Genomic DNA, 232,461 nt, shown 5'->3' with positions numbered 1-232,461 from the left:
TCTGTCCCAGGGTAGTATGGAATTTGCACAAATAGAGTACTAAATAGGACCCAAAACACTTAAAGGGAGAGTTCACCCAAAAATTAAAATTATGCTATCAATTAGGCCTACTCACACTCATATTGTTACAGACCTGCATGATCACAAAAGAAGACATGGTAGGAACAACTTGATGGTCAGTTAAAAATGGTAAAAGGAGGTTTCATTGTCAGTGTAAAATAAACTAGTCTGTTACTGACAATAAAATTGTAATTAAAAGGAGTTATTAGTTTAAATAAAGCATATTATAATTCAACTTATTATTTGATGAAGTACAGAAAAAAACAATGTCTCATAAATACCAGGAGAACAAAAACGCAATACATAAAATGCATATTTTATATACTCTTGTAATAAACTATATCTCTACAAAGCCAATATATATATTTTAATAACTACATGATGTAGCTTTTACGCTAACTTTTGACAGCAGTGCAATCAACATTACTGTTATTATTTTATACTATATATATTTCTTGACCACCCCATTCAATAAACGTCAATTCTGGGTGACTTAACTACCACTAGATGGCAGCACTCTCCTTTGAGCATTGAAGGTTTTTCTCCGTTTTTCTCCCGGACTTTCCCCGTTGTTACATATTTGTTGGCACCGAGTCAATGACCTAAAGGTCAATGATCAGACAGACCTGCACGCCTCTGATTGGCAAAGTTTTACACATAGGTGCAAACGTTAAAAATTGGGAGTTATAGGCTATTAATAATAATTATCGATAAAGAAGAGAACTAACTTTGGTCTTAGATTGTAAAACGAACGCTGTGCCAAAATGCCTGCACTGCAGCGATTCGAAGCGAACTCGTTTTCGGAATCGGTTCATTCGAACGAATTGTTTCATAGAACTGTATGAAAAAAGCCATCCTTTTACAACCCTTAAGTGACATATAATGTACTTTACACTCCGATACATTACTCATACTCATTTCATGTGCTACAATTGTTACAGCCATGGTTTTTGTATAAAATCATTTAGAAACGAGCACAAATAACACTGCTAAAAATGTATGCTAAAATTCTACTGACATTCTTTAAATCTCCCGCTTCTGTAGGTTTAGTAAAATGCGTTTTGAAAGCATTTCAAAAGAAATGTGTAAAGAATTTGTTCAGATGGGTTCGTCTGTAATGATTCAAAAGAACCGATTCAAAAGAACGATTCAGACATCGCTGCTGCAGCGATTGGCAGACGCCTGTCCAGCCCACTCTTCCTTAGACCACCCATGAGCTCATAATGCACCACAAACACACTTAACCCCAGCTATTTACGGAGTGTTAGATATAATCAAAGGAAAGGTTATGGAGTCGGAAGCGCTGGAATTGAATGGAGATGCTCACGGAGGAGCTCCAGGAGTGGTGAGTGATTTTGAACATATCAGTATCATTAAAACGACCACAAACGCGTTCGCCGATGGGATGTTAGTTTTAAAGTTTAACGCATTACATTGGTGTATATGAAAGCCAGTCGGGTTAGATTAGAATACACCTGTTCACTCGTCAACATAAAAGCTCACGCTGCACAAAAGCGGTTCAAAGTTTTGAAAGAAAGCTCTTATTCATTATACTGGTGTTTCGCTTCGCCGCGTCCAGACAGATGAGATCACCAGGCCTCGTAACCCTCAACAATGGGCTGTGAAAGACGCTAGTAAACTGTCAGTTTAGAGGACACATCAATAACTCACATTTAAAACACGGTATTAAATGCAATGCATAGCGATCCAGGTAAACACCACCGGTGTAGCACTTGACACAACAGTACTTCCATAAACATTAACTATATAACATGCAACAGAGTTTTTTTCGAACGGGATTCCGTCACACTTTCTATTTGTTTAAAAGAAAGAAAGAAAGAAAAGTGTACCTTCAATAATATTACCATAAAAGCATATATTAGCTACTTATATTCACATTCTTTGTTAAGTAAAAAGTAATGCATATTTATTAATACATGTATTCTGTATTTATATGTGTGGAATGAATGTTACATATGTGGCAAGGCCATTACAGTTAACCAATTAACCATTTACCTTACTGAAGCATTTTTAAGTTCATTTTCCATGAAAATTAAACGGTAAAACCATAACGGATGGATTCTATTTTGAGCAGGTTTTACACTCTCACCAGTCGAAGAGAAAAAACAAAACAAAAAAAAACAAGTAAAAATTAAAGGTTCTAGCAATAAAGCACTTTCTAATATATAGTATAGTTGTAACTATTAATAAAGTTACTGTGCATTACTTTAGGGTAAAATATATAAAATGTATAGTGTATTTTATGTGTTGTGGAAGTTTTTTCAACTCCTACAATTCCCATCTCTAATGTTGTCTGTTAATTTAAACCTTAAATTTGAATGAGTTTGTCTTCCACTTCCATTAATGTTTGCACTAAAGAAAGGTGAGGTGAAGTGGTTAGAAAGACCAGAGGAACATCTTACCACAAGTGGATTTTTTTTCACCCTGAAACACCAAATCAAACATATCATCATTCCTGTGGGCAGCACCAGTGTTGAAGACACTGTGTGTTTAGGCAGACTGAAAGGGCAGTGATTTCTCTGTGGCTTTTTTCTATGCCAACTCCATTTGCTTTGGTATGATGTAATACTCAAGTAATATTATAGAAAAGGGCACCATTGATTGTAATTCCAGTGCCACAGGTCCATAAATAATATAGCCGCAAAGAAAAATACACTCAACACAGAAGGAATGAGCAAAGGAAATGGTTAAAAACATAAGTGTACTGTACTTCTAGGTTTGTTGATTGCATTTACAACCGCATATCACTTCGCCACATTGTTTCTGAACTAGTAATGGCAGCTGTGCTGTACAAGATACTCCATCAGTGACGTAGTGAAGTGGTCTCCACACGAGGGAGGCAAGTCTGGAAAACAAGATAAACACATTGTCAAGACAAGTACATCGTGCTAACTGTGCTATATTATAATTTACTTTTTTTTTCTGCATTTTACCACCTCATCCGTGGCTTAATTAGAAATAGTTATAGAATGTATACAATAAATGACAGCCTATGTAAGTCATTGCAATCTGCCAGGATTTTCATGTCCTTATTTTAATGAACGCTTTATTTATAGGAAATAGTTCCTTTAAGTGTTGCCAATAACTTTGTTGCCATTTCCGTTTTTTTTTATATCCAATGGCAACCAATAGCAGGACAGAGAAAGAGGAAGAGACCCAAGGCTGGTACGTTGAGATAACTGGTTCAGTTTTCAATGGGAAGGGTGTTATATAAGTGTCAGCATCTGAGTGTCTTTGGGGATCATGGAAAGAGTGTGTTTCTAATTTCTTTGCCATTCCCGGCATAGGCACAAGAGTCCCTTGTGTTGGGCAGCTGGACTGAACCGTACCCAAAGTCAACCCCTGCCCTGCACTCCACTGAAGAGCCTGGAGAATACTATAGTGCAGTCAGTCTCAACCAAATAGGAGACACTTTTTGCCTTCTCAGACTGAAGTCTGCTGCCTCACTGGTGAGAGTCTAGTAACACATAGTAGATGTATTATGTGACACCAGAATGACATCAGTGCTAGCTCACCTGCAGCCTGACCTCTCCTCTGCCATAATAGAGAAGAATAGTGCTTTTGTGTTCACAGAGCCACATAAGCAAGAAGCATACAGACAGAGCTCATCCCCTTACTGTCTTAGAAAGCTAAATCTCATGGATCACATGACCAGCTGTGTATTATCTCGTTTAAAAAGAAAGAGGGATTTCTTGAGATAATTCTTTAAGAGGCCCTTAATGCTAAGCCAAAAGTACAATGTGAGTTTGATGACTCAAAACACTTCAGATATATTACTCAAACAACAAAAAGAACTAGAAGAACAAGCCCGTTCCCACTTAAACATAATTATAAAAAATCTTGTGTTTATGAGAAAGTGACAGACAAGGCTATTTTGTAACATTTACATAAGGTGAATCTGCAACTTATTTTTTTATTTTTGTTCCAGTCCTATACTTTTTCCTGTGAGTAATGGCCATAACTCAGAGGTGGCCACCTTCATGCTGAGTTTAGAGTTCACGTATCCTATTTATACATTTTAATTGTAGAAACTGTATTGATACTGAAGTGTTAATAGATTTGAGCTAATGGATTAAGTATAATTTAATGATACTACAATCATAGTTAGAATGTTTTGTTTTTGAGCAATTTTACAGTGAATCATACTGTGTTTAACATATTAACATAACTGAATGTGACTATGCAAGACAACTGAATTGACTTTTTTTAAATTGCTCTTAGGTAGAGGTGGGCGATATGGAAAAAATATTATCATGTTGTTTTTATATATATATATATGTAGAGAGCAGTGAGTGATTTTTTTTTCGTTAATTTTTGTTTTATTAACGTTAAAGGAATAGTTCACCCAAAAATAAAAATTCTGTCAGCTGTCTGTCAATTCTGTCATAGTGTTTTATTTTTATACCACCATTTACTCACTCAAAAGTGATTTTAAACCTGAATAAATTTCTTTCTTCTCCTGAACATAAATGCTATTTTGAGGAACGTGGAAAACCAAACAATTGCTTGTCCACAAATATCTTATTTTATGTTCTGCACAAGAAAGAATTTAATACAGGTTTGGGACAATGTGACAGTGAGTAAATAATGACAGAAATGAAATTTTAGGGTGATTTATCCCTTGACAGTAGGCTGCATGTTTAATAGGCGTACAGTCGCTTTAAGACCTTCATGCATCTCTTTATACAGGCACATTCAAGTTTTTCTACTGTTTACTTTTAAACTACTGTTTAATTTTAGACATAACCAACTGAGTCTACATGTAAACCTATTGTGTTTTGACAGTATTAGCGCAAAGATAACTTAATTCAATAATCAGGCACTGTTTAACAGGCTTTAGTGCATGCGCTTTGGGTGTATGCGGCGCTCAGAAAGAGCACAGGTCAGACCAGAGCGCGAATGAAACATTTAAAAGCACATGCAAATAATGAGAGAGTTACTCTAGCGCTGAGGTAACACTGCTGTGAATGCATGTGGTGTTGTACAGCAGTGGTCCCCAACCCCCGGGTCGCGGACCGGTATCGGTCCGTGCGTAATTTGGTACCGGGCCCCACAAGAAAGAATAAATAACTTGCATTAAAGCTGCAGTCGGTAACGTAACATTTTTTGTGCTCGCGTCTGGCGGAAGAACATTGTAGCCGGAGCTACTTCTCTCTGTTTACATCCATGGCGGGTCACGCAGGTACTGTGATACTCTGCAGCGTTGCTGACCCCAACCAGACTAAAATAGTCCGGATATAAACACTTATAGGGGTACCATAGTGATTCAGAATAAGACAAAAACATGGTTTGGAAAATGGATTCATGATGTACTCGCTCATTATATATATTTTTTACATTTTCAACACAAAACAACTCTGTGGCACACACCTGTGCTGATTGAACCAGAAGAGCCGGGAGCGGTGGATTTTTGCAAAACAAATAACAGGTAGAAGTGCGCTCAGCCATAACGATCTTTTATTTTGAAAAAAAAAAAAGGCCGGATTCTCTGTTACATCTTGGTCACGTGGAGGTCACAGTTGGTCATAGTTTTTATGCCAGTCGTATCATTTTATTTTGTTGTATTTATACGTCACACCTTAAAGCCCGGTCCGTGAAAAAAATTGTCTGACATTAAACCGGTCCTTGGCGCTAAAAAGGTTGGGGACCGCTGTTGCACACTATATGACGGAGGCACCAGAACTGCAGCCGATAAATGTGTGCTGTAGCACAATACTACAATATTTCTTCAAAAGAAGATCGTGGAGTCATTTTTATCGTCCACAAAAATCGTCATATTGCACACCCCTACTCTTAGGCGACATCATGCTTGCTTTTTCAGATTTCAGAGAACCCAAAAGAAAACAGGCATCAGTCTCATTGTAAGCCAGCTTTTTAAAACTTGAACCTCTTGACCGCTTGTAGTCTGACATCAGACCCCTGAAACAAATCATTTTAAAGGTTTTAGTGTTTTTGTCCCACTTTTATTTAATAAATAATAATATTGTCTTTTTGTTATTGTGTTAAACTGTTACAAAAAAGTGACTTAATTGCTAGAAAGGTGTCATTTTCATTATTTTTTTCCCAAACATTTAAATGGTAAGGAATTTGTTGATGTGCCACTGAAGTGTAGCTGAAATATTAATGTTGTTTCAACAATTACCGAGGGTGAATACGTGATGTTGAATCATCATCACATCATAATGTTGATTCAGTGACATTACCTGTTTTTTTATAATTCAACATTTTCAACATTAACTAGGGTGAATAAGTGATGCTGAACCATCATCCTTTCATGTTGATTCAGTAACATCACCATTGTTTCTGTGTTTTTCATAATTCAATTTCTGTGGTACTGAGGTTTCTATTGACTGCCAGTGACCCACACTACACTTTTATTTAAAACAGAAGGAAGGAAATCATGTCAGGGCCAACTAACCACTCTCCAACTTCCCTTCACATGCTTCAAACATCTTTAAGAAAAAACTGACTTTCAGTTCCTTCTAAAACTGAGAAATATGACCATAGATGACCCATCACTCAAATTCTTGAATAGATATTGAAGGTCAGAAAACAACATTGTGCAAGAGTCAAATTCTAAAGTCTCACAACTCTGGTAAATCTTTCTTATGTACTCTTTACCTTCTCTCATTCCCATGGATGTAGTAAGTAACATCATGTGTGTTTTCATGGTTGTGTTTAGCGTCCTCGGCAGAGCCGCTGGTCAAGGAACGCCCCAATTAACATGAACCATTACGCCAATAAGAAGAGTGCAGCAGAGAGCATGCTGGATATCGCACTGCTGATGGCCAACGCCTCCCAGCTGAAGACCGTCCTGGAGGTGGGACCCTCTTCCTCCTTATACATTCCTCTCATCAGCCTCATCAGCATCTCCCTCATCCTACAGATCATCGTGGGGGTCTTGCTTATCTTCATAGGTGAGAGAAGCTCATCCAAGTACACAGATATTCAAAATATAGAGACAATAGTTATTTTATACATGATTAGGTTAGTTTCTATAAGACAAAATATTGTTGTTAGTACTGTCATACCCTAATTGCTAGTGTATATAGTACTTCATATTGCATATAATTACAGTGAAGTATAAATATTATTCAGTGACCAAAAAATATTTATCACCTTTTATAATACATCTGCATAACCTTTTATAAAAACATCTGAAACTATTTAAATTAAACCTTTCAAACTGGTATGTAAAACCGCATGCAAAAATAAATGTCTAAACAAGTAGTTCAACAAAAAGTGAAAATACTCACCCTCGTGTTTTTCCAAACCCATATGACTTTGTATGAATACAAATAAGTTCTGAAAAATGTACATGCTGTCCTCCTTCATACACTGAAAGTGTTAAGGACTGAAAGGGACAAAAAGCAACATAAAAACATCATAAAAGACTTTATTCCAAGTCTTTTGATGAAATTTGATATGTTTGCATCAAAAACAGATTCAAATATATGCCTTGCCTGTTTGAAAGTAGTGGTCACCAATCACCATCCACTTATATATATAAAAAATAAAAACAGCATGGATGTTTTGCTGTCATATTAAATTTCATTTGTGTTCTATGAAAGAAAGAAAATTCTTCTTTACATGATACTAGAACAGAACTTTCAGTAAAGAAGTTGCAGAGAGGTTGATCCTGCATTTAATATTTTAACATAATTATATCAGATGATCAGAGGTGGGTAGTAACGATTTACTTTTACTTTGTTACATTTACTTGAGTAATTTTCTGGGGTAACTAATACTTTTCGGAGTATATTTAAAGATGGGTACTTTATACTCTTACTTGAGTAAATTTTTGGGGGAAAATCTGTACTTTTACTTCGTTACTGTGAGCGACGCTCCTCTCGTTACTTTATCTTAATGCAATAAATGTTATAAATGCTTCAGTTTATTCCAAACGCGCCGTCTACTTTTCTCTGGGCAATGAGCGATGCCCATTCGCGAATGATTCATTCTTTTGAGTCAATTCTGTTCAAAGGCTTGATCAAACCAATTGGCAAACGAGTGAATTGGTTCATGAATCAGTTTGAATGAGTCGTTTAGTTCCCTGCCGCACGCGTCTGAAGTGGTTCACTTGGAGTTGTAACGTTTAAGAACAGAAAGAGTGTTGAAAACGTGGCTGGAACTGCACTGACTTGAAAGCAGATTTGCAAAGGCTATTATTTAGCGATGGAGATCCTTATTAGATGAACACCGCGTGTGCTGTCTACTGTTTAACGGGTAATAAATTGGGCTACATGATTACAGTACACGATACCACTGTGACATTAGTTTGTTGTACGTGTGTGGCTTATAACAGAGGGGAGTCAAGTTGAATGCAGCTTCCAAAAGACAAAAAATAGCCGATTAAGATTTTAGTAATTTTAATACAATCACACCGGTACGAGTACGTTCAGCAAGTCATATCATCAGCTGCTAAATTCAGATCTGTGATCGCTTGCTGGCGCTGAGCCAGAGATAGATGCGTTTATACAGCGCTGCGCATTATAACCAATCACACATGATTCTTTTGAGCTTATTAAAGCATTGGCCAATCAAAGGTGTTCAGATGAGTCATCGCTGAAATGCCAGTGCTTCGTTCACTCGCTCGCTGACTAAATACCTCTTTCTGGCGAATTCTCTCGTCAGAAACATCAAAGTGCAGATGTGTGTACGAATCTTTAATTAAGAAACAGCCTTCCCAAAAAGACCATTAGACAGCTGCAGCTCATCCAGAACGCTGCTGCAAGGATTCTGACTAGAACCAGAAAATCTGAGCATATCACACCAGTCCTCAGGTCCTTACACTGGCTTCCAGTTACATTTAGGATTGATTTTAAAGTACTTTTACTCGTATATAAGTCACTAAATGTCCTAGGACCGAAATATATTGCAGATATGCTCACTGAATATAAACCTAACAGAGCACTCAGATCATTAGGATCGAGTCAGTTAGAAATACCAAGGGTTCACACAAAACAAGGGGAGTCCTCCTTTAGTTACTATGCCGCCCGCAGTTGGAATCAGCTTCCAGAAGAGATCAGATGTGCTAAAACACTGGTCACATTTAAATCTAGACTCAAAACTCATCTGTTTAGCTGTGCATTTATTGAATGAGCACTGTGCAATGTCCGAACTGATTGCAATATATAGTTTCACTGTTTTTTTTTTAATTTAATTTTAGTTAACTGTTTTAAATTCATTTTAAATAAGTACAGTTTTAATAATTTTAAAAGTTTTAAAATTGCTTGTTTTATTCTTGTTATTATTTTTCTTCATTACTTTTTTACTTTCTTTTATGTAAAGCACTTTGAATTACCATTGTGTATGAAATGTGCTATATAAATAAACTTGCCTTGCCTAAGATATTGATTTCACAGTGTTAACAATTTCAGTAATTTTAATGGGAGTTTCTGAGAGTGATTGAACTCTAGACTGTCAGTGAAAATTATCTTTAATAATGTAAATGTTATTTGCTCTCTTTCTGAACAATGAAAGATTAGTAGCAATATTTATATCAGATTAACTTTCAATGTTAAATTCACATTTAATATAAAGTCAGTCGTATTAAAAATATGTTATGGCATGACACCTATATCTGTTACTTAAGTAAACAGACAGGGTTTTATAATAAATTACATAAATTGGAGTAAAGGCTGATGAAATATATACATTTATACACACACATACATTACATACATGTTATCTATATATCCAAATAAAAATAGGCTCAGTATATATGACCCAAAGTAACTAGTAACTAACTACTTGAGTAGATTTTTTATCCGATACTCTTTTACTCTTACTCAAGTAACCATTCAAGACTAGTACTTTTACTTTTACTTGAGTAAATATTTCTAGAAGTACTTTTACTTTTACTTGAGTACAGTTTTTGGGTACTCTACCCACCTCTGCAGATGATAAAAGTCAATCCTGCAACACTTTGGTATTTCCCATTAAAAATGTTTTACTTTCACTTTTATTTTTGTCCAGATAGTGAGAGTAAGAACCTTCTTAATTTGAGAAAGAGGTTTCAATCATATAAAGAAATTCTGTCCCAGTTTGAGAAATATTCATATTCTCAACTTCAAAAAACACCCAGCTATTTCTAGCCGTCATTAACGCTCTAGTATTTCCTTAAACACAACTCTGCTGTACACTGGAATCGATTGTGAACACAATCACGCTCTAATTGGTGGAAAATGGGCTTCATCTTTGGTATTGAAAGTGTTAGAGTAATCATGCAAGTTCTAGGATAACATGAGCCGTGAGTAAGTGTGTGGTGTTAGAGATTTTGACACCTGCACTACAGAACGATGGACACCATATAATTATCATTTTCTTGGCCCACACTTGTCATATTTTACCCTTTCACTTTAAGATGCTGTTAAATCAGTTTAATAACCTTTTCTAAAATGTTCTGAATTACATAATGAGCTGCTGTTATTGCTTTTGTTCTACAGTGAAGTGGAATCTGAATGACACAAGTAAACACTTCATATTGAATCTTCTGGAGAACATCGTCACAGCTCTCGTCTTTATCATCGTAGTAGTAAATATTTTCATCACAGCATTTGGCATCCAAAGACCAGAGGACACAAAAACTTAACTGGCAACTGGTTACCTACAGGTATATATAGTTGGACATTTATCATCAAAAAAGTTGTCATGACATTCAAATGTGTCTATATGTAAATATGCCTTATGTTTTGCAGAAAACGTTTTTTTAAATCCCAAAATGAGCTAATAACTTCCAAAGTACTATACGTTGTAGACCATAAATTCTAAATTGAATTAAAAAAGTGCAATTACATATAATTGTTACATGAATTATTGTTTAATTATATTATTAACATTGTTACAATGTATTAAATGTGAAATTGGATCAAATATTTTAATAGATTTGAGATTTTGAGACTGAAAATAATCAAGACAAACAATACCTTTCAAGACTGAAGGGACAGTAGCACCTCACTTTACTCTGGACCTTCATGCTGTCTACCTGAAAGCCTCTGATCACTGTCTTTAGAGGAAATGGACTCATTTTATGTGGTTCAACTGAATGCAACTCTTGCACATGGCACATTTTTTACTGAAAGGTCATATTTAAAGGTATTGCTGCATGAAGGATAAATTGCTTCATAAAGTCAGAACAAGGTACTTGCGGTTCAAGCTGATCATGAATATATGAAGAGAGTTTAAATCTTCTCTTACAAAATTCAGTACCTTTACAAAACATGAATACTAAATCTGATTTGCCATAGATACACATCAGAATAACTATATTAAATCATATCACAAATTTATCTTGTATTAGTAGCCCAAAAACGTCATAAATCAAGTATTAAAAAAAGAACTTGATATGCATGTTGTCTGTTTGCATTGATGCAGTAAACACTGAAATAAGAGCGCCATCTACTGACCAGGAGCTATGGTACAGGCAGAACAAAGCATATTGTATGTAAATATATAACATTTTGTATGGGTCACCATACTTGGTTGTATGTCACATCACTTTTTCTTTGAAATATTTGTGAAGTTTTAAAGTTATTTAGTGCTTTGATGTTTTGATCTTTTGATGTGAATATTTACTATCCATTTTATATGTTTCTTGAACTTTTTGTGTGTTTATATGGATATTGTTTGTATAAATGACCAAAGATTGCCTTTTTTCACTTGTAGAGAACGGTGTCAGTCCAATGAAAACCAAACAATTAAAAATAAATGCATTACATCATTATTTCAGTGCACAGATAAATAGTAGACCTACTTAGTTGTTTTTACATTCAGTATTGCACACTGGTCTTCAGATCTAAAGCTGCTGCATTTATGGACAAATCAATCATTCTGACATCAATAAAACTATTTTTCAGCAATCATGTTCTACTCGTCCACAAGTGTTTGCTCAGGTATATCAAGACAAGCAATACATTAGTACAAGTACATTAGCAACAGCTCCACAGTTTTATTTAGCCTTTGTTTTAAACCCTGACAGTTAACTATTGAGAATGTGCCATTTATCTGAAAGGTTTCTAGGCCAAAAGTTTCAAATAGGTTTTACAAAACACAATTGCACTGCAGAAACAAGACCACAAGAGTAAACTGACTATAAATTATTAACACACAAAGCAGTACATACATACTACTAGTATAAAAGTAAACAAACTATCTAAACACATATATTGAAATCTTAGCCCACATAAAGGTATTACAAATGAACAAACTCCTAATATTCCAAGGTTCAGATTTACCTTTAGTCTTTATTGCCTTGCGTATCAAAATATTCTGACACATTGATTTATTTGATTTGTCAAGTTTACCCAGTTTTGTATGCACTAAATGGTGTAGTGAACTTTGTGTCCACATTTTACTAATATAATCTCTTTCCAAGTCCCAAGTCTTCAAGTACAATAAAACAAATTCACATAGCAGCTCTGCATTTCAACTGAATACTTAAGCGAAAGTAGCGAGTATGGTATACCAACATTTCTCAAAAGGTAACGATTTCCTTCTCTTGGTACTGCATATATATTTCAAATGCATTGTAATTTTTGAAAATGTGAAAAATGAAAATGTATTCACCCTCAGACATTGCAATCTGTAGATGAGTTTATTTCTTCACTGGAAAAGATTTGGAGAATTTTATTATATCACATTGCGTTACATCACTTGCTCACACGTGGATTCTCTGCAGTGAATGGGTACCGTCAGAATAAGAGTCATTACAATGATCTACAAGTAATCCACCCAGTCCACTAATTAATGTCTTATGAAGTGAAAAGCTGCATGGCCTGGGGGTGAGTAAATTTTCAGTTAATTTACATTTTGGGGTGAACTATTCCTTTAAATAAATTTTCACAACGACTATGAATCAGAAATGATATGCTGCATTAGAAAATCTAAATGGATATCCTCACAAAAATGATGTTTGTGAGTGGTTATGTGTGGAAAATGATGGTTCTGCCAACCTCTGAGTCGGAGACGTGTGGGTAAGCTGAAAAAACTCCTGACATGCCTCCTCTGTCCTGCTCCGCCAGCCTGACACAGGTACTAAGACACTAATGTTTGGGAATATCATTATTGGAAGAAAAAGTAAAGTATAAATATGTACTGTTTATACCAGGGGTTTTCAAACTGTGGGTCGCGACCCACTCGTGGGTCACGGAATGGAACAAGGTGGGTCGCACAAAGTCACTTGGCTGCAGCTAATTTTGCGTTTCAATGACACACAGACACTAACACAGTTCAGTCTAGGGCTGCACGAATGTGACGAGTGGGGCGGGGCCTAGTGCCATGGGAACAGAGCTAGGCCGGTGGAGTGATTGGGAAATGAGCAACACTCACCGGTCTCAAGAACCACGGAGGAGATCGGAAAGATACAAAAGAGGAGCGATGACAGTGAAGGACGAGAGAGGACCAGGCCTGGGTTTTATTTTGTGTTTGTTTTTTATTTGTGCACGGCAGTCATCCGAGAGGGGCTGTCGCGCTGTTTTGTGTTTATTTGGTTATTAAAACTTTGTTTGATTGTCCGCCGGTTCCCACCTCTTTCCACGAAGGAGTCATCGAGGCGGTGGGCTGGAGTGAGTTCGCCCCCCCCCCCCCCCCCCGGCAACTCACTCCAGCCCACCACATCGAGCACCCTCGGCGGCAGACTCCTTCGCCCTGCTCGATGGCACTGCGGATTCACCCCAGCGGCGAAGGATCTTCGGCAGCGCGCCCCTCCTTCCTCCCTGGCTTCGGCACCAGTGTAAAACATTAAAATCTTCACAATCACAGGAAGAAGGAGGCGGGAACTGGGAACCCACTCATCACAACGATATAGCCCACCAACATTAATAATGAACTGCAATATCCTTAGTGTGATTTTCAAATTGCAATTAAGTCCGTGTGCGTTGCGTGTTTTGAAGGTCTCAGAGCAATGTCATTAAAAGGTTCAATCGGTCTTTTTTTACCTATTTCACAATTATTTTAATCTCCAAACTGTTTTAGATAGTTCTGCTTTGCTTCTTATGCTTTTCTAAAAAAGTGTTGGATTGTGCTCCGTTCTCGCCGACACACACGGAAGGATCATGAATGCAACAAAACACAGCAGCGCAGATCACACTTCACTGGAGTGAGCCTGCTTCACGTTTTTATGGACACTACATATTTTAACGCCAGTAAACAAAAATTAAAACTTGTAAATTTGTAGTGAAATTTTCAGTTGTACTCTAAAATAAAATGGTTATTTTTCTTAAATACTTAATTTCTGTCATAAAAATTTTAAGTAAGATTAGGTTTAAAGTAATTTCACTCGTTGTTTTTTTTTTTTTTTTAATATTTTGGTGGGTCGTGAAATATATTACACTTGTCTAGGTGGGTCGTGGAATGGAAAAGTTTGGGAACCACTGGTTTATACTACAGAGTGCTGCAGCTATGACATCAAAACCTGGAAGACTAATTCACCATAGGTTCCCTTGAGATTTTCCAGTTCCAGTCTTCCAGTTCCAGACTTACAGTCCAGTAAGGTTTGAGGTAAACATAACTTGATGACACTTAAACGTTTTGCTGCACACTCTCACACCCCAAACATTTGGTGAATGAATCTTCTGGTTTTGACGATTGGTACTGTTCCTTTAAATAATCCATTCTAGTCACAAATATCATAAATGCTGTGCACATTTCAGCCAGAAGACGGAGCCACCTCATAAATATATTACCGTACTTCGAACAGAGACACCGGGAAAGCAACACACTTTTGAGGTGGATTATTTCATTATTTAGCCAACAAAACGCTTTATAAATTCAGAAATACTATATCAACATATTATAGATCTTCTGAAATGCAACATATTAAGCAGGGTTGACTTTAAACACACCTTAATGGAGCACAACGACAACTATCAAAACTTGATAATGGCGGTAATACCCCTCAAAATCCACTTTTCTCAAGATATAATTTTTTGTCTAGTAATTTGAATGTTGTATTCGAAAGGAGATGCAAAGAAATTACACATTGCTGGGTATTAGATTTTTAGACTCACTTGTTTGCTTTAAAAGGTCTTTTAAAATGTCAATGACGTCATTCACATTCATTAGCAGAATGCTAGCGTGTTATGGGCAACAACAACTCAACCTGTAAGAAATCGAAAGGACATAAGTACTCGTTCATTCAACTTTCGACCTATAACCCATGTTGAACTTGCAAAACCTACAATCAAATCTGAGATTTCTGAACGGCAATCGGGTGAAAGGGACAAATTTAGCCATCTAGCCCCATAGACTCCCATTCATTTTGCACTCATGCCGATCGCCCCCAGTGGAACTCTGGTGGTACTGCAACCAAAATTCGGTACAATAGGATTAGGGAGTGGGAAGGCTCTCCGTAGACAGGCTCTGGGCAAATACAGTTTATATTTTGTGTAAAATCTAGATTCGATTCCTTTCGGTAGCATTGAAGACACGGTATGCAGTGGGCGCTATACTTTATCTAAAACGATAATAATGAATAGAATTTATAATAACGTTAATGTATAAATAATATTAATGTTTACACACAAGTTGACATATAATAAACGGTTCCGTTTCTTTGTGGAAATATTTTGTTCTTAATATCAGCACAACTCTGACGTTATCAATAGTATTACAGAACACTTCTGTAATATTGTTTTTATACAATAGTTCAAAAAACAGTAATTGATCATTTTTGAGTATATAGAATGGCGCAACCTGCTCCTCTGTCCAGGCAAATCCTTTCCCCACTCTTTCTCACATTTAGAGATGTGTTTGACCAAATTTAAGGACAAGACCTAACGTAGTTGTCAATATAAAACTTGAAGCAAAATGAAATATTGTATATTAGTTTATTGAGAAATGTTAAGAAGGACATGGGCCTATAATGTGTTCCTCATGATAAACTACAAAAAAAACAAGGAAGCACAACACTGAACATCAGCACGGTTAAAAAAAACAAACAACAAAAAAAAAACAGACGAGGCACTATAGTGTACGTTGTACCTGTACAATTTCAAGTAGAAATGCAAAGAGGCAGCGCATGTGCCAGTAATGATGCATACAAACCTAGTCATTAATACTGAACTGATAGCCAAGATTATGAATAAATATGAACAAATAAGTGAGGTCACTCCATACAAATGTGTAAAAAATATATAACTCAAAATGTCATAAAGCTATGACATGGCTGATGAAGCGGTTTCAGCAAATAGAAAACTATTGCATACACTCCAGAAACAGCACAAAATTGCACTTCATTTGTAATCAAAAGAAGAAAAAAGGGAAAAGGTGATTTAAAAACTTTACAATATCTTAAATTTGAAATGGCACTAATGTTCCGAGGCAACGTTTTCTGCTTGCTGAAATACAAACAAATAAAATAATTAGCAAAGGTACAAAGAGGAAAATAATGATTAATAATGTCAACAGACAGCCATCATGACCGCTATCAAAAATCATTGCTTCCTTAAAGGAATGTATGATTTGAACACACTTAATTCTTACTGACACTTAAAATCTCCTAAACAAGAAATCGGAGTTGGCATTCAGAAAGAGTGTTTAATTATTGTTCAAATTAGATACACACACACACACACACACACTGGGCCAAGTGAGTGTGATCTGTAGTGTGACTGACAAAATTACTGAAGATTATGGCTCTTATAATTGTACATGAAAACAAAAAACCAATAGTTGCATAAAAGGCACAGGAGGTCTTATGAGAGGGTTATACAAAATACATATTCAATGTCTAAAAACAAACATTTATTGCAATGTAAAATACAAAATGCTGATCTTAATGCAGTATTTGGCAAAAAGTAGAAAGTATTCCAATTTGGAACTGATTTTTTTTTTAATGTCTGAATTTTAACATATCCTTGACCCACTATTAAAATTGTAAATCCAAACTTCTCAGGAGCAAGTCAAAAGTTATTGTTCCATAAGTGGAGTTAAGGCCCGTTCACACCAAGCACGATAACTATAAAGATAACGATTAAAATATAGTTCTAAAAATCGTTCTCAATATTAAAGAATAGCGGAGTACACACCACAACTATAACGATAAAGGCACAGAGAAACGATATTGTTGGAATCACTTTCAGAACGATTTTTTTTTCTGATGAACGATAAAAACATTGCCAACCAATCAGAATCCATCCTATTGTAATGAGCTCGAGAAGTTTAAAGCAGCAGACGTGTGTCCGCTTAGAATACACTAACAATATCGTTCGCTGGTGTGGACGCTAATATCGTTATCTTTATAGTTATCGTTCTTGGTGTGAATGGGCCTTTACACTACATGACTATCAAGATAATGTTATTTTAGAATGTTTGACTATTGAACAAAACAAGAAACATATATAGGCCTAGTTAATTGTTCTCCCTGGAATATGCTTAGAGCCTGACAGTTAAGCATAAAATACTATAAACAAACCACAGTTCTTATATTATTATATATTTTTTTTCAGTTAAATACGTAAAATTTGCAAGAAAAAAAGTGCCAATTATACTGAAATGTGCATCTCTTACATAATATTAACTAATGCACCCAAAGTGCACTTTAAACAAAAAACGAAGCAGAAAAAATGAACCAAAAAATAATTACAAAATAATACCACAGTAACATTCAAAATAATGATTACATAGATCAGTTGGCTTTACATACGAGCCTGTGTTTTCTTGCACATCCAGGGACAAATTTCTTGTTGCCGAAATTGGACTAGGCATGTGTATTCTGGACGAATAGTGTAGAACGAAGGAAGAGGGAAATAACCGTTTGTAGATAATCTTCAGAGCTAATAAGATTACTGCAAAGAAATGACCATCAGAATTATTACATCACAGCTGACCCACATGTACTGTAAATAATTAATATAGGTAATAATTCAAGTTGATAACACTGGACATAGACAAGTGAATGTTACCATCAACAATGAGACAGGTTAGATTCATTAGTACACAGCAGAACATGGAAGAATAATTTTTCCAGATGCAATGGACTGCAGAACGCAGAAGACTCCCATGCAACAGTCAACATGCCAACTAATACAAACAGTTCAAACTGAGAGCAACAGATCATGCACGATAAAGTGGTTCACAGTCACCACTGTAAAGAAAACATGGACAATGTGTTATGCTGGCTGAAAGGCTAGATGAAAGAGTACAAACAAAATCAACAAAGACATGGTATGACATGATAAAAGTTCAAAGCAACTTCTCAAATTCAACTTCAAGAAACTTGGTCTAAAATTTCTGAATTTACATCCTTTCTGTGCATGGAAACTATAAATCAAGACATTATATTTTACAAAAGACACCTCTCATTTTTAGCTAAACAAATCTGTATCATCAATTATGTCCTTCAACCTGGATTGCAAAGCTCCCAGCAGGCTCAGAAAGGTGCATCTCTGTTGGGATTACACAGATTTATTCACACTGACACGGAGATTAACAGACTAGCTTTGTGAAACTGGGTTTAACTCAGTGACATTTAGTGCTGGTTGGGTTGAAGTAGAAATACTTGCCTCAGAATGTTGAGAGAGAAAAGACAACTTTAGACAGATGTAGATCTATTTTAACATGTTTAGTCATTTTCCTTAATTGTTTCCTCAATCCTTGTTTATAGATATCTATGGGTTGCAACTAAACTCAATAGAAAAATCAAATATATCTGTTTGTACAAAAACAATAATAATGGTAACAATGCATTACATTGTACATTACAAACCAATGTGCTTTGGTCATGGTCACTGCACATTTTGACAATCTTGGTAGGTCATGCAGTTAATTAATGTATACTGGAAAATTGTATGCACTTCAGCCTTCTTTCCATTTTTATTTAATTTTTTTGGTATTTTTGCCTTCTTGACTGGACAGTATTTAGACAAGAAGCGAAGTGGGAGAGAGATGGGATCGGGAAAGGCATGCGAGCTGGGACTCAAACTCGGGACAACGCTAAACTGCTTTCTTTAAAAAAAACAGGAGGTAGCACAAATGTCAAGAGTGCCGAATGTCGAAACTAAAGAGATTCACTTCAGTACCAAAATACTGGATTCTGCCTATTACAAAAATAAAATTAAAAAAATATGATTACTGTGATAACCCTAGTAGGTAGCATTACCAACCCATCCAATCTCTCCAGGTAGATCTACAGGAAAAGAACTAGGCCCCGAACTTTAGACAAGTATTAATGAAGCCACAAACAGTGACATGCTAGCATTGTCCCAAGCACACATACAGTAAAAGGATTGTTAGTTAGCATGAGGATGGAGATGAGTGAATTACACACGTGTTAATCGGATCCATTATCACACAGAATTTTATATTTCTCACTGCAGAAAACCGCAGGACTTCCAATGAGGCCGTGTGGTTGTGGTCGGTTCTTACAGGGTAGTCTAGGACTTACATGGGGGCTGGAAAACGACAAGGGTCCTCTGCCACGGCCAGATGAAGCCTTCCCCCGGCCGCCAGCCCCAGCACCGGATACTCTTCGGGATTGCTCATGGTCAAACTCCAGATCCTCCAGTCGCTGAGTGAGGGCCAGTTTCTGCTGGATGGCCATACGCAGGAGGGAGTTCAGAGTCTTCTTCTCATCTTCTGCTGCAGCCAGCTGCCTCTGCATGTCATCCAATTGGGTTACATACTCATCACACCTAAAGAAGAAAACAGAAAAGAGGGATAGTGCAAGAGAGATTTAGTACCATAACCCTACTGTTCTCTGGGCAGTAGCATGAATTTCTGACGGATAAAGAAAGCTGGAAGAGAAGATACTTTCAGTTGTCTTCCTGCAGTACCTGGTGGCAAACATTGCCCTGAGAGAGGAGAAAGTGACGGCATCTTCTTTGAGAGCCTTCAGCTCGTTCCTCAACTTCATCATTGTTTCGGTGACCATGGCCTTTTCATTCTCATATTTGCTTTTTAAGTTTGCCAGGGCAACCTCAGCTGTCTAAAAGGGCACAGAACCACACCACAGTTCAGAAAACGCTCTTGAAATACTACAATCTCAGGCAGTCCATTTGGATGGTCTACAAGAAGATCTATATTCTGGCGTCATATCCACCCATGCAAAGCTCACCTGTTTGTTGGCCTTGAGCACAGTCCTGAGTGTGGCAATCTGTTCTCGCTTAGTGCTCAGCAGGGACTTGAGCTTCAAAATCTCCTCCATGCAAGCAGCTTGGTCTTTATCCGCCACTGCGGCCAACTCTAGAGAAGCAACTCTTTGCCTGGATAGTTCTGTGGTACGATCCACCGCCTTCTGCAAGTGGCGTATCTGATCCCGAATTATTGCTACTAGGTTGTAGATGTCCATTGGTTCAGGACGTGGATCTTCTCTGACTGGTGTCCCAGAAGTTGAGCTGTCAGCAGCGGTGGAGGCTGACCTGGGTGCCTCGGCTGCTCTGCCGCTGGTTTGGGTCAACGTAGACTGACGATCTTTACCATTGGTCTTGTTTCCTTTACCCTCTTTGTAAAAATCAAGCATGACACGATTCGGGGTTTCATTGTTGCACATGCAGACATGGTGGTAGAGGTTTGCAAGCTCTTCACTAAAGGCAACAAGCTCATCCTGGGCAACGCTGAGACTGCCTTCTGTCTCGCCTGCAACTGCACTCACTTCCTTTAGCTCCTTTTCCAAACGAGTGACTTGATCTCTGTCTGTGCGACTGCTGCTCTCCAGCTGAGACACTTGAACACTGAGGTCACGCACCTGTCCCTCTAGTCGTGCCCGTACCTCTTCATGCTCGGCCTTCAGCTAGAAAAATCATGCATAATCAAGTTGCCATGAAATGTGCCATCAACCCATTAATAAAACATAAATAATACTGAACAAAACTCGAGTTTTCTCAGTCCCACTCACCTCATCATGGTCTGATTTTAGTGTCTTAAGCTCCTCTCTCAGTTCACCTGCCTCTGCTATGGCTACCTCATACTTGCAGCGAAGAATCTCTGGCCCATTGATATCCAGCTCATAATAGTCCACATCATTGTCCTCTCGACTGTCTCGCTCTCGCTCACTGTCCAGGGCCGACTGCCGCTCTTTGCCTGCCTGCAGTCTCCTCATAACGCCCAAATCATCGCTAAGTCTCATCATAGCTTCCTGCTTTTCGGCTAATGCTCCTCGAGCATGCTCTAGCTGCTTCTGAGAGTCCTGTAAAGTGGTGAGAAGAGCTACCTTCTCTCGCTCCACCTGCAAGGTGAAATGGAGGGGGAAAATGCTACATTTCAAGTGGTCTGGAAAAAGATTAGCATGTTTGTAACGGTACACATAAAAATAGCCATACCTGTAAGAGCTGTTGCTTGAGTTTCTGGATTTCCGAGATGTTCAGCTCTGTCAACAAGTCATCCACCAGACTTGGTGCGGGACGGAAGTTTCCATCTCTTTTGGGTGTAGACAGTCTGTTATCTTCATCGTTAGCATCGCTGACTTTAGCAAATCCGTTTTCAAACATAAGAATGGCATCGTCGTTATTTGGTTCATCCGCACTCAGTTTGAGCCCATCCAATGAGCTGGCAAGAAGCGAGTCTCCCAGTGTCATGTGATGTGTCAATTCTTTTCGAAGAGCTGCTTTCTGCTCCCGCTCTGTCTTTACAGTTTCCAGAGCCTCAGTTAGCTGACGCTCAGCTATTTCTCGTAACCGAACAGCATCCTCTAGCTGACTGTTCAGGTACTGCACTTCCTCTTGCAAGCGTCGATTCTCATGTTTAAATCCCTCGAACTCCACCTTTGGAAGAGTTTTTGGAGAAACAAACCAAAGACAATGGTTATGGCAATAGTAGATTTGTACATATGAAACTATGTGAAAGCAGTAGTCATCATTTAGACACTTTCATCGAAAGTGCCTCCAAGGTGATGGTGCCTGGTCTGCTCCTTGTGGGACTAGAACCAGCAACCTTTTGATTACCATTCATGAGCTTACACTTCCACACCCACATTTCAGATGTGATCAATGGTCAGTGCTACTAACCTGACCCTGTTTAAGGGTGGAGACTTGTTTCTGAAGGCTGATGTTCTCCTCCTCTAGTTCAGTGTAGTCTTGCAGCAGACGAGATTCTCGGATCTTGTACTCTCGAATGTCGTCACGCAGACGACTGCGCTGCAGCTCCACAATTTCATTATTCTTAAGGACACAACAATCTTTAGTTGACAAATGACTAATAAAGAATATAGATTCACATATAGAGCATAACCCACTGGGTTTGTTTGCTGTCAAGTTTATTTTTTATGCAGACAACTTTTATAAATAGGTTTAGTAAATTCAATACTCTTAATAAAACCCTCTACAGCACAAACCTCTCTCAGCTCGAGTGCGAGAGTGGCCAGACGTTCATTCTCCGCCTGGGTGCTGGTGAGAGTATTTTTGGTTTGTCGTAGCTCAACCTGCAGTTCTTGCACTCTCTGCTCATAGTACGCCTCTTTAGATGCCGACTCCAGGATGAGGGACTCCTCCCTGCTTTCCCCATCTGCAGCCACCTTTCTATGGGTGGAGTGAACCTGACCATATGCCTGTATGAACATGATTGGAGAGAGATCGAGGTTAGAAGTATGTCTATCACATTGTAGTGGTATGGCTATAAACACATTACTTGGATGCTGGAAGAGGGTAGACTTGAAATGAACAGTGTTGGTGCATATCAATCTTAATTGTACTAAAGAAATGCTATGGGATTTGGGGCAAAATTAAATGGCTAAATGTAATCAATACCCAAGGATTTTGTCAGCTGAAATTCTTTAACACACATCTAACATTTTTCTTCAGATTTGCCCCAAAATTAGCACAAAATATCCTTAAGTCTTTAGATCGTGTCTAGGCCTCAGGATCTCAGGATTCCCACAGACAGTTTAGTTTGAGGTACGTGGGTCATTTTGTAAGACACAAAGATGCATCTCCTGCAAACTGATGATGTAACCAACTAGAGACAAAACTAGATTTCGATGCTCTTTTTATCTAACTCTAAGCTCCATCTCTTTCTTTCCCTCCTAAAATTTGTGTCCCAGTCTGAATGATGTCATTAGCATGCTACAGCATGACTAAGTTGCCACACACACAACCATGGCAGCACAAGCCATAAATGTTAAAAGCTCCATTAGTGCTGGTGGCTTGACTGAATGGCTAACAGAAAAGCATGCATGTATCACTGATGTATGATGGACAAAGCACATTGATTCAAGGGCCTAACAATCTGACACATACATCAGTGTGTTTCTTCAAATATGGGCATGTTTGTCCCTAGGAACTTTAAAAAAATAAACTCTTAAACACCCTTCATGCTCTCAAGGTTTTATTTCATTTATCCACTAACAATGCGAAACAGTCAACACGCATGCATGCTTCTCAGAAGAGTTTTGTCATTTGCAAAGTCATGAACTTTGCCACCACGGTATGATTTCCAGCACGTGTCAAATTATGTATCATGTTTATAACAATTCAATGATGAAAAGGTTTTCAACATGGAATAAAATATTTCATAATTTCATAATAATTTATGCATCATAAATACACACATTTTCACAATTTGAAAAAAAAATGTTCATAAGTTATATTTTCTTGTTTAATCTCAAGCTTTTATTAGCACATTTTTGTTGCATGAGAAATTATGCCATTAACCCTAACCCATTAACCCTGTGTGTGTGTGTGTGTGTGTATGGATATATATATATATATATATATATATATATATATATATATATATATATATATATATATATATATATATATATATATATATATATATATATATATATACACACATACATACATACATCTATATAGGCTTATAATTGGTCACAGGTAAAACAATAAGTTTCTTTCTTCTGTTAGAAGATATTTTGAAAAATGTTGATAACCAAACAACAGTGTGTTCACTGCTCTGTGTGTGTGCACTTTGGATGGGTTAAATGCAGAGCACGAATTCTGAGTATGGGTTACCATACTTGGCTGAATGTCATGTCACTTTCGTCACTTTCAACAGTAAACGACAAATTGACGGTAGCCATTTACTTCCATAGTATTTTTTTCTTCCATGTATGGAAGTCAGTGGCTACCATCAAATGTTTGGTTACCAACATTATTCAAAATATCTTCTTTTGTTTTCAACAGACGAAAAACTCATACAGGTTTAGAATAGGTGAAGGCTAAGTCAAATGAATTAAGACATAGAAAAAAAGCTGAAACCAGTTTGAATTCAAATCAACCCCTGGGAAATTAAAGTGCTTGTAAATTGATTAAATGTCCATTGGCAACCCTGGCCCATAATAATATCAGAACGCGTGTGAGACAGAAAGAGACATGGAAATGGTGTCAGCACTAAGTCGTCCTCCTGCCACAGCAGCTGCTGCTAAGAACTGGCAGCTATCCACCTGTCAATCTGGATTGCCAAGACATTATTTTAGAACTTTATTCTGATTCCTGAACAGAGACTCTGTGAATAAAGGCCATGCCAACAACACACCTACCTCCAACACTGCATGTTTCTCTCTATTCCCAAAACTACAGATTAACAAAGACCTATTTTTGTGATCAGGTCTTTAATAAAAGACAGAATTTCTGTGTAACATAAACTGATTCTGTGTATATCTCATTATCAACTTACAATTCTTAGTACTGCTCTGATTAAACTCAACCAGAGTTGCATTCACAGCTTACTCTGTATAACTATTACGGAGAAAAGGCCTTGTTAAATATATCCATGCCACTGCTGTATAAGACTGCCATTAAGACCTCAGGAGAAAGATTAACTGTGATGTTAGACATAAGACTTCTCACCTGTGCAGACTTTAACAGCGAGCAAATCTGCAAGCCTAGTTTTCATGGATGTTTTCAGTGTCTAATGGGTTCTAGAAGAGCAGGTTTCAGTTTATGAATCATATAAGGTCTGTACATAAAGGGATTAAAGTAAAAAAAAAAAAAATTTGACTAGTCATGCAAGTAATCAGTCGACTGTTGAAATCCTTTGTAACTTGTTTTTGAAACGCATGGCATGATATTTGATGTATGTGTGCAATTTATATTGTACAACAAAACAAGAAAAAGTAGACTCCAAGTGATGTCAACACAGACCTTATTTTACTCAGAAACCAAAACTGCTACAAAACTGAAATTCCAGAGGGAATCCATGGTGAATTATTCTTCTGGGTTGACCTACAAACTGACGTCATGACTGATCTTCAACAATAACAAAAATGCTTGCCAACAAAAGCTGATTCAGAATCCAGAAAGCATTGCTCTATGTGAGAGAAGACTCAAAAATGCCTTTTCCCCACAGAGTTGTCTGACTGAAGCTTGGTTTGCATGTTAACTGATTTTAGCTGACTTTGATCTGACTCAGCACAGGAAAAGAGTTTAGCATCTACTTGGTTTAAATCGAATAACAGTTTACGGATCTTTTTTTTAAATGGCAAATGCATTAAGAATGAGGAAGCAGTTAGTGACTGGACAGGTTCAAAATATCTTCTACTTCCTATAAGTTTGCACAAGTCTTAATTTTTTCCAAATATACTTCTCATAAGTTACGGGAAGTTCTCTGGAGAGAAAATGAACCAGCTTCTTGAAGCCAGATTGTGTTCTCTGCACCTAATTATAATTATTAACTTTATTTGCTGTTTAGGGATGTGTATTAAAAATATATACCAGAATTTAAGTCGTGCAAAATGTGCTTATATTTCAAAGCAGCTTATATAATACAATAAATGTCATGCAGGCAACACTTAGGCAAAGAGCACAGAAGTGGATTTGTCCTGAATGAGAATGTTTTCGTTTAGTTTTATTTACTGGTATTTTACATTGTTTCTTAACATCATAATTGTGTGAACATCATGTGAATTATGACTTTTACACCAATGCAGCTTTTTTTTTTATTTTGCAATTTTTACCCAATGTGATTTAAAAAGCAGAAATGTAGAATTTGCAATCTATCTAGAAGTAATAACTTAGCAAGTACAGTGACTAGGACATATTACAAGCTGGACTCAAACCTCTGTCACCCTCATGAGCACTACAGCTCAATGTGTTGGAGTAAATATATTCATCATCGCTAGACCTTATCATGATTTTTAGAAATATGCATTCAAAATTGTATAATTCTACATCAAGTATTTTTAATCAGATAAAGAAGGGGTCACCAAACTCAGTCCTGGAGGACAACTGTCCTGCAGAGTTTAGCTCCAACTTGCCTCAACACAGCAGCCTTGAAGTTTCAAGTATGCCTTGATTAGCTGTTTCAAGTGTGTTTAATTAGGGTTGGAGCTAAACTCTGCAGGACACCGGCCCTCCAGGACTGAGACCTGTGAGATAAAGCGAAAAATCTTGATAAAAAAAAGGACATTCCAATTCCAAAACTGCTATTTTTCCATCACTAGTCTTAAGAAACCTCAAATATTTACTTCTGCTTCTTTAAATAGTCCCAAACCCTATAAACCACACCAGTCTGTAGATAGGCCCAGCCCTGCACAGCTGTGGACCCACCACACTGCTGGAGGCTCTATTCTCATCCCTCTTGTTAAGGAAGACCACATTTCACCCTTCTTTCAAGCTTTAAACCCTTTCAGATGGACTGAACAGCTGACAAAGCATTTCATCCAGGTTAGGACACAAAATCGAAACATTTGAGATATGACTGTGATGCACTTACCGAGCTCCTTCAGCACACTCCACATTCAACATAGAAGAATTACACTATTTACTTACGATCTGCTCCAAGAAAAAGGGATGTATAATATTTTGGAGATGTAATCAGTATTTGCCATTCTTGTTCAAAATTTGGGGGTATTTATTTTTACAGTTGCACATCTTTTCTAATTTGCGTAAAGCATATAAAACTCTACATTGGAGATGTAGTGTAAACACTATTTCTGAAACTGATTTTTTTTATAGCCCAACATATTTATATCTCTGTCTGTGGTCATATTAACGTAACCTAGAAACATACCTTATTCTCATATGGCATAAGGAATGCTACTCTTGCAGAGACGGTGCCTTACTATGCCAAGACCGTGTTTTGACAATGAGAATGTGTGTGTGTTTGTCTGTGTGTGTGTTGGAGTTCAAACAGGTGAGAGAACAGATCTGATGTACTTGGGTGGGATTAACTAGTCTCCTCTTTTCACCTCACCCTCCGTCTGATCCAGCGTGTCTGAGCATTGATCACTAACCCCATCTTTAATGCACTCAGCATGTGCACTCTCTCATGGTTTAACATCAATATTTCACTCCACTGATATCTGGCATCACTTAGCATTTAACAGATGATAAAAAAAGCAACAAAAAACATTTAAAAACACTTTACCACAACAAAAATAAGAGAGTTTAGATTACTTGAGATACATGGAACCTTTAAACATTAAAAAAAATGTATTGCCACACCGCAGGACCTTTTAAAATAAATTGGTGAAGTAAAAAAAAAAAAAGAAAGAAAAATAAATTTCACAAATAGTTACAAAACACAGGACTTAATTACATTTAAATGTTACCCTAAATAAAATAAAAATCATTTAAATAAAATAAATGGTGACTAGTAACAGGAGCTAATTATATTTAAATGTAAACCTAAAATAAAACTGAATAAATATATGGTAAATGGCAATGGGACCTGATTATTTAAACATTAACCTAAGATCTAAAATAAACAAATAAAATAATATACATATCAACAATAAATAATAAATAAATACATTTATTATTATTTAAATTAACTGATAAAAAAAATAAATGTAAACAAACAAATAAATGGTGACTAACAAGACCTAACTGACCATATGCACGGATTGCATAAAGATAAGCCAGCTCGTAAACTTCTGGTGAAGCATCATGTGTTGTTGTGGTATATATAAGAAGAGACTCTTGAGACCCTCACAGAAACCTCTCCTGCCTCGCTCTTGTCAGAAACTAAGAAACAAAATAATTACAACACCGTAAATAATGATAGAGGTACACGCAGTTTCATGTTATTTAACAACATATCATGTTATATGTCAAGCCGGGTAATCCCAGGAGACCTAGACACATATTTGGACAATAAATACTGACACTAAACACAATCATAACGGTTTAGGCTAACGTTAGCTAGCTATCTTGTAAACAACATCATAATGGTATTCTTGATAATCGCTTCATAGTCATGAACACTTTTTTAAACACTTAGAATACAACTACAACTGTGCAGTAAAAATCACTTTAAAGATTCACTTTACATCCATAAAGATGGCATGAAAAAATGTGCCAAGAATGTCTCCTGGCAGAAGACTTTAAAGAAGCTACAAGAATACTTTTTGTGCGCAAATATGTAATATTGTAAATGTTCTCCTAAATCTTAATCTCTCCATGAACTTTTTACATTGTTTAAAAGATCAATTATCAGTATTATGAAATGAAAATAGTCTATCTTTTCTCTGTTAGTGAGTTTGAATAGCTATAGTTAATAAAAAGTACTTACTCATGCAATATAATCTCCCTGCTAATATGATTTCATGCATTGACCTACTACAGAAGTCTAGTGGCCTGGATTGATACAAAAGCATGTAATAAACAGAAAGTGTTTTATAGCTTCCAGCTGACAACCCTTGTGTGAGATCAGTCTAGTCTAGCCGCTTTTTTTAGTCTGATTGCTTCCCAGATCTTCTTACTACATGACGAAGACTGCATGCTCTATTTCAAGCTGTGTAGAAAAAGATTAGAGTGGAAGGAAGTATACAGAACCGAGAAGAGCTCTAAATAAACTATAATTCGAACAATCAGGATTAATGTCGGAGCTTTGCTGCATGTTTGTGTTGACAGGAAGCTACAGAGGGAAAAAGAAAGAAGCTGTGCAAAGGTGCTGAGAACACATTCAAAACTCTATTCAAAAGTCCATTTAGGTCAAAAACAATTCATTTACATCCCGGTCGAGGTTTATTTTTGGATGTCATATCAGGAAGAAACATCTCAGTCACTCAAAAAACACTTGTTTCCTCGCATCAACATCTCACTTCTTGTTTCATTTGCAGCCTTTGATCAACAGCACATGATCGATCTATTTACACTTGTCTGTATATTAGTATGCTGAATGTACAATATGAGGTGATGATATTTTTCCATCACCAATTAAGGTGAAAAACGGATATTTTTTGCTTTCCGACTCAACTGTTGGGGGTAGATGATGAAAACAAAAACCTAACATGCATTTTGAATATTGGATCAAGAACAACAATAATGAATTGTGACAAATGAACTATCAAAAGTGCAAATATATCACCTTTAACCACAGTTTATTTGAAAGCATAAAACCTACATGCACAATAACTAGAACACAATTCGAGGTGGTGTTCAGCCACACTAGTACACTTTAAACTGAATGGCTATTTTGTATCTTTAGAGCCAACAATTAGCATTTGATCTGTATAATTTGTGTACTCTATAATATATAGTCTATATCAATTCAAAATGTTTAATTTTGAACTACCATATTTTATTCTGTCAATGTGAACGACATAGTATTCAATGTTAAACAAAATTCCAAACAAAATGTTAATTATAATATAAACTGTCCATGAATTATTAAATTAACACTCGTTTTGAATCATTTAACACTACACTTAATTTAGATCCTTTTTTTCTTCATCATCCACTGACAAGGCTGTCAGAATGGCAAAAAAGCAGATTTATCCATGTTTCTTAATATTTTCCATTATTTGTGGCACGTTTTTTGTGATTTAGACTACTTGCTGAAGAACAATGAAAGCACACAAAAAGAGTGAGAATGGGTGGAGACTGGTGCTCTTTTCCTCTTGTGCGCCGTCGCTCGTAAAATCAAAGCGTTCCATTTAGAACGAAAGTAGCAACATTGTAACATTATTGTATCCTTTCGTCTCACCTCTCTGAGCTGATCCAGTTCTTGTCTGACAGTCTCATATTCGTTCTCCAGATCTTCAAAGCGTTGTTTCAGCTGCTGGTTCTCCTCCAGCACCACGAGCCCGTACTCCGCCGCCTGGATCTTCTCGCGGCTCGTCTCGCTCAGCTCCCGCGTCAGGCGCTCGATCTCCGCGCGGAGCCAGTTGGGCCCGGCCTCAGAGACCAGCTGCGCCTCGGGACACCCGTCCTCATCCCCGGACATGTTTGCCATACCCAGGCACAGTCTAATACAGGCGATTACGGACCGAGCCCGTTAGTTCCTCATTCTCAACCATGAAGTTGCTCATCAATCTAAAGTGCATGTAGTTTATTGGATGCACTATTCTTAATATAAAAGTTCAGATTCAATCTTATAAACTTATTCCCCATGATTTAACGTATAACTCCATGATTTCCTCTTGTTCGGATGTCATTCCTGAGACTGGGAACTCGGTTTGTGAAATCCCCCAGCAAGAATACGAAGCGATTTCCTCGCTCCTGTTTTATGGGTAATGTAGTTCCATTCACACATGCATGCGTTTTATAATGGCTGGTGCTAGACTACAAGACCCATAATGCTTTGTGTTTTGTACACGAAGGCAGCATAGGATGCACAGATGGTTCACTGACTGAATGTCAATTTCGACCCAAAATGTTGCTCAATGCTTCCATCTGCTGATGTTAATATTTCAGATTGTGCGAACTGCGAAGTAGATGTAAGGATTTCCAGTTTCTGAGTTTTTGATCAGGGACTCCTTTTCTTAAATATATAGTGAATATAGTCAATGTATAAAGACCTATTTATACTTTGTGTGAAAAAAAGTAATGAAAAAGTGTGGGGAAAAAGTAGGTGTAAAATAAAATAGGTGTAATATTGCAATAATATTATTTAAAATTGAAATAAGCATGATATATTACAAAGACTATATATATATATATATACACACACACACTCACACACACATTTTTATTGTTATTGGTACATTTTTATACTTTTTATATTTTCTTAGACACTCTTTATAGTCCACCCTCACACCCTGAAGCCACACCTGAAATCTTATTTTCTGTCATTGTCTTTTCAGTTGACTTTCCTGCAGTTTCCTTTCATGTTGCCACCACAACTGCATGTAAATAGAACAGAAAGTATTTGATTAAAGGGCATTCAAACCACACGACTGGTTTTGCCCATCAATCTGAAAGTGAAACATAATTTATTCATGCCAACTCATCACCGTCTGCCATGCTTAACAGCTGACACACTTTAATGTGTCCAAGGTGAACTATCATCCCAATGGTGAGTTCGTATTTAGCTTTCTCTCATACTCTCTAAGAAAGATGTAATACTACTGAACGATATCAATACTGCATATTCAGTTACTGTACAATTCTTTCTTTAGGGTGCTTTGGATGTTTACAATCATTGTAAGTTTGCCCGATCAGATTTTAAATCGAAACTGAAAGTTGTACAATATTTATTTATTTCTATACTTTGCCTACAGATAAATTTTACCACTTTTTCTCTATCTGCTTTGGCCTGGGCTGTGGACTTTTACTCTACAGGCCATTTTACTGTAAGTATACTATGTTTATATAGGCCAACTATGAACTGCCTTGGATCTTCAGACTGTAATGAATGCTGAGGCTTACTGAAACTATTATATTCATATCTTTATTCTATCCATAAAGTCTTACACATGAAAAAAAAAAAAAACTTTCAAAAGGGTTTAAAAAATTCAAAAAAGTGCCTCTATACACATGACCAATCAATCATTGAGTTAGTTAGTTATCAACATGCATGTTTTTCCAGCTGTTGTGGTGCCGTCAGTTCTTGCCGTGTTCTTCACAGTAGTTTTTGAATGTGTGGGTGCATCCATTGGTAAGATGTTTGATTGAAACTTGCGGTATAAAATGTCAAATGTATTAAATATAAATGCACAACAGAGATTAAAGGCCAAAAATGACATTTAACTATGTTGAAAATTTATTGGAACGGGTTTTTTTTGAGCATTTAACGTTTTTTACAGGTTTGCCAGCGCATACTAAAAGATGTAAGGGTCGACCTTACCACTGGAAAGGTATATAATTTTATTGTGTTCAGACAGGTTGCCCATTCTTCCAGACCATTTGATAAACATGAAAACTGGCTTGCTATTAAATATCTCTTTTTTTCGACAGATGTTATCTGGGGTTATTGTATGGCTTTCTTTGTGACCGTCCTCCATCTCAGGACTTATCATGGTACAGTACAGTATGTTAACCAGAACTTCCTAAGAGAAACTCCACAAGGCTTCTTTGTTGCACGTCTTCTCAGCTAATTTTTTTTAAAGCACAAACTGAAGCTATTCTAGGTAGTGCTCCTCATATGTGTTGGAATATATTTCATATATTCAGTAAATACAATACTGTTCAGCATTGTTGTTGAGCGGTCTGTTAAACTAATTTCAAAAACATTTAAAAAATCGTACTGACCCCAAACTTGAACTGTAGTGTATATGATGCAATAATCTAAGTTCTTCTATTCTGTTGCAGTCTATACTCTGTCTGTTGGTTGTGGCCTTGCTGTGTTTGCTATAAGAGGAGCAATACGCAAATATAATGCTCTATGGTGAGAACTTTTTCTTGATTATATATTAAACTGCAGGGATTCATGATGTGTGGCACCCTGGAAGGACTTGTTGTTCCTGTTTTTTAAACAGGAAGATTAGAAATGCAAGGCGTTACTATGACTAAACTGAAATGAATGTGCACTAAAGGTAAGAAAAAAAATAGCATTTATTTATTTATTTCTATACTGCAATTTTGATCATTGTCGATGTCTTTTGCAGGTGTCCATTTGTGTTTATGCACTCTTTTTTTTTTGCACATTTCACATCTGTTGCAAAAACTGTGATTTAATATTGTTTTATTATTTGTTACCATCTATATTTTGCTGTTTTGATTAATAGTTATTCTACTTTTTTTTTAATTGTAAATAAAACAAAGAATATTAGAGTATTTAGAGATTTCCCTAAAATATGTCTTGTTTAAAATACAAATTTCACAATTAATCCTATGCCTATCTTTGTCGTTAATCTTAAAATTTACTAGTAAATTCTGAGTGAAATTGTTTCTAGGCCATTTTCTTTCAGTGTATAATACATTCTATGCAATTTTTTTCTATGCAATTTTCTTAAAATAAAAACAATAGTTTAGTATTATATTTCCTCTTACAAACAAATCAAGTCTTCTTATTTGTTTAAATATACAAAAGTTTTTCTTTACAACATACAGTGTGATAACATGCCCCAATAGTGGCAAGCATATGTTTTATGAACTTTTCATCAATAATGGAAAGTGACTTTCAAAAATAAACCCACTCTGATAAATATTTAGTAAAGTGTGTGACAACTAGCCCCAGTCTTCCCTATCAGAGTGAATAAAACAGGCAACACATGATGTCTCAAACTCAAATGCAGAGGGTTTTAATCAATGACTTGTTGAGATACATCGAAAAATAACAGAGGAAGTGTTTGTTGAAGGTTCATAGTTCATAGATAAAAGCACGTTCCAGTGATGCTGAGGGTTTCATCCATCTCTCATCTTCTCTGGCCAGAAAAGGACCATGTTTCATGCTCATAACACCACAAAATGCTACTCAATCTTTGTAAATACTGAGATTATACCACAAACAGTTTCACAGAAGACAACCATTTACTACAGTACCTTACTGAAGCACCCTACAGACATTCTCATTTGATTATCTGTTTAAAGACTAAACTCTACGAATGTAACATCAAACCGTTTTTTTGCACAGGTATCTGTTCCCGTGAAATCCAGCCCCCCCCAGTCATCATAGCAACACAGTAACAATATAAAAGTATTAAAATATAATGTCGCAAACAGTTTTAATGTTGGGTCTTATCAAATGAGAGTTAAAAACACAAGTGCCACGTTGTACAGCATATCGATGTTTTCTGAGGTGATAGTGTAAACACGTTTTAGCGTCGCTAAGCTTTCAACTTTGATTTTCAAATCAACATAAAATCATATTTTCACAATGAAAAAAATACCAGGTGGACAAAATCAAGTCCTTGCCTATAATTTTTCATTCAAAATATGTCACTTTATGCAAGTAAAAATGGTTGTAAATTTGATTTAATGTTGATTTTAAACTATTAGTACAGGAAAAAAGCTAGAAAAAGACTCCTGTATGTGTATGTACACTAGCATTCAAAAGTCTGAGGTCAGTAAGATTTTTTACATAATTTTGAAACAAGTCTCTTATGCTCACTAAGGCTGCATTTATTTGATCAAAAATACAGTAAAAACAGTAATATTGTGAAATAGTATTACAATTTAAAAGAACAGTTTTCTATATCATTTATTTAAAAATGTGATTTATTCCTGTGAAGCAAAGCTGAATTTTCAGCATCATTACTCCAGTCTTCAGTGTCACATGATCTTCAGAAATCATTCTAAGATGCTGATTTGATGCTCAAGAAACATTCCTAACTATCTGTGCTGAATATTTCGCATATTCATTTTTCATGATGAATATGAAGTTCAAAAGAACATCATTTATTTGAAACAAATCTTATGTAACATTATAAATGGCTTAACGGTCACTTTTGATCAGTTTAATGCATCCCCGCAGTATTAAGTATTAATAACAAAATCTGACCTCAAACTATTGAATATTAGTGTATTTATAAGGGGGAAAAAGGAATGTGAACCATACTTCAAAATGTACATATATCTCACATTACTATTATACTCACACCGGTCTTTTACAGTAAACAAGGTGGAGGGAGGGGACACAATCTGAAGAAGAGGAGTCATGTGACAGTGTTTGTGGAGCTGGTTATTCCATTGATTTGTGGGGAGTGGGCGGGGCAAAGCAAACAGGTTCACTTGGCATTGGCCGAGCTGCTGAGCATTTTCCTGACCACCTGTGCGATGGAGTCGCGGTCGATGCCGTAGATTTTGAGCAGGTCGGTCATTTTGCCACTTCGTGGAACGTGAACGACAGCCAGACGCTGGAAAGTGAGGCCTGGCTCATTCACGATAGCGGAGCACACCGCATCTCCCAGGCCACCTGTGCAATGACAAAGATGGAAATCATGAGCGATTTTAAGGAACACCACACAACATGACCCTACTTTCTGATGGATATCATTGAAACAGGTGTCCTGGGAAATCACGCCTGTCTTTGTGATGGCAGAAATATCCCAATTACAGTAAAACAATTACATGTTGGAACTAAGAATTTTACACAGTTGTTCTGACACACAAATTTATATACACTACCAGCCAAAAGTTTAGAATATTTAATTATTTTTTATTTTATGTTAAAAAGTCTCTTCTTCACACTAATAAGGCAGCATTCAATTACTCAAAAAAAAAAACCTGTAAGACAAGTGAAATATTTGTACAATTTAAAATCTAATTTTACTATTTTAATATATTTTAAAATTGTATTTTTTCATGTGATTTCAGCTGAATTTTCAGCAGCCATTCCTCTTCATTTATTATTATTATCAGTGTGGAAAATAGTTGTGCTTTTTATATTTTTGTGGAAATGATCCAATTCAAAATTATTATAGAAATCTTTTGTATTTGTGTGTTCTTTACTGCCATTTCCGATCAGTTTAATGCATCCTTGCTGAATTTAAGTATTAAACGCTTGAGAAAAAAATCTCCCAAACCAGTGTTATTTATGTGTTATCTATATACTATTATAATTTGTATAAATATTTTTAATTAGCATGTATTTTCATATTTTAATATTTTTTGGTAATTTTGTATGTGCCTTTGTCATTTATTTTAATATTGCTATTCATGTTTAATTACTTTATTCCAGTTCTGTTTATTTATTTATTTTCCACTTAGTTATTTTAGTGCTTTAACTTAATCTTCAGTTAGTCAGCAATGTCAAATTTCAAAATGTTGTTTATTTTATACCTTTTATTATTTATATATATATATATATATATATATATATATATATATATATATATATATATATATATATATATATATATATATATATGTATGTATGTATATATATTTTTTTTTTTTTTCAGCTTTATTTTAATTATTAAAAATATTTTAATGTCTGGCAGATGTTAGAACACCAGCTACAATTGCTCACCTTTAAATATTTAAAAACTGCTGAAAAAAAAAAAAAGTTGGTTTAGTTGCTTGTACCCAAAACCAGCCAAACAGACCATCTAAGCTTTTTTTATCATCAAGGATGCATATTAAATTTGATTTCCTTTTTTTAAATTAGCATTCACCTGTGCATAAATCAATCACTGTTTGACCTTCTGCACCATGTTCTGCTTTTAAATTTCATGTATGTTTGACATCATACCTTGATAGACTACCCAAATCTCTTTTTATCCCCTATGCCCATGCTTTCAAACTTGCTACGATCACATGTTCTCTCTGTCCATCCCGATCCTCTTTGTCTCCCTCAGCGCAGAGGGGATGTTAAACTCTCTCTCTTTCTCATCCAGCCTCACTCCTCCTCTGGCACGAAAGCCAGGGTCCAGGGCCGCCTTTGTTATCTAGGACACAACAAGCCCTGCGGCCGTACATTTGCTTAAGGAGACCTGACAGACCTCTGCTTCTCTGTCTTTTTTTCACCCAAATGAACAGAATGAGACACGGCAAAAAAACTCAACCAACTTTGACAACACAATACCTCTCGCTTCCCAATCCAATGACAATTTGCCAACACGTCATGTTTTTTCCAGTGCTCTAATCTTGAAACCCACCTTCATAATAGTGATCCTCAACTGTGACGACACGACCCCTGGTGGCACGCACATGGTCGATGATGGTTTTGGTATCCAGCGGTTTGATTGTGAAAGGATCGATCACTCTGATATAAATCCTCTCTGGGGATTGACACACAAAACACACATACCGAGTCGACATTAAGTTCACACATACATCACAATAATAAACAAATGAGAAATGTTGTGCTAATGATATGAAGTACCTGTTGCACGCACTTTTAAATAACTCATTAAATAACAATCAATAAAGATACAATGAAATCCAGCTAATATAAAAATGACATTTATAATCTTATAACTCACTAATTATTATGTAGACAAAACCACACAGACAAAAAAAATGCATTATATTATATTAAGAATAATAGGCTTCCTTCAAAAACACGTAGAACATTTTTTGAACAAGATACAGTATATACTTTCCAATCTCTGCTTTATTTAATTGTACCTTTTTTGAGTTGCTCAGCTGCAGCTAGAGCTTCATGGAGGCTGATTCCAGCTCCGATCACTGTAACCTGATCTTCCTTACTCTGGCACACCACCTAAGCGGGTCATTTATACATTTATGGTACATTATCGTACATTCTCATATAATATTAGTAATGCAGCTTAACACAGTGAACCTATAATACATGTATATATGATTGTTTTGAAATTGATTTAAATCTTTTTAATATTTCATCTTAGTCGCATATATTTTTTTTACCGAATTATGATTAAGGGACAGCTTTACCTTGGCTTGGCCAACATGGAAGTCCTCATTGCTGTTGTAAATGATTGCAGTCTCCGGGCGAATGGTCCTGATATAGCAAACCCCCTAAAGTCCAGATATGAAATATGCAAAGGGAAAAATCTCATGATGAAAAAATACTTTTACGGTAGTTTTTAAGAGTATTATAATTAGAATTGTCTTGTTTTCAATTCATCGGTGTGAATTTGAATTGGCCATACCTAACATGAAGCTGAATTGCAATTAAAAGAAACACAAGCAATGCATTCTGGGAAATGACATATCTACAGGGGTTGAAATAATGTGAACACCCATTATTATGGGGTCAATATCATTTGTGTAGGCCACACTGAAAAAACGAATGTTGCGACTTTCTATCTATGATTCTAAGATTGTCTTGATCAACTTAGCATTTTTAGTTACAAACTTACATAAATGTCTTTGAATTGAACTCTAATATCTTACATTGCAATTCTGCATTCAAATTGGAATTTAAAAAGCATTCTCAATTAAATTCTGAACATATCAACATCCATATAAATATAGTGTAAATTTGATGTTCAAATATTTTGATAAAATTTTGTATTGGCATAAGTTATTATCCAGTCTGTACTGTTTGCCCACTCATAATAGTATATAGCATGCCAACCTTTGTGTTGGCTGCAAGCTCCACTGCCTTTTCAGTAGACACAGCATCACTGGGGTAGAAAATGGTGGCAGTGGGGATGGCTCTAAAAATAGCCATGTCCTCCAGCCCCATGTGGGCCGGTCCGTCCTCTCCTGAAACACACATAACACGAGGCACATATTCGCACTATTAATTTAGAACGAACAGCATTTGAATTCCAGGTGCACACACATGCGACAGTCGAGCAGACAGACAGGCAGGTGTACAGACAGTCTGACTGCCATGCAGTGTACCTGTGCTAATGGAGGGGATGCCAGGTCACCCGGAGACAGCCTCCGAGACATACAGGGGGAGGGAGAGAGAGGGAGACGGGGTTGTGCTAAGAGTCGCACCACCGCCAGACCACCAGGAGAACAAAACACACATTAGAAAGACAGCTTCAGGAAAAAAGGAGGGGTGAATCGCTCACAAATCTATTCCAAAACATCATCGTTAGGTTCAAAGCTGCAACGTGTGAGAGAGGAGAATGAAGGTGCTGGAAATGGGCGGGGCTTAAAAGGAAGAATTTCGTTTGGAGATTGCATCTGTCTGCTAGAAATAGAAAATCAATTGTGGTCTTTAAAAAAGGGAAGCACTTCTTACCAACGGACAAGCCACAGTGGGAACCACAAAGGTTTATGTTGCTGTCTGAGATAGCGGCCATGCGGAGCTGGTCGTAGGCGCGGGTGAAGAAGGTCGCCAGACCGCTGGCAAACACAACGTTTCGCTCACGTGCCGCACAACCTGTGGCAACGCTGACCTATGAGAGTTTGATATTGTTATTGTTTTTTTGTTCAACATTCCCATTAAATACATGCTTTTCTTACCGACTTATGGTTTTCATGATTTGGATGATAGTGAGCAAAAAACTTGAGAAAGCAAGTCTGGTCTCTTTTGACAAGTACAAGAGCCGCTAACCAGAAAACACTAGGAAATCTTTAAAGTAAATAAATGATGCCAAAAGGCATGGCACTGGTAATCTGTGGGTTGATAAACCAGATATAAGTAGTTTAATAGCTCATACGTCCTCATTCTTTAGTAGGTTGTAATATGGTGTAGTCGATCTGACCCGAATCAGACAAATTAAAGAGTCGATCAGAACTGTGGCAACCGGTCATAAATCAGTTCTAGTGCCACAAGTCAGAAACATGTTAACCAACCAACCAACTCTTTCACAGAACAGCTTTCAACATTAACACCCCTAGAACAATTATTGACAATTTCAATTCAGAGAAGAGATTGTCAAATTTGGGGCAAGTAATTGAGAAGCAACGCCGGACATCACATGTAAACCCATGAGAGTTATACACAAGATCCTTAAACACTTCTCCCACCCAGCAGAACCAGACTGAAATTCCTAAGGGGTGTGCCTTTGAACCTCTGGTCTCCACAGAAATCTTTGTCAGATAATGACACAGAAGCTGTCTTTTTTTACATATATATGGACCAAAATGAACTCAAAAAGACTTATGAATATCAGTCCATTGCTTCACTCCATATTCATTTATATGTAACCCACACATTTGACTATCATGTTATAATCACTTATTGTGTATGTCTTTTAATAACTATTGGATAACTTAAGGATACATATTCATGTTTCATATGTATGTGCTTGAATCTGCTTGCTTGAAACAGTCCTGACTAGGGGTGCACCGATCGAGATCGGCCGATCGTTATGCGCATCTCATCAGTAAAGCCGGTTGTGTAATCAGCGGTAAATTCCATCAGGTGCGTGATTTCACATAGAGCAGCTGTTACTACACAGAGCCATTGTTAACTGAGAAGATGCGCAAATCCACGTTCATCATCAGCGTTTATTTGTGCAACTAGACAGTTAACAACGGCTCTGTGTAGTAACAGCGGCTCTATGTGAAATCACGCACCTGATGGAATTTACCGCTGATTACACAACCGGCTTTACTGACGAGATGCGCATAACGATCAGTTTAAATACTTAGGACACCATAAAATCTTGCTTTTAGCTTTTAGCTTGCGTTTAGCTTCTGCTATTAGTCATGCCTGCTTTTAGTTTCCTTTTAGCTTTGCTTCTTAGATTTAGCTTTTAGCCATGCTGTTAGTCATCACTGTTCTTTGAGCGCGGTTCCAGCATGTTTCGGCCTGCACGCCTGCTGCTACTTAGCCATGATGAGAAGAAACACCACCTAGTCTCGTCAAACTTTTCCGTTTGAGAGTTTCGTGTTCTGAGTTAAGTTTTGTAAAGCCGTGTCTGACCTCAAGTGCCCGTTCAACTTCAACCAGCCACACAACTTCAGCCAACGCCCAACCACGGGCTTCCCAAGACGTCACTTCAGTGACTACTGAACTTCCAGCCAATCAGCGACATCGGGAAACCACCTTTCAACGACAACAAAGGGACACCTTTACACAGGCAATGTACCTTCAGACATTTGTACTGGTGTATCTAATATAATTTCAACCTCATTGAGGAACTCAATGCGAGGGTTAATTAAGTGATTGATGGTTGTTCATGTCTATGCAATTTCACGTATTGCTGTAAACTTGGGATTCCACATTTCCATTCTCTTAAACTCATCTTTCCCTAACTTTCGATCTTCCTGCAACTTGTGTCAATGTATGAGTGTGTGTGTGCTTTGTGTTAGATTAGTTTATATGTCTTAGATTTATCTAATAAAGCCTTATTCATATTGAAAAGAGAAGTATCTTGTGTTTTGTGCTAATAAGTTAATGTCTTAAACTGACGATCTTGTTACTGTGCTAATTGATAGTGTTTTCACTATACTTTGGATATTAATATCCAGCGCAGATTTGATGTTAAACGGCTCGTTCAGTGAATCGCAGGGCATCTCAGTGATCAGCCGTGAAACAGTGATTCTGTTCAAATTCCCTTTAAGATCTTAAATGATTCCCTTTGAGCTAAATTGACCTGTTTCCCTTACATAGGGAAGAGACAGATGGAATCTGCTAAACAGGAACTCCATTTTATCTTTCATATGAGAGGAATTACCAGTGTGCAGCTCACACAGTGCTATCATTTCCTGTTTTCTGTCTCAAATCCTCTCAGTGCAAGTCAACGGAAAATAGAATATAACCTATGCAACGGAAAGTCTTAACTCTACCACATGTGGGACTGAAAAAATTAACCAAAAATATATACAAATAAAAACAATTAATATAAAATTGTTACAAATAATAATAATGCTTGAACCATATTTGCAAATAAAAATTTCAATGTCATTTATAAAAGTGTGGCTTAAGTGCGAAATACTTCTTGAAGCCACTTCTTGAAATCACTCAGTATTTCTTTTTTGACAGACTATAGTGCATATGACTCCCTTATTAGTATGCAGATCTATTGCAAGGTTCCTGGATCATGGTTAAAAAGAAAGAGAAACTGGGCTTTTGCCATAGTCTGCCCCAAATTGTGGAATAGCCTACCTTTATCTATTAGGATAATCTCTACAGAAAAAAAAAAATGTAAAGATTACCTTTTAGGCTTGTAATATGGGAGTCATCCTGAGCTTGTTTTCCTCTATGTACTATGTCTTTGTATGCTTTTTTTGTTTTTTTTTGTTTGGTGTTTTATTTTTTGGTTTTACAATTAACAATGTATAGCACAATGGTTTAGCAATTGTTGTTATAGTTTTTTGCATCTTTTTATAAATAAACGAAACTAAACTATAGATGCATATCTTCTAATTTGCCTTTTGAGTGTTAACTGCTGAGTTTGGCACAGATCTGAACTCTGACCATTTAATTAGTATTAAGATTTTCTGCATGTCCATCATGATCACAAAACACAAAAACGACTGATGAGTGACCTACATTTTTCCTACCACATGCACCAAGTGAACAATGACTATATAAAGACAAAGCAGAAATATTTGTCTCACAGCAATTATACAGCTCATAAAGAATGTGCTTATGAGATGTTAAAGAAAGCAGCGCAGGTCTTCTGCATGGCTTCTCAGGGAAGGCACTACAGCAGGGCGTGGTGCAAAATGGAGCGTAAGTGGGTCACATCTTAACTGCTGCATTATGGAAAGAGTGTCATGTATTATTCAACAAACCAGCAGCTTTGGTGCTTTGAGGGGCGTTTTACATGGCCAATCCCAGAGCACTGGTTTATCAGAACAATCTAGGGAGCATTTAAGAATTTTTCACTCATTAAGCTAGTCTCTCAAATGTGCAGACCTTTGATTTGGCTCTGCTAAAATAGCAATTAAAGGGATAGTCCACCCAAAAATGAAATTTCAGTAATTCTGTGGAACATAAATGAAGATATTTCAAAGAATGTTTGAAACCATTTTGTGTATAAGTTAAATGTAACAAATCATGTAAGCAATTAGCATCTTTATTGGAAAATGTAACTTTGATAATTGCTTTAATCTCTTAATCAACTGAGTTGTTGAGAGAAGTCAAACAAAAACGTGATAACGTGTGTGAGGGGTGAACTATGTTTGATATTATAATTATACAACATGCTGGAGATGTGTGAAATGCTTTTTTGCAGGTAATTATAATAATTTTATGGAATTAAGTTTATTTTGTGGCTTCAATTAATTACATGTTACTCATAGAAATATTTGGAGCAGATTTTGACTTGTGGACCATCCCTTTTAATATTGAAATATTAATATGGAAAATGTATATTTCAACCAAGAATGGCAAGTTTTTTTTGTCTGATTTACTAAAAGGAAGTACTTGCCATTTTTGGTTCTTTAAAATTTCATCATGATGGTACTTCATAATTTCCTACCATGTTCTGCTCTGCACTGTAGCACTCAATAAAGCGGTTGGGATGCTCATTTTTAAAGATTTCTGAGTGGGTGACATTTTTGGTGTCGACATCCATAGCCACCACCCGCTCGTTATAGCGTCCCAGTTTGGCCAAGGCCATCCCATACGCCTTGCAGGTGGCAAACTGTTGGAAAAGAATATAGTGAAGAGAGCTAGACCATGATTTTAAAGCAATATATCATCCATCGCCTTGAACTCTCACCTTCTCTCCAGTTTTGTAGTTGGGAGCACTGGGCATGCGGACATTGCGCAGACTCACGGGTGGAGCGTCTTCAATGGGTGAAGCCGGGTACATGCGCTTGTTACTGTTGAGGATGCGGCTCTGGAGGTCTCTCATGACGCTTTCTGCCATGTCCTTTGACAGCACCTTGCCATGCCATCCCATCTTATCTTCTGCCACTGAGGAGAAGATCATTTTCTGATCAAAGAATATGGAGCTATATCAGTATTTATAGATTTAGAAGTAATGGAAAGAAATATACCAGGAATGCCTTTGCCTTTGATGGTTTTGGCGATGATGGCAGTGGGTTGGTGGCGTTGTTGGCTCATGGCTTTACACAGCTCCTCCACACTGTGGCCGTCCACAATGATAGCATGCCACCTAAAAACAACAACAAATGACAAACTAACTGATGGCTTTTCACTGCACACACACAAACACAAATAAATACACATATAGACATGCACACCCCAGAGCTGTTATTGTTAACTAAAAATAAAATAAAGCAATAAAATAAGAATACTAGAATAAAAACAAAAACTTAAAAAACATACACTTTTATTATTCAATTTTCTAAATCAACAGTTAGTCAGTTAGCCAACATTTCAAGTCTACTTTATTGTCAATTTCCACATGTACAGTACATACATACAGAGAATCGAAATTGCGTTACTCTCAGACCACGGTGCATACAGATAAAATTAACATTAAAGCCTAAAAATCTAGATCAAATATAAAATGTAGATACAACTATACAATAAGGGAATGTAAAAAAAAAAAAAAAAAAAAAAAAAAAAAAAAAGGGGCATATAATACAATTTAAAATAAAGTTTAAATAAAGCAGTGCAAGGCAAATGACAGATATAGTGCAAATCAATGAAGTGAACAACAGTGCAGATAAAAGGTCGAAGTACTACAATTACTAAAACTGAACTAAAAAAAGAATCAATTAAATCTATATTTGTCACGTTCGGGATCCAATGAGGCACGGAGATAGAACCAATTGCAGGTAAGTCATTTATTACAGGGTAATCCAAAGGGGTAAACAGTCCAGGCAGGGGTCAAAACCAAACATAATCCAAACATGAAAACAAGACAAGAAGACAAGGCAAGGGCAAGACTGATTTGACGGACATGAATAATCATAAGACATTAAACAAGGACTCCGTAACACAGACTCAGACAGACCGGGTATAAATACACAGAAGGATAATGAGGGAACAGGAGACAGGTGGGGAACAATCAATTACTAACAAGGAGGAAGGTGACCAAATAAGGGAACAGGAAGTGATAAGGTGACAGACACCGTGAGAAAGGGGGACATCTAGTGGAAACCCAGGGACACAACCCAGACACTGTGACAGTACCCCCCCTCTACGGAGCGGCTCCCAGACGCTCCACGACAGACACAAAACAGAGACCAGGAGGGAGGCGGACAGGTGGAGGCTCAGGGGGAGGGACGGAGGGCCAGACTAAAAGAGAGGAACAGGGACAGGGGTGAACACAAAAACAAAAAGGCAAAAAAAACAACATGAAGCCCCCCAGGGCGGAGCAGAAAACCACCACATCCTTGGGGTCGAGGCCAGAGTCCTCCAGGGCGGGGCAGAAGACCACCACAACCATGAGGTCAGGGCGGAAGCCCCCCAGGGCGGAGCAGAAGACCACCACAACCGTGTGGTCAGCATGGAAGCCCCCCAGGGCGGAGCAGAAGACCACCACAAACGTGTGGTCAGGACGGAAGCCCCCCAGGGCGGAGCAGAAGACCACCACGTCCTTGGGGTCGAGGCCAGAGTCCTCCAGGGCAGAGCGGAAGACCCCCACAGCCGTGGGGTCAGGGCGGAAGGCCCCCAGGGCGGAGTAGAAGACCACCACAGCCATGTGGTCAGGACCAGAGCCCCCCAAGGCGGAGCAGACCTCCGTGGACCAACGGGACGACGAAACTCTGGTAATTCCCTGGTGTCCTTACTGGACTCCAGAAGATTGGTGCTGGCCTGACACTGCTCATGAAGATCATTGGTGACTTGCATTTGCTCATGAAGATCAATGGTGACTTGCCTTTGCTCATGAAGATCACCGGTGACTTGACTCAGTCCTTGAAGGTCAACGGTGACTTGACTCAGTCCTTGAAGGTCAACGGTGACTTGACTCAGTCCTTGAAGGTCAACGGTGACTTGACTCAGTCCTTGAAGGTCAACGGTGACTTGACTCAGTCCTTGAAGGTCAACGGTGACTTGACTAGCCCTGACTCTGGAGGGTCAGCGGTGACTTGACTAGCCCTGACTCTGGAGGGTCAGCGGTGACTTGACTAGCCCTGACTCTGGAGGGTCAGCGGTGACTTGACTAGCCCTGACTCTGGAGGGTCAGCGGTGACTTGACTAGCCCTGACTCTGGAGGGTCAGCGGTGACTTGACTAGCCCTGACTCTGGAGGGTCAGCGGTGACTAGCCCTGACTCTGGAGGGTCAGCGGTGACTAGCCCTGACTCTGGAGGATCAGCGGTGACTAGCCCTGACTCTGGAGGATCAGCGGTGACTAGCCCTGACTCTGGAGGATCAGCGGTGACTAGCCCTGACTCTGGAGGATCAGCGGTGACTAGCCCTGACTCTGGAGGATCAGCGGTCACTGGCACCTGACTCGACTCTGGAGAGTTCACTGGCACCTGACTCGACTCTGGAGAGTTCACTGGCACCTGACTCGACTCTGGAGAGTTCACTGGCACCTGACTCGACTCTGGAGGGTCAACTGGCACCTGACTCGACTCTGGAGGGTCAACTGGCACCTGACTCGACTCTGGAGGGTCAACTGGCACCTGACTCGACTCTGGAGGGTCAACTGGCACCTGACTCGACTCTGGAGGGTCAACTGGCACCTGACTCGACTCTGGAGGGTCAACTGGCACCTGACTCGACTCTGGAGGGTCAACTGGCACCTGACTCGACTCTGGAGGGTCAACTGGCACCTGACTCGACTCTGGAGGGTCAACTGGCACCTGACTCGACTCTGGAGGGTCAACTGGCACCTGACTCGACTCTGGAGGGTCAACTGGCACCTGAATAGACTCCGGAGGGTCAGCTGAGACTCTCATCCTGTGCAGCGGCGCTGGGCAAGCAGCCATCTTGGGCCATGACTCTGGACAGGTGGCCATCTTGTACTGTGGTGCTGGGCTGGCGGCCATCTGGGGTTTTGGCGCTGGACTGGCGGCCATCTGGGGTTGTGGCGCTGGACCGGTGGCCAATTTGGGCATTGGCGCTGGGTTAGCAGCCATCTTGGGCCATGACTCTGGACAGGCGGCCATCTTGTACTGTGGTGCTGGGCTGGCGGCCATCTTGTGCTGTGGCGCTGGACTGACGGCCATCTGGTGCTGTGGCGCTGGACTGACGGCCATCTGGTGCTGTGGCGCTAGGCTGACGGCCATCTTGGGCTGTGGAGCTGAACCGGTGGCCAATTTGGGCATTGGCACTGGGCTGGCGGCCATCTTGGGCTGTGGCGCTGGAACGGTGGCCAATTTGGGCATTGGCACTGGGTTAGCGGCCATCTTGTGCAGTGGCGCTTGGCTGGTAGCCATCCTGGGCAGTGGTGCTGGACTGGCGGCCATCTTGGGTTGTGGCGCTTGGCTGGTAGCCATCCTGGGCAGTGGTGCTGGACTGGCGGCCATCTTGGGTTGTGGCGCTTGGCTGGTTGCCATCCTGGGCAGTGGTGCTGGGCTGATGACCACCCCGCCGGAAGAGACAGAAGTGGCTGGGGCATCCCACCGAAGCCGATGCTGCAGGTAGCGCACGAATTCCCAGAATTCCAGTGTCTCTAACTGCGCCATCTCCTCCTGAGACACTGGATCATCCAGCCCGCCATTAAAATAGTCCTTGAGGGCCGCATCGTTGTAGCCCATGCCCTCGGCCAGGGACCAGAACACCTGAGCCAGGGCCCCCACTTCATTGCCCTCTTGGCGGAGGGCGATCAGCCGAAGGTACTTGGTTCGCCGCTCCACCATCTTGGCTGGGGAACGGAAAAACGACATACCGCTGGTTCCTAGTGGGACGGAGTCCTTCTGTCACGTTCGGGATCCAATGAGGCACGGAGATAGAACCAATTGCAGGTAAGTCATTTATTACAGGGTAATCCAAAGGGGTAAACAGTCCAGGCAGGGGTCAAAACCAAACATAATCCAAACATGAAAACAAGACAAGAAGACAAGGCAAGGGCAAGACTGATTTGACGGACATGAATAATCATAAGACATTAAACAAGGACTCCGTAACACAGACTCAGACAGACCGGGTATAAATACACAGAAGGATAATGAGGGAACAGGAGACAGGTGGGGAACAATCAATTACTAACAAGGAGGAAGGTGACCAAATAAGGGAACAGGAAGTGATAAGGTGACAGACACCGTGAGAAAGGGGGACATCTAGTGGAAACCCAGGGACACAACCCAGACACTGTGACAATATTAAAATGTTCTAAAACACCAAAATTAATAAAAATGACAAAATCACAAAACAAAATTAATCAACTTTAAAATAATAATAATAATAATAATAATAATAATAATAAATAAGTGAAAAAAAATTATAAATAAAATGAGCTAAAAGTAGTCTAATGTAGTTAAAAAAGACAACTAAATAACCATTAATACTTTTTAAGTTATCTAAAATATTAATCTAAAATATATTCAAATTAAATAGAGTTGTTTATATTAAATTCTGACATTGTTTTCATCTTAATTAGGAACCGTTTAATCCCCATTTCTTGTTATTTTAATACATTCAGACTTTTTACTTTTGATATAATTTTGCTTATGTAATTCACCCTTCACCGGGAGTTTGATTGACAGGCGATTGATTTAAAGCTGAATCTGCCATTCTGTCCGACAAACAATCCAGACAGGAGAGTAGATAAACGTCGGTGGACTTGACCTTTACAAATGGTGTGCATTTACATCTTTCCATGGTTGAAACATGATACCTTCTTACGTTCATGTTTGTTTCATGCTATAAAGAGGAATAGATGATCGGTTCAGGTGCCGCTTGAACTGAGATGTTACCGCGATCTTTCCCGACACATTAAACAGCAACAAAATGGTATTTATTTTTTGAATTTCTTAAAAAATGACATAATTTGAAAGCTAAGATTTTGTTTCATTCCAAAAGACAGATCAGGATGTACAGAGCCGAATTTTTCACTGCATGAGAACATGATGTGTGGCGTGAGAGCGCAATGGCTTGTCGGACATAGCAACAGTAACAAATGGGGGCAGGACTTTGCAAAGGGTCAATTCTGTGTCAATTCTGTGTCAATTCTGTTTAATTGTCATGAACATATTGCCACAGTGCACAAAACCATAATGGTCCAAAAAAAAAAAAATCAGGCATCCTTTTCTTTAAAGAAAAAAATATTTCTTATGATTTTAGATTGAAACATATAATGTTTTAGAAATTCACCCATGCCATTTTCAGATAATTTTATCCGAGCCCCCCTGCGGGCAACTTGAGGTCAAGCGTCTCACCCAAGAATCCAGTGGTGATGCCTCATGGATCTGAGCTTCTGGGGTTTGAACCCACAATGTTTTAGTTCCCAGCCCATGCCCTCTACCACCTCTAACCTACCCAAAGGCTTCACAGCGTCTCTTGTACTTCTCCACGTGGTGCTGCAGTGGTGCTGGATCACTCTGGCCCAGCCGGTTGATGTCCAGTATGGCTAACAGGTTATCCAGCTGGTAGTAGGACGCGAAGGCCATGGCCTCCCACACGGCCCCCTCAGACATCTCTCCATCCCCCAGCAGGCAATATACATGGTAACTGCAGAAGAGTGAAAAGACCACATCGTTGCATCTTCTAAAGACAATGGTGCTGGAATGTGCAAATTTGCCATCATGATGGAAGAGTAGTGGTTGGCATGCTGTATAGCTAAGCTGTTCGGAGTGTATTTGAGCATGTGTTATGTGGTTGCTAGGACAATTTGGGTGGTTGCTAAGGTGTTCTGAGTGCTGGGAGATTATTTATTCTTTTCTTGGTGGGTTTTTCTTTTACTTTCTGGCCTACTTGATTTATGTAAATGTCAGTATTCTGGTCTCCAAACTCTGGCCCCGAAACATAAAAATAATACAAAGTTCAGTGACAAATAATTTATATTTATAATTCTATCTATCTATCTATCTATCTATCTATCTATCTATCTATCTATCTATCTATCTATCTATCTATCTATCTATCTATCTATCTATCTTTGTATTCATCACAGAATCCTGGGGGGGGGGTGCATATCATGGTTTCCACAAAAGATATGAAGAAGCACAACTGTTTTCAATATTGATAATAGTAATAAATGTTTCTTGAGCAGCAAATCAGCATATCTGAATGATTTCTGAATGATCATGTGACACTGAAGACTGGGATAATGATGCTGAAAATTCAGCTTTGCATCAGAGGAATAAATTATATTTGAAAGCATACTACAATAGAAAACAGTTCTTTTAAATGGTAATATTATTCCACAATATTACTGTCTTTACTGTATTTTTATCAAACAAATGCAGCCTTGGTGACTTCTTTCAAAAACAAAAATCCTAAACACAAGGGACACAAGTGAATATGTTTTTTCATTTTTTTTTGTCTCGCTTGCTGTAAAACCTCATCACCACCGTCCTCCTTAATACCTCCTGACACTTTCCCGTCACACCAGATCCAACGACTTTCACGAATGAGAAGACATTGATTCAATTGATTAGAAGTCATCTGGGATTTGAGAAAATTGCTCTTACACAACACAACACAACAGGCATGGTTCCTCTTTCTCTGCACAGCAACACTCACACAGATCATGTATTTATGGCTTTTACGATTATAAATAGAGAGATTTGACAGGATCCGCCAAAAATTAGGTTTTGATTAGGGAATCATCTGTATTCTTTTGCCTAACTTTAATTCTATCCAAGATATAAAAATAACAGAGTGATGGCCGCTGGGGCTTTGATTATTAGAGCAGAAGAATCGCAAAAGCGCAGTTTGATGGGAAAACTCCACACCCTAAAAATCTGCATCACAGACACATACAAACATGAGACATGAGTGAGCATTCAGGTAATACAAAACTGGTACAATTCATGAAAAACGGCCACAGAATGAGCACACATTTCACATCTGTAACTTTTATTATCTTTATAGATACATTTTCTGCATCTTTACATATAATACCAACATCTAAAAACTAGGGCATTTTAGATAATAGATCAAATTAATTTTGACTTTGCAACAAAGCATAAGCAATACAGCTGTTCGAGTTACTGTAGACCTAATATATGTGGTTATTGTGAATGTACAGGTTTATTGGTAACATTCTTACCTGGATTTGTCGAAGTATTTAGCCGTATAGGCCATTCCACAGGCCATGCCCAGCCCCTGTCCCAGAGAGCCTGTGGCCACATCCACAAACTGCTGCTTCTGTCAAACACACACACACACACACACACACACACATACATGTGGATGTTACATAAAATAACGGCTGTCACTGGTTATTGGATCAAGCGTTTGCAGCCAGTTTAACCCGAACAATTATTTCTGACCCAATAAACTCAATTATTTCCCACGGTGCTGATCTGATCTGATCTGATTTCATATGATTGTAATTGTATATTTTAAAGAAGAGCAGCTGAACTTGGATCAGTGTTACTCACAGGTGTAGGGTGTCCCTCCAGCGTGGAGTCGACCTGACACATGCTCATGAGCTCCGACTCTTTCAGGAAGCCGATCTCCACCCACACAGAGTAGAGGACAGTGGCCGCATGACCCTGGGAACACAAAACACGAAATCTATGAGTCAACAACAACGCCACTATTACACAACTATCCAAAAATTACTTAACAACTTTTTAATAGGCTAACATTTGATGAGCATATTTTGCATAGCTCAGTATTATATGATATTTTGGGAGGTCATTTTTTATTAACACAAATTTTACATTTTACTTTACCACTATTATGCAGTTACCCAATATGAATTAAAATAAGAATATTTGTTTTCCATAGTCTTGTATATATTACTATATTACATTTTGTTTTATTTTATATTATTTATATTTTATTTTATATTACCACCATTATACAATGGTCCATAGCCCTATATTATATTATATTATATTATATTATATTATATTATATTATATTATATTATATTATATTATATTATATTATATTATATTATATTATATTATATTATATTATATTATATTATATTATAGGACTTTATTTTTATTATAAATATTATTTAATATTTTTTTGTATTATATTTTGGACTCTGAACTGTGTGTTTTTCATGGAACTCATTTATTTATTAGTTGAATTTTAGGAATTAATGGTTAATAAGATCAATGACAATCATAATTGACAATCGTATTAATAATAAAAAAAGGTATACCTTAAGGATGATTAGTATATTAAGCTTTTTTGGATATGGTACCCTGTTAATGAAATGTTTTTTTTGCATCATTGGCATTAACAATACCATATTAGTCAAAGTATCATTTAAACACCATAGTAAACATTGGTATATAGATTCAGTATCAGAGTATATTTTAAAGTACTATAGTATTACCATCACTGTACCATGGTTCTGGCACAGCATCAAATATTGCCATGCTTCTGACTTAGTGTCATGTTGATTTAAACTTGAAATACTAAAGAACTCAAAAGGTCAAACTTCACCTTGGACAGGATGAAGCGGTCATTGTTGGGGTTCTTAGGGTCATCTGGCCTGTACTTCATGGTGTGGAAGAAGAGCACAGACATGATCTCTGCCACACTGCAACATGATGTTGGATACCTGGTGATTTAACAAAAATAGTTAAAAGAGTCTGATGTATAGGTGAAGTGAAGGTAGTTTAGTATTTAACCAGCCTTTTTTTTTTTTGAAAACCATAACCAGCTTGTCATGACAGAATAAGGACAGAATAAGACAATTAGTGACTGTCTATCCAAAAGGATGCCAAAGGTGATGTTTAATCCAGGATGCCCCAACACGCTTGTGGCATAATCTAAAGCTTTGAGCAGACATACCACCCACTAACATCCACCTGTTTCCAGATTAGGTCACAGACAGCACTAAAGACCACACGCTGTGAGACTGACTCACTGTCAGACCGTCACGAACCAGATCTTCATCTAACAAATCAGTGTGTTTGAATGCAACTGAATGTTATGCTCAGTCATCTTCAGATATCAGATACCAATAACTGCGTCATTTGGATTCATGTGGCAGTTTACATAACAGCTCAGCAGTAGCATTAGAAAACACACTTTGCCTACAGGAAAAACCTTGCAGTTTCATATGTATAAAACAACAACCATCTTCATGCACCCATCTCATAAAGCGTAATTATATTAATATTATTATTCTTTAAAATCTCTCTTAAATAAAATCTTAGATCTACCACAATGCCAACAATATGGAATTACCCATTAATTACTTAACATCAAATAAAGGTTTCTTTCCTGTTTCAAAACACATATGTATGTTTTTTATTATTTTTAAAATTGATAGTTCATCATATATTTTTTTTTCTATTTTTCTCTTTTGAAGACTGAAAAAGCAGATGTTAATGTTTTTATAACAAAAAATAGATAAAATAAATATAGAATAAAGTGAGCCAAACTAAACTGTGATATGTTCCTCATAAAGATTTTTTTCCTTCAAATAAAGCAATAATGAGATGTATGCATGTAGTATTGTTCTCAGATATTGTGAAAGTCAATTATAGGCCACATGTATTCCATAAAAATATCCCTTTTAAGTTCTTCAAATTGTTCTTGGCATTGAAACAGAGAATATCAAAGATTCATAGTCATAGAAAAAACGACTGGCTGCTCAAATGCAAATACACATAAAAAAAAAAAAATAAAAAAAAAAAGAAAGAAAATAAAATGTATATATATATATATATATATATATATATATATATATATATATATAAACATATTATATATCAAGTTCAGTGTATATAGACTGTAATATAAAAACAAACTATTTGTCCTTTTCTAGCTGCATCACTTCACCATCTGTTTACTAAGGAGGATTTGAGGACAAAGATTATGCCTTGCATAAGGGGTGTGCGTGCAAGAATGTGTCTGCTCGCACAACAGTGGCATGAGTATTCTATCTATCTATCTATCTATCTATCTATCTATCTATCTATCTATCTATCTATCTATCTATCTATCTATCTATCTATCTATCTATCTATCTATCTATCTATCTATCTATCTATCAGCAAGCAGCAGGTATTTGTAGAAGCTGCACCCACTCTTACCCGTTGCCCGCTGCAGTGGTGGCTTTGATAGAGTTGATTCTGAGGCGGTTGGCAATGTTCCTCAGCGCCTGTATGGTCTGCTGGTCTGGTTTGTGGTAGTCCTCCATGGGTTCAGCCTAATAGCACCACAGAATGAAAGGAGAGAATGAGGTTGAGGAAAGCACTGGTTGCGTGTGTACGAGAGACAGAAAAAGGAGGAGGAGAGGAGAGGGAGGGTGCTTTATGCGGGCACACATACACACAGTTTAGAGCGTGCAGCAGGTTGAGAGGCAGTGAGCATTGGCTGTGACAGAGAAAGTGGGTGTGTGCCATGAAGAGAGAGAGATTGAGACAGACAGACAGAGAGAGAGAGAGTAAAGAGGAGAAATCACTCATTTTAACCTTTGGCTGCTGGATCTAAACTCATTACCAGATTAAAGATACGCCTCAGTCATTTGAGACTGTATGGGACGTGCGTGTAGCTTTACTTTAGGGATGAAAGTGTGTCCAGAAGTTAGTCAAATATGACAAAACCTCTCTTTGGGGACATATTCAAGTGGAAAACAATAAAAAATATTATTGCAATAAATAATACTTTTATTTTAACTTTTATCTAAACAATGTGTTCTTGCGGTTTATTGCTAAATTTTATTTTATAATTTTTTTCATTCTGCATTGTGAGACAGCAATCCATTTTATGTCTAATGATTCAGTTTTATTTTATTATATTTTTGCAACAATTGCAGTGAATATATATATATATATATATAAAATACAGAACTTTAAATCCAAGAAATAAATTGTGCACATTCAGTTAAACTCTGAACACTTTTTTAATGGTTCAGTTATTTATATCTGTTTAATTTGCTGGCAATTAAAAAGATGCATATTATATCATCACTGGAAATGTGCTATTACAGATACACAGAGCAGCTTTAATAGAGTTAACTAAAACACTCACAATCTGTGTGCCGCTCTCTGGAGTAGAGAACACAGGTCCTGAAGCTCGTTCATTAACAGGTAGATGCATTACAATCCACATTACAGTCAGTGGATGATTATCTGAATTAGTCATTTGGTAGTTTGTTTTTGTATTTATGTCAGTAAAGTGATACAAAAAAATTATTAAATAAGAATATCCACGTTCTTAGAATTAGAATAACTAATCAAGTTATTATACGCGATCAGATCTAATATAACTAACAAAATATCCGCTGTTGTTGGCACACTTGAGAGAAAGAGCGAAGGGAGGCTGCTAAAGACATTCAACACTGCAAACTTGAATTCAGAGCTCCAGCAAGCCAGCAGATGAATCATCATATAGAATATTTAGCAGTTTATCACACTTTAATTATTGTAATTCATTATATTTCACATTATAATCACTTGTCTTGATACAAGTAATCTATAACAGATTATATAATATTAAAAACATATTAATAATAGGCCTATAAATGGTTAAAAAATAATATAAGTGTTACAAATTAGTTGTTCGTTAGTATATAGATTTATGCTGTAAAATATTCAATTAAATGTCTAATACTTATAGGGGAACGTGGGATTAGTAATTTTTTACTTATGTGGTTCTCAAGATAAGGGAAAATGAAGCAGAAGTACAATGAAAGTATCTATCCTATCCTAATGAATGTATTCCTATCATTTTAAATGATCAGAATGTATCTAGGGTTCTAAAAATATGGCTTCTAATAAAAAAAGTGTTCCTATGGCTCAGTTTGGTTTGGGGTAAGTTGACATGAGTCGAGTCAGTGGGTAAGATGCACCACCTGGGTGTAAAATGACTGCCTGAAAGAATCTGATTCAAACCCATGTGAAATAAATAACAATATAAAAACTCATTTAATAATCTCCTCTTACAAACATCATATTTCTTTTCATAAAGTTTTTCTTTCCATAAACTTTAACAACATAAAACCAACCAAATAATGTTTAAATTTCAATATTTAATTATTTGCATTTCTGAAACAATATGTTGAAAACTAAAGTTGTAGCCTTCCTAAAAACAGACTAAACAGAGAGTTTGTTTGGCCCGGTGACAACAGGTGGAAAGATATATCTGATTATAATGGGTTGAAAAGCATTTTCTGGTGCACTTGTACACTGTCCCTATCAAATAAACTACTAATTATATGCATACGATAAACTAAACCAGTAATATCACAATTAAAACATCAGTTTATAATTCAGATATTTAACTTTACTACAGTGCATTTTACCCCACAACATTTGGCTCACTTTGCCCCTTAACTGCAATTTTGAGAAAACAACAACAACAAAAAAACCTACCTACCTACTGTAGCTTACCAGTTCAGGCTAATATTTAGCCGAATGATTGGAATGTTTTTATTTTTCATAAATATTTTTAGACCTGGATAAATTAGCTTTGATGTCACAACCATTATAATCACTGTTATTACTTTGACAAGCCAAAAACAGTTTTTAACAAATTTTATAGGGGGTGGGTCAACTTACCCCACTCTCCCCTATTTCCATTAAAGATGAGGCAGAAGCAGCATCAGAGAGTGAGGGAGAGCCCACTCTTCTCAAAACATCTAAAGTCTGAAATTATTACAGTGTGCTGTCTACTCTTTTAATGGTATATTATACAAGCACCCAGCCCCTAGTGCCCCTTTTCTGGTTGGGCCACTGCCCCTCAAAATGTCTGTGCACAGCCCTGACTTAAACCAATAAAATTCATTTGAAATCTTTGAAATAAAGTATAAAGTTATGAAGTAAATATTAAAATCTTTTTTATTTCCGCTATTTGTTAGTTGCCTGCCTCTAGTTTCAGCTAGCTGCCAAACGTTTCTCATATTAATTTAGTTTGATTTGATTTAAAACAACTAAAACTGCTAAATGACAAACACACAACAATACTACTAAAACTGTAACTAAAACTAAAATGAAAACGGAAAAAATACAAATAAAAATCTCATGTCCACTAAAGATATAAACTCAATGTTGAAGAATTTTGTTGCCATCTTGTGGATTTTAGAGAAATAACAGGCCAAAAAAGACCATAATGTGAGAGGACCTCTACTGCTATCTCTCTCTCTCTCTCTCTCTCTCTCTCTCTCTCTCTCTGTGTGTGTGTGTTTGTGTGTGTGTGTGTTTGATACATTATTTTGCGATGTGCTCCTGGATTACAGACATTTCCATCTGCAACTGTTACATAAAATCCATAATAATCTACTGACTCATATTAGACAGGGAGGGAAAATGTTCATTTCTTTTGGGGTTATTTTATTTAATGTTATAAGAGAAAGAGATTTGCTAGCTCAAATAGACCTTAAATTTGATATTTAATATATTTGAATTATTTTTTACTGCGGTGCTCAGGCTCAATTAAAGTGACAGCATGCTTTTGATGGTCAAAATAAATATGCTATAATTTTACACGATCAGTGCTAAAATGCACACAATAAGCCTATGTAGAGTGTTTTAACAAGTATGTCAGAAAATAAAATGAAGGAATCAAAAATATGTAAGATTTAGGCCTACCCATTTAAACTTTTTTAATTAATCAGTTTGGATGAAAGTATGTATTATAAAAATAAATAAATAAATAATAAAACGCCAATGACATTAATAAGTTTTTGATGTTTACCGAATCTACAAACGAGTGATGTATTTGTTCTACATCAACTGTAGGTGGCTCCAAAGTCACAAAACTACACACAGTTGCTTAAAGCGATTATGTAACTATCAGTTTAATTTAATTCAACTACAGATTTGTTAAGCTTTACGAATACTTTTATATGCTCATAATGGTACACAATGATTCGTTTTTAATTACATCGTTAGAAGGATGGCATCTACGCTAATATTAGTCTGTTTCTCTCTTATTCTGAGGTCACTGTAGCCACCAGATCTAGTCTGTATCCAGATCAGAGGGTCACTGCAGTCAACCGCAGTCAGAAAACATTATTCCTACACTTTTTTTTTATTGTTCCTGAACAGCACAGGGACCTACTATTTGTAAATATCACCACTAGAGGACGCCACTGCACCATAAAATCCCCCACAGATCCCCTGCTGCACACCTCATCACCTCGACGACCACCAGAACAAGACCACAGGAACCAGACAAGTCCTCTCCATTTTTCCCAAGATTTTGTCTCCATTTTGTCACCGATGGAGTTTTGGTTCCTTGCCGCTGTCGCCTCTGGCTTGCTTAGTCGAGTACGCTTGAATGACTGATTACAAAGACACTATTGGAGGAGAGCTCAGCTGAACTAGATGATGAAAACACTGAATCATCCATGAACTGGATAAATGACTGTTTTATCATCTTCTTGCATTATTGCAAACTATATTGCTGATTGACACTGTAAAGCTGCTTTGGCACAATCAGTATTGTATAAAGCGCTTTAGTAGCCTACAAATAAGGGTGACTTGACATAAAGAATGAAGCTGTATTCATGTACATCTTAACCTAAATTCCTCATGTTTGTCTTAAAAAGTCATTTGTCACACTGTTATGATGACTTCAGTAAAGATTGTGACGCATTAATACAAAAGTCCAGATAGTTTTTGGAGAACTTTCCCTCAAAATTGCCAGTGCACGCACTGTTTAGAATCATACAGTTATAGCCATAGTAGTACAATAATAAAACACATTAGCGAAGTGGTTCTTAAATTAGCTGGGATGATATCATGTGGTGTCTGTCTGCAGCGCACACATTTAGTCGAATCAACACAGCTGGCAGTGTTTGCACGATGAACACATGACTTGCTGCCCCGCTGCAATGTCATGCTTAGGTTGTCCAGTTATGCACGTGTGAGGTTCTGCCATCCCATGCCATGTGGTGGATTTTGACTGCTGTGATTTCATTTTACTGCATCTCTGTCACTCACAATCAGACAAGGACTAGAATGTCTTGAGGGAAGGTGTGGAAGAAAGAAATCCAGTCTCAGATTCTAGATTCTATATCTAGATTATTTAATCTATCTATCTATCTATCTATCTATCTATCTATCTATCTATCTATCTATCTATCTATCTATCTATCTATCTATCTATCTATCTATCTATCTATCTATCTATCTATCTATCTATCTATCTATCTATCTATCAGCAAGCAGCAGGTATTTGTAGAAGCTGCACCCACTCTTACCCGTTGCCCGCTGCAGTGGTGGCTTTGATAGAGTTGATTCTGAGGCGGTTGGCAATGTTCCTCAGCGCCTGTATGGTCTGCTGGTCTGGTTTGTGGTAGTCCTCCATGGGTTCAGCCTAATAGCACCACAGAATGAAAGGAGAGAATGAGGTTGAGGAAAGCACTGGTTGCGTGTGTACGAGAGACAGAAAAAGGAGGAGGAGAGGAGAGGGAGGGTGCTTTATCTATCTATTTTATTATTTAAAAAAAAAACATTTTTAAATACAAATGTCTATGATAAACTTTTATTTTTGTATTATTTATATTTTATGTATTTGTTTATTTTCTGCTAATTTACGTTTGTAAATCTTTCCCAAATAATCTCGAGTAAATAAAATGATAAAACAAATGCAAAATAGTTCCTATTTCCAGTCCATAAAATTAACGGGTATGTGAAATGCACATCTGGAATCTTGAAATGTGCAATACGAATTCTCAGAAAGCTGTTCTGATGTCATAAGGCCAGTCTCTGCCCACTCTGCTGTCCTTTTTTCTCTCTTTCATTCTCTCTCGCTTTATATCTGAGTAAGCAGTATCTCCTCTGGGCTTTCCGTCCAAGTCAGAAACACTTGTCATCAAACTGCTGCAAAATGTGTGACCCAATCCTAACCTGAGAAAACGTGCCCATGTGACACACGTCAGCCAATCAGGGAGGCCCGTGGTCCCTCACCTCCTGAAGGGAATGTACATTCAGGGTGCATGACTGTTTCTATTTTTACTTTCTTTGGCAGTAAACGGTGCAGACAACAACAATAGTTAAAATCATAAGTTAACATAGCGCCACACAATGCGATCCGGGAGACCTAGGTGTTGGCTGCCCTGAATTAATGTGAGCGCAGTCCTGGGGATATTAAATAACACCACTCTGGTGACAGAGCTGCTAATATTCACATACATATTCAAATGTGGCTCTGCACTTCACAGAGTACAAACAGACCAAAAGCAAATATACAGACTCACGAAATCCAATGATAAAAAAACAAACAAAAAATAAAAAAAATATATAATTTTGCATGAAGCGGGATTAATGAATTTTTTTCATGACTCGCAGTCTAACATTTAACAGTTATATTTGAATTTAAAACATTTATTATTTCTTATTTGATTTAAATCAGCATAACTTACCATGATGTTAAATAATATATATAACATAATATATAAAATAAAATAAATAAATTGTAATAAATACATTTACAAATATTTAAAATAAATTACAATGCTTTTTACATACCTTAATGACAAGTAAAATGTAAATGTACCGAATTTACATGAGCATTATTACATTTCACCCCCAAAATCAGAAAAAAGTTGCATTGTGCCATTAATTTCAAGTAATTCAATTCAAATTAAGTTCCTGTTTATTAAATGTAATTCATATTGTTAATAGTAATAGTTAATATTATAAAATTACGAATTATGTATTATTTTATTTAAATCATGACAATTACATCATGTCAATTGCTATAAAAGTACTTTTCTCTGATATATTTTAATATAAAATATTTTAATTATTAGAATTATTTATTTAATATTTGTAAATGTAAATCATAAATTATAATGTAAACTGAATGTAAACACACACACACACACACGCACACACACACACACACACACACACACACACACACATATATATATATATATATATATATATATATATATATATATATATAATGGGCTACAATGCACTATTAATATTACGGATTTTTACACACACACACACACACACACACACACATACACACACAAGTTTTGTGAGCTTCATAACACAAGCAGCCTATGCTCCTGAGACAAACTTGATTTTAATGCCAGATGTTCCTTAAGGGACGAGTCGGCTGCTTGATGCTCACTTGATTACCCATAAGTCACTCTGTGGTTGCCACAGCGACATCACACTTAGCCTCAGCACCCAAAGGGGAGGGGTGGTCAGCTGTCACTCATCTACCGCTGTCAATCATTTAGACTGCAGCCAACTAGTGGAAGTATCACGTGACAGCCTGACAGGGGAGAAACATTTACTATTGTATTATTCTTCACAAAATTACATTAGAAGGAAAGTACCCAGAAATGAGAGGAAGTGATTAAACTCATGAGGAATGAAGGGCACATAAATCTCATATAAAAAAAAGATAGGCAGGTATAGACAGGTACAGGGAGAGAGTGAAAGAGAGAAAGATGACAACACACTACAACTGACCCTCAGGACTCTTCACTTCAACACACACACATACTTAAACCATTTGAATAATACAACATAGTCTCTTATATCAACCTTATCCAATTTTGTATTAGCTAACCAGTGTAAAAAAAAAAAAAATCTACTTACAATAATATCACAAGTTGACTGTTTGAATTGGATTTCCAAAAATAAAAAAAAGTGTTGATTTACCAATAAAAAAAGAAAAAAAAAAAAAAAAATCTGCCATTCTGGGGTATATAAATAAGAGGAATTTTAGATGTAAAAATGTTTTAGAAAGATTTTTCCCAATAAATTAATACTTGCATTCAGCAAGGATGCATTCAATTGAATAAAAGTGACAGTTAATGCAGTTTTAATGTTATAAAAGATTTCTATTTAAATAAAAGGCTGTTTTCTTTTGAACTTTATATTCATCAAATCCTGAAAAAATTATTATGGCCTACACAAAAATATTATATAAATCTGTCATTAATTACTCACCCTCAGGTCATTCCAAACCCGTAAGACCTTAGCACAACTGTTTTTAACATTGATAATGATTAAAAAAACATATTTTTAACAGCAAATCAGTACATTTCTGAAGGATCATGTGACACTGCAGAGTGCAGTAATGATGCTGAAAATTCAGCATTGCATCACAAGAATAAAATACATTATAAAACATATTCAAATAGACAGTATTATAGTTCTTATGTATTTTTGATCAAATAAATTTAGCCTTGGTGAAGATTAGCAACTTTTTCCAAAAACATTCCCAAAAAATCCTTTACATTTTTTTAGCAGTATTGTAAGTATTATAAGCACACCTCTCCTAAAAAAAAAAAATATATATATATATATATATATATATATATATATATATATATATATATATATATATATATATATATATATATGTATATATATAGTACCATTTTAACATTGCTGACTCTCACAAAATAAGTGTAAATTGTCTGAAGAGAAAACACAGCAATCTATTGGCAGTAATAGTGGTAAAGATCACCATGACACAAGCAAGGCTCTCATTGCTGCCAACAGATACCTCTGATGCTACATGAGCTTCACTTCACCAGTCAGCAACACAAACAGTGACGAAGAAGAGAGACACAGAAGTTTAGTGAGAGAAAGAGACACAGGGACAGAAATGTGAAGGCAAAAGACATGCCTCTTTAAATTGTTAAATTAATGTTATATATATATATATATATATATATATATATACATACATACATTCAGTATTTTAAATAAAATGTATATTTTTATTCTTTTTGCATAATTTGACAAACTTATAACTTAATATAGACACTAACCTTCAATTAAAGCTTGATTAAAAAGGGGGAAAAAAAATCATGGAAATGATCCCAGATTTTCTCGTACTAATAAGAATTATATAATTTATCAACTATATTAGTAATAATTGTATTTGTAATATTTTCACAAAATAAATATTGAAATGTTTGAGTTGATTATTGAGTTAATTATTATTGAAATGATTAAGTGAAATTATTTCACGTTTTCTCTTTAGGTCATATTGATGATAGTCTTGATAATTCAGATTTTTATAATTGATTTTTATACACTGAAAAAAAAAGATGGTGTTTGATATCCTTTTACACAATTTTTACTCCAAAATTACTAGTAATTTTCACAGAAATGACAAAGAAACAGCAAAATTCAAGAGAAAGTAACACATATTTAGAAAGACTGAAATAGTATTTTCATATAAAACATTCCAATAACTTAGAAAAACCACTGGTGTAAGATCAGGGTCTGAGAAAACAACTTAAAACTCATTTGAAAAGTAACAACAATAAACAAAAAAGGCATACAAAAAAGCGTCCAAGAACATTTTTGTTGGCTTTCGTAGAACAAATACAATTGAAACCTTTTAGATTTAAAAATCAGTCCTGGGATGTTTATTTTTTATTTTTTATAGCATTCCTGTGTTCTTCACCGTACAGTAAAGGCCCATGTCATGTGACAATGACAGAAGAAATTGTGAATGCTGATTGGCTGAAATACCTAATGAGGCATTTAATTATTAAAGTTGCTTCGGGCAGAAACCATTATATCTGTTAGACAGGTAAGTGGACACCGGCCGTAAATCTATCCCGGTCTCACAGCGAGCCCAAGGCCTGCCTGAACCTTTCACCGATCACTTCAGAAAAACACATGGACTGTAGAGCTTCATCATGACTTTCATGACAGCATTTGATCAGATTCATAAAAGCAGCCATCCCAAAGGTGAGCTAACATTGATTCCTGCTGTAGGCTAATAGATCAATAATTTCTATAGTATTATTTTAATTAATTTTTTTCTCAAAGTTTATGGATTGTTCACTTTAAAACAGGCGAAACAGAAGACATTTATTTAAGGATTCACCACAAAGAAATACACATATAAACAGTAATTTGTACAATTTTAAAAGTTTTTTTTTTCAGAATACAAATATGTTGTATATATAGCAATCACATATAGATCTATATTTAGTAATTAGTAACATACAATTTTCTTTCTAACAATGAATCCTGAAAAATTTGAGCTTGAGAATGTCATTGAACGTTCAGTTGTTTGCATGAGTGCAGAGAATATTCCAGACATGACTGGTAATGTGAGAGATGGTATGAGTTTCTCAGAAGAACAGGTGGTGAGCAGGTGTTGTCTTTCCTAAAGATGGTTGATAGATCGTTTGAACTGTTACATTACAGGATTATCCTTTGATTAAGGCTGATCGGCAAAGAACTAAACTGAAGTATGCATGAACATGCCCAAATAAATGTTAATTGACAGCAGTGGAGCAGAATATGTATTATGTAACTGTCATATTCTTGCCATTTGTGTTTGCTAGTCTCCAGAAGTAGACTCACCTCTCATAAGAACATGTGAAACACACACACACACACACACACACACACACACACACACACACACAAAAAAAAAAAAAAAAAAAATATATATATATATATATATATATATATATATATATATATATATATGTATAATGTGGGTTTCGTCTGATAATTCTGATTACAAAATTTCTCTTTGAAAATCTCTTATTTTCCTTTTTTAGAATGTTATATATATATATATATATGTTATCTTATATATGTATCTTACTATGTTAAGAGCAGAATACAATACTGCTGAAAAGAAAAGCCCTGGATGTTACAGTTGGCCCACAATCACTGAAAATATTCTAAATATTACTTAGATTATTATTATTATTATTATTAGTATTGCCAAACACCTGCCAGTAGTTTGTTCATTCTTACTGATTGTACTGAGTGTGATGTTCGATTCGCGAACGGATGATTCTTTTGAATCGATTCTTGTTGAAGATTCGGTCGAACCAATTCTTAACAATATTAAGAATAACTGATAGTAATATAATAATAATAATCATGTTTTATTTTTATGTTTTTTGGAGGGGGGGGGGGGGCATATGACGAAATCCGTGCACATTCACACCCACTCCTTCATTATGGAAAATTCATATATGAACCTGACATTCAGTCATGAATTTGCTTTTAATCTATATTTTGGTTAAATTATAAATTTCCCTTTTTTCCCTCTACACCAGGTTTGTTGACGCACACGGTTTACTGCAAGCTGATTGGCTGTGATCGAGATTGGTTATTGGTTGAAGGACGCAACATTCCAAAAATAGCCTATTCTAATTAATACAATCATTTTAAATATAATATTAAAATAACCACAACTTAATTATGCAACCAAATTTACCTGTTAACTGCGGATGTGTAACACTTTTCAGTAATAATGACTCAATTGAATTGATTAATAAACAATAAATAGTATTATCTATTAATTTGAACATATGGTGAACAAATGTAATTTTATTTAAGAGCATTTTTGATAACAGCAATATTGTTGAAACAGCCTAAATATCACCTAAAACAAAAGAAAGAAAGAAATCAGCTAACAAGAGCAATAAAAAAAATAAATAAATAAAAAGATCAAATCTCACACTGGGAACTGAATGATAGCTAAAGTGATTTTATGAAATGATCCATTTAAACGAACCGATTCTTTAAATGATTCGCAGCGTTCTTCACTAAAGTAAGCGGTTTGTGCGTGCACACTGCACAGCCAGAGGGGGAGTTCAGCTCGTTTCACCGTTCACCGACTCCGCGTGACGCTTAAACACGAGCAGCGCGCGGCGAACGCGAGGAAGCTCTCGCGCTCTCTCACGCGCAAAGGAACGAATGCATACTGATGAATTTGAATCTACCGTGTCAGATCGGACCTGAGCGTTTTAATCGATGTCGGAGTTTTATCTCTGGATATAAGCCGAATCCTCCTCCTCCTCCTTAGCTGAACGGAAAGACCTCATCAAAGGTAGGCTACGATATGCACACAGCGGCCTTGCGTGTTTCTGGTTAAAATAGCTCTTTTTCAACAAATGATGGAGTGCGATCATTTTGCATCCGAGTCGGAGCTGAAAAGATGCTGATGATGCTGATGCAGAGGATTTTACGCTCGTTCGGTCCCGTTAGACCTTTGATGTTGTTACTGCTTGTCATAATCAAGCGTTCTTTAAAAGAAATAAACAATCAGGTGACTATAAAGACGCATCACAGCTGTTGTAACTGAGCATCATTGGCATCATCTAAAGAAAGACATAGATTTGGCTGCCCTGTATATGGAATATTTCATTTTTGATGAGAAACGTTACAGTTATTGTCTTAGAGTCACGAGCCTCTCTATCTATACGCATCTATGTCATCATATATATGCATTATGCATCTACATGCATCCTTGCCACGCGATGTCAGAATGACAATATTTGTCATTGTCCTACAAGATAGTTTAAACGTCAACGTTTATGTATGTATGGAAGCACTATGTAAATTAAGGCATTGAGGAATTATATTTCATTATCAGTTTACATCATGCATGACGTTGGAATGACAAATAACCTATATAATATGAGCAAGTATTGACAAGGATACAGTGCACTTAATGTCCTATATCATTCGTGTGAAGATTAACCTTTATTGTATAGCCTATCCAATGACAGCAGAGCATTGGCTTGAATTTGTGACACATTTGGATGCGCTGTCTTAGGTTTTCATGATCCGATGGAAGACAAATGTTTAAAGGGAAATGTATACAGGCAATATGACCTTTCCATGCATGTCTTCATTTCCTCTGCGGGGCCTAGTGGTTCAAGGACTCTGATGTATATGAGTGACATTTGTGGATTCCATGAGCCATGATGTGTGCTTTTTGCATGTATTTGAATGCAGAGCATGCTTTTTTTTTGCTGTTGTTTGCTTCTAATGTGTTTTTATGTGGGGATCTTGGCAGTGTGATTTTCTGCGACAGTGCATCTTTTTGCAGGCGGGTTTTCATTGGGTCACGCTACGCACATTGATTTTTCCACAGGCTGTAACTTTTTTTTTTTTGACAGTATCCTAATAATACCTCTGTCATTTAAGTGACATGTTATGCTTTTCCTTTTTGCTGCCCTGGTTTAGTTTGTTGAGAAATCGTAGTAACCTGTATAATAATAATATTTTTAGTTTAAAATTGGCATGTGTGCACTATAGTCTTGCACTACATCAGACTTATGAATATTAGATGCTCCTGGTTTCATGGTTTTGATTTAATGGAATAAAACATTGTCATATCATATTAAAGGGGTGGTTCGGGATTTTTGACATCGGACCTCATTTTTAGGTCAGCCTGGTTGTTATTCATCAGTGGAGACATTTTTTTTTTTTTTAATTATCCAGTCCTTATATTTGGATATTTGGCCGATGCTAGGCTAGCGCGAGTCAATGGGTATATGTTAGCCAGCCATTAAAAACCGTTTTACCCACTCCACAGTGCACCAAACGCAAATCAATTATAACACTAGACTATCGATGCAAATTTCCGTTGAGAGAATAATGTTAGAAATCAAACTTACCTTTCATCTCAATGATCCAAAAGGAACTAGTTTCTCAGCCGCTGCGGAATTTTACTTTGCTCCGGTTAGTAATGCGGCAAAAAGTAAACACAGAACAGAAATCTTCAAAGTCTGACACTTTGTCATCATGGCTTTCAGACGTCGCCATAGTCTTTATAGATAACGTTACTCTGCTTATGTGATGTTAGTGATAATCAGTGTGCCAGCGGCAGGTAAATACACTTGCGTCATGTGTGGACTGGCTCACTCGGTTGCCTAGGTAATCAATATCACTCCGCTGCTGCTGTCGACAAGGCTTATGATTACAGGCAACAAATTATAACTAATGCAATGTGATGAAAGGTAAGTTTGATTTCTAACATTATTCTATCAACGGACATTTGCATCGATAGTCTAGTGTTATAATTGATTTGCGTTTGGTGCACTGTGGAGCGGGTAAAACGGTTTTTAATGGCTGGCTAACATATACCCATTGACTCGCGCTAGCCTAGCATCGGCCAAATATCCAAATATAAAGACTGGATAATTTAAAAAAAAAAAATGTCTCCACCGATGAATAACAACCAGGCTGACTTAAAAATGAGGTCCGATGTCAAAAATCCCGAACCACCCCTTTAAGACAAGGATGCTGTGTTGCTGTGCTTTGATATATAGAATCAAAGGTAACACTTTATAATAAAAATCCATTTGTAAATAGTTGATAAACATGAGCTAGCTCTAAAGCAGTTATTAATCTCGAAATTTCCATTTGCTAATATTAGTGAATGATATGTATTTAAATAATATTATTTAAATACTTTACCAAATGCATTTCTCATTGTTAATGCATTAACTAACGTTAATTAATGGGACCTTATCGTAAACTATTACAGATTGAAGAACAAGATTTAAGTGCCTTTAAGTCAAATACCGACCTAAATTTTGGTCTAAATGGACCCTTTTTACATTTCGGGGGTTCACAAAAACATACGTCATCATAGTTGGGCAAATCTCTATAGATATAACTTCTATAAATTAAAACAAATATATTTCTGTGTTCCTATTTGCTTTAACAGCAAATAAAAATATGATTGTGCTTCTATGACTTGCCAAAAGAAGAAAAACGTATCAAAAGATTATGTTGTTCGAAAGAGAGAAATTAGTATTTTATATATATATATATATATATATAAAACAAGCATATAGCAGCACAGTTTTGTGTCATTTAATGCCAAGGTAATATAGCTCATAGTGTTAGAAATGTACATTAATTAAAAATAAATAAATAAAAACAGCTTTGCTATATTTATGTTATTAAAAAGGGAACACCTCATCACAGTCTGTGAAAACGGTCCATCCTCAAACAAAACTATCATATGGCTTCATACAACCTTAAATATAGTGCATAAGTCGTACCGTTATGGCACTTTTGATGTGAAATTAAATAAATAAGATCACTTTCATATTTAGATTAACTATTCCTTTAAATATAGAGGTTCTTTTGGTTCCGAGGTCTTTCACACGTTGGACTGCTCGCAAACCTTGATCGAGACACTGGCCTTTAGACCCAAAGACATACTGTATGCATCTTTTAGTCCTGCTACACCCACATTGTTGCATAATATAATGTAGTGGTGAAGGAAGTCACTGCACAGCCTCCCACTATATTCTCTGCACTTCCCTCTTTTCTCTCTAACTCTCCTCTCTGTCTTTCACAGAGGCAAATTATGCCAGCAGTACCAGAGTCGCTGTCTCTGGTGACGTGCCAGCCTGTTGGTGAGACCCTTCGCTCCAGCACCCATCCCTGTGCCCTCTCCCCTGGCAGGCCCATGCTGGTGGACGCCCCGCTCAGGCTCACGCCCGCACCATGAGCGCCAACGGCCCTGCTCCGCGTGCTGCGACTCCTGCCGCACCCCCCGCAGCCTCCGTGCCTGTATCGTCAGTGGTACCGGTCGGCTCGCTGGCCCAGAAGAAGCGGCAGCAGTATGCCAAAAGCAAAAAACAGGGCAGTTCGGCCAACACGCGGGCGCAGAGAGCTCTGTTCTGCCTCAACCTCAACAATCCCATCCGCCGGGCCTGTATCAGCCTCGTGGAATGGAAGTATCCTTTACTGTTTGTAAAACATCGCTTTTCAGTCAAGACTGACTAATATTAAGACTATTGGGGTGTTCAAAATGTTCTCCTATCCAAGTTTAAAGGGATTTCATCCCCCAAAATGAAAATGCTGTCATCATTTACTCACCTCCATGTTGTCCCAAACCTATATAACTACCTTTGTTACCCTTAAAGTTGTGTATATCCTGACTTTAAAATATCTAGATGCATATAGGTTTTGAATAACACAGCGGTGAGCAAGTTTTTTTGTTCATCTGTCCATTTAATATGTAGAGTCAACTATAAATAAGCCATTTATAGTTTGAATCCAGTGGAAAGTGTGCATTTTGGCTTTGTGGTGCTATCAAAGCATTGCTGTTTGACTGTCAAAAAATAGAATAGCATTGGCTTAACCAATGATGTGAATTGGAGGTGGGAATATCTGAAGTCTGACCAATGGAGGAAGAGGAGAATGTTTTAGAAGCTTGTTAAAAATTGCAAAAGAGTGCTGCACTGATGTGTTTTTTTAGGCCAACCAGGACGTTAGCATCAATCTAGTTCCCTCGCCAACAAACAATAAGGCTTTCGCATTGGCTTTTGGCAGATAATCAGCTCTGTGAACAACAACAGTTAATGATTTTTTGATGTTTTTTTCACCATGAGAATATTTGCATGAATTTTGAATCCTAAATACAATTGCAAGAAGTAAAAAAGGTAAACGTAGACTAAATACACTATGGTTGAATGACTTCAACATCATCACTAGTATGCTTCTGACAACTCTATCTTGATTCTTGACTTCAAAAACTTTTTCCATAAAAGTAAAAAAAATGGACTAGTGAAGATTAGTGGACTCAAATTAGAGCTGCTTGATTATGGAAAAAGTCATAATCCGGATTATTTTTGTAAATATTGTAATCATGATTATTTAACACAATTATGAGTGCGCCACATAACCAAAACTTTATATAAGTGATTTATTACAACATGGAGATATGAATCAAATGTATATTTTCTGTAAATAAAGTACATTCTAGAGATCAGTGAAATTTCACAATTTTCAATAACACAGCAGGAAACTAGGGTAACTAATAATATAATTATTTTTAGAATTAGAATTGAACAGAAAAAAATTAAAAATAAAAAAATAAAAATAAAAAGTCCTCAAAAAGTATTGAAAATAATTGACGGTCAATAATAAAACAAGGAAAGGACAAATACAATAGGAAAATAGTTACTAATGAAACAAACAAAAAGTCTAAATTATTCAGCTAACAGCCTACTACAGAAATTGAATAACTAAAACAGCATAGTCTTTACTGTAAGAATTAAACTTCTTTTGGTTCTTATTAAAGCTACAAAAGTCCTTCATTCAAGAGCAGTAAGCGATTTTGTTTTTGTCTTTTGATGTTTGATTAATATTAAACACACAGTCAGCAGCAGGAATATTAGCCTGCTGTCACTTTAAGACCAGCATGGATCAATTTACTGTTAAACATGTATTTTCATTCTCAACTGTTTATGTTCATATATTACATAACCGACAAGGGTTTATCTGAATATTCACCAAGTGCTGCATTTTGACACATTTTTGCATATATTTGTCTATTTAACCGTGCACCTTATGCTTAAAGTTGACTTTACATGTCTCTGTTCTGTTCGTTCTCTGAGCGCATGCAAAGAAAGCACCCAGAAGAAGAGCACAATTGCTAATCAACTTTGATAAATCAAGCACGTGCCATTTTGCTAAAGTAACGTTACATAATTTTCCTGATTTGTAGGTGAAATTGGGCTTTTATGGAAAATACTGCTGGAAAGGGAGCAGAAAGGGGTGCAATAATAGTTTTATCTCGATTATTGTATTTTCATAATCTTTGGAGGCCAAAATAGAAACCGTATTTCGATTAATTGCACAGCTCTTACTCAAATAATCGGTTTCTGTTTCATGGAAAGATGGCAGCATACAGGTTTTCAGGGACATAATGTTAATTTTTGAGTGAACTATTGCTACATATGTGGTAGATTTCAGAATATTCTGTTTTAGCAGACTTGCATTCGAAAGACTGGTGACCGGCTCTTCAGGTCCGAGTTTATGGTTTGTAAATATGCTTTGGAGTTTCTTCTGGCATTATTCCTCTAGAAAATGTGCATATGGTATGCTTGTGGCAAATACTGAAAATAGGTGAAGGTAGAATGAAGTAATTAAGCCGAATCATCAAGAGAACAAGTAAACAAATGAAAATAGTCCTCCTTTGCGTCTAGAGCAGACATCCCAGCTCGTCATCTCTGGTAAAAGCTTGTCTGGTGGTCTATTAGAGCGAAGCTGTGTTCCCTGCAGTGAGGAGCACCTTCATCTCAAACGCAAGTCAGCATGTATAGCTGAGCTTTGAAAAGAACATCTGTTCCCCGGCCCTACGTGGAAGATAAAGGAGCTATGGCTTCCAAGCTGTAGATTTCAGATTCATCTCTATGAGAGAGGATCTCTAGCCTGTGTCTCTTTTTTTAAGCTGCAAATTGTTTTCATAGAATGTAATGTACAGTGAAACAAGCATAGCAGGTGTGAGCATTTCTGCAGGAACATGCAAAAGCTAATGTTAGCCTAGCCCTGCCAGCCTTGTCTTTCCTCAAGGGAGTCATGGGAAAGTCAGAGCAAACTTCCCCTGAATGTCAAATAATACAACATTTTAGTGTCTGAGCTCATGGCCTAATAAGGGTATTTAGCAGCGTAAAATTAGAACATTGCATTGTGTGGCAAAAAAGAATGTGAGACGCAACCCAGAATGTAGTGTTAAATGTATCCTTGACACACAAAATTGTGTATTTTTGTGAAACCAGACTATAAGTTTAAATGACTGATTGTCCAATATTGAATGAAGACTGCAACATTTTCAGGTCCTCTGACTCACACCAGTATTATTTACATTTTGTACGTCTCGCTTGCAGGAAAGCAGAGCTGCTTAGTCAGTGTGGTTGTAATGGACTTTTTACTGTTAAACCACATGCAAGTAGCTACTAACTGTTAATTCCATCTGACCCCTTTGAGCAATCACAAGATGAGATTTAGCTGTGATGAATAATAAAGATGTACCGATGAAAAGGGGCCGGTGTAAGAGTGTCAGGCCAGTTGATGGAACATAACACATGATCATACAATAATTCGATAGTATGTATGTTTTTATGACTTGTAAACTTACAAATTTGGTTTTCTGTTATGCTTTGTATAAATATTGTTTTGCTAATTCGTTTGAATTCTGCTAATTCACCAAGGACATATACCTAACTGGTGACCAAAGGTAAAGTTTTGTTAAAATTGCAAGAAATTATTGTCTTTGAAGCATTGGTAAGAATGGGTTGAAAAATAAAAACAAATCAGCAATGCTATGCCATAATTGTAATAAAAAAATAGGCTTCTAAAAAAAAAAAAAAAACATAAATGCGTTTTTCAGACCCTTAAAAAAATGTACATGAAAATGTTAGCAACCCAAGCAACATATCTGATTTTCTGCCAGAAAAAAAAACAAACAAACAAAACCTAAGCCTTGTTTAGGAAACTTATGAATAATAGGTTTGGAGTAATTCCATTTTAATTTAGCCAACTTGAGTGATGAATTGAAATTTTATTTGTTATTCACTTTTTTGACCTTGCATTTAAATGTCATATTTAAATATGTACAATATATGCCAGATTTTGTCTTGTTTGATTTCAGTAGCAAACTTATAAACCTTTTCAAGAATTACTGGTTGTATATATTAATTGCATCTGACTTTAATTGTTAATAATTATTGATTCTCTATGTTCTACTCCTTAACTTTCATCTCAGGCCATTTGATATCTTTATATTGATAGCGATTTTCGCCAACTGTATGGCCTTAGCTGTATACATCCCCTTTCCCGAGGATGATTCCAACTCAACCAACCACGACCTGGTGAGTAAATGACTTCAACCTCTTGACCTTTTAGCATGTTCCAGTCTGACCCCTGCCATGACCCCATTATTTTTTTCGAAGGAGGACTTTTCTGACAAGAATTTGCTTCAAATAGAACAAATAATATTAGGAAATGAGGCCTGGTTTTAGATTGGTTTTTCATTAGATTTTTCCTTTGAGAACAGGCAAATGAAAGACACAAAGCCATGGCATTGTATATTCCTGGAAGGACATAGAGGAAAATCTGTCACATTATAATTTCAATGATCTTTTCTGAGAACAGATGCATGCTCAGCTCAGACATTTTCTTTTCAAACTTGCTTCGCTTCCTTTCTGCAAACTGCTTCGCTTGTACAGTTCAATTGATCTGATTTTGAACTCTTCAGATAAATGATTTATATTTAGCCAAGCGGAGCATTTGGATTGGGTTCGGAGGGGGCGGATGTTCTTCTCCGTGCTTTGGACCGAGAGGACGATTGTGAGTTGAGATAAGACAGCTGTTCAATCTTGTGGCAGAGTGCGACTCAGCACGAGGACTTCATGATTTGTGAATAGCTCTCATGGCTACTGGCGTGGTTTAATTTAGTGATTTCAGCAACTTAGACAGGAAGAGAAACAACAGGCTGAGATGTTGCTTCCTGGGTTTTTTTCCCACAAGCATTTTGCGGCTACATGTTTTAAATTTTTTGTCTGTAACACTTTTCTGTTAAAAGTTTCTTGAAATGTTCAAACTGGACTAATATTTCTAATTGGCTTTTTTATGTGCTTTTTCATTTGAGGTCTTACAGATGTGAACATTTGACCAGATTACTGTAAACCTGACAAGCAGGGCAGTGTTCTTTCAATGAACATGTGTGACAACAATAGGCTATACGGCCATCAAACAAACTTATTGGTTATTTTAATCTTGCTTGATTAATTTTTTTTAACATGTTGGCTATGTTATCTCATCCGTCTGCACTCCCATGTGTGTGCTAAACAGCAGGAGGTAATCGCATTGCAAAAATTTAATCAGAATCCCAGCAGGTATGGTTGTCTCACACAGAAGAGCAGTGGTCATGCTGGGGAGACTGTAGATACATTATAGGGTCAGAGATGTTTCAGCTCCCATATAAACTGCTTGGGATGTATCGATGCACCCCGAGCCGGTTGAAAATCAATATAAAAATATGTGATTCAAATTGCTTTAGATGTTAAATGAATCACGATACAGTTGGGGGTTGGAGTTTATATGAATGTATCTCTGAGGGGAACTGACTGTCTTCAGAAAAGTTTAGATGGTATTTTAGACCAGTGGTTTTCAATCTGTGGGCCGCGGCCCCCTAGTGGGTCGCGATGGTATTGCAGATAGGCAGCCAATTACTATTAAAATAAATAATAATATTGTTCATATATTTAAAAATGTCTAAGTCAGAACATAATAACAATTTCATATAATTAAATAACAAAAAAAATAAATATTAAACTGTAACTATGCTCCACTATTGGTTTAAGAATAAACCGCCAATTTATCTTAGATATTTTTGCTGCATATGCTACAGAACAACAGCAGTTTTGCCAAGCGGTACCAGCCTGAGTGATTTTCTGTTCATTGCCAGTTCATTCAAAAAAGACAGTTAACTATCTAGCTTCTCACTACAAAGTTATTAAACCAACAATAGCGGGGTCGGTAAATTTTTTTTGCAGTGTGCCGCGCAAACATTATGTTTTGTGTTGTGACGCGAGTTGAAAAATGTTGGGTTTTAGATTGTATATTGCATATCAATGTAGCAGCACTGCTTTGTTTACAGTGGCAACGAAAACGCTGTAGCTGCTGTTCTGTAAGTGCCTCCTGCTGTTAGAGAGTGAATTAAGTATCTCATGCTCGCCTGCTGTTTCTGTTTCATGCAGATGTTTTATGTAATATAGTTTCACAAAGCTAAAGTCAGACCATTGTGTTTTTTCTTAACATTTTGTATCTTTATAGATACTAATAATAAACTGTCATTATGCTAGTAAAATGCATGCTAATAAGAAGCACTAAAAGTTAAAAGTGAGAATTGTTCCCTAAATTAAAGTGTTACTGAAAATGTTTGTGAATTCGGCCCCAGAATATCGTAGAGACTTTATTGTGGGTGTTTTTCTTAGGCCAGTATCTCATTTTATAATGTCTCTTTTTTTCCCCTCTTTTATTCTCTAGCTTAAGGGGCTTGCGAAGGGTTTGAAGGCTGTGATATCTTATTGAAAGCGAGGAATAGAAATAGATGTGTACAACCTAGCAGCACATTCCTGCCTCATATAATACCATGCAAATGAATACAGAGACTGTCTGTGGCTGATTTCAGCACCACAGAGAGCACCTAACCCACCTCGGGACTGCATGAGGTTGGGCTGCTTTCAGAGCGCAGAGAGCTCAGAAATAGCATCTGTGGCACAGATCAAGCATTGTTACTGAATAGAAAGCAGGTTGGTAATTCTCCATTTCCTCAGCTGAGCTTTAGTTTTAGTTGTGGTTGTAGATGCAGCTCAGGGGAGTTTTGTTTAGATCAGAGACTCCAATTAGGGGGTCCGGTTTAGGATCAAACGTCTCTTAGATCCTACAAAACTTTTTAAGTGTTTTTCAAAGCAAACTTTATCACATCGCGCACAGAGAGACCACATCTCCTCATGTGAACCAAATTCCCTGCTGATATTTTTCCAAGGAACTTTTAATGCTGATCTATAGTGTATTCTTCGAATATTCTCACAACTGTTGTTTAGAAGTCAGTCATTTTTTTTTTTATTAATACTTTTATTCAGCAAGGACACATTAAATCCTCACCATGATCAAAAGTGACTACAAAGATATCAATAATGTTATTTTAAAGATTTGCCGTTCTTTTGAACTTTCTTTTTATCAAAAAATCCTAAAATAAAAATATGTATCATGGTTTAGCAATCATACAATTAGTAATAACTGATAATCACTGAGCACCACATCTGCATATTAGAAGGATTTTCTGAAGGATCATATAACTTAAGACTGGAGTAATGTTGCTGAAAAATAAACTTTGCCATCACAGAAATAAATGACGCTTTAAAATATATTCAAATAGAAAACAGTTATTTTAAATTGCAGTAATATTTCACAACTTTTACTGTATTTTTAATCAAATAAGTAAAGCCTTGGTGAGCAAAACAGACTTAAAAAAAACATTTAAATAATCATACCAACCACAAACTTTATTTTTATTAGCCACAACTTCACACTACGTTGTGAAATAGGACAGACCTCCATTATTTAAGTAGTAACCACCTGTTTTACGCCACACAGTTATGAATAATGTAATGCTTTTTCAGTGTATATTACAGCAGCCATGTACCTTTGCCACTACAGAAGAACAATAACGATAACGTCTGTGCTGTGTTATGTGCTGTTTCTATGCCTCTTTTTATGCATGAGTTCCCTGTGCATTAGGTGTCCTATTTCTAAGGGACTTCATTACCCAAAGGTCTCAGCTTTCATTTGGCCTTTCTAGGTGATAAAGGGTTGCGTATTGGAGTACAGAAAGTGAAAACTCTCAAAGGAGTCAAGCGTCGGTGATGCACAATACACAGACAATAACTATGACCTTCTCTCAGTTTACACTAATGCACTTGGAATGAAAGTCAATAGGAAAGGTTTAAAAATGGTAATAACGATCTCAAATGTATTTTCCGTACATAAGCTTGTATTGTTTAAGGTGTAAAGTTGTCGTTTTAGTGGTGAGTCTACTGTAGAATACAACTTCATTATTTCATGTTACAACTTAGTGTTATCAGTTCCCAACCATAAGATTTCTGCTTCTAATAGATAAAGCGTCAGTTTGCCAAAAAAGGAACATCTTCAGTCAAGTATTTAAGAAACAGGCAACACAACCTGAAGCCCAAAGCTCTTTTTTCGCTAATGACGTACCTATCTAAGTCGAGCGTTGCCTAGTCAAGTATTCTCAAGTATTCATACTTGGGTTATGGTTGCCCTTCCTTGCATACAATATGTCGCTCAGAAATGCAGCTTGCAGCAGGTTTGAGCGAGGAAAAACATAATTTGGTATCTCCATCTAAGGCAACACAAAGACTCTTTAGACACTCACATTTCTTCATCAGACACAAAAACACAGACGCAGAGTCTGGTATAAGGTTATTCCTGACTGTTTCTAGCAGTAGATTGAAGGCTTCAGGCAGCTCCTGCTGAACACTGCTGTGTACAAGCGTGCCCTTTTCATGACCAGTAATATTCACATTCTGCAACCTTTCCCACACACACACACACACACACACACACACACACACACACACGCATTGCCCTGCAGTGTGCCTGTTTTAAACTGCATTTGTCTAATTCGTTTATAATTCCGCATGCTGTTTTTGTTATCTCATTGACTACATGGATTATTTAGACATTTATAAATGCATTTGTCACAGCACAGAGCCGTTTTAGTAAACTGCAAAAAAAAAAAAGCTAGGTAATTAAAGATGGGAGGTTGTCACTTTTTACAGCATGTAAAATACATACTTGACTTGAAAATCATGTTTAATCATTTAAATGATCCGACTTTATGTAATCATTTAGGTTTATGTCATAATTTACCTAATTTAAGGACTCCAAAGTATTTCATAGAATAAAGTCAAATAAATAAGATGATGATGATGATAGTAGTATTGGAAAATTAAGCGTTTTGTTTTGTGGAGTTAAATGCCCACTGGAGTGGATTTAATGGGACACTGACAAATATTTCAACTTAATTCATTTAAATAAGTTTTTCAACTGAATAATTAGAATGATTAACTTGGTTTAGAATAGAATCTTGTGTAATGTATATGATTTTATTAATACTACACTGAAAGCAAGATGCTTTTTTGCCCACACAGTTTGAATTAGCTAGCATTTTGCCCCAAACCCATTAAATAATTAATTTCATTTTTTCAAAATGCAGTACTTTGGTACTAGCAAACTAAGATCTTTATGAATCTTTTGACCTCAATCTATATTTTTTTCAGATTTTAACATCATTATAAAACACATTTATCCATACAAGAAAGGACAAAATCGTACATTCTGGCTTATGTAAGCTTTACTCCATCATTTTCACACATTTGTCAGGTTTAACCTAAATTAGAGTCACTGTGATATAAGACTAGCTTAAAATAGAGCAATATTTGAAAGGGAATCGGTCCCTAGTGCAAAACTGCACCATAGGAAGAAGTATGAGGAAAAGGCAGATGTTAAGCAGAAACCTGTTTTAAGAGGAGAAGCCACGGATTTCTCTGAGGGGAATGAGATGTGTGTGTTTGTGTGTCTGGACCCCAGCGGTGATGAAGGCTCAAGTGTATGTTTAATCACTTAGCTAACTGCTTATTTTCACCAGATGCGCTGACTTCCCAGTGCTCTTTATCTTAGCGTGTGTGGGTTTGATGGCTTTGGAAAGCCACTGTCCGTTCCTCTGTAAATGCACGTGTGATATTGATGGAAGTGTTTGATTTTGTGTGCCACACTGTGTGTGTTTTATATGGATTTCGATTAGTAGGATTCTGTGTAATGGAGTATGTGAGGGGAGCGAGAGAGTCATGGAGCTTGATCTAGTTCACATGCTCTCAACGCATTTACTAACATTTCAAATTGTGTCTTTAATACAATTAATTAGTTATAGTTACAGCCATTTCATTTATGAACATGTTTTTGTGCATGTACCATTAAGTCGTTTTGCATAAAAGCATCAGTTAAACAAATTAATGTAAATGTCATGCTCTGATATAGAAGCAGCATGAAATGCCAGTAGCATTCATAATCGTAAATGTTTCTGAGCAAAGCAGATTTTTAGTGAGGAAAAACTATAACCCGGGATTTGTTTTACTCTACTGTGATTTCATTTGATCGTAAACATTTTCTGAAATAATATAGATATTTTTTTAAACATTAGAAATTTAATTTTTTAATTTTTAATATATTTAACATTTTCTTTTTTTTCACATTAAGATAACATTCATTTAATGCATGAGCAAAAATGATAAGCTGGGATTGATTTTATCTATTGTGATTGGACTTGAACATCAAAATGATCTGAAATAGATTTTTTTAATTAGATTTTATTTTTATTGATTGTTTATATCTTTAAAATCTTTCATATTTAATTTAATTTAATTTATTTTTTCCCTTCAGGATAACATTTACCCCATGAGAGAAAATGATAAGCTGGGACTGATTTTATCTATTATGATTTGATTTGACTTTGAAAATTAGGCTGCAGCATTACAATATTATTATATAACAGAAAATCCATTTTAGAGGTGGAGAAAGATGTTTTTAACAACCCCTTTTTGTTGTTCTGAAATAAAAAATAATAAATGTTTTATTTTTTAGAGATAGAGTTGAGGAGATGACATATGATTACATATGAAGACGTTCTTGTCTTTTTCTTAAATTATTAGCTTTTACAAATACAAACCAAAGTTTTTATCGCTCAGGTCTGTACATTTCACACAATTTGTGAAGCGATTAAAGGCTGTAATTTTTCTGGTAGTTTATGACAAATACAGAACAATACAAGTTTTTTTAATTTTTTATTATTAATTTCTGATTCAGTGTTTAGGTGTTTGTGTGTTACTGCAGAAGCTGCTGGTGGTGCTGCTCTGAATACTGTGTGTGTACGAGTCTCTGGCATCTGCACCCCGTCCTGAGTCTTCCTCAGGTGATCTCGTGCTCAGGCATAAATAAGCGATCTTGCTGATGGCTATTGAGTCAAGTCGGATTTCAGAATCACACTTACTAATGTGCAGAGGCACACACAGGGATGCAGATACAGCCATAATATAAAAGGTAGTTTATTTTTGGCAGAGCCAAAATATTTTTGGTGTGATGGTTGAAAATAACTGGACTAGAATTCTTAAAAAACTTTTAGTGCTTTTCTGTAGTATTAAACCTCAAATGTCAAATATACATCGGACTGGTTTCTTCTTTAAATTATAAAAATTGTAATATATGAATGGTATTAAAATGTTATACTTAAATTAAAACGATGGAAAAACCCTTAACATAACATGTAGAAAAAAAAGCATCTTAACCACACATGATAACATAAGTGGACTTTGAACGATTAATTACCGCTTTTTGCAAAATTTCCTAATTGTGGCGTCCATAATTGTAATTGCGATTAGAAATTTGATTAATTGTGCAGCTCTACATCAAGCTAAAAATGTATAAACCACAATAATTTACCTAATAAAAATAAATATAAATGAGCTTTTTGCAATAATTTGCAAAGACTTTTATTTTGTTTTAATTTTAACAGTAAACCTTTTCTGCATATATATATATATATATATATATATATATATATATATATATATATATATATATATATATATATATATATATATAATAGCTAGCAATTAAACAGTTTGACAGTTATTAATTTTTTTGCCAAATTTATTATTAATATTATTTTACTTTTTTTTGGCAAACTGTCAATTATATAAAAAAAATTGGCAAGCATAGTGCTGCACAATAGAGATTTAATATGAAAATTAAAACATTAAAGAACAATTTGTGTGTTATCACTTAGAAACGTACATTAATTCTACTGTACAATAGTAATATATTCAGGATTTCCCACACATTGACTTTTTGTGGTGGCCCTCCACAATATCATTTCCAAAATGCTTTGACTTCGTTGAATAAACTTAAGTACTGCATGTTTCAAAATCAAGATGCGGCACAGGTGTTTTTATATAAATGTAATTTTCATTTAATCTTTCCTATAATGCCTGATAAAGTATGTTTATGAGCACAGGACTGCTTTGATTACAGTGGTTACCGGGGGCACCGTTGTTTGTGTCGCCCCTTAAAGCGCCTCCTGCTGGCAGAGAATGAATTTGCACTTTCAATAAGCCTGTTTCAATAAGACTTATATATTTCCCCCAGGGAAAGTGCCGCCACACATAGAGTGTAAGTCTCTGGGAAATGATGATATTTCTGTTTAAGTTAACTGTTCAACAATTAAAATGTTAAAATTTTTAAGTTAATCTTTTCTGCTTATCACAGAAATGACAGAGTCCTTAATAAATGCAGCCTGTATGATTATAAGAGACTTCTTAACATACAGATCCCAGATTTTGAACAGTTGTGTATTTCCAAGACACTCCTGGTTCCCTTCCACATTCATTATCAAAGAGCTGCTTAGTTGTGTTTAATGAATTAATGAAATTATATGGATTTGACCTACACACAGACATATATATATATATATATATATATATATATATATTAGGGGTGTAACGATACGCGTATTCGTATTGAACCGTTCGGTACAAGGCTTTCGGTTCGGTACGCGGTACGCATTATGGACCGAACGGTTCGTTGGACTAATTAAATATATTTGGAAAATAAAAAAAAATTGTGAAATATAATGGTATGCGTTCAACAAGGTAGCCCAATAACCCAAACGACGTAACAGGCAACGCCCCTGACACCCCCGAAGAAGAAAAAAACACCAACTTATATGTTTATGTTAGGCTACTCAGTCAGGCGCTCGCTCACTCAGTAATACACGCTGAAGGCTCGTTGCAAAATGGCCAATGCGTTTAACAGACCAGAAATAGAAGATCCTCCAATAACCAACAGGTCTGGTGTTTGGGTGCACTTTGGATTCCCTGTAAGCTATAATGGTGATGGCAAGAGAGTGGTGGATAAAAAAAACAACGATATGTCTCATCTAGGGTACACCAGCGGGAATAAAAAATAAAAAAAAAACACCAGCGGGAATACTTGAAACATGTCAACTCATTTACGCCAACATCACCTTAGTGTGTCAGTATCTGGGAAAAGACGGAAAAAAGGAGAACCATACATGCAACAAACTATCCCCGCAGCATTTAGACAGACATTTCCAACGGATTCAAACAGGGCAAAAGACATCTCCACGGCGATTGGTAAGGCTACATTTACGTTATAGCCGCGGATATGAGACCTTACTATTTACCATTCATTCTGTCATCACCATTATAGCTTACAGGGAATCCAAAGTGCACCCAAACACCAGACCTGTTGGTTATTGGAGGATCTTCTATTTCTGGTCTGTTAAACGCATTAGCCATTTTGCAACGAGCCTTCAGCGTGTATTACTGAGTGAGCGAGTGCCTTACTCTGTAGTGGAAAACGTAGGTTTTAAGAACATGCTTAATGTAATTGAGCCCCGTTACAGTATTCCTTCACGAGCCCATTTCAGACAGATCGTAATTCCTGCTTTGTTCCAAAAAACATAAGCCATATAGAGAACCAATTGAGTAAAAACACACTCAATATAAAGAGTTATAGAGTTCCATATAAAAAGTTACATCTTTGTATTTGTTCATAACTACTACAATAATATAACATTTTCATTTTTTTTTATAAGGAGCTGTTTTTGTTTTATACAGTATGGTGCTAAGAAAACACCATAGAAGATGGGTAAAGAATAGCTCCATCATTGTTCAATGTAAAAAATACTTTGTTAGTTTTAATAAATAAAACATTTTTTAAAAATCAAGGAAATTTATATGCCAATTTTTTCTTTTTGCTGTATCTAAAACGTACCGAACCGAACCGTGACACCAGTGTATTGTATCGAACCGAACCGTGAATTTTGTGAACCGTTACACCCCTAATATATATATATATATATATATATATATATATATATATATATATATATATATAAATAATAACAACGGAATCTTTGTGGTGAGCTAACACTTTTGCAATCTAGCTCAAATGTTTCTCCAATGACGTTCCCCTCTGTTCAGTCAGAGGCCACATTTTCAGGTGAAGTTGCTTTACTCCAGAGGTCATCGTGTGATAAATGAATATCTGAATGGAATTTGAGATGCAGTGTTGAATAACAGTATGATGGAAGTTGATTATGTTTTGAGGGAGATCTCTGGTGCAGGAGCTTTATCTCCTCATTAGTATTCAGTCATTTATTGCATGTTCCTGTCTGTCCGCTGCCGCCCCCACACACTGCCCCTCAGTGGCAAGGGCTGGAACAGCACCGAAGACCTGATTCTGAGCAGTTTTTCAGCATGTGAAAGGATGCGGTTTGTTGCTGGGTTACTGAACGAGAAGATGAGATTCAGGATCGCATGGCTGAGAGAGAGCAAGAGAGGAGGTGGAATAGATGCTGCATTCATCTGCCTGTCTTCATGCATTCAGAGTTTATCACTGCAAGGTCATTGCAAATACCTTCATATTTCTATAGCGTGTTTGGGATCAGTATCCTTTCTTTTTGTGTTCCTCAGTTTTTTTTTCTGGAGAAAAGCACTTCCTGTGCTGGGACACGGTTATTTGTCACTCTTGTTCAACAAGCCTGCACACACACAAACACACACCGTAGGAGGTAGAGGGGCGACTTTATGAAGTGGTCTCCGTTCCCTCCAGCTTTTCTGGTGTAGACTGACTGATCTATAGAGACAAGAGAGAGAGAAAGAGAGAGAGAGAGAGGGAAGGAGAAAATGGAAGTAGAGGAGGTAGAGAAATGTCATAATGCATTTGTCCTGTTGCTCAGAAATCCCAAACTTCAGTCGTGTCACGATGCTTCTACTACTGTACCTTGAAATTACTAGTCAAATGACATCAAGACCTCAATGTACATGTTAATTTATACATTAAAAAAGGGGTTTCAAAGCCTTCAGGACTCTCAATACCTTCATTTAGAATGATTTATTATATTTACACTGTAAATTTAAATGTTAATGATACTTAAAAAGAATCTTGCAAACTTATTCCCTTAGAAAAATCTAGTTAAGGTTGCTCTATAAATTCAAATTTACTACTGTATTGAAGTTTTTTGGACCTGCAAGTTTAATTAAACCATCGAAATGTGAGGAATATCTTATATTATTTGTCAAATTATTTGTCAGAAAAGGCAAACTACAGCTTATAATAGAATATGGGATTTATTTGGGCATGCAAAAAAAAAGAAAAAAAAAAGGCTTATACAATTAAAAAGCTCACAGAAAATAAAGTAGACATTGACTAAAATATAATCGGTTATTAATATTTCATAGAAGGTTCTCCCTTGTATTTGATAAGCAGCCATTCTTATGCACATTCTGTCTGAGACAGATTGACAAACTGTGGACTGTAGATCATAGGCCTCTGTTCAATGCTATGGAGACAAAGCAAACAATATATTGGCTTTTAAAGCAACTTTTAGTCTATTTTACTAATTTGCCACAATTTTGTCTTTGAATTGTCTTCATTTGGGGACTTCTGTCTAATATTGCATATTGTATATTGTTATATGCAATTATTTTCCTTAATAAAATTAAGGTATAACAGGTAATTAGAATGATGTGTTAAAATATAATTCATTTCATTTAATTTCAATCTCTATGCTCTAAAACTAAATTTGGTAAACTAAAAAATTAATTTAGTATGTGTGTATGTGTATGTGTATATATATATATATATATATATATATATATATATATATATATATTAGGGCTGTGCGATTAATCGAAATCGAAATAAAGTCGCGATTTGAGTGTGCACGATTCTAAATCGCTTTATAGCACGTTTTTCCGCGGCCCCGATCTCCCGCAGTATGTTATCTGAACCAATCAGGATGCAGCGCACCTAAGTGGAGCGCGAGAACAGGGCAGACTGGGCATATGCCTAACTCCAGGTTAGGGCTATCAAAATTGCTCAAAAATGACGTTCGAATATTCCCTCTAAAAAAACACGAATATTCAAACTATTCGAACATCTGGTGGCGCATGTTGTCAATGACGCGCATTACGTCAATAACAGGACAAAATAATACAAAGAGACATAACTACTTGTATAGGTAGTCTATTTAAGTTTAAACATATTTGACAACGTATTACCTACACAAAAACAAGGAAATCAACTAATGGCCAAGACTGCAGACCTCACGCTCTCTCACCCTCACGTTCTCTGCGCATAATGGTTTAAATGAACAAACAAATTTTTCAGTGCTGATCAAAAGTTTTGTGCAATCAATTTAAGGTCGCGAATTCTGTCCCAAATATAGCAGGCTTCATTCAGTGATTGAAACAAATATTATTAATATTAAGATTTTCGTTTTGTATAAATTGTATCTTAATTTTGATCAATGTTTTATCAATCAATTGCCCATGTTTAATAAATAAGAAGCAAATATATAGCCTAGCAGACAATGTAATAAGGCGCCGGCATGATCACTTGCATTGCATGTGAACTAAACTCAACGTGTGCCTCACAGATTTGAGAAGTATAGGCTATACATTACAGAAAGCTTGAAATGTCTTCTTTTAAACGAAAATATTCAAACCAAAATAAATGGGCTACTCTCTGATGATGTAATCCGTATGAAATGTGCATTTCTCTCTGGCGTTCATGGAGAGTCTGCATCGCCAACTTCATCTTTGCAGCGACACAGAAAACACCAGTTTATTACTAAACAATAAAATGACTCCTTGCATATTTTCGAACCAACAGGCCATTCTGGGTTGAGCGAGACCCCACGGAATGAGCGAGCGAATCGGGATATTCAGAAATGCGCTCTCCGCTCACGAGCTCTGATCGGAACAAACCCGAGCCTCAATGTCTGCTGGCCTTGCAGAAACATACAAATAGACATAGCCAGACTAGACTAATTTAGTACAATTTATGAGCTTACTGATGAGTTTTTTTTATAAATCTTGACAAAATTATAATTTTTTTTTTTTTGCCTAGTTAGTTTTGCCTACGTTCCTATTGCCCAATGACGCTACGATGAGCATTTACTGCTTTTTAAAAATGTGGGTCAGTTATTTTTTTGCGGTCCGAGTTGCGGGCAGGTTAGTTGAAAACATGGGTCGGGTGCGGGTTATTAATACATTGACCCGCGCATCACTGGTGCGAGTGGATAGATTCGCGCTTGCGCATTATTTTAATGTGCTTTCGCATTACAATAATGCAATCTCGTTGCTGCTTCTGAACCGCGTACACATAACTTACTGTATACGCACTGCAGATTGAGTATGTGTGACCCTTGGGCAATAAATAAATTGGGCAAAACATAGAACACCTGAAGCACCGCTACAGTGAGCTTTATGACCAATGCATGGCAAAAAAAGAAGAAAAAAAAAATCCCTGAACACGGTTTTATTTTATTTTTTTCCATTTGTCTAGACATTTTGTTTGACATCTTTACTTAGTGATTATTTTGACTTGTGTCTGTTCTAGAGACATTTGATAAAGCTCTCATTGGTTTTCTTTTGGAAATATGTTTAAAAATTTATACTGAATGCATTTATGACTGTAAAGCATGTCTGTGTGTGTCAAAATCGTGATTAAAATCGAAATCGCAAAATTGATCAAAAAACCGTGATATGTTTTTTTGTCCATATCGCACAGCCCTAATATATATATATATATATATATATAATTTGTATATATAATTATATCATAATTTGCTTTTGGAGTTTGTGATCAAATCACTAACCCTAAGTATTAATATTAACTTTTCTCATCATCAAATCATGTGGTTTGTGAGGTGTGCCATGATTTTTTTTCTTGTTTATTTATTTATTTTTATGAAAATCATCTATATAAAAAAAAGCCCATGTGTTTATGAGCAGCAATTAACTGTAGTGTGCTGCTGAAACCACTCAGCTTGGCAACCTTATTTGCTGTGGATGTGTTCTGGCAACATCCTAGCATCATTATGGTAAATTCTGCATGGACCAATACCATACATAAAATAAAAAAAAAATTGTTTGTGAATTTGATCTTGTAAGCTGTATGATTATTATTATTATTATTTTTCAAATGACTGATATAATTCTTAGTCGATTTATTGATAGTTTGTTGCCATTGAATGTAGTGCATGTGCTGATATGTGCTGTATATATTCTGTTACTTTGAACAGAGGACAATGTGATGTTTCCGGGACGATATTCGACATGATGTCACTCTGAGTCATGTCACGGCAGCTATTCACCACATGCACAAATTTGCTTGCTTGTGTGTGTGTGCGTGTGTGTGTGTGTGTTTGTGTGCATGTGTTTGCATGCTTTATTTCAAACTAGTGATTATGCTAAATGACGTGCTGTATTTAGCAATTATAGAATAAATCAAAACACTAAAAAGAACAAAATCAGAATCAATTTAGCCTTCTTGATGGATTTAATATTAATTTATGGCAGCATTTCTCCACTCACATTTTTCTGTCAATCAGTTTATTATTAATAATTCCATCAAGCAGTTACAGGATTTCATTAATTCACCCTGTAAGATTCCTCATACACTGATTCATTTTTGTTATTCCACTTTATTGTATTGATTTTACTGTAATATATAGACTTAATTTGCATTATGCTTGTGGACTGATGTCAGATCAGTCAATGTCACTTGACGTAGTTTTGAGTTTAAAGGAATGTTTCCCTCTAAAATAAATAATTTATGCTTTTTTTCTTCTGTGGAACACAAAATAAGATATTTTGCTGAATGTCCATGCTGCTCTTTAATCCATCAATAAGGTGTCGTAACTTTAGGTTTGAACTAAGGTAGAATTTTTTTTTTTTTAGTTTGTTTGTTTTTTGCTCATAACAAATACCATGACAAAAATGTACCACAACATTAACCAAAACAATTAAAACTGACTTCATTTTCATAAAATGGATGTTGAGGTTTTGATGTTGAAGGTGACATTTGCATGTGTGGAACACTAGGGAATGTGTTTATGAGATGTTTTTGTTTTAGTAAACTAATGATGGTGTGTGTGTGTGTGTGTGTGTGTGTGTGTGTGTGTGTGTGTGTGTGTGTGTGTGTGTGTGAGCGAGAGAGAGAGAGAGATAGTATGTACAGTTAGTCTTTAGAGCATAAATAAGCAGAGATGAGTCAGAGATATTTATGGATTGCCCCACAGGCCTCTGTTTTCCTCTCTCTCTCTCTCTCTCTCTCTGTTTTCTGCTGATGGATGAATAAAGTAGAGGGGTAATGGATTGGGAATGCTGTATCACATTGTCCTCAATCGCATATCGCTTAATGAAGCTCTTCTGCTCCTGTTTGTTTATTTGATTGGTAAATTTGTTTCAGTGTTGTTCATTTGCTCAGTGTAATAAGTTAAAGGCTGTTTTGATAGCAAAGCCCATCATTTAAAGTGGTTGCATTTACATTTACATGTTGTCATTTTGGTCATATTTAAAATAGGATTTCCTTGCTCTTTTGGTGAATATCACAGAAATATTGACTATGTTTCTCCCTAAAATCAGAAGAAAATAAAATGTGATTAATTAAGCGATTAAACGAAATTGTGTGTATATGTGTATTACTCCAAACTTCTTTCCAAAACATAATAACATTTCGTTTAATATATATATACAGTACAGACCAAAAGTTTGGAAACATTACTATTTTTTATGTTTTAGAAAGAAGTTTCTTCAGCTCATCAAGCCTGCATTTATTTTATCAAAAATACAGAAAAAGATGTAATATTGTGATATATTATTACAATTTAAAATAATGTTTTTAAAATTTATTATACTTTATCATTTATTTCTGTGATGCAAAGCTGAATTTTTAGGATCATTATCACATGATCCTTTAGAAATCATTCTAATATGATGATTCATTATCAAGGTTGGAAACAGTTCTGCTGCTTAATATTTTTTCAGAACATGTGATACTTTTTTAGGATACTTTGATGAATAAAAAGTAAAAAAAAAATGTTTTAAATTTTTTTTAATGTTTTTAAAATATAAATATTTTGTAATAACAATATACACTACTGGTCAGTAATTATTTTTTCTTTTTTTTTTTATAAAATCAATACTTTTATTCAGCAAGGATGTGTTAAATTGATAAAAAGTGATAGTAAAGAAAATATATTATTAGAATATATATTATTAGAATTGTTTTTTTTTAATAAATGCTTTTCTTTTTTTACCTTTTGTTCATCAAATATATTAGACAGCAGAACTGTTTCCAACACTCATAATAAATCAGAATATTAGAATGATTTCTAAATGATCATGTGATAGACTGGATGTTACATGTGACACTGAAGGCTGGAGTAATGATGCTGAAAATTCAGCTTTGCATCACAGGAATAAATTATTTTTGTGAAGTGTATTCAAATAGAAAACTATTATTTTAAGTTGTAATAATATTTCACAATATTACTGTTTTTTTCTGTATTTTTGATCAAATAAATGCAGGCTTGATGAGCAGAAGAAACTTCAAACTTCAAAAACATTAAAAATAGTAATGTTCCCAAACTTTTGGTCTGTACTGTATATATATAAAACCATTGATACATTTTATGAACTTTTTATAAATATATCAAATCTATATGTGCACACAATAATATATATTACATTATATTATTAAACATCAGAATTATTACAATTGTGATTCTCATGACTGTGCTCCACTGAAATCTGGTCTATCTGTTTTTTTGACACATTTTTTTTTAATTTTATTAAAAATATTTAATTTTATTTTATTAAAGGCAATACAACAAATACTCTATTTGCAAATGTAATAACTTACATGATGTATAAATAATTAACTATTTAAATATGTATTGTTGTCATTATTAGATTTTTAGGTGGATAGATGTGTTTTAAATGTGTACTAACTTTGAATTTTGGCAATTGCCTTTTCTTTCTTTCTTTTTTTTTGTCTCATCTGTTTTTGTTTGTCACTTTGACATCTTGTAAAAATCTCATTTTCAGTACGGTGATAACTTCTCTCTGTTGCCGTCACTCATATCACTCTCTCTCTCTCTCTCTCTCTCTCTCTCTCTCTCTCTCTCTCTCTCTATCTGTAGTAGCAGGATCAGTGAGCCTGGGTTACTCTTTTCCCGCAGTAACAAAAGGCTCTTTCTCTGTTACACAGGGCTAAGTGCTCCATTCAGTCGTCTGTAAAATGTTGGCAAAACGAGGCCCACAGCATATGAAAGCTTCCCAAATGTCCTTACACTTAAACGCACATGCACGCACACACACACCAACTAACCTCTTTCATTGTGCAACCTTTGCACAGCTGTCACACACACATAAAGGAGAAAGCTTGAGTCTGTGTGTGTTTGTATAAAGAGATGCTATTTGACAAGTTAAATGACTGTGTCTAACACCATCAATGCAGAGAAAACAACCCACTAGCCACTGCCATTACTGAGCCGCGTGCTTTAATGCTTCGAAAACAATACGCTTTCAGTTTTAGTAATGTAGCACTGTTGTTGAGGTGTCACGAAGTAACTAAAAGGCAAATCACAAGGAACAGTATTTTCCCTCATAACATTTATTCAATGACAATTTTAGACGGCGTTAATTTGTTTATGCTAGTACAGTTTCCAAGACATGGATATAAAAGAGTGATGATATATAGGGGTCATTTATACAATGTTTCTGGAGGTTCATTTATAAAGTTTTTTGAGTTAAAAAAAGAAAAAATGTCTTCTTCATTTTAAGTGACTAACACATGTTTTTATTATATTATTATTATTTTTTATTTATTACTTTTTTCCTTGCAATTCATAATTTCTCATGTTTTTTAGAGTATACATAACTCAATTAAAAAATTTTTTTTTAATAACTGACATTTTATCTCACACTTCAGATTTTTTTGCACGTTTTTTCTCACAATACTGACTTTATTTACTGAAAATTGCCAAAAAAAACCCCTCGATACTAACGTTTATATCTCACAATTCTTATAATTGTGAGAAAAGTATGAATTGTGAAATAAGTCTCAATTACCGACCATATTATAAGCTTCCTTATATATGTCTAAATATCAAAGACATTTAGATTTTTACATTTCATGACCCATTTAAACTTAAGTGAGTGTTTGTGTTAGACATGATGATAAAACTCAAATCATGAACTGTATTTTTAATTTTGACTTAATTCACTTGTTTTCACTCTCAAATAATTAATTTTGGGTTGGAAGGAGGCCTATACAGACTAAGTTAACTCTCTTGTGGCTATGATTTTGTGATCGATCAAATCCAGTAAAGTTCATGCATGTCTGTTGACAGAGTAATGTTGGCAGTGAGCTGTTATATTTCTTTGAATTTATTGTACACTCTCCTCAGTTGTTCATCTTATTGATTTGTTTCTCTACATCCCTCTTCTGTCTCTCACAGGAAACAGTCGAATATGCCTTCCTTATCATTTTCACTATCGAAACCTTCCTGAAGATCATAGCGTACGGCTTGGTGATGCATCAGAACGCGTATGTACGAAACGGATGGAACATGCTGGATTTCGTCATTGTCGTCATAGGGTATGTTTTATCTGCTTGTATTCTAAAGCTTTGCTTCACTCTAAAATATAAAGGTTCTATGTTTCCAAGAACATCCATGGAGCCTTTCCATTGAACAAAAGGTTCTTTATAGTGAAAAAAGGTTCTTCTGAATATTAAAGTGTTCTTCACAATAAGGAGAACAAACATTATTTTAAGAGCTGTCTACAAAATGGTTCAATGCCACTGCTGTGAAAACCTCCTTTTAGAACCTTTCTTTTCAAGAGTGCACTCTCACACAGGTTAACTTAAGGTTAACTCATCACCTTGATTACCATCAGCACAGCTTTTTCTGTCAATTTCATTTTTTCCTCCTTGATTTCTTGACCCCCCCCCCCCAATTTAATTCAAATTGTACATTTTACATCTATAATGCCAAAACATTAGCAGCTGACAATATTATCATATCAATAAAGTAATAACAACAAATACAAATTGATAAATTTCATATATATACAATATGCATATATATTTATATCTATACACTATACATTTATATGTTCTCACCAAGGCATTATTTGGCATTTATTTGATAGAAAATACAGTAAAATATATTAATATTAATGTTAAATGTGAAATGTCATTAATTTAAAATGAAATTTGTTCCTGTGATGCAAAACTGAATTTTCAGCATCATTACATGATCCTTCACATTGTCATATGATTTGCTGCTCAATAAACATTTCTCATTATCATCAATTTTAAAACATTATCAAACATTTATATATATATATTTATACATATATACATTTATATATATTAATTTCTTTGATTAATAGACTCCAAACTTTTGAACAGTAGTCTATATACATGAGTTAAAGTAATGGAAACACCCAATTTTTTATGTTCAGTATTATTAGTGTAAGCATTTTTTTTGCCTTCCCCAAACGTTTGAAAAGCAGTATATATGTAGAAGGATGGCATTTAAGGTTAAGACATATAATGCCAATGTATCTTCTCATTTTCTTTCTTTTCCGTATTCCTTTATTCCACCATCTTCTAGAATGTCACTTTCACAAATTCTCCTCCTTTGAGGCTCTTCACCTTCTCCTCAACTCCCAACACATGCGCACACACGCACACACACTCCTCATGCGGCTAAATGACCCAGAAAAGACCTGAGCTGCAGTCTTTCTCTGTGGAGCATCTCCTGGTTTTAGATTAGAGTTCATCATGGACTGTATTACTCACTTTTATTCTCAGCTGAAATATAGTTAAAAACCATGTTTCCAGTGTCTGTTTGCCAGCCTTAGTTGCTTTATATCAACTGTTCAATGTACTGATGTGGTAGAAGAGGAGGAATCCTTAACCTCCGCAGACTGGTTTTCATTGAAATGCATTAATTCCATATCACTTTCTACTGTATCAGCCTAAAAAAGATGCAGAAGCCCAAAGATAAAATGAAGAAGAAAGCTGCTCGTCTTTTGTCCGTGCCTCAGGCCTGTTTCATTGCGCATGCATAAGCATTGTGTAAGCATTAGCAGTTTAACTGCACCATCAGGATCACGTTGTGCTTTAACACTGACAAACACTTGTGCTGCTCTGTCTCTATACAGAAAATAAAATGTTCTCTGGATTACTACATTGAGCATTTGCTTTAATACTAATTTTAGACACTTCTTACACATTGAAAATATGTCTTTCTTCAAATTCATAGTGGACAAAGGCTCCAGATTTGTTGACACTTCTTTGTGTCTTTCTCCTCAATATAATTTTGGCAAATTTTTTGTTTTATATATATAATCATGCATTTATTTGCAGCAGGTGTAATCAAACACTGTGGTCAAGTAATATTATTAGATACAATATTGATCTGTTAAAAAAGAAAATGGAGCAACATATGTTCAAAAGTGACACTGTCGTTCTACATTTAGCGTTTGCTTTCATAACGTCTATACATTATACAGTGGTTATTGAGAGTGTGCCATTTGAGAATTATGTACAACTTGATATTCATGAAATATAATTTGCATGGAGAGTGAGACCTCATTTAAATTCAAATGATAATTAAAGTAATATGCTGGGTTCATTATTAGTTACAAGCTTGATCAACAGCATCTGTAGCTTAATGTTGATTAATACAAAAATTATTTAGACTCATCCTTAATAATAAAAAAAGAGCCAAAATCAGTGTTATGATTTTACTTGTGTTGAAAGTTAATGGGGACAATTTTTCTGATTATTTAAAAGCAGAATTGTGATGCATTTAATTTCAGAAATACACTTAAATTAATTATTTGATTAAAACGGATTTATTATTTGAGCTGTTAAGTTGTTCTCACCAATTTTACGGTAGCTTTATGGTTTTAGATGTTGAAAATTGAATATAACTTTACAAAGAAAAGTAAAGGGTTTCACACTAAAGTCATGTTGACATGCATATAATTTACACTCCTGTTTGTACTATTGCGGTGTGTCTTACTGTAACCCAGATTTCTGCTTTTTTTTTTAAAGAAAACTAGTAACAATACAAAAGTTTGGGGTCGCATTCATGATGAATGTAACTACCAAAATATTTTGGTTTCAAATAAATTATGTTCTTCTGAACTTTCGAAGAATCATGATAATGACAAAAGATGAAGCAGCACCACTATATTCAACATAGATATTAATAATAAAAAATGATGATGGATTATTTTAAGAGCAAGTGACTGCTCTTTTTTTTGCGACTAATACAATTTTGGTCGACTAAGCATCTTCTCCTCAACTAAAGGTTAGACGACTATTATGGGGGCAGCCCTAATTTCTGAAGGATCATGTGACACAGAAGACTGGAGGAATGATGCTGAAAATTCAGCTTTGCGTCACAGGAATAAATTACATTTGAAAATATATAAAAATAGAGAAGTTATTTTAAATTGTAATATGTCGCAATATTGCTGTTTTTATTATATTTATATTATATTTATTTAGAGTTGGGAATGAGTTATAGAGACATTCTCAAAAGCCTTCCTAGCCTACTGAAGATGAATAAAGCACCAGCACCTGTTAGGAGGTAATGATTAAAACGTGTGCACGAGTTACCTAGAATGAGGGCACAAATGATTAAATTGTGCGCACAATATTATAAATTGAGATAACAAATTAATAAATTGTACACACAATTATTTTTCTTGCATTTCATGTGTGGGGCTCCGTAAGAAAGTGTTTGTGAGTATGTTAGATAAAAAAAAATAATATATATAAAACCACTCAGCCTGTTTGCTTCTCTGTAGATCATCTCATTCTGTGCACAATCTCCTCTTCTTCCTCTGTGTTTCCTTATAAGCATCTCTATCTCACTCATACACACACAGTCCACTGGGTAGCTAGGTCACATTTCGATCAGTTCGCCTCATGCAGAAGAGCTGTCTCCCTCTCTCTCTTCACCTACTCGTCCCTCTGTTCACGGGGCTGTCGCTCTTGATCTTTAGCTCCTGCACAGCAGCCCCCTGCAGCTGAAGATTAGCCAAGAATACTCACAGATAGGTAGTCACTCTTTAAAGGGCAAAGCACTGGCATTAATAAGGCTTGCGATTATTGTAATAGGAGCGGTTGCATTCAAAGTACAATTTTTGACACAAATAAATGTTTTATTATTTTTATCTGCTGTTGTATGTACATCATTATTCAGATGTGCACCATGGTCTTTTCAGGTCATCACATGCTGTTTTTTGTCATGTGTACAGCAGATGATGCTGCCTGATGTTGTTCAGATTGAATGTCTTGCTGTTTCTGTTTTGGCACATTGATGAAAGGTCACGCAGACATGTGAAGCTGTATTTTATAATACAAAGATGTTTTGATATTTTGGCTATAATACTGCTACTTTACATCAAGATTACAAGCAATCTTATAAAACTATTTTCATATAAGGTTCAAAAAAACATAAAAAAACATAAAAATCTTTTATATTAGGTTTTTATAACTTGATTTTTTTTTTCATCCTTTTTTGTAAGATATAAAATAGAGGTCATTCTTCTGATTTGTGTATTGTGAAGGAAATATATTTTATACAGAAAAAAAAAAAAAAAAAAAAAAAAAAAAAAAAAAAAAATATATATATATATATATATATATATATATATATATATATATATATATATATATATATATATATATATATATATATATATATATATATATATATATATATATATATATATATATATATATATATATATATATATATATATATATATATATATATATATATATATATATATATATATATATATATATATATATATATATATATATATATATATATATATATATATATATATATATATATATATATATATATATATATATATATATATATATATATATATATATATATATGTTGCTAATACACACACACACACAAAGCAAAATCAGTGTAGTCCAGTATTGTTGTTAAAACTATTAAAAACTTTTTTGGCAATTGCAATAAATGTGAAATAAAATACAATACAAATATTAGATAAAAACTTGGTAATAATGTATAAAAATGTACTGTATACAAAAATTTGAAATGTTGCTTTGGAACTATAACTGAAAATAAATAAAAACAAAGTTTTAGTTAAGTACAAGAATTGCTAAAACTAAAATTGAAATGAAATAAAGCTAACTAAAAACTAATGAAAATGACAAAAGCACATATCAGAATTACTGAAACTTAAACTATGAAATAAAAAACTGAAAATATAAAATAAAACTAATTTAAAATAGTAAAAAAACTGTAATACTAAATAAATAGTATTAAAACAATTCTGTTGCAGTCCAGTTCACAAGAAATAACTCGTCTGAAAAGGTTCTTCCAATGATTCTTTTAAATGAAGGAGCTCTTTAAATCAGATCTTTGAGATTGAGCTATCTTTGAATCAGTCTAAATCAAAGAGGGCTAAAGACATAAAGAATCAGTTTAATTGGTAAAGATACCATTTTTTTAAATAAAGAATTTTATTTATATTTCTTTATTTATACTTTATTGATATTCAGTGGTATCGATGAGTTAATAGTTTTTTTCACCCCACAGATTGTTTAGTGTTGTCTTGGAAATTTTGACCAAAGATGTGGAGAAGGATTCTGTTAGCCACCCGCCTGTTCACGGCCATGGAGGGAAACCAGGAGGTTTCGATGTCAAAGCCCTCAGAGCCTTTCGAGTGCTGCGACCACTTCGCCTGGTCTCAGGAGTGCCCAGTGAGTAAAAAAAAACCTTTATCATTAGGCATTACTAATAATACATTTACTAACGAAAGTCCCTATTTAAAGTTATTATGGTCTTAACTTATAGTGAGTACACTGAAAAAAAATGTCATATCTAATTTAACTGGATTTGCAATATACAATAATCCAATATACAACAGTCCAATATAAAATAATCTATACCAACAAAACAAATTTGAGTTAAATTGGGTAGATATAGCTCTTTAAGATTACAGTAGTTGGTTACCACTTTTTACAGTATTTACTGTATACTGCAATCTAAATTGCTAATATAGTGATATCATTATTTTAGTATTACATACAGTATATTGCATTTTGTTTTCACTTAAATTTTATTTATACATAGTTTTTTAAATTCGAATAATTGTAAAAAAAATATATATATATTTATATATATTTTTTTATTATTATTATTTCAGTTAACATTTACTTTTTTTTATACTGAAAATATTAAGTTAAACTTTATATATTAGATAACACTATTCACTTTTAACTAGTTAACTTATTAACATGTATATTAAAAGCATGTTAGCTGTTTATTTAATATATTATTTAATACCAATGTTTTAATTAGTCTGCTGCCAACATGTTTAGCAAGGTATAACCCTTTGTAGGAGAAAAAAAAGAAGTTCAGTCAAGATCAGGTAAAGCTGATTACATATTCAAGGCTTCTAGTTAGTAAGTAAGTTTTTTTTTAATGTAGTTTTGCCCGACACTAATCATGAGGCACTTTGACAGCATCCCTTTCTGAGTCCCCAGTACGCTGGACCCCTGCAGAGGGGTGGATGCTGGGTAAGAGAAGGCACATGATGTGGCCATATGGCAGGAAATGTGCAGCATTCCTTGCTGCATCCCCTCAGGAACATTCTCTGAGAACAAGCTGTCAAATTCATTGCCATAAAGACACTAATGTGTGTCTGTGTCTATGCAATATGATTTAGATGTGAACATTTGGACTGAAATGCACCCAAGTGAATGCTCCTGTCGATAAGTGTTAATTTGCATGCATGTACATGTTCATGTGTTTTTAACATATTTTAGCATATTCTCAGGTTTACAGGTGGTGCTGAACTCCATCATTAAAGCCATGGTTCCCCTCCTCCACATTGCCCTGCTGGTTCTGTTCGTTATCATCATCTACGCCATCATCGGTTTGGAGCTTTTCATTGGAAAAATGCATGCTTCCTGTTACTTTCAAGGAACAGGTGTGTTTGACTTTTATGCCAACATAAATCTTGATATGCTACTGTTCAAAAATTTGGGGTCGGTAAAAAAAATAAAAAAATAAAAAAAGGTTTTGAAAGAAGTCTCTGCTCCCTAATGCTGCATTTATTTGATCTAAATGCTGTAAAAAAGTAATATAAGAAAAATATTATGTTTTCAACACATTGCAATTCATGCATTGTTGGAAAGTGTTTTGAACTGTTATGCTTGTTTAGTTTGATCTTCTCTCCTCTTTCTGCAGAAATAATAGAGGACGAACCGGCACCGTGTGCTGTTAACGGTCATGGCCGCACATGCCCCATTAACGGCACCGTGTGTAAGGAGGGCTGGCATGGCCCCAACGGAGGCATCACGAACTTCGACAACTTCATGTTTGCCATGCTCACTGTGTTTCAGTGCATTACCATGGAGGGCTGGACGGATGTGCTCTACTGGGTTAGTATTAGCATGCTACTTCCTCTCGCATCCTAGCTAGCATGTCTTCTTGTTGGCGTACTGTATAATGAATGTTAGTCAATAATTATATCTGTGTGGAGAGGATGAAGTGCTCGTACAGTCATTACTGTTTTGAGGAGAGTGTGAGAAGCTCAAACTAGCAGCCCACACACTGAAGCAGGAACTCAAGGGTCTGTGACTGACCAGTGTGCTCTGATGAGATCCACCCACCTTTCACATCATCCGCTGGAATGTCTTTCCTCCATCTCAGCACACTTCATTTACAGCAGCATAAACCTCAGATAGATTTTCAACATAGATTTCCCATGAGTCACCCTCAAATTCTAGGTATCTGCTTATTTGACATGCTCAAATTTAACATGTAAATATGCATAATCCAGCATGCATGGTATTGAAGCTTGCCTCCTGGAAAAAAGGTAAAATTTAACAATTTATAGATATATATAATTAAGTATACATATATTTAATTATTTTAAATAATCACTTAAAATATTTTTTATTATATGTGTATATGTTTTTATAAATTTGTATATATGGATTATATATATAATGAAATATGAAATAGTTAGGAAGGTATATATATAGATATACAGAGACAAAGGTCTCTGAAATGTAGCTTATTCAGTACAATTCTTGCATGCTTATGGACAGTGTGTGGGACTTCTCCTTTATATATTCTATGTATCGACTTCATCCTACACTCAATTTTTTATAAGACGTTGGACTTGTGAAAGCATTCTGGTATTTATTCAAAACATCTAAATGTGTTAAAACTGAAATCCAGTTTGATTTTGAGTATAATGTCTTCTCTAGAACTATTTTTAACCTTCTCCTTACAGTTTCTGTTTCATACCCAATCTTTCATTGTTTCTCTCTTTCTCTCTTCCTCCTCGTTCACTTCCTCTCCTCTCTCAGATGAATGATGCTATGGGGTTGGAGCTGCCCTGGGTGTACTTTGTGAGCTTGGTCATCTTCGGCTCTTTCTTCGTCTTGAACCTGGTTCTGGGTGTGTTGAGCGGGTGAGCAGCTCCTCTTTTCTCTTCACTACGGCCCCTGGTCTCCAGTTCTTTTCTCTCTCTCTCTCTCTCTCTCTCTCTCTCTCCCAAGACTAAACTCCATCCCTGGAGATTCTCTCAGCTAAATGAAACCTCACTCTCTGGGTTAACATCCTGTTTGGGCCCCTGTAGGTGAATGACGCCATTGGCTGGGAGACGCCGTGGATCTACTTTGTTAGTCTGATCATTCTGGGCTCGTTTTTTGTGTTGAATCTTGTCCTGGGTGTACTCAGTGGGTAAGAGAATGAGAAGCGCTGTGTGCTGTGGAGACTGCTGTGGTTTTCTTATGTCTGCTGTCATTTCTCTCAACTTCTGAGCTGAAGGTTTTCCTGCATGGAGTTCAGCATGAAGTTTGACGATAGACCTGATCTTGGATCAATACCAAAGTCATAGACAAAAATGGCAAACTACTATTTTTTTTTTTTTTTTTACTTGGGTGAATTCAGGTAGACTGGGCAACTTTTGTTACATTAGTGTCTGTGTGTTAATACTACTATTACTACTAATAAAAATGATAAACTCAGTATTAAGTAATTATTACATATTACACAATTTAATAAACAGATATTCATGTATTAGTAATAATATTAATCATTTAATATACATACATTCTTTTTCATTTAAATATATTTTATTTATTCATGTATTAAACCATCCTTTTGCATCTTATTAACCAGTGTAATGGTTTTGTGTAATTTCATTCTGGTTCTAGCTGGTCACCCATCATAGCGATGTTGGTTTACCTTAAACAATCCAGTCTATGCCAGTAACAGATCAGGATTATCTAATACTTTTAGCTAATACATGTCTTTGATTTTATGATGGTCCAAACTGATCTAAACTGTAAGAATTTCCATATGCATTCTATTCTCTTAACTCGAATGTTTTAGTGTAACTGAACATATACTATTTATATATATATATATATATATATTTTAAATAGTTATAGTCAAAATTATGGTAAAATATAGTGAAAATATTTTCTAATCTCACTAATGTAAAAACAAAGACAAACTTCCGTTTTAGATGAACAATCAGTTTTAGATTTACTGTAAATTAGTTACAGATCTGCTTGGGGTATTTGCAGTCCTTTTTTTTCATGACTGTATACTATATACATATATATATATGTAGGTTTCAGGTGTTTTCTGACGTGTTGTGTGTTGTGAAAAGATCCTCACATCTGCTGTGTTGTTGTTCTGAACTGATGACATTATTATGTCAAATGGTTGAGCGAAACAATGTGAGAGAGGAAGTGATTCAGACTCTGAGAAATTAAACTGTTTAGACTAAAGAACTAGGGCAAAGCAGGCGAATGATGCTAATTCAAGAGAAACATTTGCTGTTTTTAGTATACCCCCCCCCCCCCCCGTCATTAGATGATTTACTGATTCAGCACTTAAGTACAAATGTATAGTATGTATTTGATCAAAATATGTTATTAAATATTACTAATATCATTTAAAAGAATATTTTTTTTCATTTTACTATATTTTAAATTGCAATTCATTCCTGTGAAACAAAGCTGAATTATCAGCATCATTACTCCAGTCTTCAGTGTCTCACGATTCTTCAGAAATCATTTGCTGCTCTTAGAAAGCTCTTAGCTCTTAGTGCTGATTAATAGTTCTATTTCATAGGTTCACTCAATGCCGCGTAGCTATGACACAATGGGAATGACCATTTGGTGTGCCGATTGTCTGAAGGCTGTATGGAATCATGCCAAATCATTGACTAATGGAGCAGGCTTAACCTCGAAGTCACTACATCATCTAATCTAATACTAGCAACCTTGCCATCTTCTTCCCAGATTTCCTTCCTTCAGAAGTGGTCATTTAGCCCTTTAGAAGATTTATCTGGCCCATTTTTGGCTTATTTCATTGAGTTTCACTTTTGCACTTTGGCAACTGCATTCAATGGAAGCTCGTTTCTTCTCGTGGTGAAGTGCTATGGAGTTTCATCGTTGCCAGCCACCGTATCTCTCACTTTATTGCGAACGACAACTCACACAGTAAGCGTAGTAAATGTATGGATTTGTCTCACGTGCATGAAGCTTTTTACAGCACTTCTAACTGTACATTTTGTGAGAATCTCTGTCTCAAAGCTCTTCATGCAAGGCTCATGGTTTTTGAAAAGGAGTCATCCATTTTCCCCTGTCAGTCTGAGTTTCAGATTTGGAGTCAAGGCTAAGAGAGTGAGCTGAATGGCCTCACTCTTTCTCCCTCTCTTGCACAGATTCGCCAGTGGAGTTTGCCCTGGATTATTCATGCCCACACCCGGAGACACGCAATACTGATTCCTTAAATGTTATATGACAATGTGTGATTAGTTGATTGGTTCGTTACTGTAGTCCTGAAGGATGCTCACTTTATTATTCAGGTTGTTCAGCAGCACAGGAAGTTCCTCAGGTTCGCCTTTGGGGAAAAGGCATACCAGTACATCTTTCATTTTTGATTTCTTGGTCTCAGGTTGAATGCTCAGAAGAGTGTTCTCACCCCTTCTCAGTGGATTATTTTCTTGGGGGTTCTCTTCAATTCTTTTTCGATGCAGGCCCATTTGGCTCCTGTTCGGATTTCTTGTTACGTTGAGCACATGTTGCAGAGTCCTCTGTCTCTTGGCAATGGCCTCTCCTGTGCTGTTCCTGGGGCTCCTTCCAGTTCAGAGGAGTTTGTCCCTTGTGGCCGGCCCTCCTCCTACTAAAAGTGTGACGATCGTGCACACTGGACAGGCATGCATGCCACCTTCTTCTTTGGGCTCATGACAGGTTTCTTTCTCTGAGAGCAGTTCATGAGTGGTTCGTGCTCTGAACCTCACAGTAGACTTCTTATCGAGGCAGAAACTTAGGTCAGGGAACAGGATGCTGAACTTCCAAACAGTGGCTTAGATCTGAGATCTTTTTGGCAGGACTGAGGTAAATCTCTTCACATCGCAGGAATTGTCCCCTTTGCTTCTCCCTATGACACCCGGCTCCTCTGGGGATAGATTCTTTTGCCCACCCATGGCCGGATCATAGGCTGTACGCATTGCCTCCAATCAAGTTGATTGGTCTTGATTGGACCTGTGGTTTTGTGCAGAGTGAGAAAGTACAGAGTCCGCCTCCTGTTGACAGCTGTTGATGTGGTTCTCGGAGCTAGTCTCCCTTATAGAGCACACCCCATGGGAGATTCCAATCAGGAAAGACCTGCTATCTCAACTCAAAGGCAGGATATAACTACCCTCGACCCAAGATTTGGATACTATGGGTGTGGCTGATTAAGGGCAATCAGCTGTGACCTCTGGTCTTCCTCTGGATGCTCAGGAAACCATTGATAATGAAAGGCTCCTTCTACTAGGAGGCTTTAATCTTCCAAGTGGAAGGTTTTTGAGTTGTGGTGTTCAGCTCATGCTGTGGACCAAGTCACCTGCCCTATTGGTTCAGTGGTGGAATTTCTGCAAGAGATGTTTGCGTCTGGAGCGGCTGCTACCACCTTGAGAGCTTGGTTTGCAGCTATTGCTGTTCATAGGTATGCGGACAAAGTTCTCTTAGGAAGACATTGTTTGATCTCTTTGTGCGTTGGATTGGGCATTATGTCCTCAAGGTCTTGTCCACGTCATTTTGCTCCCAGGTCGTCGTGCTTTTCTCCTTCTGTCCTCCTTTTGCTTCTGTTGAGCACGAGAGGCTTCATCTCCTCTGCCCTGTTTGCTCTATGTGGACAGCTCTAGTTAATGGCGCAAATCCTCCCAATTGTTGGTGTGAGCTGCAGAGGGTGCGCTGGATTAAAAACATAGAATTTTTCATTGGGAAGGGATGCTTATGAGGTCTGAGGTCTCTCCTCAGCGCTCGGTATTCAAGCTCATTCTACCAGGAGTGTTGCTTCCTCTGGATGGTGTGGTCGCTAGTATTAGAGTGGGTGATGTAGTAACATCGAGGTGGGGCCTGCACCATCAGCCATTGAATTGGTGTGATTCCACATGGGTTTCAGACATTCGGCACACCAAAGGGGTGTTCCCATTGGATCATAGTTGCATACCCTATTCAGAGAACGAGTTACGCAAGTAACCCTGAGACATTTTCTATTCACTGATGAATAGAAAGTTTAAAAGAACAGCAGTTATTTAAAATATAAATATTTAACAGCATTATAAATCTTTATAAGCCTTTACTGTCGCTTTTGATCAATTTAATGCATTGATGCTGAATAAAAGTATTAATTTTACTGACCTTAAACTTTTGAACGGTATTGAATGGTAGTGTATGTCAATATAGGTTACAAAACCTGTACAGTTTCATTTCATCATAACTTATATTGTACATTTTTGGATTCTTCATTTTTTGCATGAACCTTGAACAGAATACAGAGATTAGTTAAGGCAGAAGGAGACAAAAAGAATTTGAGGAGATGAGATAATGAAATAGCCAGAGAAAGTCAGGGCAGATGGAGGAGAGGAAGGAGACCCGAGCCAGACAGGTGACTCAATTCAATACCATTGTTTTGTTTTTTTACATCCCAAAGACAGCCTATGACTCTCATATTCATCCTCTTCCTCTTCATTTCATTCAGACGGGGCCACAGATTTTGTGACCCCTCTGGAAGGGTGAAATTAATCTCCTTCCTGTGTCCGTAAATCCTACAAGCCATTTCTTAGAGCTGCAGGGTTATTAATATTCCACCAAGAGAGATTCAAATGCTGTGCCTGTGGTGCAACATACACAATTTGCAGATCAAGCAATCTTGCGAAATTAGGTTTGGATTCCATTATTGTGATTCTGCCATTTTTATTAAGGACGCCACACACATCGTATGACCTTTCCATTGCGTTTATGTGTGATGTTTTTCCAAGTCCTTGGTGGACAAGCATGCACCCTGCTGGCAGGACATTGAAGCGTTTACACTTAGGTTTAGCTGCATGTGAATATGGTGAACATGTACATTAATAATGTATTAAATCTTTCCCTTTTTTTAATTAGCTGCTCATTATAACTGCTCATACATTGGATTTGTAATTTAAACAAATCCTTTACCTTAGGCATTATATTTTGAGCAGAACTCTTTTTGCAGTTTGTTACAGACATGAATTTTTAAGTGATTTTTGTGAAATGTTCAAAAAAGGGGTGTACTTTTCTAAGTGAATATTAAACATTGTGGCATTAAAATCCTGTTAATTTTTATTAAAAAGGTGACCTTAGCCAACATCCTCCTATCAATAGACTTACTCGAACCATTACCTCCTTCCACTTCTAGTGTACTTGTAATATGTTTTTATATGGAATATTAAATGGAATATTACTAATATTATAGTGCAATGTCTGTAGAATAATATTTCAATATAAATATAAATTATTATAATAATATTATATGATTTCGATAATATATATATATATATATATATATATATATATATATATATATAAAAAGACATAAATATGATATATATATATATATATATATATATATAAAAAGACATAAATATGATATATATATATATATATATATATATATATATATTTATGTCTTTTTATATGTAAAAGTTTAAAAAATCTGAAATCGTGCAGAGTAAAAAAAAAAGTTTATATTAATTTATAATTAATTTAAATTAGTTCATTTAAAATAATTGATTAAATTGACCAAAAAAAATATATTCTGCACTATTTTGAGAAGATTTCTTATTATTTATACTTTTATATAAAACTGATCAGCATTGTATTCTTTTTGAGATTTAAAAATATCAACTGTCTTGGATTTTATGATGGTCAAAACTAGTCCAAATTGTTTTTAGCAGGGTGAAACATCAATTCTGAACATTAACCAGGTCACAAAGTGCTTGGTATAACCAATTAATTTGAACTCTATTTGACACGGTTCATGTTCAGAATCACATTCAGAAAATTATTTTTCAGGGACAACAAAGTATGTTTTATGTATACTCTAAATGTAGCCATAAATGTTAATCAGGTAAAAATGTATATTTTTAAATAGTCATGCCCATCACAATGAACACTGGTTCAGAACATTTAAAGAAAACTTTAAATTAATTATTGAAAATGTTTTAAGTTAATGCAAAATCCTTGTAAATTCAGATGTAAAATGTGGTTTCAAAAAACTTTAAAAATGATTTATCTATTCAATATACTGTTGGTTTCTTGTTTTATTGTCTTGTGAAATGTTATGCTTATAAAGTACTATTTCTGTTATTCTGATATTTTAGTGTGTAATGACTCAGATATTTTTTTTTTCCCAAATGTACAGTAGTTTAGGTTAAATAAAAAAAATTGGGGTCCATTATATTTTGGAGGATTGTTAATGTTCTGAGGGTAAAACCTGTGTTTTCCTCAACCCAGAGAGTTCTCTAAAGAGCGAGAGAAGGCGAAGGCTCGTGGAGATTTCCAAAAGCTACGAGAGAAACAGCAGCTGGAGGAAGATCTGAAAGGTTATCTGGACTGGATCACGCAAGCCGAAGACATCGACCCTGAGAATGAAGAGGAAGATGAGGAAAGCAAACGCAACCGTGAGTACCTGAGTACTACTCTTATTTGTATTTCGGTCAACTAATAGAGGTTACACTTGCAAACTATCTGATCTCTCTTCATGCTGGCACTTTAAACTAGCACATTTTTACATGACAACTGGTATGGCCATCTCAACTAACTTAGAGTGTGCAGTATGTCATTTAAATCCATACCAGTAACTTGATGATTACTGAGTACTCATTCAGTTCATATTCAGACAAATGCAGGAAGGTATTGCATCTAAGGATTGATTTAGAATTGAACAGAGAATGATTTTTTAATTCCAAATTAGTTCATGAATTTCAATTAAATTTGAACTGAGTAGCATACAAGATCAATTTGGTCAATTTGAATGTAAATTTAAGATACTAGAATTAAAAATTCATATTATTGCTGTAGGTATGGTAGGCTGTTTAATAAATAATACTTTCACTTTTCGATAAAATAAACTTTTTTTCAGAAATATAAGATGATATTAATGTATGTAATTTATGTATACTACTGTTCAATTGTTAAGATTTAGTGGCTACATTTATTGATTAAAATCCAAGAAATTCAGTATTAAATTAAAGAATCAATAGGCCTAATTAGTCAAAATGAATTATTTGTATTTTGTGTTGATCTAATGAAATTTGCTAAGTAAGCTTCTGCATTGCTATTTTCTGATCTGTAATAGTTAATGGTGACACTAGCTTTGCAACCAAAGCTTTGCAACTTTTTGTAGCAGCCACAAAGCCATCTTTAATTGGCCCGTCATGCCCATCAAACAGAGAACAGATGTCAGCAAACCCAAAACAGCTGCCTCTGGTGTATTTTTGATGAAATAGTTGAGGAGCAGTCAGCATGCGCTGACGCCACAAGTCTCTCGCCGCAGATTTGTCCATCATATTCAAACATCTCCAGGTCAGAAGGTTCAGTACAGGACTGACAGCAGAGGCTGATTCTGGAAACTGGAGAACTAGAGTTCATCATGCTTGCAGTTTTGGTTTGATCAAGTCTTCTCCGTGTTTAAAAGTGACATTAAATGAGCTAAACGTAAGTCGGTCATCATGGCCGGTTACTCAACTAACAAAAATATGTAACATTTAGGTATTGTTAATTGTTGTTTTCTAAATGTCAAGGATCATTCTTTTTTTACATTTTGAAAATGTTTATTTGTTTCTAACATGGAGAGAACCTTGCCAGAATGTTCTGAGAATGTTCCCTGTTAGCTGGGCATCTTCTGAGCGAGAGGAGTTTGCTCAGAAGGGCATGAAGTGGCGAAACTGAGCAAAATAAGGACTAATCCTAATCCCTTTTATATAAGCAGCACACATGATTCAGAGCGGTTAAAGCCGCTGCTACAGTACGGCAGATTTCAGCCTCTGTGACTGACCTCAGTTCTGTGAGAGGATGGACGGGTTAGATTAACAGGCTGCATTCAGAAAGGGTTTTTTGCTATAATTGATTGATACAGACCCACGAAAGTCGCTTGACTGGAAAGCTTAGCATTTATACTGAACTTATTCCGCAAATGGAAATGCAAACTGAATTCTCATGACAGAACTTTGTATTACTGGTAAACTTTTGCCAAGAAATTATCTCTTAAGTTTATGGTCATTTCCATTAACCCTGAAACACAATTCCAAGTAGGGGTGGGCGATCTTTCCAAAATATCATATCACAATCTTATCATACAAAATCATAATCGACGATCTGAATCGCGATCTTGCCAATTTTGAGATGTACTATTGAGAATATCCAGAGTGGAACAAGCCTAAACCTATTTCAACAATTTAAAACACAGTATTGCATTAAAAAACCAAAACGGAGTTAAACTTTAAAACACTGTATGAATCAAATATACACTGATTCTTATTAAAGTTATAAATTGATTCATTCAAGAGCAGTGAGTAATTGTCTCTGTATTTTGTTGTTTGATTAACATTAATGACACAGACAGCAGTAGGTTTATTAGGATGCTGTCACTTTAAGACCGAACGCACAGATCTAATATACTGACATGCACCTAATTTCTTTCCCAGTTGTTATATTCACTTAAGATATAACTGTCTTTATGTACTGTAAATACTCTCCAAGGCAGACATTTTGACATAAAATTGTGTATTTGAACGTTTATTTGTGCCTGAAACTCCACATATAATTTGCTTGTTCGTATAGCTACGCCTCGGAGTGTGTGCACAGAACACACCTGGGAAACAGTCTCTTTCGTAGTTAATGTGCTTTTAATATTTCTGTTTAAAACTAAAACATAAAGCATGTCCCACAGTAGACTGCATCTTACAACAGTCACATTACATGATTGGAATGAATTGAATGTTAATTTTAGGAGAGGTGTAAGCACACTGCTTAAAATGATTAAAACAGTCTTCGAGATCATTCACAATATAAAATTGACAGATCGCCCAGCTCTAATTCAAAGCATATTTGAAATATTAAAAAAAATCAATACAGAAAATTCCTTCATATAGTATATGGTTTTAGTATTTTTACTGAAAAACAAGACCAAGATAATAAATACAAGTTTTACAGATTATTATTTTTTATTAATTGTGTAATTATATTTTTATTATTTTGAATTTGTCTTAATTTTATTATGTTATAATTTGCATTTTTTTTTCTTAAAAAAATATTTCTATAGTTTTTAGACATTTTTATTTCAGTTTTTGTTTTTTATTAAACCAGGTTGAACTAAATGAAAATAACTGCTTTGGCTTCTAGTAAAAAAAATAAAAAAAATTCATAAAAAGCATTTACTTTTTTTTCCGTTTTAATTTTGAACTGTGATATGATAACATTCAACATCTCATTGCTTTTGCTTATGTGTCACAAAATGCCATAAAATCTGAATATTTACTGTATTTCATTTGATCGGCCTGCCATGTAAGCATTCTTGATCATTTTAGATGTTGTTGTAAATTGAATAAAATGTACAAATAATATCCTACTTTTCCAATTGAATATCAAACCAGCAGTTTCATCTCTATTGACTCATACCGCTTTCAAATTGCACTCCTGCTTTTTATTGATTATACAAGACTATGCTTTTATGTTCTTATGTTTTCACTGAATTCATTGCACTGTGATCCTAATAACCTGCTGTCACTCGCTATTAACTAACTACCCATCATCCTTTGCTCCCGTCCAGCTGACCAGCTGCCTCAATGTTGATGTTGTTGTTTATTGTTGTTAATTGTTGTGTTGGTGCTGTTCTTGTTCCTGTGCTTTATCCTGTGTCGATGTGACTACTCGTTCTCGCCCCATGACCGTGCTGCGGCTGTGCTGTGTAAATCATGCATGGGCTTTGGGTGCATGGGAAATGAAGGGGTTACGTTGGCCAGCCTGATGGAGAAGAAGAAGAAAGGGTTTAGCTGGTTCAGCCAGTCCTCTGACACTCATGGTAAATCTCCCTCCCACCCTTCTGTCCCTTTCATATATGTGATTACTTATGTGATGATATTCATAAATATTACCTGTTAGAAGCCTTGCACAGTGTTTGTGTAATAGGCATTTTAAAATGTTAAAATTGGATTATAAAATATCAGGTTACCAGTTGCAAAATGGACTAATATTTCTAAAGGAACTAATTCACAGATATTTTTGGATTTGTATTATTATTATTCATTGATTTCATTATTTATTGAACATTAGTTTAGTCATATTGCTGTTTCCAGCATTTTATAGAAGTAATAATCCATGACAAGTTAGTGATTTTACTACAGTTACTACTGTTGCCATACTTTCTGCTGTATTGAAACAGGAAATTGTGCTGGGACATACAGTATCAAAGCACTTTTTCACTATTTTTGGTCCATTTTCCTAAAATGCATATGCATTTTGAACGCATTAAGCTGTTAAATGTTACTTCTTAGGGGTATGTATTAATGAACATAAGGCCAAAAAACTTTACATTTTCATTGGATTTTTGACTATAATAAAATCACTCTTCACTGCCGTTCAAAAGTTTGGGGACACAACGATTGTTTGTTTTAGAAAGAAGATCATTTACTGTAGCAAAATATTTTCTCTTTGAATATTTCCTAGTATGTAATTCATTCCTGTGATGCAAAGCTGATTTTCAGCAGGGCTAGTCTTCACTGTCACATGATCCTTCCCAGATTTTGTGCTTAAGAATATTCAGTATTATTGTCAATGTTGAACATTTATATTTTGCTAAATATCTTTGTGGAAACAGATACATTTTTTTCCGGATTCTTTCAATATAAATAAATAAATAACAGCATTTATTTTTATTTTTATTTATTATTATTTTTTTTTTTATAATAAATTTAATGCACCTTTGTTGAATAAAAGTATCTATTTCTTCTTTAGAAAATAGACATTATAGTGACCCCAAACTTTTGGATGGTAGTCTATGCAGTATAAAGGTTAGAAGTTGGTTTCACCTCTCAGCTGGACAAATATTCCATGTTGTGGTGAACAGACATGGAATCGTAATCATGTTGTTTAGCATGGGATCGAGCGAATCATTTTACCATGTGAATGTTTACTATAGCGATATCTAAAACATATATGTATTAATCATTGCCTTATGCACAAATTTTGGCTTGTATGGATGTATGTATTTAAGCTAAATGTTTCATCTTTAATATCTGTGTGTGTGATGTTTATGTGGACGCTGAAGTGTGTGAATGCACTGCTAATTCCTAACCATGCTACTTGTGCAATGCAAGTGTGAGTTTTCCTTCTCTGTGCCTGTCAGCGCTTATGTACACTCTTTATACCCATCAGTTTTACCACAACATTAGTTATCATTCCTCGCTTGCCTGTTTCCTCTTTCCTGTTCTAATTTAGTCCTCTCATTCTCTCAAAATCAGAGTGAGTCAGAGATCAGATCTGGCAGGAGTGGGAGTGCAGTGTCTCTCCAACTTAAAAATCCCACTTTAAAATGGTGACAGCGAGTTTCTAACATAGAAATGAGGTTAAACCCAGATCACCAGGCTCAGGGTCAGCATTTTATAGAGCAGTCACAGAAATTCTGATCACACTCATTTATTACTGTCTTTGGATGTGTCAGAATTTATCCTTATATCCTGAGGAAATGTGAGGACTAAGAAAAACAGAATTTTTTTTTTAAAGTTGCCTTTATTTTACCATTACTGAACTCATGATAAAACTTTGGCCTTCAATTACATTTTGTAAATTTCCTCTCAGAACAGTGATGCAAGATGATTAAATTTGAGTTAACATATAAAAAATATCTAACATTTTACGTAATGATTCTACGAATTAATAAACAAATATGAAATAAATTGGAAAAAAGCAAAAAAGCATGTTGAATGGCATTAATTTTACTAATTTTCAACAATGCTTGTATATACACGTGTGTGTGTGTGTGTGTGTGTGTGTGTGTATATATATATATATATATATATATATAGTCCTCTCATTGTTTATTCATTTTTAATTTATAAATATTTATTGCATATCTGCCTTTTTTAATTTTTTTAAATGCTTTAATATATGCAGAGATTAGTTGATCATTGTCTTTGCATGCTAGCTATTGCATTAACGAATTCTAATGTACACACTTTGTAAAGTGTTATCAAGAGGTTTCGTGTTGGTAAAGCAAAAGTTCAAGATCAAATTGCATCATGTCAGAGCTTAGAAATTACTGACTTATATTCATTAAATATTTTTTGCACATGCATACTTAATCTTTTTAGCCTTATCTATTCAAAACAGTGCACGTTATATTAATAGTTGGAGCGTTTGACTTGACTTGAATTGGGTTTCAGTGTCTCAAAATCTCATTATCATTGCTGAATGTTTTTCAGGAAGATGATCATGTTGAGTTTTTGTCCACTAAATCTTTCTTGGCAGAGTATGTGTGAAGTATGTGTTTTAATTCGTGTTTGATGACCCTTGTGTTTGTGACACAATAGCAAGCATGCCGGCGAGTGAGACAGAATCCATGAATACAGAAAATGAGAAAGGAGAAGATGAGAAGGCGACATGTTGTGGCCCAACATGGTGAGAAAACACAAATACATGTGAAACATACATTCATATGGAGAAAGTATATGAATACTGTTTTTTTTTATTTTTAACTTTTCCATTTCTATCTATTTACAGTCAAAAAATTTCAAAATCAAAGTTCAGGTAAGGTTCAGATCTATCTGTCTGTCTGTCTAGTGTCCCATATAATTATCCATCCATCTATCTAGCATTCTATCTCTCTTGTGTTCTAGCTTTTCTTTATCCAGAGTTTTATCTAGGTTTTTAAATCTCATTCTTTCGGTATATTATTCTGTTGTCATTTCTCCTTCGTGTCTATGTTGTCTGACTTCACTACCTCCTCTTTTTCAGTCGGCGCTGGCGTCGCTGGAACCGGTTGTGTCGAAGGAATTGTCGTTTGGCTGTGAAATCTGTGCCATTCTATTGGCTGGTGATCATCTTGGTTTTCCTCAACACTTTGACTATCTCTTCAGAACATTACAACCAACCCATGTGGCTCACACAAGTCCAGGGTGAGCACTGCATGTATTTGTGCTCTCGTAATATATGTAAAAGATCAAGCTTCACATTCTCACCATATCCTTTCTTCTTTCAACGCGATTGCTTTTCTCCTGTAGATGTGGCCAATAAAGTGCTGCTGGCCCTGTTCACGTGTGAGATGTTGGTGAAGATGTACAGTCTGGGTCTGCAGGCTTATTTTGTGTCTCTGTTTAATCGCTTTGACTGCTTTGTTGTGTGCGGAGGCATCACAGAGACAATCCTAGTCGAGTTTGAGGTTATGTCACCTCTCGGCATCTCAGTGTTTCGATGTGTGCGACTTCTCAGGATCTTTAAAGTCACACGGTAAGAGATCCAAATAGATGAATAAAAAGTGTGTTAAAGCAATAGTGTGTTAAACCACACTAATGATTTTCCAAACCCATAAGATGTTTTAAGAAAATTGTGTTTTGCATGGTCTGTTTCTTGCCTTTAGTCATTGGGCATCTCTCAGTAACTTGGTGGCATCTCTGCTGAACTCCATGAAGTCCATCGCTTCTCTACTGCTGCTGCTCTTCCTCTTCATCATCATCTTCAGCCTCCTCGGTATGCAGGTGTTTGGTGGCAAGTTTAACTTTGACGAGACCCAAACAAAGAGGAGCACCTTTGACAACTTCCCTCAGGCCTTGCTCACTGTGTTTCAGGTCTGTCCATATTCATCTATCCAGACTTAAGGTTTGATTTTAATGGATATGTGTTTACTCATGTTAATGATATGTTGTTTTCAGATTCTGACTGGTGAAGACTGGAATGCCGTCATGTACGATGGAATTATGGCGTACGGCGGCCCATCATCGTCAGGAATGATCGTGTGCATCTACTTCATCATTCTCTTCATATGTGGAAATTGTATCCTCTTACTGCTGCTGACTTCCTAATGAAGCCAAATAGTAAACACAAAATCAAAATTGGGAATTTTTTTTATCATTTTAACCTAGTTGTGGATTAGTTGTTCACTATCTTATTGTATACAATTTTTTTGCGTTCATTGTTGCAAATATTGCATAGTTTAAAAAAAAATCCCAAATAGATAGTTTGTTGTTTTCTATGAGCATTATAATGCTGTTGGTTTGCTTAACACATTGACACCTAGACATTCTTCTGAATGTGTTCTTGGCTATCGCTGTGGACAACCTTGCTGATGCAGAGTCTCTGAACACAGACAACGATGATAAGAAGAAATGGTAAATGATAAAACCTTGTAGAGGTCCTTTAATCAGCCGTTGAGCGTCTGAATCTAATTTCCACTTCTTCTTTTTTTTAAGTGATGAAATTGATGAAATTGAAGATGATGCCAAGGTAACTAGCTTATTTATGTTTGTATTTGAAATGCTTCTGTGTTAGTGGTAGCATTTAATAATGTTTGTTTTCTTCTTCAGCCTGGAGAGGAGGATGAGAATGAAAATGCAGGTATAGAACTACTATACTATACACCTGTATCTGGTTGCACATTGAAGACCATTTTTTAAAGTATGTTTGTCCTGATCATCGTGTCCATGTAACAGAGGAGGATGAAGAAGAGCCGGACGTTCCTGCGGGGCCCCGCCCAAAGATCTCAGAGCTTGTTAAGAAGGAGAAAATCACTCCAATCCCAGAGGGCAGTGCGTTCTTCATCTTTAGCAACACAAACCCGTATGTGTCACATTGAAGCAAAGAGACATGTAGACATTTACATAAACATGAATGCATTACATTACATTTATGAATTCGGCAGATGATTTTATCCCAAACTACTTGCATTGTATTCAATGTATTCATATCCATTTATGCATTCCCCGAGAATTAAACCATAACCTTGAAGTTTCCAAGACTATCCTCTATTATTTTAGTGTTATTAATATAGCATTATAACATTTACTTCAAACATAATTTGAACTGGATTTTATATTTTTATTATCAGTTTGCTTTTTAATTTTAGTTTTTGTAATTTGTTATCTGTTTTTGTCCCTTTTAATAGTTTTTCTTTTAAATATTTATAATTAGCTTTTATTTCTTTTAATACATTTTCGGTGTTAGTAATTTGACTGATTTGAGTAACAGTAACACAGTTTTTAAAAATCACTGTAAATCACAAAACACTGTAATATGCAGTATTTCATTAAAATTTTTTAGACTTTTGTGATAAAGGAATTATTTTAGATATTTGGACAGAACCTGTCACAGAAAAAATGTGAATTTGTTTTTCAAATGCTTTTTTTTTTATTTTAGTTGTCAGGAATGTGTCACCACATTTTTTTTCTTTTGGACAATGCAAGTAAAACCTGAGCATGGGTCAGACTGGTGTTTTTGCATTTAGATTAATCCACATGTTTATAATTAATAAAATTCACATACACATTTAAAGATTCTGGACACTGAAAACACACACAGTGCTCGATGTGTTTCAGTGTCTCTCTCTCTCTCTGTAGAATTCGTGTGGCGTGCCACAAGCTGATAAACCACCACATCTTCACCAACCTCATCCTTGTCTTCATTATGCTAAGCTCCGCCTCCTTGGCAGCTGAGGACCCAATCAGAAACTTCTCTGCCCGGAATATTGTAAGTACAATTTGCACACACACACACGCTATGTTAAGATTACTTATTAATGTCCAAAATATTTTCATACTCAATTAATTCAACTAGAACAACATGGTAAGTGATATTTAATTGTTATCAAGTAAACTTTTGATTTTCACATATTGTAAAATACTACAGGTTAAGATCTTCCCTGTGTAATCGCATAGTGAATATAGAAAACAGTCCCTCCAGGATTTAACTTTTTTTTTTTTTTTTTTGTGATTTTTGCGATGAAAATGACTGATTTTGCTGCGGCTTTTCTCAAAATTAGTGATTATATTTGCGGCATTTCTTATTGTTTTGCAGTGAAAATATACCACAGACAACATTCTTCTAACACTGTTATGACTTTTCTGACTTGGAGAACCACTGTAGGTCTCCAGACTAACGTTTCAGGACACCAGCTCTAGTGCCATTAAGTTTTACAGAAGGTGGCACCAGCACCTGACAGTAAAGCACTCACCCCAGTCACACATGTACATTTCAGAGACATCTAATTTCTGCATTTACATATGCTAGATGTATTTTTAAGAGTGTTTGTTCATCTGCAGTACGTCTCTAAGATGTTTCCTGTCAGATGTCAAATAGACATTTATTAGAATGCATGTAAAACTGCTTCTGAGACCTTTATCAGAGTACACAGCAGATGATTCCCAGATCTTTAGCAGACGCCTTACAGATGTAATAAAAAATTTTTTTTATAAAAAGTACTTTTATTACTGTCATTCATAATGTCTAAATATAATTTAATGAATACAAAAATATATAGGCTATATTAGTGAGTGGAAATGGCCTATAAGTACTTCTCTGCAGCCATCTACTAGTGGTAATTTAATATCTTTTTTTTTTTTAAATAAGTGTTTGCTTTCCTACATTATAAAACTTTTAGTTTTATCCATGGGAGAATCCTATTAAGGATGAACAGATATCGTCACATTAAAAATAACTTTCAAATTTGGTAATACTTAAAGCATTGAAGAGCTGGGAAAAGTTTTGTGAAACATTTAAAATCACTCGAAAACATTAAACCATTTCTGCCACAAGTTGTCCTCGAGATTTTGTGTTTACTGAACAATGTTTTTCCTGGTGTCCACATCAGTGCCATTTGTTCTGATATCAGCTTTAACAGAATTATTCGCTGAATCTGAATGCTCCTCACAAGATTTCACAGAGATGTTATTTATTCTTCACTGTATCTCCCAACGGTGTCGCGTGATCAAGATCAGCGCACGGCTCCGGCTCGAGCAGATATACGGTCTGCGCAGCCCGAACTAGTAGCGCGGATTCATTACACTTTCGGTTTATTTATCCAATGTAGCTCTTTAAATCGGTCCTGATGAGAACGCAAGGCCTTTCTTTGACTGAATGCGCATTGCGATGACGTCACGGGATGATTCTAAGCACAAAATCTGCGGAAAATTTGTGGCAATTCCGAAAATTTGCAATTTATTGCGAAAATTGCAGAGTTTGCTTTCTTTTGCGATAAATTCAGCAATCGCGAAATCCTGGAGAGACTGATAAAAAAAATATTGCGGATTTTGCTCGATTTCGCGATAAATTCAGAGTTCACATAATCGCGAAATCCTGGAGGGACTGGTAAAAAAAAATATTTCTTATTATTAAAATATTTTCTAAAAAATATAACACTTTCCGAAGCATTTACAGACAATAAGAGAGATTAGTAGAGTTTGCTTTGTGCGTCTGTCATTCCTTCATCTCTTCATGTTTGCTAACCCTTTTCTTTCAAACTAAGGAAACTACCTTCACTGAAAGCGTAATGTTTTTGTGGTGTTACCGTAACGGAAACACTGGTACACCTAGAATAATGAACTTAAACTAAACAACATATACCTACAATTCTAAATATATTTGTATTCTAGTAATAAATGATGATTGCTGAATGTCCTTTAATCTTTGTTAAACATGTACGTTGCTCTTTGCAGATACTTGGTTACTTTGACTATGCTTTCACGGCTATCTTTACTGTAGAGATCGTGTTAAAGGTAAATGTCCTGCCCTGTGCTGGTGTTGTGTGTGGTGTATGTGCAGTAACGCTGTAACCGTCTGGTTTATTCCAGGTCCTAGGCTATGCAGATTATGTCTTCACTAGTATGTTTACATTTGAGATCGTGTTGAAGGTAACCTCTCGGCACACAGGCCTGGCTGCATTCTCTCCATGTGTGTCACCTGCTACTTCAGTACTACCTGGCTTGATCGATCTCTTTTCTTTCTCTTTTTTTAAACCATGGCACCTCTTTTACTAAAAGACTAAAAGAAAAGAAATTTCACAGAAGCACATCTTCATCAAAGCACAAGAGTTGTCAGGTTTTCACCTTTCTTTTGGGGAGAACGCCAGGGCTTGAACTCAACCCTGATTGGTCAAAGTGGGGTTAAGGAAGGAAAGCGATCTGGAGAAATCACACAGGATGTGTCTGTGAAACTAAAATGCTTTTTGTTGAGGAAAGAACCCAATTTCAAAAAGACAAAACTATGCAACTCTTTGTGAAATGGAAACAACGTTGCCTCTCTCATGCCTTCATAACCGTTTGGCTCGTATCCAGTCCATAAAAGAGGGGGCAAATACAGCCATGCTTAGAACATGGTTCGAACCCCTTGACTGAGTGCATATCAGTGCGATGTGACCTCCAGCGCAGAACGGGGCAGCACAGTTATTTAATGAAGCTGCAGTAGTTCTCTCTGGCTGTGTTCAGAAAGTCAGACCACAGTGCCATTGTGTACTATTCATGCAGTTTATAGTATTTATACTGTGCACAGTACACAGATTATCTGTATGACACAAAATGCTGTTTTCTGATTATTTAGCTGTACTTTATCTTTCAGTTTTAGTAACCTAAAATACTTTAAACTTTCCAATGCTGCAATTTTTCATCTTATGTTTTATTTTATCTCAGCTTTTTTTTTTTTTTTTAAATAACTGTAAAAATATTTTAATATTTTTACATTAATACTGATTTTAGTTAAGACTAATAATTAGTTAATTTCATTAGTTAATTAGTTAAGAATTATTTAAGTTGGGTTCTGTGATCAAAGCAATTATTGAGCAGTTTGAACAAATGTTTAGCTTAATAAAAAATAAAAATCCTGTTTTAGTAACTTAAAATAATTTAATAACTTAAAATTATATTAGTTAAAACTATAAGTGGTCTGCCATTACTGCAATTCTAATCGAAAGTCAAATTTAAGTTTATATTTTTCATGTAGTATGTACAGAATATTGTATTTTATTTTGTTTGAGTTAGGCTTCTGTAATAAATAAATTATTTAGCCATTTCTTCTTGACGTGTATTTTATATATTTTTTTAACCAATTCAAAAAAATTTTCTTTATTAATTTAGACTAAGGTCAGACTATCATTCATTCATATTTATTAAATCTAGATATGTTTGCAATTGTTTTGCAGTTGCAATTTATGATCAGATTGCCAAAATGTAACACATTTTTATATATAAAAAAATAGACAGAAAATAAAGCTAAAATACACACTATGCAGTGTGACAACACTATTGGCATGCTACTATTTGAAATGTATTTATCATGTAACATTTTCACTTATTTATTAATTTAAAAAAAAATTGTTTCTTTTAGTCCATGGCTATTGTAGAAAACAAGAACACTTCACTTTTATGATTTCAAAGAAAAGCAGGCAGTATACAGTGTGTACTGTGCAGTTTTTAGTAAATAGTAGGCTAATATAAAATTCTGAACATAGCCTCTTGTTTTGTGGAGATATTATTATAAGTGCTGATCTTGGACCAGCAGCTACTACTTAAAAACGTTTTATGAAAGTTTTTACCTAAAATGTTTTATGTATTTACTCAAAATTGGTCTCTGATAAGGCAGCCTAACGTTAGCGTAACCCAGTGCTTGCCTTCGTGATGCATGGTTGCATCTGTATTCATATACATTTAGCAAATGACTCCTTTGCATTCATGATTTTGGAGCGACTTGCTTTGGTTTTGGCTGGTCTTTTCTCTGCCTGCTGAATATGAAGTTGCAGTAGGAGCTTCTTCCCCCTGTTTTCTTTACCGAATCTTGCCGAGGGAACAAGGCGCAATGTTCTCAAGAAAAAGAAAAAACAAACGGCTTACATGAATGTGACAGTAAGGGAAGTTCTCATTTCAGATCGCCTAATAGATAGGTTCCCTTTCTTTCTGACTCTTTTTGTCTTTTCTTGCTCTTTTATCTACTCCCCTTCAAAGCTCTGCAACAAACAGCATGTTTTATTGCCGGGCCCCCTAGTGGTGGATTGTGAAACAGAGCTTACTACTACATTCATGTTGTCTCAGGCCGTGAGGGTTTGGCGGAGTTAGTGCTAGGATCTCGCCTTTAGTCCAACTCCAAGCACGCCACCCTTAAAAAAGAGTGATATTAAGGAGTGCATATGTGTGTTTCTGTCTATAAGAGTGTGTGTGAGAGTGTGTTTTCTGACTGAGGGTGTGATTTGCAGTTTTCTGTATGTCTTTTGTTACGTTGGAGCAAGTTTTGACCATCTATGCTTGTTTTGTCAGATGACCACTTATGGCGCGTTCCTCCACAAGGGGGCCTTCTGCAGAAACTACTTTAATCTTCTAGATCTGCTGGTGGTCGGCGTGTCGCTGGTGTCCTTCGGAATTCAGTGAGTGATTGTTGTATTTTATGGCTACGCAGTAAGTTAATATAAAACCAGAATCGCAATATAATCTGATTAGTAAATCCCAAAGAATGAAATGTACTTAAATAAATATATGCACTATGTGCTTTCCGAGTTGTGTACATTTACTTTGGAGCACCTCATGATCCGGTGTTTTCTGTGTCTCATAGCTGCTCTCTATAAATACCTCTGAATCTGCTTTCAGTTTGGGTCGCTTATCTTTCCGTCTTTCCAAACTTGTAATGAGAAGCGCTGATAAACCCACTGTTGTCAACAAAAAACTGAATCAGTAATGATTTTATGACAATAAAAACAGCCATAGAAATTAGTGTAAATTGTAGAGTTTTTACAAGTACTATAAAGGAAATTATTTGTTAAATTATAACCTAAATACTGTTTTTTATTTTACAATGAAATTAAAAAAAAATAATAATAAATAAATAAAATCTTATTTTAATACTGTACTTTGATTTTAAAATAATAATAGCTATACTACTAATAATAATTTTTATAGTGAAATATTCAGTAATCGTAGTATTTATTTTTAAATTTTTGTATTTAGTTATCAGTTTTTTCTTAAGTACTCTTTTTTATTGAATAGCTTAGTATTACAATATGAATATTTCTTATAAAATGGTTTATTATTATATAGACATTTTGATATATAATTATAAAACCTTTTGGCCAAATTACACCACACTACAGTCAATTCCATATACATAAATATATAAATATATATATATATATATATATATATATATATATATATATATATATATATATATAATTAAATTTATGCATTTAGCAGACGCTTTTATCCAAAGCGACTTACAGTGCATTCAGGCTATCAATTTTTACCTATCGAAATATATATATATATATATATATATATATATATATATATATATATATATATATATATATATATTTCAATTTGATTTTTTTGTGGATTAGAAGTTCTAAATTGCTTCATTTAAGTATCAGCTTTGCCTCAGATGTTTACTCTTTTGCTGTTCAGAGGCAAAACATATCATGGCAACATGAAGCTGCAGTAGTTGACGATAGAAGTCTTGCTGGTTAAGCTCGTGTAGAAACCTGTAAAAGACAACAGCATCATAAGGACTTTAAATCATGGCTTTATTCTTCTGTTTTATCAGTTTTTTGGTAACATGAAGGCTCGTGTCTCCTGCAGATCGTCGGCCATCTCAGTGGTGAAGATACTGAGGGTTCTGAGGGTGCTGCGTCCACTCAGGGCCATAAACAGAGCTAAAGGACTGAAGGTTCTGGACACTGCTTTACGCTGATTTTTGATGATCTTCTATGAATGTCCTTAGTAAATAGAAATGAGGATATGGTTATTTTTATGGGGCGAAAATAAGGTTTACACACAGGACCAGCTGTTTAAGCAATTGTAAATTTGACATCTGTCTGACAACCTCTGAACTTTAACCTTTGCTTTCTGCAGCATGTGGTCCAGTGTGTGTTTGTGGCTATCAGGACTATCGGAAACATCATGATTGTCACCACTCTGCTGCAGTTCATGTTTGCCTGCATTGGTGTACAGCTCTTCAAGGTAAAATATTTTAACTGTGATTTTTTTCCTTAGTGTTTATGAAATAAGTTCTCAGCCCGGCTGTATTTTTTTGATTAAAAATACAGTAATATTCTGAAATATTAATCTGATTTAAAATAACTCTCTTATATTTTAAAAAATATTTTAAAGTGTAATTTATTTCTGATTTTTCAACATCATTAGTCTTCAGTGTCACATGATCCTTCAGAAATCATTCTAGTATGCTGATACCAAAATAATTTCTTATTATTATCAATGTTGAAAACAGTTGTGCTGTTTAATATTTTGTGGAAATATGAATACATTTTTTAAGGAATCTTTTTTTTTGTTTTTTACATTTCTTCTTTTTCTTCAGGGGAAGTTTTACCGCTGTAATGATGACACCAAGACCACCCCAGAAGAGTGCAAGTGAGTCTAACTGAACTTTTTCTCAAAAAATGTTCAATGATTGTTGTAATTTTTACAAACGTTTACTTTTTTCTCTCTCTCAGGGGAACGTATATCCTGTATAAAGAAGGAGACGTGAACCAGCCATTCATTCAGAAGCGCCACTGGCACAACAGCGATTACAACTTTGATAATGTGCTCATGGCTATGATGGCTCTATTCACAGTGTCCACGTTTGAAGGCTGGCCAGCGTAAGCATTCAGCTATACAACAGAATAGAAATCAGATATAGAATAGAAACTTTATTTGTATTTTTTTTATTATTGTGTTACTTTATTTAATTTAATTTTGTGCACCTTCATATAAGTCAGATATAGAATAGCACCTTTATTGAATTGTTTTATTATTTTAATTCACCTTAATAATTATCAGATATAGAACAGCACTGTTTATTTTATTTTATGCACCTTAAAAATGCACCCTTTATTTGATTTTTTTAATGATCATTAATGTAGATCAGATGTAGAATAATACTCTTTTTTATTTTATTTTATTTTAGCAAATTTAATTTTTTATGCACCACAATGCTTATTTTATTTTTATTTTATTTTATGTTGTTTTATTTTGTTTATAACTTTTTTTTATAGATCAGATATAGAATCGCACCTTTATTTAATTTGATTTTATAGACAATAATATAGATCAAATCTAAGCACATATATTTAACCTTACATACTTTATGTATCACATTTATTAGTCTTTATTTATAGATTTAAAAAGGAGCAACTATTTTTTATGTATTGTTAAATCAGTATTTATCTGTAATATTGGTGATTTAAGAAATGGCTCAATGTAATTGGATATTGTCAAATGGCTAATAGTTCTTTTATTGCACATTCTTACTCAGACAGTTGAGTTTCCTCGTTCAAAACCTCAGGGGAAAATGAACACGTGTGTTATTGTGAATTTGTTTGTATTGGCGCTGTTGGTAAGTGCCACTGTGAACTCGATGCCAACAGCACCACGCTGTCCCTGTAATTACAACACCACACTGCTTCAAATGTTCTGTTAGTTTAACACACACACACTCACACACTGTGACAGAATGACACGATATAGCTGTTCTGTAACTGTTAGTGATGAAGTAGTTTTTTCTTGGCTCTCCTTTCTTCTAGTTAACTTCTACATTTTGTCTTTCCTTAGGTTGTTGTACAAGGCCATAGATTCCAACCGGGAGAACATGGGTCCGATCTACAACTACCGTGTGGAGATTTCCATCTTCTTCATCATTTACATCATCATCATCGCCTTCTTCATGATGAACATCTTCGTGGGTTTCGTCATTGTGACCTTTCAGGAACAGGGAGAGAAAGAGTACAAAAACTGTGAGCTGGACAAGAACCAGGTGAGAGAAGACACTATAAGGGTGTGTGAAATATGGGATGTGTCATAAAAAAACCTAGTGTGTTGCTTAATCTAGACATTATTTTTAGGCATAGTAAACTCACTCCCAATGCAAAAGCTTTTTATAATCTGTTAGCAACAAAATTATACCGGCTTATAGGGATCCCTTGTTTTTAAATCTAAGACAGCATTGCATATATGTGACTCTGGAGCATAAAACCAGTCTGAAGTCGCTGGGGTATATTTGTAGCAACAGCCAAAAAAAAAAAAAACATTGTATGGGTCAAAATTATAGATTTTTCTTTAATGCCAAAAATCATTAAGATATTAAGTAAAAATCATTTTCCATTAAGATATTTTGTAAATTTCTTAATCTAAATATATCAAAACTTCATTTTTGATTAGTAATATGCATTGCTAAGAACTTCTTTCAGGAAAAATTTAAAGGTGATTTTCTCAGTATTTAGATTTTTTTGCACCCTCAGATTCCAGGTTTTCAAATAGTTGTATCTCAAACAAATATTGTCCAATTCTAATAAACCATATATCAGTGGAAAGATTATGCATGCAGCTTTCAGATGATATATATAAACCTTATTAAATTACTCTTATGACTGGTTTTGTGGTCCAGGGTCACATATCTCTTTCACAGAGTATTTTAGTATGTACAATTACAGTATAGTTTTTATTAATAATTTAAATGCAGATTTTTTAATTGTTTTGTTTTTCTATTTGTAGTTTTCATTTGAAATTTTGTAAGGTTTTAGTAATATATGCTTTTTTTATTTGTATTATTTTTTTTAAATCTTTAATTATTTCAGTTTTATGTTTTATTAATGTAATACTTAAACTCAGTTGACATTTCAACATTTTTATTTTTATTTTTTTATACAGTATATATTTATTTCTAGCTTTCATTTATTTTTCCATTTTAGCAACTTATTTATTTCCTTTTTATTGCCAGTTCAACATTTGTAATTTTCCTTCAAGTTTTTATTTTACTTCAGCTTTATTTTACTTTCAGCTTTGATCCAAGAGAGTGGATCAAATGTAACTATTTTATTCAGAACTGAAAAGTAATGGTGAATAAACTATTTAGTTAGTATCTGTGGGAATTTTTTTTGCACTGTAATTTCATGTTGTTAGCTTAGCAGTCTGCTAATGTCAGCTGTGAATGTTAGTTGCCTTTTATTACAGAGCCATACATTGAGTTTCTGCATGTTCTTTTTGTAGTGTATTCTGTTCATTTCTACATTATTAATGATTGTGCACATGTGTTGACGTCCACTTAATAAAACATTTACGGTATAATCCATGACACTATACTATCATGTATGTTAATTGACAGAATGAAAAGCATTGTTTCATCTGTGTGTTCCTCAGCGTCAGTGTGTAGAGTATGCGTTAAAAGCGCGTCCTCTCAGGAGGTACATCCCAAAGAACCCGTATCAGTATAAGTTCTGGTACGTGGTGAACTCCACCGGCTTCGAGTACATCATGTTCGTCTTGATCTTACTCAACACCATCTGTCTCGCTGTTCAGGTAGCTTTCTTTATTCTTAGATCAGTATTCTTAGTTCAGTGTTGAAATAATAATTCTTTGGATTTAAATATTCAAACCCACTTCATATGCTCATTGTGTAATAGTATTTAATAAGATATTTAATAGGATATAAATATGTATATTAAGGGCCTTGTATTATTATTTACCTGTACACTTCATATGAATTACCTTATTGCAGTCCCTATGGAATAAAAAAATGTTTTGGCTTTTAGTTTGTTTGTTAGCATTGAGATATAATATATATATATATATATATATATATATATATTTTTTTTTTTTTTTTTTGTCCAATAAATTGACATTTCTAGAATTTAATAGCATGCATTTCTCTGTCCAGCATTACGGTCAGTCCGAGCTGTTCAATTATGTTATGGACATCTTGAATATGGTCTTCACCGCCGTCTTCACTGTGGAGATGGTGCTCAAACTGATCGCCTTCAAACCCCGGGTAAGAAATTCAAACACATAGATACACACTGTCACATATAATCACAGAATTTCCCATTTGGACATTCATCACAGTGCAGTATAAATACACCTCCCTCCTCGGTATATCACTGATATCATCCAAGGTTTGTCATGCTAACTTCCCTCTGCCCCACTGTCCACTTTTACACATGCAGATTTGTGTTGCGAAGAAGGACAGAATGCTAGTAAGCAGCTCAGTGTGATTTGCAGTGCTGTCGTTTTCAGCTTTTCTGTGTGGCGTGACTAACAGTGTTTCTTAAACACATTCAGTTTTTAAACGGACAACAGTAGAAGACACGCATGAATTTGTCATTGTGTAATATAGTAAACTTTCATATTTAATAATAATACTTTAGTTTGTGTGCTGAGTGATACATTAATAAATAACCCAGCTAACAGGGAATATTCTCAGAACTAACAGGCTAGTGATCTGGCAAAGTTATAGACAAATGTTTTTCCAGTTAATGGTCGAGAAAGTTTGTTCAATATAAAAACATCATCAGCACAAAAATGTTACTAAAACAGTTTAAGTAAATGTTTTTTTAAACAGTATTTCTTACTGCTTCTTTTCATCATATTTGTAAAACCATAATTTAACATTGCCTTGTTTTCACTAACTTAAAAATCCGATTTTTTTTGTGTCTTTCGATACTATTGTAGTTTTTTAATATTTTAATAATTTATTCTTTATATTGTTATTTATAAAAAAAGTTTAATTAAAGTTTTAATTTTGTGCTTTTATGTCATTTATGTTATTGTCTATATAAATATATATATATATATATATATATTTATATATATATATATATATATATATATATATATATATATATATATATATATATATAGTATATAATTTTTTTTTTTTTTTTTAGTTAAATAAAAATCTCTTGTTTTATTATTATTTATTTATTTATTTATTTTTTCACAGTTTTAGTTTTAGTTGACCGTGGTTCAGATAACAAAAAAATAAAAGGGTTTTCAAAACATTTCAAAACATGTTCTGAGAATATACAGAAATAACATTTTCATAACTTAATGAAAACATAATTTTGTTAGCTGGGAAGCTTAAATTTTTTTTTTATTATTAATTTCTGCATAATCAGTCATGCACAGCAAATAATTGCTAAACATCACATATATTTCCTGGTCGTCCGCCCCTTTGCATTTCTCAGGGGTATTTTGGGGACGCCTGGAACGTCTTTGATGCTTTGGTTGTCATCGGCAGCATTGTAGACATAGTGCTGAGTGAGATTGATGTAAGTACAGCACAGTTGTAGGCCCTGTCCCCTCTTATATCCGCTCACACACCTCAGCCCTTCCCTTCAGACAGACTGAGTTTCAGCTCAGGATGAGCTCCTTTTCAACTGACAGCTTGTTTCTTTGACTGCTGAGATCTAATATCTGTATTTCTTTCTGTGTGTCCTTCAAACCCTCTTTTTTTCCAACCTCATTCTTCCTCCATCCATTTCTTTCCCCCTCCTCCTTGTGTGTGGTGTGTCTTTTATTAACAGCATTATTTCACTGACGCATGGAACACGTTTGATGCCTTAATTGTTGTCGGTAGCGTCGTAGATATTGCTATCACAGAAGTCAACGTAAGTACACATTCACCTTTCTAAGTTTAGAAGCCTTGCAAGAAAAGCATGTCTGGTGCCCTGCACAGATTATGTCCACAAGAATACATCTTAACTAGAATGAATGTAGTAACTAGTGGTCGACCGATATTGGTTTTTTGAGAGCCGATGCCGATATCTTGGAAAGCAGGGGAGCCAATAGCCGATATAAATGTAAATATAAATGTGTAAAATAAACATAATTATACTTTATAAGTATTTTTCACAAATAAATAAATATTTAATTAAAATATAATTAAAAAGGAAGTAAACCCTTTAACCAACAGGGCACTCAGTATTCTGGGAAGTTTGTGTGCATTGGGAATAATTTTTTTAATTAAGCAAGGTTAACACTCATTTTACCTACAGCACACAGTAAAAATGACATGAATATGATAGTGGGCAGTAGCATAATTTAAAAGTTTGAAATTTAACGCATTCAATTCACACGGACTGACCGTCACACAGAGAACAAGCGATCATGCTGGATAAAAATACACACTTCACAAGATCTCACAGCTGGATTCGATTAAGTTTGCAAGGTTTGTGAAATTAAATGTTTATTATTGTATGTCATTATTAGACAGACTTCTATCCGTATTAGACAGAACTGTGTGACGACAGCGAACAAAAAGAAAAAATTCTGCCTCGAACACATCGGCCAAGCAGAAAAACGTATCGCCCAATGCCGATATTTGAAAAATGCCAAATATCGTCCGATATATCGGCCTTGGTGATATATTAGTCGACCACTAGTAGTAACCCTTAATGCTTTAAATCAGTGCTTTAAATTAACATTATATATATTTAATTTATTTATTTAATAATTTTTCTGTTTAAATGTAATTTATTCCTATAACGGTAAAGCTGAATTTTCAGCAGATTACTAATTTGCTGCTCTTATTATCAAGTTTTTTTTGTTTTTGTGGAAACCATGATACATTTTTTCAAGATTCTTTGATCAGTAACAAAGTTCATGAGAGCAACATTTATTTCAAATATAAATCTTTTGTAACATCATAAATATCTTTACTGTCACTTTTGATCAATATAATGCGCCTTAAAATCTTACTGACACAAATTGATGTAATTTCAAAATTATATTTACAATATAAAGTATTAATATTACTGCATATACCATAAATATGCAAAACTATTAGTGTTCCATGACAGGAAAAATGCAAAAGCCTAACAGCTGTGACAATATTTTCCCAGTCAGTTTAATTTCCTGTAATAGCACTGATGTTTTTTTGCAAGGTTTCTCTAGATGTTGTCTAGATGTTGTCTTGAGTAATTTGTGATGTGAACTGAGGTCGTATAACTAACCTTAATAACATTAACAGTCACACTTTCTTTTTCCCCTGCTTATCTGAAATAAGATGACATCTTGTGAACCCCAAGGACTCTGCTATTGAGAAAATGACAAAAATCTCCTACTGTTTGTTGTTTATTGGTGTTAACCATCAATCGGTGGTCTCTTGTTCAAATGTGTGTACATGCAGTGAGAACTGCAGAAGTCCATCAGCTGGTTTGTCTAACGCTTGTTCTTCCGTTCTGTCTCCATAGAAACTTTTAGAGGCAAGTATGGCAAGATGCATTCTCCTGTTTGCTTGTGTTCTGCTTCATCATGACTTTATTCCTGAAGTGCTGAGGGGACAAAAATGTCCTCATCAAAAGTTTGACAGTTTTGTGCTGGTTTAAGGGTTGTCATCAAGATCAGTTCAGAAAAAAAGAACATATTTGTGCCTTGCTGATTTTGTGTAATGAAGTAAAGCTCTCACCGCCTTGGCTTTACTGATTACAAGCCAAATCAGCATGAATGATTAGTTTTTGTGGGCAGGAAGGTTGATGACTTGTTAAAGGAACGGACCACCACTTTTTGGCATCACACTAACATGTTCAGCAACAACATCATTTTAATACTTAAACTTTATAAATTTTTTTCTTTCGATTAGTTGTTTTTTAGTTCGATTAGGCACCATTGGCTATCTTAATTAAAGTCTAATAATTTGTTGTATTGTTTTCATTTTATTTCAATTAGATAAAACATTTTAATACTTTAACAATTACATCACTCTATATTATATTTGTTTTATAATAATTATAATGCTAATAATGATAGTGTATTATATAATATGAATTATGTATGTAAATAATATATTTATATAAATGTATTTATTTTATTTTATTCTTTTATTTTAAAATGTGAAATGGTTTTAGTGTTTGGAAATGTTTTAATGTTGGACAAGAAGAGGGTGGTGCTGGGAAGTGATGGTGTTCTTTTAAGAGCAATGGTTGAGTTTCAGTGTGTGATGTCTTGGGTGGTGCTACTTAAAATCCTGTCTCACACATACTGTCCAGTTTCAGACGTATAAGATAGGGAATGCACACACATGTACAGTATATTAGTTTTTACATGGCTGTCACTCTGCTGTCTGAGCTACAGTGCTAGTTTTCTGGTGTCTCTCATGTCCCAGCGTCCATATATAAATGTATATATGTGTGTATTGTATATGTCCCTATAGGTGTTGTGTTGTGGCCATTTTCATTAGATGTGTTGTATTTGTGTTTGTGGAGTCTCTGGTGTCCTTGTACTGTTTGAATGTGGATATGTGATATGTATTAGTGGGAGTTTGTGGATGTTTGTGTGTGTGAGAGAATTAGACAGTGACTGTGTGTTGTCTCTGTATGTGTCTTTTTTGTCTGTGTTTTCCTGTTTCTTTGTTTGCTGCTGTCTTTGTGCTTTTCAGTGATGATAAAACCATCAAGACGTTTCACAAGGACTTCTGTCAAGTTTATCAAACTAGATTCTGTTTTAGAAGAACTTTAAAGAGATAGTCACCCAAAAAGGAAAATTGAATGTTGTTGTAAACTTGTATTACCTTCTTTCTTCTGAAATTTTGAATTATGTATTGATCCTTCTTTTTCCATACAATTACAATGATCAGAAAATAAATGGAAAAGCTCCATAAAGGAATCATAAAATAAAAATATCATGAGATGTCATCTGCTTTGGATGAGTTGATTATTCACCTCTTAACTAGCTCTTTGAATGAGATCAGTGAGTTTAGTAATGGATCACTGTAAATTGTGAATGAATCAGGTTTTATGAACTGGATTCATTGAAAAGATTCAATTCACATGAATCCAACAATTCCAGATTTTCAGTGAATAACAGCTACAAATTCACTGTTCATTATACAAAGTTAATGTATGGTTAAGAAGACCTGGAAAAAGTCATGATGTGGACCACTTTTAGGACACATTTATGGTGCTTTTTAGTCCTTCTGGTTGTCATTTCATGATATTGCAAAGAATAGCTAGGAAATTCATCAAAACAATCAGGCTTGAAACAACATGAGGGTGGTTGTTTCATTTTTGGGTGAACTATCCCTAGAATTTGTTCTTCTCTTTTTCAAATAATCATTCCATCATATAAAAGCCTTGTGAAACTCATTTTATCACTTCATTGTTTTAGTGGCTTTCATGCTTGTTCAGTTCTGCAATTATAGATATAAAGCAATAGATCAAAGACAGCACGTTTCTACACAGATGTGTTTTGCTGACAGATCTATGATGCTCATATCTATACTCATCACTCCCCACTCAGGGGTATGTGTGACTTTCACCCAATCTTGCAGTGGTTGGAGTGACTGGTTTGCCCATCCCCTGTTGCATGCTGGGATATGTAGCTGCTAACATTAGCTTCGTTTTCTGCAGATGGCGCTCGGCCACCCACTCCATTCTCCTCCGGTTAGTGCTCAAGCGTTTGAAGTTTAAACTTCCTCTCTTTCAGCACCTCCTGTTCACCTCCAGACAGAATGGCCCTGGAGCTCAGAGCTGATTTAAATAATGAGTAATCAGCAGTAATGAGCATCCAATCACTGGCAGACAAAGCAGTAGCATTCTAGCATACGAAGATGTTCACATAAAAGGAAGAAGAACACAGCTAGAATCACGTGAATAGAGCTCAACAGTGACCACCCAAGTTGTCAGTAGTCTGGATTAAGGGAATCTGTTTTTCTTAAATAAGAGTTCCAAACCTTGAATTAGTGAATCAAATTGAAGTCTGAATCACACCTGAACCTGATTCAGCCCTGAATGTATTCTCACAGGCTCTTACTCCAAACTAAATTGTGTGTGAGCATTAAAAAACAAGTTATATATTATTATTGTGAAGTAATTTAACAAGTGTAATAAAAAATATTTTAAAATCATCATAATCATCATCAGTAAAGTCCAACCTCTAAAGAAAGTGAAAAGTATTGCATATATAATATAATATAAGTTATTAAATCATCGTATGCAGTGTTGCATTTTACACACACAGATAGATAGATAGATAGATAGATAGATAGATAGATGGATGTAAAATGTACTTTTCTGATTAGTAATTATAGATAAATTTGACCTTTTTCTTGAAGTGGAATCCAAAATCTGATTTGGCATAAGCATATATATCATAATTTTCCAGTGCTGGAGAAGAGCACTTGGTCGGTGTGTTTAAATGTAATCCCACTGTTTGTTGTGCTGTGTTCTTGCTCACAGAAGCTGCTGTTGAGTTCTGTTCTCCGATCAGATGTAAAGAAGGGCAGCACAGGCTCATTATGACATCACATTAACAATGGCTGTTCAGTGTTACAAGATGCAGTTTATCTTTCCACATGTATGTGTCGTGTGTGTGTCTGCTGAGTGACTGTCTGTCTCTCTGTTCTGTCTTCCTCAGAGGAGAGAGCTTGAGTAGAGCAGGTGTGTAGACGTCAGACAGGCTGCATGACCTCCATTATTGCTTACTGCTCACTGGTTTCCTCTCTTCCTTTCAACTTTTTCTTTCATTTCTGCTTTCCTTCATTCTTTTTTTCCTTTGTTCACTCATTCCTTTCCACTTTCCTTCCTTCCTTGCATCCTTCCTTATTTAATTTTTCTTTATCTCCTTCCTTCATTCCTTCCTCTTCATTCCTCTTTTGTGCCACCCTTCCATCCTTTTTCATACCTTATGTTTTGTACTTATTTTTCTGTTATCGCTGCTTTCCTTCATTGCTTTGATCCATCCTACTTTCTTACTCTCACCTTTCCTTACGTTCCTTCCTTTTTCTTTCTTTTATTTCCTTTCCTTACTTCCTTACTTTCTCTTATGCCTTTGTTTCTCTTGGTTCATGCTCTCCTTCATCGCTTCCTCCCTTAATTTTTCTTTCCTTTCTGCCTTCCTTCTTTCCCGTTTGCATTCCTTCTCTCAATCCCTCCTTCCTTTTCCCTCCCTTCCATTTTCTTTTCTGCCATCATTACTTAGTTTTTGCCTTCCTTCTCCCAATTTTTTCTTTCTTTCTTTCTCTCTTGCATTGGACTGTGAGAGCGCCCTCGGGTGGTGTCTCTTTTGCAGGGCACATGCATGGAGATGCTGGGGTGCTGCTGGTATACTGAGCTCCTTCAAGTCTTGTGTTGCTGTTATGGCGAGAGCGCGTTCGAGAAAGACATTGTCTGTGCGTAAGCGTGTGCACATGTGCCTGACCACTTAACTAACGCATGCACCATAAATGCTACAACCAGAAACTGCATCTTATCATTTCTGCTTCTCATGCAAATGTAAATAGTTTAAAGATGAGGGATGTAAGGCTGTGCGACTGAAGCCATATCTGTCTGGAGTCTTTCTTCACAGATAAAGGATTCATCTTTTTTCTGATTACATGCTGAATTTTCTGCCCACTGTGTGAGTGTTTTAGTGTTGATGAATGTGTTTTTTGATCTTTCAGGGTCAAGAAGTGATCTGTTCTCAGAACCAGATGTGTTGCCGGTTTATTTTGTGTGCATGTGAAAATATGTTAATCTTTGCAATAACAATACTAAATTTAAAGCTGTTCACTTGAGCAAAAATACATTAAATCAGTAGTGGACATTGGTGGACATTTATCTAATAAAATGATTATGACAGGACACTTCAGAAGCATATTCTGTGCATAAATTATTCGAATTATTACAAAATCAGATATGTTTTCACTGTGTGGTATTGGTTGCTAGTTAACAGTTATGATTAATTCACTAAATTTTCTGTATTGTAAATAATTCTATTTAATCGTACAGCATTAGTGTTCATCTATTTATAATGCAAATGTCATATGTATCACAGGGTTGACACTGTTTGTCAATGTACTGTAGACACAATGTAGAGGAATGTAAATTTCATAATGTGGCATTGTGGGTTTGTTATACTTGTGTCTTTTGCTGTTACGTAGTGTTTTTTTGGATACGCTCTTGTTTACAAAGTTGTAATCGTTGCATAAGTGTGCGCAAGTCCCTCACTGTCACTGTGTGTGTGTGTGTGTGTGTGTGTGTGTGTGCAGTGCTGTACGTCGGATGCTGTCTGCAGCTGCTTATGTAATCCACGAGATAGAAATAAGGTCACATGTTATATAAGCCCCTTATGTGAATCTAGTCTTGTTTGTCTCTGGTCACTGGTCATTTTTTTCAGTCCTTATAAGCAGTTTTGAATGGAAGATTGTCTAATCTTGAGGTTGTTTGAGAAGGTTTGCTGTTCTGGTTAGAAATGTTATGTTGCCTGTGAATGTCGTGAATGCGTTTTAAAGCGTAAGTGGCTTGCAAACGATATGTGTGAGTGATTAATTCAGGTCTTTGATTTTAAAGCCCACAGAGGCACCTCAGGTGGATGAGACGGGGGTAAGAAATTCTGCCCCTCTTGGGCTTTTAGCCCAGTTTTACAGTCTGCATTCCTCTTTCAGGTTTCCGTTTGAGTTCTGAAATCTTGATTAAACATCGTTTCCTTTCATCTTAACCCACCCTGACTTCGATTTGTTGAGTTTTGGCTTTATATTTATGTTTGCTTTTTCTTCGTTTGCTTTGTTTGTCAAGATTTTGCTTTGGTTTTATATCATTTGACTATTTTGTCAATTAGGGGAGTGTCACCCAAACGTGACAAACTGTGTGAGTGTGTATGTGTGCGTGTGTGTGTGTGTGTGTGTGTGTGTGTGTGGGGTCGTCGGCCCCTCACGTTTGTAGCGCTGACACTGCTGCATGGTTAAGGGGCCCCTGAAGTCAGGTCAGATTAGGTCGGATCGGGTCAGGTAAGGTTGTGACCTCAAACTGACCTTTCACCCGTGAGGTTTGGGGGCCCACTGTAAGTTGGCATGAAGTAACTCTGGGTCAAGAGTGCCATGCTTGTGCTGATGCGTGCAGTCAAGTATGGCAAGGTTTGTTTGAATTTTGTTTAGTTTTTATTTTTACCCAGCATGAACCCCTCTACCCCCTTCCTTTTCTCTTTAGGATATGTAAGAAACACAGGGTGTCTGGTTGTGTTTCTGGGTCAGTCAAACCAGCCTATATATTATATATATAGTTTGTAAAATCTGAATTTTGGCTGGAAAAGAACCAGCTCACCATGTGCTTTGAAATGATATTGTGCGTCTCTCTGCTGGTCAGACTGCCTTAATACAGCCAGATGCCCTTTGTTTTATCTTTCTCCTGATTGGTTCACTAATGCTGACTCTGCCCCCACAGAACACCGAAGACAGCGCTCGCATTTCAATAACCTTCTTCCGTCTTTTTCGAGTGATGCGATTGGTCAAGCTACTGAGCAGGGGGGAGGGCATTCGAACCCTCCTCTGGACCTTCATCAAGTCCTTCCAGGTCAGCTGTTACTCTGACTTAATGTACTGAACTGACAGATAATATTAAAGCTTTCTAGCAGTTACGGTGCAGTCACACAGGGCGACTGCATTAACACTTCTCGTTTACTTTAAATGTGTAACGTCATGTGTTGCTGAACTGAATTGTGGGTCCGCTGCGTCACATCACTGGCATTGCTTGCGGCACAAGTTGAAAAACGATCAACTTTTCAAGCACCAGCCCAGACATTAGCCAATTAGATAGCCTATGGAAATATTCTACCACAGGCACTAGCCAATCGCATTCATGGAACATTCACCCATGTGAATGAACAGTTATGCATCTTATTAGAAAGTTGTATTTTTATCCTTCCTATAGTTGTATTTTATCTATAGAGTGTCTTTTTTGGTTCATTTGACCATAGCACATTTTATTTTATTTTATGAAATTTAAAGCTTAGTGCTATAAAAAATACTGTAAAAACTGCAGTAATATATATTTCATGGTCTTTTCTCAGGCCCTGCCGTATGTGGCTTTGTTGATAGCCATGCTCTTCTTCATCTATGCTGTCATTGGCATGCAGGTTAGTTTCATACCAAGTTGTATTTTTTTGCATGACATGATTCATGACATGAATTGTGAGAAATGCATCTCTAGAACAGATTTTTAAGAGTGCTATTTATAACTATTTTGTTTTATTTTTTGAGAAATATTTTTTTCAAAATACAGCTAAATGTAAAGCTTGTATTATCATTTTTGAAATATCAATGGCAACCACAGGAAACCAAAAACATTTGTCAAATGCAATCCGAAAACAATATGCATAGAAAATCTCTCAGGGTTATTTATTGTATTGTTTTTAGTGTCATTTTGAATGCTTTTTAAGTTTTTATGGTAGTCTTATCTATGATTGAAGAATTTAGAATTTTGCTAAACAGCATTCAAGTGAGTGTAATTGATATCTTGACTAAAATGCAAGTCACCCACATTCTGTGTACTTGGTGACACGTGGTGCAAAAATTACACACTTTGCCTTTCAATGCTGCACAGTGCAACTTAGTTTACCATCTTTCAGATGTTTGGGAAAATTGCCATGGTGGACCACACACAAATCAACAGGAACAACAACTTTCAAACCTTCCCTCAGGCTGTGCTTCTGCTCTTCAGGTCAGTGAACGGCACAGTGAATATGTTAAAGCCAAAAGTGCCAAGGTTTTAAACCTTTACAAAGACGTTTTTGCATTTGTCTTTTATTCTTTCTGCCGTTTTTATGTTACCACTTTGTCTTAATGTAAAATATTGTCTGCTTTATCGCATTACAATTGAGATTTTTTTTATTGTTTGGGTGAAGGTGTGCAACTGGTGAAGCCTGGCAGGAGATCATGTTGGCGTGTATGCCAGGGAAGCTGTGTGACCCCGAGTCGGACTATAATCCAGGAGAAGAGATGACCTGCGGGAGCAGCTTTGCTATTGTCTACTTCATCACCTTCTACATGCTCTGCGCCTTTCTGGTACACACACACACACACACACACACACACTAATTAGGTAATAGAGACCTCCTATTGATGTATTCTAATTATATTTACTAGAATTATATTATTTATGTTACCTATCCACCTTCTAACCTCCAACAAAATAAATTAGCATTTTATTTGATCTCTTTATTTTGAACAGATTTGTAATTTTGAAGCAGTTTTTTTTACGGTTGTTCTCAAATGTTGTACATGTGAATCAAATTCAATAATATCTTGTTTTAGATCATTAACCTGTTTGTGGCTGTCATCATGGACAACTTTGACTATCTGACCCGTGATTGGTCGATTCTGGGGCCACATCATCTCGATGAGTTCAAGAGGATTTGGTCAGAGTATGATCCAGAGGCCAAGTAAGGATGCGCAAATGTGTTTGTCAAGTCATCTATTTATGTAGCACTTTTTATAGAATACAGATTGTTTCAAAGCAGCTTCAGTGTAATAAACCGGTAAATAACGGAATAAATGATGCACACTTCTTCAAAAATGAGACAAATTCAAATTCTGCTGTAAGAAGAAGTGTGCTCTAAAAAAACAACAATAGTCTGATAGTGTCAGTGCAGTCAAATCATTATTTAGTGTCTGAATATTAGATAGAAATATTTAGTGTCTTTTAATGTTTCTGAATGTACCTGTAGGAAGGACTAAGATAGCAATGAAATGAAGAGCAGATGGTGGCTTGACAATTTTTTCAGTCAGTGTTTCTCTTGTAATTTATTGCAGAGGCAGAATAAAACATCTTGATGTAGTGACGTTGTTGCGCCGTATTCAGCCGCCACTTGGCTTTGGGAAACTCTGTCCTCATAGAGTCGCCTGCAAGGTAAGACACACAGATTTACGAAAGATGTGTTTGAATATTAGCACACACACTCAACCCATCCTCTCTATCTCTTTCTGTTTGTCTGTGTTTCTCTGTTCCAGAGGCTGGTGGCTATGAACATGCCTCTGAACAGTGACGGCACTGTCATGTTTAATGCAACACTTTTTGCTCTTGTTAGAACTGCGCTGAAGATCAAAACAGAAGGTATTTGCATTCTTTGCATACAAACTGCTAGTATTGGTTTGCTTTAACCATCTTTTTAAAATGAATCTGTTCGAAAAAGTTCATTTGCATCATTAACAAATCTCATTTTACATTTTGAGTGTTTTAAGATGTCTTAGTGAAATATAAATATTGTGTACGTAGGTATTCTGTGTTGTTACACTACCATTCAAAAGTATAGGGTTTAACAGTAGTGTATATGGGTATATGTAAGTATAATATCATTAAATGGTATTCTCTTTTGGATTTATTTAGTGAAAACTAAGACTGTTGAAGAGATTTTACTGTATTTTATGATAAACATTGTAATATTGTAATTTGCAAAGAGCAAATTTGTAACTATAGCCATCAAAAGATAGAAAATCATATTTTCTAATCTATAATATTCAGCCCTAGTTGATGGTATTGAGTAGAAACTACATTTGCATTTGTGTTGATAACATGTATGTGTTTTAACCCAGGTAACCTAGAGCAGGCGAATGAAGAGCTCAGAGCTGTGATTAAGAAGATCTGGAAAAGAACAAGCATGAAACTTCTGGATCAAGTGGTGCCCCCTGCTGGTGGTCAGTTATAGATCTCAGAGATTGTCGCAGCTAATGGGAATACGCATTCACAACAGCGCATACGCATCTCGCACCTAAATCAGCCATTTAGATAAAGAACAAAAATATTATTTTTGAACACTGTTTAGTAGCATATGCAGACATATTGTACAATTTTGTCATGCACACACTCTCTCACACACATGAGCTGTTGCACTAGCTTTTTCCTGCTGTTTTACTCTTAGTTTCTCCTGGTTGGGTCTCAATGTTTGCAATGTTTGTTCTGTTCCGTATGTGTCACGAATGCTCTCCTCTCCTGCTCGGTACCACACTGCGTCCACAGTGGAACCTCAATGGTGTGTGTGTGTGTGTGTGTGTGTATGTGTGTGTGTGTGTGTGTGTGTGTGAGTATATCGGGAGGATTTGGAGAAGGTGCGTGTGTGTGTTTATGTGTGTGTTGAGCTTTGGGCTTGCATGGCAACACAGGCATGCTGTGTCCTTCTAAAATTGTCTCTCTTTCTCTGTTTTTCTCTCTTTTCTACACTGTTGCTCTCTCCTGTATCTGCTTGAGCTTTTCCGCAGCTTCCGTTCCACATTAACTGTCTTTCTGTTCATGTAAAAGTTCAAATCTTCAGAATATTCTGAAGCAATTCTGTTTTAGGGTGGTGGCATGGAACTAATGTTGCCTCTTCTTTCCTGATCTGTCCCCAATGTGCTTGTTTAAAAAAAGTGACAGACCCCTGCTTCAGAATGATTCTCACGCACACACTTACACATACATGATGACAACCTGCAGATGAACACTTTATATACACATAGATGTATTAATGCATATGTAAAAGCAGTATATTAGACATGCACAAATGCCCCCACAGAAATGTGCTAATACATATTGCTCAGTGCTGCTTGCTTGCATGTCCCCTGTAGAACTTACGCATTTAGGATTAGATTTTAGTGAAGTTAAATGGCTTAGCTGATGCAGGTTTTATTTATTTTTATTAGTTTTTATTTTTTTGCAAACCCCCATTCTCCACTCAAACTTTCAGTAATCGCTTTCATAGTTGCTGTGCTAATGCTAATATACTAATACTAATATGATTTTAGATGTCTGGTGACTCAAATTAGATGGGTGCTAAACCGTGAATATGAAATATTCTACAACTTAAGCTGGTAGCTATATTTTGGAACAAGGTGGCAGGTTTCTAGTTGGTCCAAGTTGGTCATTAGCTGTTTGGCTAGCTGGTTTGTTGCTGGCCCAAAGTGGTCTGTCTACCAGCTAATAGCCAGCAAATTACTAGCTTAAACCAACTAGAATCCAGCTACTGTGTTCCCAAACACAACTATCAGCTTAAGTTAGATTTCCCTCATATTAATTTGTCATTTGATTGCTTTTACAATACATCATTTAAATAAAAGTTTGTAAACCTAACAGTTATTAGTTGTAATTATCTATATTTCTAGCATGAATGGCTTGGTAGTGTTATTTGACAAAAAAACCCATTTTAAATTAAAGTTTTGCATATTATGTATGTATATCATTTTTAATTATTTAAATATACACATTTCATTCAAACGTTTCTGGTCAGTAAGACTTATTAAAAAAAAATACTTTTATTTAACATAGAATTACATTAAATTTATTCAACGTTGATAAAAATGCTTTTTGAGTGGCAAATCATTACATTAGAAGGATTTCTATTTTGGAGGATGAAGGATTTGTGATGGAAAAAAGCATCACAGGAATAAAACACTACAGTTTTTATTCTTGTATTTTTTATATTATTTCAATATATTACTGTTTTTATTGTATTTTTATCAGATAAATACAGCCTAGTGTATGTGTTCAAAGTGACTAAAACAGCAAAACACGCTGGTGTTATGTGATGTGCAGCATATTTTGCTCATGTATGTGGTGTTTGCTAGTTAAAGGGTTACTCCACCCCAAAATGAAAACTTTGTCATTAACCACTTACTCCCATGTTGTTCCAAACTCTTAAAAGCTCAGTTTGTCTTCAGAACACAATTTAAGATATTTTGGATGAAAACCTGGAGGATTGAGACTGTCCCATAGACTGCCAAGTAAATAACAGTATCAATGGCCATAAAAGCTATATAAAAAAGTTGTCATCAGAATACTCCATCTGCCATCAGACGTGCAATATGTGTTATATGAAGCGACGGGAACACTTTTTGTTAGCGAAGAAAACAAAAATTAAAACTTTATTCAATAATTCCTTTGTCAACGGTCTCCTTTCTGTCACTCCATATGACTGTGCCGCGTATGCTCTTCTGTGTCCTCCGCGCCACAAGGATGTGCTGTTTTATTTCAAATCAAAGCTAAATACATGTAGAAACAGCATATCCTTGAGGTGTATATGCAGAGGAGAGCGTTGACACAGGAATTATTGAATAAAGTCATTATTTTTGTTTTCTTCGCTTACAAAAAGTGTTCCCGGAGTATTCTGATGACGACTTTTCATACTTTTAAAATTCAATCAGGCAATCATACATTTCACAATTTAATATTTATATAAGAATGTCAAGAATTCAGAAGTGTATATATTTATAATGCTTACACTACACTACACAGAAATAATATACAATTAAATTAGGCTTATTTTAAATGTATTGTGCAGGCTAAAAATATAATAAGCTTTTAATAATCTTTCAGTGCACAAAACCATGATAATATGAAACGCTTCAAAACTTTAAGAAACACTTTTAAAACGTGTGAGCTAACAGGCACAAGCGAGTCTTTTAAAAACAGCAACAAACATAAAATACAAATACACAAAATAAAGTCATTTTATGCAAATCCACAGCCTTTTTATCTACAGATCAAGCATTATAATGTGAGTATATAATATTGGTGAGTTTTACCATGCTTCCTGCTGTAAATGGACGAGGTGCGCGCTATTTGAATACTGAATGGAGAATGATTGACAGCCGCAGAGGAGGGAAAACAAGGTTTCTGTAAACTATAATTTAATAATGTATTTAATTCTGTCCATAACATTAAGCTATGGAATTGCTTCAGTTGACTTTGAGAAATTATAATCAGACCCAAGTCACCCAAACTGATGTGAAAAAAGCGCGATGTTTGCATCCCTGAATATGATTAAGTTCCTAAAGTGTTTGGGTGCGCTGCACTAATTTACCCTTGTAGAACGTTGCGTCACATTAGTTCCGCTTTTGGCGCTCGCGTGTAAAATCATATTAATTTTTTTTTTTTTTCAGCAAAGGGGTGGCCACAGGGGTGGCCAGGGACATGTCTACAGAGGCACGGGCCTCCCTTGGCCTCAGTGTAGAACCGCCACTGGTCTCAAGCCTCCAGGTTTTCATCCAAAATATCTTAAATTGTGTTCCGAAGACGAACTGTGCTTTTATGGAAGAAGAACTGTGCTACGTTACATGGGGTAACGTAGACTAACCATGTTCCGTACACTTTTCACTATTCACCGCACACCAGCCATCACTCCTAACTCCATAACTAGATTTTATCGGCGAAAATGGACATTTAACTGATCCAATGTGAACTGTTTATTTATTTTAACTGAAGAAAGCATCATTTAAATTAATATGAAAGAGGAGTACCTTTTTATTTGATTAAAATACAAGTTAATAGCTGCTTTAATAAAGGGCGCATGCGAGTTAGGCATGATTGTGTCATGATATTAATTATGTCATGTGAGTTAAGCATGAACCATGTGAAAGGTTAGTGAACATCATTTCCATATATTTCTGAAAAAAAGAAGGGCAAATAATTTGCACTGATTAATAAAAAAAAAAGATTAAGATGTGAAAAGGGTGGCGCTAAGTGGTCATCTCCCGCAATCGATGTGTAAAAATTTCCATTTCAAATAATTTATTCAACAAAAGGTAATATATTTTACAATATGTGATAACATAATATTCATTTCATAAAGGCTGTAGTACTGTGGGAAACATAAGTGAAATAGAAATGTAAATTTTTGCTGCTCTAGTTGTCTTCCCTCCTAAGCTGAAGTTTTGAAGTATTTCGTCCATTTTCAAGCGCGGTGGGCGCACCTAGCAAACTCAAATCTTACTGAAACAAACAGCGGATTGGTCTCGGTTTAGATCGGGGGTGAAATAGAGAAACTTAAGGATGACACAGATAAATAGTTTATGTACGACCTGTAATGATTTATTCTGCAGTCGGTGCTAAAACGCCACTTGTACAGAACATTGTTGTGTACGGAACATGGTTAGTTTATGTTAAGTGATTAATGACAAAATTTTCATTTTAGGGTGGAGTATCCTTTAAGACTGTAATGAGTGGGGCGGGGCCGAGAAACGTGGGAACAGGAGCGAAGATTATGAAGATTGAATGCATTACAGTGGCACCACTGTAACAATTAAAACTCCTTAATCATCGGGAAGAAGGAGGCGGGAACCGGCGGACAATCAAAATGAAAGCTTTAATAATCAAAATAAACACAAAACAGCGTGTCAGAACCTCACGGATGACTGACGCGCACAAATAAAAATCAAAACACAAACTAAAACCCAGGCCTGGTCCTCTCTCGTCCTTCACTGTCGTCGCTCCAGTTTTATATCCTTCCATCCCCTGCGTGGGACTCGAGACCGGTGGGTCGAACAGGTCGAACAGGACACGGCCTCGCTCCTGTTCCCACGTCTCTCGGCCCCGCCCCACTCGTCACAAAGACCATCTGTGTTTATAATGTAGACATGGGTCATATTTTAGGAGCCATTTGTGTAGAAATCCAGATAATTCTAAAGGGTTTAGTAACATTTAATTCACAAAACTGATTTTCTCTCAATGAGTAGGCAGTTAGAAAAACACAAAGCATCTCTTAGCGTCAGTTTCTGTCTCTCACCGTGCGTCACCGCAGAGGTGTGTATGCGTGCATTGAAGCTTCTTTTGCTGACAGCGAAGCCGTGTGTGTGGTCTGTTCACTCAGATGATGAGGTAACGGTGGGGAAGTTCTATGCCACTTTCCTGATACAGGACTACTTTAGGAAATTCAAGAAACGCAAAGAGGAAGGCCTGGTGGGCGTTCACCCAGCACAGAACAACACCGCCGTCGCCCTGCAGGTAAGCAAAGTGTACTTGGAGATTGAAATTGGTTGATTCTTTAGTGTATTGCTAAGTTGTATGTTATTTTAATGTCATAATGTTGTTGAATTTGGATTTGCGAGCTTATGTTTACAGTTCTCTAAAGTCATGACACATAAATAAATAAAATATTTTGGGGGATTTTAGTCTTTTATTTATTTATTTTGTATCATTATACATTACACATGCTCCTAAATGGCATGTGCATACATACTGTAATTACTGTAATTGGTCATTTTACATTTTGATCAAGTGTGCATTTTCATGTTATGTATTAGTCAAACACAAATCACTGCCAGTGCAAACACCCTGAATAATAATAAATAAAAATACTAAATAATCTGTATTTCCTTTGCATGAGACTTTCTTTAGCTCAACTGTATCTCTCTGTTTCTGGATGCACTAATGTTTTTTTAGATTGAATATGGATCCCTACAATGTGATAATGGTGATCTGTAAATGTATTTCAGTCTGTTATACATGTGGTACAAATGTTTGTATTTGTTTGCCATCACTTCAGAGTTCTAATTCATTTATTATTGTTTTAAGACGTTTTGTTGGTCTCCATCCTCATAAATCAAACACCACTGTGTTTGATTTCTCTGCAAACATAATCTTTGTTTAAAGGTTTTTAGTGTGTTTTTAGTGTAGCCAACCAAAGAGATGTTTCACAATTTTGAAATGTTTTACACGTTTCAAATTTCTAAATAGCATATGTGGCTAATTTAGTTTTTTTTAGAAATTCACATTAAAGGCTAGCATCTTGTTTAAAGTGTATAAGTAGGAGTGTACAATTAAGGAAGTGCTTTCGTATGTTTTTCGTCTTTGTCTACTGTGATTGTTGTCATCTTTCATGAATTTGTCCTGTCTGGAACTGTCTTCGTCAAGCCTGTTTGTGTCAATGTGTCTGGTAAACTGCCCCCTGGTGGCATGTGTTTGTGAGGGTCCATTCAATATTTCGCTGCTGTTCAAGGGTTTTCTATTGAAGAGCAGGTCCTTAGCTATCTTGTTATCACGGTTACAGGCTGGCCTTCGTACGCTGCATGACATTGGGCCAGAAATCCGCCGTGCGATATCATGTGACCTGCAGGATGATGAGCTAGTAGACTTTATGCCAGAGGAGGACGAAGAAATTTATAGGGTAAATTACTCACCTTTTATGACCCCTTTCTCCTTTTAAAATCGATTTGTACCTTATTGTCTTACTTTAACTGCCTTGTACAAATAAAAAGTTGTTTTTAATGGTACCGATACCTTAAGGGAGTTGTGATGATTTGTTCGCCATCCCTGAAGGTCGTACACACTTAGATTAAGGATAAATTCACCAAGCTGACAATCTAAAAGGTTGACATTAGAGACTTCGAGACATTACAGGTACATCTGTATTGCAGGTTTGTAGTAATAACGTTAGCCTTAGCGTAGCATATCTAATCCAGTGTAATCCACTGTTATCTACATTTCTCTTGATTTCAGATTCAGTTCAGATTTAATCAGTTCATGAAATTCACTCACACCATACACCATTTTACCTCCTTTTCAACTTCTTTTTCCCATGAGATCATTAAAAATTGTGATCAGATAACTTGGCATTGGATAAATGGTCAAAGATTCCATATTTAATGCTTCGCAAAGGTTGTGCGGGATACATTTTCAGAGTTTTTTTTAAAGCAAAAGGACATTTTGTATTTGTTGCACCAGCTAAAGGACAGTATTACAACTGCTGCCTGTATGTCTGTCTCTTAAGGGCCGTTCACACCAAGTACGATAACTATAATGATAAAATTTTAACTCACAGAGAAGTCCAAATCATGGCTATAATGATAACAATATTGAGGAATAAAACCATTGACAGCCAATTAGAATCCACTTTCGAATCTGCATTTACAGCATCTTTCGGCAAAATTGCAGTACACAGTTATAATAAACAGAACAGTTTATTAGTTCCTCTTCAGGAACTCGAGCTGCGTCGAAAGCGCTTTGGGGAACGCGTCCAGCATACGCGACTCTGAATATCGTGTGTAATCAGTCCAATGGAAGGGCGTGACGTCACCGACGTGGTGACGTAAGCGATCAGGAAGCTATAAAAGCACGTGCCACGCAGCTGGCGTCAGCTTCGCGTCTTTCAGCAAGCGCTCTGTGTGTGAATGTCATTTGTCCGTCTTGTGAGTCTTATTTACTGTTGTCTGTCCAGTTAAAAGAGCTCCTAGACATGCCAAAAAGCAAGGCGAAAGTTAAGCACTCAGATGGCGATTCCAAATCGTGTTATAGGCTGTGTGTTCCTCCCTGCCCGAGATATATAACGGGTGGGGATACACACAACCTGTGCGTGGTTTGCCTGGGCTCGAAGCACGCTGAGTCGGCTCTCGAGGGGGCCGACTGCCCGCACTGCGAGCGAATGTCGGTGTGGCTGCTTCGTTCCCGGAGGGCCCTCTTCGAGGAGGGGGCCTTCGCCAGCGTTCCCCGCGGTGCTGGTCCCGCTTCTGCCGAGGCAGAACGGCGGCTGCACTCGTGGGGTTCGCAAGTCGATCTGGTGGAGGGAATGGAGACGGGCCAGTCCCTATCTCCTTCCACTTCTGCCAGATCCGGCACCCAATCCCTAGAGTCGGAAGCACGCACAGCGGTTCCTTCCACTCAGGGTGAGCGATCGACGCTCCGCCTCTCTTCCTCCGAGGAGGTCGATGTGGAGTCGCTCGATAGGGATTCGCCACCCCACTCGCTGCAGTATGAGGAGCTCTTAGAGGTGGTTACTCGCGCGGTGGCCAAATAAAGCATCGATTGGCCCGCCGAAAAGTCAACTGAACCGCAGAGAAGCAAGCTGGATGAACGCTTCCTGCGCGCGAGTCAGCCACCTCCCAGCCGGGGCCTTCCATTCTTTCCCGACCTGCATGATGAGATCGTCAGGTCGTGGAAACGTCCATTCTCGGCCCGCCTCTACATCCCCTCGTCTGATTACTACGGAAATGTAGTGGGGATGGGAGAGCACGGTTATAGAGCAATGCCCCGGGTGGAACAGACGCTCGCGAGCTATATGTCCCCTGGCGCGGCATCATCTCTAAAGGCCTCGGCATTGCCCTCAAAGCCACTAAGAACAACTTCGGCTTTGGTGGGCAAAGGGTATGCGGCTGCAGGTCAGGCTGGTGCGTGTCTGCACACCATGGCGGTGTTACAGGCGTACCAAGCCGACCTGCTTAAGGAGCTAGACGAGGGAGAGGAGATCAAGTCCCATGATATCTCTGAGTTAAGAAGGACCGCTGATCTCTCCCTCCGCGCCACCAAGGAGACCGCCCGAGCAATTGGGCGGTCCATGGCAGCTATGGTGGCCGCGGAGAGGCACTTATGGTTGACCCTGTCCGATATGAAAGAGCGGGACAGGGTCTGCCTCATGAACGCCCCGATCCAGCCGACTGGCCTGTTCGGCGACGCCGTTAATTCTGTCGTCGACAGGTTCCAGGAGGCCGGTAAACAGGCGGCGACGTTCCATAAGTTCCTCCCTCGTCGCTCCCTCGGGGCATCTGGGAAGGAGATGCCCCAGCCGCACCCTAGCTCCTCACACCACGAGGCCCAGAAACAGAGCGTCGCCTCTCGTGCTCCTCCGCGTCGGTCGACGCTCTAGGCCGAGGTCTTCTAAGCCCAAAATTAGATCTAAGGGCGGTTATCGAAGCTAAGAAGTCCTCGGCCAAGAAACCCTGACGCCAATGGCCCGGGGTTTCAGAGGGCAGCCTCCGCTGGGGTAGAATGGCACACACCGCAGTCCACGGTGCCCGTCCCACCTCAGTGCCCTCTAGGGGTCGTTCTGCCAACCCTGCCAGTGCTCCAGGGCGCAGCGGCCCCGGGCGAGCATCGCTCTCAGTATCCTCCGCCCGTGCGCGTAGCGGGGCTGGGACGCTCGCCGCCCCTGCGGGGGTCTCTTACACCAGAGGTCAGTCTCGAGGGACTGATTCCCTTAGTAGATTATTTAGCAGCGTGGAAACTACTGCCAAATGTATCTCGTTGGGTCCTGCAGATAGTAGAAAAAGGCTACCGCATTCAGTTCGGCCCCGTGCCGCCTATATTCAACGGGGTCGTTCACACAATAGTGGGCCCCAGGCAGGGTCTGGTTATGGAACAGGAAGTGAAAACCCTATTAGAGAAAGGGGCCATCAAGGTGGTCCCTCCTCAGGACAGGGAGTCCGGATTTTACAGCCGGTATTTCATAGTTCCAAAGAAGGATGGGGGGCTGCGTCCGATTATAGACTTGAGGGTCTTAAATCGTTCAGTTATGAGACTGAAGTTCAGAATGCTCACAATCAAGCATGTTGTAGCTCAGATCAGGTCCGAGGACTGGTTTGTCACGATAGATCTCAAAGACGCATATTTTCATATCTCCATCCTTCCACAACACAGGAAGTTTCTGAGGTTCGCTTTCAATAAGCCTACCAATAGCCTTTCAAAGCCTACCAATATCGAGTACTTCCCTTTGGCCTCGCACTCTCACCCCGCACGTTCACTCTCACCCCGCAAGTGTGTAGATGCGGCTCTGGCCCCCCTGCGCATGCAGGGCATCCGCATTCTCAATTATATCGACGATTGGTTGATTTTAGCTCAGTCAGAGCAGATTGCGGTTCGACATCGAGATGTCGTTCTCGCACATATGGGGGAGCTGGGTTTGAGACTGAACGGCAAGAAGAGTGTACTTTCTCCAGTTCAGAGAACCACCTATCTAGGCGTAGTATGGGATTTCGACCGCGATGCAGGCACGATTGTCCCCTGCTCGTATCGAGTCGATCCTCATCTCAGTCAAGAGAGTCAGAGAAGGCCAGTCACTCACTGTCAAACAATTTCAGAGATTGTTGGGTCTGATGGCAGCTGCGTCCAACGTGATACCTCTTGGCCGCCCCTGCGGGGGTCTCTTACACCAGAGGTCAGTCTCGAGAGACTGATTCCCTTAGTAGATTATTTAGCAGCGTGGAAACTACTGCCAAATGTATCTCGTTGGGTCCTGCAGATAGTAGAAAAAGGCTACCGCATTCAGTTCGGCCCCGTGCCGCCTATATTCAACGGGGTCGTTCACACAATAGTGGGCCCCAGGCAGGGTCTGGTTATGGAACAGGAAGTGAAAACCCTATTAGAGAAAGGGGCCATCGAGGTGGTCCCTCCTCAGGACAGGGAGTCCGGATTTTACAGCCGGTATTTCATAGTTCCAAAGAAGGATGGGGGGCTGCGTCCGATTATAGACTTGAGGGTCTTAAATCGTTCAGTTATGAGACTGAAGTTCAGAATGCTCACAATCAAGCATGTTGTAGCTCAGATCAGGTCCGAGGACTGGTTTGTCACGATAGATCTCAAAGACGCATATTTTCATATCTCCATCCTTCCACAACACAGGAAGTTTCTGAGGTTCGTTTTCAATAAGCATACCAATAGCCTTTCAAAGCCTACCAATATCGAGTACTTCCCTTTGGCCTCGCACTCTCACCCCGCACGTTCACTCTCACCCCGCAAGTGTGTAGATGCGGCTCTGGCCCCCCTGCGCATGCAGGGCATCCGCATTCTCAATTATATCGACGATTGGTTGATTTTAGCTCAGTCAGAGCAGATTACGGTTCGACATCGAGATGTCGTTCTCGCACATATGGGGGAGCTGGGTTTGAGACTGAACGGCAAGAAGAGTGTACTTTCTCCGGTTCAGAGAACCACCTATCTAGGCGTAGTATGGGATTTCGACCGCGATGCAGGCACGATTGTCCCCTGCTCGTATCGAGTCGATCCTCATCTCAGTCAAGAGAGTCAGAGAAGGCCAGTCACTCACTGTCAAACAATTTCAGAGATTGTTGGGTCTGATGGCAGCTGCGTCCAACGTGATACCTCTTGGCCTGCTGTACATGAGACCCCTACAGTGGTAGCTCAAGACCAAGGGATTTTCCCCGAGGGGCGTTGCCTCCGTGCCTTAGACATGTGGAAGAAACCTTGGTTCTTGAATCAGGGCCCGGTGCTGGGAGCTCCTTGTCGCCGTGTGACACTAGTGACAGACGGGTCCCTCACCGGCTGGGGTGCGGTCATGAGTGGCCACCCTGCCCGTGGTCTGTGGAGCGATCGCCATCTAACATGGCATATCAATTGTCTAGAAATGCTAGCAGTTTATCGTGCACTGAAGCACTTCCTCCCAGACCTGAGAGGTCACCATGTGTTGGTGCGCACCGACAACACATCAGTGGTCTCTTACATCAACCACCAGGGAGGTCTGCGTTCGCGCCCTTTGTACAAGCTGGCGCACCAGTTCTTGGTGTGGTCCCAGAGCAAACACCTCTCATTAAGAGCAGTATATATTCCTGGGAAGTTAGGACTCGTTCCCCAAAGCGCTTTCGACGCAGCTCGAGTTCCTGAAGAGGAACGTCTCTAGGTTACGTATGTAACCCTAGTTCCTCGAGGGAACGAGACGCTGCGTCTCGGAGCCATACCCCCGGCACCCCTGCCGGCGCTTGCTGGTACTCGAAGCTGACGCCAGCTGCGTGGCACGTGCTTTTATAGCTTCCTGGTCGCTTACGTCACCACGTCGGTGATGTCACGCCCTTCCATTGGACTGATTACACACGATATTCAGAGTCGCGTACGCTGGACGCGCTCCCCAAAGCGCTTTCGACGCAGCGTCTCGTTCCCTCGAGGAACTAGGGTTACATACGTAGCCTAGAGACGTTATCTTTATTGTTATTGTCCTTTTGTGAACAGGCCTTTAGGTGTTATTTAATTTGCGCAAACTTAAATATGGTGTCGACCCTGAGTAAAGTTCAATGTGTATTTCTTTAAATTTACAAACACAAGTATTTCTTCACAGCGGAATGGAGGACTCTTTGGCAACCACATTAACCATATAAATGGTGATCCCCGAAGAAGCTCCGGCCACCAGACAAACGCCACACAGCGCCCCCTGCAGGTACAGCCGCCCCCACATTACGCCCACATGGAGCAGCCCGTGGGGCGCCTGGGTCGCGCCAACGTTATGGCGCAGCAAAACCATCACCGCCACCACCACCACCATCATCATCATCACAACTCCTACAACAAGTCGCCCAAGTCTACCAACATCAACCTCAACAACGCCAATGTGTCCAGTCTACCCAACGGAGGACACAATCGTTACTATGAGCATATGCCCGCTAACGGTTACCCGGGATCATACTATGGAGAATATGACAAGCCCAGGACCCCACATGGTCAAAGGTGAATTCATTTTTTGTTCATCCAGAATCTTGCTCTTACTATTTTAAAATATGTATTTCTATTTATTCAATGATTTGATAATGCTAGCAGATTACGGTGTAATCTCATGAATGTCCCCGACTTCTTAAACCAATTCCTTCATTCCATTTAATTTATTAGAATTGCTTTAGGAATGATGAAAAACAAGGTCTAAGGAACTTCTTAAGCATTTGTCTTCTTTAGCAGATTGGTGAAGAAAGTGACTTTTTAAACTCTGCATTCATTTACACTTATGGTTTTAGATTATTATTGATCCACATTATCATCAGCTTTAAGGTGAGGTCACATTTACCATTTTTTGTCGAATTTTCACTGGCGAAATCCAGACATTTTTTATTGGAATAGGTGTTGAACGCTGGTCCTGCAAATTAGCAATGGAAATTTATTTTACTGTGGCTCCTGTTAGAGCTAGGCTTCATACATTACTATACTATTGACTATAGACAACTGATTGAACTCAAAATTTGGCCAAAATGTTGCTAATGTGACCATACCTTTAGATCATTAGATTTAAATTACTTTTTTTTTGGCATTTATCCACCTTTGAATCAAACCACCTGGCCCCTGTCTCACACATTGTCCTCCTCTCACCTACTGTATGCTGGTTCATTATCTGACCTTGGTGATACCATGTTTTCTTCAAGGTGTTTTAACAAACCAATCTTATGAAAAAACATAACTATTTTATGAGGTGCCGACTCTATTTGAATTTTACCGTTTTTCGAATGGAAATGTATGTTTAAAAAAAAAATTGGTATGAAGGGATTTAAGCAGATTGTACAACAAATCTTGAAAATAGTTCCCACAAGCGTAAAATAGTTACAAATTTCCACGAGAGTGCGTTGCTTTACGCATTTGGTGCAGACACAGGTCTGTTTGACATGATCAGGAAGTTTTAACAAGATAAACAAGTAATATTGCCAACCTTGATATTGGTTAGCAAGATAAAGACTTACCTCGTGTCTCTTCACTTAAATGAGGCCATTTCTGGGTGAAGGATTTCAAAAACATTGACAAGATTAATGATGCTTGATATGGTCATCTGAGCCACGTTTAGCTAAGATTAGACAACAGTTGTGTGATTCGCAAAAACTTTTGCCTTGTCAGATTGACCCAAGGATGCAGAGAGGTGTTTTTCAACCAACTGGTTAATTTAAAAGCAAAAGAGAGTCAAACTTTGGACTTATGGTGGCACATGATTTGGGAGACTGACTCCAAAATGAATCCCATTTATATTCAGAATGTCCATGGTCAGTTTTTACCAACTTCAAAAAGTGGAGCCAAACTTTTCATGTTTTTGGTGCTTGTCAAACCACATGAGTAAAAACACGTGAGGGGGGAGGACGTGGTGTTTTTCAGTCCGACTTTGTCAAAGCAATCAAACTAAAGTGTGAAAACAGCCTCACATATATAAAAATGCTGTATATATCATGTATATACTGTATGATATATGTGTCCATCCATTCCCTTACCCTATTCCACTGCTTTTCTCCACCTTTCTCTCTTTCCTTCCTAACCGAAATGCTTTCTCTTAACCATCTCTCTGCTCTCTGGAACAGAAGGCGCTACTATGAGACGTATATTAGGTATGTTACATTAGGTATTATATGTTCATATAGCAGGTACTAATGCTTGTAGAGAAACAGACAGTGATTGATAAGCACAACTGTGTTCGGTGGGTAAAAGCGTTGCGATTTCCACCTCGGCCCTTTCCCATATGGTGCTTTAAGTTGACTTAACATGTCTGCAAAGGACTGAGAGTGCTATTTGGAACAGGGCCTTACACATACACACACATACACACACACACACACACACACACACACAGAAAGAGAGATTGACTACAAAACCGGACAGAGTTTATAGGAACATCTAGTAAAGCATTGATAAATCAGGATGCGTCTTTGAGTCTCTGTGTGTTGTGATTGGGTGATGAAGGGAAAGAGGAGGGGCTTGCTGCATGCAACTTTTTTCTCAGTATAACATTGAACAGACTATTTCTTTCACAGCTTCATTTTTGTTTATGTCAGTTGAAGTATTTACTGTAAGGTCTATGCTTTACAGTGACTAAAGAAGTCTAGACTCAATGCAAGGGAATTTTCAACCAGAATATCTTTAAGCTGAGACTAGATTTTTTAAAGACTGTACAGCTATTTAGTAAAGACTATATGCAGAAGCTTCAAAGGCTATGCCACTTCTGACAGCTGTCTTGATAAATTTTGCTTGTTTTCTAATGAGGTCTAACCACATCACTGCACTCTGGAGCCGTACAGGGTAGTACTGCATGGTAATGCATGGTTATTCACTGACGTTTTGACCACAATCTAACGGCCTCTCACTGACCTCCTGACCTTCATGCAGGTCGCAGGACAATGACAGAAGACGACCCACTATACGCCGCGAAGAGGAGTACGAAGAAGATCATTACACTGGAGAGTACTACAGTGGAGATGAGTTTTACGAAGATGACAGCATGCTGTCGGGTGACAGGTAGCACTATTGTAGCCCATTTCAAGTAAATCAAATTGACAGAAATTCATTCAAGGGTAATTACTGTATACTTCCTGCAGGTACCCCAACAGTGACCAGGAATACGAGACACCACGGGGTTACCATCATCCTGACAGCTGCTATGAGGATGACGAGCAGCCCCTTTATCATGATTCACATAGGTCACCAAAGAGAAGACTGCTTCCTCCAACACCGCAAGGCAAGTCTCGGGGTTCCTTTCTTTAAATGTAGAAATAGGCCCTCTGCTTTATGGGGCGGCAGTGGCTCAGTGGTTCATGTAGGTTGTCTACAAACCGGAAGGTTGGTGGTTCAATCCCCGGCTCCACCTGACCAAGTGTCGAGGTGTCCTTGAGCAAGACACCTAACCCCAGATGCTCCCGACGAGCTGGATGGCGCCTTGAATGGCTGACACCGCAGTCGGTGTATGAATGAGTGTGTGAATGGGTGAATGTGAGGCAACTTGTAAAGCGCTTTGGATGGCCATGTGGTCTGTTGAAAGCGCTATATAAATGCAGTCCATTTACCATTTTATGGTTTTGTTTTGTTCAGATATTAATAACCCTCGTTTACAGGTAATCGGAGACCATCGTTTAATTTTGAGTGTCTGCGCAGACAGAGCAGTCAGGATGATCTTCCTCATCAGCGTACTGCTCTTCCATTACATCTCATGCAACACCAGGTAATTTATAATATATCTAAAAGTATATTTAAAATATAACATTAAATATTCTAATAAAAAAATAATGAAACAATATTTATTAAACTAATATATATTTTTTCTTTTCTATTTAATTAAAATTTTGTGTGTTTTTGTGTGTGTGTATGTGTGTGTGTATATATATATATATATATATATATATATATATATTAAATGTTAAATATATTTACAAATATCATTTATAATATATGCATTTATTATGTTTAAATAACCAATATTAAATATAATTGACTAATAAATGTCTATATATTAGAAAAATATACTTTATGTACATGTTCATGTACATCATTTTCATGACAGTGTTTTAATTTCATTTGTGAACATTTACAGATAATATTTTATAAATAAAAGAGAAATTAAAATAGTATGCAAGAAATTCACTGATATCAACTAATGAAATATTATACATTTTTATTACGACCCTACATTTCAGCATAGTATTATATACTGTATACATATTAATACTGTGTATTGAAACAAAAGATTTCTTTTGTCCCCACACTTGTTGGTCCAGGTGATGGCGGTAGCGGGTCTCGACTCCAGCAGGGCTCACAGGCTTTCACCTACTCAATCTACTAGATCATGGGCATCACCTCCTCCCACTCCTGCAAGTAAAGACCGGACGCCGTACTACACACCGCTTATCCGTGTGGACCGTCCTCTGAGGGACAGCGCCCACAGCAGTCACTCATCCATCAGGAAAAGCTCGTGGTATACAGACGACCCCGAGTACCAGAGGAACTACTCACCAGTTCACCTGCAGGTCCCACCCGAGTATAGAAACCAGTACCACCAAAAGAGAGGCAGTGCTACCAGCCTGGTAGAGGCAGTGAGTCTGAGACCTCCTATTTCCATTTACAAGATCTATGCAATCAAATATAGTGAAAATTTGTAATTAGTATTAGTAACTTAGGTTTTTTTAGCATTTGAACTAGGGTTGCATATTTTGTTGACAATTCTGTTGATGATTATCATGATATATATATATATATATATATATATATATGTATGTCTGTGTATATATATATATATATATATATATATATATATGTATGTGTGTATATATATATATATTTTTAGGCATTGTAGCAAAGTAGATTCAAATGCAAAAAACTTTGTCCATCTTTTTTTAAAAGTTTCTAGTTTCCAGACAAAAAGTTTTCTTCAGACAGTGACAGTATGTCATGCTGTGTGTCATTGAAGACCGAATCAGATTATTATGCTGACAGAAAAAAACAATTTTCTCCTCTTTTTTTGAGCAGGTCTTGATATCAGAAGGACTGGGTCGATATGCCAAGGATCCAAAGTTTGTGGCCGCCACGAAGCACGAGATCGCAGATGCGTGCGAGATGACCATTGACGAAATGGAGAGCGCTGCCAGTCATCTACTGAACGGGGGCATTACGCAGGGTGTCAACGGTGTCACTGTCTTTCCCATAATGGGCCACAGAGACTACGAGCTGCAAGATGTCTCAGCTAGCTACAGTGACGAGGAACCAGAACTCGAACCCAGACCGCAGTATGAGGAGGACCTGGCAGATGAAATGATATGCATTACCACTTTATAGCACTTGATAAGCGGCTACTGCTGTTCCTCAGAAACTGATCAGCAAAACAAACAAATCGAAATATAGTATATTTACTGGCTTACTACCTAAAGAAGTGCCTTTACAGCAGAGCAGAAAGGCACCACAAGAACGGACGCTTTGGTGCCACTTGCTCACTTCCTGCTCACACAGGAATTTGGCAGTCATGGCACCAGGGAGGAGCTAAGAACTCTGGAGGTAAACTTTAATTGGCTGCTTGTACCGTCACTGCAGGAAATGGACCAATGAGCAGTGAGGGGAGGTACCCGGGGTGGGGGGGTGGCAGGCTGTTTCCACGGTGATGACAATCAAACGAATGTCATTACCTCAGTCACTTTATTAAGGGTTTTGCATATCAAGCACGTTGCAAGCTCAATGCAAGCTAAGTATGGCATATCCCTCAACAAAGGCTTTAGTTTCGACTCGCCCCGTATTTTAGTACCGTTTAAGGCAAAGTGCATATTTTAGAGAACAAACGCTAATTCTACAACACTGGTTTACAATAAGGATATCATGCAGTTTGGTGGATTTTGAGAGGATTTCAGCATTTGTGTTGAATGCACTAGCAGACAGGTTATTTTTTTAATTTAGGATAGCCTGTTTGATATTTCATAATATGCTGTAAATGACTTGTAATATATAAAGGTAAAGAAAACTTTGTAAAGAGACATATATTTTGTAATTGTGTACTGTACAAAAAAGAAAAGCAGCAATATTAATCCTAATTGATGTTATTGCATTTCAAAAAAAGACTAAATTCGGTGTTATTTTAATAGGTACTGTACTTTATTATTAAATACTTTGCCTTTATTCTTTTCTCATATGCATTCTTACTTGTTTGTGAAAACCATAGAACAAAAAAAGCCAATTTTCTATGAGGTTGAGTGTGTGACACACCGGCACAAGATATGCAAGTTGTTTTCTCAATGTCCATTTTCATAAGCGGAACCGACATAGTGTTCTTTTCAAATTGACGGCATGTAGTATGGGTCATGAGCGCTGACCCCCTTTAAGAGGATTTTAGTAGGGCTTACAGAATCATGTCTTAATCGCACTCTTGTGTGTGTATATTGAACGAGTCCGTGGAATAGGACATCTCGTTTTAAGGGTTCGTGTTTCGTGCATATTTTGTGCTGGGGTGGTGCACAGGAAGGTGCAATGGTAAATGCTTTTTGCATTAACAATGCTGCTTAATTAGTCTGCATTTAAACTATAAGACCTTCACTAGGAACATGCTGCCACTTTGAAAAGCCTGCTGCCACTGGCTGATCTAGGAATAACCCACTACTGCAAGGGTTTCAGATTAGCGAATCATTTCCACTAATGTATTTAGGTGTTTTGAATACTGAAATCTTCCTTAAGTTTTATAATGATAATAATTATGATGACAAAATGTGATGATGGGGGAGTTTTGGGTTGCTTGACGTGCATGTTCACATCATGAATCCTTAAAGGAAACAGTTCAGGCAAAAATGAAAATCCTGTCTTTATTCACTCACCTTCAAATTGTTTTATTCTCCGCTGAAAATGTTGGGTTCTGGAAGTAAAAACTTCATTCATTTTCTCCATAGGGAAATAGATTTTTAATGATAACTTATAAATCTTTAACGACAGACCTGAGCCATAAGGTTGTTAATCGATGGCATGTGCTTTTGTTAAAGCTGTCCATTCACATTATTTTAGCATATTTCATGTTTATCAGCTAAACTTGAGGTGAGAACTACACTTCCCATAATGCTATACAGAAAAATTTAACCAATCAGAGAGTCACCTCTCCATAATCGATACACTTTGCTGTCGAAATATATATATATATATATATATATATATATGCATATTTTGCAATAAACTTACATACAGTTTCTATAGATATAATAGACTACTCAATAGTTATATATATATTTCTCCATTGTTTTTAATTCAATTGTCTTTTGCAGTGTTTCATGGAATACTTTTTCTTTGAATAAAGGTTTGTAATGTGCAACCTCAGCTGGTTGATTTGATCCGTGGATTATAATGCTTTAATGAAACTTTAAAGAAATCTTTATGGGGGAAAAACATATTCTAGAACCAACAGCACTATAAAGTGGGCCACTAAAGCACTCTATAGAAAAATATATTTTTAAGAATTTTCATGCTCAAAAGTTCTTATATTGCAATCCTCTATTTAAAACAGTAGAATTAATAAAATAAAAATTGTACACCTAAAAAACGCAATGAAAGTCTCTTTGGCTAAAAGCATCTACCAGATGCATTAATGTAATGTAATTGTAATGATATGCTAACTTTACATTGCAACTTAGAGGTGGAATGAATGCATTTACACAGATACAAATACGACTGTATGCTCTAATACTTATGGTTGAGATGGGACAGAGCAGGCTTAATCCACTCTGGTTTTTATGCTGCGTTACGTCTTTACACAGAATTTTGAGCAGGCACAGAGCAGATGGGTATAAAATGCACAAAATAAAAGTACTGTTATGGGTAAAAAAAATAAATAAAACACTTTTCAGTAAGAATTCAGTAAGAAGTAGTAAGAATTTGAATTTGAAAGTTCAGGGTGAGCAATTAATGACACAATTTTCATTTTTGGTTGCAATATCCCTTTAAGCAGGACAAGAAACTAGTTAAGCAATACTGCCCCCCCCCCCCCCTTTTATTTTTATTTTTTATTTCGTTTGTTCTTTCTTTCTTTTCACCTCTCACTTCAGCTCTGGCTTCTGGAAATACCTCTTTTAGTGCAGGGGAAACATATCAACATTTGAAGCTTCCTTTTTGTTGTGTATTGGTTTTTTTTGCCTATAAAGTGTTGTAAATCTATCCTTAGGCCTCAACAAGGTATACAATTCAATTGACCTTTTGACATTTTTGACAGGCAAATTAATGGGCAAAAAAAAAAAGTTGGACTGCAAAGGCCACTGCCTTGAAGGGTAAAGCTTCAGTACAGTTTAAATAAAGGGAAACGTGGGGTTGGTTGAAATTGTTGTTCTTGAGTGTTATTGATCTCTTGTGTTTTGGAAGAGTACTGTGCTTTTCAGTCAACCGAATACTGTCATGAAACACTGCGTGTGCACATCTGAAAGGGCTCTCTGAAATGATCCGTGCGAGAAAAAAAAAAAAAAGATGTGTTCTGGTCTTCATGTCAATTATACTTATATCTTGTAAACGGACCAATGCACATTCTTGGCACATTGTACTATTCGTAGCAATTACTGGTAAGGACAATAAAATATGCATTATTTATATAATAAACAAAGAAAAAACTTTTTCAAAAAAAACAAAAAAAACTTTAACTAAAGGTTTAACTTTTACCTCGTGTCAGGGACTCCTGAAAGGAAAGAAAAAATTTGGTTTCTTAATATACCAATGGGATTTTACTATTAGCACATTGCTGTTCGTCTTTGCACAAATTACTGTAACGTGCAATTTGTTTTTCCCTGTTTTCTATTCATATTTTGTGTATCAAGGTGGGCGAATTTTGTACTTTTTTCTGTGACTGTGCGTACGGTTTAGTGAAATCTATATTTGTCATTTACATTTCACCTTTCAGTGCTCGGACACAAAGAAGGAAGGAGAAAAAGGTGCACTCCTCTGTATTGTTAACGTTGATTTGTTGACAAAAAAAAAACCTGAAAAAAGTATTATACAAGTTTTCAGAGCCACATCTGTTGATTATCACATTTTCATCTAGAGTTGTTGCTACTACTATTATACTTTTTCTTATTAATGCTGTAAGGAAACATAAGATTCTAGTGTAACATATGTACAGAAGTAATGGAAAGATGCGTGGTGATGTTCTCCATTTGAAAGTCTTTATCTTTGCTCTGTTATGGTTTCTATACCATGATGAAAAAGAAAAAAAAGGGGTTCTCTTCGTAGCAGATGACTTATAATATCCCTCTAGGTTTTGTATTGATACATTTTTGTTTTTTTTTGTTTTTTTGTAAATTTCCTATTTATTTTGGCCTGGACTTGATTTGAATTAATACTGAAATTTTATTTTCTAATGATTAATACAGAATAAACTTATGGATAAACAAACAACTGTGTCATTTATTTGTACAAGAACATGGAACTGCAATTCAGAACATTATGATAACACTTCTGTAGCCACAGAAAGACATTAATAAAGGCTAATGAACAAGTTTCTCAGTAGATCAGTAGGTCAAGGCATCTTTAATTGGAAGGAAATATGAAAGGTTTAATCTGATTATATTGCAAGATTCATCTGGGGCTCTGGGATCAGATGATATAGCATTTTAAGTCTCCAATGCTCACCAAAACTGCATTTAATTGACCAAATATACAGTAAAACCTTCAATATTGTGAAATATTATTACAATTTAAGATAACTGCTTTCTGTTTGAATATATTGTGAAATGTAATTTATTCCTGTGATGCAGAGCTCAATTTTCAGCATTCATTTCTCTGACGCTTCAGAATTCATTCTACTATGCAGATTTGGTGCTCAAGAAACACCAAATTTGGTGTCTCTACTGTCACTTTTGATCAATTTAATGCACTAGTAGTATAGTACAGTATACAGTTGGTATACAACCTAAAATTTGACAAAACTAAGAGCTGGGAAAATTTGTCTGGGAAAAAAAATGACAAAAATGACAAGTGGTTCTGAATTGCTTTAGCAAGTAGTGAATCACAGATGTGATGTGAATGAAAGGCTATTGGCTTAAAAAAATGACAAGCCACATATCTTCCATCTCAACTTCAATAGGAAACACATACATGAAAGAAATAGCATCAGCATATCCATCAGACCATCTCACTTTTAGCAGAAAATCACATTTATGATGCTCTAACATGACCGTAGTGAAATATTAAGTCAGTCTGGGCTGATTTTGTTGTTCATTGGTGACACAACAGTCTGAACTTCAGATGCATCGTCCTCTGAAGGCCAAGGGTCCCTTCCACACATCAGAAGTAGTACTGCAAACTTCTGGAACTAGAAACAAAGGTTATCATTTTCAAACAGCCAACCTTTACTGCATTGTATTAATTTATTCTACATTAGACACTAAAGGGACTTGGTAATGGTAAAAAAAATGAGATTGGAGGAAAAATTGTAATGCTTCTCCATTCAAATTCTGTGTGATGTCAAATTAGGCTTGATGTTTATTCTGTTAAACTAGGCAAACCATACTGATCCACATGAATTATTGCTTGTTTCACTCACCTGTTTGTTCATGTATATGTAGATCAGGGGGTTGTAAACAGTGCTGCTCTTGGCCATGTATATGGGTACCACCTTCACCAGCACAGGTAACTGGACATCAGGGTTGAAGACGACCATTAGAGCCAGAGCAGCATACGGCAGCCAGCTCACGAGGAACGCCAACACCATCATCACCACCATCCACGCCACCTTAGACTCTGCCCTCGCAGCTGCACAGCCACCAACCTTCGCTACCTGTCAGTGGAAATATTCTTTCATTGCTCCGGGTTTGTGTTCACGGTGTGTGTGCACTTTGGATGGGTTAAATGCAGAGCACCAATTCTGAGTATGGGTCACCATACGTGGCTGTATGTCACATCACTTTCACTTTTTATCACTTTTAAACATGATAAAAATATTGAACCATGTTTATTAATTATACCAGCGAGCTCTAGTCAATAAGAAAGATTACTAAAGACATTGTATATGTATTGATCTGCAAATAAGCAGACATTTTATTTTATATTTCTTACCAAAACTTGTTATACACTATCAATACAATACTATTCATACTAATAAAAAAAAATCGAATTAATGATAAGTGTGCTGACTACAGTATAACATAGTTGTTGTTTTTTTAAATGAAGAAAAAGTAATTTTGTGTAAATATGTGGCAACAAATAGTATCAAAATACAATACACAGATGTTACATGTAAGGCAAAATACCTTAAAGGAACAGTTCACCCCAAATTTTTTGTTTCTTCATCAGAACAAATTTAGAGAAATTTAGCATGGCATCACTTATTCCCTAATGAATTCTCTGCAGTGAATGGGTGCCGCAACAATGAGAGTCCAAAAAGCTGATATTGTGGATAGAACACTCACATTTTATCCAGAAGCAATTGTTTTCAAATTAAAATTGTCTTGATGTATTTGTTTCCTACAGACATTCAGCTTTCCACTTCACAACACATTAATTGACGGACTGGAGTCGTGTGGATTACTAGTGGATTATTGTGATGTTTTTATCAGCCGTTTGACTCTCATTCTGACGGCACCCATTCACTGCAGATGATCAAATGCTGAGCAAGTGATTTAATGTTACATTTCTCCAAATCTGTTCTGATGAAGAAACAAACTCATCTAGGCTACATCTTGCATGGCCTAATTAAGGGATGAATTTTATTTTGGATTAATTATTCCTTTAACATTTTTTATTCAAATCATGCTTCTCACAAGGGATGAACCATATATTTTTATGAAATATAACAGGATAAAAAATACAATATTATGATTAAGAATGTATTCAAGTAAAAGTCAACATTTCCCAAAATAAAAATAGACTGGTTGCAACTTATTTTACAGTATGTGTACTTACCTAAGAAAGTACTGGTAATATAAGGTAACTACATGATGTAGGGTTAGGTTTAGGGGTAGGTTCAGGGTTAGTACCTGTCACACCCAGGGGCTGGCTATGCTTTAACTAAGCCACACCCCTTCTCAACTTCCACCTCGAGGAGGTCCCCAAACCCGACCCAATGGCCAAGCAACACGAGAACAAGTAAGTGATAAAACAATCTTTATTTAAATATTTAAAAATAGCTTAGGGAATAGGGAAAGGGCAATTAAAACTAAACTCTGACTCGGCCCTCCAGATGGGCTATGGCCGGGAAGAGGTCAGGGAGCAAGGGGGCCACGGGGATCCGGGGCGTGGGGCTCGGGCCCCGGCCTGAGTCTTAGGTATCCGTAGCGCCCTCCTTCTTCCTCCTCTTCGCTGAATACAGCTCACGGTAAGTACTGGTTCACTCAGTTCGTTCTCGAGGTGCCCACTCTCTTTCTCTTCCTCCACAGGCAACAGCTCTTCGCTGATTACAGCTCACAGTAAGTACTGATTCACCCAGTTCGTTCCTTGGGTGCTCACGCTCTTTCTCTTTCTCCACAGGCAACGGCTGGGACACACAGGCACAGTTAGTTCAGCTTGGTTTTGCTCTCACCTCTTCGCTGATTACAGCTCACAGTAAGTACTGGTTCACACAGTTCGTTCCTTGGGTGCTCACTCGCTTTCTCTTTCTCCACAGGCAGCGGCGTAAGTACAGGTTCCCTCAGTCTCTCCTCGTGTTACCCACTCTCTCTCCTTTTCTCTCCACAGGTATCAACTTGGGCACAATAGCACAGTTAGTTTGCTTTGAATGGCTCTCACCTCTGGGCTGGACACAACGTACTGTAAGTACAGGGTTCGCTCTATTCCTCCTCGTGTTATTCACTCTCTCTCCTTTTCTCTCCACAGGTATCAACTTGGGCACAATAGCACAGTTAGTTTGCTTTGAATGGCTCTCACCTCTGGGCTGGACACAGCGTACTGTAAGTACAGGGTTCGCTCTATTCCTCCTCGTGTTATTCCCTCTCTCTCCTTTTCTCTCCACAGATATCAACTTGGGCACAATAGCACCGTTAGTTTGCTTTGAATGGCTCTCACCTCTGGGCTGAACACAGCGCACTGTAAGTACAGGTTTCCTCTGTTTCTCCTTGTGTTACTCACTCTCTTTCCTTTCCTCTCCACAGGTATCAACTTAGACACAAAACACAGTTACTCTGCTTTGGATGGCTTTCACCTCTGGGCTGGACACAGCGTACCGTGCTATCTCCGGAGATCTGAAGCACGCTCACAACATATACTGTACTGAACTAGGCCAGGACCAGCAATCTCCTTGTCCTCCCACGCCGAAGTGCGTGAAGGCGGGGGTTTATCTGACAGGACACACGGCAATACACAGCAGCCCACAGCAATATACAACACCACGTCAAAATTATAGGTTTTCACAGCACGAAGACTCACCCACCACACTCAGTGTACGGAAAGGACACCCGTCTTCCTTCACTTCGCTTGGTTCGGATCTGGCGATGGAATATGCGGCCTAGCTAGTGATGTCGTCGTTGCGACTACTTCAATAAGTATTCCTTCGGCTCTCCCACCACACTATATTAGGGGTAGGGCCACCCTCCTCCTCCTGGAGAGATCTACACAACGCCAGGTCAATATACAGGGCACTTTCGACTGGCTCTTAGTACTCACATCAATGCCACTTCCAATCCCCTTTTTCACGTCGTCTCAGTTCGCCGTATAATCTGTTCACTTCTCAACCTTTAAGGTTCGCGATGTCTTCACAATCATACAATTCCAGCCTGAGGGAGAGAGAGAGTTAGACAGCTACCAGCAGCGTACCAAGACGGGCACAACCCAGTGCTTCACACACACCAAAGAGAGCTTCCCAGACTGTAAAATAACTTGGCCTTAAGTACTGCCTTGTCCAGCGTATCCTCCAATCACCAACCGCTGTCCCTAACTAGGCACAGGTGCATCGAATTCCCTGATTTTCCTTCTTACGGCGCTACCGGAAGTTCCGGTGTTCTGTTTTTCCGGTCCGGGCGGAAACACTTCCGGGCGGAACCAAACTTCCCGAATTTTGGTTCCGCCCCTAAAGATCGTCACCTTGTGACATCCTCCCCCGCCAATCCGTTCTAGTCCCTAGAACGTCCTCGGGCTGTCCACTCCCCATAGCGGGCAGGGGGTCGGCCTCGGTTCTCTCGCTGGGATCGTCTCACTGGTGAATCGGGCTCAGCTTGTTCAGGGGCTGCTTCTGGTTCTCTCGGGGCGATCGGGGGTGGTGCCACCACGGGTCTCCCTGGTACCACAGCCCAACCTTCAATCCAGGGGGCCGCTGGTACAGGTTCCGTGGGGACTTCTTCCACGGCTTCAGGGTAGTTAGGGCATGGGCGAATCATGTTCCGGTGCACCACACGGTCGGGGCCTGACTTCCCTTCTGGCCGGATGGTATAGACCGGCTGCCCCGGCCTCTGCTGCCGGCAGACTACATAAGGGGTGGCCTCCCAACGGTCACTCAGTTTCCCCTTCCCCTGCCGCCGATTATCTCTCACCAACACCCTCTCTCCTGGCAGTAGAGGGGCTTCTCTAGCAGTCCGATCATACAACCGCTTACTTTTCTCTCCTGCCGTCTGTATCCTTTTCGACACCTGCTCGTAGGCGAAATGCAAGCGCTGGTGATGGCGCCCCACCCACTCCGTTACACTTGCTTCCTCTTGGTCGGCTATCACTCCTAGGACCAGGTCAGTAGGCATTCGTATGTGTCTGCCAAACATCAGGTAAGTGGGAGCGTAACCCGTAGTACTATGTATACTGTTGTTATAGGCCTGTAGGAGGTTTGGCAAGGCACTCACCCAATCGTCCTGCCGTTGTTGGTCCAAGGTCCCCAGCAGCCCCAATAGGGTCTGATTGAATCTCTCACAGCCGCCGTTCCCCTGAGGATGATACGAAGTGGTGTGAGTTTTCGTGCAACCGTACAACTGGCATAGTTCTCTAATTACCCTGGACTCAAAGTTGGCTCCTTGATCGGAGTGCAGAAACTCCGGGCATCCGAACGTCTGGAAGACGGCCCGCCATAAAACTGTAGCGGTGGTGGTTGCAGTCTGGTCGAGGGTGGGGATAGCCCAAGCGTACTTTGTGAACAAATCCGTTATTACCAAGATGTTCTGGTAGCGATCTCGTGGTCGGCCCAGTGTCAAGAAGTCCATAGCCATGATATGAAGGGGGGCCTTCGCATGGATGGGTACCATTGGCGCTCGGACCTCCCGTCTGGACTTAAACAATATGCATCTCGGGCAAGCTTGAATTAGGGCGTGCACCGATGCCTCTAGCCCGGGCCAAAAGAAGAATCTCCTAAGCAGGGACACGGTCCTCTCCTGTCCCTGATGCCCCAACTGGTTGTGGTACGCCGAAACTAAAGCCGTTACCTCATCTGCGGGTACCACGATCTGGCGTACTTCTTCGCCCAACTTCGGGTCACTGACCCTTCTGCACAAAACGCCATCTCTCAGCTCCAGCCTGTCCCATTGCCCCAGCAGCCTCCTCCCAGTATCCGTCTGGGCTAACCTCTCCGCTGGCGTCAGCCGTCGGCCCTGTTCCAGCCATTCTCTTACCAGCCGCACATCTTGATCCCTGGCCTGTCTCTCCCTCCACCGACGGGGATCCCATCCCCAGTTCTCAGGCACGGCCTCTTGTCTGCTGCCTGGTGCCTCTACTGCTCCTACCATATAGCCCTCCTCCGGGCTGGCCCCTCCGGGGCTTTCCGCTTCGGGCAGCCTTGAGAGGACGTCCGCGTTCATGTGTTCACGCCCTGGTCGGTACTGTAGTTGATAGTCAAAGTTGGCCAGTTGGGCCACCCACCGCTGCTCCACGGCTCCCAGCTTCGCCGTCTGTAAGTGTACTAATGGGTTATTGTCTGTAATGATCGTCACCTTGGCACCCCAGAGGTAGTCTTTAAATTTCTCACTTAGGGCCCACTTCAACGCCAGCAGCTCCAATTTGAAAGAACTATAGTTCGCATCGTTCCTCTCGGCTGGGTGGAGGCTCCGGCTGGCGTACGCGATGACCCTCTCAACTCCGTCCTGCCGTTGAGCCAACACCGCTCCCAGCCCGAGATTGCTGGCATCTGTATACAAAAGGAATGGTTTTGTGAAATCTGCGTATGCCAAGATAGGGGCCTGTAGCAGCTCCTGCTTCAATGTCTGGAACGCCGACTCACAATTTGCATCCCAGTCTACGTTGGGCGACCCCCGGCCCCGGTTACGACCTGTGCCAACCAGCAACTGATTAAGGGGTTTAGCAATTTTTGAAAAGTCCTTTATGAAACGCCTATAGTATCCCACAAATCCTAAAAAGGATCGCACTTGCCTCACTGTCCTCGGGGCCTTCCAGTCCTTCACGGCCGATACCTTTCCAGGATCTACGGACACTCCAGCCGCACTGACCACGTGGCCCAGAAAGTTGACTTCTCTCCGTAGTAAGTGACACTTATTGGGCTGTAGTTTCAATCCGTACTTCTCCATGGCCCGAAAGACTTCCTCGAGGTGCCTCAGGTGTGAATCAAAATCTGGGGAGTAGACAATCACATCATCCAGGTAAACTAATACTGACTCCATTAACTGACCTCCCAAGCACCGCTGCATCAGCCGCTGGAAGGTGGCCGGAGCGTTACAGAGCCCGAAAGGCATCCGGTCCCATTCAAATAGTCCAAACGGGGTTGTAAAGGCAGTCTTCTCCCGGTCTGCTTCGGCCACCTGCACCTGCCAGTAGCCACTGGCCAAATCTAGGGTAGAGTACCATGCCGACTGCGTGAGGCTGGCAAGCGAATCTTCGATCCGTGGCAAAGGGAAAGCGTCTTTCTTAGTCACGAGGTTCAGCTTACGGTAGTCCACGCAGAATCTCCAAGCCCCCGTCTTCTTTTGCACCAGCACTATGGGGGCCGCCCACGGGCTGCTGCTTTCCCTAACAACTCCTTGCTTCAGCATGCCTTGCAGGAGTGTACGTACCTCGGTATACAAAGTGGGCGGAATTGGGCGATACCTCTCCCGGCTGGGCCCTGCATCCCCGGTAGGTATATGATGTTGTACCACCTGGGTGCATCCGTAGTCTTCATCGTGGGTGGCGAACACATGCTGCCATCTCCGAAGGAGGGCCTGTAACTTCTGTGTCTGTGCCTGCTCTAAATCCTCCCCTTGTAACGACTCACCCGCCAGGTGGCTCGGCACACTCCTCTCCATACCACCCCATGGGGTGTCTACTTGTGTCAGGGCCACCTCGATGACAGTGGGGCACACCTGACGAAAACTAATATCCCTCTCTTCCCTTACTTGGTGGGATGTAACCGTTGTCAGACGGGCTAATCGTTGGTGCCGATGTAGTTGCACCGCGTATGGATGTACATTCCGTATCCTCACGGGGACTCTCCCCCGCCGGACCGTCGATAGTCCTCGTGCCACTTCCACTTGTGGACAATCCACATGGGGCTCCACCAGCACCCACTCTTCTGGGCCCGCTCTTCGGGGCGGTACTCGCGCCCACACAACAGCCTCACTTTTTGCGGGGACAGACAAAGCAAAACGACACATCACTCTTCCTACCTCTTCCTGTTCCCTGCGGACTTGGCTCATTTGCACCCTTCGACAGTCAGCTACCACACACTCCCACTTGGGCCTCTCTGCAGGTGGTATCTTCGATACGGGCCTAGCCCGAAATAGCTCTTCCCAGCAATCAGCGAGGACATTCATGCCCAACAGGGCTCGATGTGCACCCAGACAATGGTCTTGCACGATAATCACACCTTTCTGGGGGACCATCACTCCGTGAACCTCTAGGTCCGTCAATCGGTAGCCAATATATGGGATGTCGAGGCCGTTTGCGCCCTTCAGAGTAAGCCAGGGGGCCTCCGCCCCTGGTGCCCCTTGTTTCCCAAACACTTCTTCGGATAAACTCTCAGCAAACAACGTCACTTGGGAGCCTGTGTCTACCAGGCATTGAATCTCCTTGCCGCACACTCTCACCTTCGCCACGGGGCTACGCCCAATCATCTGGCTCCTAGAGCCATATCCTCTTCCAGGGTCTTCTCGAGGGGTCCCGGCCACACGACCCACAGTGGCCGGCCGACCTAAAAACCCCCTTCTGACGCCCTGCGGGGCCCACACTGGCGGCTATAGTGACCTGGTTTGCCACAGCGGTTGCAGATGGGTCGCCCTTGCTCGTCCCATTCGAAACGGGGCCGGTTAAAGCGGTTCGGGCGCCTGAACGGCTCTCGGCCTCCCTCTGAGTACACTCGGTCTCGGGGCGCCGGCCGTGGTTCCTCCCGCGCCCGTCCTTGGCGCAATTCTCCTACGAGGGCTTTAGACAGTTCAGACATCTGATCGCGGACATCTTTCAAAAGTTCAGCCTTCAGTGCTTGCTTCCAGTCAGGGCCTCCGGGTTGTGCTGGTGCTACTTCACTGACAACCGCACACACTGGGGAACCACTCACCTCAGTCTCATCACCTTCCAGGGCCAGTGCCTCTTTCTTCAGATCTTCGAACGTAAGACCCGGGTCCCTTCGAAACTGGATACGTAGGCTCTGTCTCACCGGACCCTCCTTCAACCCCAGAAGAAACTGGTCCCGCAATAGAGTCTCTCCATCTCCCAACCCGTGGTCCCGACGGGTCTGTAGTCGGGCGAATTGCTCTCGCAACCTCAGGGCGAAAGCTCTAATCGGTTGGCGGGGGCCCTGCTTACAATTGAAGAACTGGGAGCAAAGGACAGCTACGGGGGTGTGGTCACCATACTGTTCAGTGAGGAACTGGAACACGGTTTGGGCGTTGGCTCTAACGGCTTCGGGGGCGGCATGCACCTCTCGCCGCGCTTCTCCATCCAGGGAGTTTAACACAAATTGAAGCCGCTGGGCTGCACTAAGGCCCTGTAGGTCGGCCAAGTACTCTAGTTGAGCCTTCCATTCAGACAATCGTACCTCGGATTCTGTCCCCCCATATTTTTGAATCCAGGGGCTCCCCATAAAAACGGGCATGGCACGGGGTTGGGCTGAAAGCCCCGCGTTGTCGGTCATTGGACGACCTTGGTTACTCAACTCGAGGTGGAAATCCTGCCGACTACGCCAAATCTGTCACACCCAGGGGCTGGCTATGCTTTAACTAAGCCACACCCCTTCTCAACTTCCACCTCGAGGAGGTCCCCAAACCCGACCCAATGGCCAAGCAACACGAGAACAAGTAAGTGATAAAACAATCTTTATTTAAATATTTAAAAATAGCTTAGGGAATAGGGAAAGGGCAATTAAAACTAAACTCTGACTCGGCCCTCCAGATGGGCTATGGCCGGGAAGAGGTCAGGGAGCAAGGGGGCCACGGGGATCCGGGGCGTGGGGCTCGGGCCCCGGCCTGAGTCTTAGGTATCCGTAGCGCCCTCCTTCTTCCTCCTCTTCGCTGAATACAGCTCACGGTAAGTACTGGTTCACTCAGTTCGTTCTCGAGGTGCCCACTCTCTTTCTCTTCCTCCACAGGCAACAGCTCTTCGCTGATTACAGCTCACAGTAAGTACTGATTCACCCAGTTCGTTCCTTGGGTGCTCACGCTCTTTCTCTTTCTCCACAGGCAACGGCTGGGACACACAGGCACAGTTAGTTCAGCTTGGTTTTGCTCTCACCTCTTCGCTGATTACAGCTCACAGTAAGTACTGGTTCACACAGTTCGTTCCTTGGGTGCTCACTCGCTTTCTCTTTCTCCACAGGCAGCGGCGTAAGTACAGGTTCCCTCAGTCTCTCCTCGTGTTACCCACTCTCTCTCCTTTTCTCTCCACAGGTATCAACTTGGGCACAATAGCACAGTTAGTTTGCTTTGAATGGCTCTCACCTCTGGGCTGGACACAACGTACTGTAAGTACAGGGTTCGCTCTATTCCTCCTCGTGTTATTCACTCTCTCTCCTTTTCTCTCCACAGGTATCAACTTGGGCACAATAGCACAGTTAGTTTGCTTTGAATGGCTCTCACCTCTGGGCTGGACACAGCGTACTGTAAGTACAGGGTTCGCTCTATTCCTCCTCGTGTTATTCCCTCTCTCTCCTTTTCTCTCCACAGATATCAACTTGGGCACAATAGCACCGTTAGTTTGCTTTGAATGGCTCTCACCTCTGGGCTGAACACAGCGCACTGTAAGTACAGGTTTCCTCTGTTTCTCCTTGTGTTACTCACTCTCTTTCCTTTCCTCTCCACAGGTATCAACTTAGACACAAAACACAGTTACTCTGCTTTGGATGGCTTTCACCTCTGGGCTGGACACAGCGTACCGTGCTATCTCCGGAGATCTGAAGCACGCTCACAACATATACTGTACTGAACTAGGCCAGGACCAGCAATCTCCTTGTCCTCCCACGCCGAAGTGCGTGAAGGCGGGGGTTTATCTGACAGGACACACGGCAATACACAGCAGCCCACAGCAATATACAACACCACGTCAAAATTATAGGTTTTCACAGCACGAAGACTCACCCACCACACTCAGTGTACGGAAAGGACACCCGTCTTCCTTCACTTCGCTTGGTTCGGATCTGGCGATGGAATATGCGGCCTAGCTAGTGATGTCGTCGTTGCGACTACTTCAATAAGTATTCCTTCGGCTCTCCCACCACACTATATTAGGGGTAGGGCCACCCTCCTCCTCCTGGAGAGATCTACACAACGCCAGGTCAATATACAGGGCACTTTCGACTGGCTCTTAGTACTCACATCAATGCCACTTCCAATCCCCTTTTTCACGTCGTCTCAGTTCGCCGTATAATCTGTTCACTTCTCAACCTTTAAGGTTCGCGATGTCTTCACAATCATACAATTCCAGCCTGAGGGAGAGAGAGAGTTAGACAGCTACCAGCAGCGTACCAAGACGGGCACAACCCAGTGCTTCACACACACCAAAGAGAGCTTCCCAGACTGTAAAATAACTTGGCCTTAAGTACTGCCTTGTCCAGCGTATCCTCCAATCACCAACCGCTGTCCCTAACTAGGCACAGGTGCATCGAATTCCCTGATTTTCCTTCTTACGGCGCTACCGGAAGTTCCGGTGTTCTGTTTTTCCGGTCCGGGCGGAAACACTTCCGGGCGGAACCAAACTTCCCGAATTTTGGTTCCGCCCCTAAAGATCGTCACCTTGTGACATACCTACAGTAGTTACTGTAATTACTATAATAAGTACATACTGTAGTATGTGTATGAGAAACAGGACTGTAAAATAAAGTGCTATACCAATAGGCCCTCTCTGATAAATTACAGGTAGTAATGCTTCATTAATGCCCACCACTGCAACTATATTTCAGAAACATAACCTAAAAGCAGGAAAGTAAACCAATACAATGTCCTACTTGTCTCAGCGTGTAGAGCAGCCATGAATATGACACCACAATGATGACGAATGGCACAGCAAAACAGAGTGAGAAGTAACAGATGATGTAAGACACATTTCTGAGATCTCGACTCTGCCAGTCGGGTCCGCAGGATGTGCCGACTCCCTCCAGCTGGTAGCTCCCCCAGCCAAAGAGAGGCGGCGTATTCCAGATCAGAGACCAGAGCCAGGAGAACGCCAATCCTCCTGCGGCGTGCTTGGTCTGGAATGTGATGGTACCCAGAGGCTTGCACACTACGAACAGCCGTTCCACAGCAATCAGAGCCACTGTGCACAGCGCTGTTATACCTGTGCAGAGTTAAGTTAGAGTTCACTCTATTCTTATTTTAAGGGTTAACAGAAAGAATACTTTGGATAATATATATATATATATATATATATATTTTTTTTTTTTCTAGATAACAACAGACTGATATATTCACAAATCTTTTGAGCAGGCTCATTTTAGTGAATAAAAAATACAAATTTCAAGATCAAATTACTCTTCTTTTTATTGAATCAAAAATAAATAAAGAGATAAAGAAATAAACTACAGTGTAATCAGTGCAGACCGATTCACAATCAGATTAATTTTATGAATCGGATCTCTTAATGAATCATTCAAGAAGATCGCAAGGTAAGGTTGAAAGCTTTTGTGTCAGGTGGTCAAGCAACCTGGTTTGCAAAACGTTAAATCAGTCTGAATCAGGTCCTACACATATTGATTTGTTTGGAGCTGTTTATGTAGTAAAAGACTGTTTTAGAACACATAAAACAAAACAAAAAATTGCTGAATGAAGTCAATATTTACAAAAAAATACATTGAAACAAAACCCTCAATAATCACCTGTAAGTACAACAGGGGTCATCCTTGCCTAAGCCAGCACTAATGATCTGACTAAATCAAGAATATGAATTTGAACATTTGAATATGAATGTTTTCAAACTTTTTTCTTTTTTTTTCATTGTCCGGAAGCCCAGCAGGGGTGCAGTTTACTTACAGTCTTAAGTCATTATTTGTGTTGGAATGAACCCAGAACAAACTTACCAAATAATGCAACACAAAATCCCTCCAGTACACATCCGATCCGTCCTGTAATGTAGTAGCCCACTGCATTGGTCACCACAGATGGCACACTTCCTGTTAACGTGATGCCCAAGTCGGCAACGGCAAGGTTGACCAGGGCAAAATTCAGCGGCTGCCGCAGCTGTTTGTGCCGAAGGGTAACGACTATCACTGTAGCATTCAACACGACAGCTGTGATGGAGAACACGGCCATGAGGAGAGACAGAGTGATGAATCCTGCCCAGGGCAGGGGCACCCTTGCACCAGGGTCATCGTGGATAGACGAGTCATTCTGGAATTCTGGGAAAGAGGCCATCCCCTCAAGCCTTAACTAAAACTACAGATAAAAACAGTTCCTCGGAAACGTTTCGTTTTCTGTGGATTTGGTAGTTTTCCAATCAGTCTCAAGCCATCTTCTCTGCTGTGTCTTTCAGGGTCATCAGCCAAGCACCTTCTGTCTGCATCTTCAAGTCGACAAACACACAAAAAAAGGGTTCTTATTCAGATTAGGTGCTGTAAGAAGAAAAGTCCAGAAGATCCGGACTTAAGACACAATAAGTCCTTCTGGGTGTGATCACTGATCCAGCTCTTCACTTGATTGCAGAAGAATGACTTGAATGACTGAAGTCAGAAGTTTGGAATTATTAAGATTTTTTATGTTTTTGAAAAGAAGTTTCTTCTGCTCACCAAGAATGCATTTATTTAATAAGAGAAACCTTATTTTTTGGAAATGCTATGAATTTTTCCATTTCCCTCATTGCTAATTATCATTAGATACATATTTATTGCAATAAAGTAACATGGATTTTTGATTTTGAACATATTTATTTTTAGTTTAAATAGAATTTTTATGAATTTTAGATTTTTAGAACAGCAAAGTCTAAGCTTTGAAATGAATGGCAAAAGGAACACAATTTACTTAATTTCACCCTGTGTCAATGCATTAAGTTTTTATAGTATATTATTGTTGTAAACATGCTCCCAGGCGTCTGTATCCGTTCATAAAGGTGTGTGAATGCCTGCTGTGTTTATTACAAGAGATTTTTTAAGAGGTTCTATGATTAGCTGTGCATTGTGTCTCTCGGCACCTCCAGTGCCAGATGTCACATTTGCCCAGTACTATATTTGACCCGCTAAGAGTTTTAACTTTCATTAAGACGAGACAGATTACTGTGTATTTGGTGTCCTGCATTAAAATAGACATGAGTGAACTCAAGAACAGACTAACCGGATTTGCTTCAAGAGTTGTTAAAACTAATGCTTCTGTCTCCAGAAAGAATACTTATAATTACTTAATCTTATTGTTGTCTTTGTCATTCTGACCCTATAAGCACAGGTCACCGGTGAACAAAGACTTCTATTTCTGGATTTGCATCTATAGCTCCATTGGACATACTGTCAGGGATTACAATTTAAAATGGTTTTCTATTTAAACATAGCCTATTTTAAAATGGAATTTATTCCTGTGGTGCAAAGCTGAATTTTCAGCATCATCAGTCTTCAGTGTCACTAGATTCTTCAGAAATTATTCTTACATGCTGCATTTGATTCTTGGGAAATATTTTATTATCAACATTGAAATCAATTGTGCTGCTTCACGGTTTTGTGGAAGCTATGCTATAAATGTCATCGTAGAGTGTAGTAGCAGCATTGCAGTAGGACAGTATGGCAAGTGTTCTTCAGTTTCAGTCACTGCTGTTTCTAGCTGAGTCTGTAATGTATGATGCATTTACCAGCTAATCATGACTGCACAGAGACGCAGACTGTGTTCAGACAGATCCATCAGAGCCCATAGCACACTCACATGCAGATGCACCTCATCATTTATGTGCTTGTGGTAATTAGAGGAACAAAAAAAAAATGAGAATGAGAAAATAGCAATTAACTCCTGGATGCCATTGTTAAGCATCAGGCTCAAGAGGTCAGTGCTGTATAAGTGCCTGGTCATAAATCTCATTCACTTACTTTCTTTGAATACTTTCCTCTCTTTTATGGCATCTATTGATGAGGAGCAGCTATACTGCATCTGGCTGACTTATTCTATACATCAACGTATTTTGCTGTATACATTAAAGGAATAGTTCACACAAAAATGAAAAAAAAAAATGCTGATAATTTACTCACACTCAGGCCATTCAACGTAGAGATTTTGCATCAAGTAGGGGAACTTGTGGCCTAGTGGTTAGACTAGGTTGTGGGTTTGGGTCTCGGGCTGGCAATACCACGACTTAGGTGCCCTTGAGCAAGGCATTGAACCCCCAACTGCTCCCCGGGCGCCGCAGTATAAATGGCTGCCCACTGCTCCGGGTGTGCGTGTTCACTTTGGATGGGTTAAATGCACAGCACAAATTCTGTGTATGGGGAACCATACTTGGCTGTATGTCATGTCACTTTCGCTCACTAGATGAGTTTGTTTCTTTTAAGTTAAAACAAACTTCACAGCTTTTTACTACACAATATCTTAATTAATGGACTGGAGTGGTGTGGATTACTTGTGGATTATTGTGATGTTTTTAACAGATGTTTGGACTCTCATTCTGACGGCACCCATACACTTCAGAGGATCCATTGGTGAGCAAGTGATGTAAATACAAAATTTCTCCAAATCTGTTCTGTTAAAGAAATAAACTCATGTACATCTTGGGTGATCTCATGGAGTGTACATTTAAATTTTTGGGTGCGACCAGTGAAAAAAATGAAATATGACAACTGGGACAACACCATTTGGAGGACAGAAATCTTGAATATTTTTCTAATTTTGGCAGTTTTTAGCTACCTGCTCGAAACCATTATACAAACACTCTGATTTTTAAACATAATTGGACTTTTGACTCATTCTTACCTGTATTGAGATATAGCCGTTTGTGACAACTACCCTCAGTTAAATAAACCAGATCAAAACAGTTGTAACTCCAATATGCATAATCATGCACTGCTGTTAGGCTATGAAAATTAACCTTTTATCAGGATTAATAATAATGTTTAATGTATATAGAAACTGTAATATTATATATTTTTTAAAATCCTAATAAATTATTAATATTTAAGTAAATATACCTAATCTCGAACCATATGATCCACCACTGCTTGATGCAAAAACATCCCCAAACGGAAGAATGCGCGTTGCCGGGGGAAAGTTTCGCATCAGCTTCTCTCGTGTGCGCGCTCGCAAGAGGAAACAGCACTTGATCTCCTTCTCTAGATTTCATACCTCACTATCTCGATGACTTTCTAATCGCTTTTCCTCTCCCTAAACTTCTGCCTTTATTATATGCACCCGCCCCGATAGTGTCGTTCAGCAGAATATCAGCAGCAGCGCAAGTAGTAGCTAGGCTAGTTAATTTGTTTATAATCAGCTCTGAGAGAAATACTGCGTGAACAAAATAAGCATTGAAAACTGTTTTTGTTCTCTACACCCCTAATGCACGGATAAAAAGCAAAGATTGATGACGAAGAGGTCGTGGAGTGTGTGACAGCTGGGCGGAGAGACTGAAACTCCGGAGGCAGCACGCGCGCTGGGGCGGGCAGATGTGCAACTGAATCGGCGCTCGGTGCTGTTTTTGTAACCGAGGGGAGAGAGACCGAGAGGAGGGGGGAGTTCTAAAGGGAGCCCGAACCGCCGGTTCCGTTGCAGCTCGAGAATTTTTATGGAAAGGATGCAGCGGAACCGGAGAATTCCTCTGATGCACGCGCGTTGCTTCCTCTTGTGTGTGATGAGCGCGTGCTGGACGGCGTTGGAGGTGCGGGGGTCCCAACCGGAGATCCCCCTATCTGTGTGAGTAGAAGAGCATGCGTGAACAATATAAAGAAGAAGCCATGATAATTACATTCAACCTATTTGCATGTGTATAGAAATAAAGAGAGGTTAAAAGTGTACTGCAACTAGATTATAAAAGTACAAAGAATAGATGCGTTTACAATTTATGCATATTGCATTGAATATAAATGCATGCCAAATATAGAGAAGCCTTAGTTGTATTTAATCTATGCACATTTATAAAGAGAGAGGTTAAAACTATTATTTATAATGGCTTTGTTTGTATTTTAATTGTGTAAAAAGATAAATGAAAGGCTTTTCTTAAAAAAATTATGCACATTTTATTATATTTAAAGGTATGCAAAACATAGAGAATTAAAAAATATTTAAAATATAATCATAGGTATACTTAGAGATAGGTTACAGCCGTGCTTTGTGATGGTTATTGCGCTATTGTAATATTGTAGTTATTTGTGCAAATATGAGAGGCTTTTATTATATGTGTACATTATATGGAAGTTTTCACTTTTTACAGTGTAGAAGGAAATTAAGAACTTCTTTATTGTGGAAATAGAGTAACTGAGAATCATAAAGAATGAAAATATGGATTAACTTACAAACCCCCATGCTCATATAGAATGCAATGATTACAAACAGTTATTGCTTATTAACTTATGTTAACTGTTTTACTCCTAATCTATCTTTATATTATTGATAATACTTTTAATGATGGCATAATGTGTTTTAATTTGAATGATTAAATGGGTTCTTCCACCAACAGGGTGAAACTCTGGGCTTCAGCATTTGGTGGTGAAATAAAATCAATAGCTTCAAAATACTCAGGATCTCAGCTCTTACAGAAGGTATTCCCCCCACCTCTCTCTCTTTCTCTTTCTCTCGCACACACACTTGCATTGGCACACACACCTCTTCTTGGCTCATAAGAACACAGATGGCTTTGGCTTACAACATCCAGGTGTATAATCTGAGATGTGTGTGTTAGCGAGCAGGAGAGGGAGATTTGGATAAGGCCCATTACACTCGGTTTCTTTCCCCCCGATCTATCTTTTGCATCGAAACACCTGTGTAGGACTAGCTGGAATAGACAAATAGAATAATTTAATAAATGTGTGCCTCTTTATAAATGACAAAGGAGCATCTGATTATGCACTACACACTTAAGCCACATGGTGGCAGCTGATATTATGAACTGAGTGCTTCAAATCTTTTTCTGGTCATCGGGTTAAAATCTTTGAGAATTAAGGCATTTGGAGATAAATGTTGTATGTTTTTAAATGATTAAATAAGTCATGATGTTCTTTTAAAAAATTAGACAGCGCATAAAGCAGTCACCACTTAATGCCTTAATACCCCCCTTGTGTTATTATTTTTTTTTAAATGTATTTATTCATTCATATCCATTCATATTATGGAGTCTTTTTGGTGTTACATGTTGTAGATGGTTTATATTTATGCATTAACTCAATGTTGATAACACTATATATATAAAAAAAAGCATGTACACATTGCAATATTCATATTTTATTATTAAAATTCATATCTGTGCTGATATGTTGCAGATAAAGGTCTCCACCTGGTTTCTTTGTTCCACTGTGCCGTGTTCTAGCTATTACTGCTGTTTGAATGAACTATGCGGTGGCGTTATATACTACAGAACACACTTCATTTCCTCTCGGTTTCTATTGAAGGAAAAACAGTGATGGATGTTTTGAGATAACCCTCTCCCTCTCTCTCTCTCTGAAGTATTAATAAGTCTCTCAGTGTTGGGGTGAGATAAGAGAACAGCTCTCACCATCAGTGCACATATTATCGTCGTAATTACCTCCTCCCAGAAAGTGTGTACGTGACTCTTTAACTGAACCAGCCCAAGTCTGTTTATAAAACAGCAGAAATGAATGAAACTCGAGCTTTAATTATCACAGCTGAGTTTTCATTGATGTTAGTGAGGTATATAAGTGTCTATCTAGGTGTCTTTCTTTGTGTGTGAATGATAGAGACAATAAAGAAAATGTAGTTATTTTTGTCTGCATACAATACACTGATTGTTTAACTAATGATGAGATTTGGGGTCTGTCTTTAGCTACAGGGCCCTTACTAACAGAAAAGAATCTATAGTGTAGTCAGAGCCGTGTTGTGTTATTCCACTGATCCGAGACCAATGTGGCTGATTTACCTTGCATAATTGTTAACAGAATTATTCACCCAAAAAATGAAAATTCTCTTTGTTTACTCACCCTAATGTTGATCCAAAACCATTTGCTTTTATGTTTTTACTGTTCAGTTCATAGTAACCATGTCTGTCAAGCTCTAAACAGACTAATGAACTAGTCCATATGACCCATATGCTAAACTCCAAGTCTTCCAAAGTCATAAAATAGGTTAATGTGAGAAACAGACTAAAATTTAAAGGGGTACTGCACTCAAACATTGAAATGTATTTACTTTTCTGCATGTCATTCCCAAATTGTATAACTTACGTTCTTCTGAGGAACATAAAATAAGATTATTATTTTTTTTGTCTATACAATGGAAGACAATGGGCTTCAATATTGTCTGCTTCCCAACATTCTTCATATATGACTATTATTATTATTATTAATGTTTTTTTTTGTTATATACTGATAAATCTAATTTTCCATTGTGCATATTAGTATACAATGTTCATTAAAACAACAAAAATGAAACATAATGACTTAATAGAATATTATCAGATATTGTCTACTGAAAACTCCATTTGTTCCCTGCCCCCCCCAATTTATTATTATTATTATTATTTATTTATGTTTTTTGGTGATTGCAAGACAAATTTGGCAGATGTGGTCACTGTAAATTGTTTAAAAAAAGAACTGAGTGAAGATTTTTTGTAATCAGTGCTAGGTAGATTATTTACCAATTATAATACGTAACTGATTCCAGATTACATCACATAAATTGTAGTCGATAAGATATTCAATTGATATATTTGTTCATCACATATATTAATACGTATAAACAGTAAAATGTTAAAGATTATAACATTTTCAAAGAAAGTTTAATGAGGGAGAATAAATTATGAAAGGTTTACTGCCATTAGGTAATGCAATCAATAAAAAAGTAATCTAATTATGAATATTCGAAAAAATAATGTAATTTAATTAGCCAAGTACTTTAAGTAAGGAATCTTGTTATCTAACCCAGATTACATGTAATCAGGTACAGTAGCACTGTTTATCTATTCTTCAGTTTCCCATGCAAAAATACAACATATCGATTTGGAATGACGTCAGGATACGTAAATAATGACACAAGTTTCATTTTTGTGTGACCAATGCCTTTAAGGTGAGGGTTTATGATGGAAATCTGTTCCTGGTTAAGCCATAGGCATCAATAATGGACTTGTTCTACTAAAATTTATCTTCATCAACCTACACGTGCACACATATTAACAGATTGTAAAATGTCCCAGCCAGTTGTGTTCTCTCTTCATTGCAGTTTCTGCGTATGTTTGCACTTTTTCCCATCATCCTGCTCAGTGGGCGTGACCGATGGGTGGGGCTCAGGGCCAATAAACTGTCTGTGTGAAGAGCTGGAAGCAGAAAGGGAGGGATGAGGCAGCAGGCCGGTTCATTAAGGAGATCGTTAAGAGTGATCATTAAGCTTGTTATGCAAAATTACCTGAATTTTACACAAAGGGGGAGAAAAACACCCATACAAATGCCACCCTTTGTTGCATTCAATTGCTGAAATTTCCACATCACCACAATAAAATAACAGACTGTACAAATACATTACCATTAAGCATCTTTACAGTGAATAATTTTGTAGCGTCTTGATAATATGATTGGAAAAGCTTGTTAATGTTCAGCAGTTTTGTCCTGGAGTCTAGGACACTGTCCGGGACTATTTCGCTACTCTGTTTTGAATCAGTGGGGTGATCATCAACTATTGATGAACGCAGCATTAATGGCTTTGATTATGGCTTTTTCGGGTGCCGGGATGGAGGGTGAGGGGTAGGGAGGCCGGACAGGCGTGAAATGAACTGTTCCGCCTCAATAACCCTTCATGGTCTCTCTCTTAAAGGGGTAATTTGCTGCGATCTGTGTGTGGGGGTGTTTGAAACATGTCGTGGGATCTGAAATGTGCCAGAGTGTTTTCATGCAATGTGATGTCCTGTTGTCTTGAAAAAAAAATGTGAGTGATACTGTATTCATGCTTATGCATTTTTGTCACTGGAAACCTATTTTTATCAGTTAGACCTTTTTTAAAGTTAAAAAGGAGCATCTGGGACTCATGTATGAATACCTTTTTTTCAGTTTGAATGGACTGTAAAGAACAGGTACTGGGATTTGATATGCAAGAGTGTGTTTTCATGCAATTTATGTCATGTTGCCTTTCAAAACAAACTTGAGAGATATGAATGCTTGTTAGTTTTTCTTACCATAAAACTGTGTGTGTGTGTGTGTGTGTCTGTGTGTGTGTTTGTGTATGTTTTCATGAAATTGATCTCCTGTGTTCTTTAAAAAAGACATGAGAGCTTTATGTCTATCCATTTTTCTCACTGGAAACTTATCAGATTGTCCTTTTTTCAAGTTAAAAGAACTGCCTGTTGGTGTGTGTTCTCATGGGATTTATGTCCAATTGTCTTGATAAATTATATATCTGTTTTTCAATATTTATATTAGGTCTTTATCAAAAAAGCTTTTTTAGAAGGTGCCTACTGGAAATGTTAACTTTTCATCAGTAAGGCTGTGTGGCGCACATTTTGTGAAATTTGAATGTGTTTCTTGGTGAATGTTAAATCCACGTTTCAATTAAGCCAAACTTATTTTTCATCAGAAAGGCTTTTTCTGAGTGGAGTGGTGTAAGCCTGCAGGCTAAGTATGTTTGAATGGTCTAATATCACAATGCCCGTTGAATGCGGTTGCTTCAGGTGTCGCTTGTACTGCAGACTCAGCATTGTCTGAAGTGTAGTTCATTATCCAGACTCGCCCAGGCCTGACAACTTATTATCTTTCTCCTGAATTCTGACTCCATTTCAATTACCCTCCAACAATGCGTGGCCCTTTCGACAAGCCCCACCCAGCCTCCCCAAAGCGGCCCACACACAATGGTCTGACTCCACCAATAATGCACACTGCAGTAGCAGTTCCACCAATTACAGCGACAAGATTGAGCTCGTTATCTAGAGAGGATTTGTCTTATCAGCCAATCAGAGAGGCCGCTGTCAGAGAGAAGCACACGATGGCACACTTATCTGAAGACTTGTGGCACTAACTCGAATGAGAACGACAGCTGTATTAACGCAGAGAAAATGCAAACCGTAGGTCATGGAGACTTGTAGAGGCCTCTTCTTACCGTCCCCTGTCTCTCCATCACTGTCTCTCACCATTTTTGTTTCTATTTGTCTCATCCCTCCGTCTTCCACAGCCACACATGACCACCTCCTTCAGATTTGCATATGTCTAAATGTCCCAGTTCATCATTATTTATTGATCCCAGACAAATGAACTTGACATGATGGACTCTGATCTGTAAAACTCCTGTTTGGAGGTATCACACGATCCATTAGACCAAAAGAAAAGATGATTATTGTTTCCCCGTTGCCATTATTAGCACTAGTTAAAAGATCTGGGGCTGGAGAGTTTAGTTTGAGTTTTACGTCTGAATTTGCTGATTTTTAAGATCTTTGAAGTAGATTTTTAGGACTTTCTTTAGATATAAACAAAGCAGAGGCTTTCTAATAAGATGTCCTTTGAGAATTTTTGAGATTCTTCTGACCACAATTTGACACACACACACACACACACACATACACACACACACACACACACACACACACACACACACACACACACACACACACACACACACACACACACAGCATAAATGGAAGTAAATAAATAAAATGTTCTGCTTTATTAAAGTGTTCAAATATGGATGCAGTGAAATTTGTTAATTTCTATTTGCTACTTTTTTTGTTATAGCATAATGTTTCCAATGTACATGTCTGAGATATTCATACAATTATTTTTGTATTATTTTTGTGCATGCATATTTGTATTTTGTATTACAGTTTTTTTCGATTGCTAAACGACAGTGGGCACAACTGGAGTCACATGTGCAAAACTCTTACTACAGTCTGCACAGCAGCAGTTCATGTGGACCAAACTCTAGTTCCTTTTTCATTGCTTGAACACAGTTTTCAAAACTCTACACACTTATCCCACGACTTTAACCACAACCTGCACAACACTGTGGATTTACAGCACTTTGTTCAAATGCTAACACACCGCTGTCAAAACTGTGAACCACACATTCAAAACAGAAGAGATTTCAAACACTGCTGATTGCAATTTCAGGATTAGCCCTGAAAATTATTTGTTTAAATTACAGTATGTACTTTTAGTTTCTACCTTTTTTTTCCTCATTACTGTAATTCTGTAAATTACTACAGACTATTGAAGGAAACTGCTAATTTTCATTTACCTTAAAGAATTGTTATGTTCTAAAAATGTAAATTTATCATGTGAAAGAATGTCACTCTTTTCTTTGAAGAAAATATGACTTTGTATGAAGTCACTGAAATAGTTCAAACTGTAAAGATGAAAAGCTTGTATTTTCTGTATTGGTGTTTGATGCTAGTGTTTTTCCTCTCAGTGTGTTCTGAGTGACAGTGTGTGTTATCTCAGTAAGCGTTGTGTGTAGTGTTTGGCTGCACTGAGCCTGTTTTGAGCCATGTGTTAAGAGTTGTGTTGCTTGGAATGAGTTTTGCAGGTGATGTGAACTGTTTAGCTCAGGTGACTGTTGCTAGTGCAGACTGTAGTTAGAGTTTTTCACATGTAGCTCCAGTTGTGCTCACTGTCGTTTAGCAATCGAAAAAACTGTAATTGTGCTTATACATGGAATACTTTTACCAGACAAAGCTTCATTAACAATATTTTAAGGAGCCTATTGTTTTGATGTAGGCTATTAATGACAGAAACATGCGTTTTATTTAAACGTATTTGAAGCTGTTTGTATTGTTTAAAGATATATATATATATATATATATATATATATATATATATATATATATATATATATATATATATATATATATATATATATATATATATATATTTCCACAAAACGCCATCTAGCATTAATTATTTCTCTTTAGAAATACAAGGAATATGAAAAATCGGTGCGAATAGAGGAGATCGACGGGGCAAAATTGGTGAAAAATCTGGCGCAGAATATGGAAGAAATATTTCGGAAAAAAGCGGAGGCCACACGAGTAAGTAACTGCTCAGCTAAAGAAATGCTCAGCATGCGACTTAGCATTTTTTCTTTTTAATCAGTTTGTTATTATAATGATTTGTATGGTTTTTCTATGACTTCTATGATTTTTGTACGAATTCGTTTGTTTCAAGTCAGCATTTTCCATCATTCATGAATTAGATGCTGCAGCTCCAACAGCTTTATTTATTACTAACGTTTAAAAAGCCTCTCGATTAAAGCTTCTCCCTTCTATATAGAAGAACGTATAGATTTTCCCGTTACAACCTGCTCGTGCCGTTATTCTTCAGAGGGACACACGCGGTCCAGGCTTTAATTGCCTGTGTGTGTGTGTGTGGAGTGTGTGGAGGAGATAGGCTTATCTAGCTCCTGCAGATACACACTGTCACTTTATGATGTAATGGAGTCGGTTTGCCATGAAAGGTAAAACCCATGAAATACACCTCATGCATTTGTAGCTTTCAACTGCATACTGATTTTATAAAATGCATGCGCGTATTTTGCCTAAATAAATGTAGCTACACCTTTGTCGGATTTGAAGGGAGTTGATGCAGTTTATACCACAGAAATCCAAGTGCATTGCAGCCCGTTTTATTTCGTTTCAAATGCAGGAAGACATAATTTAAAAATTGTAGTTTCGTGTGTGAATCCAGGGTGATTTTATTTTCGAATGTTTTTTAATGCCAAATTACGCTTTGCCTCGCGCAAATAGTTTATCTAACATAAGTAGCTAATTTTTAAACTAATGTTTTTTGTTATATAGTTTACTTGTTTTATGATAAATCTATAATAACATTTCAAATATGTCCTCTTTTTATGCTCACCTCAGTTGGAACAGAGAAAATCGCGCGCTGTCTTATTTGACTGAAATATATTTCTGCAAGCTGTTAAAAAGTGTTCATGTAGCTATAATATGCAGAACTTCAGTTGGGGTCGTTAAAGAATTAACTAGGTAACAAATCATAAATTGTCTTTCAGGGGTGTAATTTTCTTAAAATAGGCCTATCTCTGTTGGCTATTTGTTAGATTGTAACCTTTTATGGTTCAGCAAAAAACGGCGTCAATTCGTATTAACAAATATTGTACAAGTAAGATTTTTTTTATAGAAAATATTTATTTATTAATATTTATATTTAAATCTCTACTGAAGCCATAAATGCTAATTTGATATGTTTGTAAACGTGCAGACTAATAATAATCGCAACTTGAAGCGTTAAAGCGTCGTACTGTTATTATGATTTCCTTCTCAGGTAAAAGTGTAATTCCGTTCGCCAGCGCCATGTGAAAATACGCACTCTAACTACCTCGTGATTTAGCTTTTGTGGTTAATGAGGCGATTAAAAACACTACTGAAATGTATTTGTGTGAAAAGTGCACACAAGTCACCCCAGCCTTTTGTTCTCATGGTCTTTTGGGGTCAAAAAAAGAAAGACAGTCCAAAAAACAACAACTGACATGCACAAAGACATATTTTTTCAGGAACATAACTTCATTTTATTATTATTAATATATTTTACAGAGCAGCTTGGCTAGAGGGTGTTTAGAAATTGGCACAAAGCCTTGTTTTTGGTTATGTTGCTGTAATTTCCTCGAAATACGACAAGTATTAATTATTTTTCCTAAAGCACTTTGTGGATTGGAAGCAATTATACCGCCATGTAACTAAAAATGCATGCCAGCAGTTTTCAATGACAACAAAACATGCACTGTCCTTTACACACACACAACACGTGTTTGCAGCAAGGCAACAAGCAGCCACGTGAAATACAACCTGTTTGCAAACAGCAGGTAAACTAAACTGTTCAGTTTTTACTTTAAAGACGTCTCTTATACAATTACTTTCATAAATAATTCATTATTACTATTTATCTTCATTCATAAGTCTTTATGAGGGTTTTTTTTTCTTCTTTTTTTTTCTCCAGTTTCTCAAGGTCAGTTTACATTGAAATTGAAAGTCAGTGTATTAACCCATATATAAACCAAGGCATTTTGAAAGTACATTGACTTACAGTATGATCTGATAAGCATTATAAGCAGTATAATTATAATATATTTGTTAATGACTCAATGATGAAACATAGGAAAGTTATAAAATGTATTTTACATGTAGAGGCTATTATTATTATTACTACAACTAATGTTTGCATCTCTGAAAGCTCTTGTAGTCCATCAAGAAGAAACCTGTTCTTGCCATTAATAATCTCTTCTAAGTTTCTGCTGTTTTTCTCTCATGTTACTCATATGTAGAGGCTCGTAGAAGCAGCAGAGGAAGCTCATCTCCAGCATGAGGAGAACCCTGACCTACAGGTGAGAGAGTTTGTACACTTGTACAGTATGTTTTGGAGGAGTATATGGAATGATTTCAGAACCATGGACAGTTCTTTGTTCAGCAAAAAAAAAAAAACAGTTGTTCTATTGCTCTAATTCCACCCTGTGATATCATTAAAATCCAAACACATCTAAGATGATGTGCATATAAATTTTTTAAATATTACTATTGTCATGGATATTTCATAGAGTGTAATAGGGAATTGTACTGTGTTCTTTAGAATAGACTCTTTCTTAGGAGATGTTTTCATGGTAAAGCCCCTCGCACTCCTTGCTGTAATCTCATGCCCTGTTTTATGCTAATGTCCTGTACATGACCTCCAGCATAGTTCTTGAAGTGAATTATATTTATATATATATTTATGTGCTGGAAGCCCTCCCCTCTATCCGGCCTCCACACTCTGACTAAGATAAATGACTCCACGATGGCTGCGCTATTCAGTGACAAATGGAAAATTCACTGAAGCAAAATACGTTTAAAATAATGGTATCCCCCTCAGTAATGAATTCATGCACTCGCTCTGTTATACGTAGGAATACATTTCCAATAATTCATAAACGTTTATTTATTTTTTTATTCAGAAAACTAATTTTAGTGAAAGTGTTGTTGTTTATATAACAGAAAAGTTTTTGCTGAAAAGAAGGATGTTTATTTTAGATATCCAAACTCATATACAGTCATATACACTTGTTCATTCAAATTTCTTTTGTAGGCCTAGCATTATATATATATATAATTATATATATACACGCACACACACTCGTATATTTATAAGTGTGTTTGCATACAAATGTGTGTACAAATTAGCTATTGACTGAAAATTTTATTGACATCAAACAAAGACATCAGGACAAAATGCAATGTATATTTATTATAGGAATAAATATAAGAAATTTATTTCAAAAATAATTTTGTAACCAGAATGGCTCATTAGTCAATAAACATATATTTTTTTTTAAATTGTAAAAATTAATATCAAATTGTTGTGTAAGAACAATTTTTTTATTGACTTGATGTCGATCAAAGACTTCAGGACATTACATATGCAAAAGATAAAAAAATATTACAATTACAAAAGGTATAAAATTGCACTTTCACTGCCTCACTGTACATATATAAAAACTAGTCTGGTCAAGAATGAATGTTTCTAAAGGTCTGGATGAAACAGTTCTAACCATGACTCTTTGAAGGAGGAGTTCTGACACCACTGAGACCGGGACTCGGTCGGGTGTGCAGCACCTGCTCCTGCTGTTTGTTGATAACCCTCAAAAGCTTGTCGCAGTGCTGTGAGAAATGCTGAGTGTGGAGCGTTTGTCCTCCGTCTCGCTACGCTCCCCCCTCCGCCCCTCCAGGGGTGTATCACTGGAGCGCCCAGCCGTGGTATGAGCTGTCAGTGCTGGGCTTTGTACTGATGCACCCCCCTCCCCAACAGGAGCTGTAGTCAAGTGGATACACCCATACACACACCACTTAATGGTAAACACAAAGGTGTTACCAAGTACACTCACTTAACAGATAGATAGCCTCTCTTTTACAGAATGACCTCTGGTCCAGTAAAGTGAGAGGTAGTTTAATCACGCAGAGCCTCTGGACACAAACTAAATGTGCTTCGTCCGTTATCCTTTATAGTTCGAATGGGGCAACAGAGAGACATTTTTGTGTGTGTGCATGTTCTCCATTAACATAACCTTTTTTAATGGTTTAGTAAATCCATTTATGCATACGTGAATGTTTTCCTGTAGGAAAGAAAAATCTCAAATGTTTAATGTCTGTTTTTTTTCGGATCTCAACACTGTCTGAAACTTTGCTCATAGTCGACATCTGCATTGAAGTCTTCTTTAAAAAAAAGTCTGAAATTTCAATATGAACTTCAATATGAACTTTCTTGGAGAAACTGCCAAAGTTGATACTTAAATGATAATTAAACATAACAGATCTCTGTTAAATCACTGTTAAATCATATTTATTTGTGTATTTGTAAGAAGTCTCATATAGTCACCATTTATTCGATTAAATATGTAGTAAAAATATTTATATTTTTAAAGAAATATTTTTTTAAAGAAACATTAATGTTGAAAACAGTTGTGCTGCTTCATATATTTTTGTGGAAAACTTTATGTATTTTTTTACAGGATTCTTTGATGAATAGAAAACAGCATTTATATGAAATAGAAAACTTGTAGCATTGTAATTGTATTTACTTTGCTTTGGATCAATTTAAATGTCCTTGATGAATTAAATTATTAATTGCTTTTGTCTACAAACTTTTAAACAATAGTGTACTGTAACATTATATAATAAATAACTGTAATATATTGCATTGCAGTTTCTTTTTTCCAGCCTGAGACCCCTACGTTTACTTGTTTTGTTCATTTTTTCCTACAGTATGAGTATTTCAATGCAGTGCTGATAAATGAAGTGGATGAAGACGGGAACAGCGTGGAGCTGGGAGGAGAGTTTCTCCTGGAACCCAACGATCATTTTAATAACCTATCCGTCAACCTCAGCCTCAGCGTGGTGCAGGTGCCAACCAACATGTACAATAAAGGTGATGCATCCTGTTTTTACTTGAATATACAGAATATGAGCTGTGATGCAATCACCATGACACGTTGATTAGTTGATGGCAGTACAAGAAACACGCACAGTCCCAAAACTGTTCAGTATCATGAGCAGAAGGATGATAAAAACATCAGTTCGTTTCATGCTTTTTAAGAGCGCTCAGAATTTAAGAATTGGTAAACATCTGCTATAGTATAATGAAATATCATCAGTTATTGATTGGATAGAGGCAGATGTAAAAAAAAAAAAAAAACCCCGAATCAATTGTTCACTGTGAAATCAATAACATGCATTTAGAAAATATGCACAGTCAAAAGTTTGTAATCAATAGTTTTTTGAAATATAATAAATAATTTGATGAAATATTATCAAAATCAGGTATAGATAGGTATAGAAAAGAATCACCCCCTTTTACAGTAAAAAATTTTTTGACGCGTATTATTTTTCTAGTAATTCAACAGCCTTGAGTCAATTATTCCACATATACTACGGTTACATCACCTCAAGACATTGATCAGATGATACATTTAAAGGGATTCATCCGGATGTTGTACTTAAATCGTCCAAAACTTCATTTCAAAGCTGGTAATAGAGGCTTGAGCCATTGATAACATTCTAATGCAGTTATTAATGAAATTATTAGAAAGAGAGTGAGAGAGACCGACACAGAAAAAGATAGAGAGCGAGAGAGAGAGAAAGAGAGAGAGAGCTTGTGTGAATTAGGTTACCTCTGTGCGTCCCTCAACAGTGTTCTGCAGCAGCGTCTCTAAACAGAGCTGTTATTATCTCGCTAGTGAGAAATCTCATGTGTATTTACTTTCAGAAAACCGCCTGTCATGTTGTTGTTTTTGTTAGTCCTGTGTGCTGTATAGGTAATATATGCTAATTTCCGTTATTACAGTTAACTATGCGAAGTGATATGGAACTGTAATGCAGTCAGGAAATCTGCCTGGAACTACGTTCTCCATGCGTTTCCCTGAAAATAATAGCACACCTCAGAGCTTTCGTCACCCAATCAGATTCAAGCATTCAATGGCCCCATAGTATAAGTGAAAGATATAACACCAACAGAAATAAAAAATTAAAAGCCAGAATCAATGAGTTGGAAAAGGGATGACTTGTAAACTCAATCAGGTGTAGCTAATCACCTTCTCAATGGCACAAAAAGCCATTTGACTTTCAACTGTGGTGATTTTGATTAGCTCAGCATGAAAAGAGGTTTCCAAAAGCATTTCAGTCCTTGGTAGTGTAACTGAAGCAAACAATCATCTATGGATGTTTACGGCACTGTCAAAAGATCTCTGGGATAAAGTTGTGGACAGGCACAAGTCAGGAGATGGATACAAAGGCATTTCAAATTCTTCATCAATGCCTAGAAGCACAGGGAAATCTATTATTAAGAAGTGGAAATTATTTGGTACAACACAGACCCTCCCTGGATCAGGACATCACTCCAAACTGGATGAAAGAGCCACGAGGAAACTGGTCAAAGAAGCCTACAGCAACTCTGAAGAAGTTGCAGGAATTTATGACAGTGAGTGAGTGGTCATTGTGTGCATGTGACAACAATATCACAAATTCTCCACACGTGGCTTGTATGGGAGGGATACAAGAAAAAAACCACTCCTCAAGAAAGGCCACATGCAGTCATGACCAAGCTTTGACAAAACTCACCCTGAAGATTCTGAGGCAGATGAGACTAAGGCCTCACCACCAAATAATGTGTCTGGCAGAAATCCAATATAGCTCACCATCCAAATAACAGCATGCAGGAGGTGTTAATGTCTTGTTATGGGGATGTTTCTCTGCTGAAAAACATGAAAAACATTACTTCATTAAAAACAAGAAAAACAACACTTCACTGAAAAACATCACTTCATTAATTCTTTTCTGAAATGTTTTGTGTCCGTCTCCATTTTAGGCTTTTGAATGGTGGTGTTTCATAGTTGCCATAAAAATATTTAAAAGTCTTCAACTGGTAGTGTAAAAAAGTTTTTTAAAGTTGATAATTGTGATAATTTATAGGGGCTTTATACTTTATTCGTTAACAGTTTAAAAGCCTTAAACACGCCACCATATTATGCGATAAACAGCTCCTGGGTGTCCTGGCAGAAACTGACCCACGTTGCGGAGTAAAAGATAGAGAGAGTTAAACTAGTGTGTCATAGAGCAGTGATAATAGCTGACCACCTCGGGTCATTCTGAAATTACTGATCCAGGAACGAACTCCTCAGTGTCACTGCAGCACTACGGGTCAATAAATACCTGGGGACGATGCAATGAACAAAGCCAAGGGCTCAATGCCCCAGCAAAGAGTGCGGTGAGAACAGAGTAATCGCTCTTAAAGTAGCTGTTCACTTTGTGATCTGTGGATGCTGCAGTGGCTGCTCACGCATGGTGGATGCGCCTCGTCCCTTTGTGTGCGCCCGTAATGGCCTTTCATTGGCATCGCTTTGTGTGCTGGAGGACAAAGGCAAAGGGTTTTTTATGGAGTCAGGTTGGACTCGGAGCAGAGGGAGGGGTGAAACTGGATGAGGTGATTTAACTGCTCCACTTTTGGTTTGTACGATGAATGAAATTAGGATTAAAGGTCAAATTAGAACTGTCTTATTGCTTTGATTGCGAATGCTTCAAATAAACTTTACACATTTTCTCACACTTTCTCTCTCTTCGTCCTTTCAGACCCTGACATAGTTAATGGAGTCTATTGGTCAGAAGCCTTGAACAAAGTTTTCGTGGATAACTTCAAGAGGGACCCGACTCTTATTTGGCAGTACTTTGGAAGCGCTAAAGGTTTTTTCCGTCAATACCCAGGTGCGTAATGTTACATTATGTCTGCGCAAGAACTGATGAAGATCAAACTGGCTGATTTTGCTAATGTTGTAATTTTACAGACCATCAGAGAGGACATAAGAGAAAATTCATTCCATTAATCAAAGCTTGTGGCAGACTAAATCACAACTTACATCTTACAGCATTCTGCTAAATTTACATATATTAGCTATTTGTGCTAAACAGATGTGGTTAAAGAGCTGAGCCACAGAGTTTTACCATCTTTTTGATTTTTAGCCAAAGAGTCTGCAAAACAATAAATAGGAAACATTGCATGAATTTTATATATATATATATATATATATATATATATATATATATATATATATATATATAATATAATTCTTTTTACACTATGTGTGATCTCAGGGGTGAAATGGCATCCTGATGAGAATGGTGTCATTGCGTTTGACTGCAGGAACAGGAAATGGTATGAACATTTTTTTTTTCCTGCTTTAAACGATTCTTAAAAAGTCTTTATTGTGCTTTTTTTATTTGTGTTGTGGTGGTGAGTGTGATCAGCTCTGTTTAATTTTTCAAGAATAGTTCCCAGTATAGCCTAACCTTAGTTTATTTCTAATCTATTTATGTGTGAATTCATGGATTCATGGATCTCAGGTATATCCAGGCAGCCACCTCTCCCAAAGATGTTGTGATTCTGGTGGATGTCAGTGGCAGTATGAAGGGTTTAAGATTGACTATAGCCAGACAGACGGTTGCTTCCATACTGGACACGCTTGGGGATGATGACTTCTTCAACATTATTGCAGTGAGTTCAAGAAAGCTTCCTCACTTGTTTAAGGCTTGAGAAATCTTAGCCGCATTTCTCTCCATTTGCTCTTATGAATATAGATATCATTCCAAATGATACTCCTGATTAATGCATCTTATCAGTTTCCACAATCCAAATCTTAATAATTAACAATAAGGTAAAACTTAATCTAGAACAGTGGCTTTGGAAAACTTGGGCAGTGAGTATTTTAAGAAATGAACATAAAGCAATCATGCATTAAATTGATCAAAACTGATTTCTGTTTCTAATAAATGCTGTTCTTTTGAACTTTCTATTCATCAAAGAATCTTGAAAATAATGTTTCATGGTTTCCACCAAAAATACTAAGCAGCTCAACTGTTTTTTTTTTTACACTTGTGTGTTTATTGAGCGAGTAATGATGTAATGATGCTGAAAGTTCACATTGACCATTACAGGAATTAATTATATTTTAAAATATATTAAAATAGATAGTTATTTTAAATTGTAAAAAGTGTTTTTTTTTAACCAAGTAAATGGTGAGTATAAGAGACTTCCAAATACATTTAAAATCCTGATGTCCCCAAAAATTTTTTGAGGAATTTGTTTTGTTTTGAAAGTTACAGTATGTTCATGCACTTAAAAAGCAAGGGAATTTGATTTAATATCCATATGTGAAATAATGAGTACCCTTTAGGATATCAATTAATATTTTTAATTAATCCTCGCTGTGTCTAATATCTCCTGTGTTTCCAGTACAACCAAGAGATCCATTATGTGGAGCCCTGTCTAAATGGCACTCTTGTTCAAGCTGACAGCACTAATAAGGATGTATGTCTTTCTCTTATTAAACAATGGCACACACTTTCTGGCTATAATCACCTAATTTTCAGTGAAATTAGGATTCCTAAAACATATCCGAAAGCTGTTTCTCTTGTTCTTATTCATCAGCACTTTAAAGAGCATCTAGACAAGTTATTCGCCAAAGGAATCGGACTCCTGGGCAATGCACTGACTGAGGCTTTCACTATCTTAAATGAGGTAGGTGAAGATTACCAAAAGCGTGAGATTACAGAGATCTGGGATCATGACAGCTCTCCATTCTGCTCCTACTCAAGTGTGTGTGTGTGTGTGTTTGCGTGTGTGAGCGCACATTCTGACTCTCTGTTCCAGCCCCTCCTCGAGACACCTCTATCTCTCCGTGTGATTAATTGTGGTAATTGGCAGTCCTGATTAATACGCTGATGAAAGAGAAAGCAATTGCAGGCGAGATAGTGCTCAAAGTCAGTCCGGTTGTGCCCTTTATCTCTCTTTTCTCAGACCACTAGTCTCTCAGAAAGAGCGGGGAGGGGAGAAACGCAGAGACAGAATGGAGGATAGGGTTATATCTGTATTTGTCACATTCATTAGATCCAGTCCATTAATATGGTAATCGTAAAAGCCAGAGTCCGGCCCCTTTAAAGGACCGCATACTGTGTTTGTGTCTGATTGGTTGAAAGTTAAAAAAGTGAAGTAGATGCAGCAGTCTTTGACTTTTCGAATGACATCATGCACTGCACCACAGTAAAGTTTGTTTAGTGCGAAGACTATTATAGAAAATCAAAAGCATGATAATGCAGTTTGTTCTAGCAGCAAAATGTATCATTTTAAATACTACATAGTGTATTCTGCTCATATATATAGATAAAATCCCTTCTTTTAACCTAGACATTAACTCATAATTTTTTTTCCTTCATGGTTTTGTTCATGTCAAGGTACTATATAATACACTACCATTCAAAAGGGCAGATTTTATTTTTATTTTATTTTATTTTTTTATTATTTCGATTTCAAGTAAAAGCTGTTCTTTTGTACTTTCAGTTCAACAAAGTTTATAAAAAAATTTAATTTAAGAAAACGGATTATGGTTTCCACAAAAAAAAATATATATATAGTTCAACACTGATAACAATAACATATTTTGATTTCTGAGGAATCATTTGACACTTAAAATGTAATGCCTGCTTAAAATTCAGTGTTTGCAATCAAATAAATAAACTACATTTTAAAAAAGCACAATAATTTAGATCAAATAAATACATTGGTGAGCATAAGAATCTTAATAAGATTTTTTACTTTTATGTTACTTTTTATATGATGTTATATAGTTATATTATTATATATGTAATATATTATTATTATTCTTTTATTTTCTTTTACATGTTATTTTTAATTTTTACTAGGTGGACGTGATTTTACTTTTGGATGTGACTGCAATTATAACCTTGTAATTTCTGTTCGTATATTATCTTGTCTATTGTCTGCATATTACAAAGGTTTGATCAAAACTTGCAGAACTTCACAAAAACAGTTGATGCATTGTCACCTTTACAGTAATCACACACATACTGTATCCAAGCAGCATAATCATAACATAACTAAACAGTAATGTATAAAAGGCTGTGCTATTTTGTGTCCAAAGTTAAGCTACTGATACTGTTATAAAATGTGGTTATTGCTACATTAACCAGTCATTTTTTATATTGACCAGTCAGCATCCAGAACCAGAACCATTGTTTCATACAGCATAAACACAATATCGGCTATAGCTCTTTGCAGACTGATAATGTATATACAGAAACCATTTTGAAGACAATTTCCTGTTTGATTCTGTTGTTAGTGAATCTCTCTAAGGCTGTTTGGTTGTTTAAGTTTATTGTGGTGAGCCAAATTCTCATTCTCATAATGAAAAGTCTCTTTCTCTCCCTCTCACCGTGCAGATTAATCAGACCGGCCGTGGAAGTTCATGTAGCCAGGCGATCATGCTGATAACAGATGGAGCCACTGAAATGTACGATGATGTTTTTGCCAAATATAACTGGCCTGAACGCAAGGTAAGATAAAAATTATTAAAAAGGAGGTTCTCCATGCATAACAACCACATTTTCAGTTTAAAATCATGAATACGTGTCATTACATCTTACTTGAGATAACATTATAAACTGCAGCCTTGTTTCTTGTTTGTTTCCTGCCTGAGTACAGCATTTCTTCTCTTACTTTATAGATTTAGTTATGATTGCTTTTTTTAACCCCTGCACAAGTGTAAAATTCCCCTTTGAGAACATTTTGACATTTTGAAGAATTGTGTTTGGCTCCTGCGGTGGTTGTCTATTGTATATTGAATTGCTGACAGCACCAGTTTATTTGACACACTCTACAAACATGGGGGAAAATGTTGAATAAACTGATTTGGAGGGTTTGCTCGTGTACCTGCCCTTGGCGGAGCTGATTCAGTCACCTGATTGACCCTGTGAACCAGTATTTGACAACGGCACAGTTTGAGCTAGCAGACGTGTTCATAAAGCACTAGGCGTTCAGGGGAACATGTTAAGCATTCCTGGTCTGGATTGGTCGTGTGTGTAAGTCTGCGTCTCATGTCCTAATCAGCGGGGGGAGAAATGCGTTTTTACAGCCTGCAGAAGGTATGCCTGTGTTTGTGTGTGTGTGTGTGTGTGTGTGTGTGTGTGTGTGTGTGTGTGTGTGTTTGTGTGTGAATTGTCTCTGGCCCACTGCGGTGTAACCGTTCAGTATTGGTTGGAATCAAAAACCATTTATACATGGGAGACAGGAGCAATGTACTGAGAAATGGAGGGATGGAGAGTTAAAAAGAGGGAGGGAGAGGGAGAAAAAAATGAATGCGCAGTGAAGGAACATTGAGAGGAATGGTTGCATTTACACTGGCCGTATTTTGAGACCACCTTCATGTACACAAATTAATAAATAAAAGAAATGTGTAAACATTCAAGGATGTGCATTTTGGTCAATCCGTCTTCTGTATTGAGATAAAGATGAATCTATTTGTCCTCTATACTTGGTCAGATGTCTTTGTTGCATTTGACAGTTTTTTTAGCATCTTGCAGCAAGAGCATCCTTCACTTGATAAAGAAACTACCAAACATGAAGAGCATTTAATTTTTTTTGATGCATTTCCGAAAGTGCCTTTAAAAAATGTAAAAACATAAAATCTTGTTATGGGGCTTGTTATCAACCAAAAATATGGAAAATAATTGCTACTAATTAAAATAAAACTTAAGTAAAATAAAATATTAGGTGAAAAAATTTAAATATATATATATTTAAAATAAAAATTTATTAAAGCTATATAGCAATATAAAAACTAATAAAAATTACAAAGGCACAAAACTAAATTACAAAAGAATATATAAAAATAAAAACTAATTAAAAATATTAATAAAAATTATAATAGAATATAAATAAAGCTAAAATAACACTGGTTTTAAGGCCCTGCATTTCTCACAGCCTTTTGATTCACAAAAGCCAATGATTTGATGTTCAAAATAAAGATAAAGAAATAAAGAAAGATAAAAGTAAAATAGCAATTGGCATGTTTTCCTGAATGATCACTGCTGTCACTCTTAGTACTCATGCAGGGTCTCTGGGAGATATCGAAAACTAAATCAAAAAACATACGGTGAACAATTTTCTTAGCTGATTTGTTACACCAGTTGTGTAATTAAGTAAATGCGCCAAGGCAGTTGTTTTCCAATGAGTAATCAAGTAATCAAGATTTACCCTGACGTTGGGAAATTGCATTGTGGGAAACAAAGAGATTCTTTGGTTTAAAATCAGAGATCTGCAGCATGTTGGCTTTATTTGGACATACTCTACAAATACATACAAGTACTGACTAAACTAAATTGAAACTGTAGCATGCCAAGTGTAAAAGAGCTTACATTGCAGGAGTTAATTTCGTTCCTATCAGTGTTTAATTATTATATATTTTTTAAAATTGTACTCTTTTCTGTTTCTCCATAGGTTCGCATATTCCCTTATCTGATTGGCCGGGAATCTGCATTCGCTGATAACCTAAAATGGATGGCGTGTGCCAATAAAGGTTTGTGATTTGTTTGTTTTTTTGTTTGTATGATTTTCTAAATGACGAGCTGAATTTATTTAAAATTCCATTTAAATGTTATGCTAATTAGTTAATTAATTATCCTGGCTGGGTTTTGCTGGAGAACAGAAGCTTCATTTCAGCTTCCAAACCCAGCACTGTGGGTTTATTGGTGTGAAGTCTGAAGAAAATCACGCGGGTGTTGAGTGCTTGATGGGAGTGTGACGGGAACTGGCTCAGCTCGCAGAGCTGACATGCAGAGGTCAAAGGTCAACTGAGTCTAAATCACTCTTCCTGTCAGCCCGGCTCCTGTGGCTGCACAGCGTTGATCACTCCCATGTGCCAGCGCCACGGATGACTGGCCGCGGGAGGAGGAACACACACACACACACACCATGCTGAGAGTTTCTAGCTCTGCACCTGGAGCCTCTGCAGTAACAAATGCACATTTTCAACACTGCCAAATGGATGGAAAATGCATCTAATAATCAGCTTGTATCTTGTCTTCATATATATATATGTATATATATATATATATATATATATATATATATATATATGTGTATATATATATGTTTATTTATATATGTATATGTGTATATATATATTTATGTGTATATATATTTATGTATATATATATATACAGTATATATACAGTACAGACCAAAAGTTTGGACACACCTTCTCATTCAAATAGTTTTCTTTATTTTCATGAATATGAAAATTGTAGATTCACACTGAAGGCATCAAAACTATGAATTAACACATGTGGAATTATATATGGAATTATATACATAACAAAAAAGTGTGAAACAACTGAAAATATGTCATATTCTAGGTTCTTCAAAGTAGCCACCTTTTGCTTTGATTACTGCTTTGCACACTCTTGGCATTCTCTTGATGAGCTTCAAGAGGTAGTCACCTGAAATGGTCTTCCAACAGTCTTGAAGGAGTTCCCCGAGAGATGCTTAGCACTTGTTGGCCCTTTTGCCTTCTGTCTGCGGTCCAGCTCACCCCTAAACCATCTGGATTGGGTTCAGGTCCGGTGACTGTGGAGGCCAGGTCATCTGGCGCAGCACCCCATCACTCTCCTTCTTGGTCAAATAGCCCTTGATGCCTTCAGTGTTGACTCTACAATTTTCATAGTCATGAAAATAAAGGTTTTTAAATGTTTTTGAACTTTAGTCTACTATGCTCACCAGTGCTGCATTTATTATTACAGCAAATACAGTAAAACTGTAATGTTGTGAAATGTCAGTACAATATAAAATAACTATTTTCTGTTTAAACTATTTAAAATGTATTTTTTTGCTTTGTCACATAATCCTACAGAAATCATTCTAATAATTTGCTGATTAGGTGTATACCTTTCTTAATAATATCAATGCTGAAAACAGTTGTGCTGCTTAATATTTTTGTGTAATTTTCAGGATTCTTCGAAAGTACAGCCTTAATTTGAAATAAAAAATTGTAACAATGTAATTGTGCTTTATTAAATTACAATGACAGTTAAAAATGAAGTCATTATGTATGTGTACAGGGTTCATAGAAACTGTTACCAAAATGTGCACGCACACACACACACACACACGTGTGTGTATGTATATGTATATGTGTGTTTAAGTTTCAGAGAGTAATTCTAATTCTAGAGTAATTCTAATATGCAATGTTGCTATATGTTGTGCAGGTTACTTTAGTCAGATCTCCACGCTGGCTGATGTTCAGGAGAACGTGATGCGGTATTTGCATGTGATGAGCAGACCTAAAGTTATCGACCATGAACATGACACAGTCTGGACTGAAGCCTATGTGGACAGCGCAGTAAGTATAAATAAGTGTACACCATCTGTATCCCTTACAGAAACGTACAATGTGAACCATAGTTTCTGCAAAAATACGACTGTTTCTAAAATAAGATACACATAAGATAACATTTGTATTTATAAATCACCACCATTATCAAAAATACATTCATTTGAAGAGATTTCTTACACTGTAATTTTCATTTATTTACAGTACCATTAACAACTGTAGTAAGTATCTATGGTATTTTGGCAGAAATTAATGCCACTATGTTACATTTTTGTAAAGGGTTTGCTGTCTAAAAAATTGAATGTGTTTTCTCCAATCATTCACCTTCATAAAATGCAACTCAGTCCTCATTAGTAGCTCCGTTAACTCCCTGAAGGTCTCATCAAGACATTCTTCCATTCAGTGAGCACTGCGAGAACGAGAACAGGTCACACACCGTGCAGTGTGTCTCTTGTATGTGTGTAGTCGTGAGCACATGTCAATGACAGTATTATTTTTCTCCCTGTGTCCCTATAGCTCGCACAGGCGCACAAGGTAACAGTCGTAACCGGTGTCTCCGCGGCTCTGTTCCCAAACCTAGTGAGCTGCCTACGGAGGCAGCATTTTAAGGGACAACACGCACAACATAAAGGCTGTTCCTTCTAAGATACCTGAAAATAGCCAAATTTCTGTGGCAGCGTTGCATGTATATAACTTAGTAAAGAAGCCAAAACCAGAATGCATTTTGACAAGTTCAAGGGGGAAAAACATATCTTAGAAATAAGGTACAAAAGCTGTCACTGGGGTGGTACTCTTTCGAAAGATACCTTATTTTACCTGATTTACTCCTAAAAGGTGCATTTTAGTGCCTTAAAGGTATCGTTATTTTCACCACTTAAGACAGCTTTTGTCAATTTTTTATATATTTTCAAATGTAATTTATTCCTGTGGCAAAACTGAATTTTCAGCATCATTACTCCAGTTTTCATTGTCACATGATCCTTCAGAAATCATTCTAATATGCCGATTTGCTGCTTAGGAAACATTTATTATCAATGTTAAACATATTATCAATGTTGAAAAATATTTTTGCTTGTTAATATTTTTATGGAAACCATGAAATTCCAAAGTTATTTTTACTTTAAAGTTTAATGACTCTAAAGACTGGACTAATGATGCTGAAAATTCAGCTTTGCATCACAAAATAAATAAATAAAATAAAATAAAATAAAATAAAATAAAATAAAATAAAATAAAATAAAATGAAAGTAACAGTTTCCTATTTTAATACATCTTAAATTGTAATAATATTCCACAATATAACTGTTTTAACTGTGTTTTAGTCAAATAAATGCAGCAATGCACTTAGTATAAATAGTAATTTTTTTCATACTTTTAAATGGTATTATATAGTACCAAAATGTTACATTGTAGTAGTTTTGAAAGGGTACCGCCCCAGTGGCAGCTTTTGTACCTTTTTCCGAGTGTACAAATTGCAGATTGTATGCATTTAATTAATTCAATACTGACAAATATAACTAAAATTGTTCAAACTATTATTCTCAATACTTGTGCATTTTTGTTCATTTGAGGTTTGTACTTGCTCTCTTTAACATTATTTGTATGCCATACGACAGAATGTTCTAAATCATTCACTTAAATTAGAATGCTGCCTATGTAGACTGTAGTCAGCAAGGCAGCTGACTGGGTTTTGGAACAGAGCCTGTTTTGTGTCCATTCTGTCACTGGTGTCTTGCAGCATTTCCTCATCGTAATTTGTTTTCAGCATTCCGTTTCTGGAATCTGAAATGCTTTATTATAGTACTTGAACGCAGATGTGGTGCAGAGTGCTACAGGGAAACGCAGTAAACAGGTTGAGAAAGTGCAAGATGAAAGCCAGAGAGGGCGAGATGTGGTCAGAGATAGGGTTTGGTTTCACTCTGCTGGGTGCGTCGAGTGCCATTCCATTTCTGATAAGAGCGACTCATACACACACACAAATGCCAGACAGTGTTCACATCTACCCAATGTCTTTGACCCCCCCCCCCATCTCTCTCTCTCTCTTTCTCTCTCTCACAAACACACACACACACACACACACATGGGCATTGGCGTAGGATGTTGGGAATTGTTCTCCGGAGTGTGTGTTGCTGTATCTTGGCCACTGAGACACCCCATTCATCATTTTGTGGATCATTGGCTTTTATCTCCTAAAGCCGTTATAAAACTGACATTGGAGCAGAGGGGGTGAGAGAGGCAGACACTGGGAGAAAGAGAGAAGGGAGGAGGGGGGAAGGAGAGGAAGGAGGAAGCACAAGGTTAATTCACAGATTTCAATTTGGCTCCTGCAGGAAACACCTCTAGTGTTCTGCACGAAGCCAACCAGACTGAACAAATGTTGGACAAAACCCAAACTGAGATTGAGCCTTTTTTTTTTAAACTCTAAAATGTGAAACAAGAATAAGAGAGACTTTAGAGCCCTCTTCAGTGGGACTGGAGGAGATTTTTGCTGTTGTTTTAGAAACTAACCTGCCAATCTGATTGTGGAACAAGGCCAATGATGCTTAAAGATACACACTTTAAACAAGATTTAAAGGGATAGTTCACTCAAAATAATGAAATTGTTTACTTAATATATATATTTGAATGTACATGAACAGAAATGGGGATGTGAGATCTAAAACAGAGGAGATTTTCTGCAAAAATAGTATTCGATTTTCAGTCAGACATTTAATACAGCACACAAGCCGTTTTGTCCCAGTTCACTTTTATTATTTTCATTGTATTTTATTGTTCCCCTAAAAAAAAAAAAAAGAAAAGAAAAGAAAAAGAAAGTCTTACAGGTTTGGAATGTCATTGGTAATTTTTTACTGGGATTGGGATATTTCTTTTTGTTTTCTTTCTGTTTTCCTATTTCACAAACACAAACAAGGGGAACCTTCTCAAGGGCCCGTGTAAAACATGCATAATGGACACACACACATAAGGGTGAGGTGAGGGAATTGCAGACCTAGTTTCAGCGAGCTCATGCGTTAAATCATGTCAGCGTTCATCGTGCCCGCAGCTGAGCTTACAGTTCAGCTCCAGAGATGAAGCATCTTCACCAGATCACCCTTCACTTGTCTACACCTCGCACGGCCATTAATCAAACGTTGGTTTGAATATTTCATGTATTTATTTTTTGACTTATACATGACTTTTTTTTCTCAGATGTTCATGTAAATTTTGAAAAAGTCTGAAAGTCTTCTGTTGATCTGTCAGCAGCTTGGAGAGAATAAAAGTCCGAACCCGATGACCACAGTGGCCATGCCTGTGTTTAGCACCAAGAATGAAACGGTGAGGAGTGTGTGTGTGTGTGTGTGTGTGTCAGAACTAAACAAAACACATAAAATGTGTAAAGTTTAGCAACAAATTAAATACATATTTTAGCATGGATACATTCAGTGTTAATATTAAAGCATATTCCAAAAACTCCAAATATTTTTAAAAGGTTTCCATATTAAATTGTCATAACAATATTAATATTATTAATATCAATAATGTATATTTAATATATATATATATATATTTATAATATACACACACACACATATTTATATACTTTTTTAATAATGTAAAATAGAATACACATTTTAGAATATACATTATTATTAATAATGTACATTAATTTTATATAACAAGTTTACATACAGAATTATAAATAACAACTATATTAATACATTTTACATTTTAATAATACAGAGTTTCCATATAAAACTATAATAACAATGTCAATATTATTACTATCATTATTATATCATATATATCATTCAAAAATGTAAGAATATTAATATTAATTTAAATGTTAGTGTTAATATTATCGATAATTAATATGAATTAACTATAACTCTCAATATTAATGTATATTCTAAAACATCTATTCTTTCCAAATGGAACTATAACAAAATTATTAATGACAATTTTAAAAGCTAAAATGAATGTCAAGATTTTCAGTGGCCTATTTCTCACACAAATCTATTTTATGACTTTTAAAGGCTTGAAATATAATGCACAGGTTGCATTGACCAATTTTAGAGTGTGTCTGTGTCTGTTTGAGGAATGACGTTTTCATTGTAATTTTATTTATAAAAAAAAAAAAAAAAAAATTGTTTGATTACTTAATCCAACTCATCAGAACACTCTCATTTATAGTATGATATATTATCAACAGTGTTTCACTTATCCTTAATCATTAATACCATCAATATCCACCATACAAAAACCTCAAATAACTTATTTATCTCGCCATCTGTCAAACGTCAAACCTGTCAGTCTGTTGGTGTTTGTATCAGTGTTTATCCAATATGAATGTGCACACTTTATGTATGAATATGAGACAAATGCATATGTGTGAAAATAAAGTGATTTTACAGTATGTGTCCCTCCGCAGAAAAACCAAGGAATCCTGCTAGGAGTCGTAGGCACTGACATCCCTATTCAAGAGTTAATGAAAACCATCCCAAAACACAAGGTATGACATTACCACCATTTATATATTAAAGCGGGCTGGGGTACATTACTGTTATAATTTTTTAAATCTCATCTTCTTTTCTCCAGCTTGGAATACATGGATATGCGTTTGCCATTACCAATAACGGATATATCCTGACGCATCCCGACCTGAGGCCCATGGTAAGCACTGATATCTTGTTTTGGGCCCATATCCAGCCTGGTATTAGGATTATGATTTCAAACAGAGCTGGAATATGATACAATAGACAATCAACTACATCCACAGCCCAAACAGGCTGGCTCAGGTAAAATCTACCCACACATGCAGAGTGCTTGTGAGAGCGCTGGTGGGACGCTGAAGTGCATCATGGGAGATGTAGTTTTTGTAATCCCAACCCTTTTCCTCTGATATATTGCATGCAGGAATAAAAGCCCATTCATGTGCCTGCCAGGGCTGATCAGAGCACTGAGGTAACTCACCCTTCACAGGGACACCCCTCACTCCGCTCAGTCACCACTTGTGACTACGTGTGCGTGCGTGCGTCTCTTTGTGTCGTGAACGTGTTGGTGTTCTCGTTGTAATGTGGCTCCAGTGCTGCTGTGTATTAGTTTGTGTTTGCATAGCGGTGGTGTGCATCAGTCAAGGCTTCTGAGTGTGTATTTACAGACCACACTGACTCAGCAGGGACAATGTCATTGAATGTGCTAAATGCTAAAATGTGTAGTATAAGTGTAAGTTGCATTGGTTATGAACTGGACTGAATTCAAGTATGACACAAAGTAACATTCTTATTAAACTTTATAACTAATTTTAGGCTCTGTTGCAAACCTTAATGAGCTGAATATCTAGACAAATATTTTAGTAATCATAACTCTCAATGTGAAAGCTGTTCCAAACAGTAGAAAGCAATGTAATGCTGGATTTTAACAGTATTTGTCATTATATGTGGTCATTATATGTTATATGTATCCTTCACGGGTATCCCAGAATACATTGCAACAATGTATTTAGTAGTTTATATATATATCCTTTATCCTATATCCAAAATATGTGTATTAATTGCAATAAAAAATAAAATTTAGAAATGTTGCCATGGCAACTAACTCAAATAAAATTAGTTGAAGTGCTAAAATTACTAAAACTGAATTAAGTTAAATAGACATTAAAATATACAAAAACAAAAATGACAGCACATAACAAAATAACTGTAACTTCACATTAAGGATATATAAAAAGCTGTCAATGTGAAATAACACTGTCGATTAGTATTTTATTTTTGTGTGTGTGTTTGTTATAGTTTTGAATCATTATCTTAAAAACATGCTAAATTGTGGAATTCTGTACCTGCTTGCCTTAAAATATATAAAGTAAAAAAAAAAAAATGTGTGACTTCTCGTGTGCTCCCCATGACGAAACACCATTACTGTAATATTTGCATCATTTCATTTTACATAAAGTGTTTGAATTCAGAGGTACTATTTTGTTGAGAATGCTGCCTATGTATACAGCAGACGGCAAGACAACACATTAGGGATTGGAACAGAGCCACTGACTGACTGAATTTCCAAAGCCAATCTGAGCAAAAACGATTAGACTGATTATTTTGACACAGATCCCCATAAGCCGAATATTGGCTGCTCTGAGCGTGCAAACAAATCTCATTCCCAAAGTTTGTCGATCCTGCTCCTGGAGTCCCTAAGCACTGCACATACTGGATGTAAAGGTGCTGTAAGCAACATTTTGGAATACCACACCTATAATGTCTCAACTACTGACAAATCACTGAAATAGCTGTCCTCAGAAATCAAACCTGTCTCAGTGACAGCACTAGAATCTGTAATCGGTAAATAAGAGTCAGGCAAGCGGCCCAAGCCTTTAAGCCAATCAGAAAACCAGTTTTGTGTGGTTGACGTTAGCAAAATGGTAAAACTGAGCAAATTGTTTACAGCACCTTCATCATCTGATCAGACACATAAATGCGCAATGCTAGTTGGAAACCCGAGGAGCAGGAGTGCGAAACGCTAGATTAATGGCCTCTATACAACGTACTGTATATTTCTGTCTCCATCGTGTTACCCATATGATCCCAGTTCCTAACTGTATCTGCTCTGCCGTCCTCTAAGGCACTTCCTGTCCTCTTTGTGTCTCTTCCTACAGTACCAGGAGGGCCAGAAGAGGAAGAAACCCAGTTACAGCAGCGTGGACCTGTCAGAGGTGGAATGGGAGGACACAGAGGATGTTGTATGCACCAGTTGTTATTGAGTGCACTCAATACAGTACACTTAGACCAGAAACATACTTTATGCAATTAGACAAAGCATCGCAGGTTCTCAGTCCTGTTGTGCATTAGGTTCACATACTGTACTTGCATAAAGTGTTTGCATCTTAGAAGTGTTGACAAATAGTATTAAAGTGAATAAGTGCTGCTTCATTAATGTGTTTATTTGTAGTTACGAACAGCGATGGTGAACAGACGAACTGGCACTTTCTCCATGGAAGTAAAAAGAACAGTGGACAAAGGGGTAACATTTTCATCTTTGCATGCAAGAATTACAATGATATAGGATATTAGAGTCATATAATAAAAAAAGCATTGGCTCAATAGCAAAATATAAAAAAAAACCTCACATGACTGTTTAAAGTTATAATGTTTTATCTTTGAATTTGTTCCCCACCAGAAACGTGTCTTGACGATGCACAATGATTATTACTACACTGATATCAAAGGAACTCCATTTAGGTCAGTAATGACTCATATATGTAAATGCTTTTTCATTTGAACAAACGATTGAAAGTTTGTGACATTGTGATGATGAGAATATGACTTTTTAAATATGTGTTTTCCTGTATGTGATGTAGTGTAGGTGTGGCGCTCTCTCGAGGACATGGGAAATACTTCTTCAAGGGAAGTGTTTCACTAGAAGCCGGTGAGGATTTTGTTTATTAGCAAGACTTATGAAAAACAATGCCAAAGTGAGGCAGTACTTACAGTTAAAACATTTGCACATATTATCGTCTAGTAGCTGTAAATAGTTTTTTTTTCTGTGAATATCTGTGATTATTTCATAAGTAAGCAGTCCTATTAAAGGTCTGGTATCTTGGTTATTTTTCATGTTTCATCATTGTTATATGCTTATTTTTTATTTATTTTTTTATTATTGGCCCTTTACATAGTTTGGTTTTGGTATGAACATTTCAAGTATTTCAGATTGGTGTATTTATATTGGTGAATCATGAATTTCTCATGCACTTTTTCCCTTAATATATTCATAACCAGATCAATCCTCTAAACCCTTGCATATTAAAATGCAAGGCTCAACAATTTACTTTTGTTGAGTATTATATATCATAGACAAAGAAAGGGGGGAAATCTATATACTATATTAACCTTAATAAGGCCAAAACTGAGCAAAGAAAAAAAATCAATTTGGTGCAGTTGCTTGTATTTATATTACCAAGGATATGAAAATAATGTAAAGATTATCAAGTAAACTTAAGTTGTGTCAGTGCACAACTTAAGTGATGAAGTGATCATCTTGAAATATTACTAACAATATAAAATGTATTCTTATATTTACTTTATAAAAAATATATACATAGAGATTTAGATAGCTCTATGAGATAAAGATTTAATAGCAAAAAAGACACCTTAACCACAACCTGAGGATGAACATATTTACAGTTGTGCAAAAAAGCCTTTTTACTTGCTAAAAAATTAGTATTAACAGCATAAACAGAAAGTATGTAGTAGACTGTGTACAACAGGTTTTCGAGCAAAGTTGATCATTTAATCATACAGAGGGTTTATAGGGTTAAACTTATTTCAGTGTCCAGTGAACTATAAATTATGTTTAAGACCAGTCTTTCATAGGTGCACAGATCTGAGATATTCCTCTCTTCTAGCATGAAAACACAAATTTCATAAAACTGTCAGTGTTTTTAAATAGCACTGATACTAGATGATTTCTCCACAAGTATGTAGGACTTCCCAATACTTCCAGTTCATCTGTAATTCTCTCTAAGATCTCTTCCACACATTTCGTTTAGGTCTACATGATCTGGAGCAGCCGGATGTTGCCCTTGCCGATGAATGGTAAAGACCTTTATTGACGCTCAACGTATTATTATCTACTACTGTAATTAATCACACAAGTAATACATCTTGTCTTTGTGTTTCAGGACATACTGTAACACAGATGAGCACCATGATCATCATCACCTGACTCAAGTTCAGGCCATCAGACTCTACATGACCAGCCGCAAACCACATCTCAAATGTGACCAGCATTTCAGATTAACTTTTTAATGTTCTCATTATAATCGCTACATCAGTAATTTTTCAGTTTTTAGTTAAATGAGCTCAATTTCATACTACAGTATACAGTAGCAGTTGCTCCTGCAATGCAGTTTTGCCACATTGTCCTTCATCTAGATCTTACACCTTGCTTACAAATTTACCCCATTAAAGTTGCTGTGCGATGAGTATTATGGAGTGTGTAAATGTCCTCTTGTGTGTGTTGTAGGTGATAGAGAGCTGATTCAGCAGGTTTTGTTTGACGCGGTTGTAACGGCTCCCTTAGAAGCGTATTGGACTGGACTGGCCCTCAATAAGTCTGAGTGAGTCTAGACTTTTACTTGGTCATATTTACTAAATTAGTTTTAAGAAATCTTTAAGTTTAGTAAATTTCTTACATGACTATTTTCCACCTCCTGTCTGTTGGTTAGGTTGGTTGGGTGGATAGGAAAACTATGAGAACTTTCATACTCCATCTTGCCTCATACACGGTCTTGCCTAAAACTGTTTTTGTTTATTTTCATCAACAGGAACTCTGATAAAGGGGTTGAGATTGCTTTTCTCGGCACTCGAACTGGCCTTTCCAGGACCAACCTTTTTGTGGTTCCTGAGCAGCTGACCAATCAGTGAGTCTTAATGCAAATGACTGGCCAATGATTCTGATCTCGTTACGCTGACCAATAAAAGGCCTCTGAGTGTAAATGATTATTGATGAAGTAAAATATCCTCCGTATTTGCATGTGTTTGTAGAGATTTTCTCACCGCGGAAGACAGGGAGGGCGTCTTTAATGCAGATCACTTTCCTTTGTGGTATAAAAGAGCCGCAGAGCAGGTGCCCGGCACCTTTGTGTACTCCATTCCCTTCAGTTCAGGTATGATGCTCAAGCACATGAACACACATCCATGTCATGCAACATACATCAAGCATTCAAGGACAATGCAGCTAAAACTGTAAACTCAGTTAATTCTGATTGCATTTCAGTCCATAATTATGTTGATAGCAAAAAGTAATGTTTTTAAGTGCGGAGATAAAAAGGGAAGTGTGCGACTAATTATTATTATTATTATTTTTATTTATTTATTTTTTTTGCATGATACAAACATATCCAAAATTGTGAATTTAGTTGCATAAAAAAAGAAACAGCACAACTTTCCTCAACATGACAGGACGAGAACACTTTTTACGAAGTGAAGTATCATTCATGCCTTTAGCAAAACAGTCTAGGACAAGTTAAGCACTGAAAGTTTTTGCTTGGGTTTAGAGATTGTTCAAATTAATTATAGTTATTGACATAATTCTGTATTACTACTTAGCTATTGCTCCACCACACATCTTTAGACCATCACTCGTGATTTGTTTGGCTTAGATCATCATATAACTCATATTTCATGTAACTCTTATTTTGTGGTTTGTTACTCTAGCTGCACTGTACTGCTTTCCTCACGCAGACTGTCTGCTTATCTCTCTTTCCTTCGCCTGTAATTAATGTGCCCTACTTTTACGTTCATGCAATGTGTGTGTGTGTGTGTGTGTGTGTGACAGATCAGGATCATTACATCCCACTCATCAGCTCTTGGGCTCCTTATCACCCAGACAGCGCTGAACTCTTCTCTGATCAAACACTCTCCCTCATCTGCCTGTACCACTAGAAATGTGCTCTATTTCATCATGTAACTGAGTGTTTGTTTCCATCCATGCCACTTTTGATCTGAATATGCAAACGAACGAGTCACTCTTTAATGGATTTATGCTTATAAATATTTATGTAAATAAATGCTGCCCTCTGGTGTTTATGACATGTCATTTGGAGCAATGGCATACCATTTTATTGTATGTCCAAATCAAAAAGTAATATTTTATTTTATTTTTCCCCACAAGAGAACAGTATTTTATTCAGCCTTGGTCATATTTTCTTTTATCTTCTGTAGTTTAATTCAAGTTTTTAGAATATTAAAGACTTCATTTTTTTTGTCTGTCTAATTTAACCACTTTGTACCACTTGACAGATAAATTTACACTTTTATGTTAATAATAATAGATAAACGGTAAATATAATTTTTGCATCCCTTTCTAAATGGTCTTAAGCCTGTTTATCTTGATTTCATGATTATATGCTTAGCTACATTTCATCATTTGTATTTAGCATTGTTTTTCCCCCTCAGAACAGACCTGCAAGCCATTTTTGCATGATAAACCAGCAGTTTTAGTGGATGATTTAATATATGGACCTGTTCTCATGTTCATTGATGATTTTGCTATAAATGCTGTATAAGAAGGCATTAATGGCCATTTGTGCTATTTCTTTTAAGGGGGTGAAAATAAGAGTGTGGTTTTGGCGAGCACTGCTATCCAACTACTCGATGACAGGAAGTCTCCAATAGTGGCAGGTACTGTCTTCCTATTTCAACGAAAATGTAATACATTACAAAATATCATTTTTCAAATGTATCATTGGCCTATAACACAGACCACAGCTAAACCTCATTTTATGAAATGTGTTTTTATGACACTTAAAGCTGTGGGGATTCAAATGAAGTTGGAATTCTTTCAGAGAAAATTTTGGACGGCCAGTCGCCAGGTAAGCACACATATATGCTCATGGGAATATAATTATATATATATATATATATTTATCAAGCCAGACCTTGTAGAACTGATGTGTTGAATTGAGTATTATGATTTTCTGCATAAGAGCTCTGTTTGATGTGTTCATGAGCAAGAGACCATAATGATAGATATTGCTCTAAGATAATAACTCTTTATTAGCATGAATCTTTATATAAATGACATTCATGTACATTTGCTTCATGTCTTCATCACTGCGTGTGTCCACACAGTGCAATGCTCTGGATGGGAAATGTACCATCAGCTGTGATAATGAGGTAAATGTGACTCTGTTTCTCTCCCTTTGGCCATATTTTCAGTGATGGAGCTCATAAAATGGCCTGTATTCACCACATGCTTATTATACAATGGACATTTCTGGAACATGACAGGCTTACTAGATCAGTCTGCACTTCTTTTATGATATATGACATATGACAGTGCCTCGTAGCGTTTCTCATTTTAAATTCTGCTTCTTTTATTAACAGCTTTTGCATAAAAAGCTTTAAAATGCGTCTTACTTGACGTTTGTAATGATTTAAGAAGATGACAACAGACCAAAGCTTGCTGAATAATTCATTTAAATTAATATTCTCTGTTTCTGACTCACATTAGGACATTAAATGTTATCTAATAGACAACAATGGCTTCATCTTGGTCTCTGAAGACACTTCACAGGTATGACATACAGAGAATTGTAGCACAAGAGCTGTATGAAAATACTAGGCAGATTAAAAATCATCCTTTGTTGTCAGTATGTCAGTAACTTTCTGTAACTTTAACTATAACCTTCCATAATGTGCTTCCCACAGACAAACCTCTTCTTTGGAGAAGTGGAGGGAGCCGTGATGAACAAACTGCTTCTGATGGGCTCATTTAAAAAGTGAGAGAAGGCACACAGTCTCTCTCTCTCTCTCTCTCTCTCTCTCTCTCTTTCTCTCTCACACACACACACACACACACACACACACAGACAGACAGATAAATGTTAAATTAATTAACCTATTTTGTCAGGTTCCAAGATTTTACATTGTACAGCTGTAAACCTGTAAAAAGTAAATGCCCTATTTTGTATAGAATGAGGTCAATAAAAACAAATATTGGGGAAGTACAGCATGTACAGCAACAACAACAAAAAAAAAGAGTAATATTTATTATCTTTTTTGGAATACTGAAAATAAAAAGTTACTTCAATACTGATTTTTTTTTTCTTTTTTTGTTTTTTACTTTTTATATTTTTTGTCTTTATATTTTTTTATATTTTGTGTCTTTTGTCTGGTTGTTTACAGAAAAAGTATCCTGAATTATTATCCTGATTTACAGTACTGTTTTAAGCATAACACTCTCTAAATTGTGCTATATTTAGAAAAATAAATAGCTATATATATATTTTTTTTACTTCACAAATACGTATTTACTGAAACCTGCATTGTTTAGCTTGTGATTGGTTGTCTGTTCGATACTAAAATTTTATAAAACATTTAGATTAGTTACCATTGTTGGTTGATTCATTAACATTAACAAGGTTAAATACATTTGTTACATATATTTATTCATCTTTATTAATGAATGCAGCTGTTAATTTTTAGTTCATGTTAACCCATACCCATTAACAGACTTTTTATTCTTATAATGTAGTAGCAAATATTGACATTTAACAATAACAAAGGTTAATAAATGCTTTAGAATTATTTAGTTAACTAGTTAATTTTAAATATTGTAGCCTAGTTACCTTTCAATCTATCACCACCTGCACTGAAATATGGCACATAAAGCAAGGTCAAAAGTACTAAATTCATAAAAAAATGTATGAAATGTTCCTTAAGCCAGTGTTAAAGTGGCTTTATCCTGGGGTTTAATAAGATATTAACCCAAGGTTGCCTTTAGTAGTGAATCTGCTTCTACTTTTGTTTCTGCTAGGATTAATTTGTATGACTATCAGGCTCTGTGTAAAGAGTTCGCAGGCAGCAGTGACAGCGCACGCACTCTGCTGGATGTGAGTACACTAGCTATCATCTGTGATGTAGTGTTAGACTTCTGTTTCCTGTCTCCACTGACACGCTGCTCTCTTCCTTTCAGCCCTTCACCACTGTGAAATGGCTCTTGACTGAAGTCGTCATGTGAGATAAAAAGCCTTTTTCCTTATAATTATTGTCAGCTTGGGATTTTCACTCTGTATTTGAGTGGAAATGTGTCTTTTCCACAGATTTCTGCTGGAGTTCAACCTGTACAGCTGGTGGAACTTTGACTCGACAGTCAAAGGTATCAGTCCACGTACAGTATGACAGGGACTCTTTTAGAAACATGTTAATGGGGTTACATGCATCTGTGAGCATGCCCATGTTATTTTTCATTTCTTCCACATGCTATATAATAGTTATTAGATTTTCATTTAATACAGATTAATTGAGATTTATAGGCTTTTTAATTCTTTAAGGCGAAGACATGTGAATAACACATAGCAATAAATAAATAGTTTGTATATACTGTAATATTGGGTATCATGACCATAATGCAAACAAAAAAGATGTATATTGAAATATATCTAAATAATTTATATTAGATGTACAGTGCCATTTTTGAATTTAGTGTTCATGTGTGCAGCCCAGAGAGCTCAGAGGACAATGATGGTGCCGTGTGACACTGAATACCCAGCTTTCGTCTCTGAGCGCACCATCAAAGAGACCACAGGGAACATTGACTGTGGTGGCTGTGCACGGTGAGAACATCGGTTTCTGTGTGTGTGCATGCTTATTTATAATGCACAGCAGAAAGAAGTAGGAATTGGTGGAAATTTGTGTTTTGAAACAAAGTACTTTAAAATGATTCTGATGCAACACCGATGCATGTTCTAATGAAGCATTGTGCTGTTCTTAAAGTGATGCAGATTAAGAGGTCGCTGTACTAGCATTTCCTTTGTGAAAACTATAAAACCACACTTGGTGATGTATTTTACATTGTTACATGCATAAACATAACATAGAGACGGCAGAGGCAGGCAAAGGCTCATTTAAAAAGGGGTATATTTATTAAAGGTTTACTTTGAACCAGAGAGAGAGGAAAGGTTACACCAAAAACCACAGATTCAGCCCCTGGTCTAGTTTTCACTTTTGTTTTCCAGCAAAAGTCCCGTACTTGCTTCCAGCGTCACCATAGCATTTATACCACTCTGCTCATTAGGAACAGGTGTAAGAAATCAGCACCTAATAAACAATAGAGACGAAACAAAAACTCTTGTCCACTAGGGGGCAGCCGTAATTAGTACAAGCATTACTTAAACGAAATAAACTTCATTCGCGTGTAACATACATTATATGATATTAAATAATTTATATAATACATTTCTATTAACTTCAATTGTAGCATGAAAACATTTGAACCATTAGCTTCTATTTTTGTTGTTTCTAGTAGCTATAAACTGTAATGCCAATTCTTAATATTCCTCTTCTTGACACATATATTTAAAGTAGAAGATAGAAAGTAAAACAATATTTAATATACAACTGAAAGGCCTTAGATATAGACATAGTCTCTGACAGACACCCTCACACTTTTAATTAAAAAAGCATCCAGCTAGAACACCCTCACACTTCTAATTAAAAAAGCATCTAGCTATATAAGTATAAGAGCCCATGTCACAAATAACTGAAACTCTTCTGTAGAAAGTGGTTAAGCCTGTATGTGGCTATTTTGCTATCAATAGCAGTGGCACACATACTGAAAGAATAAACATAGCATGATCTGACAAAATTAAACAGAGCTGGGCTTCACAGTCTCTCATATCTATGTAGCTACAGTAAATGTCACGTAGACAATAATAATTGTTCCACAGTATTCTGGTATCATGCTTATTTATATAGAATATAACAGAACATGTATTTTATAGATATTTAGTAATAAGATGTTTAAATTCTGTTTTAAAGGGAAAGTTCACCCACATTTTTTTCCACTTCTTTTAAAGTAGCTCCATACCTGTCTGAGTTTCTTTCTTCTGTTGAGCACAAAATTTGATATTTTAAACTTTAAATGCATACTTCGGGTCTTTAGAAACCTGGGACGTAATTTAAGGTGGCACTGTTTGATGGACAATGATGGCGTGATGTTTCACTCATAATTACCGCAGGCATAAAACAAAAGAATAAAATCAGCAAAAATGTAATTGGCTTGAATGGCTTTACTGCAGAGCAATTACTATATGCAATGAAATATAAGTGTCACTGTCATTTGATCAATATTAAAATATAGATTAAGTCAATGAAAATGATAGTTTTCAGAATATGGTTGAGAAAAACGAGCTAGATGCTGAATGTACTGAGTAAGTGCTGATGACACTGATGGAAAAATAATCTGCTTCAAGTTTCAGAAGGTAATGGAATATCCTTGATTTAATTATTATTTTGTAATTGTTATTAAAATATCAGGAGAATTTTTTTTAGTTAGAGATCCATCGGTGCTGGATATATACTGTAGGTCCGGGTTCCTAAAGTCCTGAATATGTAATAATGATTGGCGAAACATCTAGGCATTTAAGGGTTAATGAATGTTGGTAACCAAACAGTTGACGGTAGCCATTGACTTCCATTGTAGTAAGTCAATGGCTACCGTCAACTGTTTGATTACAGACATTCTTCAAAATGTCTTGTGTTTCAACAGAAGAGAGAAACTCATACAGGTTTGGAGAGTGAGTAAATCATGACAGAATTTGCATTGTTGTGTAAACTATCCTTCTTGAGCTATAGAGTTTAGATATTTGGACATTTTTGAATTTAGGTAAAATATAGTCATGTTTTAGTGTTTTTTTTTTCTTTGACATGCAGAAATGTATGTTTACTTTATGTGTGGTTTCTCTGGTTAGGCCTAAAGAGGGTTTATTTTTATAGGTCAGACCTGATTCGTCATCAGGTTAATAACAAACACATCTATGTGTTTTGTGAAAAAGAATCTCTTATCTTGTTTTGGTTTTGTTTTTGTACTTTTCCTCTTTTAGGACCTTTGTTATTCAGCAGATTCCCAGCAGTAACTTGTTCATGGTGGTTGTTGAGAATAAATGTGACTGTAGCTCCACCCCTCCGGTTACCATGGCGCCCATCGAGATCATTTATATCCTTTTTTATAAAATAACAAAACATCTTCTTGTTTAGAATGTTATGTTTAGCATGAGTATTGTATAATTATCAGCCTTGACCTCTGAGCACATAATGAGTCTCTGAAGTGTGACAGGCTGAAGTTTCAAAAGGATCGCAAACGGCCAAAGTCCTGTCATCCATTTCATCCAGAGGTACATTCATGATGTTGTAGTATTGATCAACACCATACCAGATAACTATACTGAAAAGTTTTTCAGTATTTTGAAACTGCTGTTCACGTACTTCATAATCAAATATTTTATTTTAAAGTAACCCATTCACTCTGCCTGTAAAATGCTCATCCACATCATAACTGAAAGAAAGTACACTTGAAAAGTTTTAGTGGACCATTCACTCTTCCATTGTATACCTCTTGCAGGGCTTTTAGCTCATTTGGAGTAATTCTGTGGCTGAAAATTACATTTATCCATTCTATTTGAATGTGTAATATTCAATGGTTTTGTGTCATTCTATTTTTTTACAGGAGAACGCTATGGAATGTGGATCAGCGAATGCTTTGAGTTTTCCACAGGTGGCTATTTTATTCTCAGTGTTGCCATTTGTGATCAGCAGGTGACCTCTGACCCCTGCCTTGACCCGTTAGGCTTACTATACACTCGAATCAGAGAGCCTTGCTTCTGCCAAACATGAGTTCACAGAGACGAAATCATCTTTGTGATGTCTGGATTCCTGAAGATAGATGATATTTATTACAAAGACTGTGTTAGAATGTGCTGAGTGTTTTCTTCATACATGTGGACCAGTGAACAAGCCTGGATATCAATGGCCACCACGAGCGTCACAGCTAAATGCAGTCCATGTAGCTGTTCTTCAAGGTGCATACACCTCAACTTTAGTCTTAATCTGTACTGTGTGAAGCGCAGCAAAAAACTGAGCAGAAATGTCTTTTATTTCTTTATTATTTGCCTGTCTTTCAGATTTATTCTGTTTTTAATTTGGAGTCTTAAGATGCATGATGTGACAAAATAGGAATATTTCACAGAGCTGTTTGTAAGAATAGCATACATTGTCATCAAAAGATGAGATGTGGATTCTTCACAAACTTTATAAGTTTTGCCTGCTTAAAAACCTACTTGGAAAATAACTTTTAATTGCCTAATCCCTTTAAATCAAAGGAAAGCCATGTTATGTAAATAAAAACATATTTTCCATCATTTTTCTGACTCACTGAGTGTGCTATTTATAAACTTTGAGTTATAATAAGACAAAGATCTATATCTCTTGACGTGAATGCATGGCGGAGACTGACACGGAAGAGAAGAAATTGTTGAATAAAGTTGTTATTTTTGTTTTCTTTGCACACAAAAAGTATTCTCGCAGCTTCATAAAATTACAGCCGATCTACTGATGTCACATGGACTATTTTATTGATGTCCTTGTTCCTTACTACCTTTCTGGGCCTTGAACATGGTAGCTAAGTTCTCGGATTTCATTAAAAAAGATCTTAATTTGTGTTCCAAAGATGAACAAAGGTCTTATGGCTTTGGAATGGCATGAGGGTAAGTAATTAATGACAGAATTTAGATTTTTAGTTGAACTATCCCTTTAACTTAGAAATTATACTGCTATTTAGGAGAAAACTTAGTGGTAAGATAAAATGTTTTGTGAATATGGCTTCTGGTGACCTTCTGGTATTGGATGTAATTGTGATTCGTCTATAAAGTAATTCTGACCCTTTTGGTGTGCCATATTGATTGCTTTGACATAAACTCTGGGTTGCCAAGTCAAGGGTTTTACCACTTATTAGGCTACTTATACACTTGTGTATACACACTATGTGTGTGTGTGTGTGTGTGTGTGTGTGTGTGTGTGTGTGTGTGTGTGTGTGTGTGTGTGTGTGTGTGTGTATGTATGTATCAAAATATGTTGATCAGAAATTCAGATGGTTTAGAAATTTACTCCAGAAAATGAGTAAAACATCATTATATTTATTGGCTCAGCCTCAAGATTTTTTTTTTTGGACCTTGACAAAGAAGATCCTCTGAGCAATGTCTGAAGCTCATGACCCTTTAGCTAGACATTCATGATGAAATAAGTTTTGAGATTCATCATTACATCTTCACCAAACTGTAGACTTGATCTCCTGTGTTTGAGTGGGCTTGTTTGTCAGGGATTGTGGAGTATAGGTGATAAACATTCTTAAGGGAGAATGTAAAAAAGACAGAAAAGACACATGAAGGAAATGTGTTAGTATTCTGTTCATGGTGCATGTCTCATTTACTTATGTGGGTTTGGTGGATGACACTGTTCACACATACCTCATTTTCCTCTGTATTTCTCCATTTACATTTTTTATTGACCAAAGCATCTGTAATGATAGCATTTAAACCAGTCAAATGATTTTAGAAATGTTTTAATCTTCATGAAGCTCTTTTTCATGAAGCTTTAGTGTATTTGTACAGCAGAATCAGCTCAGTTCGGTGCCTAAACATGGGCATGTAAAACGTAGCTTTTTGGCCAGAGAGGAAGTTTTGAGTTGTGAAACCACAGTGTGTTTTTATAGAAGGCCTAGACATTCAATTCCTCATGATATATGACTACTTTAATAAAATAAACATTTCATTACCTGATGGCTGGTAAATTGGATTTACAGATGTAACGAAAGAGCCAGTGTCTTTGGGAACTGCTGTTCTGTCCTGATGTGACTCTGGGTGTTTGAGGCCTTTGAAAGAACAGCATGAAGAAGAGGGTCAAACAGAGTCAATAGAAAACCATCCAAAACAAGAGAAAAAAAATAGTAAATATTGACCACCTTTTTCCACTTTTGATGTTATTTCTAGAGAGAAATTAATATTTTCTTAATTAAATATTTGCATATTACCAACAAAGCTCAGTTTATTTTGTTGTAAATCATTAAACCACTATGTTGACTCAGAACAGCCTGTCTGAAATCAGTTTGGTGAGGTGCCTCTGTGCACAAAAACTGCCTGCAACATCATTGCCTGACAATTCAGCAACCTATGGTTTCATTTATAGGATCTATTTATACATCCTATAAATAGCAAATTTTGTGTTCCACACAAGGGAGAAAATCATATATGCTTGGAACAGCATGAGGGTTAATGCTAAACCTTGAAAGGGGAAATGGTTCCAGTTTCTGAGAATCTGTGGTCGCTGTACGGGTTTCTAACTCAGCAGGTTTATTTAGCTTACTTCGTGACATCTGTTACTAAGTGAGAAGTTATCTTAGACTATTTCCTGAGAATGATGTTCTCTTACCTACAGCTATGGGCTGAGATATGGCTGGTACAGAAGTGATCAGAGAATATGTCTCTGCAGGTCCAGAACAACTCTAAATAACATAATCAATAGTTAAGATCAAGTCCCTTTTCAGCAATTCTTATTAATGGATTATTATAAATGTTTTTATTATTATAAATAGGGTGATACTCACCATACCAGTTTCTTGAATGGGCTCATTCAGTTTTTTGGTTCTCATTTTATTGCAAAAAATAAATAAATATTGATATTTATGAAATTTTATCATATATTAATAAATCAGATAAGAAGCTAATTTCACATTTACACATACAGCTAGACTAGGGTGACCATATGAGCCATTTTCCCAGGACGCGTCCTTGCCAGGTTTTTTATATTGCCTAAAATATCCAGATTTTGTCTGTTTGTGCTGTGCATATCGATCATTGTAGGACATTCATAAGAGCTATAGAGAGCAGAGCAGACAGCTCCTTATGCATTCAAATCACTCTCTTGGTACTTTGGTGTCATACAATGATCGGTGCACAGCGACGCTTCAAGTTGAATGAACGAACAAACACCTAACATGTACGTGTATTTGCATTGCATTGATTGGTCTCTGTAGATCTCACCTTCTCACACGATACTATTGGTTAATTATGTAACACCTGCATGTTATTGGTCAAACTTTTTTGGATGTTTTAGGCAATATAGAAATCTGTCAAGGAGGCGTCCTGGGAAAATGGCTCATATGGTCACCCTAAGCTAGACAACAAAAATCAAACAACAACAAAAACTTACTGTTTTCTTCTTTTTTTACCTAGAAAACAATGAGCTACTGAATTAAACAGTATGTCAATAGTCAGTTCTAGATTGAATGATAAATTCTGCATGAAGCTTAGTAAATATACGTACACAACAGAACATACAAAGAACATACATTTGCAAACCTTACTTACTTGCAAACCAGCAAAGACTGGCAAATCCTGTGAGTCCAGACAAAATGACAGCAACACCAGTGGAAACCAGCACTATAACCCATACTGTGTCAAAACAATACCAACATTTTAATCCATGTTCATCCATGTTTTGGTTTTCTATATGCATCAGTCACTTGAGAATTAAAGTATTACTCAAACGAACTGAGAATATGTAAGGACATCTAGATTTGTTTTATTTATTTTAAATACATTTGAAATAAAACATCTAATTCTTGCAAAAGTCAAATCAGCCCAACAGGAAAAACACTCAGGAAACCTGTGTATCATATTGGGCCTAAATATAAACATTAGGAAGGAATGTGAAGTGTTGAAGTATAGGGTTTCAGTGATTTGATGAAAAGGGACAGATTTTTTTCTTATATGTTGTTTTACTGATTTTTAGAAAAGATGCAGTAAGTTGCCTGTTCTGTGGGACAATGGGTCTTCAGATGTGAAAATGACAGCCATTGTTGTTGAAGCTGAAATAGTCGAATAATGAGCTATATTAGATGCAAAAAACACTTTGAAATAATCATTATTTTGTCAAGTAAATGTTTTAATTGAACACTAATCTTTACTCACATGTGTCCATTTGTGAAGATTTTTGAGTGGGTCCTGCTGTTGAAACTGCAGGGAGAGCTGTATAAAGATTTTACACATCTTTTTTGGAGATGTTACTGCTGACCATGTAATCTTTGAAAATAGATCCCAGCTCTTTTTCTGAATATGAATTTTGAATCCAACATATTAATTCTACAAAGTGACTTTTACCATTTTGGAAGAGTGGATAAACTTACTAATGGTTTCCTTTGTTGTGCTTGTTGAGAGGATTGTCATGGACTGGGGGTCTGCAAATATAAAAATAGCATATTGCAAGGGGAATCACTATTTAAAAGGGAATCATTTCTCAAATTTAATCTAGAATAACTAGAAAATGTGTTATAAGTTACTTAGTTTTACTGTATGGTGTTGTGGTTTCAGAAGTGGAGATTACAGCTAGTGCTGATGAAAAGACATGGTCAAATTTCCAGTGACATAGTAAATGTTCAACAAACAATACTGAGCTTGATAAATAATTGTCGTTTTTTTTAATTTTTTAAGGAAATTCAGAATATAGGAAGAATAACTGATTTGACAACTCATTTACTCACAGGTTGTCGTGGCTGTTGTTGTAGTCGTATGTTCAGTGGTGGTTGGTGTTAAAACTGCAGAGACAGTTTATCAGAATTACAGGGAGTCATTTACATTATTTGCAAACTTTCTACTGAAGGAAAAACAACAGCACAAAAATACATATTAGCCTAGATTTGATACTGAGAGGATTGTCATGGACTGGGGGTCTGCAAATATAAAAATAGCATATTGCAAGGGGAATCACTATTTAAAAGGGAATCATTTCTCAAATTTAATCTAGAATAACTAGAAAATGTGTTATAAGTTACTTACTAGTTTTACTGTATGGTGTTGTGGTTTCAGAAGTGGAGATTACAGCTAGTGCTGATGAAAAGACATTGTCTTGGAAAAATAACAGCACAAAAATACATATTAGCCGAGATTTGATGAGTTCAGTGATGTTTTGTGGTATTAGTTGGTCTCACAATATATAAAGATCTGTAATATAATATTAACACTTCAGTTGGTTGACACACTCATGTAAACTAATTGTCAATCACTGGCTCTTTATTTGAATCCTGTTCATTTTATTGCATAGTTTAAATATATATATATATACAGTGTTGGGGAGTAACTAGTTACATGTAACGGCGTTACGTAATTTAATTACAAAATAAATGTAACAGTAATCAGTTACAGTTACTAAGAAAAAATGAGTAATTAAATTACAGTTACTTATGAAAATTGTAACGATTACAAAGAGGATTACATTTGAATATTTACACACATCCACATACAGCTTATTTCTTTCCCAAATTGCACTAAGACATATGGCCCATAATCTCCGAGACGCGGAAAACACATTCGTAGAATCCAGTCATAAAAATGGAATTCGGCCTATAACGCGGACGCAATATGCCACATTTTGGACGAATAAATCAAAAGTAGGTCAGTACACTTGAATCAAAACCCGATATGGACTGATGTCTGTGAATATTAAGCCGCAAAAAGACTGAATATGAATCCTGTACGTTCTGCGTGTCTGTGGAAATCAGGCGCTGACTGGACATCGGGAGAACCGGGACTATTCCCGGTGGCCTGGCAGACGATTTGGCCTTCTACTTTAATATTGTTATTGTATAATTGCAGGCCGAATATACTAAAGCGATTATTTCCGAATCCGCCATTCGATAATTAAATCTCTAATAAATCATGAATCGGTTAGTCGTGACTGGCAATGGTTGGGCTCGCGCGCTCTCCGCGCCTCCGCCGAACGGTTTGGATCAGACTCCGAGTAATCAATGCGAGAGAGAGAGACCGGAGTGAACTGTCTAAGCGCACAGCTGGAGCAGAGAAGCGACACTTCTGTTCAGGGTTTCAGGTGCAGGTCAGTTTCATCTGTAAATATGCTAATGTAGTTTTGTCTTTGTTTACTTAGTCAAGCAGCAGCAGCACATTGCTCGCAATCACTCAAAATACTGTATAAACGACGTCATTATTATCTATTGTAATGTTACAGTAGTAAGTTAGCAGACAAATCATCATATTTTATCATAGTTTTAGGGGGAGCTAGTGCATACAAAAACACAACCCTTAGGAAAATTAATGTAGCCTATGGTATGGCACTAACCGTGGTTTAACTATGGAATTTGTAGTAAAAATAAATACAAGTGGTAATTCATTTGCCAAAAAAACTAAATTGCACTTACAAAACATGGTAAAAGTCAAATAAAAATCTTCAGTATTAAAGTCATGAGAGAGATGGGTGGATAATGGAAGTGAAGGGGCAGTTCAGGAGAGAACTCTTACTTAGGTTGCAAGTCCCCCAACCTAAGGATTCACATTTTTTCATGTCAGGTCCAAAAAAAAATAGGGTTGTCCATGTTTCAGAATGGGTTGTGGGTGTATGAGTGTGAGATTTCCCAGCCTATTTTTTTCCCCAGTCCGCCCCTCATGGAAATTAATCTCTAGAACAGTCACTTCATGAGCATTTTTTACTTATTTTGAGAAACTATCATCATATCATATACAAAGAGACAGCAGTGTTTCAAAAAGACACCAATGTTTCAGGAGTTTAGTACACAAATTAGGACACATGCTTATTAGATAACCGTTTTTGAGTTGATGTATATGCTTTTATTTTTTTATTAACTATTTTCCCCCAAACCATTGTTAGATGCAGTTAGATGCCTGTAGTTATGCAAAAATTTGGTTTCAAAAACAGTATCTATAAACTATTTCTTTTGATTTTAAATCTGCTTTGAACTTCAGATCAATCTCTAAGTAAAAGGCAGTACTAAAGTCTGATTGTGTGGTGGATGTGTTCAGATGTGATCATCTTAATTCAGGTGATGAAGAATGATGAAAGTCTGACAGTATTGAGCACTACTTTAAGGTTAAACCTGCATGGTGTAAAATGGTTGAAGATGATTAACAGTTGCAAATTGACATTCATTAGAAATTTATAAAAGTAATCAAAATGTACTCAAAAGTAATTAGTTACATTACTTTATTAAAGTAATTAAAAAAGTTACACTACTATTACGTTTTAAATAGGGTAACTTGTAATCTGTAACCTATTACATTTCCAAAGTAACCTTCCCAACACTGTATATATATATATCATAACCAATAAGGTATTTATTAGTTTAACTAGAGCACATAATATTCAATATGACTGTAGCAGATCTGACCCGAATCAGACAAATTAAAGAGCCGATCAGAACTGTGGTTGAAACATGAGCCAAATTCCTCAGGAAGGCAACCGGAGGTCATAAATCAGTTCTAGTGCCACAAGTCAGAAACAAGTTAACCAACCAACCAACTCTTTCACAGAACAGCTTTCAACATAACACCACTAGAACAATTATTGACAATTTCAATTCAGAGAAGAGATTGTCAAATTTGGGGCAAGTAATTGAGAAGCAACGCCGGACATCACATGTAAACCCATGAGAGTTATACACAAGATCCTTAAACACTTCCCCCACCCAGCAGAACCAGACTGAAATTCCTAAGGGGGGCCTTTTAACCTCTGGTCTCCACAGAAATCTTTGTCAGATAATGACACAGAAACTGTCTTTTTTTACATATATATGGACCAAAATGAACTCAAAAAGACTAAATGAATATCAGTCCATTGCTTCACTCCATATTCATTTATATGTAATCCACACATTTGACTATCATGTTATAATCACTTATTGTGTATGTCTTTTAATAACTATTGGATCGCTTAAGGATACATATTCATGTTTAGTGTGTAAGTGTTTGAATATGTTAGCTTGAAACAGTCCTGGCCATCAGTTATTTGTCAAATGTATCATTCCAACATATTAATTCTACAAAGTGACTTTTACATTGAGGAAGAGTGGATGAACTTACTAATGGTTTCCTTTGTTGTGCTTGTTGGGAGGATTGTCATGGACTGGAGGTCTGCAAATATATATATATATATATATATATATATATATATATATATATATATATATATATATATATATATATATATTTATATATATACATATATAAAACATTATATATGTGTTATAAGTTACTTACTAGTTTTACTGTATGTTGCTGTGGATTCAGAAGTGGACATTACAGCTCGCGCTGATGAAAAGATGAAAAGATGAAAAAAAAAATAATAATGAGCTTGACAAAATGATTGTCGTTTTTAATTAGGAAATTCAGAATAGAGGAAGAATAACTGATTTGCAAACTCATTTACTCACAGGTTGTCGTGGCTGTTGTTGTAGTCATATGTTCAGTGGTGGTTGATGTTGAAACTGCAGAGACAATTTATCAGAATTACAGGGAGTCATTTACATTATTTGTACATTTTAAAGCAAAGTTTGTTGAATTTACAGATCAAAACATAGCATATGTCACAAAGTCGTGATGTAACTTGACATCATCTCACACATACTACTTCACAAAATAAAAAACTCACTCTGGACTATTACTGTCACTGGATCAGAGTGAGCAGACGGTTTTTGAACTTGTTTCTTCATCACAGTGTAGAAGCAGCTTATTCTCACAGATGAACTCTGACCTCCAGACCAAACACTGATCTGAGATCCAGTGAGTGAGAGCTGACATGATGAGCTCACTTTTGAGTTACTTTCTCTTCCATTTATGTTGAAGTAACACTTCTCCATCTTCAGATCTTCAGTATTCTCACAGCTCAGCTCAACTGTGTCTGTTTCCAGAATAACTGAAGCAGACACTCTCAACTTGGCCTGAGGAAGATCTAATGAACAAAAAAAGAACAAATATTCTGGGTTCATATAGAGATGGCAGATTAGAAGCAAGTGACTCTTCATACTGCAAACCTCTCCTTTCAGTCCTTTTTAATTCTGTCACTTTGAAGGAGAAACGACAACACAAAAATACATATTAGCCTAGACTTGATGAGTTCAGTGATGTTTTGTTGATCTGTAATATAATATTAACACTTCAGAAGTTGGTTGATACACTCGTGTAAACTAATTGTCAATCACTGGCTCTTTATTTGAATCCTGTTCATTTTATTGCCATTGTTTTAATTAATCAAATCATAATCAATGAGGTATATATTAGTTTAACTAGAGCAAATTTCTAAAGGATACTTTTAATGAAAATACTTCTGACTTTAACACTAGTTTATTAATTCCTGTAAAACCCAGGAGATAAGGCAGAACAGAATAACCCAATACGAATTTACAAAGAACATATTAAAATTAAAATAACTTGCAGATTTTAACATTTTCTCTTTTCACCATAATATTATGGAGTTCATTTTAGGCAGACATGAGTTTCTGTAGACCTTTTTGGACATAGTCTGACTCTCTGATATGTCAACTTTTATTGATATGCATCAGATTGTTCACTTTCCAAAGTGACACATCTTGGGTATTCTATAATTTCTGTTAGTATAAAAAAAATGATTCAGCAATAAAAAAGTCAAGTAAGTAACTCAAAACAACAACAACAAAACCAATATGAGAAAAATAGAATGATACTATCACTGTACAAAAAGTCTAGATTAATTCTTTTTACATAAAGACCCTTTCAACTGGTTTTGAATGGGGAAAGATCCAATACGCATTATGGCCTCTCTATCAAAGGAAGCCCCACCTTCTGAGTAAAAGAGCCAATCACTAGTTGGTAAAGTTATCGTGTCACTGCAGCAGCCGTTAGAAGTCCGGTTGCTATAGAAACTGTCACAATTCTGGAGACACGCTTAGGTCTACACATATGGCTGGTGTAGCCTGAAAAATAAGCTTTTTTAATGCTATATGAGCAAAATAAATTTATGAGGTACTTGTTGGTGATTTCAAATATGAAATTTATTTGTAAGCTTGGTGAGTTTTGGAGAATTTGATGTTTTTTAGAGGGGTTGTTCAAAGATGTCTGCCGAATGACATGACTTGCCTTAAACGTACTTTGACATTACTTGCCTACATAATAAATCATACTGGCTAAATAATTATACAGGCATCGCTAATCATTAAATGTGCTCATGTAAAAAATCATAATAGTGATAACTCACCTCTGAAGGTGTATGTGTCACTGTGTGGTGATCTGATCTCAGGTTCAGTCTTGAGTGAATAAACACAGCTCAGCTGTCTGCTGTTCACTGATTGTGTGAAGAGTTCACTACGACTTAAATAAAACATACAAAGATTCTTTCCAGACTGACTCCAGTGAGAGACACGGTGATCCAGAAGAACATCATCCTCAGTGTAGAGACTACAGATGAAATCAGCTCTGACTGAAAGTGGTATTTCACATGATATGCTGAGCTGGTCATCACTAACACTGATGAAGGGTTTCTGAAGTGAATCTGAAGAGAAATAATCTGCAGCTATTAAAGTGCTCCTATTATGCCATTTTTAAGGTTCCTAATATTGTTCGGCAGTCTCCTACAATAGGGTTACATGCATGCAAGGTCAAAAAAATATGTATATGCGATATCACCTCATTTTCCAACGATTCTCAAATGATTTGTTTTAAGCAGATTTAAGATTCAGTCAGTGTGTCCGAAATTGTGCAGAAGTAGGTACTACATTTGAATTTCAATTTACTTCATGACCGTAATATAGTATGAATATGGGTAGTATGAATGAAATTCATACGTACAGTACTACATCTGCCATGTTGTTACTGTCCCGTGGCCTCATGGGATTGTAAAGTGTCCATCAAATGCACACTTCATAATCTAGGTGGAAGAAGTAGGTCATCCAGGTACTTTTGCCTGCTGTTTTTGTATACTATGAATTCAGACATACTTCTCACCTCACATACTGTTTTTTGCGCATACTATACAGTAGGGAAGTATGAGATTCGGACACAGCAAATAACTTCATTTATCGTGCACTTTCAACTTTGCAGATCATTTACATTCATAAACACATTACTCTGCATGAAAGGCAATATTGGAAATGGCATGGTAATGGCACTTTATTTCACTTTAACACAGCAGTAAAAGTTTCTAAGACAGAAGAACAGCAGTGAAATATCTTACCTAGAACCGTCACTGTGGCGGGAGGAGAATGAGATGATGGTTTATTGATGCCTCGTTCATTTATTGTGTAGTAACAGATAATGTAGATTGATCCAGGTGATTTTACACCTGCCCATCTGAGCACTTCAGCACCAGTGAGCTCAAGCTGACATGATGAATTGACTTTTATATTCCTCTCTTCTCTGTTTATGGTGAAATAACACTGACTCGCTCTAACATCTGCTGGAGTCTCACAGCTCATCTTCACTGAGCTGGACTCTCTTATGACATCTGGAGATACTTTTACAGTAGGAGATTCTGAAACAACACACAAAAAAGGGTTCTTCAGTGGTTATTTGAGGTGGTTAACCCCCAATAAGGAAATATTCCAAGTTCCCACACAGAAGACGTTATGCCTCAGAAAATCATACATTATTATTATTATAATAAGTAGAATGGGGTTCCTCTTATGGTTCTACATAACACCATTTGACAAAGCCACTGTAGCATCTTTAAATCACCTATATAGCAAGTGGTTCCCCTGTGATTACAAGCCAATGAACTACTAGTGCTACATTTAGCCCCATTTTGTTTATAGTGTATTACATCTGCTCATGGTCTTTGTGTGCAAAAACATTCTGATATTGATCATATATATTTGGGTTCTAAATCTGAATAAGACAACTGCTGATTAAATACAAAATTTTCTACGACTAAACAATTGTCAGTTAGGTTCACATGGAGCACTATTGACATGTAGAAAAATATTAGACAAAGACACTTTGTTGACTACAAATGTAAACATACAATTTTTACTGAACATTAAACACCAGAGATCACTTACTGTAAGACTGAACCTCCGTCAGGAGCTGAAACACTATGAAGATGAACAACTCCATTACAGCGAGAGTGAGAATAGAGACGAGACACACACGATGGGTGAATTAGGAAGTAACTCATCAGACCACAGGAAACTGAAAGCTTTGTGCAATCTGTTTTATGAAGATGAACATGATTATTATAGTTACAGTTATGTGCACTCACTGTAACTAGCCTAACTGAAACTTGACACTAAACAATGCTTTTCAGATGTCGGGTCATAAGTTTAATTAAGTTCTAACTAGTGCTGTTATATTAAAGAAAAAAGATTTTTCCAAAACTAAGTATTAGTATCGGTGTTTTTGTGCCATGACATGAAGGTGCGAAGCATATATGACATAGCCACATGCACTTACTAGAGAGTCTCATTCTAGCATTTAATGCTGAGGAGGACTCTAGCCTACAAGCCTCTGAAGTACTGAACTAAGAAGGATGCAGCCTCATTAGGATGCAGCCTTCTGTTTGAGAGGGACCCTCTGTGCGAGATACAGCTTGTGCGCACGCTTCAGGTGTGTCAGACACCAAGACGAGATGGCAATGAGTTGTTTTCTGCAACTTATTGCACTTAACTTGTTTTAATCTCAAGTAATTCTCTGCTATATGAGTCGACCTAAAACTTTGACCTTTGGAAACGTTTCGATTGAAGTTGCCTATTATTAAAATTATTCGAATAAGGCAAACAGTTTTAATATTTATATCGTGGTATTTACAATTGCAATATTTTTAGAATTTTAATATATCGTGCAGCCCTATAGTTCTGACTTAGATTTACAAATTCCACCATTAATTTTACCGGTGTAACAGAATTCATGAACAAATCACTGAATAATTTATATAATATGCTTTGGAACAAAACTCTCTTTTCTCAAAATAAGAAAGGAATGGTCTCCAAACTTTGAAAAAAAAATTTCTTAAGAAAACGTTTTACCCACTTGTTGTGAATGGGTGGTTTATTCGTCTTTCAAGAATATACTGCCAACAAAAAGGAAAAAGTGAATGCATCTATTTACCTTAACATTAAGCAACACATCCCAGACAATATTTTTCCAGAGGTGCTGCGGTGCTATTCAAACATGTGTACAGATGTAGAAGAGGGAAGCTCAAGCATTCATCTTGTGAATGTCCATTTCTTTCTTAGCAAAACAAATGAACAACTTCAACTTTATCAACAAGGACTTTTCAAACTCTGCTGCATTTTGCTCCACTGAAACCTGGCTGAGTGAAGCCATTCCAGATAACGTGCTTCATCTGACAGACTTCCAGCTGTTCAGAGCGGAATGCATCGCTTAGTTAACGGGGGAAATGAGAGGTAGTGGATAGTGTTTCTTCATCAACAAAAGTTGGTTTTCAGATGTAATAACGCTGAAAAAGATATGCAGTCCTAATTTGGATGCACTCTTCTTAAATGTAGGCCTGTTTCTACTATTTCTACACACCTTTTCCTTGTTCATTCTTGTGAATGTGTACATTGCTGCAACAGCTGGCTGAACAAATAACTGAAATGGAGAAAAGGTACTCAGACTCTCTGTTAATAATTCTTGGAGATTTTAACAAAGCAGATCTTTCCTGTGAACTGAAAAAAAATAGAGACAGCACGTTACATGTCCCGTTAGAGACAGTAATATCACTGGATCACTGTTACATCACAATAAATGATGCTTTGGAACTCTCTGATCACTATCTAGTTCATTTCATACCAACCTACAGGCAGAAAATCAAATCAGCTAAACCTGTATTAAAGACTGTTAAAAGATGGACTAATGAAGGATAGCATGATTTACAAGCCTTCTTGTTTACAAGCCTTTGCTAACCAAACGGCCCCTCATCTTTATGCAGATCTTCAACAGATCATTGAAGCTGTGTGAAGTTCCCTGCTGCTTTAAATGCTTCACTGTCATTCCGGTCCCCAAAAAAAAAAAAATCACTGGACTTTTACAGACCTGTCACTCTCACGTCTCTGGTCATGAAGTCATTTGAGAGATTGGTATTGACCTATCTGAGAGACATCATTGAACTCATTGCTGGCCTCATACACAATGGAGACTAGTCTGCTTACAGACAGCAGGCTAAAGAGCTGACTGTCTGGTGTGCAGTCACCACAGCTACAGTACCAAATCAGACATCAAAAGACTACAACGGAGGGTAAGGACTTCTGAGAAGATTATCATTTCCACCATTCCCAACCTCCAAGATCACAACTTTACACCTCCAGAGTGATAAAAAAAAAAGCTAAGAAAAACACTTTGGAACCCACACACCCAGCCCACTTTAATTTTCGAACTGTTGCCTTCTGGTTCACTGACCACCAGAACAGCCAGACATGAACAGCCAGGCACAAAAACAGTTTTTTGTCGCATTCAGGCTATTTTCAGCCTGAACAATTAAAATGTTTTGTAAACTACACAAACAGTGCACTTGCAAATAACATATCTGTACATTCATTTAAACAATAGTTTCTTTCTATATATTTCTACTTCTGTATATAGTGCATTATTTAATTTTCCATTTTTCTTATATTAGTATTGTATTTAATTTCTACTGTGTAATCCCTATATGTCTGCACTATGTGTGTACTGTCTTTTGCACTGGAAGCACCTGTCCCCAAGTCAAATTCATTGTGTGTGTAAACATACAAACTTGGCAATAAATCTTTTTCTGACCTCTGACTTCTAAACTGTAGTAATCTGTCTAACACCAGTGTTGTGCAAGTTACTTCCAAACTGTAATACATTATAAATTACTTGTTACTGTCATTTAAAAGTAATTTCTTACCTTACAATATTACTCTAAGGTAAGGTAGTCTCGGAATTGGAATGTGTTACACGACTCCTGTATTACTTTTGAGTTACTTTCACCAAAATAACTACAGAAGTAAAACTTAACATTCTGAAATGATAAAAATGTATGTATATACAAACAAATTTGGTCCTGGGTTGGTCCTTTAAATTAATTGTATAAAAGAATAAATAAATATTTTATATTAAATAATTTTAGATCTTCAAATGAAATACAACAAAGTCAACACATACACTTTCTAATTTTATCGATGTATTAAAAAAAATGCAAACAGCAACAACTTTAAAGGGGTAACCGGATGCTAATTTCACTTTTACATGTTGTTTGAACATAAATGTGTTTTAGCAGTGTGTGTACACATCTAACCTATGATGATAAAAAAAGAAAGTGCATAAAATTGCATAAAATTTAAAGCATAACAACTGAATGTTTGTGAAACATCAATCAATAAATCATTTTTTTAAACAATGGCACTTAATGTTATTTTTATGTAAGTTGAATTAATGAAAATGTATGTTTTTCATGGCTTTTGGTGTCTGAATTTTGTGCTTCAATAATGAGGTCAACTTTAAGAAGAAAATATGATTTTTTTTCTTTACTCTATTTAACAAAATTAATTTACTGTCGTATTAATTTTCTATTTCTTTATTTTAAAATAAAGGTATCAGACAAAAGTCTTTTGAATATTTGTTTTCTTGCAAGAAAGGTGACAGTCATAAAGTCATTACAGTCATTGTTGCAGAGCGCATCCCTGAATAACACTCTGACTTTGAAATTTATATCCTAATCAAACCTGGATGTTTCCCTCTCATCCTGTCATAATGCATATTCAACATATGTGTCCATTTAATATATTTAACAAAGTCCCCTAGATGTGTTTCTAAGCATTTAATGCTAATTATTTTTTAAGAAGCTAGGTATAAAATAGCATTTCACATCTCACACTTGTCTGGCACACAGACAAACACACACACACACACACACACACACACACATAAATAGATTTCCTGTTATCTCTAAGCTCATAGAAATCTCAAGCATACTGAAGCAAACTGAAACACTCAGAGACAGTCTAAAGTACACTCTTAAGTACAGTGAAGTAAATAATACATTTAATAATAATAATATTTACGATGAAAATAGCATTTCCTCCACACTTACAAGAGTGAAGGATGTCTTCCTTTCGGGTAGACTGAATGTTTTCTTGCCTAGTTGGATGTTGTGCTAATGACCAATAATTACACTGTGTGCATTCCCCAAAACTGATTTGCAGGACCGTGGACCGTGGAAGTGGCTGAGAGTCCCGCACACTGAAGCAAGAGTGACCAGGAGGACTTACGTTCAAAATTCAAACAATGTGAAAAGAATGGTTTATTATCAGTTAAGAATTTGTTGTTCATATGGTCTTGGTCAGAGGTGTCAAACTCAATTCCTGGAATTTTGTCCCAACCCTGCTCTAACACACATCGGCCTACTCTGTTGTTTTCAAATAACCCTGAAGGACTTGATTAGTTGGAACATGTTTGTTTAATTAGGGTTGAATCTAAACTCTGCAGGACTCTGGCCCTCCAGGAATTGAGTTTGACACCCCGGTCTAGGTGGTCATACAGAATATGTCTGCGAATACTGGACAAACAGCATTTCATATAGATTGATCACTTCCTTGAGGCCTTGTATACAGGAAGATTGGATATTATACAGAACAGCTGGCAACTTTTCATACTTATTTCATACACACAGATGTAAACTCAAGCAGTTCAGATGGTCAATGTTCATAAAACAAGAACAAACAAAGAAATTAATAAAACCAGTAGGACACTGTGACATTATTGTTAGAATTTGTATGTTAAAAGCCATGTGTGTTCGGCAACTGAATGAAACAGAAACAGAATTTGTATTATTATTCATTAAATTTTAAATATACTGTACCACATGACAATCATGAAAGAAAGTATTTTTGTGTGTGTGTGTGTATGTGGACCAGAACCCTTCCTAGAGCTGGCCGTCTGGCCAAACTGAGCTATCGGTGGAGAAGAGCCTTGGTGAGAGAGGTAAAGAAGAACCCAAAGATAACTCTGGCTGAGCTCCAGAGATGCAGTCGGGAGATGGGAGAAAGTTGTAGAAAGTCAACCATCACTGCAGCCCTCCACCAGTCAGGGCTTTATGGCAGTGGCCCGAAGGAAGCCTCTCCTCAGTGCAAGACACATGAAAGCCCCCATGGAGTTTGGGGGTTCGGGGAACTCCTTCAAGACTGTTGGAAGACCATTTCAGGTGACTACCTCTTGAAGCTCATCAAGAGAATGCCAAGAGTGTGCAAAGCAGTAATCAAAGCAAAAGGTGGCTACTTTGAAGAACCTACAATATGACATATTTTCAGTTGTTTCACACTTTTTTATTATGTATATAATTCCATATATAATTCCACATGTGTTAATTCATAGTTTTGATGCCTTCAGTGTGAATCTACAATTTTCATATTCAAGAAAATAAAGAAAACTCTGTGAATGAGAAGGTGTGTCCAAACTTTTGGTCTGTACTGTATGTATATATATATATATATATATATATATATATATATATATATATATATATATATATATATATATATATATATATATATATATTCAAATTAGCAGTTGTGTGTAGTGAGTGAATGAACAACCTTCAGAGTGAGTGTGAACAGTATGAGGAAGTACAAACTGAACTGCTGCATTATGTCTCGATTATATCACTATTATGTAATATCTATTGTCTTTTAAATGTCTAATAATAATTTTTTTATTTAAAATCTAACATAGATTTAATATTGTGTCGTGAGCAAAGTAATATTCTTACATGTTTCTGTCTCTCTGGTGGACTCGGGCAGAGTAGAGGCTGCTGTGAAAACAGCTGATAATCAACAGTGTGTCAGAGTGAGATGTGATAGACAGACATGAAACTATACAGATACAGTATAGAGTAAACCAGTTTCCAGACAATGATCAATTGTACAGTTTAGCTGTACTTATATGACACTATTTGCAGTGTTTGGAATAACGGCGTTTAAAAGAACGGCGTTAGGTAACGACGTTATTTTTTCAGTAACGGGGTAATCTAACTAATTACTTTTCCCGTCGTTACAACGCCGTTAACGTTACTGAACGTTAAATGCGGTGCGTTACTATGCATTGATTTAAAATGCAATCCGAACGCACCCCTGGCTCACACAGCGAGTGAGCAGGAGGGTTAATAACGAGATAAGCGATTATGATTGGCTAAGGCAGAGTCATGTGTTTCATGGTAG

General features: G+C 36.8%; 7 protein-coding genes across 13 annotated transcripts in view; 3 read left to right on the top strand and 4 right to left on the bottom strand.

Annotated features, from left to right (window-relative positions):
* The first annotated feature begins 1,252 nt into the window (after positions 1–1,252).
* On the top strand, positions 1,253–10,721 carry LOC132119640 (ninjurin-1-like). Its single transcript, XM_059529781.1, has 3 exons — positions 1,253–1,405; positions 6,764–6,998; positions 10,530–10,721. Exons 1-3 carry the CDS (start codon positions 1,349–1,351, stop codon positions 10,673–10,675), a joined length of 438 nt encoding a protein of 145 aa, XP_059385764.1. The 5' UTR covers positions 1,253–1,348; the 3' UTR covers positions 10,676–10,721.
* A 6,635-nt stretch (positions 10,722–17,356) lies between these two features.
* LOC132119639 (protein bicaudal D homolog 2-like) lies at positions 17,357–30,381 on the bottom strand. Of its 3 annotated transcripts, none has more exons than XM_059529778.1 (9): positions 29,902–30,381; positions 22,349–22,561; positions 22,023–22,175; positions 21,339–21,779; positions 20,915–21,244; positions 20,135–20,809; positions 19,854–20,005; positions 19,447–19,712; positions 17,357–17,867 (listed from the first exon to the last, which is right to left on the bottom strand). In XM_059529778.1, exons 1-9 carry the CDS (start codon positions 30,148–30,150, stop codon positions 17,662–17,664), a joined length of 2,685 nt encoding a protein of 894 aa, XP_059385761.1. In that variant the 5' UTR covers positions 30,151–30,381; the 3' UTR covers positions 17,357–17,661. The 3 variants fall into 3 exon arrangements, with proteins under 3 accessions (XP_059385761.1, XP_059385763.1, XP_059385762.1); XM_059529780.1 differs by having other exon boundaries at positions 17,743–17,867; positions 19,466–19,712; XM_059529779.1 differs by lacking the exon at positions 17,357–17,867 and having other exon boundaries at positions 18,820–19,712.
* Positions 30,382–33,358: 2,977 nt separating this feature from the next.
* LOC132119637 (transketolase-like) lies at positions 33,359–53,647 on the bottom strand. 2 transcript variants are annotated; one of them, XM_059529777.1, is made up of 14 exons: positions 53,401–53,642; positions 51,800–51,917; positions 50,773–50,886; positions 50,439–50,536; positions 48,704–48,895; positions 43,362–43,480; positions 43,082–43,278; positions 42,839–43,003; positions 38,701–38,857; positions 38,080–38,210; positions 37,434–37,517; positions 37,149–37,242; positions 36,677–36,799; positions 33,359–34,992 (listed from the first exon to the last, which is right to left on the bottom strand). In XM_059529777.1, the coding sequence occupies exons 1-14, from the start codon at positions 53,505–53,507 to the stop codon at positions 34,805–34,807; spliced, it is 1,887 nt and encodes a 628-aa protein (XP_059385760.1). In that variant the 5' UTR covers positions 53,508–53,642; the 3' UTR covers positions 33,359–34,804. The 2 variants fall into 2 exon arrangements, 1 of the variants encoding a protein (XP_059385760.1); XR_009426174.1 differs by lacking the exon at positions 33,359–34,992 and adding an exon at positions 38,352–38,437 and having other exon boundaries at positions 53,401–53,647.
* An 11,202-nt stretch (positions 53,648–64,849) lies between these two features.
* Positions 64,850–154,798, top strand: LOC132119636 (voltage-dependent L-type calcium channel subunit alpha-1D-like). Its single transcript, XM_059529776.1, has 49 exons — positions 64,850–65,110; positions 68,384–68,765; positions 72,581–72,686; positions 90,797–90,936; positions 95,954–96,117; positions 97,197–97,349; positions 97,610–97,803; positions 98,740–98,843; positions 105,199–105,365; positions 111,273–111,360; positions 111,463–111,489; positions 111,697–111,857; positions 111,963–112,188; positions 112,319–112,526; positions 112,611–112,731; positions 112,976–113,066; positions 113,148–113,181; positions 113,262–113,292; positions 113,388–113,514; positions 114,291–114,420; positions 116,385–116,444; positions 116,520–116,579; positions 118,971–119,077; positions 120,285–120,372; positions 120,558–120,665; positions 121,021–121,073; positions 121,157–121,303; positions 122,256–122,457; positions 123,840–123,998; positions 124,357–124,467; positions 126,002–126,085; positions 132,743–132,775; positions 133,613–133,741; positions 134,238–134,303; positions 134,796–134,887; positions 135,072–135,231; positions 135,481–135,608; positions 135,979–136,075; positions 136,177–136,279; positions 136,759–136,860; positions 141,783–141,916; positions 142,962–143,078; positions 148,749–149,134; positions 150,733–150,759; positions 151,535–151,663; positions 151,744–151,883; positions 152,257–152,363; positions 152,917–153,231; positions 153,665–154,798. Exons 2-49 carry the CDS (start codon positions 68,533–68,535, stop codon positions 153,968–153,970), a joined length of 6,255 nt encoding a protein of 2,084 aa, XP_059385759.1. The 5' UTR covers positions 64,850–65,110; positions 68,384–68,532; the 3' UTR covers positions 153,971–154,798.
* A 3,819-nt stretch (positions 154,799–158,617) lies between these two features.
* On the bottom strand, positions 158,618–171,451 carry LOC132119635 (parapinopsin-like). Its single transcript, XM_059529775.1, has 4 exons — positions 170,976–171,451; positions 169,908–170,236; positions 159,183–159,416; positions 158,618–158,951 (listed from the first exon to the last, which is right to left on the bottom strand). The coding sequence occupies exons 1-4, from the start codon at positions 171,307–171,309 to the stop codon at positions 158,832–158,834; spliced, it is 1,017 nt and encodes a 338-aa protein (XP_059385758.1). The 5' UTR covers positions 171,310–171,451; the 3' UTR covers positions 158,618–158,831.
* Positions 171,452–174,261: 2,810 nt separating this feature from the next.
* Positions 174,262–214,881, top strand: LOC132119634 (voltage-dependent calcium channel subunit alpha-2/delta-3-like). Of its 4 annotated transcripts, none has more exons than XM_059529772.1 (38): positions 174,262–174,768; positions 175,532–175,613; positions 181,910–182,026; positions 184,276–184,335; positions 186,743–186,905; positions 189,602–189,733; positions 190,121–190,181; positions 190,370–190,520; positions 191,259–191,333; positions 191,454–191,543; positions 193,262–193,375; positions 195,318–195,396; positions 197,084–197,217; positions 197,725–197,742; positions 200,452–200,523; positions 201,617–201,697; positions 201,784–201,858; positions 203,837–203,920; positions 204,130–204,201; positions 204,358–204,419; positions 204,539–204,606; positions 205,727–205,772; positions 205,859–205,956; positions 206,203–206,296; positions 206,504–206,599; positions 206,724–206,845; positions 208,284–208,361; positions 208,491–208,552; positions 208,812–208,856; positions 209,194–209,256; positions 209,391–209,461; positions 210,499–210,574; positions 210,658–210,698; positions 210,785–210,840; positions 211,183–211,297; positions 213,566–213,681; positions 213,777–213,856; positions 214,189–214,881. In XM_059529772.1, the coding sequence occupies exons 1-38, from the start codon at positions 174,641–174,643 to the stop codon at positions 214,279–214,281; spliced, it is 3,270 nt and encodes a 1,089-aa protein (XP_059385755.1). In that variant the 5' UTR covers positions 174,262–174,640; the 3' UTR covers positions 214,282–214,881. The 4 variants fall into 4 exon arrangements, with proteins under 4 accessions (XP_059385755.1, XP_059385754.1, XP_059385757.1 ...); XM_059529771.1 differs by having other exon boundaries at positions 200,449–200,523; XM_059529774.1 differs by lacking the exon at positions 197,725–197,742.
* Positions 214,882–218,245: 3,364 nt separating this feature from the next.
* Positions 218,246–232,461, bottom strand: part of LOC132119633 (uncharacterized) — a 151,197-nt gene continuing 136,981 nt past the window's right edge. The window contains exons 4-8 of the mRNA XM_059529769.1: positions 222,751–222,804; positions 219,350–219,400; positions 218,701–218,751; positions 218,486–218,542; positions 218,246–218,382 (exon numbers count right to left, since the gene is read on the bottom strand). Coding sequence (XP_059385752.1) covers positions 218,303–218,382; positions 218,486–218,542; positions 218,701–218,751; positions 219,350–219,400; positions 222,751–222,804 — 293 coding nt within the window. The 3' untranslated portion in view covers positions 218,246–218,302. The remainder of the gene's footprint in view (positions 218,383–218,485; positions 218,543–218,700; positions 218,752–219,349; positions 219,401–222,750; positions 222,805–232,461) is intronic.

The sequence above is a fragment of the Carassius carassius genome, chromosome 38, assembly GCF_963082965.1.
Source record: "Carassius carassius chromosome 38, fCarCar2.1, whole genome shotgun sequence".
In the NCBI taxonomy this organism is placed as follows: domain Eukaryota; kingdom Metazoa; phylum Chordata; class Actinopteri; order Cypriniformes; family Cyprinidae; genus Carassius; species Carassius carassius.
This window is presented reverse-complemented; position numbering and strand designations above follow the sequence as displayed.

Coding starts and splice junctions, on each gene's coding strand:
- LOC132119635 (XM_059529775.1), bottom strand. CDS start 171,309: ATGGCCTCTTTCCCAGAATTCCAGAATGACTCGTCTATCCACGATGAC. Junction 159,417..169,907: donor TGCTCTACACGCTGAGACAA/GTAGGACATTGT, acceptor TTCCACTGACAG/GTAGCGAAGGTTGGTGGCTG. Junction 158,952..159,182: donor ACATATACATGAACAAACAG/GTGAGTGAAACA, acceptor CTTTGTTTCTAG/TTCCAGAAGTTTGCAGTACT.
- LOC132119636 (XM_059529776.1), top strand. CDS start 68,533: ATGAGCGCCAACGGCCCTGCTCCGCGTGCTGCGACTCCTGCCGCACCC. Junction 90,937..95,953: donor TTCGTCATTGTCGTCATAGG/GTATGTTTTATC, acceptor TTCACCCCACAG/ATTGTTTAGTGTTGTCTTGG. Junction 126,086..132,742: donor TTGCTATCACAGAAGTCAAC/GTAAGTACACAT, acceptor TTGATTTTAAAG/CCCACAGAGGCACCTCAGGT.
- LOC132119639 (XM_059529778.1), bottom strand. CDS start 30,150: ATGGCAAACATGTCCGGGGATGAGGACGGGTGTCCCGAGGCGCAGCTG. Junction 21,245..21,338: donor TCAAGCAACAGCTCTTACAG/GTATGGCTATTT, acceptor TTCACCTTGCAG/GTGGAGCGAGAGAAGGTAGC. Junction 17,868..19,446: donor TGTAAGTCCTAGACTACCCT/GTAAGAACCGAC, acceptor ATTTCTTTGCAG/TAATCTTATTAGCTCTGAAG.
- LOC132119640 (XM_059529781.1), top strand. CDS start 1,349: ATGGAGTCGGAAGCGCTGGAATTGAATGGAGATGCTCACGGAGGAGCT. Junction 1,406..6,763: donor ACGGAGGAGCTCCAGGAGTG/GTGAGTGATTTT, acceptor GGTTGTGTTTAG/CGTCCTCGGCAGAGCCGCTG. Junction 6,999..10,529: donor GGTCTTGCTTATCTTCATAG/GTGAGAGAAGCT, acceptor TTTGTTCTACAG/TGAAGTGGAATCTGAATGAC.
- LOC132119634 (XM_059529771.1), top strand. CDS start 174,641: ATGGAAAGGATGCAGCGGAACCGGAGAATTCCTCTGATGCACGCGCGT. Junction 203,921..204,129: donor GGGAGGACACAGAGGATGTT/GTATGCACCAGT, acceptor GTTTATTTGTAG/TTACGAACAGCGATGGTGAA. Junction 210,699..210,784: donor CTCTTGACTGAAGTCGTCAT/GTGAGATAAAAA, acceptor TCTTTTCCACAG/ATTTCTGCTGGAGTTCAACC.
- LOC132119637 (XM_059529777.1), bottom strand. CDS start 53,507: ATGGAGGACTACCACAAACCAGACCAGCAGACCATACAGGCGCTGAGG. Junction 43,279..43,361: donor CAAAGGCAAAGGCATTCCTG/GTATATTTCTTT, acceptor TCTTCTCCTCAG/TGGCAGAAGATAAGATGGGA. Junction 34,993..36,676: donor TGAGGATCACTATTATGAAG/GTGGGTTTCAAG, acceptor GTCATTGCACAG/GTGGCCTGGGAGATGCGGTG.